This window comes from Anolis sagrei, chromosome 12 (assembly GCF_037176765.1).
Source record: "Anolis sagrei isolate rAnoSag1 chromosome 12, rAnoSag1.mat, whole genome shotgun sequence".
Lineage (NCBI taxonomy): Eukaryota > Metazoa > Chordata > Lepidosauria > Squamata > Dactyloidae > Anolis > Anolis sagrei.
In genome coordinates this window covers 7330653-7583705 of record NC_090032.1, presented here as the reverse complement: position 1 = coordinate 7583705, position 253053 = coordinate 7330653, and the positions used below count along the sequence as shown (strand labels likewise).

The 253053-nt window shown below is 45.1% G+C and overlaps 5 protein-coding genes across 5 annotated transcripts; 3 read left to right on the top strand and 2 right to left on the bottom strand.

Moving 5' to 3' along the window:
* Positions 1 to 23001: 23001 nt before the first annotated feature.
* On the top strand, positions 23002 to 69333 carry CASQ1 (calsequestrin 1). Its single transcript, XM_060758133.2, has 11 exons — positions 23002 to 23677; positions 40294 to 40378; positions 43813 to 43913; positions 46189 to 46300; positions 47859 to 47932; positions 48175 to 48305; positions 56862 to 56907; positions 58863 to 58917; positions 63793 to 63893; positions 64236 to 64310; positions 66752 to 69333. Exons 1-11 carry the CDS (start codon positions 23432 to 23434, stop codon positions 66920 to 66922), a joined length of 1197 nt encoding a protein of 398 aa, XP_060614116.2. The 5' UTR covers positions 23002 to 23431; the 3' UTR covers positions 66923 to 69333.
* Positions 69334 to 86547: 17214 nt separating this feature from the next.
* PEA15 (proliferation and apoptosis adaptor protein 15) lies at positions 86548 to 163384 on the top strand. Its single transcript, XM_060758132.2, has 4 exons — positions 86548 to 86801; positions 139427 to 139600; positions 150468 to 150623; positions 152361 to 163384. The coding sequence occupies exons 2-4, from the start codon at positions 139429 to 139431 to the stop codon at positions 152423 to 152425; spliced, it is 393 nt and encodes a 130-aa protein (XP_060614115.2). The 5' UTR covers positions 86548 to 86801; positions 139427 to 139428; the 3' UTR covers positions 152426 to 163384.
* A 3045-nt stretch (positions 163385 to 166429) lies between these two features.
* Positions 166430 to 203391, bottom strand: DCAF8 (DDB1 and CUL4 associated factor 8). The gene is made up of 14 exons (XM_060758130.2): positions 203175 to 203391; positions 198925 to 198999; positions 189347 to 189417; positions 186481 to 187175; positions 182886 to 183026; positions 182467 to 182561; positions 180452 to 180562; positions 180205 to 180277; positions 176791 to 176848; positions 176536 to 176643; positions 174380 to 174510; positions 170756 to 170875; positions 170527 to 170643; positions 166430 to 167610 (listed from the first exon to the last, which is right to left on the bottom strand). The coding sequence occupies exons 3-14, from the start codon at positions 189393 to 189395 to the stop codon at positions 167491 to 167493; spliced, it is 1818 nt and encodes a 605-aa protein (XP_060614113.2). The 5' UTR covers positions 189396 to 189417; positions 198925 to 198999; positions 203175 to 203391; the 3' UTR covers positions 166430 to 167490.
* Positions 203392 to 205829: 2438 nt separating this feature from the next.
* Positions 205830 to 217383, bottom strand: PEX19 (peroxisomal biogenesis factor 19). Its single transcript, XM_060758131.2, has 8 exons — positions 217213 to 217383; positions 215798 to 215913; positions 214176 to 214341; positions 210193 to 210278; positions 208919 to 209080; positions 208582 to 208758; positions 208432 to 208476; positions 205830 to 206821 (listed from the first exon to the last, which is right to left on the bottom strand). Exons 1-8 carry the CDS (start codon positions 217253 to 217255, stop codon positions 206738 to 206740), a joined length of 879 nt encoding a protein of 292 aa, XP_060614114.2. The 5' UTR covers positions 217256 to 217383; the 3' UTR covers positions 205830 to 206737.
* Positions 217384 to 223830: 6447 nt separating this feature from the next.
* On the top strand, positions 223831 to 239545 carry LRRC71 (leucine rich repeat containing 71). Its single transcript, XM_060758623.2, has 14 exons — positions 223831 to 224061; positions 225798 to 225920; positions 227120 to 227260; positions 227354 to 227429; positions 227580 to 227654; positions 229205 to 229273; positions 230014 to 230173; positions 230321 to 230404; positions 230606 to 230695; positions 232632 to 232745; positions 235969 to 236196; positions 236903 to 237011; positions 237261 to 237376; positions 238870 to 239545. Exons 1-14 carry the CDS (start codon positions 223968 to 223970, stop codon positions 238987 to 238989), a joined length of 1599 nt encoding a protein of 532 aa, XP_060614606.2. The 5' UTR covers positions 223831 to 223967; the 3' UTR covers positions 238990 to 239545.
* The last annotated feature ends 13508 nt before the right edge of the window (positions 239546 to 253053 follow it).

Below are 253053 nucleotides of genomic sequence, written 5' to 3'. Positions count from 1 at the left end.
GAGTGTGACCACCTACACGGGTGGGACCTGATACCACTTGGGGCAGTTCCATGGTTGGCATGGCAACCATGAAGTCCTGAGCCACACTGGACAGGGTGGACTCTGCGTGGACATTGAAATCCCCCAGCACTATTAGCCACTGAGACTCCTATGCCAAGTCAGAGACCACCCCCGTGAGCTCAGGCAGGGAGACTGCTGTGCAGCGGGGTGGATGGTACACCAGCAGAATCCCCAAGCTGTCCCGGTTACCCACTTTCAGGTGAACACTCTCGAACCCAGAACATTGTGTCAAGGGGCACCTGACCAGAGAGATGGACTCACGAAAGACTACCGCAACCCCTCCTCCCCGCCCCCCAGGTCTGGCCTGCTGATGCACCCCAAAACCTGGAGGACAGAGCATGGTGAGGTTGACCCCCCCCCCCCCAGCTCATCCAACCAGGTCTCAGTGATGCATGCTAGGTCCACTTGTTCATCCAGGATCAAATCCTCAATGGCTGCTGTTTTACCATTTACGGACCTAGCATTTAGCAGCAGGACTTTGAGCCTGAGGGGACTGTCATGGTGGCACTCCAACCTATCTCGCCCCAGGGTCGCAGTTGTTGTTGCGCTTCACCCTGGAATGGCATTTGCGAAGCATCTACATCTCCCCAGCATGACTTCAATAGTGGACCCCTGCACCCGGAACACCCCTCCCACAGGGACATCATCCAATGGACTTAGAGGGGTAGGCAGTCAGCTGTTAGCATTCAATTGGGTGGAGGGCGTTATCCACAGGGAACTCTCAAGAGCATCTTCCTGTATGGACAATAAAAATAAACATATTCATTAAAACAAAGATTAAAAAGCAATAAAACATTAAAACATATTGTTAAAATCACACAATCCAAAGACATAGCTGAAAGCTGTTCTGGCTGTTATTGCACACAATTCCACTTCACTTATTGCACTGCACTATTGGCCAAAGGCTTGGTCCCAGAGCTTGCTTTGCTGAAGGTCAGGAGGGAGCAGGCTGACCTAATTTCACTGGGTAGGGAGTTCCATAGCGAAGGGGCCACCACTGAGAAGGCCCTGTCTCTTGTCTGCATCACCTGCGAAGGAGGTGGGACCGAGAGCAGGGCCTCTCCAGACTATCATAATCTCCAGGATGGTTCATAGAGGGAGATGTGTTCAGACAGATAAGCTGGGCCAGAGCCGTTTAGGGCTTTATAGGCTAAAGCAGTGGTTCCCAAACTTTTTTTGACCACAGGCCATTTTGACCAGGAATCACTTTGACCAGGGGACACTCTCCAACATTAATACCAAAAAGGTTAAGAATCAGTTTTTGGTCAACCTTAGATTCAGTTTTGTGGAGACCCTGGTGGCACAGTAAGTTTAACCGCTGAGCTGCTGAACTTGTTGACCGAAAGGTCACAGGCAGGCCCGTAGCCAGGATTTCGTTTCGGGGGGGGGGGGGGGGGGGGGGCTGAATTTCTTTTCAGGGGGGGTTTCGGGGGGGGCTGAGTCTGAGTGAAAGAGGGTCTAGCCTAGCAAACCTTTTGTATCATTACCCCAATACCCCCATGCATATGGGATATATTGAGTATGGTGATCAGATCATGATATGAATAAACATAACAGTTTAAATAATGCACCATTAAGGCCTTTTCGTCAACCACCATGAAAATTTCGGGGGGGGGGGCTGAAGCCCCCCGAGCCCCCCCCCCCCCCCCCCCCCCCGGCTACATGCCTGGTCACAGGTTCGAACCCGAGCTCCCGTTGTTGGCCCCAGTTTTTGCCAAACTAGCAGTTTGAAAACACGCAAATGTGAGTAGATCAATAAGTACCGCTCTGGCGGGAAGGTAAGGGCGCTCCATGCAGTCATACCAGCCACATGACGTTGGAGGTGTCTAAGGACAACGCCAGCTCTTCGGCTTAGAAATGGGGATGAGCACCAACCTCCAGAGTCGGTCACAACTGGACTTAAAATTAGAGGAAAACTTTTATCATTACTTAGATTCAGTTTGGTTATTTGGGGTGCTGATTCAGAAATTTGCATTGGATAGACCACATCAGCTCTAGTTTCTGATACAGAATATATGCCATCCGGTAGTCACCATCTGCGTCGGCACTATAAGGGTTTTGCAAGACCAGTCGCTCTCATTGTAATAGTGTAGTAACAGTGGGGCCGCAGACTATGTTTCGGTTCTTGTTGACGACTGGTGGTCCATGGACCACAGGTTGGGAACCACTGGGCTAAAGCACTAACCCCCAGAGTTGGACACAACTGGACTCGGGGCAGCTTACATGAGACAAAGCCTAGCAATACAGTAAAACAATGTAACACAAGAACACAGCAGAAAATAAAGAAAATAAAAATAAAATACAAGAATCCATATACATAAACACATCAGACAATATGAAATCGGAACATTAGAACACAGAATATTGATCACAGTGCGCAGGGCCAATTGCAAGAGACTAAACATTTAAAAACACTGGGTGAGAGAGCAATGTAATGTGCTTCGGGATGATGTCCCTTCCGCAGAAACAAAGTTTTGGCAATTTAATAAACTTTTCCCCCGTGATTTTATGATAGAACCAATTAGGAAATGACATGGATAACCCAGGAACCAAAATTGTGTTACATTGTGTAATACAATGTTATTCTAAAGCCTGGGACATTAGGTTTTCTGGAGGAGCCTGGTGGGATCCATAAGATGCTGACTTGAGGAAACCCAAAATAGAGAGCCAAGAGGAGCGAAGGAGGGGAGCCGACGTCGTCGTTGGGGCCGGATGGACGGAGGGGGGTGCTCGGGTTTCGCTGTTTGCCACCTCAGGGGGGCTTAAATATCCACTTGGGGTTAAAAATAAGAAGGATGCACCGGGTGGCGGTCATTTGAAACCAGTACTGGCAGCAGGGGGGGCGCGATGAAGAGTGGGGTATCAGGGGTCTCATCCATCAGAGGGAAGGGTCCTGGAAACCTGGCTGACCTGCTCCACTGTGACCCAGATCTCATCTTTGGATTGGGGCCTTCCTGCCCCTGTGCAAGAACCTCCAGACCCCACATTTCAACATGGCAGCTATTCATGCTGCCCCCCCCCCCAAATAAATCTTTCTGAGACACCAACAAATAGAGCCAGGATCAAAACACACTGGTGTATTTCAATATTTTGTTAATTTTTTTTAATGTTTATGTATTGTATGTGAATCTGTGTCTTGGCATTGAATGTTTGCCGTGTATATGCTGTGCTCGAGGTGAGAAGAGCGGAATATAAATGTTTTAAATAATAATAATAATAATAATAATAATACTCACACTTGCATATTTTTGAACTGCTAGGTTGGCAGAAGCTGAGGCTAACAGCGGGATTCGAACTGCCAACCTTTCAGTAAGCTAATTTAGCAGCTCAGCGGTTTAACCCACTGTGCCACTGGGGGCTCTGGCAACAGTTACAGTCACTACCTCTGAGGATGCTTGTCATAGATGCAGGCGAAACGTCAGGAGAGAATGCCTCTAGACCATGGCCATATAGCCCGAAAAAACCTACAACAACCCAGTTACAGTCATGTTTAAATATTTTAAAAAATGTTACATTGAGGAAGGAGCTGAAGCTGATAGAAACTTTAGGAGGGTCTTCCCCAGGAGGAGGGACCCTGAGACCCCACCAAAGAGGGATCGTTACTTTGGCGAGCTAGAGAAGCCTGATTTTAGCAATTTTATTGAATTAAAATAATTTAAGATAAATCTCACCAAAGTTGAAGAAGAGGCACCGAGGTGTTTATTACCGATTCAACTGAAAAGGATGCAATGTAGCAATCATTCGCCTACAGAGCATGCCAGTACAGAGATGAGAGACATTTTTATAGGGTTTACAGGCTTAGAAGTTTCAAAATTCCCGCATCCCGCCCAGCTCGCTGGTGATTGGCTGGCCGGACAACAGCTGGGAGGAGGCTCGGCTGTCCCCCCCTCACCAGGACCAATCACAGGACTCCTCCACTGCGCGGGAGCCTATCAGGAAGCTCCCATTGCTCTGGTGCTTCAGCAAATCAGGAAGAGGGAGGCGGGACGGAACAGAAACAAAGCATTGATGACAAGATTATGGAATTCCAATGTCCTGAGTTTCCTGCGTCCAGGAATCGGCCAGCTAGAAAAACCAACTTTTATTGTTATGTGATGGGTGGGTGATTGGTGTTGATTACTTAAGCCGAGTTTTTCTGCTATGATCAAATAAGGCACAAAGGTGAGGCTTGGGGTGGATGTTTGCTATGAAGAGTTTTGAATGAAGTAAACAAAGTTGGGGAAGGCGACCTCCCGAGAGTCGTCTCGCTCCCATTGTGAAATGATCAAAAAGTTTGCCAAAGGAAATTCCAGTTTGACGGTCCCAACTCCAAAGGAAATTCCAGTTTGATGGTCTCCAACTCTCCCAACCGCTGGGAGAGGTCATCCGGAGTTTTGGAGTTAGGTGCCACCTCTATGCAGATGATACACAACTCCATTACTCATTTCCACCCAATTCCAAGGAGGCCTCTCAGGTGCTGGACGGGTGCCTGGCCGCTGTGTCTATCTAGATGAGGAGGAACAAGCTGAAGATCAATCCCGGCAAGACAGAGGTCCTTCTGGTCGATCGTAAACATGACCGGGGTATAGGGTGGCAACCTGTGCTGGACGGGGTTACACTCCCCCTGAAGCCGCAGGTCCGCAGTTTGGGAGTCCTCTTGGATTCATCGCTTTCTCTTGAGGCTCAGGTGTCGGCGGTGTCTGGGAGGGCTTTCGCACAACTGAGACTCGTGCGCCAGCTGCGACTGTACTTCGTGAAGGCTGATCTGGCCGGGGTGGTCCATGCCTTGGTCACCTCCAGATTGGACTACTGCAATGCGCTCTACGTGGGGCTGCCCTTGAAAACGGCTCGGAAGTTCCAACTGGTCCAACGAGCAGCGGCCAGGATGTTAACTGGGACCCCTTACAGAGAGAGGTCAACCCTCCTGTTCAAGGAGCTCCACTGGCTGCCATTTATTTTCCAAGCCCAATTTAAGGTGCAGGTGCTTACCTACAAAGCCCTGAACGGTTTGGGACCATCCTACCTGCGTGACCGCATCTCCGTCTATGAACCCACGCGCTCACTTTGGTCATCTGGAGAGGCCCTGCTCGTGATTCTGCCTGCGTTGCAAGCATGTTTGGTGGGGACACGAGACAGGGCCTTTTCTGTGGTGGCCCCCCAACTCTGGAACACCCTCCCCAAAGATCTTAGATATTATTATTATTATTATTATTATTATTATTATTATTATTATTATTATTATTATTTCTCCCACTCACCCCGCCCTGAACATTATTCCACAATGGAATTCCAGACAGGAAGACCTGGCTGTTCTGATGTGCCTTTCCAGAATAGGAAAATCTCCAATACCAAGTCCCATAAGCACTTTATTAAAACTAAGATTGCTGCACACTGCACACTGCACACGCTCTATAATCCTACATACCTCCCGTCACATCAGCACTTTTAATCCTGTACCCATTACTTTGGCCCGGCCCAGTTTTATTGTGTCTTAGTGTATTGTTTATTGCTTATTGTTTATATTGCTTTAATTGCTTTTAATTTGCCTTAGGTTTTGTATTGTTGTGTTGTGTGTTGAGGCCTTGGCCTTTGTAAGCCGCATCGAGTCCTTCGGGAGATGCTAGCGGGGTACAAATAAAGTTTAATAATAATAATAATAATTAATAACTCCAAAATCAAATAGGAATTCCAAGTTCTATTGTCCATGCAAGAGTTCCAAGATATGGGGTTTTGTGATTGTTGATTGCCCTTTTCAGCGCCAAAGGGCAACTTCCTCATTGTCTCCCCCTCTCGAAGAGGGGAAGGGGTTTTTGAGGGAAAACACAGGGGGAAATATAGAAATCACAAGAAATTCATATCAAGCCTCCCTTCCCTCCCCCCCCCCCCCCCACCAGAGAATTTGATTAAAATAATGTTATTAAAACATGTGTCCATAGTTCATACTGGGGAAGTTCAGATGTGAAAATGAGTTCTTTAGAGCAAAAAGGAAATTGAAGAAAGTCCAACAGTCACAAAAAGGTGCTTGATAATCTCCACTGAGCCAAGGAATGAATTCTTGCAGCGCCAAGATCAAGCTGGTCCTTAGTCCTTGGGAAACTATAACTTCCACCAAGGACTGGGACCCCAAGGCCAGGCTCTTCCCTGAAAGCCTCATGGGGTCCTTGTTGTTGCTAGTGTCTTGGCAAATTGACCAAGACTTAACTCTGTGCAGTCTGGTGCCCTTGCCCTTTGCAGAACTATAAGTTACCATCCCTTATTTTGGGGTGGGGGGGGGGCATGCTCGACTTCAGAGCGAGCTTGGCAATGATGCCACCCTGATGCCTTGTTCTCCCTGCGTTCTTCCAATGAGAATCAGCTTTGGATGCAAGAAGGGAAGGGAGGGAAAACAGTCAGGCCCCGACATTTAGACCTGTGATTTATGACCGGTCTCAGGTTCTTTGGCCCAAGAGTTGCCCCCACCAAAGAAGAGGGCAACCCTGACTGTGTGCCAGCCTTCCCCCCACGCTGGCAGCTCTGTCGTCATGGAAGTTGCTGAAAGACCTCTCCAAGGAAGATTTAAACACCATCATAGCCTTCAACATTTCAGGGATAATACCCACGTTATGTGTGGCCAAGGAATACCAGAGTGTGGGCAAGCTGGCACCCAAGCTAGGGCTAGCTGGCATAGTTTGCTTAGGCCTGAGCCTACGGGGAAGGAAAGTTGCATCCTTTCCATCCTTTACTGAGTTAATTAACTGTTGTCAAAGGCTTACATGACCCCGATCACTGGGTTGCTGTGAGTTTTCAGAGCTGTCTGGCCATGTTCCTGAAGCATTCTCTCCTGATCTTTCACCCACATCTACGGCAGCCATCCTCAGAGCTTATGAAGTCTAGGTTGCTGTAAGTTTTTTCAGGCTATATGGCTATATTCTAGAGGCATTCTCTCCTGACGTTTTGCCTGCATTTATGGCAAGCATCCTCAGAGGTAGTGAGGTCTGTTGGAACTAGGAAAATGGGTTTATATATCTGTGGAATGATCAGGGTGGGACAAAGGACTCCTGTCTGTTGGAGCTAGGTGGAAACTAAGCAAGAGGAGTTTATGTATCTGTTGAATAATGTCCTGAGTGGGAGAGAAGAACTCTTGTCTGTTGGAGGCGAGTGTGAATGTTGTCTGTTCCAACAGACAAGAGTTATTTCATCATATAACATCATATGTAATTATGATGTTATTGTTTGTTGTTTGCGTTTTCGGTTTGTGTTTTTGGTTTTTCTTTATTGTAATTGTTATTTGGGCTGGATGGCCATCTGTCAGGGGTGATTTGAATGCAATATTCCTGCTTCTTGGCAGGAATATTGGATGGCCCATGAGGTCTCTTCCAACTCTTTGATTCCATGATTCCGAGTCCCCATAGGGGAGATGGTGGCGAGGTAATAAATAAATATTATTATTATTATTATTATTATTATTATTATTATTTCTCCCACTCACCCCACCCTGAACATTATTCCACAGTGGAATTCCAGACAGGAAACAATCAGGGCCTGCTAACACCTCCCAACAAAGGATTCCCCCAGGCAGGAAGCAGCCAGGCTTTGAAGCTGCAAGGCTACTCAATGTTAAATCAAGATGGCCAATCGCAGCATTCACACTTGCCTCCAACAGACAAGAGTTATTTCTCCCCCTCACCCCACCCGAACATTATTCCACAGGGGAATTCCAGACAGGAAACAATCAGGGCCAGCTAACACCTCCCAACAAGGATTCCCTCAGGCAGAGAGCAGCCAGGCTTTGAAGCTGCAAGGCCATTCAGTGCTAATCAAGGTGGCCAATTGCAACAGTCACACTTGCCTCCAACAGACAAGAGTTATTTCTTCTCCTCACCCTGCCCTGAACATTATTCCACAGGGGAATTCCAGACAGGAAACAATCAGGGCCAGCTAACACCTCCCAACATAGGATTCACCCAGGCAGGAAGCTGCAAGGCTACTCAATGTTAATTCAAGATGGCCAGTTGCAGCATTCAGACTTGCTTCCAACAGACAAGAGTTATTTCCCCCCCCCCCCCGAATATTATCCACAGATACATAAACCCCCCTGGCTAAGTTTCCAACAGACCTCACAACCTCTGAGGATCTATGGCTTCTGGAACATGGCCTTACAGCCCAAAAAACTCACAGCAATCCACTGAATGCAAATGACTGGCGTACTTTAACTCCATTTGCAGCAATGGAAGTAAGCTAATGACAAAGGAAAGAAGGCAAATTAAAATCAGGACATTTTAAAAGCAGCTACGAAAGTGGGGATGATAGAGGGCTAGAGAGGACTCTCTGTGCCAGATTGGCACCCTTGGAAGGAATGACACACAGATCCCAACGCCAACATCTGAAGCATCCTCCTCCTCACTGTAAGGGGCAGGCAATCCTACAATCACTCGTGTGTGCTGGCACTGCACCTCCTAGGATTTTAACACAGCAGCCTGCTGGGACTGGCAGTCGAGGAATGTCCGGAATGGGCACATTTGCTCACCATTTGCCTTTAGGAAGTGCACCAAAAAGCCAGGCTCGTATGAAATACGAGGGATTTCAGGACAATATAATATATATGATAATATTGTAGTTATTATTCTTAATCTATCTATGTATATAATAAAAGTCAATGTTTGTATGTGGAGGGAGGGAGGACGGTGTATGTGGCAGCTTTCAGATTGGCTGCCACTTTCACACGCCACTGTGACCAGCACGGGTGGCGGACCTGGATCAAACATGGCACACATAACCTCCACGACCCCCTTTACATCCTGGTGAGGTTTGGGGGAGAATGGACAAAGGTTGATGGGATTTGTAGTACTTTCAAACCCATCGGTTCCCGCAGACCACTGTGGCCCCCAAGAAAGACCAACAAAGAGCAAGCTTGGCACACAGAGCCCCCATGACCCATTCTACATCCTACTGCAGTTTGGAGGCGGGTGGACCATGGATGATGAGACTTGAAGTACCTCTACTCATTTCCCGAGACCTCTGCGACACTCATCCAATGATCGATCAAGACCACTCCTGGCACACATAATCCCCATGACCCCCTTTATGTCCTGGTGAGGTTTGGGGGAGGACGGACAATGGATGATGGGATTTGTAGCACTTTCCCACCCTTTGGTTCCCACAGACTACTGAGGCCCCCAACAAAGACCAATGAAGACCAAACTTGACACACAGAGCCCTCATGACCCACTCTACATCCTGGTGCAGTTTGGAGGAGGATGGACCATGGATGGTGGGACTTGATGTACCTTCACTCACTTCCCGAAACCACTGTGACCCTCATCCAATGACTGATCAAGACCAAACTTGGCACACACAGCCCCCATGACCCACTGTATATCCTGGTGTAGTTTGGAGGAGGATGGACCATGCATGGTGGGACTTGAAGTACCTTCACTAACTTCCTGAGAGCACTGCGAGCCACATAAATGAATGATAAAGGCCAACCTTGGCACACATTTTGGCATATTTGGCACAACTCTACTACTCTTTTCCACCCAATTCCAAGGAGGCCTCTCGGGTGCTAGACGAGTGCCTGGCCGCTGTGTCTATCTGGATGAGGACGAACAAGCTGAAGATCAATCCCGACAAGACAGAGGTCCTCCTGATCGATCGTAAACCTGATCGGGGTATAGGGTGGCAACCTGTGCTGGACGGGGTTACACTCCCCCTGAAACCACAGGTCCGCAGCTTGGGAGTTCTCCTGGACTCATCGCTCACGCTTGAGGCTCAGGCGTCGGCGGTGGCCGGGAGGGCTTTTGCACAACTGAGACCGTACCTCGCTAAGGCTGATCTGGCCGGGGTGGTCCATGCCTTAGTCACCTCTAGACTGGATTACTGCAACGCGCTCTACGTGGGGCTGCCCTTGAAAACGGCTCGGAAACTCCAATTGGTCCAGCGGGCAGCAGCCAGAATGTTAACTGGGGCCCATTACAGAGAGAGGTCAACCCTCCTGTTCAAGGAGCTCCACTGGCTGCCGTTTATTTTCCGAGCCCAATTTAAGGTGCAGGTGCTTACCTACAAAGCCCTGAACGGTTTGGGACCACCCTACCTGCGTGACCGCATCGTTGTCTACGAACCCACACGCTCACTCCGGTCATCTGGAGAGGCCCTGCTCGTGATCCCGCCCGCGTCACAAGCGCGTTTGGTGGGGACACGGGACAGGGCCTTCTCCTTGGTGGCCCCCCGCCTCTGGAACGCCCTCCCGAAAGACCTCAGACAAGCCCCTACACTAGCAGTCTTCAGAAAGAATTTGAAAACCTGGCTGTTCAAATGTGCCTTCTCAGACTAGGAACCCTATGTGCCTTCTCTGACTAGAAACCCCAGTCCCAAATCCCAGAAGCACTTTAGTCAGAACCAAGACCACCGCACACTGCACACCGCACTTATATTATAATCCCATATCCCTCCGACACATCAGCACTTTTAATCCTGTACCCCTACTCCGGCCGGCTCAGATTTTAATAATGTCTTGTTGTATTGCATTGTATTTGTTTTTCTGCTTAATTGTTTTATTTGCTATGTATTGTGTTGTTGTATTGTGTGGGCTTCGGCCTGTTGTAAGCCGCATCGAATCCTTCAGGAGATGCTAGCGGGGTACAAATAAAGTTTAATAATAATAATAATAATAATAATAATAATATTTTTCCTGGCTAAATTCTAACACTATCTGCTATCTCGCTTTTTGTATTTTGGGCTTCTGTGCTTGGGGAATTAACCTTATTGATTTTAAGAATATAATTTCAAGAAAATAGCTGATTGTCAAAAGCCAAGCTTCGCTGCTGCCGCGCTGCCACTGCCCTCGCCACTTCTTTGCCCTTGCCAAGCCCCTGCCCTGGAGACCCGGTGTGGCTACCCCACGAGGCTTTCAGGGAGCAGTCTGGCCTTGGGGTCTCAGTCCTTGGAAGGAGTTATAGTTTCCCAAGGACCAAGGACCAGCTCGATCTCAGCGCTGCAGGACTCAATCCTCTGGCTCAGTGGAAATCACCAAACTCGTTTTGTGACTATTGGACTTTCTGTGAAGCATTTTTGATTCCAAAGGACTTGTTTTCACCTATGAATTTCCCCTGAATGAACTGTGGACTCATATATTTCTGAATTTATTACTTTAATCAATTTCTCTGGTGGGTGGGATAGGGAGGGGGTGTCTGATATGAATTTCTGGTGATTCCTATATTTCCCCATGTATTTTCCCCATATTTCTGACCTGACCCTGAACCCTTTGCCCCCTTCCCCTCTCCTTGGGGGAAGTCAACCAGGAAGCTGCCCTGGCTCTGAAAGGGCGATCAGCAATCACAAAAGAACTCTTATCTTGAAACTTGTGGCATGGAAAATAGAACAGAAAATCCCTTTTTGTCTTCGGAGTTGGGCCATCAAATTGGGGTTTCGCTTGGCAAACTTTTAATCACATAACAATGGGGGCAAGACGACCCTTGGAAAGTCTTTCCCCCCGACACCGTTCTCTTCATTCAAAACTCTCCACAACGGACATCCACCCCAGCCTCTTCATTGTGTCATATCTGATTGCAACAGGAAAACTTGGATTAAGTCATCATTACTTATCACTGACCCATCTAAGGACAATAAAGTTAGTTTCTTTAGAAGGCCATTCCGGACTCAAGGAACCCCAGGCCATTGAAATCCAATAATCCACTCAAGAAAGCATTGTTTCTTTTCATCCCGCCTCCCTTCCTCCTGATTCGGTAGAGCACCGAGGTGGTAAGAGCTTCCTGATAGGCTCCAGTGCAGCGGAGGAACTCTGTGATTGGCTCTGGCGTGGGGAGGGCGGCCGTGCCTCCTCCCAGCTGTTATCCTGCCAGCCAATCACCGTCAAGCCAGGAGGAGGGCGGGGAGTGGGAATTTTGACTCACAAGCCTGTAATTCCTATAAAAATGCCTTTGTTTTCTATAACAACACGCTCTGCTTGGCGAATGATTGCAGCATTGTATCCTTTTCAGCTGAATCGCTAATAAAACATCTTGATGGCGCTTATTCAACTTTGGTGAGATTTCTTCTGGATTTTTAGGGAAATAAAATTGCTGAAAATCAGGTTTCTCGTTGCTCGCCAAAGTAGCAATCCCTCTTTGGTGGGGTCTCAGGGTCTCTCCTCCTGGGGTAGACCCTCCTAAAGTTCCTATCGACTTCACAAACAGGGGCGGCTCATCCATTACGCGAAGTAAGCGGTCGCAGAACACTTTTTTTTGCCAGGGGTGCAGAGGCGCCTCTGTAAATGCCCCTCGACCGCCACTTGAGGAGTGCCCCCTCAGCTCACAACAGCCCTAGCAGTCCGGGGGAAGCCTCAGCTTTCTTGCTTCGCTGCCGGGCGATTCTCTTCACAAAGGGGCCGGGCCCTTGTGCCTCACCTAGCCCCTCTCGTTCCTGCTCCACCCGGCCACCGGGTGCGCGAGCAGAGCCGGTGGTCAATCGTTCTCCACGTTCGATCCCTTCCCCATGACCGGCTCCCTTTCCCGATCCCCCGGCGCTCCACCCGCCTCCTCTCCTCTCCCCAATCCACGGGTGGGCCAAGGGGCGGAGCTGCCGCGGGGCCAAGAGAGAGAGAGAGAGAGACCCTCCAGCTGGAGGTTTCTCTCACCTCCGCTCCCTCCTTTGTTTTTGCGCCTACCTTCAGGAAAGGTGGACATCTCCACCTCTCTCTCTCTCTCTCTCGGTCCCAATGGCTGAGGAGAAATTCAGGAGAAGAGGTGACTTTTGGTGCACACGCCGGGGTCTTCAGGCACGCCTCCGGACACAAAGCGGGCAACGCAAGGGAGCAAATGCGGCAAGTGTAGTTACTGGGATGTATAGTTCACCTACAATCAAAGAGCATTCTGAACGCCACCAATGATGGAATTGAACCAAATATGGCACACAGAACTCCCACGACAAACAGAATATATATATCAATGATTTGTTGGGGGCGGGGGGCAAAATACTGTTTGCTTACCATTGAAAATTACCTAGGGCCGCCTCTGTTCACAAACAAAACAAAGCAAGCGAAGCAAAGCAAAATACAGATGATAACTCATTTTTAGAAACATCATCATTATAATTTAATTCTAAAGACTTCTTCTCTCCCCAATGGCAACTTGTTTGCATAGTTGTGGCATGATAGAAACAAAGGAACGGGGAAATAAAGCCTTCTTGACACCCATTCATCCTTGACTCTCCTTCCACCGTAGTGCCCAGACTTTTTTCAAAAAAAGAATTGGAGTGGAATTTCTTTGGGGAAAGAGACTGAGATGCCCCCCATCTCCTCGCCCAGTCTGTTAATCCGCAGCGAGCTCTAGTTACGTTGGCATTTGCTGACGTGCCTCCTTCAGTCTTGGAGGCTGAATAAGGGCTCCAGAGATGGAGACAGCAAAATGGAGAGCTGAGTTTTGCACTCTCTCCCATAGAGTAGAAAAAAATGCCCCTTGTTTTGGCCCCTGCCCCAATAGTAGAAGAGACGAGTGGGTGGGTTACCAAATCCCTGCCACCAGAACAAATAGCTGCCATGGAAAGTCCAGGTTTTAAAGCTGCCTTGCTCAATTAATCAAGGTGATCATTTGCAACATTCACACTTGCCTCAAACAGACAAGAGTTCTTCGCCTAAGAGGTTGTGAGGTCTGTTGGAAATTAGGCAAGTGGTACGTTTATATATCTGTGGAATGTCCAGGTTGGAGAAAGAACTCATGTCTGCTTGAAGCAAGTGTGAATGTTGCAATTGGCCACCTTGATTAGCATTTAATGGCCTTGTTGCTGCAAAGCCTGGCTGATTGCTGCCTAGGGGGGATCCTTCCGACATTCACTCTTGCCTCAAGCAGACAAGAGTTCTTTTTCCCAACCTGGACTGTCCATAGATAGATAAACTCCATTTGTCTAGTTTCCAATAGACCTGAGAATGCCTGCCATAGATGTGGGCAAAACGTCAGGAAAGAATGCTTCTGGAACATGGCTATACAGCCCAGAAACTCACAGCAACCCAGTGATTCTGGCCATGAAAGCCTTTGACGACATATTGACTCCTGTCCAGTTTTTAATTTGGCAGTCCTATTCAGCCTCTGGTGGCGCAGCAGGTTAAACTGCTGAACTTGCTGACTCAAAGGTCGGCGATTCAAATCCGGGGAGTGGGGTGACCTCCTGCTGTTAGCCCCTGCGTTTGCCAACCTAGCAATTTGAAAACATGCAAGTGTGATTAGATCGATAGATACCGCTTCAGCGGGTTAAACCACTGAGCTGCTGAGCTTGCTGACCAAAAGGTCGGCGGTTCAAATCCAGGGAGTGGGGTGAGCTCCTCCTGTTAGCCCCAGCGTCTGCCAACCTAGCAAGTGTGATTAGATCAATAGATACCGCTTCAGCGGGTTAAACCACTGAGCTGCTGAGCTTGCTGACCAAAAGGTCGGCGGTTTAAATCCAGGGAGTGGGGTGAGCTCCTGCTGTTAGCCCCAGCGTCTGCCAACCTAGCAGTTCAAAAATATGTAAGTGTGATTAGATCAAAAGATACTGCTTCAGCGGGCTAAACCACTGAGCTGCTGAGCTTGCTGACCAAAAGGTTGGCGGTTCGAATCCGGGGAGTGGGATGAGCTCCTGCTGTTAGCCCCAGCGTCTGCCAACCTAGCAGTTCGAAAACATGCAAGTGTGATTAGATCAATAGATACCCTTCAGTGTGAAAGTAATGGCTCTCCTTGCGGTCATGCTGGCCACATGACCTTGGAGGTGTCTATGGACAACGCCGGCTCTTTGGCTTCGAAATGGAGATGAGCACCAACCCCCAGAGTCGGACACAACTGGACTTAATGTCAGGGGAAATTACCTTTACTTATTGAGCTCCATTCTCTCTCGCATACATATACTGAGATCTTGACTTGGAGTATCTTTTCAATCTGGAGGCATCATGTGCAGATCGGCCTATTAAGGAAGGGGCCCAGCTTAGAAAGAGTGAGGAAAAGGTATGCTGGTGGTGGGCAAAAGCAAGCAAGGCGGGCAGGAGGCGAAGGAGGGCAGGCTAAAAATACAAGAGATGAGTCGGAGGTAAATCAAGCCCGACTTCTGCCGAGAGCAGGGTAATTAGAGAGCGGGTGGGCAAGGCGGGTGGAGAGGCGTGGAGGTACTGTACTGCCCACTGGGGAGATTCTTGGAGGGGGGCCGCCCTGGAGCTGCCCAAGGGTGGTTAGATAAGCGTGTGCGGTGTGTAAGAGAGAGGGATTAGGTAATTGTCTCTCTCCCTTCTGGACCGCTCAGGCCTTGCAAGGTCCTTCCTCTCCTTGGGTGCCTCGTCACGGAGGAGGAGGCTGATGCCAGCCTCCCAACATGGATGTCTGGGCCAGCAGTGTAAAAGGATCTGGCCCACTCTGCTCTTGCATGGGTGGGGAGGGCCCGACACTATGGACCAGGCACATTGATGCACCAGGCACATTGATGCCCAGTATGCAGTGGGATGGAGTAATGCACCATAGAATCATAGAGTTGGAAGAGACCACATGGGCCATGCAGTCCAACCCCATTCTGCCAGAAAGCAGGAAAAATGGTATTCAAAGCACCCCCGAGAGATGGCCATCCAGTCTCTGTTTAGACTCCAAAGAAGGAGCGTCCACCACACTCCGGGGCATAGAGATCCACTGCTGAACAGAAGTGGTCCTAGGTAATTTTCAATGGTAAGCAAACAGTATTTTGGCGCCGGCGCCCCTCCCCCAACCAATCACTGATATATATTTTCTGTTCATCGTGGGAGTTCTGTGTGCCATATTTGGTTCAATTCCATCATTGGTGGAGTTCAGAATGCTCTTTGATTGTAGGTGCACTATACATCCCACTAACTACAACTCGCATATGTCAAGGTCTATTTTCCCCCAAGAGCGCCTCAAGAACGCCCCTAGGTAAAATCAACTATAGTGCGAATGCTTACTTTGCGTATCGGTTGAGCCGCCCCCTGTGGGCCATCCAGTCCAACCCCATTCTGCCAGAAAGCAGGAAAATTGTATTCAAAGCACCCCAAACAGATGGCCATCCATTCTCTGTTCAAAAGCCTCCAAAGAAGGAGCCTCCACCACACTCCGGGGCAGAGAGTTCCACTGCTGAACAGCTCTCACAGTCAGGAAGTTCTTCCTCATGTTCAGATGAAATCTCCTTTCTTGTAGTTTGAAGCCATTGGTCCACGTCCTAGTCTCCAGGGCAGAAGAAAACAAGAACTATAAATCCCAGCAACTACAACTCCCAAATTTTAAGGTCTGTTTCCCCTAAACTCCACCAATGTTGACATATGGGCATATTGAGTATCCATGCCAAGTTTGGTCCAGATCCATCGTTGGGTTGTTGTAGGTTTTTTCGGGCTGTATGGTCATGGTCTAGAGGTATTCTCTCCTGACGTTTCGCCTGCATCTATGGCAAGCGTCCTCAGAGGTAGTAAGGTCTGTTGGAACTAGGAAAAAGGGTTTATATATCTGTGGAATGACCAGGGTGAGACAAAGGACTCTTGTCTGCTGGAGCTAGGAGTGAATGTTTCAACTGACCACCTTGATTAGCATACAATGGGCTGACTGTGCCTGGAGCAAACTTTTGTTGAGAGGTAATTCGATGTCCCTGCCTGCTTCCTCTCTGTTGTTGTGCTGTTGCAATTTTTCTCTGAGGATGCTTGCCATAGATGCAGGCGAAACGTCAGGAGAGATTCCAGCCATGAAAGCCTTCGACAATACACAGATCCATCGTTGTTTGAGTCCATGGTTGTTCTCTGGATGTAGATGAACTATAACTCAAAAATTCAAGGTCAATGTCCATCAAATCCTGCCAGAGTTCTGTTTGTCAAGATTGGTTCAATTCCATCATTGATGGAGTTCTGAATGTTCTTTGATTGTAGGTGAACTATACAATACTGCCTGAGCTCTGTGAGTGCAGCATTTTTCCAAATGAAGCAGAGAGTGTTTGTGGACTGGGACATCCATGGGGATACCAAGCTGCTTGTTTAAAAAGCTACTAGCTTGGGGACCCGGCGCTGCCCAGGTAATTTGAGAAGGGCATTGTGTGCCAAGGTTGGCCTTTATCATTCATTTATGTGGCTCGTAGTGCTCTCAGGAAGTTAGTGAAGGTACTTCAAGTCCCACCATCCATGGTCCATCCTCCTCCAAACCACACCAGGATGTAGAGTGGGTCATGAGGGCTCTATGTGCCAAGTTTGGTCTTGATCAGTCATTCTATGAGGGTCACAGTGGTCTCGGGAAGTGAGTGAAGGTACTTCAAGTCCCACCATCCATGGTCCATTCTCCTCCAAACCGCACCAGGATGTAGAGTGCGTCATGAGGACTCTGTGTGCCAAGTTTGGTCTTTATCGGTCTTTGTTGGGGGCCGTAGTAGTCTGTGGGAACCGAAGGGTGGGAAAGTGCTACAAATCCCATAATCCACTGTCTGTCCTCCCCTAAACCTCACAAGGACATAAAGGGGGTCATGGGGATTATGTGTGCCAAGTGTGGTCTTGATCGGTCATGGATGAGAGTCGCAGCGGTCTCGGGAAGGGAGCAGAGGTACTTCAGGTCCCATCATCCATGGTCCACCCTTCTCCAAAGTGTAGTAGGATGTAGAATGGGTCATGGGGACTCTGTGTGCCAAGCTTGCTCTTTGTTGGTCTTTCTTGGGGGCCACAGTGGTCTGTGGGAACTGATGGGTTTGAAAGTACTACAAATCCCATCAACCTTTGTCCATTCTCCCCCAAACCTCATCAGGACCTAAAGGGGGTTGTGGGGGTTATGTGTGCCAAGTTTGATCCAGGTCCGTCACCCGTGCTGTTCACAGTGGCGTGTGAAAGTGGCAGCCAATCTGAAAGCTGCCACATACACCGTCCTTCCTCCCTTAGAGAATTGCCTGTCCAGTATTGGGAAAAACCCACCTTAATCTTGATCCAGATTATCTGCCTTGAACTGGATTATTTGAGTCTAAGGTAAAAATAAAGGTTTCCCCTTGACATTAAGACTATTTATGTCCGACTCTGAGGGGTGAAGCTCATCTCCATTTCTAATCTGAAGAGCCAGCATTGTCCGTAGACACCTCCAAGGTCATGTGGCCGACATGACTGCATGGAGTGTTGTTACCTTCCCACTGAAATGGTACCTATTGATCTACTCACATTTGCATGTTTTTGAACTGCTAGGTTGGCAGAGGCTGGACCGTGCCATTGTCCCTGGCCTCTTTGCAGCTGTTTTGTTTGTAGAGGTTCGGCCTATTTGCTGCAAAGTCTGCATACTTTCAATTTGGGGTTGAAAGCTCCATAATCTCCACCATTTCACAAGAGTGACAAAAAGACACTAAGCCGAAGAACCAGTGTTGTCTATAGACACCTCCAAGGTCATGTGGCCAGCATAACTGCATGGAGTGCCGTTACCTTCCCGCTGAAGCGGTACCTATTGATCTACTCACATTTGCATGTTTTCGAACTGCTAGGTTGGCAGAAGCTGGGGCAATGTTAGGAAAAGGTTTTCCCCTGACATTAAGTCCAGTCGTGTCCGACTCCGGGGGTTGGTGCTCATCTCCATTTCTAAGCCAAAGAGCCGGCATTGTCCGTAGACACCTCCAAGGTCATGTAGCTGGCATGACTGCATGGAGCGCCATTACCTTCCCGCTGAAGTGGTACCTATTGATCTACTCACATTTGTATGTTTTTGAACTGCTAGGTTGGCAGAAGCAAGGGCAGTGTTAGGAAAAGGTTTTCCCCTGACATTAAGCCCAGTTGTGTATGACCCTGGGGGTTGGTGCTCATCTCAATTTCTAAGCGAAAGAGCCGGCATTGTCCATAGACACCTCCAAGGTCATGTGGCCAGCATAACTGCATGGAGCACCGTTACCTTCCCACTGAAGCAGTACCTATTGATCTACTCACATTTGCATGTTTTTGAACTGCTAGGTTGGCAGAAGCTAGGGCAGTGTTACGAAAAGGCTTTCCCCTGACATTAAGTCCAGTTGTGTCCAATTCTGGGGGTTGGTGTTCATCTCCATTTCTAAGCCGAATAGCCAGCATTGTCTGTAGACACCTGCAAGGTCATGTGGCTGGCATGACTGCACGGAGCGCCGTTACCTTCCCATTGATCTACTCACATTTGTATGTTTTCAAACTGCTAGGTTGGCAAAAGCTGGGGCTAACAGCGGGAGATCTACCCGCTCCCCAGATTCAAACTGCTGACCTTTTGGTCAGCAACTTCAGCAGTTCAACTCACTGCACCACCTGAGGCAATGCTGATGGAATCAATCCTGGAGCTGAGTGTGATGTCTGTAGACAGTCCATGTTTTGCATGCTATAACAGGGTTGGGAGGACAATCTATATAAATAAAAATGTAAACATAACTCCAAAATGACTGGACGAATTGACACCAAATTTGGACATAATACACCTATCAGGGCAACAAATGACCATCACTCATAAAAACACTGAAAAACACAGCGGAAGGGACTTAAAAAGCCAAAAAACAAAAAATACATTACAACGCATGCGCAAAACCACATATATATACGCAAACACACATATACACAAATATACACACACACATATACAGTGTTCCCTCACTTATTGCTGGAGTTAGGTTTCAGGAACTCCCACAATAAGTGAAAAACCACGATGTAGGGATGCTCTATTTATTTTAATATTTATACATTACTAGCCGTCCCCTGCCACACATTGCTGTGGCCCACATGGGGGTTCTGTGTGGGAGGTTTGGCCCAATTCTATCATTGGTGGGGTTCAAAATGCTCTTTGATTGTAGGTGAACTATAAATCCCAGCAACCACAACTCCCAAATGTCAAGATTCTATTTTCCCCAAACTCCACCAGTGTTCACATTTGGGCATATTGAGTATTCGTGTAGAGTTTGGTCCAGCTCCATCATTGTTTGAGTCCACAGTGATCTCTGGATGTAGGTGAACTACAATTCCAAAACCAAAGGAGCCTACCAAACGCTTCCAGTATGTTCCAGTGGTCATGGGAGTTCTGTGTGCCAAGTTTGGTTCAATTCCATCATTGGTGGCGTTCAGAATGATCTTTGATTGTAGATGAACTATAAATCCCAGCAACTACAACTCCCAAATGACAAAATCAACTTCTTTGAGTGAAGGACATACATTGGGCTGTTAGGTGTCTTGTTTCCAAATTTGGTGTCAATTCGTCCAGTGGTTTTTGAATTCTGTTAATACCACAAACAAACATTACATTTTTATTTATATAGATTTTAGTAGTTATACGCTATTTTAAGTCTTTATAAACTTAAAATAATGTGAAGGAAAGGAAGGAAAGGCCCTTCAAGGCTGGAGAGAGGACTGAGGAAGGAAAGCACCTTGGATATATTCTTAAAACTTAAATGATTATTCCCCAGGCGTTGAAGCCCGACATGCAAAAAGCGAGATAGCAGATAGTGTTAGAATTAAGCTAGGAAAAATACGCCATCAAAATGGAGGCGATCCGCCATCTCGCGGATACTGGGGCCCCAAAGGAGGGTTTCAGTATCCGCGGTTTGGGGAAGCGCAGATTTGGCTTCCCCGGGACGCCAGGAAGGCATTCCTTGCAGGCTTGCAGTCTCCCGCGGCCTGGTAAAGGTTAGTTTCATACATTTAGATAGTTTCAGGCAAGAAGAGACACAAAGTATCAAGCTAGAGAGTTAAAAGTTGCAATTTCATTAATCTTTATTTGGGGATTTGTTACAAAGTTGGGGCTTAGTAGGGAAGTGAAAGAGGCTACGGCTGTGCAGAGTCCCTGGTTGAGCTTGCTGTTGGGGCACATTTCATCAGTTTAGCCCAATCTTTGCATCTAGGACAGTGGTTCTCAACCTTCCTAATGCCGCGACCCCTTAATACAGTTCCTCATGTTGTGGGGACCCCCAACCATAACCCTAACATCGCCATGTAAATAATGATCTGCAGGATGTATTTTCATTCACTGGACCAAATTTGGCACAAATACCCAGTATGCCCAAATTTGAATACTGGTGGGATTGGCGGGGGGATTGATTTGGGAGTTGTAGTTGCTAGGATTTATAGTTAACCTACAATCAAAGAGCATTCTGATCTCCACAAATGATGAAATTGAGCCAGTCTTGACACACAGAACTCCCATGACCAACAGAAAATACTGGGTTTGGTGGGTACTGACCTTGAGTTTGGGAGTTGTAGTTCTTCTACATCCAGAGAGCACTGTAGACTCAAACAATGATGAATCTTGACCAAATTTGACACAGATACTCAATATGCCCAAATGTGAACAATGGTGGAGTTTGGGGAAAATAGACTTTGACTTTTGGGAGTTGTAGATACTGGGATTTATAGTTCACCTACAATAAAGGAGGTGGATCTGTAATTGGTTAAGTGGACGAACACAGAGAGTGCTGACTAATGCTTCCTCTTCATCTTGGAAAGAAGTGACAAGTGGAGTGCCGCAGGGTTCCGTCCTGGGCCCGGTCCTGTTCAACATCTTTATTAATGACTTAGATGAAGGGCTAGAAGGCAGGATCATCAAGTTTGCAGATGACACCAAATTGGGAGGGATAGCCAATACTCCAGAGGACAGGAGCAGAATTCAAAACGATCTTGACAGATTAGAGAGATGGGCCAAAACTAACAAAATGAAGTTCAACAGTGACAAATGCAAGATACTCCACTTAGGCAGAAAAAACGAAATGCAAAGATACAGAATGGGGGACAATGCCTGGCTCGAGAGCAGTACGTGTGAAAAAGATCTTGGAGTCCTCGTGGACAACAAGTTAAACATGAGCCAACAATGTGATGTGGCGGCAAAAAAAGCCAATGGGATGTTGGCCTGCATCAATAGGAGCATAGTGTCTAGATCTAAGGAAGTAATGCTACCCCTCTATTCCGCTTTGGTTAGACCACATCTGAAATATTGTGTCCAATTCTGGGCACCACAATTCAAGAGAGATATTGACAAGCTGGAATGTATCCAGAGGAGGGCGACTAAAATGATCAAGGGTCTGGAGAACAAGCCCTATGAGGAGCGGCTTAGGGAACTGGGCATGTTTAGCCTGAAGAAGAGAAGGCTGAGAGGAGATATGATAGCCATGTATAAATATGTGAGAGGAAGCCACAGGGAGGAGGGAGCAAGCTTGTTTTCTGCTTCCTTGGAGACTAGGACGCGGAACAATGGCTTCAAACTACAAGAGAGGAGATTTCATCTGAACATTAGGAAGAACTTCCTGTCTGTGAGAGCCGTTCAGCAGTGGAACTCTGTGCCCCGGAGTGTGGTGGAGGCTCCTTCTTTGGAAGCTTTTAAGCAGAGGCTGGATGGCCATTTGTCAGGGGTGATTTGAATGCAATATTCCTGCTTCTTGGCAGGGGGTTGGACTGGATGGCCCATGAGGTCTCTTCCAACTCTTTGATTCTATGATTCTATAAGGAGCGTTCTGAACCTCACCAATGATAGCATTGGGCCAAACTTCCCACACAGAACCCCCATGACCAACAGAAAATACTGTGTTTTCTGATGGTCTTTGGTGACCCCTTTGTCACCCCTTTGCGACCCCCTCAGGGGTCCCGACCCCCAGGTTGAGAACCACTGATCTAAGAACTGTGGAACTCCCTGCTGCTGGTCAGACCGGCTTGAAGGCGGGGCCTGGGATGCCCTCGATGACACTGGCATATTATCCAGTTCAGAGCAGAGAATCTGGATTTTATATGGCTTTGGTTGCCTGTACCACAAGATGGGATTTTGGAAGCTGTGGCTTGTTACCCACCAAGATCAACCCGAATCAATAAAGGCAGAGGAGCCCTCTCTGTTTTCTCCCCTGGCAACCCCAAGGCACGTTTAAGCAGGTGCGACTCCAAGGAGGGATCTCCAAGGTGGGAGCCAAGCAGCATTTTGGGAGACAGGGAGGGGGCGGCCTATATGTCCACCATATACATATATAGGCAGGGAGCGGAGGGGTGGAGTGTGTCCGGAGCAGTGCCAAATGCCTTGGGATAAGGCGGCCCTCCGTCCCCAGCGCCCTCCCCCTCCGGCTCTTTTATGGCTTTTCGCCTTGGCTTTGGGAGCTCAGCACCCCTCCGAGTAGTTGTCACCACCCTTGACAACCTGGTGGGGCCCCCATCCGCTGCCACCTCCTCCTGCTCCTCCTCCCCACTGTGTCAGCAAAGAGTCCAGGCGCCTCCAGTTCGGGCTCCCTCACCCTGCCAGCTGTCACCTTAAAGGGAGGCAGGAGCCAAGGAGGAGAAGAAAGCAAGAAGAAGGAGAAGAAGAGGGCAAGTGGAGGGCGACAGGTCTCTCTCTCTCCCTCCAGGGCCACCCTTTCGGGGAGAAGAGGACCGCCACTGGACTCTTGGGGCACCCCTTCCTCTCCTTGCCTTCTTCTTGCCTTCCCCACCCTTGGCAGCTTTCGATCAAGAGGGCAGAAGAAGCCCAAACCCAACCAGGTCAGGATGAGGTGCTTCGACCTGGTGTGGGCAGCACTGCTGCTGGCCGTGGCCTGTGGCCCTGTTACTCGGGGCGAGGAGGGGCTGGATTTCCCCGAATATGATGGGGTGGACCGGGTCGTCGACATCAACGCCAAGAACTACAAGGCCATCCTGAAGAAGTATGACATCCTAGCCCTGCTCTACCACGATCCGGTGGGGGATGACAGGGCCTCCCAGAAGCAGTTTGAGCTGGAGGAGCTGATTCTGGAGGTAAAGACCAGGCAGGGGCAAAGGGTGTCGGTGGGCATGTGGGCACTCCATTGGCACTCATATGCAATGCTACTCTCATCATCTCCCTGACTCAAGGGAAAGATGGTAGCCTGGAAGGTCACCTATCATAGAATCATAGAATCATAGAGTTGGAAGAGACCTCATGGGCTATGTAGTCCATCCCCATTCTCCCAAGAAGCAGGAAAATTGCATTGGCCTCTTCCAACTCTGCAAATTCTATGATCCTATGAAAAACCTGGTTTTGATTGATTGATTGATATCCTGCTTTATCTCTCGATACGGAGACTTCAAATGGCTCACTATCAAAAACATTAAAACTTAAAATATACTATCAAAAACATTAAAACTTAAAATACACTATAAAAAACATTAAAACTTAAAATACACTATCAAAAATATTAAAACTTAAAACATACGATCAAGAACATTAAAACTTAAAACATACGATCAAAAACATTGAAACTTAAAATATACAAAAATACAATAACAAAACAGTATTTCATTATACTTAACTAGCCGTCCCCTGCCACGCGTTGCTGTGGCCCACTCCGGTGGTCATGGGGGTTCTGTGTGGGAGGTTTGGCCCTATTCTATCATTGGTGGGATTCAGAATGCTCTGTGATTGTAGGTGAACTATATATCACAGCAACAACAACTCCCGAAAGTGAAGATTCTATTTTCCCCAAACTCCGCCAGTGTTCACATTTGGGCATATTGAGTATTAGTGTAGAGTTTGGTCCAGATCCATCATTGTTTGAGTCCACGGTGATCTCTGGATGTAGGTAAACTACAACTCCAAAACCAAAGGACACTGCCCACCAAACCCTTCCAGTATTTTCTGTTGGTCATGGGAGAACGGTGTGCCAAGTTTGGTTCCATTCCATCGTTGGTGGGGTTCAGAATGCTCTTTGATTGTAGGTGAACTATAAATCCCACCAACTACAACTCCCAAAGGACAAAATCAATTTTTTTGAGTGAAGGACATACATTGGGTTGTTAGGTGTCTTGTGTCCAAATTTGGTATCAATTGGTCCAGTGGTTTTTGAGTTCTGTGAATACCACAAACGAACATTACATGTTTATTTATATAGATTATAGAGTCATAGAGTTGGAAAAGACCTCATGGGCCATCCAGTCCAACCCCATTCAGCAGGGAAATCACATTCAAAGCACCCCCAACAGATGGCCATCCAGCCTCTGCTTAAAAGCCTCCAAAGAAGGAGCCTCCACCACACTCCGGGGCAGAGAGTTCCACTGCTGAACAGCTCTCACAATTAGGAAGTTCTTCCTGATGTTCAGATGGAATCTCCTTTCTTGTATCTTTATGCTAGCTAGACACTAATGTTGAAGAAGCAGAGGCCACTAGGGCTGCCAAGTGACCACTGTTGGCCATGACAGGACCAATGGAGGGAGGTTGCTTCATCCTAGGTAAAGGTTGTCCCCTGACATTAAGTCCAGTCATGTCTAAACCAAAGAGCCGGCGTTGTCCGTAGACACCTCCAAGGTCATGTGGCCACTGGCATGATTGCATGGAGCGGTGTTACCTTCCTACCAGAGCGGTACCTATCCATCTACTACCTTCCTGCCAGAGCGGTGCCTATCCATCTACTCACATTTGCATGTTTTCAAACTGCTGGTTTGGAAGAAGCTGGGGTTGACAGCAGAAGCTCACGCCACTTCCCCGGATTCGAACCTGAGACTCAGCAGTTTAACCCACTGCGCCACCACTCATCCTAGGAAGCACAAAATGATATTTGGAGAGCAGAGAGAAGCACTCACCATCCTTCGCAATTGCAATGGTGACTTGTTGTGAGTTTTCTGGGCTTAATGGCTGTGTTCCAGAAGCATTCTCTCCTGACGTTTTGCCTACATCTATAGCAGGCATCCTCTGGGGTTGTGAAGATGCCTGCCATAGATGCAGGCAAAACGTCAGGAGAAAATGCTTCTGGAACATAGCCATACAGCCCGGAAAACTCACAACAACCAAGAGATTCCGGGCCATGAAAGCTTTCAACAATACAATGAAGGGTGACATTCAATCTCCAGGGATGAAGGGACACTGAAGTGATTCGATGTCACCCCTCTGGATAGCAATTCCGATCCCTCAGCATGAAATGTTTCTTCAGACCGCCAATGTATTGCAGACACTGCAAATCATAGACTCCAAGGACTCTCCTGTTTGCCGTGCGCGGACATTCCCCAGGTCCCTTTTCTTGAGATGCCTATACTTCTAAATGCTCGAGAAATGTCATGAGCAAGGAGAATTATTGAGTCCCTTTGGGGAGAGAGGATGGGTTATAAATTTTTTATTATTATTATTATTATTATTATTATTATTATTATTATTATTTGAAACACAACAAGATGCGTCCACAGCAGACAAGATCACTCTGCTGGCTGTTGTATTGGATCACACGTCGGACACTTCCCAAGTGTCTAGGACTGTGTGATGTATCGGCGAATAATGCGTGCAGATCCCATTATTATTATTATTATTATTATTATTATTATTATTATTATTATTACTATTTTGTCCACACTGTGTCCACTAGGAGCCCTCCGTGGCACAGTGAGTTAAACCCCTGTGCCAGCAGAACTGAAGACTGACAGGTCGGAGGTTCGAATCCAGGGAGAGCACGGATGAGCTCCCTCTGTCAGCCCCAGCTCTCCATACGGGGATATGAGAGAAACCTTCCACAAGGATGGTAAAACATCAAAACACCCCCCTGGGCAATGTCCTTGCAGACAGCCTATTCTCTCACACCAGAAGCGACTTGCAGTTTCTCAAGTCACTCCAGACATGAAATTTTTTTATGTCCACTCCTGTAGCTATGCCTATAAGGTCCAATTTTCTCTGGCCTCCCATAGTTAGCATCGCAAAGAAGGAAGAGCCCCCAGTAGTGCAGTGGGTTAAACGCTTGTGCCGGCAGAACTGAAGACCGACAGGTCGCATTTTCGAATCCGGGGAGAACACAGATGAGCTCCCTCTGTCAGCTCCAGCTCCCCATGCAGGGACATGAGAGAAGCCTTCCACAAGGATGGTAAAACATCAAAATATCCAGGTGTCTTAAACTTAAACTGGGCAACATCTTTACAGATGGCCAATTCTCTCACACCAGAAGCGACTTGCAGTTTCTCAAGTGTACCGAGAGGGACCCTACCTCTTATAGGGAGGGGAAGAAGTTTAAGACGCATACATGAAGGTCCATGGATACCAAGGCAACTTAGTGAATAGGTAGTTAAGATTGGTGTCCACAGAAAAGGGGGAAACGTACATGAAAAGACACCACGGATACGGGGAACCCTTTTGGGTTTCGGTATCCACGGAGGTTAGTGTCGACATGGATTATGGAACATAGAGTTCTGGGACCAAAAGTGAGACTGCTTTTGCCCTTGTACCTACTAAAGTGATGAGGATGGGTTGCCCAGTGCTTGGAGGCATAAGAAAGGCATGATATCAAACAGCTCACCAACTTCCCAAATAGGAGCTGCCCAGCAATGCAGAGTTGGCAATTTCCACGTCTCTAAACAGCAAAGTCCAAATATGTCTCTCTGACTCCCAGATACAGAACCCGGGTCTGTATCACATTTGAGAAGACCCCCAGTTCCAATCAGAGAATAATAGAGGGACCCCCAAAGGGCATCTTGTCCCATCCCCTACAATGGAAGACACCCATCCAACTGCTGTTTAAGAGTCCACCACCCTCTGAGGAAGTCTTACAGTAAAAATGCTAGGGCAGGATCTCTTTTCTTGTAATTTGAATCCATTGGCTCATGTTCTAGTCGCAGCAGAAAATAATCTTCAACATGACATAGTTTCAGATATTTAAATGTGGATGCAACATGTCACCTCTCAGTCTTCCCTTCTCCAAGCTGAACATAGCCAGCTCCTTCAGCCAGTCCTCAGTGGGCGTAGTTGTTTCCAATTTTTTCATAGAATCCTAGAGTTGGAAGAGACCTCATGGCCATCTAGTCCAACTCCATTCTGCCAACAAGCAGGAAAATCACATTCAAAGCACCCCCAACAGATGGCCATCCAGCTTCTGTTTCAAAGCCTCCAAAGAAGGAGCCTCGACCACACTCCGGGGCAGAGAGTTCCACTGCTGAACAACTCTCACAGTCTGGAAGTTCTTCCTTATGTTCAGATGGAATCTCCTTTCTTGTAGTTGGAAGCCATTGTTCCGTGTCTCCAGGGAAGCAGAAAACAAGCTTGCTCCCTCCTCCCTATGACTTCCTCTCACGTATTTATACATGCCTATCATGTCTCTTCTCAGCCTTCTCTTCTGAAGGCTAAACATGCCCAGCTCTTTAAGCCGCTCTTCATAGGGCTTGTTCTCCAGACCCTTAATCATTTTAGTCACCCTCTTTTGGACACATTCCAGCTTGTCAACTCTCACGTATTTATACATGGCCCTCATCATGTCTCCTCTCAGCCTTCTCTTCTGAAGGCTGAACATGCCCAGCTCTTTAAGCTGCTCCTCATAGGGCTTGTTCTCCAGACCCTTGATCGTTTGAGTCACCCTCCTTTGGATCCATTCCAACTTGTCAACATTTCAATTGTGTTGCCCAGAATGGGACACAGTATTCCAGTTGTGTTCTAACAAAGGCAGAATAGAGGGATAGCATGACTTCCCTGGATTATTATTTATTTATTTATATTATTATTATTATTATTATTATTATTATTATTATTATTATTAGAATCATAGAATCAAAGAGTTGGAAGAGACCTCATGGGCCATCCAGTCCAACCCCCTGCCAAGAAGCAGGAATATTGCATTCAAATCACCCCTGACAGATGGCCATCCAGCCTCTGTTATTATTAATAATTAATTAATTATTATTATTATTATTATTATTATTATTATTATTCTCCTATTGATGCAGGCCAAAATCCCATTGTCTTTTTTTGCCGCCGCATGACATTGTTGGCTCATGTTTAACTTGTTGTTCACAAGGACTCCCAGATCTTGTACTGCTCTCGAGCCACGCGTCCCCCATTCTGTATATTTGCATTTTATTTGCAATTCAGATTTTTGGTCATCTTTACTCAAATGCCTTCCTTTACCTCCCCTTTTAAAAAAAATAATAATTGCAGAAAAATTGTAATTTGGTTGTTTTTGTGATTATAAGTCCGAAGCCGTAGCTAAGCTGGGCTTTCCCTATGACATCTATATAAATGTCACGTTCGTTTGTGGGATTAACACAAATTGGACAAATTGACACTAAATTTGGACACAATACACCTATCAGGCCAACATGTGACCATCTATATAAATAAAAATGTAATGTTCGTTTGTGGGATTAACATAACTCAAAAACCACTGGATGAATTGACACCAAATTTGGACACAAGAAACCTAACAACCCAACGTATGTCTTTCACTCAAAAAATTGATTTTGTCATTTGGGAGTTGTATTGCTGGGATGTATAGTTCACCTACAATCAAAGAGCATTCTGAACCCCACCGACGATGGAATTGAACCAAACTTGGCACACAGTTCTCCCATGACCAACAGAAAATACTGGAAGAGTTTGGTGGGCAGTGTCCTTTGGTTTTGGAGTTGTAGTTCACCTACATCCAGAGAGCACTGTGGACTCAAACAAGGACGGATCTGGACCAAACTTGCCATGAATACTCAGTATGCCCAAATGTGAACACTGGTGGAGTTTGGGGAAAATAGAACCTTGACATTTGGGAGTTGTAGTTGCTGGGATTTGTAGTTCACCTACAGTCAGAGAGCATTCTGAACCCCACCAACGAATTGGGCCAAACATCCCACATAGAACCCCCATGACCACCAGAGTGGGCCACAGCAATGCGTGGCAGGGAACGGCTAGTCACTCATAAAAACACTGAAGAACACAGAAGACACTTAAAAAGCCAAAAAACAAAAATTACATTACAACGCATGTGCAAAACCACATATATATGTGCAAACACACACAAAACACATATACACAGACTGGGCCACAGCAACGCATGGCAGGGGAAGGCTAGTTTTACATATGTGGGCAATTGATATCGGTGTGGCATGGATAACAAAAGTGATAAATGGGGGAAAACAAAAAAGCTCGGAGGCTATGCAGCAGTTTGCTTTTGCCTGCGTCAACGTGGAAGGGTTAATGCCCCAGCCTAAGCCTTAACTCAACTTCTCCTCCGCACTTTTTGCTATCTGACTGCAAGACTGCAAACTCCTTTTTGCATTTGGAAGTTTGCAATGATTGAAGTCAACCGAAGCAAAGGGGAAAAGCGGAAAGCATGAGAAATTGGGAAATTTGCAAAGCAGTTGGATCCAAAAGTAGGATAACAACAGAAGACTCAACTCGCCTCCCAGTTTCCCAAAGGTGGGAAGGTAATGGTGCTCCATACAGTCATGCAGGCCACATGACCTTGGATGTGTCTATGGACAATGCTGGCTCTTTGGCTAAGTAATGGAGATGAGCACCACCCCCCAGAATCGGACACGACTGGACTTAATGTCGGGGGAAAACCTTTACCTTTTAGGGGACCAAAGTACTCATAAAGGGGGGCGATACAAATTTTACAAACTGCTCGAACCCTTCTTTAGAAATCTCGAAGATCTCCAAGGCAATTAATTTTTTGCTCAGCCTCAGAGTCACCTTGGAGGACCAAGGGATTCCTAGAGAGAAATGCGGGACCGCTCTAACAACACAGAGAAGCCATTGAAATCCACAAGCAAGTGGACAATATCAATAGAAAGGAGGAAACCATGAAAATGTACAAAATCTAGCTCTCAGTATTAACAAACTCTAAAATCAGGACAGTAAATAAAGAACAGTGATAAAATAGGGAATTCCAGACAAGAAACAATTAGGACCAACTAACACCCCTGGTGGCGCAGTGGGTTAAACCACCGAGCTGCTAAACTTGGTGACCAAAAGGTCACCAGTTCAAATCCGGAGAGCGGGTGAGCTCCCGCTGTTAACACCAGCTTCTGCCAGCCTAGCAGTTCGAAAACATGCATGTTTTTTTGTCGTGTCAGGAGTGACTTGAGAAACTACAAGTCACTTCTGGTGTGAGAAAATTGGCCATCTGCAAGGATGTTGCCCAGGGGACGCTGCTAAACTTGGTGACCAAAAGGTCACTGGTTCAAATCCGGAGAGCGGGGTGAGCTCCCGCTGTTAAACCCAGTTTCTGCCAACCGAGCAGTTCGAAAACATGCGAAAAAATGTTTTTGTCATGTCAGGAGTGACTTGAGAAACTACAAGTCACTTCTGGTGTGAGAGAATTGGCCGTCTGCAAGGACGTTGCCCAGGGGACGCCCGGATGTTTTGATGTTTTATCACCTTTGTGGGAGGCTTCTCTCATGTCCCTGCATGAGGAGCTGGAGCTAATAGAGGGAGCTCATCCATTGCCCAGGGGACGCTGCTAAACTTGGTGACCAAAAGAAAGCCAAGACGTTGACACAGCTGAGGAAATGGCACTCTCCAAACCTCTCACCGGGTCATTCTCTTGAGAGTTGGAAGGGTCCCTAAAGGTCATCTAGTCTAACCCTCATCCAAACAAGAACCCATTGCTAAGACACTCCGTCAGAGGCAGCCCTAGGCAATTTTCAATCGTAAGCAAATCCGGAGAGTGGGGTGAGCTCCCACTGTTAATCCCAGCTTCTGCCAACCTAGCAGTTCGAAAACATGCGATTTTTTTTTTGTCGTGTCAGGAGTGACTTGAGAAACTACAAGTCACTTCTGGTGTGAGAGAATTGGCCGTCGGCAAGGACGTTGCCCAGGGGACGCCCGGATGTTTTGATGTTTTATCATCCTTGTGGGAGACTTCTCTCATGTCCCCGCATGAGGAGCTGGAGCTGACAGAGGGGGCTCATCCGTGCTCTCCCTGGATTCGAACCTACGAACTGTCGGTCTTCAGTTCTGCCGGCACAAGGGTTTAACCCACTGCGTCACCTTCTTTGTGATGTTAACCACCTTGACCTCCTATTTGTGGATGGAGGTAGATGGGATCTGCGACCTGTTGGTCTTCAGTCCTGCTGGTGCAGAGGTTTAACCCACTGTGCCACCGGGGGCTCCTATATGCAAATGTGAGTAGATCAATAGGTACCACTCCAGCGGGAAGGTAATGGTGTTCCATGCAGTCATGCGGCCACATGGCCTTGAAGTTGTCTACGGACAACGCCAACTCACAGAAACTGGGACATTTGCAAAGCAGTCGGATCCAAAAGCGGGATGACAGAAGACTCAATTCCCCTCCCAAGCTGAGCAAGAAGGCCCATTCCCAGGAGGTGACCGTTGCAAGGGAGCTAAATCTGCCATCTCCATAATTGGAGCCCTTCTTTGATGAGATACCAGCCTGTGGCATCCTTCTCCTGAAAGGCCCGGAATAGTTTCCTTAGGAATCTCACACAAGGATGGAGGGGGGAATGTGAGCCTTGGAGCATGCACCGCCGTGGCTCTTGCAAGGGTTGTGAGGCGGCCGGAGAGTGCGCAGGTCGGTGGAACGTTCTAAAAATTGACCCGAGGGAGCAGGCGGCATTTCAGAGATGCTCTCCGTTAGGGAAGTGCTATTTCAGCAAGGAGAAGGGGATTAGATGGTCCTTGGAGCAGAGGAGGCAGCGTAAGGGGAGAGAAGTAGGTCGAGGGGAAGCAGGAGCCAAACGGAGCACAGGAGCGGCTCAACCATTACGCAAAGTAAGCCGTTGCGGTATAGTTGATTTCGCCCAGGGGCGCTCTTGGGGGAAAATATACCTTGACATATGCGAGTTGTAGTTACTGGGATGTATAGTTCACCTCAAATCAAAGAGCATTCTGAGCTCCACCAATGATGGAATTGAACCAAATATGGCACACAGAACTCCCACGACAAACAGAAAATATGTATCAGTGATTGGTTTGGGGGAGGGGGCGCCAAAATACTGTTTTCTTACAATTGAAAATTACCTAGGGCTGCCTCTGACGGAGCGTCTTAGCAATGGGTTCTTCTTTGGATGAGGGTTAGACTAGATGACCTTTAGGGACCCTTCCAACTCTCAAAGGAATGACCCGGTGAGAGGTTTGGAGAGTGCCGTTTCCTCGGCTGTGTCAACGTCTTGGCTTTCCGCAAAAAGGGGAAACTGTCCAAAAGTGTCACTTTCATAGAATCATAGAATCAAAGAGTTGGAAGAGACCTCATGGGCCATCCAGTCCAACCCCATTCTACCAAGAAGCAGGAATATTGCATTCAAATCACCCTGACAGATGGCCATCCAGCCTCTGTTTAAAAGCTTCCAAAGAAGGAGCCTCCACCACACTCCGGGGCAGAGAGTTCCACTGCTGAACGGCTCTCACAGTCAGGAAGTTCTTCCTCATGTTCAGATGGAATCTCCTTTGGCTTGTAGTTTGAAGCCAGTGTTCCTTGTCCTAGTCTCCATAGAAGCAGTAAACAAGCTTGCTCCCTCCTCCCTGTGGCTTCCTCTCACATATTTATACATGGCTATCATATCTCTTCTCATCCTTCTCTTCTTCAGGCTAAACATGCCCAGCTCCTTAAGCCGCTCCTCATAGGACTTGTTCTCCAGACCCTTGATCATTTTAGTCGCTCTCCTCTGGACACATTCCAGCTTGTCAATATCTCTCTTGAATTGTGTTGCCCAGAATTGGACACAATATTTAACTTGTTGTCCACGAGGACTCCAAGATCTTTTTCACACGTACTGCTCTCGAGCCTGGCGTTGTCCCCCATTCTGTATCTTTGCATTTCCTTTTTCCTGCCTAAGTGGAGTATCTTGCAAGATCGTTTTGAATTCTGCTCCTGTCCTCTGGAGTCTTGGCTCTCCCTCCCAATTTGGTGTTGTCTGCAAACTTGATGATCCTGCCTTCTAGCCCTTCATCTAAGTCATTAATGAAGATGTTGAACAGGACCGGGCCCAGGACGGTCCTGTTTTTCAAGGTTTGGCTTCTTACTACCTAGGGGAATCCTTTGTTGGCAGGTGTTTAGCTGGCCCATTTTCCTCATTTCCAGCAGGCCTTACAACCTGAGGATTCCTGTCTTAGATACAGGTGAAATGTCAGGAGAGAATGCTTCTGGAATGGCCTAACAGTTTTCAAAGTCTGGCTTCATACTGCCGGGGGAATCCTTTGTTGGAAGGTGTTTAGCTGGCCCATTTTCCTCATTTCTAACAGACCTCACAACCTCTGAGGACGCCTGTCTTAGATGCAGGCGAAACCTCAGGAGAGAATGCTTCTGGAATGGCCTAACATTTTTCAAGGTTTGGCTTGTTACTGCCTGGGGGGATCCTTTGTTGGGAGGTGTTTAGCTGGCCCGTTTTCCTCATTTCCAACAGACCTTGCAATCTCTGAGGATGCCTATCTTAGATGCAGGCGAAATGTCAGGAGACAATGCTTCTGGGTTGGCCTAGCCTGGCTTCTTACTGCCTGTGGGAATCCTTTGTTGGGAGGTGTTTAGCTGGCCCATTTTCCTCATTTCCAACAGACTTCACAACCTCTGAGGATGCCTGTCTTAGATGCAGGTGAAATGTTAGGAGAGAATGCTTCTGGAATGGCCTAACAGTTTTCAAAGTCTGGCTTCTTACTGCCTTCTTACTACTGCCTGTCTTAGATGCAGGCGAAATGTCAGGAGAGAATGCTTCTGGGATGGCCTAGCCTGGCTTCTTACTGCCTGGGGGAATCCTTTGTTGGAAGGTGTTTAGCTGGCCCGTTTTCCTCATTTCTAACAGACCTCACAACCTCTGAGGATGCCTGCCATAGATGCAGGTGAAATGTCAGGAGAGAATGCTACGGGAACATGGCCATGCAGCCTGGAAAACACGCAGCAACCCAGTGATTTCACGATATTATATTTCAATCGATTTGGGAAATACAGTATAGAGCGATGATACTTTGACATTGCCGTCGTAATGCTGGCGGAGAGAAACCGGCTACCTTGGCTGAACTCTGCAAGGTACGGCATACAAACCACTCCAGCAATCCCAAGGAGACTTTGCAAAAGTGGAGTAATGAAGTGTAAAAGTGGAGCAATCGGAAAAGAAAGCTCTGAAGCATGCAGCTGGCTTAGAGGAGGATGATACGCCGAGGCCTCAGGGCGTTCAAGAGTGCCAAAAATGAAGGCCTGTTGCCATTGCCTCCTCCTTCCGAGAGACCTTCCAGGATGACTTTGGAGAGGGTTGGCTTGCCTCTCCAAATGCCTATTCCACGCAGCCTTCCTCATTGCCTTGGCAGGAACTCTGAAGGCCAGCAGAAGGCGAAGAATGCCAATTTGGGATGCTGCAAGAGTCACCTTTAAACATCAACGTCAGACCACCCAATGAACAAGCCTCAGGCGGACAACTGGAGGGGTAATAATAACGGTTTCCAAATGGGGTTGGATTATAAATCCCAGCAATCCTCACCACTGGCACCCTTGCTGCAGTCCAGCCACATCTAAAGCGTTACCTGCTCCCAACCTTGGCACAGACCAGAAAAAGTGTGAAAACGATCTTATCAGATTAGAGAGATGATTGACCAAAACTGACAAAATGAAGTTCAACGGGGACAAATGCAAGATGGCATGATCGTTAAGTTTGCAGATGACACCAAATTGGGAGGAATAGCCAATACTCCAGAGGACAGGAGCAGGATTCAAAACGATCTTGAAAGATTAGAGAGATGGGCCAAAACTAACAAAATGAAGTTCAACGGGGACAAATGCAAGATACTCCACTTAGGCAGAAAAAATGAAAGGCAAAGATACAGAATGGGGGGGGGGGGGGGGGGCGATGCCTGGCTCTAGAGCAGTACGTGTGGAAAAGATCTTGAGCCAACAATGTGATGCAGCAGTAAAAAAATCCAATGGGATTTTGGCCTCTATAGTGTCTAGATCCCAAGAAGTCATGCAACCCATGCTCTATTCTGCCTTGGTTAGACCACACCTGGAATATTGTGTCCAATTCTGGGCACCACAATTCAAGAGAGATATTGACAAGCTGGAATGTGTCCAGAGGAGGGAGACTAAAATGATCAAGGGTCTGGAGAACAAGCCCTATGAGGAGCGGCTTAAAGAGCTGGGCATGTTTAGCCCGAAGAAGAGAAGGATGAGAGGAGACATGATAGCCATGTATAAATACTTAAGAGTTGACAAGTTGGAATGTGTCCAGAGGAGGGCGACTAAAAGGACAAGAGTCTGGAGAACAAGCCCTATGAGGAGCGGCTTAAAGAGCTGGGCATGTTTAGTCTGAAGAAGAGAAGGCTGAGAGGAGACATGATAGCCATGTATAAATAATTGAGAGTTGACAAGTTGGAATGTGTCCAGAGGACGACTAAAAGGACAAGGGTCTGGAGAACAAGTCCTATGAGGAGCGGCTTAAAGAGCTGGGCACGTTTAGTCTCAAGAAGAGAAGTCTGAGAGGAGAAATGATAGCCATGTATAAATACTTGAGAGTTGACAAGTTGGAATGTGTCCAGAGGAGGGCAACTAAAAGGACAAGGGTCTGGAGAACAAGCCCTATGAGGAGCTGCTTAAAGAGCTGGGCATGTTTAGCCCGAAGAAGAGAAGGCTGAGAGGAGACATGTATAAATACTTGAGAGTTGACAAGTTGGAATGTGTCGAGAGGAGGGCGACTAAAAGGACAAGTGTCTGGAGAACAAACCCTATGAGGAGCGGCAGAAAGAGCTGGGCATGTTTAGCTTGAAGAAGGCTGAGGCAAGACATGATAGACATGTATAGTTATGTGAGAGGAAGTCACTGGGAGGAGGAGGCCCTGAAGACTAGGACACAGAACAATGGCTTCAAACTACAAGAAAGGAGATTCCATCTGAACATTAGGAAGAGCTTCCTGACTGTGAGAGCTGTTCAGCAGTGGAACTCTCTGCCCCGGAGTGTGGTGGAGTCTCCTTCTTTGGAAGCTTTTAAACAGAGGCTGGATGGCCATCTGTCAGGGGTGCTTTGAATGCAATTTTCATGCTCCTTGGCAGAATGGGGTTGGACTGGATGGGACATGAGGTCTCTTCCAACTCTATGAGTCTATGATAATCCTGCCAGATATGAAATCTGTCCTTGCAGGGTGCCTTTGGTACCTAGCTTCTCATGAAATGTAGTACACCGTGACTTTTTCAAGCCCCGGCAGATGACAGGCTGCTCTCTCCATTTGATATCTGATCTTGGACAGTGTGCAAAAGGAAATATCTCCTTGAAACAGGTGCCGAAACTTCAACAATCAGGCTCTGAAGAGAGGCCAAAATATCAAATGCACCTTTTCCCCAAATGTATGTTTTGAAAAAGTAGTCAAGAGTTCTTTCCCACCCTGGCCATTCCACAGATATATAAACCTCAGGGCGAGCTAACACCTCCCAACAAAGGATTCCCCAGGCAGGAAGCATCCAGGCTTTGAAGCTGCATGGCCATTCAGTGCTAACCAAGGTGGTCAATTGCAACATTCACACTTGCTTCAAGCAAACAAGTTTTTTTTCTCCCACCCTGGACATTATTCGACAGATATACAAATCCCTCTTGCCTACTTTTTAACAAAACTTGCAACCTCTATGGATTTTTTTTTTTGTCGTGTCAGGAATGACTTGAGAAACTGCAAGTCGCTTCTGGTGTGAGAGAATTGGCCGTCTGTAAGGATGTTGCCCAGGGGACACCTGGATTATTTGATGTTTTAATCATCCTTGTGGGAGGCTTCTCTCATGTCCCTGCATGAGGAGCTGGAGCTGATAAAGGGAGCTCATCCGCCTCTCCCCGGATTCGAACCTGCGACCAGTCCTGCCGGCACAGGGGTTTAACCCACTGCGCCACCGGGGGCTCACCTCAGAGGATGCCTGTCATAGATGTAGGCAAAACATCAGGAGAGAATGCTTCTGGAACATTGCCATACAACCTGGAAAACTCACAACAACCCAATTCCTTTCGACTTTGCCAAATATCACCCACCATAAATGCTCCTGTGCCTTGCATAATACTCCTGACCTCATGATCATGTTAAAAAACAAAGTATGGATCTGTATTGTTGAAGGCTTTCATGGCCAGAATCACTGGGTTGTTGTAGGTTTTTTCGGGCTATATGGCCATGTTCTAGAGGCATTCTCTCCTGACGTTTCGCCTGCATCTATGGCAAGCATCCTCAGAGGTAGTGAGGTCTGATGGAACAAGGAAAATGGGTTTATATATCTGTGGAATGACCAGGGTGGGACAAAGGACTCTTGTCTGCTGGAGCTAGGTGTGAATGTTTCAACTGACCACCTTGATTAGCATTTGATAGCCTGGAAGTGCCTGGAGCAATCTTTTGTTGAGAGGTGATTAGATGTATGGATCGTCAATGTTGCAATCCCAGGTGACAGCAGGATTGAAGAGAAACAACTGGAAAACCTGACACGATATGAGGATTTAAAGATCGAACTGCAAACTCTGGCACAAGCCAGTCAAGGTGGTCCCAGTGGTGATCGGCACACTGGGTGCAGTGCCTAAAGACCTTGGCCTGCACTTAAACGCAATCGGCGCTGACAAGATTACCATCTGCCCGCTTACTGGGATCTGCAAGCATTATTCGTCAATACATCACACAGTCCTAGACACTTGGGAAGTGTCCATTGTGTGATCTAATTCAACAGCCAACAGTAATAATAATAATAATAATAATAATAATAATAATAATAATTACATCACACAGTTCTAGACACTTGGGAAGTGTCCGATGTGTGATCCAATTCAACAGCCAGCAGAGTGTCTGCTGTGGACTCATCTTGTTGTGTTTCTAATAATAATAATAGTAATAATAATAATAAATACATCACACAGTTCTAGACACTTGGGAAGTGTCCAATGTGTAATCCAATGCAACAGCCAGCAGAGTGATCTTGTTTGCTGTGGACTCATCTTGTTGTGTTTCTAATAATAATAATAATAATAATAATAATAACAGCAACAACAACAACTATTACTACTACTATTTAAATTCTGCCCTCCCCATAGGGCTCAGAGATTACAGATACTGGCAAACATTCAATGCCGTGTTACAATACAATGTTTGTGTTGTGTACAATACACAAACACAAACAAAGGCAAAGGCTTCTCCATTCATTTCCGGCTTTGGGGGTGCTGCTCATTTCTGGGTCTGGGGGAGGTACTGTTCTCCATTTCCAAGCTGAGGTGCCTGCATTGTCACCTCCTGGTTGTGCGACTGGCAAGACTGCTTGGAGAGTCTTATGCATTTCCCGCCTAAGTGATAGCTATTTATATGGCCATGTTCTAGAGGCATTCTCTCCTGATGTTTCGCCTGCATCTATGGCAAGCATCCTCAGAGGATGCTTGCCATAGATGCAGGGGAAACATCAGGAGAGAATGCCTCTAGAAATGGTCATATAGCCCAAAAAAACCTACAACAACCCAGCGATTCCGGCCATGAAAGCCTTCGACAATATCTATTTATCTACTCATATTTGCATAATAATAATAATAATCATCATCATCATCATCTATATAAATAAAAATGTAATGTTCGTTTGTGGTATTCACAGAACTCAAAAACCACTGGGGGCAATTGGCACCAAATTTGGACACGATACACCTAACAACCCAATGTATGTTCTCCACTCAAAATAAAATGATTTTGTCATTTGGGAGTTGTAGTTGCTGGGATGTATAGTTCACCTACAATCAAAGAACATTCTGAACCCCAGCAACGATGGAAGTGAACCAAACTTGGCACACAGTTCTCCCATGACCAACAGAAAGTACTGGAAGGGTTTGGTGGCCAGTGTCCTTTGGTTTTGGAGTTGTAGTTCACCTACATCCAGAGATCACTGTGGACTCAAACAATGATGAATCTGGACCAAACTCTACACGAATACTCAATATGCCCAATGTGAAAACTGGTGGAGTTTGGGGAAAATAGAATCTTGACATTTGGGAGTTGTAGTTGCTGGGATGTATAGTTCACCTACAATCAAAGAACATTCTGAACCTCAGCAACGATGGAAGTGAACCAAACTTGGCACACAGTTCTCCCACGACCAACAGAAAGTACTGGAAGGGTTTGGTGGCCAGTGTCCTTTGGTTTTGGAGTTGTAGTTCACCTACATCCAGAGATCACTGTGGACTCAAACAATGATGGAGCTGGACCAAACTCTACACGAATACTCAATCTGCCCAAATGTGAACACTGGTGTAGTTTGGGGAAAATAGAATCTTGACATTTGGGAATGGTAGTGGGATTTATAGTTCACCTACAATCACAGAGCATTCTGAACACCACCAACGATAGAATTGGACCAAACCTCCCACACAGAACCCCCATGTGGGCCACAGCAACACATGGTAGGGGACGTCTAATAATAATAATAATAATAATAATAATAATAATAATAATAATATCTCCCTCACCCCTCCAAAAAAGTTATTGTATTCTTCCTATGTTCATTCCTACCACCCTAAAACAAACAAAGTATTCCAGTGTGTATTATTGCAAAATGATTGAGGGTATTTAGAATCAGGGTTTGCACTATTGTTTACTTCGTTTTGCATACTTGATTTCTCTCTCCAAAACTTTTTCATTCCCCCTTTTTCTCTCTCTCTCTCTCTGTTTCTCTTTGTCTTCCCTTTTTGCCTCCTTGTCTGTCTGTCTGCCCCCGTCTGGACTCTTTCTCCTAGTTAGCCGCCCAAGTCCTGGAAGATAAAGGGATCGGGTTCGGCCTGGTGGACTCGGAAAAGGATGCCGCAGTGGCCAAGAAACTAGGTGAGTGCCTCTGCAAATTGGACACCACGGCAAAAGCCGTACTGCAACAGGGAAAGAGTTTAGGTAAAGGTTATGTACCTTAACCTGTACTAGTTTGGGTATCCAGCATTGCCCAGGCTATTTGGAAAAGCCAACTTTTAATTGCCCAAAATGCATAAGGTTGTGGGTGAACTACAACTCCCACCATGCCAGGTTAACCCCCCAGAAACTCCATCAGTACTTCAAGTTTGTTATGTTTGGGCAAGTTTTCTCTAGACGTATCATCTGAGAGGTTCAGTGTGCTCTCTGGCTGTAGGGTAAACTACAACTCCCACTATGGTGAGTCAGTCCCCGCAAACCTTCCAGTAGGTTGAGTTAGTCATGGGGGTTCTGTACACCAAGTTTGGTTCAGGCCCATCATCAGTGGAGGTCACAGTTTCCCTGCTTGTGGGTGAACTACAACTCCCAGAAAGGAAGGTCAGTTCCCCCCAAACCCCTCCAGTAATCAAATTTCAGCATATAAGGTATGTGTGAGTAGTTTGATCCAGATTGGTGTTTGGGTTCACAGTGTTCTATGGTTGTAGGTGAACTACAACTCCCCTAAATCAAGGTGAATTTCCACCAAAGACCTCCAGTATTCTTTGCTGATCATGGGGGCTCTGTGTGCCAAATTTGGTCCATCATTGGTGGAGATCAGTTTCCTTGGTTGTGGGTGAACTACAACTCCCAGAAATGAATGTCAGTTCCCATTCCCCCCTCCCCCACAAACCCCTCCAGTAATCTGTGTTAGGGTTCACAGTGCTCTCTGGATGTTGGTGAACTACAACTCCTCTAAATGAAAGTGAATTTTCCCCAAAGACTTCCAGTATTTTTTTGCCCATCATGGGGGCTCTGTGTGCCAGGTTTGGTCCATCATTGGTGGAGATCACAGTTTCCTTGGTTGTCGGTGAACTACAACTCCCAGAAATGAATGTCAGTCCCCATTCCCCCCTCCCCTCGAACCCCTCCAGTAATCTGTGTTAGGGTTCACAGTGCTCTCTGGATGTAGGTGAACTACAACTCCTCCAAATGAAGGTGAAATTTCCCCCAGAGACCTCCAGTATTGTTTGCCCATCATGGGGGCTCTGTGTGCCAAGTTTGGTCCAATTCCATCTTTGGTGGAGTTCAGAGTGCTCATTGATTGCAGGTGAACTATAAATCCCAGTAACTACAACTCCAAAATGCCAAAATAAACTTCCTTCCCAACCCACCAATATTCAAATTTGGGCATATTGGGTATGCATGCCAAGTTTGGTCCAGATCCATCATTGTTTGGGTTCATAGTGCGCTCTGGATGTAGGTGAACTACAACTCCTATATATCCCTCCAAAGTCCACCAGTATGTTTCACTGGCCATGGCGTTCTGTGTGCCAAGTTAGATCCAGGTCTATCTTTGATGGAGTACAGTTCTAAGACTGCAGGTGAACTATACATCCCAGTACCTACAACGCCTATAAATTCTTCCCAAATGTATATAGTATGTTCTGTTGTTGATCAACTCCTCTGTGTGCTGTGTGCCATAGAAAAGAATAGGAAAGAGTTATGGGAGAGGCAGTGGGTGATGTCATGCAAATTCCATACCAATGGAGAGAGTCAGAAACACTGGGATGCCTGTGATGGAGGTAACACAATCTGAGATGAAATTGTCCCCAAATGAAAGCCTTCACTTGGGTGCTGGGCACCAATACTCAATCCATTACAGCATAATGACCTTTAGAATTTGAAAGTAACTAATAAGAACTAAGTTACTTTGTTGGTGCAATGTGTAGTAGTTACCTTTGCAAGTTACTTTTGCAAATTAGTTCCAAATGGATAGGAACGCATTAACATTGCAGTGAATTATTTCTCAAATGGTGCAATGACCGTTCAAAAGGAACTTCCCAAGCCCTGGTTGTTTTGCACCTTCCAGAACAGCCAATGAAGAAGCAAAGTGAGCCACTAACAGAGAAAAGAGGGTGGATTTTCAGTGTTAGGAACCACCAGAGGGCAGTGGGAACTCACAGAAAGACTTTAGTCCACAAAAGTATTACTTATTAGTGTTCTTTCCTTGTGCTTCGCAGAGGAAACATAAACACGCAGGACTCTGCCCCAAAGACTTGACAATAATAAACCACCTTGTTGTGTTTCCAGATCTTTGAGGGCAAATCCCAAAGCTATAAACCAGTGTTTATCAACTTGGGGGTTGCCAAAGACCATCAGACAGGGGCTCTTTGATTGTAGGTGAACTATAAATCCCAGCAACTACAACTCCCAAATGTCAAGGTCTATTTCCCCCAAACTCCACCAGTTTTCACATTCAGGCATGTTGAGTATGTGTGCCAAGTTTGGTCCAGATCTATCATTGTTTGAGTCCACAGTGCTCTCTGGATGTAGATGAACTACAATTCCAAAACTCAAGGTCTATGTCCTTCAAACTGTTCCAGTATTTTCTCTTGGTCATGGGAGTTCTGTGTGATGAGTTAGGTTCAATTCCATCACTGGTGGAGTTCAGAATGCTGTTTGATTGTAGGTGAACTATAAATCCCAGCAATGACTTACAAATGTCAAGGTCTATTTTCCCCCAAACTCCACCAATGTTCACATTTGGGCAAGTTGAGTATTCGTGCCATGTTTGGTGTAGATCTATCACTGTTTGAGTCCACAGTGCTCTCTGGATGTAGGTGAACTACAATTCCAAAACTCAAGGTCTATGCCCTTCAAACTGTTCCAGTATTTTCTCTTGGTCATGGGAGTTCTGTGTGATGAGTTAGGTTCAATTCCATCATTGGTGGAGTTCAGAATGCTCTTTGATTGTAGGTGAACTATAAATCCCTGGGGGAAATCAAGGCGTATTTCCCCCAAACTTCATCTGTGTTCATATTTGGGCATAGTGAGTATTTGTGCCAAGTTTGGTCCAGATCCATCATTATTTAAATCCACAGTGTTCTCTGGATGTGGGTGAACTACAACTCCCTAACTCAAGGTCTATGCCCTTCAAACCATTCCAGTATTTTCCCTTGGTCATGGGAGTTCTGTGTGATGAGTTAGGTTCAATTCCATCATTGGTGGAGTTCAGAATGCTCTTTGATTGTAGGTGAACTATAAATCCCTGGGGGAAATCAAGGTGTATTTCCCCCAAACTTTATCTGTGTTCATATTTGGGCATAGTGAGTATTTGTGCCAAGTTTGGTCCAGATCCATCATTATTTAAATCCACAGTGTTCTCTGGATGTGGGTGAACTACAACTCCCTATGCCCTTCAAACCATTCCAGTATTTTCCCTTGGTCATGGGAGTTCTGTATCCCAAGTTTGGTTCAATTCCATCACTGGTGGAGTTCAGAATGCTCTTTGATTGTAGGTGTTCACCATCCAGGCAGTATTGAAGATCTCATTATCCACTGAGAGACACCTTCTTCTCTCTGCTTCCCACCTGCAGGTCTGGCGGAGGAAGACAGCATCTACGTCTTCAAGGATGATGAAATCATTGAGTACGATGGGGAGTTTTCGGCCGACACTTTGGTGGAGTTCCTCCTGGATGTGAGTGATCTTTGCCCTCAAGTCCATTCTCCTTCCTCTTGCTTGTCTCCACCTCCTATAGCTACGTTAAGTGGGCAAAAGACCATCACTTATGGCGTGAGATCTCTCCTGTTTAACAAGCTCCTGTCTCAAGTCGTTTGGGCAAGATTTTCAGAAAGTGGAGTTCACTTTGCACTTCAGTGCTGCCCCACCCGTAGAATCATACAAACATAGAGTTGGAAGAGACCTCATGGGTCATCCAGTCCAACCCCATTCTGCCAAGAAGCAGGAAAATCGCATTCAAAAATTCCCAAGAATTTAGACTAAAACATGAACTGGAAACAGGACTTGAGATCCTTACTATTACGCAGTGTTGCCTGATCTGAATTCTCAAAGGGACGTTCTAATGTAAGGGCTGCAAAACATGAAGGCATTTTTCAACCTTGACTTTCTAGCTTGTGAAACTTTCTCTGCACTTCTTTCTCACTGAACCTCCTGGATTTCCTGAGCTTAATGTTTTTCTCCCTAAGATCAAGCCTGTCGAAAATACCTGCTGTCTCAGGCGAGTTATGTCAGCCTTCCAGGCCTTTATCAAGAGTTGCTAAGCTACTTGTAGGTGAAAAGTTATCTCCACCATTCACTGTATCTCCTTGTCTGCTGGACTCGGAAACAGTTCCACTTTCAAGCTCAGCCTCACAGACAGAATCTTGATCCAAAATACCCTCATTTCCCTCAGTGAAAGAACCATCCACTGCTCTGTAATCCCAACCCCTTCATCCTCATCTGTCTGAACCACAATACTCCGGCATCTGGAGGTTGTGCTTGACTCCAGCCATGGGGAGGTGCTCTTGTTCCATTTTTCATACGAAGGAGTCTGTAGTCCATGAACGCCTTCCTGATCGAGTTGCTGACATGTCTGCATGGGCGCCTTTTACATCCCCGCCAAATTGGTATCTATTGATCTACTCACATTATTAATTTTCAACTGCTAGATAGGCAGGAGCTAGGGCTAATGGCTGGAGCTCACCCAAACCTGCGGTTTGAACTGCCAACCTTCCGGTTGGCAAGATTTTTTGCAATTGGCAGTTTAACCCGCTGTGCTACCATGGCGCCAATTGGCACAAGTACCCCCTGTATTATTATTATTATTATTATTATTATTCCTCTTCCTCCTCCTCCTCCTCTCCTCCTCCTCCTCCTCCACCACCACCACCACCACCTCTTCTTCCTCCTCCTCTTCTTCTTCTTCTCCTACTCCACCTCTTCCTCTCCTCCACCACTTCTTCTTCTTCTTCTTCTTCTTCTTCTTCTTCTTCTTCTTCTCCTCCTCCTCCTTCACCTCTTCTTCTCCTCCTCCACCTCTTCTCCTCCTCCTCCTCCTCCTCCTCCTCTTCTTCTCCTCCTCCTCCTCTCCTCCTCCTCCTCCTTCTTCTTCTTCTCCTCCACCTCTTCTCCTCCTTCTCCACCACTTCTTCTTCTTCTTCTCCTTCTCCTCCTCCTCCTCTCCTCCTCCTCCTCCTCCTCCTCCACCTCTTTTTCTCCTCCACCACCTCTTTTTCTCCTCCTCCACCTCTTTTTCTCCTCCTCCACCTCTTTTTCTCCTCCTCCACCTCTTTTTCTCCTCCTCCACCTCTTTATCTCCTCCTCCTCCTCTTTTTCTCCTCCTTCTCCTTCTCCTTCTTCTCTTCCTCCTCCTCCTCCTCCACCTCTTTTCCTCCTCCACCACCACCACCACCACCACCACCACCACCACCTCCTCTTCTTCTTCTTCTTCTTCTTCTTCTTCTTCTTCTTCTTCTTCTTCTTCTTCTTCTTCTTCTCCTCCTCCTCCTCCTCCTCTACTCCTCCTCCTCTTCTCCTCCTCCTCCTCTCCTCCTCTTCCTCTCCTCCTCCCCCCCTTCTATTTAGCATACAATGTGAAACATACAGACATGCACACATTAAAACAGTCAAGGTGCCTGCTTTCACACTTTTTTGGAATGATTGAGTCTTGTCACAATCTTTGGAAAATGATTTTGGATCCAACGCTCCCTGGATTTCTAGTTGGGAGACTCTCCAATCCCGTAACCGAGAAGTCTAGTGCAATTAGAAAGAAATTTGCCATGTTTTGGGACCGACTAGACTACTCAAATGTGCTCCACATGGGGCTACCCTTGGAAGCTGGCTCATCTGGATCTTGCAGACTATATCTTGCCAGTGGGAGCTACGGTTCGTAATAGCATACTTTCCCAAGCTCCACCAGAGAGGAAGCGAGGGATGGAGAGGAAGGACTCATGCTCTTGGTCTTTCCTTGCAGGTTATGGAGGATCCCATTGAGTTCATTGAGGGCGATCACGAACTCCAGGCCTTTGAGAACATTGACGAGGAGCCCAAACTTATTGGATACTTCAAGAGCGAGGACTCTGAACGTACGTGGGAGGCCAGCCATATCTCTATAAATAAAAATGTCATGTTCGTTTGTGGGATTCACAGAACTCAAAAACCACTGGGCGAATTGACACCAAATTTGGACACAAATACACCTATCAGGCCAACAAGTGACCATCATCCCTAAAAACACACACACACACATAACAGCAGAACGGACTTTAAAACCCCCCAAAATAAACCATATATAAATATACAAATACGTATATATATATATATATATATATATATATGCAAGCTCACAGAAATATACACACCTATATATACACCTACACACATATGCATATACACATACATACACATATACACACATATATGCATATACACAAGCACACACATATATGCAATATACATATACACATATAAACAGAAATATACACATACACACATACATATACACCTACACACATATACATATACACATACATACACACATATAAACACACATATATGCATATACACAACACACACATATACGCAATATGTACATATACACATGTCAACAGAAATATACACATACACACATACATATACACCTACACACATATACATATACATATACACACACACATATAAACACACATATATGCATATGCACAAGCACACACATATATGCAATATACATATACACATATAAACAGAAATGTACACATACATATACACCTACACACATATACATATGCACATACATACACACATATAAACACACATATATGCATATACACAACACACACATATACGCAATATACATATACACATATAAACAGAAATGTACACATACATATACACCTACACACATATACATATGCACATACATACACACATATAAACACACAGATATGCAATATACATATACATATATAAATAGAAATATACACATACACACATACATATACATCTACACACATATACACATACACACACATATAAACACAGAAATACACAAACATACATATGTACACATATATACAAATATATATACAGAACATTACAACACATGTGCAAAACCACACACACACACACTTATATACACAAACACACATATACACATATATACAAATATATATACACACACACATATACACACACAAAACACATATACACAGACTGGGCCACAGCAACACGTGGCAAGGGACGGCTAGTAATATATAATGTTATTATTATTATTATTATTATTATTATTATTATTATTTTGTCGTGTCAGGAGCGACTTGAGAAACTGCAAGTCGCTTCTGGTGTGAGAGAATTGGCTGTCTGCAAGGACATTGCCCAGGGGACACCTGGATGATTTGATGTTTTTATCATCCTTGTGGGAGGCTTTTCTCATGTCCCCGCATGAGGAGCTGGAGCTGATAGAGGGAGCTCATCCGCCTCTCCCCAGATTCGAACCTGCGACTTGTCAGTCTTCAGTCCTGCCGGCAAGGGGTTTAACCCACTGCGCCACTGGGGCTCCCAATGTTATTGTAATATAATAGAATAATGTTATTATAATATAATGTAAGTGCCAAATATGTTAATCACCTGATTTTAACTTTCCAGATTACAAGGCCTACATAGATGCCGCCGAGGAGTTCCATCCTTACATCCCCTTCTTTGCCACCTTTGACAGCAAGGTAAGTGGCCAAAAATACTTGCGATGCGGGATTCGAACTCAGGACAGAACTCCGACTCGAGTCGGAAACGCTCCAATGCACACAGGTGTCTGAAGTTTGAAGTGATTGGTTTTATGGAACCCAAGTTCAAGGTTAGATGGGTAGACCCCAAAAGCCACACCTCACTCCACCCCAAAAAGGGTCTGGAGATCAAACCCTATGAGGAGCGGCTTAAAGAGCTGGGCATGTTTTTGTCACTCTAGGTTGCAAAGAAACTCTCCCTCAAGCTGAACGAGATTGACTACTATGAGCCATTCATGGAGGAGCCTATCACCATCCCAGACAAACCAAACAGCGAGGAGGAAATTCTCCAGTTCATGGAAGAACATAAGAGGTGAGGGTCTTGCGTAGCGGGAGATGCGGATTCCCAGATATGTCAGGGCTCGTTTTATTCCCAAACGCACACTCCTGTTTATGTGCCCGGAAACATATGCATAACCATAACATAGATATATCCAGATGCTTCGGCCTTACTGTGTAATGTGTGTTGTTGTTGTTGTTGTTGTTGTTGTTTCAAGAAATGGCTTTGCAGCAGCCAATCTGTTTGTCCCTCTCCACCGGCCCCCAAAGCCATGCGTCTGGTATTAGCTGGTACCCAACCAGCCGTCAAAAACCATTCGTCACATTTCTTCTTCCACTCGACAACCAACCATGCTCTTTAAAAACAAATGCCCGGCAATGGCAGGGAAAACAAATGGCCTCTTTAGGGTTATTATTATTATTATTATTATTATTATTATTATTATTATTAAATTATTATTATTATTTAATAATAATATTAATTATTATTATTAATTATTGCTATTAATAACATTATTATTATTATTTAATAATAATATTAATTATTATTATTAATTATTGCTATTAATAACATTATTATTATTAATAATGTAATTATTATTATTAATGTAATTGTTATTATTAATAATAATGTAATTATAATTATTTTTAATAATATTATTATTATCTATATAAATAGAAATGTAATGTTCGTTTGTGGGATTAACATAACTCAAAAACCACTGGGCGAATTGGCACCAGATTTGGACACAAGACACCTATCAGACCAACGAGTGACCATCACCCCTAAAAACACACACACACACACACACAACAGCAGAACGGACTTTAAAAAACCCCAAAATAAACCATATATAGATATACAAATACATTCATATAGATAGATATAGATAGATAGATAGATAGATAGAGATATAGATATGCAAGCTCACACAAATATACGCACCTATGTATACACCAACACACATATACATATACACATACATACACACATATAAACACACATATATGCATATACACAAGCAAACACATATACGCAATATACATATACACATATAAACAGAAATATACACATACACACGCACATGCATATACACCTACACACATATACATATACACATATATGCATATACACAAGCACACACATATATGCAATATACATATACACATATAAACAGAAATATATATATACACCTTCACATATATACACCTACACACATATACATATACACATATATGCATATACACAAGCACACACATATACGCAATATACATATACACATATAAACAGAAATATACACATACACACACACACACACATACTCCTACACACATATACATATACACATACACACATATACACAATATATATATATACACACACACTCATATAAACAAAGAAATACACAAATATATACACACATGTATACACACACTCATATATATATATATATATATATATATATATATATACACAAACATACATATGTACACATATATACAAATATATATACACAACATTACGACATGTGCAAAACCACACACACACACATATATATAAATATGCAAGCACACATATATACACATATACACAAATATATATACCCACACATACACACACAAAACACATATACACAGACTGGGCCACAGCAACACGTGGCATGGGACGGCTAGTTAATAATAATAATAATAGTAATAATAGTAATAATAATAATAATAATAATAATAATAAGGTAAAGGTTTTCCCTTGACATTAGGTTTAGTTGTGTCTGACTTTGGGGAGTGGTGCTTATCTCCATTGCTAAGCCGAAGAGCTGGCATTGTCCATAGACACCTCCAAGGTCATGTGGCCAGCATGACTGCATGACTGCATTGGAACTAGGAAAATGGGTTTATATATCTGTGGAATGACCAGGGTGGGACAAAGGACTCTTGTCTTCTGGAGAGTAAACAATCAGGCACATCTAATCACCTCTCAAGAAAAGATTCCCCCAGGCACTGCCAAGCCATCAAATGCTACTTAAGGTGGTCAGTTGAAACATTCACACCAAGCTCCAGCAGACAAGAGTCCTTTGTCCCACCCTGGTCATTCCACAGATATATAAACCCATTTTCCTAGTTCCAACAGACCTCACTACCTCTGAGGATGCTTGCCATAGATGCAGGCGAAACGTCAGGAGAGAATGCCTCTAGAACATGGCCATATAGCCCGGAAAAACCTACAATAACCCAGTGATTCCGGCCATGAAAACCTTTGACAATATATCAATCATCTGCTTAAATGGCCCTCTAGTCCACACACAACCCAATTTTTCACCCACCTGCCTTGGATGTAATAATAATAATAATAATAATAATAATAATAGATCATCATATTGTGTCAGCTTTTCTAGTTGTTTCTCTTCAATCCTGCAATCCCAGGTGACAGCAGGATTGAGGAGAAACAACTGGAAAAGCTGACACAATATGAGAATTTAAAGATTGAACTGCAAAAACTCTGGCACAAGCCAGTAAAGGTGGTCCCAGCGGTGATTGGCACACTGGGTGCAGTGCCTAAAGACCTTGGCCTGCACTTAAAAACAATTGGAAAAGCTGACACGATATGAGGATTTAAAGACTGAACTGCAAAGACTCTGGCACAAGCCAGTCAAGGGGGTCCCAGCAGTGATTGGCACACTGGGTGCAGTGCCTAAAGACCTTGGCCTGCACTTAAAAACAATTGGAAAAGCTGACACGATATGATGATTTAAAGACTGAACTGCAAAGACTCTGGCACAAGCCAGTCAAGGGGGTCCCAGCAGTGATTGGCACACTGGGTGCAGTGCCTAAAGACCTTGGCCTGCACTTAAAAACAATTGGAAAAGCTGACACGATATGATGATTTAAAGACTGAACTGCAAAGACTCTGGCACAAGCCAGTCAAGGGGGTCCCAGCAGTGATTGGCACACTGGGTGCAGTGCCTAAAGACCTTGGCCTGCACTTAAAAACAATTGGAAACGCTGACACAATATGAGGATTTAAAGACTGAACTGCAAAGACTCTGGCACAAGCCAGTCAAGGGGGTCCCAGCAGTGATTGGCACACTGGGTGCAGTGCCTAAAGACCTTGGCCTGCACTTAAAAACAATTGGAAACGCTGACACGATATGAGGATTTAAAGATTGAACTGCAAAGACTCTGGCACAAGCCAGTCAAGGGGGTCCCAGCGGTGATTGGCACACTGGGTGCAGTGCCTAAAGACCTTGGCCTGCACTTAAAAACAATTGGAAAAGCTGACACGATATGAGGATTTAAAGATTGAACTGCAAAGACTCTGGCACAAGCCAGTCAAGGGGGTCCCAGCAGTGATTGGCACACTGGGTGCAGTGCCTAAAGACCTTGGCCTGCACTTAAAAACAATTGGAAACGCTGACACGATATGAGGATTTAAAGATTGAACTGCAAAGACTCTGGCACAAGCCAGTCAAGGTGGTCCCAGCGGTGATCGGCACACTGGGTGCAGTGCCTCAAGACCTTGGCTTGCACTTAAACACAATTGGCGCTAAATTACAATCTGCCAGCTGCAGAAGGCCACTTTACTGGCATCTGCACACATTATTTGGCGACACATGATTCAATACAACAACCAGCAGAGTGATCTTGTCTGCTGTGAATTCATCTTGCTGTGTTTCAAATAATAATAATAATAATAATAACTATTATTATTATCACCATCACCATCATCATCATCGTATTACTACTAAGTAATTAACCCTTTGCCCCAATTTTCCTGTATTTTATGGATAGTGACAATGCAGCCCTTGGACCCAGTTCAGTCCGGATGCTTCTCCGAGGGTTGAATGTAATCAGGATTAACGGGAAGCTTTCTAAATCTGTCTTCCTTTCCCCAAGAGGTCTCAGGCTAATAAAGGAAGAGAAAAACAAGGATGTGTTGTTGGAAGCTTTCATGGCCAGTATGACTAGGTTGCTGTGTTTACACCAGTGTTTACATTTGGGCATATTGGGTATTTGTGCCTTGACATATCCGAGTTGTAGTTACTGGGATGTATAGTTCACTTACAATCAAAGAGCATTCTGAACTCCACCACTGATGGAATTGAACCAAATATGGCACACAGAACTCCCACGACGAACGGAAAATATATATCAGTGATTGGTTGCGGGGGGGGGGGGGGGGGACACACCAAAATAGTGTTTGCTTACCATTGAAAATTACCTAGGGCCACCTCTGGTCCAAATACATCATGGTTTGAGTCCATAATGCTCTCTGGATGTAGGTGAACTACAACTCCCAAACTCAAGGTCAATGCCCACCAAACCCTTCCAATATTTTCTGTTGGTTCTGTGTGCCAGGTTTGGTTCAATTCCATCATTGGTGGAGTTCAGAATGCTCTTTGATTGTAGGTGAACTATACATCCCAGTAACTACAACTCGCATATGTCAAGGTCTATTTTCCCCCAAACTCCACCAGTGTTTACATTTGGGCATATTGGGTATTTGTGCCAAGTTTGGTCTCCAGATCCATCATTGTTGGAGTCCAAAGTGCTCTCTGGATGTAGGTGAACTACAACTCCAGAACTCAAGGTCAATGCCCACCAAACCCTTCCAGTGTTTTCTGTTGGTTCTGTTTGCCAAGTTTGGTTCAATTCCATCATTGGTCGAGTTCAGAATGCTCTTTGATTGTAGGTGAACGCATTTGTCAAGGTCTATTTTCCCCCAAACTCCACCAGTGTTTACATTTGGGCATATTGGATATTTGTGCCAAGTTTGGTCCAAATCAGGGGTGGCTCAACCCATTACGTAAAGTAAGCATTTGCAGTATAGCTGATTTTTCCCAAGGGCGCTCTTGGGGGAAAATAGACCTTGACATAGGCGAGTTGTAGCTACTGGGATGTATAGTTCACCTAAAATCAAAGAGCATTCTGAACTCCACCAATGATGGAATTGAACCAAACTTGGCACACAGAACTCCCATGCCCAACAGAAAATATTGGAAGCATTTGGTGGGCATTGACCTTGAGTTCTGGAGTTGTAGTTCACTTATGACAAACTCCCACGATGAACAGAAAATATATATCAGTGATTGGTTGGGGGGCGCCAAAATACTGTTTGCTTACCATTGAAAATTACCTAGGGCCGCCTCTGGTCCAAATACATCATGGTTTGAGTCCACAGTGCTCTCTGGATGTAGGTAAACTACAATTCCAGAACTCAAGGTCAATGCCCACCAAACCCTTCCAATATTTTCTGTTGGTTCTGTGTGCCAAGTTTGGTTCAATTCCATCGTTGGTGGAGTTCAGAATGCTCTCTGATTGTAGGTGAACTATACATCCCAGTAACTACAACTCGAATATGTCAAGGTCTATTTTCCCCCAAACTCCACCAGTGTTTACATTTGGGCATATTGGGTATTTGTGCCAAGTTTGGTCCAAATCAGGGGCGGCTCAATCCATTACGCAAAGTAAGCAAGGTCTATTTTCCCCAAACTCTACCCGTTTTCACATTTGGACATGTTGAGTATTCATGCCAAGTCTGGTCCAGATCCATCATAGTTTGAGTCCACAGTGATCTCTGGATCTCTGGATGTAGGTGAACTACAACTCCAAAACTCAAGGTCAATGTCCACCAAATACTTCCAGTATTTTCTGTTTGTCATGGAAGTTCTGTGTGCCAAGTTTTGTTCAATTCCATCATTGGTGGGGTTCAGCATGCTCTCTGATTATAAGTGAACTATAAATCCCAGCTACTACAGTTCCCAAATGTCAAGATCTATTTTCCCCAAACTATACCAGTGTTCACATTTGGCCATATTGAGTATTCATGCCAAGTTTGGTCCAAATCCATCATTGTTTGAGTCCAAAGTGCTCTCTGGATGTAGGTGAACTACAACTCCAGAACTCAAGGTCAATGCCCATTAAACCCTTCCAGTATTTTCTGTTGGTCATGGGAGTTCGGTGTGCCAAGTTTGGTTCAATTCCATCATTGGTGGAGTTCAGAATGCTCTCTGATTGTAGGTGAACTATAAATCCCAGCAACTACAACTCCCAAACGACAAAATCAATCCTCCCCAAGCCCACCAGTACTCAAATGTGGGTATATCGAATATTTGTGCCAAATTTGGTCCAGTGAATGAAACTACATCCTGCATATTGAATATTGACATTACAATTCATAACAGTGGCAGATCCAACACACGCTTCCTTTGTCCTTTCTAATTTGCACAAATGGCATCCTCAACGCATACGGCCCTTATTATCAGATGGCTTTCATGCCACTCTGGTTCCCAGCCTCCTTGGCTTCTCCACCCAGCCGCACTAACGAAGATTTGGCAGATCAGGGGCTTTGGTTGCCATGGCAGCCGCTCTTCCTCCCCCCCCCCCCCCTTTATATATTTTTTTGCCTGGCACTCGGTTGGCAAGAGGACTGGGATTAGGCTGCTTGCTTTTTGCAAAGCGACAGTCTCTCTTCTATTTCCCCCTTTCCTCTCCCGTGCCTCCTCCTCCTCCGCCTCTTCTTTCCTGCTCTGGCTTTGACCCACACCTACACACACCGACACCCACACACATCCTTCCATATTTGTGCAAAACAACCCCCCCCCCCCATCCTGAGATTTCCAAGGCAGATGCAACAAAAAAGCTCATTTCTCCATCTCTCTCCATCTCGTTCTGTGACTTCCCGATCCAGCTACCTTGGAAACGTTCAAGGTCACATTGCTTAGGAGTTAATGGGCTTAAAAGCCACATGCTTTGAAAGTCGCTGGCCTTGTTGATCTGCTGCTGATGCTGCTTCTTCCTAGTCACTCTCCACCAAAGAATTGTGGTGCAGAAAGGGGTTCTCGAGATCATCTAGTCCAACAAGGCATCCCATAAGAATCATAGGCTCATAGAGTTGGAAGAGACCGCAAGGGCCATCCTATCCAATCCTCTTTTGTCATACAGTCAAAACCAGGCCTGGGCAAACTTTCTAACCTGGGTGCCGCATGCTAGCACTCCCGGCTAGGAGGACTGGCTACCTGGTGATGGATGGAAGGAAGGAAAGAGGGAAGGAAGGAAGAATGAAAGGGAGGAAGGGAAGGATGGAAGGAGAAAAAGGGATAGAGAGAGGAAGGGAGGGAGGTAAGGAGGAAGGAAAGACCAAAGGGAAGGAAGAACAAAAGGGTGGAAGGGAGGAAAGAGAGAAGGAAGGAAGGACGAAAGGGAGGAAGAGAAGGACGGAGGTAAAGAAGGGCAAAAGGGAGGTAAGGAGGAAAGAAAGAGAAGGGAAGGAAGGAAGGAAGGTCAAAAAGGTGGAAGGGAAGGAGGAAAGGAGGACATGATGGAGGGATGGATGACTGGATGGACGGAAGGAAGGAAGGAAGGAAGGAAGGAAGGAAGGAAGGAGGAGGGAAAAAGAGAGAAGGAAGGAAGGATAAAGGGGAAGGAAAGGATGGAAGGAGAAAGAGGGAGGTAAAGAAGGGCGGAAGGGAGATAAGGAGGAAGGAATGAGAGAAGGGAAGAAAGGAAGGAAGGAAGGTCAAAAGTGAAGGATGGAAGGAGAAAGAGGGAGGTAAAGCAGGGCAGAAGGGAGGTAAGGAGGAAAGAATGAGAGAAGGGAAGGAAGGTCGAAAAGGTGGAAGGGTAGAATGAAAGGAGGGATGGATGGATGGATGGAAGGAAGGAAAGAAGGGAAGGATGGAGGAGGGAAAAGGAGAGAAGGAAGGAAGGACAAAAGGGTGGGAAAGAAGGAAGGATGAAAGGATGGAAGAAAAGGATGGAAGAAAGGAAGGAGGAAGGAAAAGAGGAGAAATGAAGAAAGGATGGAAGAGAAGGATGGAAGGAGAAGAGAGAGGGGAGGAAAGAGGGAAGGAAGGAAACACAAAAGGGAAGGAAGGAAGGTTGGAAGGATTAAAGAATGGAAGGGAAGGATGGATGGGAGGGAAGGAGGAAGGAAAGAGGGAAAAGAAGGAAGCACAAAAGGGAAGGAAGGGTGGAAGGATGAAAGGGTGGAAGGGAAGGAAGGAAAGAGAGAAGGAAGGAAGGAAGGAAGGACGAATGGGTGGAAGGGAATGGAGGGAGGGAAGAGAGATGGAAGGAAAGACAAAAGTGAAGGAAGGAAGGAGAAACAGAGAGAGAGGGAAGGAAGGAAGGAAGGAAGGAAGGAAGAAAGGGTGGAAGGAAAGAGAGGAGGGTGAGAGAAAAGGGGAGGTGAGGGAGGGAGGGAAGGAGGAAGGAAGGATGAAAGGGTGGAAGGGAAGGAGAAAGAGAGAGGGAAGGAAGAAGGAAGCAAAGAGAGAAGGAAAGATAGGATTGTGAGAAAGGAGGGCCTGAGAAAAGAGCATCTGGCCCCCGGGTCTGGGTTTGAATATATCAATAGGTACCACTCCAGTGGGAAGGTAATGTCGCTCCATGCAGTCATGCCGGCCAGATGACCTTGGAGATGTCTATGGACAACGCCGGCTCTTTGGCTTAGAAATGGAGATGTGCACCACCCCTCAGTGTTGGACTCAAATAGACTTCATGTCAAGGGGAAACCTTTGCCTTTACCTTAAGATGGCCATCCGATTAGTATATCCTGCCATACTAAACGTCTTTCTCTGTCCATTTCTTGCAGGCCAACACTGAGGAAACTCCAGCCGGACAGCATGTATGAAACCTGGGTACGTTCAAGGGAAGGATGGGGTCTGAATCCGTTTTCCCAGGATGATGGAGACATAAAATAGCTTGGATTCCTCCATCCAAGAGTCCCTAAAACTCAGTCCTTTGACTGTGAATTTGGGGCTTAATTACAGTTAGGATGCATTGCAATAGAATGGGAAAGGGCGACTAAAATGATCAAGGGTCTGGAGAACAAGCCCTATGAGGAGCGGCTTAAAGAAGAAAAACATCTATTCAAGGGTACCCATGTTTGCCAGGCAGCAAAACACAACAACATCCAGTCTGGAGTCCAAAACACCTGGAGGGCCAAAGTTTGCCCATGTCCGGTCTAATGGGACCCTCTATGTTCTGTATTTTCTTTGCATTGTATTCTTTCTCTAGGGCTGAATTAACTGCCTTGGCTCAATGCCATGAAAATTGAGGACTTGTAGCTTTGTAGGATATATTGATCTCTCTTTGTCACAACAAACTACAAATCCCAAGATCTATAGGATGGAGATATGGCAGCTAAAGTGGTGCCGAAATGCTATAATTCCTGCTTCTTGGCAGGATACTTTTATAGAGCCAACCCCAAAGCATGAATCATAGGATCATAGAGTTGGAAGATACCACATGGGCCATTTAGTCCAACCCCTTGCCATGCAGGAAAAGCACAATCAAAGCACCCCTGGCAGATGGCCATCCAGACTCTGTTTAAATGCTTCCAAGGAAGGAGCATGAAGTACAGTATGCAACTGAAAAGTGAAGTCAGCATAATGTAGTTTGAGTGTTGGATTATGAGTTAGAGTTTCGTGTCAGCCTAGGAAATCCATTGGTTGACCTTGGGAAAACCTCATAGAATCATAGAGTTGGAAGAGACCCCAAAGGTCATCTAGTCCGACCCCCTGCCATGCAGGAAAAGCACCATCAAAGCAACCCTAACAGATGGCCATCCAGCCTCTGTTTACAAGCCACCAAGGAAGGACCTTCGATCACACTCTGAGGCAGAGAGTTCCACTGTTGAACATCTCTCATGGTCAGGAAAGCAAATGCAAACCTTCTCTGAATAAGCCTTACAAAGAAAACCTATGATAAGGTGACCACTGGTCAAGAGGTCCCTGGTTAGAAAAAGATCGGGAACTACTGATCTAGTCCAATGCCCTGCTGTGCAGGAAAAGCACAATCAAAGCACCCCCAACAGATGGCCGTCCAAAAAAGCCTCCAAGGGAGGAACTTCCACCACACTCTGAGGCAGAAAGTTCCACTGCTGAACATCTCTCACAATCAGGAAAGCAAATGCAAACCTTCTCTGAATAAGCCTTACAAAGAAAACCTATGATACCTATGACTGCCCCGGAGTGTGGTGGAGGCTCCTTCTTTGGAGGCTTTTAAGCAGAGGCTGGATGGCCATCTGTCAGGGGTGATTTAAATGCAATAGTCCAGCTTCTTGGCAGAATGGGGTTGGACTGGATGGCCCATGAGGTATCTTCCAACTCTTTGACTCTATGATTCTAAGAATTTCCTGACTGTGAGAGCCGTTCAGCAGTGGAACTCTCTGCCACGGAATGTGGTGGAGGCTCCTTCTTTGGAGGCTTTGAAACAGAGGCTGGATGGCCATCTGTCAGGGGTGATTTAAATGCAATATTCCAGTTTCTTGGCAGAATGGGGTTGGACTGGATGGCCTATGAGGTCTCTTCCAACTCTTAGATTCTGTGATTCTATGATTCTAAGAACTTCCTGACTGTGAGAGCCGTTCAGCAGTGGAACTCTCTGCCGCAGAGTGTGGTGGAGGCTCCTTCTTTGGAGGCTTTTAAACAGAGGCTGGATGGCCATCTGTCGGGGGTGCTTTGAATGCAATATTCCTGCTTCTTGGCAGAATGGGGTTGGACTGGATGACCTGGTCTCTTCCAACTCTAGAATTCTATGGAAGAGGCCAATATTGACTCATGTTTCCTTGTTTGTGTGTTGATTCCTGCAGGAAGACGACATCGATGGGATTCACATTGTTGCTTTTGCAGAGGAAGATGACCCCGGTAAGTCAGTCCGGCCAATAGCCAAGAGGAGAATGTGAATGGGTTGTTGTAGGTTTTTCCGGGCTATGTGGCCATGTTCTAGAGGCATTTTCTCCTGACGTTTCGCCTGCATCTATGGCAAGCATCCTCAGAGGTAGTGAGGTCTGTTGGAACTAGGAAAATGGGTTTATATTAGGCCTGGGTAACAACAGAAAAATTTGTTTCTAAAATCGATTTGTATTTGGGGGGTTTTTTTGTTTCGATATTTAAAATAATTACAAAATTTTCCTTTTAAAAAGTTTGATATTTACGAAATTTCGTAAATGGTAAAAAATTAACGAATCGATTTCCGAAACAATAACGAATCGATTCGTTAATGGCGGACGCGACCGCGAAATACGCTAAAAAACCTCCAAAACCTTCTGAAGCTTCCCTCTCCCTCTGTTCTTGACTGTTGGTGTGATATTATAATTTTTTTCCACTAATTAAACCATAAATTTGGCCCAGACATGCGGAAATAATAACGAAACGACCTCAGAACAATAATGAAACGAATACAATAACAAAATACGAAGCATTTGCAAAACGTGTTTAAAAATTCGTTTTTTTTAATGATTGCTCCAGAATGGTTCGTTATCGTTTTGTAATTGGAAAAATTAACGAATTATTAACGAATTACGAATTAACGAAACGAAACCGCCCAGGCCTATTAGTGAGGTCTGTTGGAACTAGGAAAATGGGTTTATATATCTGTGGAATGACCAGGGTGGGACAAAGGACTCTTGTCTGCTGGAGCTTGGTGTGAATGTTTCAACTAACCACCTTGATTAGCATTTAATGGCTTGGAAGTGCTTGGGGGGAATCTTTTGTTGAGAGTGATTTGATGTGCCTGATTGTTTACTCTCTGTTGTTTTGCTGTTGTAATGTGAATGTAGCGACAACACAAAATCCAATGGTTCGACCTTACGTCAGGAAAGAGCATGCCAAGATAGACCAGAATAAATATGCTGAGCCATGAACAAAAAATGAAACAAAATCCACGGTCCAGAGAACAAAACAGGATAATCGCCTGTCTTGCACCAAGTGCCGGACAGCATTCCACTGCACTGGGTGATAATATCTCCATTGTGATTTGCCTATAGCATTCCAGTTTTTTTCCACCGTGTCCTGTTTGTGTTGTCTCAGAAAAACAGGATCACGTGGCAAGGAAAAAGCAAAGTGCAAGGTTTCTTTAAGAAGGCAGGTCAGGGATCCTGCCTGCTATATTCCCCCAAAATGCCAAAGTTTAGCTTGTTCAGCTTACGGAGGCAACAACGTTCAACAAGGCAGAAGGAAATTGCCGCGGGCTGGAAGTTTGCTCGCAGAGGAGCTTAGGAGAGCAAATGAGGAAATCTCCCATCTGTTTCTATATAGGCTCCAGAGTGCTGCTTTGAATTGCACACAAGTCCTAGGCAAAGGAACGTTATGATGATAATAATAACAATAGTAATAATAATTTATATATTGACATAATTTTTTTTTGTCGTGTCAGGAGCAACTTGAGAAACTGCAAGTTGCTTTTGGTGTGAGAGAATAGGCCGTCTGCAAGGACGTTGCCCAGGGGACACTCGGATGATTTATGTTTTTGTCAATATTTATAATAAAATATTATAATAATATAATTATAATAATATTTATAATTATAATCTATATATATATATATATATATATATATATATATATATATAAATGCTCTGTGCATAATGAGTACCTTAAAAACAAAAGAACCAATGAACGAAATCACACCAAATTTGGCAACAAAACGTCTTGGCCATCACTCAAAAAATTATGATTTTGTCATTTGGGAGTTGTAGTTGTTGGGATTTATAGTTCCCCTAAAGAGCATTCTGAACTCCATCAATCATGGCATTGAACCAAACATGGCATACAGGATTCCCTTGACCAACAGAAAATACTGGAAGGGTTTGGTGGGCATTGACCTTGAGTTTGGGAGTTGTAGCTCACCTACATCCAGAGAGCACTATGGACTCAAACAATGATGGATCTGGACCAAAGTTGGCACAAACACTCAATATGCCCAAATGTGAACTCTGATGGAGTTTGGGGAAAATAGAATATTGACATTTGGGAGTTGTAGTTGCTGGGATTTATAGTTCACCTCCAATCAAAGAGCATTCTGAACTCCATCAGTCATGGCATTGAACCAAACATGGCATACAGGACTCCCACGACCAACAGAAAACACTGGAAGGGTTTGGTGGGCATTGACCTTGAATTTGGGAGTTGTAGTTCACCTACATCCAGAGAGCACTGTGGACTCAAACAATGATGGATCTGGACCAAAGTTGGCACAAATACTCAATATGCCCAAATGTGAACTCTGATGGAGTTTGGGGAAAATAGAATATTGACATTTGGGAGTTGTAGTTGCTGGGATTTATAGTTCACCTCCAATCAAAGAGCATTCTGAACTCCATCAGTCATGGCATTGAACCAAACATGGCATACAGGACTCCCACGACCAACAGAAAACACTGGAAGGGTTTGGTGGGCATTGACCTTGAATTTGGGAGTTGTAGTTCACCTACATCCAGAGAGCACTATGGACTCAAACAATGATGGATCTGGACCAAAGTTGGCACAAATACTCAATATGCCCAAATGTGAACACTGATGGAGTTTGGGGAAAATAGAATATTGACATTTGGGAGTTGTAGTTGTTGGGATTTGTAGTTCACCTACAATCACAGAGCATTCTGAACCCCACCAACGATAGAATTGGGCCAAACCTCCCACACAGAACCCCCATGTGGGCCACAGCAATGCGTGGCAGGGGACGGCTAGTAATAATAATATAATTATATAATTATAATAACTAGCCGTCCCCTGCCATGCATTGTTGTGGCCCAATCTGTGTATATGTGTTTCATGTGTGTATATATCTGTGTATATGTGTGTTTGTGTATATATGTGTGTATGTGGTTTTGCGCATGCGGTGTAATGTATTTTTGTTGGGGGGTTTTTTACTGTGTTTTTCAGTGTTTTTATGAGTGATGGTCGCTTGTTGGCCTGATATTATATTGCTTTTCCATTTTATGTATTTTATTTTCTGGTTTTGTTATGCTTTTGTGTTATATCGTGTGTATTGTACTGATGGGTGTGGCCTCATGTAAGCCGCTCTGGGTCCCCTGGGGGAGATGGAGCGGGGTATAAATAAAGTATTATTATTATTATTATTATTATTATTATTATATTGTGTCCAAATTTGGTGTCAATTCGACCAGTGGTTTTTGAGTTATGTGAATCCCACAAACGAACATTACATTTTTATTTATATAGATTATTATTATTATTATTATTATTATTATTATTATTATGTAATTATATTATTATAATAGAATTATATAATAATTATAATATTATATAGTAATAATAATTATTTCATAATTATAATTATATTATTATTATTGGGAAGTGTCTGACATGTGATCCAATACAACAGCCTGGGGGAATCCTTTGTTGGGAGTTGTTAGCTGGCCCTGATTGTTTCTTGTCTAGAATTCCCCTATTTTTTTAGTCCCCCAGGCAGGAAGCAGCCAGGCTTTGAAGCTGCATGGCCATTCAATGCTAATGAAGATGGCCAATTGTGACAGTCACACTTGCCTCCAACAGACAAGAGTTCTTTCTCCCACCCTGGACATTATTCCACAGATATATAAACCCCACTTGCCTAGTTTCCAACAAACCTCACAACCTTTGAGGATGGCTGTGGTGGGTTTATATATAGAATCATAGAATCAACGAGTTGGAAGAGACCTCATGGGCCATCCAGTCCAACCCCATTCTGCCAAGAAGCAGGAATATTGCATTCAAATCACCCCTGACAGATGACCATCCAGCCTCTGTTTAAAAGCTTCCAAAGAAGGAGCCTCCACCACACTCTGGGGCAGAGAGTTCCACTGCTGAATGGCTGTGTGGAATGTCCAGGGTAGGAGAAAGAACTCACCTACAACCAAAGAGCATTCTGAACTCCACCAATGATGGAATTGAACCAAACTTGGCACACAGAACTCCCATGACCAACAGAAAACACTAGAAGGGTTTGGTGGGCATTGACCTTGAATTTGGGAGTTGTAGTTCACCTACATCCAGAGAGCACTGTGGACTCAAACAATGATGGATCTGGACCAGATTTGGCACAAATATGCCCAAATGTGAACACTGGTGGAGTTTGGGGAAAATAGACTATGGCATTTGGGAGTTGTAGTTGTTGGGATTTATAGTTCACCTACAATCAAAGAGTATTCTTAACTCCACTAACGATGGAATTGAACCAAACTTGGCACACAGAACTCCCATGACCAGCAGAAAATACTGGAAGGATTTCATGGGCATTGTCCTTGAGTTTTGAAGTTGTAGTTCACCTACCTCCAGAGAGCACATAATGATGGATCTGGACCAAACTTGCCCAGATACTCAATATGCCCAAATGTGTCCACTGGTGAAGTTTGGGGAAAATAGACCTTGGCATTTGGGAGTTGCAGTTGCTGGGATTTATAGTTCACCTTACAATCAAAGAGCATTCTGAACCCCACCAATGATGGAATTGGGCCAAACTTCCCATACAGAACCCACATGACCAACAAAAAATACTGTGTTTTCTGATGGTCTTTGGTGACCCCTCTGACACCCCCGGCAACCCCCTAGGGGTCCCGACCTCCAGGTTGGAAAATGCTGATTTAGGAGTTGATTGATAAACATCCGTTATGATCTGGGGATTCGTAAAAGTTTGCCAAGCAGTATCCGAAATGAAAGCAACCCCAGGCTGTTAGTATGGACTGAACGGAGCCTTGCCCACTCTCATGCCCTCTTCCTATGTCTCCTCTCTGGCTGCAGATGGTTATGAGTTCCTGGAGATCTTGAAGGATGTGGCCCAAGACAACACGGACAATCCAGACCTCAGCATCATTTGGGTCGATCCGGAGGAGTTCCCACTGGTGAACAGGCAACTGGGCTTTTTAGATGGGATGGATGCAAGAAGTTGGGGAAAGTTTTTGTTTCACTGAATTGATATCCTCTGAATCAACAATTCCCAACTTTTGTTGCTCAAGATGTTTGGGACTAAATTCCCAGATTTCCTAACAGTTGGCCAAGATGGCTGGAGTTTCCGTGAGATATTTATCGTGTCAGAAGCGAATTGAGAATACAGTTATAATATATAGAAAAACCACAAAGTTAGCATTATACTAAATGTCATAAGGGTCTGTATGACTATCTGTGCTTGTCTTTTTCTAGGTCTCACTCATCTTTTCTTCTCTTCTTCTTCCTCTCCTTCATAGCTGATCCCCTACTGGGAGAAGACTTTTGACATTGACTTGTCCAGGCCTCAGATTGGTATTGTCAATGTAACAGATGTAAGTATGTGCCTATATATGTGTGTATGTGTGTTGAGTCCCTCCTTTAGCTGGGTTCAGATTTTGAAATATGTGTATTTCCGTATACGAAGGTGGATCAAAATTTTTTGCCTCTGTGTCATAAAAACATTATTAATTGACATATAGGAGTAGAAGTTGCTCCAGATCCTAGCCTGAACTTTCCTCTCCAGAAAAGTAGCATTCAATATAGTCACCATCAATTTGGACACATTTGCACCATCGTTCAACCCAGGCATCCAAACCGTTTTGGAAAAAAATGCGGTTTTGCTTCATGATTCAAGTTGTTCAAGTCATTGAATCTGAAACCACGTACATTGTCTTTCAGAGATCTAAACAGGTCCAACTCAGAAGGGGCCAAATGGAAACCATTCTTCAAACAATGATGCTCAACCTTCTTTGGCCAGAAATGCAATGACGAGTCTTTCTTTGAGCTTCAGATTCGTGGTTCTAATAAGTCAATCGGAACAAGAAAATACTCTTATCAGTAGAGTAAGGTTACCTCTATCATATCATGCAGAGATAGTCCAGTAGCTGGGGGAAAAAGAAAAGTTAGAGCCATGGAGGCATTACTTTTTGACCCATCCTCGTACATTCATCATGAGATATCTTGGAGATGGGATCCAGGGGTATTATCACACCATGCTATTATAGTGTCATACCTATACTCCTAATTATGTCACACAATGTCATTGCACCCCAGACATTGCAGCTTCATGGTCAGGACTGTAGATATGTAGCTTCCTGATGCATGCGCACAAGTCTCTGATAGTAACGCCAACGTAATGCTTATGACATATCATAGGGATGTTGTCACACCATGCTGTTATAGTGTCACACCAATACTCTTGCCAATCCCTTGGCTTTGTCACACAACGTCATTGCACCCCAGATATTGCAGCTTGATGGTCAGGATTGCAGATTTGTGGCTTCCTGATGTATGCGCACAAGTCTCTGATACTTTCACCAACATAATGCTGATGACATATCATAGGGGTGTTATCACACCGTGCTGTTATAGTGTCATACCTGTACTCTTGCCAGTCCCTTTGATTTGTCACACAAAGTCATTGCACCCAAGAAATTGTCATGCTGCAGCTTCATGGTCAGGGATTGCAAATTTGTGGCTTCCTGATGCATGCGCACAAGTCTCTGATACTATCGCCAACATAATGCTTATGACATCTCATAGGGGTGTTATCACAACATGCTGTTAAAGTGTCATAGCTATACTCCTGCCAGTCCCTTGGCTTTATCACATAACGTCATTGCACCCCAGACACCGTTGTGTTGCAACTTCATGGTCAGGATTGCAGATTTGTGGCTTCCTGATGCATGCACACAGGTTTCCGATACTTTCGGTAATTTAATTCTGATGACATCTCATAGGGATGTTATCACACCTAGCTATACTCCAGACAGTCCCTTGGCTTTGTCACACAAGGTCATTGCACCCCAGACATTGCAGTTTCATGGTTAGGTTTGCAGATTTGTGGCTTCTTGACCCATGCGCACAAGAGTCTGAGAGTTTCGCCAACTTATGACATATCATAGGAGCGTTGTCACACCATGCTGTTATAGTGTCATACCTATACTCTTGCCAGCCCCTTGGCTTTGTCACACAACATCATTGCACCACAGACATTGCAGATTCATGTTCAGGATTGCAGATTTGTGGCTTCCTGATGCATGTGCACAAGTCTCTGATACTCTCGCCAATGTAATGCTTATGACATCTCGTAGGGGTGTTATCACACCATGCTGTTATGGTGTCATAGCTATACTTCTGCCAGTCCCTTGGCTTTGTCACACAACGTCATTACACCCCATACATCATTGTGCTGCAGCTTCATGGTCAGGATTGCAGATTTGTGGCTTCCTGACGCAAGCGCACAAGTCTCCAATACTTTCGCCAACTTAATGCTGATGACATCTCATAAGGGTATTATCACACCATGCTGTTATAGTGTCATAGCTATACACCCGCCAGTCCCTTGGCTTTGTCACACAACGTCATTGCACCCCAGACATTGTTGTGTTGCAACTTCATGGTCAGGATTGCAGATTCGTGTTTCCTGACACATGCGCACAAGTCTCTGATAGTTTTGCCAATGTACTGCTCATGACATCTCATAAGGATGTTATCACACCTAGCTATACTCCTGCCAGTTCTTTGGCTTTGTCACACAAGGTCATTGCACCTCAGACATGGTTGTGCTACAGCTTCATGGTCAGGATTGCAGATTTGTGGCTTCCTGCCGCCACACAATGTTTGCACCCCAGACATTGTTGTGCTGCAGGACCATTGAAAATGTGTTGTTATTGTTGTTGCTGGAAATAATCCATTAATGACTGCTTTGTCACTGCAACAGCCATTCAATAACTCCCTCACCTTCCTCCTCCTGATGTTCTTTGTCCCGCAGGCCGACAGTATATGGTTGGAGATGGACGATGAAGACGACCTCCCCACCACAGAGGAGCTCGAAGACTGGATAGAGGATGTGCTGTCAGGAGAGATCAATACTGAAGATGATGACGATGACGACGACGATGATGATGATGATGACGACGACGATGATGACGATGACGACTAGAGTTTAGAGCCTCCCGTTCTTTGCGAAAGGCAGACCCTGCCCGGGGAGGCCTACCTGCGTCGCCTCTTTTCCCAGAATGCCACGCAGGTGGATGCCACCACAGTGTGTCTGGCCTTGCACCAACACGGCGTGTGCCACCGTACCCTCACGAGAACGTATTTTTATATTGATCCTATTGACGTCAAAAGGTGTCCCTCCACCCTGTCCTGAGCATCTCTCGGTGACCCCATTCTGACCCCACAAAATCCTTCTGTTCTGGGAAGTCAAGTTTGGTCAAATAGGTTTTCCCTCCTTCTTTGCTCCGATATATTTGGTGCTCATTTCCTGTCTGCTCAAGCTTTTTCTTTGTGGTCCTTCATCCCATAGATAGCTGTAGTCCACTTTGCCCTTGTTGACTTGGCGAATTGCCCATTGTGAGTCAAGTCTTAAACCCTATCCTCTAGATTCCCAAGACTACAGCAACTTGGCAAATGCTCCCTATGGAGGACAAGCTAATAATAGTGGTTGTTCCCAAAGGGAGAGACACAGAAGACGGTCTCCATGGGGAAGGGAGGGGATTGACCACTTGGTAGACTTGGTAGAGCCCAATCTTCTGCCATGTCCACAGCTTCACCATCTCCTTGCTCCGTCGTGTAGCTCCCTTTGCTCCCCAATAATGCCCACCCTGCAATGTTGGGAAGAGTTGGGAAGCTTGGAAGACCCACACCAGGCTTTGCAATGTTGTGATGTTAGGCAGATGTTGGCTGGCGTCCGGTTGGTCCCAACTCAAGCAGAACCGATGTTGAATGGCGAGTCAACACATAGATAAACCCAGTTCTTCCAACCTTGGTTGGGATTCACAACTGGATTCAGGCCTATAACTCCTTCAACTCTCCACTAGCCATTGCTCAGTGGGGGGTTCTGGGACTTACGGTTCTTCAAAGTAATACAGTGTTCCCTCGCTACTTATTTATTTATTATTTATTTACTATATTTATATACCCCCTCTCTCAACCCAAAGGCAACTCGAGGCTTCCTGACACATGCGCACAAGTCTCTGATAGTTTCACCGTGATGCTTATGACATAACATAGAAGTGTTATCATACTATGCCGTTCTAGTGTCATAGCTATACTCCTGCCTGTCCTTGGCTTTGTCACACAACGTCATTGACCCCGGACATTGCAGTGTCATGATCTGGATTGCAGATTTGTGGCTTCCTGACGCATGCACACAAGTCTGATAGTTTGGCCAATGTAATGCTTATGACATATCACAGGAGGGTTATCACACTGTGCTGTTATAGTATCATAGCTATACTCCTGCCAGTCCCTTGGCTTTGCCACACAATGTCATTGCATCACAGACATTGCAGTTTCATGGTCAGGACTGCAGATTTGTGGCTTCCTGATGCAAGCCGCATACCGCAGTTCACTTTTCGTGGACTCGCTGTTTCGTGATTTTTTGTCTCCTGGCAAAGATGGAGTGTGGAAGGGGGTTTCGCCCTCTCCCTCGGGCAAAAAATAGAGAGAGGAGATACAAAGCAGTATGTAAATCATGGCCGTAAAGCCCCTTCCTTATAGCTACCAAAAAAAGGTGCTGATGAGTTGGTTTGGAATTGATTTCCGAATTTTCCGGAAAAAAGTCAGAATTTTCTGAAACTTCCGAATCATAGAATCAAAGAGTTGGAAGAGACCTCATGGACCATCCAGTCCAACCCCATTCTGCCAAGAAGCAGGAATATTGCATTCAAATCACCCCTGACAGATGGCCATCCAGCCTCTGCTTAAAAGCTTCCAAAGAAGGAGCCTCCACCACACTCCGGGGCAGAGAGTTCCACTGCTGAACGGCTGGACCTAACCATGCCTAACATATATATATATATATACATCCCTACTTTGCGGATTTTCACTCTCCCACTCCCGATTACTAGTGGGCAGCAGTCATGTCTCATACACAGAGATGTGTAGTCAAGCTGAGTGGCCATATTCAGCACAGCGATAAAATAGCAAGAACAGCTGGATACTTCCTGTTCTTCCTGAAATAGTGCCCCAAAAAACTCTTCCCCATGTGATTTCCTCCTTCTATGTCTATGGCTCACATCCTCTTTGGGCCTCATGATCAAATGCTCCATCCTTAAGGGTGTTTGGCTAATTTGTTTTGAAAATAAAGCTCTTTTCCCAGCAACGTGATGCCGAATTACTTGAAGATACATTTTTTCCCCTCGTAATATGATGTTACTTTGTCTCTTAGGGGGTCAATATTTGGTCTAAAACTATCTGTGATGTTTGGGGGAAAGGGGAGAATTGGTTGGGAAAGGTTGGGGGGAAACCCACGCAGCACCCGATGGGGGGACAATGTACAATTTGTATATTTTTCAACAACTTTGTACAGATCAACCAAAACAATTAAAAAAAATCAAACAACCATAACCCCAACTTGTGAATGCTTATTTCCTGGAATATATGGTTTCACAGCATCTTTAGTTCAGCATTTCTCAACTGGGGGGGGGGGTCATGAAGGGGTGCCAAAAACCATCAGAAAACATAGTATTTTCTGGGATGTAGTAGGTTTTTTCGGGCCATATGGCCATAGTCTAGAGGAATTCTCTCCTGACGTTTCGCCTGCATCTATGGCAAGCATCCTCAGAGGTAGTGAGGACTATTGGAACTAGGAAAAAGGGTTTATATATCTGTGGAATGACCAGGGTGGGACAAAGGACTCTTGTCTGCTGGAGCTAGGTGAGAATGTCTCAACTGACCACCTTGATTAGCATATAATGGCCTGACAGTATTTTCTGTTGGTCATGGAGGTTCTGTATGGAAAGTTTGGCCCAATTCAATCCATAGTAAGGTTCTGAATGCTCTATGATTGTAGGTGAACTATAAATCCCAGCAACTACAACTCCCAAATGTCAAGGTCTATTTCCCCCAAACCCCACCAGTGTTCTCATTTGGATTTGGGCATACTGAGTATTTGTGCCAAGTTATGCCCAGATCCATCATTGTTTGGGTCCACTGTGCTCTCTGGATGTTGGTGAACTACAACTCCAAAACTCAAGGTCAATGCCCATAAAACCCTTCCAGTGTTTTCTGTTGCTCATGGCATTTCTGTGTGCCAAGTTTGGTTCAATTCCATCGTTGGTGGAGTTCAGAATGTTCTTGGATTGCAGGTGAACTATAAATCCCAGCAATTACAACTCCCAAATGACAAAATCAATCCCCCACCCCAGCCCCACCAGGATTCAAATTTGGAGGTTTTGATGTTTTACCATCCTTGTGGCAGGCTTCTCACATGTCCCCGCATGGGGAGCTGAAGCTGAGCTGAAGCTATCAGAGGGAGCTCATCCACACTCTTCCCGGATTCGAGCCTCCGACTTGTCAAATGTTTTGATGTTTTACCATCTTTGTGGGAGGATTCTCACTTGTCCCCACATGGGGAGCGGGAGCTGACAGAGGGAGCTCATCCACACTCTCCCCAGATTCGAACCTCCGCCCTGTTGGTCTTCAGTCCTACCGGCACAAGGGTTTAACCCTTTGCACCATTGGAGGCTCCGGTTCCACAACACGAGGAGCTGTGTTAAGGGGTCGCAGCATTATGAAGGTTGAGAAACACTGATTTAGCGGGACTGCTTTGATTTGATTTCGATGAATATTTCGTCCTCTGAGAAGAGAGGAACTGTTGGGACACCATGATCCCTCATTTCCCAATTATGAAATCGTGGATTTTGGTAGCTTATTTATTTATTTGTTTCTTTGTTATTCAAACGTATATGCCGCCACACCCCTGGGGCTCGGAGCAGCTTACAAGAACAGGCTAAAATCTAACACAATTCAAAAACAATTTAAAACAACAATATCAAAGATCAAAGGCCTGTCGAAACAGATATGTCTTACATGTCCTGCGGAAACCTGATAAGTGCCGCAAGGCATGGACTTCAGGTGGCAGAGTGATGGTGCCACTGCTGTAAAGGCTCTGTGTCTAGTTGCTGTTAGACGCAAGGTCTTGACATTGGGAATTTCCAATAAATTTTGGTCCTCAGAACGGAGGGATCTCTGGGGTTGGTAGGGGGTGAGGCGGTCCCTCGGGTACATCGGCCCCAGACCATGTAAGGCCTTAAAGGTGAGTACCATCACTTTGAAAGTGATCCAGTGCTCAATTGGTAACCAATGAGCTGTAGTAAGATTGGTGTTATGTGGTATTTCATCGGAATTCCCGCAAGAAGCCGAGCAGCTGCATTTTGTAACAACCTGAGCTTCTGGATCACCGACAGAGGAAGGCCAAGGTAGAGGGCATTACAGTAGTCCAGTCTTGAGATGACTGTCGTCTGGATCACCATAGCTAGGTTGTCCCTGGACAGGGAGGGGGCCAGCGGTCTGGCCTGCCGCGGATGAAAAAAGGCAGTTCTGCTAACGGTGGAGACCTGGGCCTCCATCGTCAACAGAGGGTCCAAAAGGACTCCCAGATTCTTGACCAATCATGATGGGCGTAGCACCTCGCCATCCAGGGTAGGCAGCTGGATATCCCCACTGCCCAGTTGACCCAGCCATAGGATCTCCGTCTTTGCTGGATTCACCCTCAACCTGCTGGCACGCAACCATCCAGTAACGGCCCGAGGCACTGATGGAAATAATCAGGTACAGAATCCTGTCGGCCTTCCATCTTCAGCACCAGCTGAGTGTCATCAGCGTACTGGTAACACTCAAGCCCAAAACCTCGAACCAGCTGAGCAAGTGGTTGCATATAGATGTTAAACATCAGAAGGGAGAGAATGGCCTCCTGAGAAACCCCACAAGAGAGAGGGGACCTCTCGGAGACCAGGCCTCCCCTCTCCACTCGCTGTCCACAGTTGTGAAGAATTTTTGATGGGATGAGGCGTGTGAAAGACGTGGCACACGGGAAGGGGGATAAAAGATGCTGAAGTTGGAAGGAAGTGGATTCTTCTGCACGTACACATCGCTGGCTCCCTAAGATTCTTTCTTCTTTGCTCCTGGCTCTTTTTTGCGTCGGGTGTTGCCAAGGATACAGCAACTCTGCCATAGAAACGGCACGGCTCAAGTGTCGGTGCGGTCGTTGGTCCACGGCACGAGTCATAGACTGGAGTGGGTTAAAAGAGCAAAGAGACGCAGCAAAAAGTGGAGACGGGCAAAGCACATCATCTCTCGCGTTTGGCTCATCCATCACCTTTCCGGTGACCCACATCCCGGCTTTGGACAGCAATCCAGGAGCATCTGCACTGTGGAACAAATGCAGTTTGCCATGGCTCAAGGGGGCAGAATCTTGGGATTTGCAGTTGAGCTACAGCTTCCAGGATTCCCTTGTCCATTTGCTACTTCTCTCTGGGGAATTCAGAGAGTCATAGTCCAAAAAAAGACATCTTCGAAGCTTCAAAGTAGAGAGGCCAAAGACTAGAGCATGGCACATAAGGCGGCTTTGTGTCAAACACTATCTCCGAAGTCCAGAGAAGCAGATGGCAAAAACAGGAGAATGGCCTGCCTCAGTGGAGTGTGCTTGCTCCATCAATGTTTAACATGTACACAAAAGATCAGCCACTGCCAGAAAGGACAGAGAGTTTCATCTGTGCTGATGATAGTGCCATCACCGCTCAAGGAGGGAGCTTTGAAATGGTTGAACAGAAGCTCTCTGAAGCTTTAGGTGCCCTTACTGCTTATTACAGGGAAAAGCAGCTCATTCCTAATCTATCTAAAATGCAGATGTGTGCTTTTCACCTTAAGAACAGACAAGTATCTCAAGCTTTGAAAATTACCTGAGACGGAATCCCACTGGAGCATTGCAGCACACCAAAATACCTGGGAATCTCTCTGGATCGTGCTCTGACTTATAAGAAGCACTGCTTGACTATCAAGCAAAAAGTGGGTACTAGAAATAATATCGTATGAAAGCTGACTGGCATAACCTGGGGCTCACAACCAGACACAGTGAAGGCATCTGCCCTTGCGCTTTGCTACTCTGCTGCTGAATACGCATGCCCAGTGTGGAATACATCTCACCACTTTAAAACAGTGGATGTGGCTCTTAATGAGACATTCCGTATTCTCACAGAATGTTTACGCCGTAGACAGCTGGAGAAATTACATTGTTTGGCTAGTATTGCACCACCTGACATCCACCGGGAAGTAGCAGCCAGCAATGAAAGGACCAAGGCAGTGACATCTCCGGCCCATCCCCTGTTCAGATATCAACCAGCATGCCAACGCCTTAAATCAAGAAACAGCTTCCTAAGATCTACAACGATACTTGCAGGAACACCTCAGCAAGCAAGAGTCCAAAAGTGGCAGGCTAAAACCCAGAACCTCAATCAGTGGCTGGGACTGGATGAGAAATTCCCTCCTGGGACACAGAAGAGTGGAAGAACCTGGAAGGCACTCTGGCACCATGAGATGCAGAGCTAACCTTAAGAAATATGGCTAGAAAGTGGACTCCATGGTATGTGAGTGTGGAGGAGAGCAAACCACAGACCACTTACGACAATGTAGTCGGAGCCCTGCCACCTGCACAATGGAGGACTTTCTCACAGCGACACCAGAGGCACTCCAAGTGGCCAGCTTCTGGTCAGAGGACATTTAGTATCATGCCAAGATCTTTTTGGTGTTTTTAAATGCATTTTAACGGTACCCACAACTCTCTTCTGACACGATAAATACATAACCAATGTCCAGCCTCACCCAATCCCCACAAAATGATGTCAGCAAGTTGGATTATGTTCCGTCACTGCCACTGGAGTTTGCAGCTGCAGCTATTCCAGCCGTTTTCGGGCCCGGCGCAGCGATCAGATTTCCAAGTATAAATTGGCGTTGCGTCAGCTATGCGATTGATCCTTGCCAGGCAAAAATGAAAAAGGATTCATGTATCAGCAGCTTAGCACTTAACTATGAGAAGCAGGAAGGAATGTCATGGGGGGGGGGGGGGGGATACACCTCTTTATTTCAAAACGTTCCATTCACAACTACCTAAAGAGCCACTCTTTCTCACACAACCCCCAATGAAAGTCAGGAAATATGTGTCCAAGCAACATCAGGACGAAGTATTGCAAACGTTACACTATGTAACACGATTTTTGTTGCACGGGAAAAGTTTAAGGTAAAGGTAAAGGCATTAAGTCTAGTCGTGTCCAACTCTGGGAGTTGGTGCTCATCTCCATTGCTAGGCCGAAGAGGTGGCACTGTTTGGTTTTAACTTACACATTTCTATAGTTTTTAGTGTTCACTGTTTTGGGTCTCCTTTGGTAGAGAGAAAACAGAATATAAATAGGTAAAGAATCATAGAATCATAGAATCAAAGAGTTGGAAGAGACTTCTTGGCAGAATGGGGTTGGACTGGATGGCCCATGAGGTCTCTTCCAACTCTATGATTCTACGATCATTATTGGCCTAAATTGTCTTTTAGTCCTGATGAGAGTACATCCATTCAGTCTATGTGTTGGAGCAACTCACAGGATGCTGATGAGGACGCTGATGGTTATGATGATCTGAGACTTGCAGCTTACAAAAGTTAAAATAAATACTCATCCCATAATAACCCTTGCCCAGCACTTTGAGGGAAGAGCGAGCTTGCAGTGCGTTCTTCAAAGTGCTGCCGAAGGAGCGGGCGGATTGATCTCTCGTAGCGTTTCCAGCAGGGTGCCTGCAATGCAAACTTGGCCTCTGGCCTGCATATGATGTCTTGTTATTAACATATATTATTCATCTAGAGCCGTTGGCTCGGCTGCCAATGTGGGATAAAACTCTGGCTTTATTATTCTTGGGGAGAGAGAGATTTTCGTTTAGAGCAGCAGAAATGCAGTGATGCATTTGGTCTGGCTTCGGGGACCATAATCCCAGGCGCCTGTTCTAGCCTACGGGCATTGCTACCATAAGCCATGGGTATCCTGGCAGTGGAAACCCCCGGTGGTGCAGTGGGTTAATTTGCTGACCAAAAGGTCACGGGTATGAATCTGGGGAGCGGGGTGAGCTCCCGTCATTAGACCCAGCTTCCGCCAACCTAGCAGTTCGAAAACATGCAAATGTGAGTAAATCAGTAGGTACCGCTCTGGTAGGAATGTAATGGCACTCCATGTGGTCATGCAGGCCACATGACTTTGCAGGTGTCTGACGTCGAACATGACAACCCCCCATAAAAGATAGTAACTTATAGTTTTGCTAAGGACAAGGACACCAGACTGAATAATAAGGGTTAAGCCTTGGTCAATTTGCCAAGACACTAACAACAACAAGGACCTTTCCCATGTTAGATAGTGTGTACATTTAATCAAGGTTTTATGCCCTAGGTTTCATATATAGCAGAAGGTAGCACATTTATTACTGAGAAACCACCTCCCTTTACACGTATGTACTCTCTTGAACTTCTATGGGACTCTGGTGGGACCCTTATCAAAAGACACTTTTTGCATGGATAATAACAATGGATCGTGACCTTTGGGGCTCGGCGTTGGTCCCCCCAGGGGAGGCGGTCGCTTGGCATTAATGATCATATCTCAATAGGACAAAGGAGGCCTTCGGAAAGCCACACTTTGTCCTGATCTGTTACTCATTCAACTCTTCGTCCACCAAAACTTCAGCCAAAATTCCCTAATTGTTTCTATATCTCAGCACTGGAAAAATCCGGATCTTGGCAGGCTTGCCAGACATCAACATTTATTACAGCCATTCAAAGACAATAGAAATGGCTGGCTCGCAGCCCCCCCCCCCCCCCTCCGGACTCGCTGGTCACTTGGAATTTCACATCTCCATAATCCACTCAAGAATGCATTGTTTCCCCCTTGTCCCGCCTCCCTTTCTCCTGATTCGTCAGGACGCCGAGGCGGCAGAAGCCCAGTGATTGGCCCAGGACCTCAGGAGGTGGCCAAGCCTCCTCCCAGCTGTAGAGCGCCAGCCAATTACCGTCAAGCCGGCAGAAGGGCAGTCTTTAGGAGGAGCCTGAAAACTTAGCTTTTCAGTGTGCCTTCCCAGAATAAGGAAACTCCCAGCAAGATGTCCTTAAACGCACTTTAATAATGACTTTAGATTGTCTGCACGTTTCTTCCCAGGTTTTTAAATACGTCGTGTTATTGTTATTGTTTTTTTGCTTATTTTGCTTTTGAGTTATGTATTGTTTTTGTATTATTGCTGTTATTGTTTATTGTTTTGTTGTGGGCTTGGCCTCATGTAAGCTGCACCGAGTCACTTGGGAGATGGTAGAGGGGCACAAATAAAGTGTTGTTATTGGGTTGTTGTAGGTTTTTCCGGGCTATATGGCCATGTTCTGGAGGCAACTTTTCTCCTGACGTTTCGCCTGCATCTATGGCAAGCATCCTCAGAAGTAGTGAGGTCTGTTGGAAGTAGGAAAATGGGTTTATATATCTGTGGAATGACCAGGGTGAGACAAAGGACTTTTGTCTGCTGGGGCTAGGTGTGAATGTTTCAGCTGATCACCTTGATTAGCATTCAATGGCTTGGAAGTGCCTGGGGGGAATCTTTCATTGAGAGTGATTTTATGTGCCTGTTTGTTATCCCTCTGTTGTTTTGCTGTTGTAATTTTTGAGTTTTTTAATACTGGCAGCCAGATTTTGTTCATTTTCATGGTTTCTTCCTTTCTGTTGAAATTGTCCACATGCTTGTGGACTTCCAACAGACCTCACTACCTCTGAGGATGCTTGCCATAGATGCAGGCGAAACGTCAGGAGAAAAATTGCCTCCAGAACATGGCCATATAGCCCGGAAAAACCTACAACAACCCAGTGATTCCGGCCATGAAAGCCTTCGACAATACATTGTTGTTGTTGTTGTTGTTGTTGTTGTTATTAGGTGACCAAAGCCATCTCGGTACTGTGCCCAGGCTGAAAGCCAGACTGCTAAAGTTTTTCATAGCCGACCACAATTGTCAAGGCTGACATAACTAACCAGTAGCCACTAAACCATCTCCCCGCAAAACATGCCACCTGGGGATGATAGGGTTTATGATCCAATACATCCAAATGAGTCTACATACTGCATAATCTCAGAAGCAACGCTATCAATTTTTTCGTTATGGAATTCATATCTCCGCCATCCCTTCCCACTCCGACACTTTGCATTAAAAATGCACGAGGAACGTTTTCCAATCTATTAATATCAGGCCTTGTAAAAGGTTTTTTTCCCCCTTCTCCTTGCTTTTCCCTTGTCTTTTAACACAGTCTTTTAAGCGGTGACTGTCACAGGCATAAGCAGAGGCCCGAGATTTGCTCCGATGTTAAGACGCACGTGTTTGCAAAGGTCGCTTTTCAAATGATGCTTTTATTTTGCTACAATGCCAAATCCTTCTCTTTTCTCTCCCAACTCAGCCATACCTTCCTTTCAAGTTTGGACTGCACTTCCCAGAATCCCTCCCAGCCTGCATATGGAATAAAAACCATTAGGTAATGGATTCCCCTGGTAGATACTAGATCTCGAAGAGAAGTCCCAGAGGCATAATACTGTTTTTAATATAGATTTACCTTGCCTGACCCTTAAAGGCCTTGGGAATGATAAAATCATCCTTCTGTGAATCCCAATGAAGCATAAAGAAGGTGTTGTTCTTCTTCCCTCCCCTCTCAAGAACCTTCAGCAACCCTTTGAATATTATTGTTGTTCCGAGGGTTGAATGAAACATAATGCCTCCACCTTCGTAACTCCTCAACAGATGGCAGTACTGGCTTGTTCAGTAGACTCTCCTCTACAGTTCCATTTTGGCAGGAAGCCTTAGCATTGAACGGTTGTGTTGTTAAAGTGAAAAGTAATGCCTCCACCTTCGTAATTCCTCAACAGATGGCAGTACTGGTATGCGGCAGGTACTGGCTTCTTCAGTAGACTCTCCTCTACAGTTCCATTTTGGCAGGAAGCCTCAGCATTGAACGGTTGTGTTGTTAAAGTGAAAAGTAATGCCTCCACCTTCGTAACTCCTCAACAGATGGCAGTACTGGTATGCGGCAGGTACTGGCTTCTTCAGTAGACTCTCCTCTACAGTTCCATTTTGGCAGGAAGCCTTAGCATTGAACGGTTGTGTTGTTAAAGTGAAAAGTAATGCCTCCACCTTCGTAATTCCTCAACAGATGGCAGTACTGGTATGCGGCAGGTACTGGCTTCTTCAGTAGACTCTCCTCTACAGTTCCATTTTGGCAGGAAGCCTCAGCATTGAACGGTTGTGTTGTTAAAGTGAAAAGTAATGCCTCCACCTTCGTAACTCCTCAACAGATGGCAGTACTGGTATGCGGCAGGTACTGGCTTCTTCAGTAGACTCTCCTCTACAGTTCCATTTTGGCAGGAAGCCTTAGCATTGAACGGTTGTGTTGTTAAAGTGTAAAGTATGGAACCCTGAGCAGACCGTCAGTCAATGTGACTTAAGCAACATGCAGTCGTTGAACTCTTAACAGCAGAAGGTGTCACCTCAACATCTTTAAACTTACTCGCAATGTTATAGAGCTGGAATTTAAGGGTCTTTGCCAGGAGGCAGAGACCAATCAGACTCATCAAAGAGTTAGTTGCCCTGGCGAGACAGAGAAGCAGCCAATATTTTTCCCTGGTTTTCCCAATAAAAGGTCTCACCAAGTTGAAGGAAGCACCACCAAGGTTTATTAGCGATTCAGCTGAAAAGGGTGCAATGCAGCAATCATTCGACAAGCAGAGCATGTGGTTACAGAAATAAATGGCATTTTTAGAGATAAATACAGAGTTGTGGGTTTCAAATCTCCCCGCTCCCTGCCTTCCGCCTGGCTGAAAAGTGATTGGCTGATGCCCCAACAGCTGGGAGGAGACTCGGCTGCCCTCTGAGTGCATGGGCCAATCATAGGGCTGCTGCGGTGCGCCTGGGCCAATCAGAAGGCTCCTGCCACTTTGGCGCATCGGCGAATCAGGAGGGAGGGAAGCGGGACAAGGGAATACAATGCATTCTTGAGTGGATTATGGAAACTCAGGAAATGTCCAAATGCCTGGCGAGTCCTAGAAAGGCCTGCAAACTAGGCTAGTCTATTGTCCTGTGATGGGTGGCAATAAACATAAACCAACAGCCCAATGATGCACAGAACTCACATAAACACAATCACCATACACAGCTTGCATTCTTTGATGAATCTCCTTTGGGGTGACACCTCCTGCTGTCAAGAATTCAATGAATGCACGTTGCTTAAGTCGCATTGACTGACCATCTGCGCAGGGTTCCATACTTCGCACTTTAACAACACAACCGTTCAATGCTAAGACTTCCCGCCAAAATGTAACTGTAGAGGAGAGTCTACTGAACAAGCCAGTACCTGCTGCATACCAGTACTGCCATCTGTTAAGGAGTTATGAAGGTGGAGGCATTACTTTTCACTTTAACAACACAACCGTTCAATGCTAAGGCTTCCCACCAAAATGGAACTGTAGAGGAGAGTCTACTGAACAAGCCAGTACCTGCCGCATACCAGTACTGCCATCTGTTAAGGAGTTACGAAGGTGAAGGCATTACTTTTCATTTTAACACCACAACCATTCAATGCTAAGGCTTCCTGCCAAAGGGAACTGTAGAGGAGAGTCTACTGAACAAGCCAGTACCTGCCGCATACCAGTACTGCCATCTCTTGAAGAGTTACGAAAGTGGAGGCATTACTTTTCATTCAACCCTCGTACTAGCTTGCCTACTCAACATTGCCCAGGTTATTTGAAAAAGTCATTTTTTAATTGTCCAAAATGCATAACATTGTGGGTGAACTATAACTCGCAACATGGCAGGTGAACCCTGAAAAACTCCATCACTACTTAAAGTTTGTTATATTGGGCAAGATTGCAATAGATGCATCATCGGTTTGGGTTCAGTGTGCTCTCTCGCTGCAGGGTAAACTACAACTCCCATTATGGTGAGTCAATCCCCTCAAACCCCTCCAGTAGGTTGAGTTAGTCATGGGGGTTCTGTGTGCCAAGTTTGGTCCAGGTCCATCATCCGTGGATATCACTGTTTCTTTGCTTTGGGTGAACTACAACTCCCAGAAAGGAAGGTCATTTCCCCACCAAACGCCTCCAGTAATCAAATTTTGGTATACCAGGTATGTGTGCCAAATTTGGTCCAGATCCATTGGTGTTTGGGTTCACAGTGCTCTCTGAGTGTAAGTGAACTACAACTCCCCCAAATCAAGGAGCATTTTCCCCAAAGACCTCCAGTATTTTCTGTTGGTCATGGGGCTTCTGTGTGGGAAGGTTGGTCCAATTCCATCTTTGGTAGAATTCAAATTGATCATTGATTGCAGGTGAGCTATAAATCCCAGTACCTACAACTCCAAAATGCCCAGGCCAATTCCTCTCCAAACCCACCAGTATTCATATTTGGGCATATCGGGTATGCATGCCAAGTTTGGTCCAGTGCCATCATTCTGTGGGTTCATAGTGTGCTCTGGATGTAGGTGAACTACAACTCCTATAAATCCCTTAAAACTGAGTCTGGATGTAATATTGTCATCACTCCAAGACTCGGGATATGTTTACAAAGCTTTCAATGCCTGTCTATCAAGGAAGGAAAACAGTAGGCCTCTGCCCCCACCTCCCTGAAATGAGACGGCAGACTGGCAAAGGCTTTGTTGTTTTATTTTTCTGCTGCTCTTGTAACTCTCCATGAAGCTCAGCCAGATCCAGGAACATTATTAGCTGGTAGCGACACAGACAAACAGCAGGGAAGCGGCAATGGTCCTTCCGGGAGAAGCTGCAACCTCTCACCAGAGCGTGAGACACAATGCCATCCTGACAAGGCCTCCTTTGGAAATGGGCACCCGACGGGTGGCACACATGTGTCTGAGCGGGTGACAAAAAGACCCAGCTGAGCTCACAACCAGCTCCATTTTAATTTTCCCCAATGCTATCCTATTTTCAAGGAGTATTCGACGGTCTCTCTGGAAGAATCGTCTCCAAAAGTGTTGGAGGACTGCAGCCAAAGTTTTTGGGGATGTGTTCCCCCCCCCCCCCAAAGTCTGTAATGGCTTCACAAAACCGATCCAGTGGTGGCAAATAGCAATGGTGGCAAATAGCTCCAGCTAGCAATACTTTAGGAACTGGTTGCTCTGAACTGGCATCAACCTGAAATCCCAAAACCCCAACATAAGATTCAGCATCTTAACAAATTTTTAACATAATAAAAGTAAAAATATGTAATATTCTATTTCAGCGGTTCTCAACCTGGGGGTCGCGACCCCCAAGGGGGTTGTTTGGCCATTTCAGAGGGGTCGCAAAGCCACTTCCTTTGGCCCTGCCCCCCCCCCCTCAAGGCTTTGCACAAAGTCAGGTCTCGTGCAAAGCCACCCTTGCCAGCCTTGCGCTCTCGCCGGCCGGCAAGGGCGAGAGCCAGGCGAGGGCTCCTTCACATGAGGCCTGGCCTCGCGCAAAGCCACCCTCACCGGCCTTGTGCTCTCACCAGCCGGCAAGGGTGAGAGCCAGGTGAAGGTTCCTTCACATGAGTCCTGGCCTTGCACAAAGCCACCCTTGCCTGCCTTGCGCTCTCGCCGGCCGGCAAGGGCGAGAGCCAGGCGAGGGCTCCTTCACGTGAGGCCTGGCCTCGCGCAAAGCCACCCTTGCCTGCCTTGTGCTCCCGCTGGCCGGCAAGGGTGAGAGGCAGGCGAGGGTTCCTTCACGTGAGTCCTGGCCTCACGCAAAGCCACACTTGCCTGCCTTGTGCTCTCGCCGGCCGGCAAGGGCGAGAGCCAGGCAAGGGCTCCTCCTGAGGCCTGGCCTTCTGCAAAGCCTCCCTTGCCTGCCTCGCACTCTCAAAAATAATTTTATGGTTGGGGGTCACCACAACATGAGGAACCATATTTAGGGGTCACGGTGTTAGAAAGGTTGAGAACCACTGTTCTATTTGCTTATGTGTGTGCGTGTGTGTGTTTGGCATTGTCAGAGGATCTGATGGTAGTCAAGCAAGTGGAATATATATATATATATATACACACACACTATATATATATATATATATAGATAGATAGATAGATACAAAGATAGAACTCCAGTATGCTGATGATAACGTAGTCTGTGTGTATTTAGAAGGCTTACAAGCCACTCTAAACACTTTTGCAGAAGCATACAAGAAGCCAAAACCAAGGCCGCAACATATCTTATAGAACTCCAGTATGCTGATGATAACATAGTCTGTGTGCATTTAGAAGAAGACCTATAAGCCACTCTAAACACCTTCGCAGAAGCATACAAGAAGCTCAGCCTCCCAACATTCTGTTTCTCGTTCTTGAGTTTGGAGTAGAGTAACTGCTTTGGGAGATGGTGATTGGGCATTCGGACAACGTGGCCAGTCCAGCGGAGTTGATGGTGCAGGAACATTGCTTCACTGCTGGTGGTCTTTGCTTCTTCAAGCACACTGACATTTGTCCGCTCGTCTTCTGAATGAGTTTTGCAGGATTTTTTTGGAGGCAGCACTGATGGAATCGTTCCAGGAGTTGTGTATGACATCTGTAGACAGTCCACGTTTCACAGGCGTATAACAGAGTTAGGAGGACAATGGCTTTTTAAACAAGCCCATTGGTCCCCCTACGGATGTCCTGATCCTCAAACACTCTCTGCTTTATTAAGAAAATTGTGCACTTGCAGAGCTCAGGGGGTGTTGTATTTCAGGGTCAATGTTGACATCTGTAAACAGTCCACTTTTGCAGGTGTATAACAGGGCTGCGAGGACAATGGCTTTATAATCAAGCCCTTGGTCTCCCTACGAATGTCCTGATCCTCAAACATTCTCTGCTACATTCGGAAAAATGCTGCACTTGCAGACCTCAGGCGGTGTTGTATTTCAGTGTCAATGTTGACATCTGTAGATAGTGCACATTTTGCAGGTGTATAGCAGAGTTGGAGGGACAATGGCTTTATAAACAAGCACCTTGGTCTCCCTACGGATGTCCCGGTCCTCAAACACTCTCTGCTACATTCGGAAAAATGCTGCACTTGCAGAGCTCAGGCAGTGTTGTATTTCAGTGTCAATGTTGACGTCTGTAGACAGTCCAAATTTTGTAGGTTTATAACAGGGTTGGGACGACAATGGCTTTATAAACAAGCCCCTTGGTCTCCTACAGATGTCCCGGTCCTCAAACACTCTCTGCTACATTTGGAAGAATGCTGCACTCACAGAGCTCAGGTGGTTTGTATTTCAGTGTCAATGTTAACGTCTGTAGACAGTCCACATTTTGCAAGTGTATAGCAGAGTTGGGAGGACTATGGCTTTTTAAACAAGCATATTGGTCTCCCTACAGATGTCCCGGTCTTCAAACACTCTCTGCTACATTTGGAAGAATGCTGCACTCACACAGCTTAGGTGGTGTTGTATTTCAGTGTCAATGTTGACGTCTGTAGACAGTCCACATTTTGCAAGTGTATAGCAGAGTTGGGAGGACAATGGCTTTTTAAACAAGCACAGATGTCCCAGTCTTCAAACACTCTCTGCTAAATTTGGAAAATGTAGCTGATGGAATTGTTCCAGGAGTTGTGTACGACATCTGTAGACAGTCCACGTTTCATAGGCATATAGCAGATTAGGAGGACAATGGCTTTATAAACAAACCCTTGGTCTCCCTACAGATGTCCCAGTCCTCAAACACTCTCTGTTACATTCGGAAAAATGCTGCACTCGCAGAGCTCAGGCGGTGTTGTATTTCAGTGTCAATGTTGACGTCTGTAGACAGTCCACATTTTGCAGGTGTATAGCAGAGTTGGGAGGACAATGACTTTTTAAACAAGCCCATTGGTCTCCCTACAGATGTCCCTGTCTTCAAACACTCTCTGCTACATTTGGAAGAATGCTGCACTCACACAGCTCAGGCAGTATTGTATTTTAGTGTCAATGTTGACACTGCACTTGGAGGACCATCATCTTCAGGCTACAAAAACATCATTCACCCAAGAATTTACTTTGTGAAGGATACTTAGTTAACAACCCCAAGCAAACAGCTGATACAAAATAATTGTTGCTGTTACTTGTAATCGTGTTCAACACACAACTTCTTGCTACTCCTGTTAAAAATACGTCTTGTGTGTTACTTTAGTTACTTAAAAAAAAAAAGATCCTTAGAATTGACAAGGCAATGTCATAAAACAGGAGACGTTCCTGTCAAAATACTCCCCAAGTTGTCAATAGAAGCACATTGCAAGTTAACTCCAAAATGCGGTTCCTGAATCGATAAACCACTCGTATACATCTTGTTCTGCTTCCTGGTTTGTCCTTTTGTACCAGCTTTGTACATTCATTCATTCCACAGCAATGCACCCGTACTTTGGTGAGGCATCAGCACTCTTGGCAGAGGAAGCGACAGATCTTATGAAACTATAACTCACAGGATTCCTTAGCATTGAACCAGGGTAGTTCAAGTCGGGTCAAAAAATACATTCCTTCCACAGCGATGCATCAATAGTTTGGTGAAGCATCAGCAGTCTCTGGCAGAGGAAGACCTTGGAATACTACAACTCCCAAGATTTGAAAATATAATTCCCAGGATTCCTTAGCATTGAGCCTAGGCTGTTCCAAATTGAGTCGATGTACATTCATTCCACAGTGTTGCATCAGTAGTTGGGTGAGTCATCAGCAGTGCATGGCAGAGGAAGTGAAAGACCTTGGAAAACTGTAACTCCCAGGATGCCTTAGCATTGAGCCTGGGCTGTTCAAGTGGGGTCAATGTGCATTCATTCCACTCTGATGCACAAGTAGTTGGGGTGAGGCATCAGCAGTCTTGGGCAGAGGAAGTGAAAGAGCTTGGAAAACTATAACTCCCAGGATTCCTTACCATTGAGCTAGGGCAAGTGGAGTCAATGTACGTTCATTCCACAGTGGTGCCTCAGTAGTTGCATGAGTCATCAACAGTGCATGACAGAGGAAGTGAAAGACCTTGGAAAACTATAACTCCCATGATTCCTTAACATTGCGCCTGGGCTGTTCAAGTGAAGTCAAATAGTACATTCATTCCACAGTTTTGCATCCGTAGTTGGGTGAGGCATCCACTGTATTTGACAGAGGAAGTGAAAGACCTTGGAAAACTATAACTCCCAGGATTCCTTAACATTGAGCTTGGGCTGTTCCAAGTTGGGTCAATGTACATTCATTCCACAGTGTTGCATCAGTAATTGGGTGAGTCATCAGCAGTCTTTGTCAGAGGAAGTGAAAGACTTTGGAAAATTATAGTTTTTCAGGGTCTTTCACTTCCTCTACCATGCACTGCTGACTCACCCAAATACTGATGCAACACTGTGGAATGAATGTATATTGACCCAACTTGGAACAGCCCAAGCTCAATGTTAAGGAATCCTGGGAATTATCGTTTTCAGGACTCCTTAACATTGAGCCTGAGCTGATCCAATGTGAAGCCAAACTGCATTCATTCCACAATGGAGATACAGGATGTGAAAGACCTTGAGAAACTATAACTCCTAGGATTGCTTAGCACTGAGCCAGGGTAGTTCAAGTGGGGTGAAAAGGTCCATTCATTCCACAGCGATGAACTAGTAGTTGGGTGAGAGCCACCAGCAATGTTGGACAGAGGGAAGTGCAAGACCTTAGGAAACTACAACTCCCAGAATTCCTTAACATTGAGCCTGGGCAGTTCAAGTGAGGTCAATGTACATTCATTGCACAGTGTAACATCAGGAGCTGGGCGAGGCATCAGCAGTCTTTGGCAGGGGAAGTGAAAGACCTTGGAGAACTATAACTCCCAGGATTCCTTAACATTGAGCCTGGGCTATTCAAATGGGATCAAAAAGTACACTGAGTGATGCACTAATAATTGGGTGAGATCCATCAGCAGTGTTTGGCAGAGGGAAGTGAAAGACCTTGGAAAACCATAACTCGCAGAATTCCTTAACATTGAGCCTGGGCAGTTCAAATGAGGTCGATGTACATTCATTGCACAGTGTTACATCAGTAGTTGGGAGAGGCATCAGCAGTCTTTGGCAGGGGAAGTGAACGACCTTGGAAAACTATAACTCCTAGGATTCCTTAACATTGAGCCAGGGCTATTCAAATGGGGTCAAAAAGTACATTCAGCGATGCACTAATAGTTGGGTGAGTGTTGGGCAGAGGGAAGTGAAAAACCTTGGGAAACTACAATTCCCATGCTTCCTTAACATTGACTCAAGGCAGTTATAGTGGAGCCACAGGACATGCATTCTCTATGAGAGTCGAGAAGGCCAAAGAGGGTGTTGCATACCCCTGCTTTGCCCGCTAAAAGACCTTGGGAAACTATAACTCCCAGGATTCGTTAGCATTGAGCCAGGGTGATTCAAGTGAGATGAAAAGATATAGTGATGCACTAATAGTTGGGGGAGATCCATCAGCAGAGTTTGGCAGAGGGAAGAGAAAGACCTTGGAAAACTATAACTCCCAGAATTCCTTAACAATGAGCCTGGGCAGTTCAAGTGAGGTCAATGTACATGCATTGCATCAGTAGTTAGGAAAGGCATCAGCAGTCTTTGGCAGGGGAAGTGAAAGACCTTGGGAAACTACAACTCCCAGGTTTCTTTAGCATTGACTCCAGGCAGCTATAGTGGAGCCAAAAGACTTGCATTCCCTATGAGAGTCGAGGAGGCAACAGGGGGCGTTGCATAGCCCCGCTCGGCCCGCTCTGCACGCTTTCCCAAGGCGCGTCACGTGTGAACGCGCGTCCCCGCGTGCACAGGGCCTGCCTCCCCTCCCTCCCTCCCTCCCTTCATTTTGGGCTCCAGGCTTCTGCCCAAAAGCCGCGCGCATCAGCACAAAAGCCGCCAAGCCCGCTGACATCACTGGGAAGGAGGAGAAGGAGGAGGAGGAAGAGAAGAGAGAAGGAGGAGGAGGAGGAGAAGTCGCCCAAGCCAGGCATCCCTCGCCACGCCCGGAGCAGGAAGAGCCCTCACTCGCCTTCTGGGTCGCCCTCTCGCCCTGTATCCGTGCCCAGGAGGGGCCCCTGAGGGTAAGCCAGACCCTCTCCCATCCTCTTGCCCTTCTTCCCTCCCTCTCTCTTCTCTCCTGCATCCCTGATCCTTCCAGGTTGCCATTCTCTCCTTCTCTGGGCGCTCTCCCACATGGGCAAAGGGCTCCATCTTCACCCTGATGGGAGGGTTGGGGTTGAGGGGATGGTCAAATCCCACCCACCCTTGGGAGTTCTAGTTCCCTCTTCCAGGTACCTTCCCAACATCTCCCTATTTCCTGTTGCGCCACTCTCAGCCCTTCTCTCTCCCTTCTAAGCCTGGATCCCACAAAGTTCCCCTCTCTCGCCCCAAAGTTCCCCCAAAGTGGCTTGGAAAATTATTATTATTATTATTATTATTATTATTATTATTATTATTATTATTGTGGTTGTTTCTATGTCTTCTCACTGGCATTGGGTGTTTGCTATAGATGCTGGAAACTGCTCTGAGTCCCTTTGGGGAGATAAAGTATTATTATCTATTATTATTATTAAAGTTTTATATTATTATTATTATTATTATTATTATTATTATTATTGTGGTTGTTTCTATGTCTTCTCACTGGCACTGGATATTTGCCATAGATGCTGGAAACTGCTCCGAGTCCCTTTGGGGAGATAAAGTTTTATTATCTATCTATCTATTATTATTATTATTATTATTATTATTATTAAAGTTTTATTATATTATTGTTGTTATTATTATTGTGGTTGTTTCTATGTCTTCTCACTGGCATTGGATATTTGCCATAGATGCTGGAAACTGCCCTGAGTCCCTTTGGGGAGATAAAGTTTTATTATCTATCTATTATCATCATCATCATCATTATTATTATTATTAAAGATTATTATTATTATTATTATTATTATTATTATTATTATTGTGGTTGTTTCTATGTCTTCTCACTGGCACTGGATATTTGCCATATATGCTGGAAACTGCTCTGAGTCCCTTTGGGAAGATAAAGTTTTACTATCTATCTATCTATTATTATTATTATTATTATTAAAGTTGTATTATATTATTATTGTTGTTATTATTATTGTGGTTGTTTCTATGTCTTCTCACTTGCATTGAATATTTGCCATAGTTGCTGGAAACTGCCCTGAGTCTCTTTGGGGAGTTAAAGTATTATTATCTATTATTATTATTATTATTATTAGTATTATTAATATTATTATAGTTTTATATTATTATTATTATTATTATTATTATTATTATTATTATTATTATTATTGTGGTTGTTTCTATGTCTTCTCCCTGGCATTGGATATTTGCCATATATGCTGGAAACTGCCCTGAGTCCCTTTGGGGAGATAGTTTTATTACCTATATTATTATTATTATTATTGTGGTTGTTTCTATGTCTTCTCATTGCTTGCCATAAATGCTGGAAACTGCCCTGAATCCCTTCGGGGAGATAGGGCGGTCTCCAAATAAAGTATTTTATTATTATTATTATTATTATTATTATTATTATTATTATTGTGGTTGTTTATATGTCTTCTCATTGGCATTGGGTGTTTGCCATATATGTTGGAAACTGCCCCGAGTCCCTTCGGGGAGATAAAGTTTTTATTATTATTATTATTATTATTATTATTATTATTATATTGTTGTTTATGCCTTCTTGTTGGCATTGAATGTATGCTGGAACCTACCCCGACTCGCTTCAGGGAGATAAAGTTTTATATTATTATTATTATTATTATTATTATTATTATTATAATATTGTTCTTGTTGTTCATGCCTTCTCGTTGGCATTGAATGTTTTCCATGTGTGCTGGAAACCACCCCGAGTCCCTTCGAGGAGATAAAGTTTCATTATATATTATTTTATTATATATTATGATATATTATTATTGTTATTATTATATTGTTGTTGTTGTTTATGTCTTCTCATTGGCAATGAATGTTTGCCATATATGCTGGAAACTGTCCCAAGTCCCTTCGGAGAGATAAAGTTTCATTATATATTATTATATTTCTTCTTCTTCTTCTTCTTCTTCTTCTTCTTCTTCTTCTTCTTATTATTATTATCATTATTATTATTATTATTATTACTACTACATTGTTGTATGTCTTCTCGTTGGCATTGAATGTTTGTCATATATGCTGGAAACCACCCCAAGTCGCTTCAGGGACATAAAGTTTCATTATATATTATTTTGTTATATATTATTATTATTATTATTATTATTATTATTATTATTATTATTATTATGTTGTTGTTGTTGTTGTTTGTTGTTTATATGTCTTCTCGCTGGCATTGAATGTTCATCATATATGTTGGAAACTGCCCCGAGTTCCTTCGGTGATATAAAGTTTTATTATATATTATTTTATTATATATTTATTATTATTATTACTATTATTATTATTACTATTATTATATTGTTGTTGTTTATATGTCTTCTTGCTGGCACTGAATGTTTGTCATATATGCTGGAAACCGCCCCGAGTTCCTTCGGGGAGATAAAGTTTTATTATATATATATATATATATATATATATATATATATATAGTTGTTTTTGTTGTTGTTTATATCTTCTTGTTGACATTGATTGTTTGTCATATATGCTGGAAACCACCCCAAGTCCCTTTGGGGAGATAGGGCGGTCTACAAATAAAGTTATATTATATTATATTATATTATATTATATTATATTATATGTAGTAGTAGTATAAATATTAGTATTATTAGTGTTAGTATTATTTGAGTGTTCCCAAGCAACTTTGGGGGAACTTTAGTGGTTCCAGGCTTGCAAGGAAGGGACCGGAATCTAGATCAGGCATGGGCAAACTTGGGCCTTCCAGGTGTTTTGGACTTCAACTCCCACAATTCCTAACAGCCTGGAGGGCCCAAGTTTGCCCATGCCTGATCTAAAGAGGGAAGGAAGGAGAGAAGGAACGAAAGAGAGAAAGAGGGAGGGAGGGAAGGAAGGATGGAACCAAAGAGCAAAGGAATGGTGGAAAGAAACAGGTAGAGAAGGAAGAAAGAAGAAGGGAAAGCAGAAGAGAAAGAAAAAGAGGGAAGGAGAGAAGGAACGAAAGAGAGAAAGAGGGAGGGAGGGAAGGAAGGAGGGAAGGAAGGAGGGAAGGAAGGATGGAACCAAAGAGCAAAGGAAGGGAGGAAAGAAATGGGTAGAGAAGGAAGAAAGAAGAAGGGAAAGCAGAAGGGAAAGAAAAAGAGGGAAGGAGAGAAGGAACGAAAGAGAGAAAGAGGGAGGGAGGGAGGGAGGGAAGGAAGGAAGGAGACAAGGAAGGATGGAACCAAAGAGCAAAGGAAGGGAGGAAAGAAATGGGTAGAGAAGGAAGAAAGAAGAAGGGAAATTAGAAGGGAAAGAAAAAGAGGGAAGGAAGGAGAGAAGGAACGAAAAAGAGAAAGAGGGATGGAAGGAGGGAAGGAAGGAGACAAGGAAGGAGACAAGGAAGAATGGAACCAAAGAGCAAAGGAAGGAAGGAGAGAAACAGGTAGAGAAGGAAGAAAGAAGAAGGGAAAGCAGAAGGGAAAGAAAAAGAGGGAAGGATGGAGAGAAGGAACGATAGAGAGAAAGAAAGAAGGAAGGAAGGAAGGAAAGAAAGAGGGAAGGAAAGAGAGAAGGGAAAGAGGGAGGGAAGGAAGGAAAGAGACAAGGAAGGATGGAACCAAAGAGCAAAGGAAGGGAAGAAAGAAACAGGTAGAGAAGGAAGAAAGAAGAAGGGAAAGAAAAAGAGGGAAGGAAGGAAGGAGATAAAGAAGGAGAGAAAGAGGGAGGGAAGGAAAGAGACAAGGAAGGATGGAGGAACCAAAGAGCAAAGGAAGGGAGGAAAGAAACAGGTAGAGAAGGAAGAAGGAGGAAGGGAAAGAAAAAGAGTGAAGGAAGGAAAGAGGGAAGGAGGGAAGGAAGGAAGGAAGGAAAGAAGGAGAGAAAGAGGGAAGGAAGGAAAGAGACAAGGAAGGATGGAACCAAAGAGCAAAGGAAGGGAGGAAAGAAACAGATAGAGGAAGAAGAAAGAAGAAGGGAAAGTAGAAGGGAAAGAAATAGAGGAAAGGAAGGAAAGAGGGAGGGAGGGAGGGAGGGAGGGAGGGAAGGAAGGAAGGAAGGAAGGAAGGAAGGAAGGAAGGAAGGAAGGAAGGAAGGAAGGAAGGAAGGAGAGAAAGAGGGAGGGAATGTTGGCCACAGCAATGCAAGGCGGGTACAGTGAGTATATAATAAAAATTTATCTCCCCGAAGTGACTCAGGGCGGTTTCCAGGATATATGGCAAACATTCAGTGTCAACGAGAAGATATAAACAACAACAACAACAACAACAACAATAACAACATAATAATAATAATAATAATAATAATAATAATAATAATAATAATAAATGTATTTTGAGGGCTCTTCTCGGCCCAAAGCTGGGCAAAAACCACCTGCTTGCAGGGAAGCGCTCCTCCGTTCCCATTTGTGGCCGGAGAGGCTTGGAGGTCTGCCCAGTTTTGCTTTGCAAAGAGCCGAAAGAGCTGTTAAAGGAGTTTCAACATCTCTCTCCCCACTTTCCCAAAGTAGTTGTTACACTGCGTCCTCACACACATTCCTCTGCCTCTCCCCATCTCCTGGCTGCCGGCCTTGCAAGAGATTTTGTCATGCAAATAGGACCCTATTTTGGCCCCACTGTTACGTTTTTTGGGGAGAGGCTTTTGCATTATGCCCCCCAATTTGCAAGATGCAACGTTTGGGGCATCTCCTGCTTCTAAATCAAGGCTGTGCTTTACGGCCTCTTCCCAATATGCTTAGACCTTGCCTTTCTGTTTTGTTTGTGGCTTGTTTCCATTATTTTTAATACTGGCTTCCAATATACGCCGATTTGATTCTCTTCCTTTGATGGCTTGATCTATTGAGCGTCTGGGCTGGTTTTGATTTGTTGGTCTTTTATTGTTCCGACTCTGCGCCGCTCTTCCGTTTGGGAAGCCGAAGAGCCGAATGAGTCACGCTCACTCGGCACTGAGGAAAAAATCATAATAATATATCTCAAAGCCAATGAATTTTTAAAAAGTGGCGGTCGGCGCTTGTGCCTGCAAAAAATGCGTCCCTCTAATGCTCCGATTCAGGAGAGCATTCGATCCAAATTGGATCCATCTTGTGGGATCAGGGGCGGCGCAACCCATAAGCAAAGTAAGCATTCGCAGTATAGTTGCTTTTGCCCGGGGGCTCTCTTGAGGTGCTCTTGGGGGAAAATAGACCTTGACATATGCGAGTTGTAGTTACTGGGATGTATAGTTCACCTACAATCAGAGAGCATTCTGAACTCCACCAATGATGGAATTGAACCAAATATGGCACACAGAACTCCCACGACGAACAGAAAATATATATCAGTGATTGGTTGGGGGGGGGTGTGTGCCAAAATACTGTCTGCTTACCATTGAAAATTACCTAGGGCTGCCTCCCATAACCTAGGCCGCCTATACATCCCAGTTGTAGTTACGGGGATGTATAGTTCACCTACAATCAGAGAGCATTCTGAACTCCACCAATGATGGAATTGAACCAAATATAGCACACAGAACTCCCACGACGAACAGAAAATATATATCAGTGATTGGTTGGGGGGGGGGGGGCAAAATACTGTTTGCTTACCATTGAAAATTACCTAGGGCTGCCTCCCATAACCTAGGCCACCTATAAATCCCAGTTGTAGTTACGGGGATGTATAGTTCACCTACAATCAAAGAGCATTCTGAACTCCACCAATGATGGAATTGAACCAAATATGGCACACAGAACTCCCACGACGAACAGAAAATATATATCAGTGATTGGTTGGGGGGCGCCAAAAAATGTTTGCTTACCATTGAAAATTACCTGTGTGGGATATTCACATGGCTATGTTGCTATTTACTACTGGTCCAAAAATACAATGGTCACCAAAGGGCCCAGATATTGTGCCAAACCTTTGCACGTTGAGGTTAGGAAGCACCATTTTACTACGGCGCGCCATACAGTCATGCTGACCACATGACCTTGGAGGTGTCTATGGACAACGCTGGCTCTTTGGCATAGAAATGGAGATGAGCACCAACTCCCAGGGTCGTACATGTCAGGGGTGTTAGTGTATGTTTTGTGTATGATGTATGTTTAAATGCAATTTTATGTGATAGGATTGTGATTGTAATAGATTGTAATAGAATTGTATTGCCAGGATGTAGTTTGACACAGAAGGGTTAAAACAGCAAAGTAACTGGCTGTGAGAATGTGACCCTGAGTTCTTGCTGTGTGGAAAATTAGGGAGTGCCCAAGAGATAAACTCCCTTCCAGCTGCAGTTTGCTTTGTGCCGATCTCTTTCTGTTTGTGTTCTTCACGTCTGTCCGCTGATGGTGTATGTTGTATTGTTATGAGCTGCTTTAGTAAAGCTGAAACCTGCTTTTACCCGGAGACTCCAGAGTCCGTTATTCTGTGCTTCTGCAATATTCTATATGGGTATTAAAGACAGCCTGGTGTAGTGGTGTGAGTGGTAGAGTAGGACTGATGTGAGAGAGCAGGATCCGGCTATGGAAACTCATTGGGTTATTTATTTATTGTGTCAGGAGCAAATTGAGGGTACAGTTGTAATGTATTTAAAAACACAAACAAAGTTAAAAACGGGGCATTATACTAAATGTCCTTTGACCAGAAACTGGCCACTTGGAGTGCCTCTGGTGTCGCTGTGAGAAGGTCCTCCATTGTGCATGTGGCAGGGCTCAGACTGCATTGTAATAGGCGGTCTGTGGTTTGCTTTCCTCCACACTCACATATCGTGGACTCCACTTTGTGGCCCCATTTCTGTGCATTTCGTGGTGTCAGAATGCAGTCTGTTCTACGCCTTCCAAGTCGCCCCATCTTCTGTGTGTCCAAGGAGGGAGTTTCTCATCTGGTCCCAGCCACTGATTGAGTTTCTGGGTTTTAGCCTGCCACTTTTGGACTCTCATTTGCTGAGATGTTCATACGAGTATCTCTGCAGATCTTAGGAAGCTATTTCTTGATTTAAGGCAGTGTTTCTCAACCTGGGGGTCGGGACCCCTGAGGGGGTTGCGAAGGGGTGTCAGAGGGTCGCCAAATACCATCAGAAAACACAATATTTTCTGTTGGTCATGGGGGTTCTGTGTGGGAAGTTTGGCTCAATTTTATCATTGGTGGGGTTCAGAACGCTCCTTGATTGTAGGTGAACTATAAATCCCAGTATCTACAACTCCCAAATGTCAAAGTCTATTTTCCCCAAACTCCACCAGTGTTCACATTTGGGCATATTGAGTATCTGTGATCCAGATCCATGATTGTTCGAGCCCACAGTGCTCTCTGGATGTAGGAGAACTACAACTCCCAAACTCAAGGTCAATGCCCACCAAACCTACCAGTATTTTCTGTTGATCATGGGAGTTCTCTGTGCCAACTTTGGTTCAATTGCATTGTTGGTGGCATTCAGAATGCTCTTTTTTTACATGTTAACTATACATCCCAGCAACTACAACTTCCAAATGAGAAAATCAATTTCCCAGCCAACCCCACCAGTATTCAAATTTGGGCATACCGGGTATTTGTGCCAAATTTGCTCCAGTGAATGAAAACACATCCTGCAGATCATTATTTACATGGTGATTCATAATATTAGGGTTATGGTTGGGGGTCACCACAACATGAAGAACTGTATTAAGGGGTCGCGGCATTAGGAAGGTTGAGAACCACCGATTTAAGGCATTGGCGTGCTGGCCGATATCTGAACAGAGGATGGGCCAGAGATGTCACTGCCTTGGTCCTTTCATTACTGGCTGCTACTTCCCGACCGATGTCAGGCAGTAGAATACCAGCTAAACAATATAATTTCTCCAGCGGTGTAGGACATAGACATCCTGTGATAATGCAGCATGTCTCATTAAGAGCCACATCCACTGTTTTAGCGTGGTGAAATGGGTTCCACACTGGGCATGCATATTCAGCAGCAGAGTAGCAAAGCGCAAAGGCAGATGTCTTCAGTGTGTCTGGTTGTGATCCCCAGGTTGTGCCAGTCAGCTTTCGTATGATATTGTTTCTAGCGCCCACTTTTTGCTCGATCTTCAAGCAGTGCATCTTATAAGTCAGAGCATGGCTCCAGTGTGGCTCCCAGGGATTTGGGTGTGCTTCAATGCTCCAGTGGGATTCCTTCCCAGGTCATCCTCAGTACTAGAAATGCTTGTCTGTTCTTGAGATGAAAAGCACATGTCTGCATTTTAGATGGATTAGGAATCAGCTGGTTTTCCCTGCAATAGGCAGTAAGAGCACCTAAAGCTTCAGAGAGCTTCTGTTCAACAATCTCAAAGCTCCATGTTTGGGTGGTGATGACATGATCATCAGCATAGATGAAACTCTCTGTCCCTTCTGACAATGGCTGGTCATTTGTGTAAATGTTAATCATTAGGAATCAGCTGGTTTTCCCTGCAATAGTTTTCCCTGCTTCCATCCTTCCTGTCTTTCCTTCTTTCCTTCCCTCCCTCTTTCTCTCCTTTCTTCCTTCTCTACCTCTTTCCCTCCTTCCATCGCTTCCTTTCCTTCCTTTCCTTTTTTTCTTTCCTTCTTTCCTTCCCTCCTTCCTTCCTTCTATTCCTCTTTCTTTCCTTCCCCTCTTTTTCTTTTCCTCTTTCTCTCCTTTCTTCTTTCTCTACCTCTTTCCTTCCTTCCTTTGCTTTTTTTCCTATCCTTTCTTCTGTCTCCCCTCCCTCTTTCTCTCTTTCTTTCCCATCTTCCTTTGCTCCCTCTTTCCTTCCTTTTTTCTTTCCTTCTCTCCTTCCTTCCTTCTCTACCCCTTTCTTTCCTTACCATTTTTCTTTTCCTCTTTCTCTCTTTCTTCTCTACCTCTTTCCCTCCTTCCATCGCTCCCTTTCCTTCCTTTCCTTTTTTCCCTTCCCTTCTTCCTTCCTTCTTTACCCCTTTCTTTCCTTCCTCCCTTTTTCTTTTCGTCTTTCTCTCCTTTCTTCTTTCTCTACCTCTTTCTTTCCTTTTTTTGCTTTTTTTGCTTCCATCCTTCCTTCTGTCTTTCCTTCCCTCCCCCTTTCTCTCTTTCTCATCTTCGTTCGCACCCCCTTTCCTTCCTTTCCTTCTTTTTCCTTCCCTCTTTCCTTCCTTCTCTACTCCTTTCTTTCCTTCCCCTTTTTCTTTTCCTCTTACTCTCCTTTCTTCCTTCTCTACCTCTTTCCCTCCTTCCATCACTCCCTTTCCTTACTTTCCTTTTTCTTTCCTTCTCTCCTTCCTTCCTTCTCTTCCTCTTTCTTTCCTTCCCCTTTTTCTTTTCCTCTTTCTCTCCTTTCTTCCTTCTCTACCTCTTTCCCTCCTTCCATCACTCCCTTTCCTTCCTTTCCTTTTTCTTTCCTTCTCTCCTTCCTTCCTTCTGTACTCCTTTCTTTCCTTCCCCTTTTTCTTTTCCTCTTTCTCTCCTTTCTTCCTTCTCTACCTCTTTCCCTCCTTCCATCACTCGCTTTCCTTCCTTTCCTTTTTCTTTCCTTTTCTCCTTCCTTCCTTCTCTTCCTCTTTCTTTCCTTCCCCTTTTTCTTTTCCTCTTTCTCTCCTTTCTTCCTTCTCTACCTCTTTCCTTCCTTCCTTTGCATTTTGTTTCCATCTTTCCTTCTGTCTTTCCTTCCCTCCCTCTTTCTCTCTTTTTCTTTCCCATCTTTCCTTCACTCCCTCTTTCCTTCCTTCCTTTTTCTTTCCTTCCCTCTACCCCTTTCTTTCCTTCCCCTTTTTCTTTTCCTCTTTCTCTCCTTCCTTCCTTCTCTACCTCTTTCCTTCCTTCCTTCCTTCCTCCCCTTCCCTCTCTCCCTCTTCTCTTTTTTCTGTATTGTCATTTAGCTTTTTTAGATATTTTGTGGTAGACTGTTCCTCCACGGGGAAGTTCAGCATAGCCATGCAGGTGGAAAGAGCAGAGTTCTCACTTAGCGCCCTGAGGCATTGCAAAAGGTCTTGTCTCTCAAGTCACGGGCATCTCCTTCCCGGATCAACCCCTTCTTTGCATTTCTCTTTTGGAGTGGGCCTGGTTGGCATCTCTCTTCCATCCCACCAGATCCAGCAGAGGCTGTGGCCGCAGCCCTGCGTGCCAGAGACCCACATGGAACTGGCTGCCCAATAGAAGGGGCCTATTGTTTGCCGCTGGGCATGGATACCATCACCCTTCGGGGCGAGACCAGCAGAGACAATAGGTCCCTTCATGCCATCCAGGCCTACAAGGAACTCGCTTCTGCTGTTGTTGCAGAGTCATTGCCCGGAGCAGAATGACTGAGATCTACAAGGGTGGCACACTTGGTCTTACTGGATCCCGGTGTGCCAAAAATACCCCAAAGATAACGGATTTTGGAAGCCAAACACAGTCAGCCCTGGTTAGATTTGAATGGGGGACCTCTAGTTATTCCAAGGTGCTCTAGGCTCGACTTTGGCAAATCCACCTCGGAACAATCCTGATCTAAGAAAACCTGATGAAATTCATGAGGGCTGTCCTAATCATCGTCAAGTTCTTTAGTTCTGCCCCTTTCCCCAGGGTTCTAGGAGGGAAAAGAAAGTTTTTAGTTCAGTCTTACAATTTAGAAGCTCAGTTACAGTGTAAAGAAAGTTTTTAGTTCAGTCTTACAGTTTAGAAGCTCAGTTACAGTGTAAAGAAAGTTTTTAGTTCAGTCTTACAGTTTAGAAGCTCAATTACAGTGTAAAGAAAGTTTTTAGTTCAGTCTTACAGTTTAGAAGCTCAGTTACCGTGTAAAGAAAGTTTTTAATTCAGTCTTACAGTTTAGAAGCTCCGTTACAGTGCAGAGAAAGTTTTTAGTTCAGTCTTACAGTTTAGAAGCTCAGTTACCATGTAAAGAAAGTTTTTAATTCAGTCTTACAGTTTAGAAGCTCAGTTACACTGTAACTGAGCTTCTAAACTGTAAGACTGAACTAAAAACTTTCTTTTCCCTCCCAGAACCCTGGGGAAAGGGGCGGAACTAAAGAACTTAACGATGATAGGCAAGTGGCTGGCCCTATGGCTGCAGCCTGGAAGGAACCCCCCAACTGCAAAATGCATGGCCAAAACAAACACGTGCATAGAAAGGAAATTCAGACTTCTGGTATAGTTGTACCAGCACAGTTGTGATGCTTGATGCCCAGCCCCTGAAACTGGCCAGTCCAAAAAGTGTGGTGAGATGTGCACCACTTCTCCATTCTCCACCCTTGTACTCTGTGCACAGTTTGCCTTGTTCAGCATTTCTAGAGATTCCAGTTGTGGCTCTCCAAGATTGCATAATCTTGTCTTTCATTAGATGGCTGTGGGGAAGGGATCTCTTCCTCGCCTCCTTTGGATGATGGCAAGTGGCCCTGGCAGCCAACTGGTCACTGGTGAGCGCGGCTGACATGTTCAATTTGCTCCTTCTCCTGTCTTTGTTGGGCAGCGAGTTATATCCGTGTGAGTTTTCAACTGAGTGGGTTTTTGACTAATCTGAGAGCTTCCAGGGTTGTATGTGTTGTGGAAAGATTTCGTAGCTGGAATCACTGGATTGCTGTGAATTTTGCGGGGTGTCTGGTAAGGTTCCAGAAGCATTCTCTCCTGACGTTTCACCCACATCCATGGCAGGCATCCTCAGAGGTTGAGAGGTCGGTTGGAAACGAGGCAAGTCGGGTTTATATCTCCCAGGGTGGGAGAAAGAACTCTTGTCTGCAATGTTGCAATTGGCCAGCTTGATTAGCATTGAATTGCCTTGCAGCTTCAAAGCCTGGTTGCTTCCAGCCCAGGGAAAGGTGTTGGGAGGTGTGCTTTCTTTCTTTTTATGTCAGGGGCAATTTGAGAAACTGCAAGTCGCTTCTCGTGTGAGAGAATTGGCCATCTGCAAGGACGTTGCATATGGGATGCCCAGATGTTTTGATGTTTTACCCCTTTCATTTCTAGGATTCGGTAATTTCAGATGCTTTTTCTGAGACTTAATTACTGGTAGTCAGAGATTTGCGGCTTGTTTTCAATGTGCTGCTTGTTTTGGGCCCTTCTTCCTTCCCATTCATGCCTGGAATCCAAAGCCTGTCCACCAAGAATCGGTATGAAATTGAATTTGGTTCTCAGACCAGAGGAAGTGCCCCACCCTGGATATAGGAAACAAGCCTGTTTGTGGGACTGACAATGAACCACTCTCTCTGGAATTGGAAAAATTGAGGCTTCGGCAGCTGTGGCCTGACTTTGCTCTGCAGTTTAAGCTGGATGGCCGCCCAGATGGAGAAGAATTGGACACCCAGGGCAGTCCCTTCCTCCCTCCCTTCCCTTCCCCTTCTCCTCCCTCCTTTCCTCCTTTCTTACTTTCCTTCTTTCCCCTTCCCCTTCCTTCCTCCCTCCCTCCCTTCCCCTTCCTTTCCCTTCCCTCACTCTTGTCTTCCTTTTCTTCCTTCCCCTTCTCCTTTCTTCCTTCATCCTTTTTTCTTTTCCTTCCTTCCTTCCTTCGTCCCTTTCCCTTCTCTTCCCCTTCTCCTCCCTTCCTCTTTTCCACCTTTACTCCCTTCCCCTCCCCTCCCTTTCTTCCTTCCTTCCTCCCTCCCTTCTTTCCCTTCCATTCCCCTTCCCCTCCCTCTCTCCCTACTCCTTCCCCTCCTTCTCCTTTTCCATCCCCTCCCTTCCTTCCTCCATTCCTTCTTTCCCCTCCCCTTTTTCCTTCCCCCTTCCTTTCCCCTTCCTGCCTCCCTCCCTCCCTCCTTTCCTCTTCCATTCTTCCTCCCTTCCCCTTCCCTGTCCTTTCTGCTTCTCCTCCCTCCTTTCTTACTTTCCTTCCTTCCCCTTCCCCTTCCTTCCTCCTTCCCTCCCTTCCCCTTCTCCTCCCTCCCTTCCTCTCTTCTTCCTTTTCTTCCTTCCCCTTCTCCTTCTTCCTTCCTCTCTCCCTCCCTTCCTATCCCTTCCCTTCTCCCTCCCTTCATCCATCCCTCCCTCCCTCCCTCCCTCCCTCCCTTCCCTGTCTCCTCCCTTCCTCTTTTCCATCTTTCCTCCCTTCCCCTCCTCTCCCTCCCTCCCTCCCTCCCTCCCTCCTTTCTCTTCCATTCCCCTTCTCCTTTTCCTTCTCCTCCCTTCCTTCCTTCCTTCCTTCCTTCCTTCCTTCCTCCATTCCTCCTTTCCCCACCCATCTTTTTCCTTCATTCCTCCCTCCCTTCCCTTTCCCCTTCTCCTCCCTTCCTTTCCCCTTCTCATCTCCTTCCTGCCTCCCTCCCTCCTTTCCTTTTCCATCCTTCCCCTCTTCCTCTCTTCCTTCCTTCCTTCCTTCCTTCCTTCTCAGCCACACCAAGAAGCAGAGAATTCTTTCTCCCATTTCAGAGTCAGCGGCTTCTCCCATTAATAACCCAAGCTTTTCCTTGGTGCCCATCCGTCACAGAGACGGGCACGGTGCCATCGGAGCAAAACGTGGGGAGGTCCACACCTCCCAGCCGGACATCTGAGCTGAAGTTTGAGTCTAAGACTTCCCCCTGCCATGTGCTTAACCGCTTTGGTTCCTTTCTCATCCCTGTGACGGAACCCTATGCATAAGTCATGCCCGGCGACGTGGGAGAGGTTGTGCCTTTTGTGTGTGCCTTTTGCTCTGTTAGCAAAGCTTTGCATCCTCCGAAGCAGTTTGGAGATCCTCTGGTTTTTGAAAGGTTTGAAAGATGGCCTGCCATTCTCGTCTCCCTCTCATCTTTTCGTATCTCTCTCTCAACAATGCTCTTGATCTCAGAGCATAAACAGGAGCTGCGCGAGAATATCAATTCATTTCTTTTTGTGTAGTGAAAGGGCACTTGGCATGGAGTTCAACCCACAGCTTCTTTTTGCTTTCTTGTGTGACGGCACCTATTTCTTTTGGAGTTCAGAAGTCAGTTTGGATTCATTTTGGAGAGTAGTGTTCCCCTTTTCACACGATTGCTATAATCCAGTGTTTCTCCACCTTCCTAATGCCGCGACCCCTTAATACAGTGACCCACAACCATCATATTATTTTTGTTGCTAATTCATAACTCTAATTTTTCTCCTATTATGACTCATAATGTAAATATCTGATATGCAGGATGTATTTTCATTCACTGGACCAAATTTGGCACAAATTTGAATACTGGTGAGGCTGTGAGGGGATTGATTTTGTCATTTGGGAGTTGGAGTTGCTGGGATTTATAGTTCACCTACAATCAAAGAGCATTCTGAACTCCACCAACATGGGGTTTTGGAGTTGTAGTTCACCGACATCCAGAGGGCATTGTGGACTCAAACAATGAGGGATCTGGATCAAACTTGGTACGGATACTCAATATGCCCAAATGTGAACACTAGTGGAGTTTGGGAAAATTAGTAAAGGTAAAGGTTGTCCCCTGATAGTGAGTCCAGTCGTGTCCGACTCTGGGGTGTGGTGCTCATCTCCTTTTCTAAGCCAAGCAGTTTGGAAACATGCAAATGTGAGTAGGTACTGCTCTGGTGGGAAGGTAACGGCGCTCCATGCAGTCATGCTGGCCACATTGTCCATAGACACCTCCAACGTCATGTGGCCAGCATGACTGCATGGAGCGCCGTTACCTTCCCACCAGAGCAGTACCTATTGATCTACTCACATTTTCATGTTTCCAAACTGCTAGGTTGGCAGAACCTGGGGCTGACAGCGGAAGCTCATGCTGCTCCCCGGATTCGAACCTGTGACCTTTTGGTCAACAAGCTTAGCAGCTCAGTGGTTTAACCCACTGCGCCACCGGGAGCTCCTTTGGGAAAATTAGACTTTGACATTTGGGAGTTGTAGTTGCTGGGATTTATAGTTCACCCATAAAGAGTCTTCTGAACCCCACCAATGATGAATTGGGCCAGACTTCCCACACAGAAGCATGCTTTAAGGGGACTCGCTGCACAAGCCTCCCTCCAGCCTCACATGCTCTCCCTCGCCCACACATGTGCACCTCCTTGCCATGCGCTGAGCATGCCTGCTCTCCCCTCCATACTTGGAATCTCAGAAAGAGCCTCTCCTTGGTTGAGAGGCCGACCAATCATAGCGGTGGAGGGCTTTTGGTGGGAGGATTTGCCGTCTGTTTCCAAAAAGGGAGAGAAGGACAGGCGGAGAGATCTTCAGCATTCTCTGCCAAAGGAGTTCCTAAGACCATGAGAAATACATTTTCTGATGGTCTTTGGTGACCCCTCTGACACCCCCTCATGACCCCCCACCCCGGGTTCCAGACCCCCAGGTTGAGAAGCACTGCTATAATCCATCCTTTTGGTCCCTCTTCCTTGGTGAAGCCATCCTTCCCACATCTGTTTGCTCACCTTTCCGGCTGATAGGACAGGCTGTCCCTGAGCCTTAGCCTGCCTGCCTGTCATCCCTCGCCTGGGCTGGTTTCGCCAAGCAAGGACTGACAGCTGGGACGTGCGGCCGGCACACTTTCCTCCGCTGGGGCCGCTGCTTGCTGCTCCAGCCTCCTGTGCTCGTGTTCGGAAGAAACCTTGCATGGATCTCTATTTCCCATAATTTCCCAAGATCTCTATCTCTGTGCCAATATTTTCTCCCAGTATTGTGCTCCATATTTTGCACCACGCCATTATTTTGTTAATGGTTAATCTGCCAAGCTGCTGAACTTGCTGACGGAAAGGTCGGCGGATCGAATCTGGGGAACAGGGTGTTAGCCCCAGCTTCTGCCAACCTAGCAGTTCAAAAACATGCAAATGTGAGTTGATCAATAGAAATTAGTGGGAAATTAACGGCATTCCATGCAGTCATGCTGGCCACATGACCTTGAGGTGTCTACGGACAATGCTGGTTCTTTGGCTTAGAAATGGAGATGAGCACCAACCCCCAGAGTCGGACACGACTAGACTTAATGTCAAGGGGAAAGCTTTACTTATGTAGTTCCAACATACCATACAATTGCATAAGAGGGTTTAGAGATCCGCGAGTGGTGGACAAGTCACGTTCTCTCAGCCCCAGAGAAAAGCATTGGTAGGAAACACCCAGCCAAAAAGGATCTTGCCCAGAAAACCCTGTAAGCCATAGTTGATAACAATGATGGAGAGGTCAGGGGACAGGGCAGCATCTCTAAGGGCCACATTTATTTATTGCTAGCCATCCCCTGCCACGTGTTGCTGTGGCCCACATGGGGGTTCTGTGTGGGAGGTTTGGCCCAATTCTGTGGTTGGTGGGGTTCATAATCATAGAATCATAGAATCATAGAATCAAAGAGTTGGAAGAGACCTCATGGGCCATCCAGTCCAACCCCCTGCCAAGAAGCAGGAATATTGCATTCAAATCACCCCTGACAGATGGCCATCCAGCCTCTGCTTAAAAGCTTCCAAAGAAGGAGCCTCCACCACACTCCGGGGCAGAGAGTTCCACTGCTGAACGGCTCTCACAGTCAGGAAGTTCTTCCTCATGTTCAGATGGAATCTCCTCTCTTGTAGTTTGAAGCCATTGTTCCCCATCCTAGTCTCCAAGGAAGCAGAAAACAAGCTTGCTCCCTCCTCCCTGTGGCTTCCTCTCACATATTTATACATGGCTATCATATCTTCTCTCAGCCTTCTCTTCTTCAGGCTAAACATGCCCAGTTCCCTAAGCCGCTCCTCATAGGGCTTGTTCTCCAGACCCTTGATCATTTTAGTCGCCCTCCTCTGGACACATTCCAGCTTGTCAATATCTCTCTTGAATTGTGGTGCCCAGAATTGGACACAGTATTCCAGATGTGGTCTAACCAAAGCAGAATAGAGGGGTAGCATTACTTCCCTAGATCTAGACACTATGCTCCTATTGATGCAGGCCAAAATCCCATTGGCCTTTTTTGCTGCCACATCACATTGTTGGCTCATGTTTAACTTGTTGTCCACGAGGACTCCAAGATCTTTTTCACACGTACTGCTCTCGAGCCAGGCATTGTCCCCCATTCTGTATCTTTGCATTTCATTTTTTCTGCCAAAGTGGAGTATCTTGCATTTGTCACTGTTGAACTTCATTTTGTTAGTTTTGGCCCATCTCTCTAATCTGTCAAGATCGTTTTGAATTCTGCTCCTGTCCTCTGGACTATTGGCTATCCCTCCCAATTTGGTGTCATCTGCAAACTTGATGATCATGCCTTCTAGCCCTTCATCTAAGTCATTAATAAAGATGTTGAACAGGACCGGACCCAGGACGGAACCCTGCGGCACTGTGATTGTAGGTGAACTATAAATCCCAGCAACTACAACTCCCAAATGACAAAATCAATTTTTTGAGTGAAGGACATACATTGGGTTGTTAGGTGTCTTGTGTCCAAATTTGGTGTCAATTCGTCCAGGGGTTTTTGAGTTCTGTGAATCCCACAAACGAACATTACATTTTTATTTATATAGATTTATTTACAGTATTTATATTCCGCCTTTCCCGCCCTGCAGGGGACTCAGGGCGGATTGCAATGCACATACACATGGCATTAGACATACAACATATATAGACAGAGAGGCAATTTAACATTCCAGCTTTCTGGCTTCATGTGGATATGCTCAATTCCGGCCACAAGGGGAGCTGTCGCTTCACCATCCACTTGTGACACCGAGTCCTTGAGGGAGTACTTCCTCATTCTTACGCACACAGCTGGAAGATTTTATGGTGTAATTAGCCTCCAAACTTTCCTACTTGACAGACACAACTGTATTTTGGGCTGCATAGGTCAATAGCAAGCTAGACTATTAATGATCGGGAGCTTACTCCAACCCAGGCTGGCTTCGAACTCATGAGCTCTCAGTCAGTAGTGATTTAATACAGCCGGCTACTAACTAGCTGCACCACCGCCCGATCATTAGGATTCAGGACCAAAAGGTTAAAGGTCTTATTGGGGAGCCAGCTGCTTGGGTTTTTGATGGAGTACTTCCTCATTCTTGCACAGTCTGCTGGAAGCTTTTATGCTGTCATAAATTAGTTAGATTTGCCTCTCTGCATAAAGCGGTACCTAACTTTCCTACTTGACAGATGCAACTTTCTTTTGGGCTGCATAGGTCAACAGTAAGCTAGACTATTAATGGTTGGGAGCTTACTCCGACCCGGGCTGGCTTCGAAATCATGAAGTGATTTAATACAGCCGGCTACTAACCAGCTGCGCCACCGCCCGATCATTAGGACTCAGGACCAAAAGGTTAAAGATCTTATTGGGGCGCCAGCTGCTTGGGTTTTTGGTGGAGTACTTCTTCATTCTTACACAGTCTGCTGGAAGGTTTTATGGTGTCATAAATTAGTTAAATTAGCCTCCCCACATAAAGCGGTACCTAACTTTCCTACTTGACAGATGCAACTGTCTTTCAGGCTACATAGGTCAATAGTAAGCTAGACTATTAATGGCCGGGAGCTTACTTCAACCTGGGCTTCAAAATCATGACGCCCAATCTTATTTGGAAAGATCTTATTGGGAAGCCAGCTTCTTGGGTAAACACCTGAGTCCATATCCTCCCTGTCCGTACTTAACCACGCACCACCCTGGGCATGCCAAACAGCCGTGGCATTCAGCCCATCCTTCTGAATTGCACCTGTCCCTGGGTGTCGGTGCCACCCTCCTTGTGAGTCCAGAGCGTGGGTCCAGCCCTGTTGCTGCCGGCCATTGTCTTGGGATTTGTGCTGTTGGGACTAATGGAACAAAAGAGCCATTGTCTGGGCAGAGACAGTACTCTCCCGCTGCCATGCCTCGCCTTTTGTTTCCTGTCCCTGAATATATATATATTCCCTCCCAGTTCATCACCATTCACATTCCGCTTGCAGTGGGGCTCCAGCCATCCGGGTCGGACATTCCTTTGCATTTCCGGTGGGGGTTGCAAGAGGGCAGGAGGAAATTTATCTCTTTGCATCGGAGGAAGTGGACATTTCAGTTCCTGTCCGATTCCTCGCATAAGGGATGCGGCAGGGAAGAGAATGGCTAAGGCAGTGTCTCTCAACCCCTTAATACAGTTCCTCATGTTGTGGTGTCCCCCAACCATAACATTATTTTCGTTGCTACTTCCGAATTCTAACTTTGCTCCTGTTATGAATTATCATGTAAATATCTGAAACTCAGGATGTATTTTCATTCACTGGACCAAATTGGGCACAAATACCCAATACACCCAAATTTGAATACTGGAGGGGTCAGGGAGTCATTTGGGAGTTGTAGTTGCTGGGATTCATAGTTCACCTCCAATCAAAGAGCATCCTGGACTCTACCAATGATGGAACTGAACCAATCTTGGCACACAGAACTCCCACGCCCAACAGAAAATACTGGAAGGGTTTGGTGGGCATTGACCTTGAGTTTGGGAGTTGTAGTACTCCTACATTGAAAGAGCACTGTGGAGTCCAACAATGATGGATCTAGACCATACTTGGCACAGGTACTCAATATGCCCAAATCTGGAAACTGATGGGTTTGTGGTGGTGGGGGGGGGGGGGGGGGGTTGATTTTGTCATTTGGGAGTTGTAGTTCACCTAAAATTAAAGAGCATTCTGAACTCCAGCAATGATGGAATTGAACCTAACTCATTACACTGAACTCCCATAACCAACAGTAAATACTGGAAGGGTTTGGTGTGCATTGACCTTGAGTTTGGGAGTTGTAGTTCACCTACATCCAGAGATGTCCCATGACCAACAGAAAATACTGGAAGGGTTTGGTGGGCATTGACCTTGAGTTTGGGAGTTGTAGTTCACCTACATACAGAGATATCCCATGACCAACAGAAAATACTGGAAGGGTTTGATGGGCATTGACCTTGAGTTTGGGAGTTGCAGTTCACCTACATCCAGAGATGGAGTTGCACCAACCTTGGCACACTGAACTCCCATGACCAACAGAAAATACTGGAAGGCTTTGGTGGGCATTGACCTTGAGTTTGAGAGTTGTAGTTCACCTACATCCAGAGAGCACTGTGGACTCAAACAATGATGGATCTGGATCAAACTTGGCACGGATGCTCAAAATGCCCAAATGTGAACACTAGTGGAGTTTGGGGGAAATAGACTGTGACATTTGGGAGTTGTAGTTACTGGGATTTATAGTTCACCTATAATCAAAGAGCATTCTGAACTCCACCAACGATGGAATTGAAGCAAAGTTGGCAAACAGAACTCCCACAACCAACAGAAAATACTGGAAGAGTTTGGTGGGCATTGAACTTGAGTTTTGGAGTTATAGTTCACCTACATCCAGAGAGCACATAATGATGGATCAGGACCAAACTTGGCCGGATACTCAATATGCCCAAATGTGAACACGGATGGAGTTAGAGGAAAATAGACCTTGACATTTGGGAGTTATGAATCGTAATGTAAATATCTGAGATGCAGGATGTATTTTCATTCACTGGACCAAATTTGGCACAAATACCCAATACGCCCAAATGTGAACACTGGTGGAGTTTGGGGAAAATAGACCTTGATATTTGGGAATTGTAGTTTCTGGTATTTATAGTTCACCTACATTCAAAGACCATTCTGAACCTCACCAATGATGGAATTGAACCACATTTGGCACACAGAACCCCCGTGACCAATAGAAAATACTGTGTTTTCTGGCGGTCCTTGGCGACACATCTAAGAACCTTTCACGATCCCCCCAGGTTGAGAAACGCTGTGCTAAGGGGTCTGGAGGGAAACAAAAACTAAAATGGAGAGTGAAATAGATATAGAAGGAACGGTGGTAAAAGGCCAAATTGGAGCTGGTCGCTTTGTTTGATGCGATTGCCGCCTGTGCAAAGAGAACCTGAACTTGCCAATCCTTCCTCTCATTCCTCCTCTTCTCCTTCTCTCTCTCTCTCTGGCTGTCTTTCAAGCGTTTGCTGGAAAGTCAAGCTGGGATTGTGTTGAAACATTCCACATCTGTTGTGAGAGCAAGTCAGGGGGGAGAGGTTGGAGTTGGGCAGGCAGCAGGATAGAGAGAGAGGGAGAGAGGGATCCGTGCTTTTCCTTTTGGAAGCAGGTTGCCTCTCAACAGTCCAGCTGTAGACAGCTTTAAAATGGTTGCGAGGGGAAGCACAGAGCTCAGCAGCGCCTAGGAGGTCTCTTTGCGTGCGGGATTCCAGAGTGAAGGAGTGACTCAGTGAAGACCCTTTTGCATTTCCTTTAGCTGGGAAGGAAGGCTGAACATATGCAACCAAAAAAGTCAAAATGGAAGACCCATTCATTGTGCAATCCCCATCCAGGACGTTGTATTGGTCTGCAATGGATTCATGAGAACTTCAGCCATATTCTCAACTTGTTTACAGTACTTACTTAGGCGATCCCTTGTTGTCCGAATAGGATTGTCTTCCTGGCAGTGGGTGACTGTGGAGGCCTATTCTTGATCTGCATCTTCTCCCACAGTGAGGGCACTGGTTTCCAGGTGGAAGGTGGTCCCGGTCGAGGTTGGCTTGACGCGCCTTCCTCTTGGTACGTTTCTCCCTTTCACTCTCCATTCGTGCCTCTTCAAATTCTACAGCACTGCTGGTCACAGCTGACTTCCAGCTGGAGCGGTCAAGGGCCAGGGCTTCCCAGTTCTCAGTGTCTATGTCAGAGTTTTTAAGGTTGCCTTTGAGCCCATCTTTCAATCTCTTTTCCTGCTCACCAACATTCCGTTCTCCATTCGTGAGTTCGGAGTAGAGCAACTGCTTTGGGAGACGGTGGTCGGGCATCTGGACAATGTGGCCGGTGTAGCGGAATTGATGGCGGAGGACCATCGCTTCAATGCTGCTGGTCTTTGCTTCTTCAAGCACGCTGACATTTGTCCACTTGTCTTCCCAAGAGATTTGCAGGATTTTCCGGAGGCAGCGCTGATGGAATCGTTCCAGGAGTTGTATGTGACGTCTGTAGACAGTCCATGTTTTGCAGGCGTATAGCAGGGTTGGGAGGACAATAGCTTTATAAACAAGCACCTTGGTATCCCTATGGATGTCCCGGTCTTCAAATACTCTGTGCTTCATTCGGAAAAATGCTGCGCTTTCAGAGCTCAGTCAATGTTGTATTTCAGTGTCAATGTTGACGTCTGTAGAGAGTCTACGTTTTGCAGGCGAATAGCAGGGTTGGGAGGACAATAGCTTTATAAACAAGCACCTTGGTATGCATATGGATGTCCCAGTCAAACACTTTCTGCTTCATTCAGAAAAATGCTGTGCTCACAGAGCTCAGGCAGTGTTGTATTTCAGTGTCAATGTTGACGTCGGTAGACAGTCCACGTTTCGCAGGCGTATAGCAGGGTTGGGAGGACAATATCTTTATAAACAAGCACCTTGGTATCCCTACGGATGTCCCAGTGTTTAAACACTCTCTGTTTCATTCGGAAAAATGCTGTGCTCGCAGAGCTCAGGCAGTGTTGTATATCGGTGTCAATGTTGATGTCTGTAGACAGTCTACGTTTCGCAGGTGTATAGCAGGGGTGGGACGACAATAGCTTTATAAACAAGCACCTTGGTATCCCTATGGATGTCCCGGTCCTCAAACACTCTGCTTCATTTGGAAAAATGCTGCTCTTGTAGAACTCAGGTGGGTTGTATTTCAATGTCAATGTTGATGTCTGTAGACAGTCCATGTTTCGCAGGCGTATAGCAGGGGTGGGAGGAAAATAGCTTTATAAACAAGTACCTTGGTATCCCCACGCGATTCATTTGGAAAAATGCTGTGCTTGTAGAGCTCAGGCAGTGTTGCATTTCAGTGTCAATGTTGACGTCTGTAGACAGTCCATGTTTCGCAGGCGCATAGCAGAGCTCAGGCGAAGGTGTTTAGAGAAAGCCATTGAAATCCACAAGCATGTGGACAAGAACTCCTTTGTAGAGTTGGCTTCCTGCATAGCTGAAGAGGGTGATGGACTAGATGACCCTTGGGATCCCCACCCCAGTCTGCCGTTTCTGTGATTCTCCAAACCACCCCTGCTAATCCCGGTGTTTTGAAAGCACGGCAAGGCCTGGGACATTCATTAGGGTGCTTTAGAACAACAAGATTAACAACACAAAGGCCAGCTGGGCTTCTCTTCCTCCTGCTGCCCGCTGCACTTTTATTTTCTCCGCAAGGCAAGGGCGGGGGAGCTCCCAGGCTTGATCCCTTTGCACCAGCAGGGCCCTCTCGGGTGATATGGTCCCACCTGACACCTGTAAACAGAGGAGCCCGGAAGCAGCTAAACAAAGACAGGATGAGGCCACGAGAGGGAGGAGAGAGGAAGCTGCAGATTAGTTTTCGGTTTCCTGAGTTGTTGCAATGACATACATTTGTATGTGTGCATGTAGGGGGGGATCCTGTTCCCACAACCCAGGCCCCATGGAGGAAGTCTCATTGCCTTTGCCTTGGCTGTCTGCTTCCCACCAGAGGCACCCACAGACCCATACGGGAGCGAGCCAAAATGGGGTCATCTCTCCGGAGCAGTTGGCGACTCTCGTGATGCCCACTAAGCCGATTGAGAGAGGGATCACTGGTGTGAGTGCAGGGAGGACACGGACACACACACACACATAGAGGATGGAGAGATGCTGTCTCTAAGGTTGGCAGGTGGCCACACTTATGGGGAGGAAGGCAGGAAATAGCTCCTCCCCCTTAGTATGGGGTGATAGGAAACAGCGTCATAGAATCATAGAGTTGGAAGAGACCTCGTGGACCATCCAGTCCAACACCCTGCCAACAAGCAGGACAATCACATTCAAAGCACCCCCAATAGATGGGCATCCAGCCTCTGTTTAAAAGCCTCCAAAGAAGGAGCCTCCACCATACTCCGAGGCAGAACTGCTCTCACAATCAGGAAGTTCTTCCTAATGTTCACATGGAATCTCCTTTCTTGTAGTTTGAAGCCATTGTTCCACGTCCTAGTCCCCATGACTATCATATGTCTCCTCTCAGCCTTCTCTTCTTCAGGCTATACATGCCTAGCTCTTTAAGCCGCTCCTCATAGGGCTTGTTCTCATTTTAGTCGCCCCCCTCTGGACACTTTCCAGCTTGTCAATATCTCCAGCTTGCTTCCTCCTACCTATGACTTCCTCTCACGTATTTATACATAACTATCATGTCTCCTCTCAGCCTTCTCTTCTTCAGGCTATACATGCCCAGCTCTTTCAGCCGCTCCTCATAGGGCTTGTTCTCATTTTAGTCGCCCCCCTCTGGACACATCCCAGTTTCTCAATATCTCCAGAGCAGAAGAAAACAAGTTCTCTCCCTCCTCCCTATGACTTCCTCTCACATATTTATACATGACTATCATATCTCCTCTCAGCCTTCTCTTCTTCAGGCTATACATGCCCAGCTCTTTAAGCCGCTCCTCATAGGGCTTGTTCTCATTTTAGTCGCCCCCCTCTGGACACATCCCAGCTTCTCAATATCTCCAGAGCAGCAGAAAACAAGCTTGCTTCCTCCTCCCTATGACTTCTTTTCACATATTTATACATGACTATCATCATGTCTCCACTCAGCCTTTTCTTCTTCAGGCTAAAGTTGCCCAGCTCTTTAAGCCGCTCCTCATAGGACTTGTTCTCCAGACCCTTTATCATTTTAGTTGCCCTCTTCCTCTGGACACATTCCAGCTTGTCAATATCTCCCTTCAATTGTGGTGCCCAGAATTGGAGACAGTATTCTAGATGTGGTCTAACCAAGGCAGAATAGAGCATGGGGAGCATGACTTCCCTGGGATCTAGACACTATAGAGGCCAAAATCCCGTTGGCATTTTTTGCCGCCACATCACATTGTTGGTTCATGTTTAACTTATTGTCCACGAGGACTCCAATATCTTTTTCACACGCACTGCTCTCGTCTTTGCATTTCATTTTTTCTGCCTAAGTGGAGTATCTTGCATTTGTCTGCATTGAACTTCATTTTGTTAGTTTTGGCCAATCATCTCTCTAATCTGTCGAGATCATTTTGAATTCTGCTCCTGCCATAAATAGAAGTGTGTCAGGGGAAATATTTAATGGACACCCCTCGTATCTGGCTTTCAGAGTTTGGAATAGTGAACCTTTTGTTTGGAGTGTATCGACCAACAGAGTCAATTGAAGTCCAAAGGGTAACTTTGGTCTCCGATCCTAATGCTTTTCCTAACAACCCTCTCCTTGACTTTTGGATCTCAAACATGTCAGATAACCGACAAGGAGCTGCTCTGTTCTGGCTTTGTCCGTTCAGGACGTTGTGTTTGTCTGCAATGGATTCAGCCGTATGCTCAACTTGTTTACAGTACAGCAGCCATATCTATTTATTTATAGTGTCAGAAGTGAATTGAGGATACAGTTATAATTTATTTAAAAACACAAACTTGGGATTGCACTAAATCCTAGAGTTGGAAGAGACCTCATGGCCCATCCAGTCCAACCCCATTGTGCCAAGAAGCAGGAAAATTGCATTCAAAGCACCCCCGACAGATGGCCATCCAGCCTCTGTTTAAAACCCCCCAAGAAGGAGCCTCCACCACACTCCAAGCAGAGAGTTCCACTGCTGAACAGCTCTCACAGTCAGAAAGTTCTTCCTAATGTTCAGATGGAATCTCCTTTCTTGTAGTTTGAGAACCATACTGCTGCCATCATAAACAGAGGAAGTGCTATTTGGCTAGGTCAGAGTCAAAGGTCAGCTTGTGTAACAGTCAGCTTGTGTCTCATATGGAATCACCACCCAGCGGTAAAGAGTCAAGGGTCATGGCCCTCTGGATCAGACTGGGAAGAGACCCCTGCTCATGGGACCGTGGCAAAGGACTCAACCACAGGGGTGGGCCAAAGGGTTGCCTATCTGTCTGTTGAAGGCTCCTATGGCCATAATCACTGAGTGCTGTGAGTTTTCCGGACTGTATGGCCATGTCCCAGAAGCATTCTCCCCTGAAGTTTCATCCACATCTACGGCAGAGCTTGTGAGGTCGGCTGATAGCAGGGCAAGTGGGGTTTATATATGCACAGAGCCTATTATTATTACTATTATTATTATTACTATTATTATTATGGACCTTGAGCTGCATGGCTAAACAGCCCAGAAAACTCACAGCAGCCCAGTGATTCCGCCCATGAAAGCCTTCGACAACATGAAGAAAACTCTCATTGTGATTTGTGCACGTGCCCAAGTAATATTTTGCAGGTTGGAGTTCAAGATCAGGGCTCATTGTTGACTTCCCTCTTTGAGCTCCTAGAAATCTTTTTGCCTTGGTAGACAGTCCAAATGTGCCCCTTGGGCTGGTGAATAAGTGCGGTAAGATCGAACAACAACAACAACAACATGTTTGTGCCTCCTTCTGCAAAGTAGTCAATTGGCTGCCATGCCGATGGAAACGGGGAAGCACTTTCCTCCCATCTCTCTCTTGCACTTTGCCTGGGCAACGTCCTTGCAGACGACCAATTCTCTCACACCAGAAGCGACTTGCAGTTTTCTCAACAAAAACAAAACTGGGTGCCTCTACAACTTCCACTCTTCCCATTTAGCAATGGATGGGGAGGCACCTCCTTTGCGCTGTGGCCGGGTTCGGATTGTGCTGCGACGGAGCTCAAGCTGTGCCAGTCTTGCTCTTTGCATCGTGGCAAACCAAAGGGGAAATGTGCTGGCTGGTCCAAATACTTTGCAGGACTGACCCCATGCCCGCCCACCCCATCCCCCTCGGATTTCAGATTTAATTAGGGAGGAGATGCCTTTAACAATTGGGAGAGAAAGAGAGAGCGATGGGGAGGGAGGCAGAGCCAAAGGGAGCGAGTTAGCATCCCTGGCCTGCTTAACAGTTGCCATGGTGATTTTGCTTGCTCCCATAAACTCAGCCTCTATCACTTGAGTGTGTTCCTCCCATCGCCACAGCTGTGCCTTCTTTCTCCTCCCGGCCCCAACCTCTCCTAAGTTGCAGGCACACTTGCAATTTGGCCCTTTTGGGCACTGCCAGGCTTTGAGATTGTTGCAAAGGGACAAAGGTGTGCACGTGTGTGCATGCATGCACATGCATCCACTTGCATGCACTTGCATGGGTGTTTCTGCAAGGAAGAGAAGGGGCTTCCTGTCTTTGTTGGCTCTGGGCATCTTTTGCTCTGCAGCCAGTGGTCCATAATAATAATAATAATAATAATAATAATAATAATAATAATAATAATAGGCTCTGGGCATCTTTTGCTCTGCAGCCGATGGTCCATAATGATGATGATGATGATGATGATAATAATAATAATATTCTCTGTGCATCTTTAGCTCTGCAGCCCATGGTCAATAATAATAATAATAATAATAATAATAATAATAATAATAATAATACATCACACAGTCCTAGATGCTTGGGAAGTGTTCGACTTGTGACTTTTTGATACAAAATCCAGCTTATAGATCTTGTGTGCTTTTGTGTCAATAATAATAATAGACTCTGTGCATCTTTTGTTCTGCAGCTCATGGTCCATAATAATAATAATAATAATAATAATAGGCTCTGTGCATCTTTTGCTCTGCAGCCCATGGTCCATAATAATAATAATAATAATAATAATAATAATAATAATAATAATAATTTGCTCTGTGCATCTTTTGCTCTGCAGCCCATGGTCCATAATAATAATAATAATAATAATAATAATAATAATAATAATAATAATAATTTGCTCTGTGCATCTTTTGCTCTGCAGCCCATGGTCCATAATAATAATAATAATAATAATAATAATAATAATAATAATAATAGTAATAATAGGCTCTGTGCATCTTTTGCTCTGCAGCTCAAGGTCCATAATAATAATAATAATAATAATAATAATAATAATAATAATAGGCTCTGTGCATCTTTTGCTCTGCAGCCTATGGTCCATAATAATGATGATGATGATGATGATGATGATGGTTCTGTGCATCTTTCGCTCTGCAGCCCATGGTCCATAATAATAATAATAATAATAATAATAGGCTCTGTGCATGTTTTGCTCTGCAACCCATGGTCCATAATAATAATAATAATAATAATAATAATAATAATAATACATCACACAGTCCTAGATGCTTGGGAAGTGTTCGACTTGTGATTTTGTGATACGCATACTGTGCTTTTGTGTCAATAATAATAATAATAATAGGGTCTGTGCATCTTTTGCTCTGCAGCCCATGGTCCATAATAATAATAATAATAATAATAATAATAATAATAATAATTTGTTCTGTGCATCTTTTGCTCTGCGGCCCATGGTCCATAATAATAATAATCATCATCATCATTATCATCTCTTCTCTGTTTGAGGCAAGTGTGAATGTTGTAATTGGCCATCGTGATTAGCATTTAATGGCCTTGCAGCTTCAAGCTCTGGCTGTTTCCTGCCTGGGGAATCCTTTGTTGGGAGGTGATTAGCTGTCCCTGATCGTTTCTTGTCTGGAATTTCCCAGTTTTTGAGTGTTGTTCTTTATTTACTGTTTCAATTTTAGAGGTTTTTTATTTTACTACTGGTAGTCAGATTTTGTTCAATTTCTTTGTTTCCATCTTTCTGCTGAAATTGTCCACATGTTTGTGGATTTCAATGGCTTCTCTGTGTAGCCTGACATGGTGCTTGTCAGAGTGGTAAATAAAACGGGGAAATTCCAGACAGGAAACAATCAGGGCTGGTTAATCACCTCCCAACAAAGGATTCCCGCATGCAGTAGGCAGCCAGACCTTGAAGCTGCAAGGCCATTCAATGCTAATCAAGGTGGCCAATTACAACATTCACACCTACCTCAAACAGTGAAGAGTCATTTCTCCCATTCTGGACATTGTTCCACAGATATATAAACCCTACTTTCCTGGTTTTCAACAGACCCCACAACCTCTGAGGATGCCTGCCATAGATGTCGGTAAAACATCAGGAGAGAATCACCTCTCAACAAAAGTTTGTTCTAGGCACTGTCAGGCCATTATATGCTAGTCAAGGTGGTCAGTTGAAACATTCACACTTAGCTCCAGCAGACAAGAGTCCTTTGCCCCACCCTGGTCATTCCACAGATATATAAACCCTTTTTCCTAGTTCCAACAGACCTCACAAACTCTGAGGATGCGTGCCATAGATGCAGGCGAAACGTCAGGAGAGAATGCCTCTAGACCATGGCCATATAGCCCGAAAAAACCTACAACAACTCAGGAGAGAATGCTTCTGGAACATGGTCAGACATCCCGGAAAACTCACAGCAACCCAGTGATTCCGGCTATGAAAGCCTTTGACAAGACCTCACAACCTCTGAGGATGTCTGCCATAGATGTGGCCGAAATGTCAGGAGAGAATGCTTCTGAGACATGGCTATAAAGCCTGGAAAACTCACAGCAACCCAGTGATTCCGGCCACGAAAGCCTTCGACAAGACCTCACAACCTCTGAGGATGCCCGCCATAGATGTGGGCGAAATGTCAGGAGAAAATGCTTCTGAGACATGGCCATAAAGCCTGGAAAAATCACAGCAACCCAGTGATTCTGGATGTGAAAGCCTTTGACAATACAATAATAATAATAATAATCTTGGGATCGTTTCCCGGCGTTTTCGGGAAGACGGTTTGACTGGCACGTGGGAAGATGCTCTGGAGTGGCAGGAACAGATGGGCAGGCCTCTATCGCGCACATGGATCCATCCAGGCCAAATGAGGTGCTTCCTTTGCGGAGTTTTGTGCTGCGCAGAGAACGGCATCCAGAGAAGCAGATTAGTACAGTCTCCCCAGTTGACTTTCCTCAAAATGTGACCCCCCGCCTTTCTAACTGGGCTACGCTTCATTGCGCAGCTGGGAACATGCGCCTTCTTCTCTTTGTGATACTTCCCCACCGCCACCTCCGAAGCCTTCAAAGCCACTCCTTTAGCTCCCCGCAGTCACAAAAACAGCAGACACATTGGCCTTGTAGAGCAATTGTTGTCGAAGGCTTTCATGGCCAGAATCACTAGGTTGTGTAAGTTGTTTGGGCTGTCTGTCCATGCTCAGAAGCATTCTCTCCTGACGTTTTGCTTGCATCTATGGAAGGCATACTCAGAGGTTGTGGAGTCTGTTTGAAACTAGGAAAATGGGGTTTATATATCCGTGGAATAATGTCCAGGATGGGAGAAAGAACTCTTGTCGTCAAAGGCACATTGATTAGCATTGAATAGCTTTGCAGCTTCAAAGCCTGGTTGCTTCCTACCTGGGGGAAATCTATTGTTGGGATGTTGGCAGCAGCTGGGTCTAACAGCAACAGCAGGAGCTCACCTGGCTCCCTGGATTCAAACCACTGACCTTTTGGTCAGCAAGTTCAGCAGCTCTGGTTTAATCTGCTGCGCCCCTGGGGGCTCCAGCTGCTGCCAACATTATTATTATTATTATGTTTTGGTTGTTTATTATTATTATTATTATTATTATTATTATTATTTGTCGTGTCAGGAGAAACTTGAGAAACTGCAAGTCGCTTCTGGTGTGAGAGAATTGGCCGCCTGCAAGGATGTTGCCCAGGGGACGCCCGGATGATTTGATGATTTTATCATCCTTGTGGGAGGCTTCTCTCATGTCACTGCATGAGGAGCTGGAGCTGATAGAGGGAGCTCATCCGCCTCTCCCTGGATTTGAAACTGCGACCTGTCGGTCTTCAGTCCTCCCGGCACAGGGGTTTAACCCACTGCACCACCGAGGGCTCCATTTTTTATTATGATGTTTATTTATACCCTGGAGAGAAAAGCAGTGTATAAATAAACATCATAATAAACAACCAAAAACATAACAACAACAACAACCCGAAACTCCACCGGTGTTCACATTTGAGCATACTGAGTATCTTGGCCAAGTTTGGTCCAGATCCATCATTGTTTGAGTTCACAGTGCTCTCTGGATGTAGGTGAACTACAACTCCAAAACTCAAGGTCAATGCCCACAAAACCTTTCCAATATTTTCTGTTGGTTGTTGGAGTTCTGTGTGCCAAATTTGTCCCAAATCTATCATTGGTGGGGTTTGGAATGCTCTTTGATTGTGGGTGAACTATAAATCCCAGCAACTACAACTCCCAAATGACAAAATATTATTTTGTTGGAGGGCAACTACAGGGTTGCAGTGACACGAGGCTGGCATTGGAGGCAAGGGCTGTGCCTCGCAATGAATGAACATTGTGCCGTGGAGGGACATGCAGGTTGTGGAGCCATTTGGGGACAGGCTCCTGGATCGCACCCATGTCCAAAAATGGCATTTTGGAAACCTTTGGCTGGTTCCATCCCCAGATATTAATGCTAGTGTACGTTTCTTATGATTCCAGGAAGGAAAGGCGACTGTTGTACCCAATTAGCTCGACGAAACAAACCTCCCCTTTTCCCACCCCCTGAGTCTGTGAGAAAATATTCTTGGCAGGACGGAGGGAGAAATAATGGCTCTTGCCGTTCTCTTCTCTTTCCCCACCAGTTCCTCCTTCCCTTGCCGTTCGTTCGGCTCCTTTGTGCGCCGGAGCAGCATATTTTCATGAATGAACAACACCCTCATGCATATGGATGAGCCATTTTGCATATGAGACATAAATTGGCCCGGCAGAGGCTTCCAAACATCTCCCTTGGCTTGCGTGGGCGGCCACTTCCTCTTGTGCGGCGCCCTCCGTCCATCTCGAAAACGAGTCCTCGTTCTCACATTTATGGCAATGCAAGGTAGAGTTGCCTCTGGCTTCAACATGGCATGATGTTTACCTAGCACCGAAGCCAAAGAATTTGGTCTCATCTGCTTCCATAGAAGTTCCCAACAGTGGCCGGAGCCAAAGAGACCAGACTGAAGGTCTTTCTACGAGGGTTGAATGAAGAGTAATCACTGGACAATTGGATACATTTCTGCCAACGATGAACAAGTTTTCTGAAGCCGTCACAGAAGAAGTCAACACTCTCTTTCTGCAACCAGCGTCAGCATCCTGGGTACCCATTGTGCACAGATCTTCCGATAGCCAAGCAAAGCAATAATGTGACCCACTATTCACTTTTCCACATAATCACCGGACAATTGGATACATTTCTGCCAACGATGAACAAGTTTTCTGAAGCCGTCACAGAAGAAGTCGACACTCTGTTTCCGCAACCAGCGTCAGCATCCTGGGTACCCATCGTGCACAGATCACCAAACAATTGGTTTTCTGAAGCCGTCACAGAAGAAGTCGACACTCTGTTTCCGCAACCAGCGTCAGCATCCTGGGTACCATCTACTTACATTTGTATGTTTTTGAACTGCTAGGTTGGCAGAAGCTAGGGCTAACAGCGGGAGCTCATGTTGCTCCCTAGATTTGAACCTGTGAACTTTTGATCAGCAAGTTCAGTAGCTCAGTGATTTAACCCAGTGCACCTCCGGGTTACATAATAATAATAATTTATTATTATTATTATTATTATTAATATAATAATATAATATGCTCTCTAAACCTTCACATAAGCCATTCATAAAGATGTTGAATAGTATTGTGCCCAGACAATTTGCTCCTCTGCAAATCATCTCCAATTAACAGTTGTTACTGCAAAATGAAGATCAGTCTGCTTTTCTGGAGATGGACACCCCACCAGACATTGCAAAGCGATGTATAAACACACAAAGAACTGTTTAGCAGTGGAACTCTCTGCCTCCGAGTTCAGTGGAAGCTCCTTCCTTGGAAACTTTTAAACAGAGGCTGGGTGGCCATCTGTCAGGGGTGCATTGATGGTGCATTGATGGGGGTTGGACTAGATGGCCCATGTGGTCTCTTCCAACTCTATATATGTTTTTTATTGCACTCATAGAATAGAGTCAAGTTCCAAATCAGTGCACAGGCGGCAGCGTCCTGATACCATTGCAAAGTTTTCAGCCAACCCAGAACATCCCGATTTGGTGGTTACAGCCGTTTTCTTTATTGCTCCACAAATGTAGTTTGGAGTCAAGGCGGGGCGGATGGGCTTGTAAGTGTCAACAGCTGTGTGATGTGCAGCCCTTCTCCGCAAAAGCTTCACATGTGGCGAGAAGGGAAGGAGAAAGAAGAGAGCGAGAGGTTGCAAATCCCAGGCCTTGTGGCTTCAATGCAACTCTTCACCCATGCCATCTGTCAGCCAGGCATGCAGCTGTATATAGCCTGCCCCACTTTTGCTGCATCCGTCCATCTCCCTTGCTGAAATTTAATTATAGAGACCCACACCTATATTTGCAGAATTTGCGGCAGAATAATAATAATAATAATAATAAGCTGAATACCCATTATTATTATTATTATTATTATTATTATTTTACTGACACAAAAACACAGTATGTCACAGCAAATGAGATCTATATGCTGGATTTCATATCACAAAATCACAAGTCGAACACCCCCCAAGCGTCTAGGACTGTGTGATTTATTATTATTATTATTATTATTATTAGTAGTAGTAGTAGTAGTAGTAGTATTATTTGATACACAATAAGGTGAGTGGCTGTTGTATTGGATGACACGTTGTTCTACTGGCTGTTGTATTGGATGACACGTTGGACACTTCCCGAGTGTCTAGGACTGTGTCTAGGACTGTGTGATGTATCGGCGAATAACGTGTGCAGATCCCAGTAAGGCGGCCTTCTGCGGCTGGCAGATGGTAATTTTGTCAGCGCTGATTGTGTTTAAGTGCAGGCCAGGGTCTTTAGGCACTGTACTCAGTGTGCCGATCATCACTGGGACCATCTTTACTGGTTTGCTGTTGTTGTTGTTGTTATTTGCGGCATAATAATAATAAGCTGAATACCTATTATTATTATTATCATTATTATTTACTGACACAAAAACACAGCATGTCACAGCAAATGAGATATATATGCTGGATTTCATATCACAAAATCACAAGTTGAACACTTCCCAAGCTTCTAGGACTGTGTGATTATTATTATTATTATTATTATTATTATTATTATTATTATTTGATACATAACAAGATTAGTACACAAGAAACAAGAATACTATGCTGGATTTTGTATTCAATCACATGTCGGATGCTTTCCAAGTGTCTAGGACTATGTGATATATCGGCAACTAATGTGTAGGGTGGCCTTTTGCAGCTGACAGATGGTAATTGTATCAGCGCCAATTGTTTTAAGTGCAGGCCAAGGTCTTTAGGCACCGCACCCAGTGTGCTGATCACCACTGGGACCACCTTGACTGGTTTGTGCCAGAGTCTTTGCAGTTCGATCTTTAAATCCTTGTTGTTTTTGTTGTTGTTGTTATTTTACTGACACAAAAACACAGTATGTCACAGCAAATGAGATATATATGCTGGATTTTGTATCACAAAATCACAAGTCGAACACTTCCCAAGCGTCTAGGACTGTGTGATGTTTATTATTATTTTTATTAAATACACAACAAGATTAGTACTTGGGAAACAAGATCACTATGCTGGCTTTTGTATTCAATCACATGTTGGACACTTCCCAAGTGTCTAGGACTGTGTGATGTATCGGCAACTAATGTGTAGAGTGGCCTTTTGCAGCTGACAGATGGTAATTGTGTCAGCACCAATTGTTTTTAAGTGCATGCCAAGGTCTTTAGGCACTGCACCCAGTGTGCTGATCACCACTGGGCTTGTGCCAGTCTTTGCTGTTCGATATTATTATTATTATTATTCTCATCATCATCATCATCATCATCATCATCATTATAGGTATTATTATTAGCTGAATACCCCTTTCCAGATTGCGCAAATAGCTAGCTGGCTGGTTTTACATCTTGTCCCCTTTTCACCTTCCCTTCTCCAAGATCAAAACATACCCAACTCCTGAAACTATTATTCAAAGGGATTCCTGTTTCCAGGACTTTGACCACTTTGCTCACTCTTCTCTGGACGTATTCCAACTTGTCGGTATCCTCCTTGAACAGTGGTTCCCAGAATTGGACATAGTATTCTCTCCTTGCCATTTGAACCTTGTCCTAGGCTCTAGAGCAGCAAGAAACAAGCTCCCTTCCTATTCCACATGACTTCCTTGGAGGCTGGATGGCTATCTGCCAGGGGTGCTTTGATTGTGCTTTTCCTAGATGGCCTGGGGTTGAATTAGATGGCCCATGTGGCCTCTTCCAACTCTATTATTCTATGACCAGCTTGGGTACTTGGTGTTGCCTGGGTTATTTGAAAAAGTCAAATTGTACAGAATGCATAAGGTTGTGGGTGAACTACAACTCCCACTATGCTAGGTTAAACCTGAAAAACTCAATCAGTTATTAAAGTTTGTTATGTTGGGTAGGTTTGCTCTAGATGCATCATTGGTAGGGTTCAGTGTGTTCTCTAGCTGGAGGGTAAACTACAACTCCCACAATGGTGAGTGAGTCTCCTCAAACCCCTCCAGTAGGTTGAGTTAGTCATGGGGGGGGGGGGGGGTTGTGTGCCAAATTTGGTCCAGGTCCATTATTGGTGGAGATCACAGTTTCTCTGGTTGTGGGTGAACTACAACTCCCAGAAAGAAAGGTCAGTTCCCCCTAAACCCCTCCAGTAATCAAATTCCGGCATATTAGGTCTGTGTGCCAAGTTTGGTCCAGGTCCATCGTTGGTGGAGGTCACAGTTTCTCTGGTTGTCAATGAACTACAACTCCCAGAAAGGAAGGTCAGTTCCCCCTAAACCCCTCCAGTAATCAAATTCCGGTATATCAGGTCTGTGTGCCAAGTTTGGTCCAGGTCCATCGTTGGTGGAGGTCACAGTTTCTCTGGTTGTCAGTGAACTACGACTCCCAGAAAGAAAGGTCAATTCCCCCTAAACCCCTCGAGTAATCAAATTCCTGCATATCAGGTCTGTGTGCCAAGTTTGGTCCAGATCCATCGGTGTTCGGGTTCACAGTGTTCACTGGATACAGGTGAACTACAACTCCCCCAAATCAAGGTGAATTTTTTCCGAAGACCTCCAATATTTTTTGCTAGTCATGGGGGCTCTGTGAGCCAAGTTGGTCCAATTCCATCTTTGGTGGAGTTCAGAGTGCTCACTGATTGCAGGTGAACTATACATCCCAGTACCTACGACTAATTGAATACTATGGGAATACATACTCAGTTGGGTTGGAAAGGCCTCCTTGGGTCTGGTTCAACATTTGTTTTGTTTTGGGCATGAACTCTTCTGGAAAACTGTTGCTTTCGACTTTTCCGCTCTCCGTGGGGAAGATGGCAAGGCTGCTCCAAACCTTTACGAAGCCCATTACTCTGTGGGAGCCAAAGAATTTGCACAAAGCCTCAGTCCGTAGGGAGTTTTTCATTTCCCCGCTGGGAGTATTATTTTCCTCTGAGCCGGGAGTGTTCTGGAACTTGCCAGCCGAGCGCCAAGGCTCTCCAATAAATTAAAGCAGGATATTTACAATTAGCCGAGTATGATTTAATCATGGAGATGATTTGTGTTTGCCGTTTCCCACTGACTCCTGATTAACCCACTTCCCCACCCCATCTCTGGCTGGGGGCCAGGTTATCTCAAGGGGCGTCAAGGGGTGGGGAGCAGGTACGCGGCGTGAAAAGGAAATAATTGGTTCCAAATCCAGAGAGGGATGCGCGGAGGTCGCCCCCTTCCCCGCCTCTCTTTCTCTCTCTCTCCGCTTATGACTGGGGAAAGATTCACGCTACTGGAATGAAAAGGAGAAGAAGGCATTCCGCAAGCTCTCCTTGGCTCTTTGCTGGGGTCTTGGCCATCAACTTGCCTTTCTGTGGAGGTATAGCGAGAAAGAGAACCCCTTCCTCTGAGGCTGAGAGAGTGTGACTTCACAAAGGTCGTCCAGTTGGCTTTCATTCCTTAGAATTCAAAACCTGGTCTTCCAAAATCATAATCCCAATACTCTCAAGACTACTCCAAACCTATCTATCTTTCCATCCACCTACCTACTTACCTGCCTATCCATCCGCTCATCTACCTGCTTATCTATCTGTCTATCTATCCATCCACTCATCTACCTCCCTCCCTACCTATCCATCCAGCCATCTACCTACCTATCTTTCCCGCCCCCACCCCCTCTATCTATCTCTATCTATCTATCTATCTATCTATCTATCTATCTATCTATCTATCTATCCATCCATCCATCCATCCATCCACCCATCAACCTATCTACCTACCTACCTACCTACCTATCCATCCATCCATCTATCCTTTCTATCCATCCGTCCATCCATTCATACATTCATTCACCCATCAACCCATCTACCTACCTACCTACCTATCTACCTACCTACCTACCTATCTATCTATCTATCTATCTATCTATCTATCTATCTATCTATCTATCAATTCTATCCATCCATCCATCCACTCATACATTCATTCATCCATCTATCTACCTACCTATCTACTTATCTATCTATCTGTCTGTCTATCCATCCATCCATCGACCCATCTACCTACTTATCTATCTATCTATCTATCTATCTATCTATCTCTACCCATCCATTGACCCATCTACCTACTTACCTACCTATCTATTTCTAGCCATCCATCCACCCATCTACCTACCTATCTATCCATCCATCCATCGACCCGTCTGTCTGTCTGTCTAGCTAGATTAGATAGATAATCTAATCTATATATCTATCTGCCCATCTATATATATCTGCCCATCTATCTACCTGCCTACCTATCTGTCTATCCATCCATCGACCCATCTACCTACCTACCTACCTACCTACCCATCCATCCACCCACCCGTTTGTCTGTCTGTCTGTCTATCTATCTATCTATCTATCTATCTATCTATCTATCTATCCATCCATCCATTCACCCATCAACCCACCTACCTACTTATCTATCTATCTATCTATCTATCTATCTATCTATCTATCTAATCTATCTAATCTATCTACCCATCTACCTACCTACCTACCCATCTATCCATCTATTCACCCATCAACCCATCTACCTACCTACCTACCTACCTATCTCTCTCTACCTACCTACCTACCTATCTATCCATTTATCCGTCCACTCACCCATCAACCCATCTACCTATCTATCTATTCATCCACCCATCTACCTACCTATCCATCCACCTAAATCCACCCATCTATCTGTCTGTCTGTCCGTCCGTCCGTCCATCCACCCATCTACCTACCTACCTACCTACCTACTTATTCACCCACCCATCTACCTACCTACTTATCTATCTATCTATCTATCTTGATCGATCCATCCATCTAACTATCTATCTATCCATCTATCTATATGCCAGAAGAGGTTACTATTGCCTTGGTTCTTACTACCAATCTTTTCCATCTTTTGCAATCGGAAAATGAAAATTGAAGTGTGGTTTGTCATTCAGTGTGTGTGAGAGTAAATTTAGAATCTGCTTTCATTTTATTAAAAAAAACAACCCCAAACACTTACTGGAAAAAGGAACTTCAAGGAATGTCCGGAAAAGAAAAATTGGCTGTTACCCCAAAAACTAAAACGGAGATCCTTTTTTTCTTATGCAAAGGCAGGGGAAGGATGTCAGTCAGCCAACATGGGTTGGTCTTTCTACATCTGGATCACTCACCAGAAAACTCACAGCAACCCAACTCCTTGGGGTTTTTGTCTCCGTATTGAAACCCAGCAGAGCTGTTTTGGCAGCTCTGCTGGGTTTCATGTTCCTTTTCCCTCTTAATAACTAAGTACTGAGCCTGTGCTACAAGTCCCAGAAAGCTCATCATTCTAATTCAATTGATATGCAATTCTCCATGTGTGGATTCCAGATTTTGTATGCATATGTTCAGCAAGAGGCGTGCTTTGTTGATAGGAGTTGCAACTGAATTACATTTTTTTCCATGCCCGTTATGTAATGCATAATTTTGCCGAAAGAAGCCACTTGAAAACAAATTGCGGCTGTGCTGCGAGAATGCCCACGTAATTGAGAGCCAATGTGCAATGTATAGTACAAAAGACGGCCAAGATCATAATGTCTGCTTTGTCATTCTTCCTGCATGTCAACAAACCTCTTGGTCCGATGACAAATGTCCGGTAATGAAGTCATTTGCTTGGGTTGCAAGGGATGTAGGGAAGGGCTAGATGCCCATATGTTGCAGCAAAAACCCGGCTGTTGGCACACAGATAGGGATTCGTTTTACGAGAAACAGTCTGTGTGTACCAATTCCATAATCACACATCCTACATGTTATTGTTGGCAACAGCCCATTCGCCAGGGTGGTTTTGCAAGGAGGAGGCCAGGGATTGTGAAATCCAACACCCTGATCAAGAATCAAAGGTTTATTACGGCGAGTCGTTCATCCCAATAGTCAAGAAAGGCGACGACTTGGGAAGCCAGCTATAAAGGAACTAGGCAAGATATTCAAATGTCATTGGATGCCATATAATATAATATCACAAAGGACGACCACTTCATAGGAAATCTGCTACAAAACAGTAGCAGATTTCACTTCATAGAAAATCTTCATAGGAAATCTGCTACAAAACAGTAGCTTTTTTGTTGAGTTCCAGGGCCGGAGAAGCAGATGGTGGAAACAAAAGAATGGCCTGGCTCAAGGGAGTGTACTTGCTTCATCAGTGTTTAACATTTACACAAATGATTAGCCACTACCAGAAGGGACAGAGAGCTTATCTATGCTGATGATCGTGCCATCACCGCTCAAGCAGGAAGCCTCAAAATGGTTGAAGAGAAGGTCTCTGAAGCTTTAGGTGCTCTTACTGCCTAATACAGGGGAAACCAGAAGGGACAAAGAGTTTCATCTATGCTGACGATCATGCCATCACCACTCAAACAGGGAGCTTCGAAATGGTTGAAGAGAAGCTCTCTGAAGCTTTAGGTGCTCTTACTGCCTATTACAGGGGAAATCAGAAGGAATAGGGAGAGTTTCATCTATGCTGATGATCATGCCATCACCAGTCAAGCAGGGAGTTTCGAAATGGTTGAAGAGACGCTCTCTGAAGCTTTAGGTCAGTGGTTCTCAACCTGGGGTCCCCAGATGTTTTGGGCCTTCAACTCCCCGACATCCTGACAGCTGGTAAAATGGCTGGGATTTCTGGGAGTTGTTGGCCAAAAACATCTGGGGACCCCAGGTTGAGAATCGCTGCTTTAGGTGCTCTTACTGCCTGTTACAGGGAAAACCAGAAAGGACAGAGAGTTCCATCTATGCTGATGATCATGCCATCACCACTCAAGCAGGGAGCTTTGAAATGGTTGAAGAGAAGCTCTCTGAAGCTTTAGGTGCTCTTACTTCCTATTACAGGGAAAACCAGCTGATTCCTAATCTATTGAAAACATAGATGTGTGCTTCTCATCTTAAGAACAGACAAGCATCTCGAGCTCTGAGGATGACTTGGGAAGGAATTCCACTGAAGCACTGCAGCACACCAACATACCTGGGAGTCACTCTGAACCGTGCTCTGACTTACAAGAAACAGTGCTTGACTATACAGCAAAAAGTGGGTGCTAGAAACAATATCATATGAAAGCTGACTGGCACAACCTGGGGATCACAACCAGACACAGTGAAGACATCTGCCCTTGCGCTTTGCTTCTCTGCTACTGAATACACATGCCCAGTGTGGAATACGTCACACCACATTCAAACAGTGGATGTGGCTCTGAATGAGACATGCCACATTGTCACAGGATGTCTATGCCCAACACCATTGGAGAAATGATACTGTTTAACCGGTATTGCACCACCTGACATCCACCGGGAAGTAGCAGCCAATAGTGAAAGGACCACCCTCTGTTCGGATATCAGCAAAAAGTGGGTGCTAGAAACAATATCATACGAAAGCTGACTGGCACAACCTGGGGATCACAACCAGACACAATGAAGATATCTGCCCTTGCGCTTTGCTACTCTGCTGCTGAGTATGCATGCCCAGTGTGGAAGATCTTTCATCATGTTGGATTCCCCGGTGGCGCAATGGGTTAAACCCCTGTGCTGGCAAGACTGAAGACCGACAGGTCACAGGTTCAAATCCGGATAGAGTGTGAATGAGCTCCCTCTAACAGCTCCAGCTGTTGCCCTCCTCTGGACACATTCCAGCTTCGAGCCAACATCTCCCTTTAATTGTGGTGCCCCAAAATGGGTTGTTTTCCAGTTGCATTGCATTATGCTTTGCTATTCGGCTTCCTTCTCTCCCAGACTCATACCCCGAGAGCCATCTTTTACTTGGAAGGAGGAGCGAAAAGTTGACAACAGTTTCTACACAGTTTCTGGATTTTCTCCAGCAGATTTGCATAGGAATCTGGCTTTAATATGGAGATCGGTTTCCCATCTTCATCTTCTTATAATCTAGGGAAGTGGGGAAAAGGGAGGAATTTGCTTTGAAAACTGGAAGAAAATTCCTCAGGAAACAAAAACCAGCTCGTATCCCAATTGGCAAGGAAAAAGATGGCTTTGCTTTCTCAGGAATGTCTTAGGAAACGAATGGCAGCTGCCCGGCTTGGCTGAATAGAGATTAATTGCTGGAAGGAATTAGACGGAGAGGGTGGTCCGAGATGGAGAGACGGAGGAAATTATCATTGCTTTTTCTTAAGATAGCCTTGCATTGCATGTTTTTCTCGACCGAATGGCTCTGAAATCGGTTCAGAAGGAGTGTCGTCCCCTCGTCGTGAAGTATTAAGAAAACAACAAATCTTTTTGAGCACCAGGTCACAATGCTTCTCGACTCCCAGGCATCTGATTGGACATGACTGGTGGATTTGGAAACATTGGCCTGAGACCAAACTCAAACTTCTTCCCCTTTTTGGGAAACAGTTTGCAACATTTGTCTATTTAAGTTGTGCAGAGAGTCCTAGATTAAAAGAGAAAGATATCCAAGACAAACTAGTCCAAAGTTAGGTGGATCTGTAATTGGTTAAGCGAACGAACCCAAAGGATGATTCTCCCCAATGCTTCCTCTTCATCCTGGAAAGAAGTGACAAGTGGAGTGCCATAAGTAGGGTTATGGGCCCGGTTCTGTTCACAAGCTTTATTTATGACTTAGAGGAAGGGTTAGAAGGCACGATCATCAAGTTTGGAGACAGGACTTCCCAAGTGTATTGACTGTGTGATGTATCGACAAATAATGCATGCGGGTTCCAGTAGAGTGGCCTTTTGCAGCTGAAAATATTATTATTATTATTATTATTATTATTATTATTATTATTATTATTATTTACACAACAAGATGAGTTCACAGCAAACAAGATCATTCTGCTGGCTGTTGTATTCGATCAGACACTTCCCAAGTGTCTAGGAGTGTGTGCAGATCCCAGTAAGGTGGCCTTCTGTAGCTGACAGACTGTAATGTTGTCAGCGCCGATTGTGTTTAAGTGCAGGCCAAGGTCTTTAGGCACTACACCCAGTGTGCCAATCACCACTGGGGCCACCTTGACTGGCTTGTGCCAGAGTCTGCAATTTGATCTTTAAATCCTCATATCGTGTCAGCATTTCCAGTTGTTTCTCTTCAGTCCTGCTGTCGCCTGAGATTGCAACATCGACAATACATACTTTGTTCTTTAACACAATCATGAAGGCAGTATTGTGCTCCAAAACACTGTCTGTCTGAATTCGGAAGTCCCAGAGTAATTTGACGTGCTCATTTTCTGTAACGTCGTTGTTGTTATTATTATTATTTTACTGACACAAAAAGAACTGTATGTCACAGCAAACAAGATCTCTATGCTGGATTTTGTATCACAAGTCGAACATTTCCCAAGCGTCTAGGACTGTGTGATGTATTTTTGAATGATGCACGTAGATCCAAGTAAGGTGGCCTTTTGCAGTTGACGGATCGTGATTTTGTCAATGTTTATTTTTTCCAAATGCCGGCTGAGATCTTTTGGCACGGCACCCAGTGTGCCGATGACCATTGGGACCACCTGGACTGGTTGCTGCCAGAGCCTTTGCCGTTCGATTTTGAGGTCTTGATAGTGGCTGAGTTTTTCCTGTTGCTTTTCCTCAATGCGACTGTCACCCGGTATGGCGACATCCATAATCCAGACTTTTTTCTTTTCCACAATCGTGATGTCTGGTGTATTGGGTTCCAAAACTTTGTCAGCCTGGATTCGAATGTCCCACAGGATTTTTGCATGTTCATTTTCCACGACCTTTGCGGGTTTACGATCCCACCAATTCTTTGCTGCTGGCTGGTGGTACTTGTACTAGTCTGTCTGTGCGATTTTCTTGAAACAGCTGAGGATATGAATTATTATTATTATTATTATTATTATTCATGCTCCCTGTCTATTCTGCCTTGGTCAGACCATTTTACCAGGAATCATACTGTGTCCAATTCTGGGCACTGCATTGCAGGGAGATGTTGACAAGCTGGAATATGTCCAGAGGATGGCGACTCAAATGATCAAAGGTCTGGAGAACAAGCCCTATGAGGAGCGGCTTAAAGAGCGGGGCATGTTTAGCCTGCAGAAGAGAAGGCAGAGAGGAGACATGATAAGGGCCATGGATCAAGAGGTGAAGGGAAGTCATATTAAGGAGGGAGCAGGCTACATCCACTGTTTACATCCACACTGGGCATGCGTATTCAGCAGCAGAGTAGCAAAGCGCAAGGCCGATGCCTTCACTGTGTCTAGTTGTGATCCCCAGGTTGTGCCAGTCAGCCTTCACATGATCTTATTTCTAGCACCTACTTTTTGCTTGATAGTCAAGGGTCTGGAGAAAGTTGCACTTTTAGCAGTCAGGAAGTTCTTCCTAATGTCCAGGTGGAATCGCTTTGCCTGTTATTCGAACACATTGCTCCAACTCTTTGTTTCCTTAGGACATCCTTTCACATATTCATACATGAGGATATCTCCTCTCAACGTTTTCTTCTGCAGGCTAAACATGCCCAGCTCTTTAAGCCGCTCCTCATAGGGCTTGTTCTCCAGATCGTTGAAAACACTTTTGCAATCAAAATAAAATTCACAGATAAAGGATGGGTGACACTTGGCTTGGAAATAGTCCATGGCAAAGGTATCTAGCCAAGAGTATGATGTGGCAACTAAGAAAACCAATGCGATTCTAGGCTGCATCAATAGGACTATAGTGTCCAGATTGAGAGAAGACATAGTCCCACTCCCTTCTGCTTTGGTCAGACCTGGAATAATAATCCTGTGTCCAGTTCTGGGCAAAGCCATTCAAGAAGAAGAGGGAAAATCACAGGGAAAGAGATTTCTACCTAAACATGAGGAAGAACTTCAGCACCTTGGAGAGATCCTTGAAAACCTGGAGTGGATTCCACCTGGCCCTGAACTCTAAAATCAGAAGAGTAAATGAAGAGCAACACTAAAAAAAATAGCGGAATTCCAGACATGAAACAATTAGGTCCAGCTAACATATCCCAATAATAATAATAATAATAATTATAATGTATTGTCAAAGGCTTACAGCTTGTTGCAAACTTACAGCAACCTAATAGTAATAATAATAATAATAATAATAATATTTATTTATACCCCGTCACCATCTCCCCAATGGGGACTCAGGGCGGCTTACATGAGGCGAAGCCCAAACAACAAATTACAGCAAAATAAAACCGAAAATGAAAACACAAACAATAAACAACATCATGATTACATAAAACATATGAATGCATAACAATATAAAATTTCAATAAACACAATCACAGTGACAATGGGCGGGCTACATGTAATGATTAAAAGAAAAACTAATTAAAAACTGATTTAAAAAAAGGACTCTCCCAGGCAGGAAGCAGCCAGGCTTTGAAGCTGCAAGACCATTCAGTGCTAATCAAGGCAGCCAATTGCAACATTTACACTTGCTTCCAACAGATAAACCTTGCAGCTTCCAAGCCTGGTTCTTCCTGGGAGGAATCCTTTGTTGGGAGGTGTTAGCAGCCAGGCTTGGAAGCTGCAAGGCTCTTCAATGCTAATCAAGGTGGACAAGGGCAACATTCCCACTTGTCTCAAGCAGACAAGGGTTCTTTCTCCCACCCTGGACATTATTCCACAGATATATTAACCTCACTTGCCTAGTTTCCAGCAGACCTCACAACCTCTGAGGATGCCTGTCATAGATGTGGGGATTCCAGATAGGAAATTATCCGAGCCAGCTAACACCTCCGAACAAAGGATTCCCCAGGCAGGAAGCAGCCAGGGTTTGAAACTGCAAGACCGTTCAGTGTTAAGCAAGGCGGCCAGTTGCAACATTCACACTTACCTCCAACAGACAAGCCTTGCAGCTCCCAAACCTGGTTCTTCCTGGTGGGAATCCTTTGTTGGGAGGTATTAGCAGCCAGGCTTTGAAACTGCAAGACCATTCAATCCTAAGCAAGGCAGCCACTTGCAACATTCACACTTGCCTCCAACAGACAAGCCTTGCAGCTTCCAAGTTTGGTTCTTCCTGGGAGGAATCATTTGTTGGGAGGTGTTAGCAGCATGGCTTGGAATCTGCAAGGCTCTTCAATGCTAATCAAGGCGGACAATGGCAACATTCTTACTTGCCTCAAGCAGACAAGACTTCTTTCTCCAACCCTGTACATTATTCCACAGATATATTAACCTCACTTGCCTAGTTTCCAACAGACCTCACAACCTCTGAGGATGCCTGCCATAGATGTGGGTGAAACGTCAGGAGAGAATGCTTCTGGAACATGGCCAGACAGCCCAGAAAACTCACAGCAACCCAGTGATTCCAACCATGAAAACCTTCGACAACAGAACTTACAACCTCTAAGGATGCCTGTGACAGATGTGGGTGAAACATCAGGAGAGAATGCTTTTGGAACATGGCCAGACAGCCCGGAAAACTCACAGCAACCCAGTGATTCTGGCCATGAAAGCCTTCAACAACACATGAAACCACGGTGTTTTTGTCATGTGCGTGCCCACTACGAGAAAGGAAGAAAAGTTGACCTAACTTGTCCCTGTGTGTTCTTAAAAAATGCATATACCACACGTCTCTCCTCTCTCTTGTGACATCTCAAACTAGGCCACAAATCCATCCGTATCTCAGAATCCCTCGCCAGGCTAGGAAATTATGTCAATGGGAATCCGAAGAGCGAGATGCGGAGATTTGGGGCTTAATGTCACTATTAAAGTGCAGATCCGGCATGCAATGCGCGCAAATGCTGCATCGCAAGAACTTCTTTGGGATTTGGATTGTTTCCTATTTCAGAGCAAAGGGGCTCCTATAAAATCTCGAATTTGAATGAAAGGAAAATATTCTCAGCCCTGAATTGCTGTGAGTTTTCCAAGCTGCCTGGCCATTTTCCAGAAGCATTCTCTCCTGATGTTTCACCCACAGCTATGGCAGAGGTTGTGAGGTCTGTTGGAAACTAGGCAAGTGGGGTTGATATAGCTGTGGAATCATGTCCAGAGTAGGAGAAAGAATTCTTGTCTGCCGGAGGCAAGTGGGAATGTTGCCATTGTCCACCTTGATTAGCACTGAAGAGCCTTGCAGCTTCCAAGCCTGGCTGCTAACACCTCCCAACAAAGGATTCCCCCCAGGAAGAACCAGGCTTGGAAGCTGCAAGTTTTGTCTGTTGGAGGCAAGTGTGAATGTTACGACTGACCAGCTTGATTAGCATTGAATGACCTTGCAGCTTCAAAGCCTGGCTGATTCCCCCCAGAAAGAACCAGGCTTGGAAGCTGCAAGGCTATTCAATGCTAATCAAGGTGTCTAATAGCAACATTCACACTTACTTCAAACAGTGTGTGTGTGTGTGTGTGTGTAGATATATAGATATACTAGCCATCCCCTACCACACATTTCTGTAGCCCAGTTTGTGTATGCATGTTTTGTGTGTCCATATATGTGTATATGTGTGTGTGTGTTTGTGTATATGTGTTTATATATGTGTGTTTGCGTATATACAGGGTTAGTCAAAATGCATAGGCCAATAAGCCATTCAATTGAATGGCTTATTGGCCTATGCATTTTGACTAACCCTGTATTTATTTGTTTGTTTGTTTATGGCATTTATATGCCGCCCTTCTCATCCCGAAGGGGACTCAGAGCGGCTTACAAGATATATATATACATACAATATACAGGGTTAGTCAAAATGCATAGGCCAATAAGCCATTCAATTGAATGGCTTATTGGCCTATGCATTTTGACTAACCCTGTATTATATTATCAGCCTAGTACAATATCATTATTAAATATTAGTATATTGTACTATATCATTATATTGTAATATTATTATACTAACCGTCCCCTGCCATACATTGCTGTGGCCCAGTTTGTGTATACGTGTTTTGTGTGTGCATATATGTTCATATGGGTATGTGTATTTGTGTATATATATATATGTGTGTTTGCGTATATATTTATTTGTTTATTTATGACATTCCGAAGGGGACTCGGAGTGGCTTACAAGACATATATACATACAACATATTATATTATTAGTATTAAATATTACTATATTGTACTATATCATTATATTGTAATATTATTATGTGGTTTTGCGCATGTAATGTATTTTTTATTTTTGGCTTTTTAAGTCTCTTCTGCTGTGTTTTTCAGTGTTTGGTCACTCGTTGGCCTCAGAGGTGTCTTGTGTCCAAATTTGGTGTCAATTCATCCAGTGGTTTTTGAGTTATGACAATCCCACAAACGTACATTAAATTTTTATTCATATAGATATATGCATCCAAATCCCTGTGGAACGATGTCCAGGATTAGAAATTAGCAAGTGGGGTTTCGATATCTGTGGAATAATGTCCAGGGTGGGGAAAGAACTCTTGTCTGTTGGAGGCAAGTGTGAATGTTGCTATTGGTCACCTTGATTAGCATGGAATAGCCTTGCAGCTTCAAAGCCTGGCTGCTTCCTGCCTGGGGGAATGCTTTGTTGGGAGGTCATAGCTGGCCCTGAACTCTCAAATCAGGACAGTAAATAAAGAGCAACACTCAAAAATTGGAATTTCAGATAGGAAACAATCAGCTAACACCTCCCAACAAAGGATTCCCCCAGGGAGGACGCAGCCTGGCTTTGAAACTGCAAGACCATTCAATGCTAAGCAAGGCAGACAATTGCAACATTCACATTTGCCTCCAACAGACAAGCCTTGCAGCTTCCAAGCCTGGTTCTTCCTGGGAGGAATCCTTTGTTGGGAGGTGTTAGCAGCCTAACACCTCCCAACAAAGGATTTTCCCCACTCCACTCCACAACGTCCACTTAGGCGATCCCTCATTGTCCAAGTAGGATAGTCTTCCAAGATCAATGTACTGGCGGCGGGTCTGTAGGTGACTGTGGAGCCCTATTCCTGGATTTTTCCCAGGCAGGAAGCAGCCAGGCTTTGAAGATGCCAGACCATTCAATGCCAATCAAGGTGGCCAATTGCAACATTCACAGACAAGAGTTCTTTCTCCCACCGTGGGCATTATTCCACAGGTATATAAACCTAATTTCCCTAGTTTCCAGCAGACCTCACAACCTCTAAAGATGCCTGCCATAGATGTGGGTGAAACGTCAGGAGAGAGTGCTTCTGGAACATGGACAGACAGCCCGAAAACCTCAACCTTATGTTTCTATTATCACAAAGCTTCAGGAAACAGTTGCCAAAAGAAATAATATTTCTTTTTTACTGGCCTCCTTTCCTATGTTTTGAAAGAGCAGCTTGACCTCCAAAACATTGCCAAGGGATTCCTTTTATCTCGGTGGCTGCAAGGTTTCAGCTGCTGGTTTTTTGGCAAGCCAGGGATCTGTCTGCACCAGTTTGTTTGCTGGTAAGATGGCAACCTTGGCTAAGCTTGCTTCACCCCCTCTTTCCCGCCTCTGTTGTCCTCCTCCCTTCCTCTATTCTTCGTCGTACCACCCAGTGGGCCTGGGAAACGGGCACGTTGCCCAGAGGGGTGGCTAGCGTGTTGAATGCACCGAAAGAAAAGGAGTGAAAGACATGAATAAGGGAGAAGAGGAAAGGAGGAGTGGGCTCCAAAGGGGAGAGAGGGACAGGCAGGTGGGCTCCAAGCTGGCATTCCTGGCTACTTATTGGGTTCACATCGAAAAAGGGAAGAGGAATATAAAGTAGCACTCTCGAGTATGGAAGTAAACAGATGCTGGAAGGCTATCTGTCGGGAGGGCTTTGGTTATGTGTTCCTGTCTGGCAGAAGTTTTGGGCTGAGTGGCCTTTGGGGTCTCTTCCAACTCTAAAGTTTTTCCCCTGACATGAAGTCCAGTCGTGTCCGACTCTGGGGGTTGGTGCTCATCTCCATTTCTAAGCCAAAGAGCCAGCGTTGTCCATAGACACCTCCAAGGTCATGCCAGCATGACAATATGGAGACACCTCCAAGGCCATGTGGCCAGCATGATTGTATGGAGCAACTTACAGCATGACTGTATGGAGCATATGAGTCCTCAATATGCCCATATGTGTGTTTGGGGAAAATAGACTTTGAAAATACTAGAAAGGTTTGGTGGACATTGACCTTGAGTTTTGGAGTTATAGTTCACCTACATCCAGAGAGCACATAATGATGGATCTGGACCAAACTTGGCCAGATGCTCAATATGCCCAAATGTGAACACTGGTAGAGTTTGGGGGAAATAGACCTTGACAATTGGGAGTTGTAGTTGCTGGGATTTATAGTTCACCTACAACCAAAGAGCATTCTGAACTCCAACAGTGATGGAATTGAACCAATCTTAGCACACAGAACTTCCATGACCAACAGAAAATACTGGAAGGGTTTGGTGGGCATTGATCTTGACTTTTGGAGTTGTAGTTCACCAACATCTGAGAATCCAAACTATGATGGATCTGGACCAAACTTGGCATGAATACTCAATATGCCCAGATGTGAACACAGGTAGAGTTTGGGGGAAATAGACCTTGACAATTGGGAGTTGTAGTTGCTGGGATTTATAGTTCACCTACAATCAAAGAGCATTCTGAACTCCACCAGTGATGGAATTGAATCAATCTTGGCACACAGGACTCCCACGACAAACAGAAAATACTGGAAGGGTTTGGTGGGCATTGACCTTGAGTTTTGGAGTTGTAGTTCACCTACATCCAGGGAGCCCTGTGGACTCAAACTATGATAGACCTGGACCAAACTTGGCATGAATACTCAATATGCCCAAATTTGAACACTGGTAAAGTTTGCGGAGAATAGACCTTGACATTTAGGAGTTGTAGTTGCTGGGATTTATAGTTCACCTACAATCAAAGAGCATTCTGAACCCCACTGATAGAATTTGTCCTTACTTTCCCGCCAGAGCGATACCTATTGATCTACTCACATTTGCATGTTTTTGAAGTGCTAGTTTGGCAGAAACTGGGGCTAACAGCAGGAGCTCACTCCGCTTCCCGGATTTGAACCACCATCCTTCCGGTCAGCCACTACCTTACCGCCGGAGCGATACCTATTGATCTACTCGCATTTGCATGTTTTCAAACTGCTAGGTTGGCAGAAACTGGGGCTAACAGCAGGAGCTCACTCCGCTCCCCGGATTTGAACCACCGACCTTCTAGTCAGCCACTACCTTACCGCTGAAGCAATACGTATTGATCTGTTCATATTTGCATGTTTTCGAACTGCTAGGTTAGCAGGAGCTGGGGCTGACAGCGGGAGCTCACCCCACTCTCCGGATTCAAACCTGCGACCTTTTGGTTAGCAAGTTCAGCAGCTCAGTGGTTTAACCGGGACTCCAGGTTACTCCAAATCGCTCCTTTAGTCTGCTCCAAATCTTCATCTCTCTTCCCTTAACTGTCAAGCTAAGGCAAAGGAGTCTCCCAACAAAAGGTTACAAAAAGTAAAACCTTAAAAAAAAAATTTAAAATATTTTTTAAAAATTAAAAAAATAAAATTTTAATTTTTTTAAAAAAATTAAAAATTAAAAACTTAAAAAAAATTAAATTAAAAAAATTAAAATAAAATAATAAAATATAACAAAAAGTAAACCCCCTTTGTGCACCATGGAAGAGTTTGCTAAGATGCCAAAAGGAGTGGTGGTGCAATGGGTTAAAGCCTTGTGCCGGCAAGACTGGATACCCATAAGTCGCAGGTTCGAATCCAGGGAGAGCTCAGATGAGCTCCCTCTGTCAGCTCTAGCTCCCCATGCGGGGACATGAGAAAAGCCTCCCGCAAGGATGGAAAAACATCGAAACATCCAGGCATCCCCTGGACAACATTCTTGCAAATGGCCAATTCTCTCACACCAGGAGCGACTTGCAGTTTCTCAAGTTGCTCCTGACACAAAACAACCCCTCTTTGCATCCAAGTACAACAGAAAGACATCTCAAACAAGAGCTTCCATATCTATATTTGTTTGTATGTGTTTCAGAATGAGAATTGAGGTCGACAGATTGAAAGCATTGGACATAATCTGGCAAACACTGTCTGGAAATCCAGCTGTCAAATTTTCCAAATCCCTGGATAATTAATTACGGGATTTGGGCAGAATTAAGAGACATGGAGCAAAGAGACAACAAGAAGGAAAAATGGGAGGATCAGGGGTGTCGCTATAGGGTTCTCAATCTTCCTAATACCCCTTAATACAGTTCCTCATGTTGTGGTGACCCCCAACCATAACATTGTTTTCGTTGCTACTTCACAACTGTCATTTTGCGACTGTTATGAATCGTAATGTCTGATCTGCAGGATGTATAATTTGGCACAAATCCCCAATATGCCCAAATGTGAATACTGGTGGAGTTTGGGGACAATAGACCTTGATATTTGGGAGTTGTAGTTGTTGGGATTTATAGTTCACCTACAATCAAAGAGCATTCTGAACTCCACCAATGATGGAATTGAACCTAACTCGTCACACAGAACTCCCATGACCAACAGAAAATACTGGGAGGGTTTGGTTGGCATTGACCTTGAGTTTTGGAGTTGTAGTTCACCTACATTTAGAGAGCACCGTGGACTCAAAGAATGATGGATCTGGACCAAACTTGGGATGAATACTCAATATGCCCAAATGTCAACACTGGTGGAGTGTGGGGGAAATAGACTTTGACATTTGTAGTTGTTGGGATTTATAGTTCACCTGCAAGCAAAGAACATTAATGTTAGGGGAAAATCTTTACCAAATCTCTTAGGTCCTGATTTTATTTGTGCCCCTGACTAAAGCCCACAATTTGGTGCTGTCTGGAAGCACCCTAGGATTCTACGAACTTGGTCAGGGCTTGGTTAAGAGTCATGTAGAAGAGAAGGTTGCGAGGAGACACGATTGCCATTACATATTTGAAAAGCCGTCATAAAGAAGAACAATACGGTCAAATGACAGGAAAGGAGATTCCACCTGAACATTAGGAAGAACATACTGGTTCAACATTGGAACTCTCTGCCTTGTAATGTGGTGGAAGCTCCTTCCTTGGAAGCTTTGAAACAGAAACTGGATGGCCATCTGTTGGGGGTGCTTTGATTGTGCATTTATTTCTTTACAGTATTTATATTCCGCCCTTCTCACCCTGCAGCGGACTGCAATGCACATACTAATGGCAAAAATTCAATGCTATTTAGACTTACAAAATATATAGACAGACATAGAGGCAATTTAACATTCCAGCTTTTCCGGCTTCATGAGGGTATACTCGGTTCTGGCCACAGGGGGAGCTGCCGCTTCACCATCCACTTGTGACGCCGAGTCCTTTGGTGGAGTTCTTCCTCATTCTTCTGCACGCTGCTGGAAGGTTTTATGGCAATGTAAATTAGTTTAATGAGCCTCCCAACATAAAGCGGTACCTATATTTCTTACTTTATAGATGTAACTTTTGGGCTGCATAGGTCGACAGCAAGCTAGACTATTAATGGCCGGGAGCTTACTCCAGCCTTGGTTGGCTTCGAACTCATGATCTCTTTCAGTTGTGTTTTAATGTAGCTGGCTACTAACAAGCTGCGCCACAGCCCGGTTCTTTTCCTGCCTGGCATGGGGTTGGACTAGATGGCCTGTGTGGTCTCCTCCAACTTCTGTGATTATTCTATGATCCGTAACCATCTGTCGTCTCTGACCGTCTCCTATTCTTTCCTCCCTCTGGCAGAGATGGCCGAGTACAGCAGCCTGCTGGAGGAACTTGCAGAGAACATCACCAACGAAGACCTGGACCAGCTGAAGTCAGCCTGCAAGGAGGACATCCCAAGCGAGACCCACGACAAAATCGCCACCAGCAAGGACTGGTTCAGCTTTCTCGAGAAGCACAAGAAACTGGACAAAGGTGGGCAACGGAGAGATGCTGGCGGGTGTCCTTGGGCCCCCTTTAGCAATACTTTAGAAGCAAAGAACCAACTTTAGCAACACTTTAGAAGCAAAGCACCAGTGCCCTCTAGTTTTGTAAGTACTTTAGAACCATGGATTGCCCAGTGGCTATAATTTCCCCTGGAAGATCTCATGACTAGTAAGGACTTTGGAAGCAAAGCACCAGCTTTAGCAACACTTTAGAAGCAAAGCACCAACTTTAGCAACACTTTAGAAGCAAAGCACCAACTTTAGCAACACTTTAGAAGCAAAGCGCCAACTTTAGCAACACTTTAGAAGCAAAGCACCAACTTTAGCAACACTTTAGAAGCAAGGCACCAGTGCCCCCTAGTTTTGTAAGTACTTTAGAACCATGGCTATAATTTCCCCTGGAAGACCTCATGACTAGTAAGCTGGTGCTTTGCTTCTAAAGTGTTGCTTAAGCTGGTGCTTTGCTTCTAAAGTGTTGCCAACATTGGTGCTTTGCTTCTAAAGTGTTGCTAAAGTTGGTGCTTTGCTTTTAAAGGGTTGCTAAAGCTGGTGTTTTGCTTCTAAAGTGTTGCTAAAGTTGGTGCTTTGCTTCTAACGTTTTGCTAAAGTTGGTGCTTTGCTTCTAAAGTGTTGCCAACGTTGGTGCTTTGCTTTTAAAGTGTTGCTAAAGCTGGTGCTTTGCTTCTAAAGTGTTGCTAAAGCTGGTGCTTTGCTTCTAAAGTGTTGCCAATGTTGGTGCTTTGCTTTTAAAGTGTTGCTAAAGCTGGTGTTTTGCTTCTAATGTTTTGCTAAAGTTGGTGCTTTGCTTCTAAAGTGTTGCCAACGTTGGTGCTTTGCTTTTAAAGTGTTGCTAAAGCTGGTGCTTTGCTTCTAAAGTGTTGCTAAAGTTTTGGTAGTAATAATTTCAGAACTCAAACAAAACTTTCAAAATTTCATTAAGATTTCGTTATTGGCGATTTTTATGACGGACCCAATTAGGAACTGCCATTTCTAATGAAAATTTGAAAGTTTTGTTAGGTTTCTGAAATTTTCACCACCAGAACTTTAGAAACACTTTAGAATTAAAGCACCATTACCCCTCGTTTTGTAAGTACTTTAGGCCATGAATTGCCCATGCCTAATAGTGAGTGTACCCCACACTCTATGGTTCCTCTGGTTAATGTGAGGAGGGATCCCTTCTTAGCTTATTTATTTATCCTGTCAGTAGCGAGTTGAGGGTACAGTTAAAATGCATTTAAAAACACAAAGTTTAAAAAAGGAATTTGGAATTATGCTAAATATCCTTTGAACACAAGTTGGCCTCTCAGAGTGCCTCTGTGGTCTGAGCCCTGCATGTAGCAGGGCTCAGACCACATTGTAATAGGTGGTCTGTGGTTTGCTCTTCTCCACACTCACATGTTGTGGATTCCACGTTGTAGCCCCATTCCTTAAGGTTGGCTCTGCATCTCATAGTGCCAGAATGCAGCCTGTTCCGAGTCTTCCAAGTCACCCAGTCTTCTGTATGTCCAGGAGGGAGTCTCTCATCTGGCCCCAGTCATTGAGTGAGGTGCTAGATTTTAACCTGCCACTTTTGGACTCTCGCTTGCTGAGGTGTTCCTGCGACTATCTCTGTAGATCATAGGAAGCTGTTTCTTGACTTAAGGTATTGGCTTGCTGGCTGATATCCGCACAGAGGATGGGCCAGATATGTCAATGCTTTGGCCTTGCCAATGTGGAAAATATCTCACCATGCAAAAACAGTGGATGTTGCTCTTAATGATACATGCCACATTATCACAGGATGTCTATGTCCCATGCCACTGGAGAAATTATACTGTTTAGGTGGAATCATACCACCTGACATCTGCCGGGAAGTAGCAGCCAGCAATGAATGCGTACTCAGCAGCAGAGTAGCATACGAAAGTTGACTGGCACAACCTGGGGATCATAACCAGATACAGTGAAGACATCTGCCCTTGCGCTGTGCTACTCTGCTGCTGAGTATGCATGCCCAGTGTGGAACACATCTCACCACACTAAAACAGTGGATGTGGCCCTTAATGAGACATGCCGCATTATCACGGGGTGTCTGCGCCCTACACCACTGGAGAAATTACACTGCTTAGCTGGTATTGCACCACCTGGCATCCACCGGGAAGTAGCAGCCAATTGTGGAAGGTCCAAGGCAGAGACATCTCCAGCTCATCCCCTGTCTGGGTATCAGCCAGCACGTCAATGACTTAAATCTAGAAATAGCTTTCTAAGATCTACAGAGACACTTGATGGAACACTTCAGCAAGCAAGAGTCCAAAAGTGGCAGGCTCAAACCCAGAACCTCAACCAATGGCTGATACCAAATGAGAGAATCTCCTCTGGGCACACAGAAAACTGGGCGACTTGGAAGGCGCTGAACAGACTGCGCTCTGGCACCACGAGATGCAGAGCCAACCTTCAGAAATGGGGCCACAAAGTGGAATCCTCGACATGCGAGTGTGGAGAGGAGCAAACCACTGACCACCTCCTGCAATGCAACCTGAGCCCTGCCACATGCACAAGGGAGGACCTCCTTGCGGCAACACCAGAAGCACTCCAAGTGGCCAGATACTGGTCAAAGGACATTTAATCAACTACCAAACTCACAAATTTTGTATTTTGTCTGTTTGTTTGCTTTGTTCTGTTAGAAATGTAATATAATTGACTGGTTGCCCTGACATGACAAATAAATAGCAGAGTAGCAAAGTCCAAGGGCAGATGTCTTCACTGTGTCTGGTTGTGATCCCCAGGTTGTGCCAGTCAGCTTTCATACAGTATTATTTCCAGCACCCACTTTTTTGCTTGATATTCAAGCAGTGGATAGCTCATTATCCTGGCCCTGCTGGGCCTGGTCACCCTGGGAACCAAGAGGCCTTGAGCTCTCAGAAGGAACCTCCACCTTTCACTATCTTTATCTAAAGCCACACTCCTTTCTCTGAGGAACAGAAATGCCATCTCTTCTTCAGAATCAACACTACCTGCCTCAATAACCGGAACACGTTCAGAAATCCGTAACCCATCCTCCTCCTTGTCCTATGGAAACTCAGGCTCAGAAAGCTCAGGCTCAGACTGAGCTACAACACCCAGCACATCTTGGAGAGGTCAGGGACTCGCCCTTCTTCACACCTGGTGGGCCGGATAAATGTTCTTGGTGGGCCGCATGTGGCCCACGGGCTGTAGTTTGAGGACCCCTAGAATCATAGAATCAAAGAGTTGGAAGAGACCTCATGGGCCATCCAGTCCAACCCCCTGCCAAGAAGCAGGAATATTGCATTCAAATCACCACTGACAGATGGCCATCCAGCCTCTGTTTAAAAGCTTCCAAAGAAGAAGCCTCCACCACACTCCAGGGCAGAGAGTTCCACTGCTGAACGGCTCTCACAGTCAGGAACTTCTTCCTCGTGTTCAATCTCCTCTCTTGTAGTTTGAAGCCATTGTTCTGCGTCCTAGTCTCCAAGGAAGCAGAAAATAAGCTTGCTCCCTCCTCCCTGTGGCTTCCCCTCACATATTTATACATGGCTATCATATCTCCTCTCAGCCTTCTCTTCTTCAGGCTAAACATGCCCAGCTCCTTAAGCTGCTCCTCATAGGGCTTGTTCTCCAGACCCCTGATCATTTTAGTCGCCCTCCTCTGGACACATTCCAGCTTGTCAATATCTCTCTTGAATTGTGGTGCCCAGAATTGGACACAATATTCCAGGTGTGGTTTAACCAAAGCGGAATAGAGCATGGGTAGCATGACTTCCCTAGATCTAGACACTATGCTCCTCTTGATGCAGGCCAAAATCCCATTGGCTTTTTTTGCCACCACATCACATTGTTGGCTCATGTTTAACTTGTTGTCCACAAGGACTCCAAGATCTTTTTCACACGTCCTGCTCTCGAGCCAGGCATTGTCCCCCATTCTGTATCTTTGCATTTCGTTTTTCCTGCCAAAGTGGAGTATCTTGCATTTGTCCCTGTTGAACTTCATTGTGTTAGTTTTGGCCATTCATCTCTTTAATCTGTCAAGATCGTTTTGCATCCTGCTCCTGTCCTCTGGAGTATTGGCTCTCCCTCCCAATTTGGTGTCGTCTGCAAACTTGATGATCCTGCCTTCTAACCCTTCATCTAAGTCATTAATTAAGATGGTGAACAGGACCCCTGCACTAGAGAAACTAAATGCGCCCCCTAATGTTTGGCAGTGTGTAATGAATTTTGAAACATTTTGTACATCGATATCACATCCCTAATAAACACCCCCCCCCTTCCAAACTCCCCGCCTTTGCTGCTTCCTTCCTAAGGAAGGAAGGTGAGATCTCAGCCGAACCAAGGCGAGTGACTCAGAGCTGGCAGGCCAGGGAGCGAGGAGAGCAGTCATCCTGCTTTGGCTGTGACGGCTCCAGACAAGGGGAACGGATGGAAGGGCTCAAGGGAGGGCCGGTGAATCAGCAAACAGGCACGGCCGGTGGCATTTTGGCTCTGGATTCAGATGCCTTCCCAGCCCGCTTGCCACATCCTCCTCCTCATATCTCCCCAAGTTTTTGAGCAAGATGAGGGAAGAATGGGAGCGGAGTGAATATAAGGCAGCCGGCTAAAGTTTCCAGAGTGCCGTGACGAGGAGCTCTTGAGGCAAGAAAATGTGGATGTTGTGATCTACATTGCGGAGGCTGCATCCATAAGAGAATAGTGTCCAGACCAGGCAAACTTGGGCCCTCCAGGTGTTTTGGACTTAATTCCTTTTCCTCTTCAGCCGCATGTCTCTGAAAGTGAGACATGATGGCCAGGTATAAATATGTGAGTGGAAGTCATAGGGAGGAGGAAACAAGCTTGTGTTCTGCTGCCCTGGAGACTAGGACGCACCTTCATGTTCGGAAGGTGGAGAGGAGAGATGAGGAGGGCCATGGATGAAGAGGTGAGGGGAAGTCATAGGAAGGAGGGAGCAAGCTTGTTTTCTGCTGCCCTGGAGACTAGGACGCAATGGATCAATGGCTTCAAACTACAGGAAAGAAAGGAGATCCCACCTGAACATGAGGAAGAACTTCCTGACTGGGAGAGCTGTTCAGCAGTGGAACTCTCTACCTCGGAGTGTGGTAAAGGCTCCTTCTTTGGAGGCTTTTAAACAGAGGCTGGATGGCCATCTGTCAGGGGTGCTTTGAATGCAATATTCCTGCTTCTTGGCAGAATGGGGTTGGACTGGATGGCCCATGAGGTCTCTTCCAACTCTTTGATTCTATGATTCTATGACTGTGAGAACCGTTCAGCAGTGGAATTCTCTGCCCCAGAGTGTGGTAGAGGCTGTGTCCAATTCTGGGCAGCGAAATTGAAGGGAGATGTTGGTTCTAAGCTGGAATGTGTCCAAGAGGAGGGTGATTCAAAGGATCAAGGGTCTGGAGAACAAGCCCTATGAGGAGTGGCTTAACGAGCTGGGCATGTTTAGCCTGCAGAAGATAATAATAGAATCATAGAATCAAAGAGTTGAAAGAGTTGGGCCATCCAGTCCAACCCCCTGCCAAGAGCAGGAATATTGCATTCAAATCACCCCTGACAGATGGACATCCAGCCTCTGTTTAAAAGATTGCCTTTGGGGTCTCTTCCAACTCTAAAGTTTTCCCCCTGACATTAAGTCCAGTAATGCTCGACTCTAGGAGTTGGTGCTCATCTCCCTTTCTAAGCTGAAGAGCCGGCGTTGTCCATAGACACCTCCAAGGTCATGTGGCCGGCATGACTGCATGGAGCGCTGTTAACTTCCTGCCAGAGCGGTACTTATTGATCTTCTCCCATTTGCATGTTTTCGAACTGCTAGGTTGGCAGAATCATAGAATCAAAGAGTTGGAAGAGACCTCATGGGCCATCCAGTCCAACCCCCTGCCAAGAGCAGGAATATTGCATTCAAAGCACCCCTGACAGATGGCCATCCAGCCTCTGTTTAAAAGTTTCTAAAGAAGGAGCCTCCACCACACTCCGGGGCAGAGAGTTCCACTGCTGAACAGCTCTCACAGTCAGGAAGTTCTTCCTCATGTTCAGATGGAAGGCTGAGAGGAGATATGATAGCCATATATAAATATGTGAGAGGAAGCCACAGGGAGGAGGGAGCAAGCTTGTTTTCTGCTGCCCTGGAGACTAGAACGCAATGGAACAATGGCTTCAAACTACAGGAAAGGAGGTTCCATCTGAACATGAGGAAGAACTTCTTGACTGGGAGAGCTGTTCAGCAGTGGAACTCTCTGCCCTGGAGTGTGGTGGAAGCTCCTTCTTTGGAGGCTTTTAAACAGAGGCTGGATGGCCATCTGTCAGGGGTGCTTTGAATGCAATTTTCCTGCTTCTTGGCAGAATGGGGTTGGACTGGATGGCCCACGAGGTCTCTTCCAATTCTATGATTCTATGGCTGTCAGGAATTACAAACACTTGCAGGGCCTACAGTGACTGCTACCACTGTAGTCCGCTTTGTTTAGAACTCTCCTGGAATAATTCTGTGTCCAGTTCTGGACAATTTGGAAGGTTTCACTGCTGAAAAGCCTCCAGAGAATGAAACTCAATCGCCACCACCACCATCATCATTATTCATCATCATCATCATCATCATTGAGTTGGAAGGGATCCCAAAGGCCACCCAGCCTAACTCCCTTCTGCCAGGGAGGAGGACACAATCAAAACCCTCCTGACAGATGGCTATCCAGCCTCTCCTCAAAACCCTCCAGAGAATGAAACAATCACCATCATCATAATTATTATAAATTATTATTATTATTATCATTATCATTATCTTTATCTTCATAGAATCCTAGAGTTGGAAGAGACCCCAAAGGCCACTCAGTCCAACCCCCTTTTGTCAGGCAGGAGGTCACACTCAAAGCCCTCTCGACAGATGGCCATCCAGCCTCTGCTCAAAAACCTCCAGAGAATGAGACTCCATCACCATTAAAATCATTATTATTTCTAATTATTATTATTATCATTATTATGATTACCATAACAGAATTCTAGAGTTGGGCGTGATCCCAAAAGCCATCCAAGTCCAACTTCTTTCTGCCAGGCAGGAAGACACCATCAAAGCCCTCCCGACAGATGGCCATCCAGCCTCTGAGAAGGAGACACCACCAGATTCTGAGGCAGCAGCATGTTCCAATGTTGAACAGCACTTATCATGAGGAAGTTCTTCCAAATGTTTTGGTGGAATCCAGTTCTCAATGTCTTTGCAGAGCCGCATTCTCAACGGGACATCCTTTCCGATATTTAAACATGGCTGTCATGTGGAGTCTCCGGTGGCACAGTGGGTTCGGCCCTTGTGCTGACAGGACTCTGGGGAGAATGGGTTGAGCTCCATCTGTCAGCTCCATCTCCCCATGCGGGGACATGAGAGAAGCCTGGCCAAACATCATCCCTGAGCGACGTCCTTGCAGACAGCCAATTCTCTCATACCAGAAGCAACTTGCAGTTTCTCAAGTTGCTCCTGACATATCCTAAAATCGTATTAGCTTTTTGAGCTGCTGCATCACGCTGTTGACTCAGCCTGTGAGTTTAGCTTCTTAATGCTTCTCACTTTCCAGACTGAGCCCAGCTTTCACCTCCTTCCCATGCTTGGGCTGAGTCTGTCCTCGCCTTCCCACGCGCACATTCGCACCCAGATCTCCGCATCTGCGCCCCATCCAGGGTCTTCTCAAGGGACGGATCTAGATGGGGAGTAGTGTGTCATGTGTTATTATGGTGGGAAAGGCGTTGTTTTCTCAAGGCAGAGCCACCTGCTGCCGGTGACGGCCCCTCTCCATCTCGCACACGCATCGCACACGCACGCCGGCACATCCACACCTCTGCACCAGCAGCCCGGCCACCCACGCGTTGGCAGCATCACGACACTCACAACGGCACCGTCCGCCCACACAACAGCAGGCACATGAGGGGCTCACAGTCATCAGTCACACTTTGTGGGAACAGCAACACCCACAGGAAGAAGCACACACACTCACATACACAAAGAACGGGTGATGTATGCATCTTCACCTCCTCCGTGACTGATTTGGTTACCTGTTTGAGTTCCGTCTAAGGGGAAAGGGCCATTTCAAAGGCATCTCAGTAGGACTGTTGCATTCCCAGGGACGGTGCCAAGTCCTTTCTCAAATCTGGCAGCCTAGATGTTTTGCTTGCTTACACAAAACCCACCAGATCCATAGCTTTTATTTATTCATATTAAACCATACCCCAGCTTTTCTTCAGTAATGGGTTTGCTAGAAACCATTACAGAGTAAAACAAACAAAAACACCAGAAAGTGAGACTACATTGAATGGATGGATGGATGGATGGATGGATGGATGGATGGATGGATGGAAGGAAAGAAAGGAAAAGTGGGGGGGGGGGGGAGAGAGATAAAATGATAGATAGATAGATAGATAGATAGATAGACAGATAGACAGATAGATAGGGGAGAGATAAGACAATAGATAGATAGATAGATAGATAGATGGAAATGGGGGAGATATATCTATCTAAGACAATAGAGAGAGAGAGGAGAGAGATAAGATGATCGGTAGATAGTTAGATGATTGATTGATAGATAGATAGATAGATAGAGATAGAAAGATAAGACAATAGATAAGATAGATAGATGGAAGGGGAGATATAAGACAATCAATAGATAGATAGATAGATAGATAGATAGATAGATAGATAAGATAAGATAAGATATAAGACAATAGATAAGATAGATAATATAGATAGGTGGAAATGGGGGAGATATAAAACAAGAGAGAGAGAGAGAGAGGGAGGGAGGGAGGGAGGGAGGGAGATAAGATGATCAGTAGATAGTTAGATGATAGATAGATAGATACATAGAGATAGAAAGATAAGACAATAGATAGATTAGATAGAGAGATAGATAGATAGAGACAGGGGAGAGATAAGACAATAGATAGATAGATAGATAGATAGATAGATAGATAGATAGATAGGTAAATAGGTAGATAGGTAGGATACACAGACAGACAGGCAGATAGATAGAGATGGGGGAAATATAACATGATAAATGATTGATAGGGAGAGAGGGGGGGAGATATAAGAAAGGCAGACAGACAGATGGAAATGGGAGATGTAAGATGATGAATGGATGAAGACGAGGAGATGTAAGATGATTGATAGATGATAGATAGATAGATAGATAGATAGATAAGACAATAGATAGATAATATAGATAATATAGACAGATGGGTGGATGGAGACAGGAGATATAAGACAATAGATAGATAGCTGGAGAGAGAGAGATACAGATAGAAATAGGGAAGATATAAGACAGACAGACAGAAATGGGAGATGTAAGATGATGGATGGATGAAGATGGGGGAGATATAAGATGATAGATAGATAGATAGATAGATAGATAGATAGATAGATAGAGGGGAATAAGACAATTGGTCGATAATTAGATGATAGATAGATCGATAGATAGATAAAACAATAGATAAGATAGATAATATAGATAGATGGATGGAGACAGGGGAGATGATCAATAGATAGATGGATGGGTGGACGGACGGACCAAGATGGGGAGATATAAGACAATAGATAGATAGATAGAGAGGTAGGGATAAGACGATCAGTAGTTAGATGATAGATAGCTAGATAAAACAATAGATAGATAAGATAGATAATATAGATAGATGGATGGAGACAGGGGAGATGATCAACAGATAGATAGATAGATAGATAGATAGATAGATAGATAGATGGATGGATGGATGGATGGATGGATGGATGGATGGATGGATGGAAATTGGAGATATAAGACAGACAGATAGATAGGGCAAATATTAGATAGATAGATAGATAGATAGATAGATAGATAGATAGATAGATAGATAGATGGAAGGAAATGGGAGATATAAGACAGACAGACAGATAGGGCAAATATTAGATAGATAGATAGATAGATAGATAGATAGATAGATAGATAGATAGATAGATAGATGGAAGGAAATGGGAGATATAAGACAGACAGACAGATAGGGCAAATATTAGATAGATAGATAGATAGATAGATAGATAGATAGATAGATAGATAGATAGATAGATAGATAGATGGAAATGGGAGATATAAGACAGACAGATAGGGCAAATATTAGATAGATAGATAGATAGATAGATAGATAGACAGACAGACAGACAGACAGATAGAGAGTTAAGGATAAGACGATCAGTAGATAGTTAGATGATAGATAGATAAAACAATAGATAGATAAGATAGATAATATAGATGGAGACAGGGGAGATGATCGATGGATGGATGGATGGATGGATGGACGGACGGACGGACAGACAGACAGACAGACAGACAGATAGATAGATAGATAGATAGAGGAAATAGATAGAGGAAATAGATAGATAGATAGATAGATAGATATGGGAGATATAAGACAATAGATAGATAGGGCAAATATTAGACATAGATAGACAGACAGACAGATAGATAGATGAATGGATCAAGATGGGGGAGATATAAGATGATAGGTAGGTAGGTAGGTAGGTAGGTAGGTAGGTAGGTAGGTAGAGACAGGGTAGAGATAAGACGATTGGTAGATAGATGATATAGATAGATAGATAGATAGATAGATAGATAGATAGATAGATAGATAGAAGATAGATGATAGATGAGACTGACTTCATAGAAATCAAGCCAAAGTGGTTTATTTTATGTTTCAAAACAAAGACCTCATCACGTAACATAAGTTACCTTTTAATCCATCACAATAGCAAGGCCTTTTGCCCTTTGGAGAAGGTATGCTTGGCTGGCTGCCTGGCTTCCTTCCTTCCGTCTGTCTGTCCGTCCGCTGCCTGGGGCAGCCCCTGATACTCTCCTTGCTCTCTCCCCATCCAGACAATCTTTCCTACATTGAGCACATCTTTGAGATCTCCCGCCGCCCGGACTTGCTCACCATGGTGGTGGAATACCGGACCCAAGTGCTGAAGATCTCCGAGGAAGACGAAATAGACACCAAGCTCACCCGAATCCCCAGCGCCAAGAAATACAAAGGTCAGAGGTTGGGCTGGGCCCTTACTTGGGAGGACGGGCAATGTGGGTTCCGTGATACCATCTTCCCCCAAAACAGTTCCAGATCCCCACCAGTGTCCCCCACCAACTAAATACTGCCCTCCACCCAACTGAAGGCTTTCATTCAGGGACTATTTATCTTACATTAGTATTTCCTCCACCACAAACATCCCAGGGTTCCTTTCTCTCTCTCCATTGGTGTGTAATTTGTATGACCCCGCCCACTGCCTCTCTCTTAACCTTTTTCTAGCCTTTGCTATGGCACACAGCAAAGAGGAATTATCAGCAACTGAAAATACTGGAGGGGTTTGGAGGTCTGACTCAACAGGTTCGAAGTTTTAGTTCACCCTGCTTCAAGACAGAGCACTATGACTCTGGACCTGGACCACATTTGGCACACAGAACCCCCATGACCAGGCTTCAGAGGAAGTGACCTTGATTTATAGTTGTAGTTCACCAACCCGGGCACTACTGGGTACCCAAGCTAGTATTATATTTTGTTATTGTATTATTATTATCATTATCATTATCATTATTATTATTAGAAACACAACGAGATGAGTCCACAGCAGACACTCTGCTGGCTGTTGTATTGGATCACACATCAGACACTTCCCAAGTGTCTAGGACTGTGTGATGTATTTATTATTATTATTATTATTATTATTATTATTATTATTATTATTATTATTATTATTATTAGAAACACAACAAAATGAGTCCACAGCAGACACACTGCTGGTTGTTGTATTGGATCACACATCGGACACTTCCCAGCTAGTCTGATTCCCTCTACGGAGGTAGAAAAGATCGGGATATAAAAGTTTTAAATAAATAATAAATTTAAATAAATAAGTGTCTAGGACTGTGTGATGTATCGGCGAATAATGTGTGCAGATCCCAGTAAGGTGGCCTTCTGCAGCTGGCAGATGGTAATTTTGTCAGCGCCGATTGTATTTAAGTGCAGGCCAAGGTCTTGAGGCACTGCACCCAGTGTGCCGATCACCACTGGGACCACTTTGATTGGCTTGTGCCAGTCTTTGCAGTTCGATCTTTAAATCTTCATATTGTGCCAGCTTTTCCAGTTGTTTCTGTTCAATCCTGATGTCACCTGGGATTGCGACATCGACAATCCATACTTTGTTTTTTAACACGATTTATTTAAATTTATTATTTTATTTAAAACTTTTATATCCCAATCTTCTCTACCTCCGTAGAGGGAAGTGTCCGACGTATGATCCAATTCAACAGCCAGCAGAGTGTCTGCTGTGGACTCATCTTGTTGTGTTTCTAATAATAATACTAATACTAATACTACTACTACTAATAATAATAATAATAATAATAGTAATACATTACACAGTCCTAGACACTTGGGAAGTGTCTGACGCGTGATCCAATGCAACAGCCAGCAGAGTGTGTGTCTGCTGTGGACTCACCTTATTGTGTTTATAATAATAATAATAATAATAATAATAATAATAATAAATACATCACACATTCCTAGACACTTGGGAAGTGTACTCCAGAACTCTGTCTGAATTCAGAAGTCCCAGATTATTATTATTATTATTATTATTATTATTATTATTATTATTATTATTATATGGGTCCAAAAAAAAAGGATGTTGTGTGAGCCCAATCTGGGGAGAAACCCGTTGGTGTGATCCACTGAAGCCATTCTGACATTCCCTTGCCTCTTTCTTTCCCATGACACAGACATCATCCGGCAGCCGTCTGAGGAAGAGATCATCAAGCTGGCTCCCCCACCCAAGAAAGCTTAAAGTAGGCCGGAAGGAGGGAGGAGGAAGACGAGGAAGGACCACCCCTGCCCCTTCTGCTCCCCCCGAGTTTGGGCAGTCGCAGCTGTACCTCCTCTCCTCCTCTGACCACATCCTCCTCCTCCTTTTTTCGGATTGGGAGGGTGAGGTGGGGTGGTTTGTGGGGTTGGCAGCAGCGGTAGCCACTAACAAAATCTTCACCCCAGCCCTGCAAAACCCCCTACCTTTCCCTCCTTCCCCTTCAGTTTCCCACCTTGAATGGATTCAGAAGGTTCCCCCATTGGGGAAGAGTCTGATCCCTGTTGAGAAAAGGAGAAAAGGGGGCTTGCTTGGAAGTGCTATGCAATTGTGGATCTCCCCCTTTGCCCCCCTCGGCAGCCGCTCCAGCCCACCCTGGCACCAAAGGGAAGGGAAAGACCCCTTAAATCCAACCTAAATCATAGTAAGAGATGTTTGGTAAGAGATGAGGATGTAGGAGACAAGGAGATGAGAATGGGGAGGGGTCCAGAGACAGTGGGAAGCATCAAAACTCATATCCCTTTAGATGGGGCAGCATTAGGGTCTCACCTCATGAGATGATAGGTGGGGCAGCTTAATGGACTGAACCTTTGAGAGGCAGTTGCAATGGAGCACAAAGGGTGGGGAGGGGGTAGAAAGGGGAAATGCACTTTGTTCTCATTGAGAGGGATTCTGGTTGAAATGGGGAAGGGGTATCCTGGGAATGCCATGGTGTGCTGAGTTGTGGAGCAGAGACAGAGAACAGCCTTTCTCTTGCTGCGAGTGCCATATTGCTTTGAGACTTTGCTGTCCAGATTCCCAGCAGCCCATGATGGCTACCTCTTGGACAGCCCACCTTGGGGGCTTTGCAGCAACCGCTAAGGCCTCACCTGCTATCTCGTCTTTCCCACCCAGCAGCGTGGCTGTTTGCTGACCCCTCAAAGTGGCACAGGAGCAGTTGGGAATGGGTATGTTGGCACAATGAGATCCATTGGCAAGCCTCTTTCACGCTTCTGGAATCAGAATGGTTTGGAGATGCAAGGAAAAAAGGGGCAGGTAATTCCTCTTGAGCAAGACTGGGGTGACTACTAAGAAAACAAAGGGCAGAGAAAGTTAGGGCAAGGAGACAGTATTGGATAAAGGTCAGAGTAATAGATTAGGAAGGAAAAGTTGGTCTAAGTAGCCATCGGATTTGGGGGTCTCCTCCTTCCCTTTCAAGGTCTACAGAGATCAGTGGGCACCTTGAGTGGCTGTTGATTCCGCCGGCCCACTAGTTGCCCACCTTTACCATACCCACCGTCGACTTTGTGCCTTTCCTCAGTGTTGGTTGTCATTCCGTCGCCTCCCTTTTAGTGCCTCCTTCGCCCCTTCCTGATCCTTGAGAGAAGGACCTTTCCTTCTGCCACCGTGGGCTTTTCAGAGGGGTTGCCCACCTTGGCACAGCTCTTGACCCCTTCCCGGCTTTTTGCTGGGGAAAGGTGAGGCTCGGCTCAGCTGGCAGCCTTGCTCAATACACTGGGTGGGAATGCCCTTTCTCCATTCTCAACCCAACTTGATTTTGGCAGTGCTGGGTTTACAAGCTGATGTCTGATTGCAGGGACCAGCGGCCAACCTGTGCACAATTTTGGCAATGCCGCTGGTTCTGTAGTCATGAAAACCATCACTTTTGGAGAGCATAAAGATGTCAGTTTCAAGAACCCTGGGTGCTTTGGTGAGGCTAGAGCTCATCTGATCCATTTCCAAGCAAAAAGAGCTGCCGCAGCTGCCAACCCCTCCATCCCACCCAAATGGGGGCCTTCGAAATGTACGCAAAGGGATTCTGAAGGTGATGGGTTTCAGGGTATTCTTCTTTGCCTCCAAGCCAGTCGTCAACATAAGGTGGCATAGATAGCACTGGCTCATAATGCCCAGTCTTACCAAGTGTGGGGAAAATATGACTGGGTGGAATCCAGCGGATGTGCTTTTCCTTTCCGCTCCAGATATCCTTCAACTAACCTACCTATTTTAAGGCAGTGAGTATAGGGGAGGGGGGGGGGGGGGAGTAGAGGGGAGGGAGCTTCTAGTTTGAATACGTTGAATGGTGGAACTCACTTCAGTTGCGTTGGACTGCAAAAAAAGGATTTTTTCCTGTTTTAATATATTTTGGTTATTTAATTAACGCTGAAAATCTGTGCTGTGAATCTCGGTTTGTTTAGCCAGGTAGCCCCTCCTGATCAAACGCCGTGCGCGTGAGACCTTCCCTCTGCGGCCCCGTTGTGTCTCGTGTTCTCTGTGTGGCGTGGTGATCCGCAGCTGGGTGAGAACTGTGTGTTTTCTAACAAGGCATCTGGTCAACCACCCTTCCTTCCGGTCCCTGAACTCCCTCCTTTCCTTTCTTTACTGCCTCGAAGACACATACACAGACACGTGCTCCTTTCTCTGCCCGTTTTCCTTCCTGAGCCAAGGGGCAGCTTTGCTCTGGGGTTGCAGGGTCTCAACCCACTTGTCCTAGCTCTCTGGATGCCAGCTTCCTTGGTGCCTGTCGGTGCAACTTCACTGCCTTTCCAAAATCCCCAGAGCTGACAGAAGGGGCTGGAGCGAGCTGGGCAAGGCAGAGGAAACCCTGCAAAGAGCTGGGGCAGCGCCCAGATAGGAGTCCTGCTTGGTCAAATGGGTCAAACTCTATTCCCTTTCTGCCAGGAGTTACCCAATGGGAATTAGGCCTTTTCCTCCTTGGACCATCTTATTATTTATTTTAGACATTTGTATCCCGTCCTATCTTGACCTCCGCAGAGGGACTCAGGGTGGCTAACAACCAGCACACCATGGTGCCCACAATCAAAAGTATATATATACAATTTAAATAAAAAGTAATATAAAAACATTCAAACAGTCGCCGATTTAAAAGCAGACTGTCAAGTCCATTAAAGCCGTCGCTTTGCCAGAAGGTCAACCTAGTCTGCAAAGGCCTGGACACAAACATTTGCAGTCCAACCAGTCTGCCACTTAGCACCACTTGTGACTCTGATCAGAATTAGGGCAGGCCTGCCAGACTGTAAAGGATGACACGCAAACACACCATGTGCCCTTGCAGCTCTTCATCTACTAGGACGGTTGCGGGTAAAGGAGGACAAGGGCTTAAGACTCCTAAATCTACTGTACAGTGGCCCTTCGCTACTTCGCGGTTCACTTTTCGCGGACTTGCTGTTTCACGGTTTTTCAATATGGAGCGTTTGTCTGTATGGAGAGGTTGCCTCTGCGGATAAAGCCGGAGCCCAACAATGACAGAACAAGACCAAACCTGGCACACAACCCCCCCCCCCCAAAGACCCACTCTACATTCTGGTGCAGTTTGAGGGAGGATGGTCTATGGATGATGGGACTTGTAGTTGTTTAACTCACTTCCTTAGAGCACTGTGGCCCACACCAATGGCGGATCAGGACCAAACTTGGCACACAGAGGCCCAATGGCCCACTTTAAACCTGATGTAGTTTAGGGCAGGATGGGCCATGAATGATGGGATTTGCAGTACCTTCACCCAATTCACTTCCCACAGAACATTGTAGCCCCTACAAAATCACAGACCAGGCCCAAACTTGGCACACAGAGTACTCATGGCCCACTCTACATCCTGATGCAGTTCATGGATGATGGGACTTGCAGTACTGAAACCACTGCAGCCCTCATCCAATGACTGATTAAGACCAAACTTGGCACCCACTCTACATCCTGCTGCATAACCAACTCTACATCCTGCATGAACCACTCTACATCCTGCTGCAGTTTGGAGGAGGGTGGACCATCCATGATGGGACTTGCAGTACTGAAACCACTGCGGCCCTCATCCAATGACTGATTAAGACCAAACTTGGCACACAGAGTCTCCATGACCCACTCTACATCCTGCTGCAGTTTGTAGGAGGATGGACCATGGATGATGGGACTTCAAGTACCTTCACTCATTTCCTGAAAACAATGCAACCGTCATCCAATGACCAAACTTGGCATACAGAACCCCCATTACCCACTTTCTCTAATAACCCGGGCAGCAGGTAGGATTATGTAGTGTATAAGTGTGTGGGGAGGGTTTATAAAGACTTTAAATAGTGTACAACTACTAAAATCTATATAAGTAAAAATGTAATGTTCGTTTGTGGGATTAACATAACTCAAAAACCACTGGACGAATTGACACCAAATTTGGACACCTATCAGGCCACTAAAAACACTAAAAATCATAGCAGAAGAGACTTTAAAAGCCAAAAAATAAAAAAATACATTACAATGCATGCGCAAAACCACATACATATACACAAACACACATATATATACACACAAAACACATATACACAGACTGGGCCACTACAATGCATGGCAGGGGACGGCTAGTAATGTATAAATATTAAAATAAATATAATGTCCCTACTTTGCGGATTTTCACTTTTCGTGACATAACACCAGCGATAAGTGAGGGAATTGTGTACTACAATTTGGAGAATGATGTGCTGAGCATCAAGGTTGCTCCGTTAGGGAAGAATACGGTGCCATTAACAGCCGGAGGACATCCAACTGGGACCCTCTCCCCAGATTGCATTAGTTATGAGCAAGTGCCAGAGTGGTTCAAATAGGGGAAGGGGGTCTTTTTATATATCTAGATACAAGCCTGCCAGCTTTTTGTATTCTCCAAAGGCAGACCAACAAGGGGCGGCCCCAAAGTTTCACCAAATGAGACCACGCCTGGGCCGAGAAAACCGAGCTCTGTATCCAGCAGCCTTAAATCAAGTATTTTTCACCCTTTTCCTGATGTTTACAGCTGAACGGCTGGTGCTGATGTCACTGCAAATAGCTAATTGGCACCGGGTAAAAATAGTGCCAAAGAAAGGCTCAGATTCCGAACAGAGAAACAGCTCGGAAGTAGAAGAGGAATGCCGCAGGAGGCAAGGGGCGGCTAGGGAGGTGCCTTCTGTTCCCAGTGCCCCTCATCTTCTACTCCCCCATGTCAGCTCTGGGGCACTTTCTAAAAGGAAGGGGGCGAAGTGGGTCAAGGTTAAAGTTGCGTCCCTTTTTCTTTCATACATACGTACACTGCGTGCCATGCCCTGGAAGTAGAATCATACAGTTGGGGCATCTAGTCCAACCCCATTCTGCCCAAGAAGCAGGAAAATCACATTCAAAGCACTCCTGACAGATGGCCATCCAGCCTCTGCTTCAAAGCCTCCAAAGAAGGAGCCTCCACCACACCCTGGGGCAGAGAGTTCCACTGCTGAACAGCTCCGGAACTCTCTTGTCTGTATGAATCTCTGACGATTCGGTTCACCTCCTCTGGCACACCATAGGATGCATTTTCAAATAACTATATCCACATCACAACCCCCCCCCCCCCCCCCAATGATGCTTGTCCTGGGACTCTTCCACACTGCTCTGCCATAGTACTATGATTCTGCTTTAACTGCCACAACTATGTCCGCGGGAATCCTGGGATGTGTACTTTGGGGAAATACTAGAGGAATGCTCTGGCTGACAATTCCAAAGTACCCAATCTGCCAGTCCCAGGTTTGGACAAGATGGCAGCGGAACGAGATCTCCAGTGTGCAAAGGCTCCAGTTTTGTAGCAGTTGTTGAGGAATACGAGGGTTGAATGAAAAGGAATGCCTCCACCTTCATAACTCATCAACAGATGGCAGTACTGGTATGCGGCAGGTACTGGCTTGTTCAGTAGACTCTCCTCTACAGTTCCATTTTGGCGGGAAGCCTTAGCATTGAACGATGGTGTTGTTGAAGTGCAAAGTATGGAACCCTGCACAGACTTAAGAAATGTGCAGTCATTGCATTCTTGACAGCAGAAGGTTTCACCTCAACATCTTTAAACGACTCACAGTACTCACATCAACACAATCACCATAAACAATTTGCATTCTCTGATGAATCTCCTTTGCGGTGACACCTTCTGCTGTCAAGAATTCAATGACTGCACGTTGCTTAAGTTGCATTGACCGACCGTCTGCGTACCTGCCACATACCAGTACTGCCATCTGTTGAGGAGTTACGAAGGTGGAAGCATTACTTTTTACTTTAACAACACAACCATTCAATGCTAATGTTTCCTGCCAAAATGGAACTGTAGAGGAGAGTCTACTGAACAAGCCAGTACCTGCCACATACCAGTACTGCCATCTGTTGAGGAGTTACGAAGGTGGGGGCATTACTTTTTACTTTAACAACACAACCATTCAATGCTAATGTTTCCTGCCAAAATGGAACTGTAGAGGAGAGTCTACTGAACAAGCCAGTACCTGCCACATACCAGTACTGCCATCTGTTGAGGAGTTACGAAGGTGGAAGCATTACTTTTTACTTTAACAACACAACCATTCAATGCTAAGGCTTCCTGCCAAAATGGAACTGTAGAGGAGAGTCTACTGAACAAGCCAGTACCTGCCACATACCAGTACTGCCATCTGTTGAGGAGTTACGAAGGTGGGGGCATTACTTTTCATTCAACCCTCATACAAATGGGAAATTGCTCCTACCTTCCCTTTACCTGCTGGTGGGCTTCTCACGCTTGTTAAGAGTGGGCTTTTGTCCACCGAGCAAGACAGGATGATGGGTTATGGAGTCCAGTTGTGGCCTAAGGCAGCAGAGCGTATGCATTTTATTCAGGTGGTGCACTTTTCCACGATACACTGGTGAAATGATTGCCGTGGGTTTAGCCCTTAGACTCAAGTTGGAAGAGACCCCAAGGAGCATCCAGTCCAACCCCCTGCCATGCAGGAACATCCAGTCAAAGCACTCCTGACAGATGGCCACCCACTCTCCACAAGACGAGAGTATATTTAATAGGGCTCATTTCGGGAGATGGAAAGTTGTGGCCATTACAGTATTTTCTCTAAACCTTTGGAACAAATTGTACCTTGATGGGAAAGAGGTGCAGAGAGAAAGAAAAGGGCAGAGAATGGGGGTCACATCTCTCCTTTTCAAACATTTAGATGCCCCCCCCCCCCCAAAAAAACTTCAAAATTCCCAATGAAGCCCAGAAACACTGGCCTGTAAGTAAGGGGCAGGAGCTGGACCCAATGTGAACAAGAATCCAGTGAAGGCACTCATTCTTTTTTACTTTCCAGCCTGCTTTCCTTTTTCTTCCCCTCCTTTTGTCCATTTCCAATTCTCCCCTTTCCCCAAAAAACCCCCTGATGCTCAGACCGTGCTAACTGTGTGTACATATATATTATAAATATATGTATATTAAATATAATATTTGACTGTTTAGTGTTAACTTATTCTTTGTTTATTTTTGTTGTCAAATGGACCAAAAAAAAAAAAGGGCAAACAGGAACTATAACGAGAGTATTTTTGAGTAAAACACATTTTTGATTAAAGACGTATTTGAGTTAGAAAGGAATGCATTTCAGCATATGCCAGAAAGTGGCCAAGGAAAGAGGATTGCTAAACTGGCTTGATTGGCTGAATAAAGAGGCTAACTATTCCCATCTGTGGCTACTAGTCATGGGCCTGAAATTTGTCTCATCAGTTTCATTCGTGTTCCCGTTTCGTTCCGTACATTCGGATGGCACAAAATGGGAAGGCCCCTCCTGGAGCAAAAATAAAGACACAAAAGACAGACAGGAGTGGGTACCGGCTCCAAGCCTGCTTTTCGGATCAATTGCCACACGTAGGCTCGAAGCGCCGGGGGTCTGGCAGGACCTGCAGCCGAGTGCCAAGTAAGGAGCGTTCCATACTTGGCGCTCAGCTGCAGGCACCCTGGCACAATACGAAAGACAGACAGGAGTGGGTACCGGCTCCAAACCTGCTTTTTGTATCAATTGCCACACGTAGGCCCAAAGCGCCCAGGGTCTGGCAGGACCTGCAGCCGAGTCCCGGTAAGGAGCGCTCCTTCCTTGGTGCTCAGCAGCAGGCACCCCAACATGATACGAAAGACAGACAGGAGTGGTTACCGGCTCTAAGCCTGCTTTTCGGATCTATTGCCACACGTAGGCCCAAAGCGCCGGAGGTCTGGCAGGACCTGCAGCCGAGTGCCAAGTAAGGAGCGCTCCTTACTTGGCACTCAGCAGCCGGCACCCCGGCACGATACGAAAGACAGACAAGAGTGGTTACTGGCTCCAAGCCTGCTTTTCAGATCAATTGCCACACGTAGGCCCAAAGCGTCGGGGGTCTGGCAGGACCTGCAGCCAAGTGCCAACTAAGGAGCGCTCCTTACTTGGCGCTCAGTTGCAGGCACCCCGGCACTTTGAGCCTATGTGTGGCAATTGATCCGAAAAGCAAGTTTGGAGCCGGTACCCGCTCCTGTCTGTCTTTCGTATCGATTTTAATTCCGCTCCAGGAGCAGCCTTCCCATTTAGTCTCATCCCATTTCGAGCTCTCCTCACTCGGTGCTTGGTTGCAGGCCCTGCAAGGCCCGGACACATAGGCCCAGGCATTTTGGACCTACGAGTGAATTCCCTCCTCCAAAAAATGGGCCAAAAGAAAATGGATATTTCGGAATCCGAAAACAGAAAACCAATATCTGACCTCCCGATTTCGGGAAGCTCAGTCAATATGGATTGGGGACCTGACCGAAAGCCGGGACACGAAACGGATCAAGATTTACCCCGAATGCACATGACTAGTGTCCACTCAGTAAAATGACCAAGGATCGTGGGAAAACTGGGAAAATTGCAATGTCTTCTATGTGAAGTCTAAATTATATATTTTTTAAGTGGTTCCAGAGGAAAGTGATTCGAAGTTCATGGGAAATCATACTATTCCCCACTTGGGGAAACTCAATGGAAAATTATGCAGTTGTTGTTCTAACTGGGTCTCCTCACATCTAAATCTGGCAGTGGAAGGGATGGAAATGCCCTTCAGGAGACAACCATATTGCCCCTGCCAGATGGGCTCAGCAGTTTCACTGCCCACAACTGGTTTGTGACTGCCACTATCTAGTGCCTGGTGCCCTTAGGCTCCTGTTGGCATCTGTGTGCCAACTTTCAGGTTAGTGGATTGTATAGATCAGTGGTTCCCAACCTTTTTTTGACCTGGCACCACTTTGACCAGGGACCACTCACTCTCCAACATTAGTACCAAAAGGTTTATGAATCAATTTTTGGTCAACTTCAGAATCCTAGAGTTGGAAGAGACCTCAAGGGCCATCCTGTCCAACCCCCTGCCATGCTGGATCACCCAGTCAAAGCACTCCCGACAGATGGCCATCCAGCCTCCGCAAGATAGGAGTATATTTAATAGGTTCGGTTTGGTTATTTGGAGTGCTGATTCGGAAAACTGCATTGGATAGACCACATCAGCTCTAGTTCCCGATGCAGAACATATGCCATCCAGTCGTTGCCATCTGCTTGCTCACAGAAAACCATCTATTTATTTACATTATGTATATTTTGCCCTTCTTAGGGCGGATTACAGTGTACATATACATGGCAAACATTCAATGTCATAGACACACAACATATATAGACAGACACACAGAGGCTATTATACATTCCAGCTTTTTCATGAGGTTATTCTGGCCACCAGGGGAGCTGTTGCTTCACCGTCCATTTGGGATACTGATGAAGTACTTCCTCATTCTTTGCATGCTTGCTGGAGATTTTTATGGCCTCGTAAATTAGCCTCCCCGCATAAGCGGTACGTAAATTGGGTTGTTCTGGGTTTTTTTGGGCTATAAGGCCATGGTATAGAGGCATTCTCTACTGACATTTCGCCTGCATCTATGGCAAGCATCCTCACTACCTCTGAGAATGCTTGCCATAGATGCAGGCGAAACGTCAGGAGAGAATGCCTCTAGACCAGTGGTTCTCAACCTGGGGTCCCCAGATGTTTTTGGCCTACAACTCCCAGAAATCCCAGCCAGTTTACCAGCTGTTAGGATTTCTGGGAGTTGCGAAGGCCAAAAACATCTGGGCACCCCAGGTTGAGAACCACTGGTCTAGACCATGGCCATATAGCCCGAAAAAACCTACAACCCAGTGATTCCGGCCATGAAAGCCTTCGACGGTACCTAAATTTCCTACTTGACAGATTAAACTGTCTTTTGGGCTGCAAAGGTCGACAGCAAGCTACACAAATTGGTTGGAAGCTCACTCCGACCCGGGCTAGCTTCGAACTCATGACTTTTTGGTTAGTAGTGATCTTAATGCAGCTGACTCCTAGCCAGACGTGCCACAATAATGTTCATTTGTGGGATTAACATAACTCAAAAACCACGGGACAAATTGACACCAAATTTGGACACAATACACCTATCAGGCCAACAAGTGACCATCACTCACAAAAAAACACTGAAAAACACAGCAAGGGAGACACAAAATACAAAAATGCATTACAACACATGTGCAAAACCACATATATATATATACACAAACACACATATACACACACAAAACACATCTGCACAGACTGGGCCACAGCAACGCATGGCAGGGGATGGCTAGTATTTAATAAGCCTCAGCGCTGTAGGAGGGTTTCGCAAGACCAGTCGCTCCCATTGCAAGTGAGACCGCGGACCATATTTTAGTTCTTGTAGACCACTGGTGGTCCACGGACCACAGGTTGGGAACCACTGGTATAGATCCAAGGTGCCCAAAATTTCAGCAGATTCTACACTCAAGGGGCAATTGTTTTCCAAGAGCCAGGTGCCAGTCAGTGCCCTAATGCTCCTCTTATCTGGTGGGGCGAAGTAGCTGACCCACATCCCACCCTACCCAACGCAAATGGGATCGATCCCTATCGCCTCCTTAAAGTTCTGAGTTTGCCATGTGTGTGAGTTGTTTCTTTTTTCAATGTTCCTTTAATCAAATCTCGAAATATTTTGTGTTCGGTGGGGATTTTCTTTCGTAAACAATGGAACGTAGCTCCTGCTTTGCTTACATTCCTCCCCCCCCCCCCCAAATATGCTCCCAACTTCCCCCTTTTTACTCCAGAGTATGAAGTCATTGTGCTAATAACGGAAATAAAAATCGAAGGTATTGTGTAAACGGAGAGTGGACGTGTTTTTTTTAAATGCAAGGAGGTGTCGATGGGTGGGATTTTGAGCCAGGATTGATGTGTTTTGGATCCCACCAAGCTTTGTGGCACAGCTGCATTAAATGACTACTAACCAAGAGGACATGAGTTCGAAGCCAGACTGGGTCAGAGTGAGCTCCCAACCATTAATAGTCTAGCTTGCTGTTGACCTATGCAGCCCAAAAGACAGTTGCATCTGTCAAGTAGGAAACTTATTATTTATTTATTTACAATATTTATATGCCATCCTTCTCACCCCAAAGAGTACTCAGAGCAGCTTACAAGGTATTTGTATTGTTTGTATTGCGGGCTCGGCCTCATGTAAGCCGCACCGAGTCCCTTGGGGAGATGGTAGCGGGGTAAAAATAAAGTATTATTATTATTATTATTACAAGGTGTATATTACATACAATATATTATATTATTAGCATAGTACAATATCAGCATTGAACATTGCTATATTGCACCATACCACTATATCATAATATTATTAGTTATATTACATGTAATATAAATGATATCTTATTATTATATTGCATTACATTAAAAATATTATATGTATATATAATATATTATATTACATACAATATATTGTATTATTAGCAGAGTACAATATCAGTGTTATATATTACTATATTGTACTAAGTACCACTCCGGTGGGAAGGTGACGGCGCTCCATGCAATCATGCCGGCCACATGACTTTGGAGGTGTCTACGGACAAGGCCGGCTCTTCAGCTTAGAAATGGAGATGAGCACCACACCCCAGAGTCGGACACGACTAGACTTAATGTCAGGGGAAAATATTTACCTTTACCTACTATACCATTATATTGTAATACTATTAGTAATAATACATGTAATATAAAATATATAATTATAATATATTATTATTACATTGTATTACATTATAATATTATAAATATTATATGTATATACAATATATTACATTATATTATTAGCATAGCACAGGAGACAAGGTGGAACTGTCCCCTGGCCCCTCTCTCTTCACACTGGCCCAGAGCGGCAATTGGTGCTGAGGGGAGGGGTCCCCAACTGATGACACATGCAAGAGACAAGGTGGGACTGTCCCCTGGCCCCCTCTCTCTTCACTCTGGCCCAGGGCGGCAGTTGGTGCTGAGGGGAGGGGTCCCCAACTGATGACACATGCAAGAGACAAGATGGGACTGTCCCCTGGCCCCCTCTCTCTTCACTCTGGCCCAGGGTGGCAGTTGGTACTGAGGGGAGGGGTCCCCAACTGATGACACATGCAGCCCGAAAGACAGTTGCATTAGCGGGGAGGCTCATTTAATTAATTTATGACACTATAAAACATTCCAGCAGTGTGCAAAAGAATGAGGAAGTACTCCATCAAAGGACTCGGTGTCACAAGTGGATGGTGAAGCGGCAGCTCCCCCTGTGGCTGGAATAGAGCATACCCTCATGAAGCCGGAAAGCTGGAATGTTAAATTGCTTCTGTGTCTGTCTATGTATGTTGTGTGTATAATGGCATTGAATGTTTGCCATGTATATTGTAATCCCCTCCTGTGCAGGGTGAGAAGGGGGAATATAAAAACTGTAAATGAATAAATTAATACATTGAATAGTATTCTGAACAGGAGAAGGGAGGGCAGTAGATGCCTCCCTATTTTCACTCCACCACCCCGGGAACGCCTTCATCTGCAAGGATCATGGGCCGGGCTGTGGCACAGCTGGTTAATCGCCAGCAGCAATAGAACACTGCTGACCAGAAGGTGGCAAGTTCAAAGCCTGAGTCAGATTGAGCACCCGACTGTTAAGCCTAGCTTACTGTCCACCAGTGGATGAAGCGACAGCACCCTCCTTGGCCAGAATCGAGCAGGTTCGAATCCGGAGAGCGGGGTGAGCTGCCACTGTTAGCCCCAGCTTCTGCCAATCTAGCAATTCGAAAACATGCAAATGTTTTGGCAGGAAGGCAACAGTGCTCCATGCAGTCATGCTGGCCACATGACCTTGGAGGTGTCTGCGGACAACGCCGCTTTTCAGCTGCTCTGACCCCCAGAGTCGGACACGGCTAGACTGAAAGTCAAGGGGAAACCATTATAATAACCCCAGAGACAGTTTCCCCTTTCCTGGATGTTAGCCTCCACATTTCCTTTGTCCCCCTGTGTGCTCAAGAGGTTGCTTCCTCCTGCAAACCAAAATAGATATTTCTGGTGCCAATAGATGAGGTGCCTGCTCCGATCGCTAGCAAAATCGTCCCACTTTCTCTGTGCTGAATGTCAGCGTGGTCCCATTGTTTTGGGGGGAGTTTTCTCCCCTTTGGCCTCCAGTTCCTCCCAGTGGAATATGTCAGCGTGCCAGCAGACGTTGCATGTTTGAAAACATGCAAATATGAGTAGATCAATAGGTACAGCTTCGGCATGAAGGTAACAGCGCTCCATGCAGTCATGCCAGCCACATGACCTTGGAGGTGTCTATGGACAACACCTGCTCTTCGGCTTAGAAATGGAGATGAGCACCAACCCCCAGAGTCAGACTTCACCTCATTTTGGGGGGAATTTTCTCCCATTTGACCTCCAGTTCCTCCCAGTGGAATATGTCAGCGTGCCAGCAGACATTGCACATTTGAAAACATGCAAATGTGAGTAGATCAATAGGTACAGCTTCGGTGTGAAGGTAACAGCACTCCATGCATCTCTGGATGTATGTGAACTATTACTCCAAAACTCCACCAAACCTTTCTTGTATTTTCAAGGTCTATTTCCCCCAAACACACATTTGGGCATATTGAGGACTCATGCCAAGTTGCTCCATACTGTCATGCGGGCCACATGACCCTGGAGGTGTCTATGGACAATGCCGGTTTGGCTTAGAAATGGAGATGAGCCCCATCCCACACAGTTGGACACAACTAGAGTTTACCTTTAGGGTCCTTTCCACACATTACCAGGTTTCTGTCTCTCAATTTATTTATTGCATTTATATAATATATATATATATTTATATTTATATATATATTTAAACTTTTACAATAATCTTAACTGGATAACATCCAAGTTTAATTTGGTTCTTGTCTGGTTCAATACATATAAAATTAGGCCTCTAAACAGCAAATAGGGGAGAACTTTTCGTTTCAAAAACAAGAGAGAATTTTTAAAAAGGAAGACGGAGAGGAAGGGAATAAAGAACCTTCCGGATCAAGGGTGGGATCCTGATGGCGCCTCCCCCCCCCCCCAAAAAAAAAGCCAGGTTCCACTGCAGCCGAAGGGCAGAGGGGGCCAGGAGCCCCACAACCATCTGCATTCCACACTTTGGAAACAAACTTTAGGCTCGAAGAAGCTCAGCCAGCAAAAGGCAAGGCTCTAAGATTCGCAATGGGGAGTTATTGATGCCTAAAAGAGAAAAACAAAAGAAACACAACCAACCAAAGTGGGGTGGAGTGTGGGGAAAGAACAAGGGAGGGAAGACAAAAAGCCCCACCAAGGGGAAAAAAAGAAGAAGCAAGAGTCCATTTTTGCTCATCCCGAGTGCAGCATGCAGCAGTGCTCCTGGAAAGGAAGGGGAAGGGGAGCGAGGAGGGGGGAAAAATGGGGAGAGAAAAGCACAAAACCTCCAAGATGCCCTCCCTTCACTTTGAGGATCACGGACAACATTTCAAAGAAAGGGGAAGGGCGGAACTGAGAGTTAACTCATCAACTCACTCAAAAGGGAGCTCCGCAGGGAAGGAACAAACGGGCAGCCAAGCGCTCCTCTACTTCCGGGAAGATCTAGTGGTGATGCAAGGAAAGGCAGACTCCCCCACCGTCCCCCAAGTCCCCTTTCCCCCTACACTCCCTCCGCCGGGAGGTTCGGAAGATCTCAATTGAGTGTCTGGGGGCTCTGCGCATCCTCCCACACCCCACACAGACTCTGTTGATGTCCAAGTGCAAGTAGAGAGAAATGAGAAAGTGGCGAGGCGGGGAGGGCCTTCCTTGACGTTTCAGTAAAAAGCAGAAGGGTAGAGGGAACAGTGGTTAATTAAGAAGGGGGCATTGCGGCTCCTAGTCTGTACCCTCTTCCCAATGCCTCGGTCGGGACTCCTCGCCCGCAGGGGCCTCCTCAGGAGGGCATGCACTGCACCCGGTCGGGACCCTCCTCGTCGTCGTCGGACGTGTCCGAGGAGCTGGGGGATTCGTCCGAGTCGCTGTCCGTGGCTCCGGTGCCCGGGTCCCTCCGGCGCTGTCAAAAGGAAAGTGGGCAGAGTAAATATTTATTTATTTACAATATTTGTATACCGCTCTTCTCAGCCCTCAGGCGACAGTGCGGTTAACAAGAGCAAAATTCAATGCTCAAAAACATAATAAAACAGTATCCCTGGGCTTGGCCTCATGTAAGCAGCTCCGAGTCCCCTTTGGGGAGATGGCGGCAGGGTATAAATAAAGATGATGATGATGATGATGATGATGATGATGATGATGATGATTTTACTGACACAAAATCACAGTATGTCACAGCAAACGAGATCTCTATGCTGGATTTAGTAAAATTCACAAATTGCACACTTCCCAAGCATCTAGAACTGTGTGATGTATTTTCGAATGATGCTCACAGATCCAAGTCAGGTGGCCTTTTGCAGTTGACAGGTCGTGATATTGTCGATATTTATTGTTTCCAAATGTCGGCTGAGATCTTTTGGCACGGCACCCAGTGCGCCAATGACCACTGGGACCACCTGGACTGGTTTCTGCCAGAGCCTTTGCAGTTCGATTTTGAGGTCTTCATAGCGGCTGAGTTTTTCCTGTTATTTTTCCTCAATGCAACTGTCACCTGCTATGGCAACATCCATAATCCAGACTTTTTTCTTTTCTGCAATCGTGATGTCTGGCGTGTTGTGTTCCAAAACTTTGTCAGACTGATTTCAAAAATCCCACAGTATTTTTGTGTGTTCATTTTCCACTACCTTTGCAGGTTTGTGACCCCACCAATTCTTTACTGCTAGCAGGTGATACTTGTGACAGAAGTTCCAGTGAATCATTTGGGCCACAGAGTTGTGTCTTTGTTTGCAGTCCGTCTGTGCGATTTTCTTGCAACAGCTGAGGATATGATCCATGGTTTCATCCACTTCCTTGCACAATCTGCATTTTGGGTCATCCACTGATTTTTCAATCCTGGCCTTAATGGCATTGGTTCTGATGGCTTGCTCCTGGGCTGCAAGAATCAGGCCTTCTTCTGTCTCCTTCTTCAGGGTTTCATTCATGAGCCATCACCAGGTCTTCTCCTTGTCAACATTTCCTTCAATTTTGTCAAGGAACTGCCCATGCAAGGCTTTGTTGTGCCATCTGTCAGCTCTGGTTTGGAGTGCAGTTTTCTTGTACTGACTCTTTGTCTGCTGTGCTTCAAGAAGTTTCCAATTATTGACTTCAATTAAAGCAAGTTCTTGGCTTTCCTTGACATATTCTGCCAGGGCATCATGTTTTTCTTCTTCAACTGCTGGTTTTACTTATCAAAGTACTCTGCCACCAGACTTTCTAGGCAAATAGAGCCGGTCAACATCACTGCAAGGCTGTAATGAATTATGAATGGTCATGAGTTTTCTAGTTTTTCTGTCCAAATTGTCCCGTTCTGCCTGCTTCCAGTTAATGATGCCAGCAGTATATCTTATGACAGGTATGGCCCAGGTGTTTATGGTAGCGGAAATGGTCAACATTTTCTAATGTTACACCATTAAGTTGTATCTCTGGCATTGGAGAGGGGATGGCTGGTGACTGCTGGTGACATGCAACTCCTGGAACAGCTCTTTGGTTTTCTCGATGTTCAGTGACAGGCCAAGCTTTGTGTATGCTTCTGCAAAGGTGTTCAGAGTGGCTTGTAGATCTTCTTCTGAATGCGCACAGACGACATTGTCATCAGCATACTGGAGTTCTGTAACAGATGTTGTTGTAACCTTGGTTTTGGCTTTCAGTCTGCTGAGGTTAAACAGCTTGCCATCTGTCCGATAGATGATTTCCACTCCGGTGGGAAGCTTCCCGTCAAAGTCAACATCGACACCGAAATACAACACCGCCTGAGCTCTGCAAGTGCAGCATTTTCCCGAATGAAGCAGAGAGTGTTTGAGGACCGGGACATCCATAGGGATACCAAGGTGCTTGTCTATAAAGCTATTGTCCTCCCAACCCTGCTCTATGCCTGTGAAACGTGGACTGTCTACAGACGACACATGCAACTCCTGGAACAATTCCATCAGCGCTGCCTCCGGAAAATCCTGCAAATCTCTTGGGAAGACAAGTGGACAAACGTCAGTGTGCTGGAAGAAGCAAAGACCACCAGCATTGAAGCGATGGTCCTCCGCCATCAACTCCGCTGGACCGGCCACATTGTCCGGATGCCTGACCACCGTCTCCCAAAGCAGTTGCTCTACTCCGAACTTAAGAACGGAAAACGAAATGTTGGTGGACAGGAAAAGAGATTTAAAGATGGCCTCAAAGCCAACCTTAAAAACTCTGGCATAGACACTGAGAACTGGGAAGCCCTGGCCCTTGACCGCTCCAGCTGGAGGTCAGCTGTGACCAGCAGTGCTGCAGAATTTGAGGAGGCACAAGTGGAGGGTGAAAGAGAAAAACGTGCCAGGAGGAAGGCGCGTCAAGCCAACCCCGACCGGGACCGCCTTCCACCTGGAAACCAATGCCTTCACTGTGGGAGAAGATGCGGGTCAAAAATAGGGCTCCACAGCCACCTACAAACCCACAAAAATAGTCATCTTATTCATACAACGAGGGATTGCCTAAGTAAGGTGTTTATGGCCTTGATGGTGTTGTCTCCATTGAGCTTGCTTTTGAGAACTTTTCTGAACCTTTGAGTGTATTCTTTGCTGGTTGTTGTTGTTGTTGTTGTTGTTATTATTATTATTATTATTATTATTTTCATAGCAAGCATTTTCCCTCACAGAATAATTTTCCCCACAGCACTTTGGGATATTTAAATGCAGAGAAAACACTTGTTTCGTCTCACAGTGGTGAGGCAACGACTGTAACTATTCACCTCCAACTGGAAGACTGACCCCCACACACCGCAAAGCCATCCCCATTTCTGCCCCAGGTACCCAGGCAGGCTAGGAAGGCCTTTCAACTGTCTCAGCAAAAGAAATTGTTTACTTACCCGGTGATGCCGCCTCTGCCGGAAGTGGTGCATCAGGAACCAAAGCAAGTGGCTCTCATACATGTCGGTGTGGTGCTGGCCGTCCTCGTCTCGCTCCCGCTTGTTCTTCTTGATCACCTGGTGGGATGGCAGAAGATAGTCAGGTGGGCCATCAACCCAAAGTAGAGAAGCATGGAGAAGAGGTCCACCACCCTCCCACCTTTGCCATTTGATTTACCCTCCAACTCACCTCCTTCAAGCCAGCCAGCTGGGTGGGGGCCTCAGCCGTTGGAGCCCAGAGCTTGACATCATGATCCAGACCACTGGTGGCCAGGATGGGGAGGTGTGGATGGGGCTCCAAGCAATTGACCTAAGCGGGCAGCAGCCAAGTGGGAGAGAAGAGGAACAACTCCTGAGCCCCGTGCCAGGCCCTTCTCAAATTTGCTCTTATCCTGTGTCCTGCTAAGCTATACAGACCCCTCCCCACGGTTTGAGGCCTCCTCCTTTGTCCCACTCGTCTGGGTAGCAGACTGGAGAGGACCTTCTTTGTTGTGGTTCTCCAGTTACGCAATGTCCTGCCTTTAGATGCCCAGTGAGTGCCTACCTTCTGCAACGCTCTCTACGTGGGGTTGCCTCTGAAGACTGCCCAGAAGCTTCAATTAGTCCAACGAGCGGCAGCCAGATTGCTAACAGGAGCAGGGTACAGAGACCATACGACCCTCTGTTACGCCAGCTCCACTGGCTGCCGATTAGCTTCCGAGCACAATTCAAAGTGCTGGTTTTGACCTATAAAGCCCTAAACGACTCCGGCCCAATTTACCTGTCTGAACGGATTCTCCCCTATGAACTATCAAGGTTATTAAGATCTTCCGGAGGGGCCCTGCTCTCGGTCCCACCACCCTCGCAGTCGCGTTTGGTGGGGACGAGAGACAGGGCCTTCTCGGTGGTGGCTCCCCGGCTCTGGAAGTCCCTTCCACTATTGATCCGATCTGCCCCTTCCCTCTTGACTTTCAGGAAATTACTAAAGACCTGGCTCTGGAATGTGGCTTTTGAGGACTGAACCTTTGATGATCTGTGACTACGACTGCGATTGTATTGACGTTCTGGCCTGGGTAATTGTAATGATGATGTTTTATTGTATTTTATTGTTTTGTTTTAATCTTTAATGATGTTGCACTTGGTTGTATTTGTATATTTTGTAATTGCATATATGCTGTAAACCGACCCGAGTCCCTCGGTTGAGGTGAGACGACCAGTATAGAAAACTTCCAAATAAATAAATAAATAAATAACACCTTGCTATTATTCTAACACCTAATAACCACTAGGACCCTCAGCTTCCAACTGGCTTTATTTACTCATTCCATTTATGTCCCACCATTCTTGCAGGCATTTTACACAAACCTGGCTTTGAATCATCTCAAATTACTCTAATCATAGAATCCTAGAGTTGGAAGGGACCTCATGGGCCATCCAGTCCAACCCTATTCTGCAAGAAGCAGGAAAATTGCATTCAGAGCACCCCTGACAGATGGCCATCCAGTTTAAAAGCCTCCAAAGAAGGAGCCTCCACCACACTCTGGGGCAGAGAGTTCCACTGCTGAACAGCTCTCACAGTCAAGAAGTTCTTCCTAATGTTTAGGTGGAATCTCCTTTCTTGTAGTCTGAAGCCACACTCCGGGGCAGAGAGTTCCACTGCTGAACAGCTCTCACAGTTCTTCCTAATCTTCAGGTGGAATCTCCTTTCTTGTAGTTTGAAGCCACACTCTGGAGCAGAGAGTTCCACTGCTGAACAGCTCTCACAGTCAAGAAGTTCTTTCTAATGTTTAGGTGGAATCTCCTTTCTTGTGGTCTGAAGCCACACTCCGGGGCAGAGAGTTCCATTGCTGAACAGCTCTCACAGTCAGGACGTTCTTCCTAATGTTCAGGTGGAATCTCCTTTATTTCCTGTCATTTGAAGCCATTGTTCAGCATCCTAGTCTCCAGGGCAGCAAAAAAAAAAAAAAAAAGCTTGCTCCCCCCTCCCTATGACTTTCCCTCATTTATTTATACATGGCTCTTATCATGTCTCCTCTCACCCTTCTCTTCTGCAGGCTAAACTTGCCCAGCTCTTTAAGCCGCTCCTCATAGGGCTTGTTCTCCTGACCCTTGATTCTTTGTGTCACCTTTCAGCTTACAGTCAACATCTCCCTTCAGAGTTGGACACAGTATGATTCCAGGTAAAGTGGTCTGACCAAGGCAGAATAGAGGGGCAGTATGACTTTCCTGGATCTTCTATTAATGCAGGCCAAAATCCCATTGGCTTTTTTGCCGCTGCATCACACTGTTGACTCATGTTCCCCTTCCTCCCCATGAGAACGCCAAGATCTTTTCCACACGTCCTGCTCTTGAGCCAGAGATCATCCCCCATTCTGTCCCTTTGCATTTCCTTTTTTCTCCCTAAGTGGAGTCTCTTGCATGAACTTCCTTTTGTTAGTTTCGGCCAACCATCTCTTGTATATGCTCCTGTCTTCTGGGATATTGGCTCTCCCTCCCAATTTGGTCCCATCTGCAGACTTGATGATCATGCCTTCTAACCCTTCATCTTAGCCATTAATCAAGATCCTGAACAGAACCGGGCCCATAACCCTACTTATGGCACTCCACTTGTCACTTCTTTCCAGGGTGAAGAGGAAGCACTGGGGAGAATCACCCTTTGGGTTCATTAGGTTTCAAACCATCTTCCTTTTCACTTGCTGAAGTGTTTGGCATGTTTTTAGACTCTTACAAGGTACATTCTACTGCTTACATGTTTAAGGGTCCATCTAATTTGATGCCACCCAAGATCTCTTTTGATTTTTATAATAGAATATAATACTACTACTAATAATATTATAATTATAGATTTTATAATTATATTATAATATATTATAATTTATAATTATAAAATTATAATATATTATAATTTTATAGTTATAGATTATAAAATTATAATTTATTATAATTTAATAATTATTGTAATTAATAATTATAGTCATTATAAAATATTATAATTTCATGGCTGGAGTCACTGGGTTGTAAGTTTTTTGGGCTATATGGCCATGTTCTAGAAGCATTCTCTCCTGACGTTTCAGACCTCACAACCTCTGAGGATGCTTGCCATAGATGCAGGCGAAATGTCAGGAGAGAATGCTTCTAGAATATGGCCATATAGCCCAAAAAGCCTACAACAACCCAATATGAAAGTATAATGTTGTTGTTGTTCATTCATTCTGTCGTTTCCGACTCTTCGTGACCTCATGGACCAGCCCACGCCATAGCTCCCTGTTGGCCTTCACCTCCCCCAGCTCCTTCAGAGTCAAGCCAGTAACTTCAAGGATGCCATCCATCCATCTTGCCCTTGGTCGGCCCCTCTTCCTTTTTCCTTCCATTTTCCCCAGCATCATTGTCTTCTCTAAGCTTTCCTGTCTCCTCATGATGTGGCCAAAGTACTTCAACTTTTCTCTATAGTATAATGGTATAGTACAATATAGTAATATATAATACTAATATTGTGCTATGGTAATAATACAACATATTGCATTCACATATAACTTGTAAGCCGCTCTGAGTCCCCTTTGGGGTGAGAAGGGCGGCATCTAAATGTCGTAAATAAATATTATTATTTATTATTTATATTCCGCCCTTCTCACTCCTAAGGGGACTCAGGGCAGAGCACAACATATATACGCCAAACACTCAATGCCGGGACATAAAACCATAAATATATACAAACATTAACATCACTTATATTCTGATTAAAAGTTGCTCAAATAGGCAAATATAGATGGAAATGTAACTTAGCCCCAGGCCAGTCACAACGGACGCATCCCATCCACCCTGCCCTGTGTCTCACCACTCCGCCTTTGTCACCCTCCATGAACTGCACCACTTGGCAGGACGACTTCTCCCACAGGAAGATGTGCCCACAGTCGCTGCCGCTCACCACGAACTCACTCTTGGGGCCATAGAAGTTGACGCCCTTCACTGGAAGCAAAGAAGGTGGCTCAGGCAGGCAGAGGGATGGCAGGGTCAATGCATAGGTAAAGGTTTCCCCTTGACATTAAGTCTAGTTGGGTGGTGCTCATCTCCATTTCTAAGCTGAAGAGCTGGCGTTGTCCGTAGACACCTCCAAGGTCATGTGGCCGGCATGACTACATGGAGTGCTGTTACCTTCCCGCCAGGGGTATGTACTGATCTACCCTAAATCCCGCCTGCTTCGCAAGTGCGATTGGCAGAGACGAAGGACAGAGCCTTCTCAGTAGTAGCCCGACTATGGAACTCCCTCTCCAGAGATATTAGATTGACTTTCCGAAAAAAGTTACGCTTTTGAGAATGCAGCGGAATAGATAACACGGAACTATGAATGATGAACATGGAATGGCCAGACGATGTTACTGAATAACATTTTTAACAAGATGACACCAATGATTATATGTTTTAACAGTTTTTATATATGTTTTAGATTGTTTTTAATGGCACATTTATGAACGTCTGGCATCGAATTGTGCCAATCTTTAACCCGCCTTGAGTCGCCGTATGGCTGAGAAAGGCGGGCCATAAATATAGTAAATAAATAAATACATAAATACGCACATTTGTATGTTTTCAAACTGCTAGGTTGGCAGAAGCTGGGGCTAACAGCGGGAGTACCAATCTGTAACCCGCCTTGAGTTGCCGTATGGCTGAGAAAGGCGGGCCATAAATACCGTAAATAAATAAATACATAAATACCCACATTTGTATGTTTTCGAACTGCTAGGTTGGCAGAAGCTGGGGCTAACAGCGGGAGTGCCAATCTGTAACCCGCCTTGAGTTGCCGTACGGCTGAGAAAGGCGGGCAATAAATACCGTAAATAAATAAACAAGCATATTTGTATGTTTTCGAACTGCTAGGTTGGCAGAAGCTGTGGCTAACAGCAGGAGTGCCAATCTGTAACCCGCCTTGAGTTGCCATATGGCTGAGAAAGGTGGGCCATAAATACCGTAAATAAATAAAAAAATAAATAAGCATATTTGTATGTTTTCAAACTGCTAGGTTGGCAGAAGCTGGGGGTAACAGCGGGAGCTCTACCCCACTCCCTGGACAGTTTTTATATATGTTTTATATTGTGATGTTGATTGTTGTTAATGGCACATTTATGAATGCCTGGCATCGAATTGTGCCACTCTGTAACCTGCCTTGAGTTGCCATATGGCTGAGAAAGGCGGGCCATAAATACCGTAAATAAATAAATAAATAAACATATTTGTATGTTTTCGAACTGCTAGGTTGGCAGAAGCTGTGGCTAACAGTGGGAGTGCCATTCTGTAACCTGCCTTGAGTTGCCGTATGGCTGAGAAAGGCGGGCCATAAATACCATAAATAAATTTAAAAAAATAAGCCTATTTGTATGTTTTCAAACTGCTAGGTTGACAGAAGCTGAGGCTAACAGTGGGAGTGCCAATCTGTAACCCGCCTTGAGTCGCCGTATGGTTGAGAAAGGCGGGCCATAAATACCGTAAATAAATACATAAATACACACATTTGTATGTTTTCGAACTGCTAGGTTGGCAGAAGCTGGGGCTAACAGTGGGAGCTCACCCCACTCCCTGGATTCGAACTGCCAACCTTTCGGTCAGCAAGTTCAGCAGCTCAGCGGTGTAACCCACTGCGCCACTAAGGGGCCCTGGATCAATGCATACCAACATTGCAATTGTAGGTTTACCATCCCAGCCACCATCTGTTTAATGGCTATCCATGTGCAATAGCTGCTGTGGCACAATCACCAAGACACAGCTCAAAATCTTGCTGCTTTGAAGTCCTCATTGAGCTCCGCACAGCTCTGTTTAATTCTTTGCACACAAGAGAAACAGTAAGGAACAGAAGGGTCTTCCCACACAACTCCTTTTCTTGTTCTCCAACCTTTAACGGTAGAACATTGTGCTAGAGAGTAGTTGCAACCCGTCACCCTGTCATCACTTAGCCCTTGCGCTGTGAGACCCATGGCCAAGCTGAAATATCCTTCTCACCTGTGGCGTTGTTACGGTGCCCCTTGTAGCGCTTGATGTACTCTGCTCCATCACTGTGGGATGAGTTGAAGAGATAGATGTCCTCATCATTATAGCTGGCCAGGAGCTCTAGAAATAAAACCACACAAAGCATCATATGAGGATGAGCTGGCAAACAAGGGAGAAGGGGGGGGGGGGGTTCTGCACCAAGACAGCCATTGCTCTTAAGTCTGGCATGACCCTGCCAACACAATTGGACAGAGCTGAGATGCATACCTGAGCCATTATGGCTGTAGACCAGGCAAGTGATGTTGGCTTTTGACTCGCTGTTCACCTAGGGGGAGTCAAGGGGAGAGGATGAATCAGGAAGGCTGCTGTAACGGATTGGCCTACCTTGAAGGGTTGGTGTAAAAAAGTAGAGTAGAAAACAGGCCTGGCTGATAAAATTGGAGGGAAACATTGAGTAACTGGAGAAGGGCGGAGTAGAGCTGTGTTTCTCAACCTAGGGGTCGGGACCCCTACGGGCGTCGCGACGGGGTGTCAGAGGGGTCGCCAAAGACAATTAGAAAACACAATATTTTCTGTTGGTCGTGGGGGTTCCGTGTGGGAAGTTTGGCCCAATTCTATCATTGGTGGAGTTCAGAATGCTCTTTGATTATAGCTGAACTATAAATCCCAGCCACTACAACTCCCAAATGTCAAGGTCTATCTTCTCCAAACTGCACCAGCATCCACATTTGGTCACATTGAGTATTCAATCCAAGTTTGGTCCAGATGCATCAGTGCTCTCTGGATGTAGGTAAACTATAACTTCAAAACCCAAGGTCAATGCCCACCACACTCTTCCAGAATTTGTGGTTGGTCATGGGGGTTCTGTGTGAGAAGTTTGACCCAATTCTATCGTTGGTGGGGTTCAGAATGCTCTTTGATTGTAAGTGAACTATAAATCCCAGCAACTACAACTCCCAAACTCTACAACTCAAGGCCTATTTTCCTCAAACTCCACCAGTCTTCACATTTGGGCATATTGAGTACTCGTGCCAAGTTTGGTCCAGATCCATCATTGTTTGAGTCCACAGTGCTCTCTGGATGTAGGTGAACTACAACTCCCAAACTCTACAACTCAAGGCCTATTTTCCCCAAACTCCACCAGTCTTCAGATTTGGGCATATTGAGTACTCATGCCAAGTTTGGTCCAGATCCATCCTTGTTTGAGTCCACAGTGCTCTCTGGATGTAGGTGAACTACAACTCCCAAACTCAAGGTCAGTGCCCACAAACCCTTCTAGTATTTTCTCTTGGTCGTGAGAGTTCTGTGTCCCAAGTTTGGTTCAATTCCCTCATTGGTGGAGTTCAGAATGCTCTTTGATATTGTAGGTGAACTATAAATCCCAGCAACTACAACTCCCAAATGACAAAATCAATCCTCCCCTCAACCCCACCAGTATTCAAATTTGGGCATATCGAGTATTTGTGCCAAATGAATGAAAATACATCCTGCATATTGGATATTTACAAGATTATTCATAACAGGAGCAAAATTATAGTTGTGAAGTAGCAATGAAAATAAATTGCTGGTTGGGGGTCACCACAACATAAGGAACTGTATTAAGGGGTCACGGCATTAGGAAGGTTGAGAACCACTGGAGTAGAGGCAAAGCAAGGAGCTGAGGTAGCCATTTGAGTTGAGTTAGGAGTTTGGTGTGGAAGAAGACAGTCAGGAGTGGTGAAGGGGGAGGAAGGAAGAGAGCTGGGAACTGTTACATGAAGGAAACCTCTTTGAGGATAATAGTTCATAGGCCTCTATAGTGATTAGAGTGCTGTGAGAGGAAAGGAGATTCAGAAGGTTTAAGAGATCCTGTTTGGATTTCTGTGTAACTTTGTTTTAAGAAACTCAAGATAAAAGTACCATCTTTTCTAAGAAGTAAAGCCTGACAAGGTATTTGAAACCATTATGCTTAATGACTGTTCAAAATAAACAACATATTCCTGTTTCATTTCAACTGAAGTCTTTGTGTATCTTTTTAAACATTCTTTTGAAGGAGGTGGCCTATGAAAATAATAAATTGGAGGCAGCAAAAGAAAACTTTACTAAATAATTGGTGGCTGCAAAGGCAAAATATAATATACAGTGGAGGCTTCCCACTGTCTGGCCTTGTGTGTGCGAAGAATGTGTGTGTGCTCTGATCCCCTCATGGCCTCGCCTTAGGCCAGACCTTGTTGTTTGTCCTTTGTCCTCCATCTTTCTCTGTGTCAGGGTGGCTGTTACAAATATCTGCCCCCCATCTCCCATCCTTGTTGCAGCTGCCTTTAGGAAACATCTTTATGTGTTTCCACGCAGGAGCAGTGGAGAGTGTGGCCAGAAGTATCCAAGGAACCAACCACAAATAAGATCAATGGTCCTGCCCCTCTCCCTAATCTCAACCTCTTTGGGAACACAAGGTAAAGAAAGGTAAAGGTTTCCCCTTGACATTAAGTCTAGTTGAGTCCAACTCGGTGTGGTGGTGCTCATCTCCATTGTTAAGCCAAAGAGTTATCAGTAGACACCTCCAAGGTCATGTGGCTGGCGTGACTGCACGAAGCGCCATTACCTTCACGCAAAAGCAGTATCTATTGATCTACTCACATTTGCATGTTTTCTGCTAAGTTGGCAGAAGCTGGGGCTAACCGTGAGAGCTCACCCCACTCCCCGGATTTGAACCTCTGACCTTTCGGTCAGCAAGTTCAACAGTTTAACCCACTGCACCACCAGGAATACAAAGGTACCCCAAAAATAGAAAGAGTGAGGGGGACTATTGAGCGGCCACTGACCCAACCTTTGTACTCCCAGGAAATACAAAGGTACCCCAAAAATAGAAAGAGTGAGGGAGACTACTGAGCGGCCACTGACCCAACTCTAAGCCAGTGCTTATTATTTTTCACCTAGAGGGAGACCCCTGCTTTCTTTCCACAGGCAAAGTTCCAATATGGAGCTCACATAAGCTGTTCTAATGGAAAGGCGTATATGCTGGAAGAAACAAAGACTACCAGCACTGCTCCTATGCCATGCTGTCTAAATGTCCGATCACTGTCTCTCAAAGCAATGACTCTACTCCCAACTCAAGAACAGGAAAAGAGATTGAAAGATGGGCTTAGAGCCAACCTTAAAAATGGCATAGATGCCGAGAACTTGCAGAATTCGAAGAGGCAAGAATGGAGGGTGAAAGGGAGAAACATGCCAAGAGGAAGTTGCATCAAGCCAACCCTGATTGGGATCGTCTTCCACCTGGAAACCGATGCCCTCACTGCAGGAGAATATGCAGGTCAAGAACAGGGCTCCACAGTTACTTACGTACCTACTGCTAAGACACTACACTTGGAGGACCATCATCCTCAGGCTACGAGGGATCGCCTAAGTACAGACATATATGGAGGAGGAAGGGCAGTGACTGTCTCTCCCCCCTATGCTCTACACTTTGCAAACTGGAGGCACTTGATATCATTGCTCTTGACATCATTGCTCAACCACTTGCTCTTCTATGATTCAGGGCATAACAACTTGCTGCGGCAAACATAAAATGTGGGAGCCCTATCCTTCCATCCTATGAGCCTGTCTCCTCTCCAAAACTGCCAGCCTTTTAGGGTAGAAGGGTTTTTCCATAGCATAGGACAATATGGGGAAACTGGGGAGCAAAAAGAAGCAGCTGCTTGCCAAGTGGTGGGGACAGAACTTCTTGAGGACGCCGTTGTTCTCGTTCTCGTCAATCTTCCGCTGGTCGTAGATCCTGATAGCAAAAAGGAAATAAAAAAGAAACACTGGATGGGTTGTCCACACAGACTAGGCAAAAAAGCCTCCCCCCCCCCCCCTTAATGACATTATCCAGTACCCTCTCAAGCATACAACCGCAAACCCTTCAGAATGTCTTTGTCGGTCCCTCCATGGACTGCTTTCCCCTCACCTGACATATTCATCTCGGCCTCCCACAGCAAACTGGTGCGTGTTGGCTGGGTTCACATAGATGGTGTAGAGGCCCACCTTCTTCTCCTTCTCTTTTGTCACAACCAGCTTCCTAAGCACATGAAGGAGAGAAGAGGGTGGAATTCAGCAAAGCTCCCAGATGACTGAAAACCTCCACCCAAAAACACACAGAAAAGAGAAGCAGCCCACAAACAATACTTGTGCATTCGTAAGGTCAGATGTACAACAAGACCATCAGGACCAGGTTTGGGCAAACCCAGGCCCAGGGGCTGGATGCGACCCCTTGGACTCTCTTCTCAGGCCCTCCTCTCTCTCACAATCCTCCTTCCTTCCTCCTCCTCTCCCTCTTTCTCCTCTTCCACCCTTTCGTCCTTCCTGTCCTCTCTCCTTCCTTCCCTCTTGTCTTTCCTTCCTTCTCCTTCCTTCCCTCCCTCCCTTTCTTCCTCTCTCCATTCCCTTCAACCCTTTCATCCTTTCTTCTCTTTCCTTCCTCCTCTTCCACCTTTTTGTCCTTCCCTCGTTCCCTACCTTTTCTTTCTTTCCTTCCTTCCTTCCCTTCCATCCCTCTTTCTCCTTCCATCCTTCCCTTCCACCCTCTTGTACTTCCCTCCTTCCTTCACTCTCCCTCTTTCTCTTCTGGTCACTCTGCCTCTTTCTCTTCTGCTCTTCTGGTCTTTCCTTTATCCTTCATTTTTCTTCCTCCTTCCCTTCCTTCCATCCTTCCCTTCCACTCTTTCATTCCTCCTTCCTTCCCTCCCTTTTGTCTTTCCTACCTTCCATCTCTCCTTCCCTTTCTTTCATTCCCTCTTTCTTCCTTCTCTCCCTTTCTCCTTCCTTCCTTCCCTTTTGTTTTTCCTTCCTTCTCGCTTTCCTTTCTCTTTCCTCTTCCCTTCCTCCTCCTTCCTTCCTTCTCTTTCACCCTTTTGTCCTTCCCTCGTTCCCTACCTTTTTTCCCTTCCTTCTATCCCTCTTTCTCCTTCCATCCTTCCCTTCCACCCTTTTGTCCTTCCTTTCCTCTCTCCTTCACTCTCCCTCTTTCTCCTCTTTGTTCCTTCCTTCTTTCCTTTATCCTTCCCTTCCTTCCTTCGTTTTCTTTGCTCCTTCCCTTCCACTCTTTCATTCCTCCTTCCTTCCCTCCCTTTTGTCTTTCCTTCCCTCTTTCCTCCTTCTCTCCCTTTCTCCTTCCTTCCTTCTCGCTTTCCTTTATCTTTCCTTTCTCCTTTCCATCCTTCCCTTCCTCCCTTTTGTCTTTCCTTCCTTCCATCTTTCCTCCCTCCTTTCCTCTCTCCCTTTCTCCTATCCCTCCCTATCATTCTTCCTTCCTTATCTTTTTTCCTTCCTTCCATCCATCTTTCCTTCCTTCCCACTTTCATCCCTTCTTCCCTCTCTCCCTCTTTCTCCTTCCATCCTTCCCTTCCTCCCTTTTATCCTACCTTCCTTCTCTCTTTCCTTCCATCACAAGGCAGTCAGGGAGCGCTAGCATACATCTCCCCCAAGCTTATTTTATTTATTTATTTCCTATATTTATACTCCGCCCTTCTCCCCCTGAAAGTTAGAAAGTTTGCCCATGCCTAATCTACACTAACTTCATACAAGAACATTCAACCAAAATCCTCCCAAGGAATGTCCATCCAACGAAAGAAAACCCAAGCCATTCCAAGGCAGCCGGGAAACTTCCTCCATCCTTTACATGATGCATCTTCAGATATTTAAATAAGGCCCTCATGACAACCCCATCAAGCTCAATATTCCCAGCTGCCTTAGGTGTTCCTCACAAAACCTGGTGGTCTCTCCCAACGTTTTACCACCTTCATTGCCTTCTCTGGATCTTCCAGATGCCATTGAAAGTCAACTCCAAAGAACTGTGATCGTAGGACATTGTGGATGAAGCTTTTGGGAGCTGACGTCCAATAAGACTGGAAAGGCCATTGGTTGAAGGCCTCTGCCTTTGAGACCAGAGGAAAGAGACAGAGAGACAACCAAACCCACACTTACGAAGCAGGCCGGTCTTGTCTCAAGTCAATTGTGAACACAACGGCGTCTTCGCCAGCTGAGAGGAAAGTGCAGGGAGAGTCTGGCTCGAGGGCCAGCTGGAAGAGAAAGATGGGGTGACTCAGACATAATAGGAACACCCCACTAGCAAAACGACGACCTATGACAACATTCCTGCTACCCAGGGGCCAATCTCCTTGAGGTTCAGCCTAAAGAGATGCATTACGGCTCGAGGGGACAGGTATTGCGGTAAGGGTAGAGGTGTTGGGTGAGACCTGTCTGGAGCCAACAGATGCCACTTTAGAGGTCTACTGGGTATTTATATCTTTCCCCACCCCATATGTCTTATCTTTCTCTCCCTTGCCTCTGTCGCTGCCAGTCCCTGAAGTACAGATGCAGAGAAATAGGGAAGCAACTCTCACCTTGTGCGATGCCCCCTTGTGCTGGGCCACCCGCTTGGTGGTCTTGCAGCACTGGGTGGCGGAGAGCTCAGCAACGCGGACTTGGCCGTCGCGGGCACACATGGCGATGGTGGAGTCGCCACTGTTGGGGAGGAACTTGGCCTGCGGGAGCAGAAAGAGTTCAGCTGAGGGACGGAGGCAGAGCTGTATAATAATATTATTATTATACAGTATTATATTATAGCTGTATATTATTATTATTATTATTATTATTATTATTATTATTACACCGGGAGCCCCCGGTGGCTCAGTGGGTTAAACCCCTGTGCCGGCAGGACTGAAGACCGACAGGTCGCAGGTTCGAATACAGTGAGAGGTGGATGAGCTCCCTCTGTCAACTCCAGCTCCCCAAGCGGGGACATGAGAGAAGCCTCCCATAAGGATGATAAAAACATCCAATCATCCGGGCGTCCCCTGGGCAACGTCCTTGCAGACAGCCAATTCTCTCACACCAGAAGCGACTTGCAGTTTCACAAGTCGCTCCTGACACGGAAAAAAAAAATTATACCCCACTCCATCACCCCCAGGGGACTTGGGGCGGCTTACATGAGGCCATGCCCATCAGTACAGTAAACACAATATTACACAAAAGCATAACATAATATAACACCAAAGCATAACAGAATTAAAAATAAAATAAAATAAATGCAAAACCAATATAATAAGCGACACAGCAGTATAACATTGGACATCCTGGGCAACGTCCTTGCAGACGGCCAATTCTCTCACACCAGAAGCGATTTGCAATTTCTCAAGTCGCTCCTGACACGAAAAAAAAAATGGGGCAGGGACAAATTTAAGGATAAAAATTTTAAAACACTGGGAGATTGAGCAATGGAAATTATTGGGGAGGGCGATCCGGGTTGAGGAAGGAATTAATTGCACGAACCATAAAATAAAGTGCTTCTGAGATAATTTGTGCGAAATTTGGTCAGGGAGTATCTTACATTCAATCATTGAAGGCACATTGGAATAACCAGGTTTTCAGGTTCCTCCTGAAGATTGCCAGCGTGGGGGCTTGCCTAATATCTCTGGGGAATAGATTCCAGAGCCGGGGGGCCACCACAAAGAAGGCCCTCTCTCTCGTCCCCACTTGCGATGCAGGCGGGAGTGAGAGAAGAGCAGGGCTCTCTATTCATCCACCTGCTGGGGGATATCAAGGCACAAGTTGCCCTGCCACTCTGCCACTCTGCCAGGTAGCTCCCTCAAGCATATGGAGAGAAGAAGCCAGATAGAACTGTTGCCGATGGTCTGCCAAGCCTTCTGGCCTAAAAACAAAGGGCATAAGTAGTGCCAGGGCAGGCTCTAGCACAGCATTTCTCAACCTGGGGGTTGGGACCCCTGGAGGGTCGCAAGGGGGTGTCAGAGGTCTTGCCAAAGACTATAATCTATATAAATAAAAATCTAATGTTCGTTTGTGGGATTAACAGAACTCAAAAACCACTGGATGAATTGTCGCCAAATTTGGCCACAAGACACCTACTAACCCAAGGAGTGACCATCACTCAAAAAATTGATTTTGTCATTTGGGAGGTCTAGCTGCTGGGATTTATAGTTCACCTACAATCAAAGAGCATTCTGAACTCCACCAATGATGGAATTGAACCAAACGTGGCACACAGGACTCCCATGACCAACAAAAAATACTGGAAGGGTTTGATTACGTTTTCTTGCCCTGGTGAAGGGAGTTGGACTGGTTGGCTTTAATTATTTTCTGTTGGTCATGGGGGTTCTGTGTGGGAAGTTTGCCCCAATTCTGTTATGGGTGGGGCTCAGAATGCTCTTTGATTGTAGGTGAACTATAAATCCCAGCAACTACAACTCCCAAATGTCAAAGTCTATTTTTCCCCAAACTTCACCAGTGTCCACATTTGGGCATATTGAGTATTCGTGCCAAGTTTGGTCCAGATCCATCATTGTTTGAATCCACAGTGCTCTCTGGACGTAGGTGAACTACAACTCCTGAACTCAAGGTCAATCCTCACCAAACCCTTCCAGTATTTTCTGTTGGTCATGGGAGTTCTGTATGCCAAGATTGGTTCTATTCCATCATTGGTAGAGTTCAGAATGATCTTATCGTCGGTTAACTATAAATCCCAGCAGTGACATCTCCCAAATGACCAAATCAATCCTCCCTCCCAACCCCACCAGTATTGAGGGAGGCAGAAGACAGTTCCATCTTGTCCCCTGCCTACTATCATCAGTTGAGAGCCCCCACCCCCCCCCCCAGCACCAACTGCTGCTCTGACCAGAGTGAAGAGAGGGTGGGCTACCGTTGAAGACATTTCCATCTTGTCTCCTGTGCTTTACTAATATTATAATATATTGCATATGCATATAATATTTATGATAATATAATGTAATACAATGCTACTACTACTAATACAAATTATAATGATAAATATTTATATTACATGCAATATTCCTAATAATATTACAATATAATGGTGTAGTACAATATAGCAATATCTAATACTGATATTGTAGTATGCTAATAATTTAAAATATTGTGTGTATATATATATATGTGTGTGTGTGTGTGTGTGTGTGTGTGTGTATGTATCTCGTAAGGCGCTCTGAGTCACCTTCAGGGTGGGAAGAGCGGGATACAAATGTCGTAAATAAATAAATAAATAATATATTCAAATTTGGGCGTATTGGGTATTTGTGCCAAATTGGGGCCAGTGAATGAAAATATATCCTGCATCTCAGATATTTACATTACAATCCATAACAGGAGCAAAATGACAGTTATGAAGTAGCAATGAAAATAAAGTTATGGTTGGGGGTCACCACAACATGAAGAACTATATTAAGGGGCTGCAGCATTAGGAAGGTTGAGAAACACTGGCTTAGGTGGACAGTAAGCTGGGCTGAAGGTCGGCTACTCACCCCGACCTGGGCTCGAACTGCCAACCTTTCGGTTGGGAAAGGTTTATTGCTGCTGGTGATTAACTGGAGGAACTGTATTAAGGGGTCACATCATTATGAAAGCTGAGAAACACTGCTCTTTCATATCCCTCTGCCATGCCACTGACAACATGAGCCTTCTTTTTGGATTGTGGCTCCTTCCACACAGGCCTATATCCCAGAATGGCAAGGCAGAAAATCCTACAATATCTGCTTTAAACTGTGTTATCTAAGGGCCCTTCCACACAGCCCTATATCCCAGATTATCAAGGCAGAAAATTCCACATTACCCAAGTATGGACTCAGATAATCCAGTTCAAAGCAGATATTCTGGGATATAGGGCTGTGTGGAAGGGCCCTGAGCTGCTCTTCTCTCCTGAAGCTCTACTAGGTTTAGTAGAGCTGGGCTTGGCCTCATTTAAGCTGCTACGAGTCCCCTTTGGGGAGATGGTGGTGGGATATAAAGATTATTATTATTATTATTGCCTAGAGAGAACAGTCCTGTCTCCTTCAGTCCCTCTTCCACTGGGCTCCCTCCTACCTTCCCCCAGACAGACCCCTATGGGCCAATAAGACTTGGAGTTGACAAAAGACATACAAACGTTCAGCCCCTTGCCACACCCGACCCCAGGCTTGCCCACCCCACCTGGAAGACGTTGCTCTTGTGGCCGCTCTCAAATTCCAGCACCGGCCGCCTCCGCACCCAGTCCCAGACGACCACCTTGAGATCGTCACTCCCGCTGGCCAGCCTTGTGCCGCGCTGGTTAAAGTGCAAGGTGTTGACGCAGCCACTGTGGCCCTCCAGGCCATACTGGAGCCGGAAGCGCTGCACAAAGACCCGGGCCCCGCACGCCTCGTAGACGAAGCGGGTGCTGCAGCCCAGCTCCCTTTCCCGCAGGGCCGGGATGGCTCGCCAGCGGGGCCGGGGCAGCGGAGCTGTCTCCGAGGCCACCCAGTCCTCCAGGGCCCTCTCGTCGTCCGATGAGTCCCTGTCCCGGTTAGGGCGCTTGCGCTGGGCCCGCCGGCGAGACCGCTGGGCCTCGGCCTCCATCTGCGGCTGTGGTTGCTCTTCCTCCTCCTCCTCTTCTTCTTCCTCTTCCTCATCATCCGAATGAGAGCGGTCGTAGGTCCGGTTCAGCTCATTGATGGAGTAGTGACCTGTGTCATCCATGCTGTCCGAGTCCTTCTCTTCTGCCGAGCTCTCCGTATATGTACGGTTGGGCCCCACTTCATCTCCGGTGAGGCTCAGGCTGAGATCCGAAGCTTCAACCTCCACACCTGAGGACGTCTCGCGGCCCTCCGTAGCTCCCGACATCTCCTCAGGGCTACTTGATAAGCTGCCTGTGGGGGAGAAGCAACACCCCAGGATTATCAAGAATGACACATCCAGTAGGCTGGGGACAAGAGAGGTTTGGTTGGCCCCTTCTCTGCTGTCAGCAGACCAAAACAGGAGCCTCGGGACCATCTCCAGTCCCAACCCAAAATCCAGGTCATTTCCAATATATTTACGACATTTCTATCCCGCCCTTCTCACCCCAAAGGGGACTCAGAGCGGCTTACAAGTTATATGCACAAACAATATATTATATTATTAGCATAGCACAATATTAATATTATATATTAGTATATTGTACTATACCTGAATACTGCAATATTATTAATATTACATGTAATATATAAGGTATAATCATTATATTATTATATTGTATTATTAGTAGTATTATATTGTATTACACTATTATGATCACTATTATATGTATATGCAATATATTATATTATATTATCAGCATAGAACAATATATACACTAATATTGTTCTGTGCTAATAATACATACAATACAATATTGATCATAACAGTGTAATACAATATAAAACTACTACTAATAATACAGTAATTGTATATTATATACTACATGTAATATTACTAATAATATTGCAATATTGTGGTATAGTAGTTTATATATATATATATATATAAACTATACTGTAATATACTACTCTATTGTAATTAGTAATATTACATGTAATATATATATACAATTACTGTATTAGTATTAGTAGTTTTATATTGTATTACACTATTATGATCAATATTGTATTGTATGTATTATTAGCATAGAACAGTATATATATATATATATATATATATATATATATATATATATATATAGCGCTATACTGTACTATACCACTATATTGCAATATTATTAGTAATATTACATATAGTATATAATATACAATTATTATATTGTATTATTAGTACTGTATTACATTACAATATTATCAACATTATATGTACATACAATATATTTTATTATCAGCATAGCACAATATTAGTATTATATATTACTATATTGTACTATACCACTATAGTGCAGTATTACTATTAAATATAATATATAATTATTATATTATTATATTGTATTAGTATTATATTGTAGTACAATATCATGATAAATATTATATGTACATACAAATATTATATATTAGCATAGAACTGGGGCGGCATACAGGGAGCACACAACTCCCATGTTACGCCCGCTCCACTGGCTGCCTGTTTGCTACCGAGCACAATTCAAAGTGCTGGCTTTGGCCTATAAAGCCCTAAACGGCCACGGCCCAGTTTACCTGTCTGAACGCATCTTCCTTTATGAACCACTCCGGAAACTAAGATCTTCTGGGGAGGCCCTGCTCTCAGTATCGCCACCATCACAGGCATGTTTGGCAGGGACCAGAGACAGGGCCTTCTCAATGATTGCCCCCCGGTTATGGAACTACCTTCCAGGCAATATTAGATCAGCTCCTTCCCTCCTGCCCTTCAGAAGGATTGAAGACCTGGTTATGGGACCAAGCAATGAGGCAAAATAGGTTCTTGTGAGTTTTTTCGGGCTAAAGGGCCATGTTCTAGAGGCATTTCTCCTGACGTTTCGCCTACATCTATGGCAAGCATCCTCAGAGGTAGTGAGGTCTGTTGGAATTAGGACAATGGGTTTATATATCTGTGGAATGGCTGGGGTGGGGCAAAGAGCTCTTCTCTGCTGGAGCTAGGTGTGAATGTTTCAACTGACTATCTTCATTAGCATTTGAAGGCCTGGCTGAGCCTGGGAAAATCTTTTGTTGAGAGGTGTTAAGATGTGCCTGGTTGTTTCCTCTCTGCTGTTTTGCTGTTGTAATGAGGCAAAATGTTGTACTGAGATGGTTTTTAAGCAACTTTTAATGTGAATACAAGTGGTTTTAATGTTTGTATATATTTATGATCTTATGTCCCGGCATTGAATGTTTGCTACATATATGTTGTCCCTGCGGGGTTGGAAGGGTGGAATATAAATGTTTTAAATAAATAAAATAGAACAATATTAGCATTCTATATTACTATGTTGTACTATACCACTACACTGCAATATTATTAGTACTGTATTATGGTGTCGTGGCATTAGGAAGGTTGAGAACCACTGGTGTAGGGTTTTGTGCTTCCCCATCTCTCTCGCCCCTTCATTCCCAATACGTCTTACCATTGGGCAGGTCTGTTTTCCCATCTGTGCTACTCCCTGTGTCAGACATCTTGTTTTCTTGCAAATTCACTCTGAGATATATATTTTTTCGAAAGAGAAAGAGGGGAGGGGAAAGGAGAGACATTAGTAAACAGCCGTGGCAGGAACCCATCAGATGCAACGGAGGGCACGTGGCTCCCTTTCCCACGAAACTGCCCCAGAAGAATGCACTCATCCCCCACTCGCACCCCGTGAAGTCAGAGGACACTGTTTTCTAAAAGCCTGGCCACGAACCCCCGAGGAACAACCTGGAAAGCCAGGATGGGCCATTGTTTGGGGAGGACAAACACGTGGCCGACCAACGGTGCAGAGTGCATCTAAGCGAGCGAGAAAGGCTGCCTTAGCAAACAGGTTGAAAAGAACATCCAATGCAATGTATTTATTTTTAGACAAAAAGAAAAGGAGAGGCAAGTCCGTCCACGTGCTGCAAAGACCGTTCTTTGTCCAACAACGTTCACACTGTCACCATTTCCTGGGGCTGATAAGACCATCCAGCCAGAAAGTGCATGGCCTGCAAACATTTCTGCCTCCATAAAGGTGGGCCCTACCAGATGAAAAAAGGAGCTGGGACTGGTAAAGATCCCGAACTTCCGCAAAGTGTGGTAACTACTGCTAGCCTTTCTGAATCTGCCTTCTGCCTTCTTACATTTTAGTACGGAGAGTATGTGCTGTGTGCTTTGAGATCTCTCTCTGCTCGTGTGTCAGGAGAGATGTCGGGATTGGTGTTTTTCCTTCTCTTTGAAACCTTAGAAGAGTAGCCCAGTTCTTTAACTATTCAGAAATGAAGTTATTTCTTAACAAAATGAAGTTCAATGGGGACAAATGTAAGATACTCCACTTAGGCAGAAAAAATGAAATGCAAAGATACAAAATGGGGGACGCCTGTTGTTGTTGTGTGCTTTCAAGTCGTTTCTAAGTCTGAAATGACTTGAAAGCACACAACAACAACAACAACCCTATGTCATCAGCCAAAAGCAGGCCCACACTTCCCATTGAAATACTAATAGGTTGACCCTGAGCGAGGGCCGGGTAAATGACTTTGGAGGGCCATATCCGGCCCTCGGGCCTTAGTTTGAGGACCCCTGGTCTAGATCCAGGGAAGTCCTGCTCCCCATGCTTTATTCTGCTTTGGTTAGACCACACCTGGAATACTGTGTCCCATTCTGGGCACCACAATTGAAGAGAGGTGTTGACAAGCTGGAATGTGTCCAGAGGAGGGCGACTCAAATGATCAAGGGTCTGGAGAACAAGCCCTATGAGGAGCGGCTTAAAGAGCTGGGTATGTTTAGCTTGCAGAAGAGAAGGCTGGGAGGAAATATGATAGCCATGTTAAATTCGTGAGAGGAAGTCATAGGGAGGAGGGAGCAAGCTTGTTTTCTGCTGCCCTGGAGACTAGGACGCAATGGAACAATGGCTTCAAACTACAAGAAAGGAGATTCCAGCTGAACATCAGGAAAAACTTCCTGACTGTGAGAGCTGTTCAGCAGTGGAACTCTCTACCCCAGAGTGTGGTGGAGGCTCCTTCTTTGGAGGCTTTTAAACAGAGGCTGGATGGCCATCTGTCGGGGGTGCTTTGAATGTGATTTTCCTGCTTCTTGGCAGAATGGGGTTGGACTGGATGGCCCACGAGGTCTCTTCCAACTTTAGGATTCTATGATTCTATGGGTGTTAAGAGTAGCTCAGACCTAGTTCTTTTACTATTAAGAATTGCAGTTATTTCTTATTATTGTAAATAAGCTTTTTGTGATTTTTTTTTAACATTGGACTCTGCATGCTTGCCTCCTAAGCTCTAAATTCTTTACAGCCACATCACACGGCACCTCATGCTTTGCTAGCTGTGAGCTGAATGCTCAACTTTTTGTATCCTGTTTGTTTTTGGATGCTCTGATGTATATTTTAGAGTTTTCCCAAACAAACAACCCTCAGGAAAAAAGCCATGTTAGATAGATAGATAGATAGATACATAGATACATAGATAGATATATTCTCATTTAATTTATTGCCAGCCATACAACCAGGCATTCCATTTAGCAATGACAACAACAAATGAGGTATCAGGGTGTGCACACTATGGGGAATTTGTCAGGCCTGTACCAGGTGATTTTCTCCTTCAAGTTTTGGTTTATTACCACAAACACATCAACATCCTAAACTGCCCATCCCAAGTATGCCAAGTATGAGCCCCTGATGGTGCAGTGGGTTAAACCGCTGAGCTGCTAAACTTGCTAACTGAAAAGTCAAAGGTTTGAATCCAGGGAGTGGTGTGAGCTCCTGCTGTTAGCCCCAGCTTCTGCCAACCTAGCAGTTCGAAAACCTGCAAATGTGAGTAGATTAATAGGTACCGCTCTGGCAGGAAGTCAACGGCACTCCATGCGGTCATGCCGGCCACATGACCTTGGAGGTGTCTATGGACAATGTCAGCTCTTTGTCTTAGAAATGGAGATAAACACCAACCCTCAGAGTCTGACATGACTGGACTTAATGTCAGATGAAAACCTTTACCTTTACCTTGCAAATGCCCACCCCAAGTATGCCTATTTAACCACCAGTAAGCCCAGTAATCCCTTGCAATATGCGAGCCAAAGCTTTGACATTGAATGTTTTGTCAACGCTTTGGCACTGAATGTTTGTCACTCTGTTACTTTTGATGTAAACCGCCCTGAGTCCCCCTGGGGAGATAGGGCAGTATATAAATAAAGTATTATTATTATCATTATTATTTTACTGACACAAAAACACAGTATGTCACAGCAAACTAGATCTCTATGCTGGATTTCGTATCACAAAATCACAAGTCAAACACTTCCCAGGAATCTAGGACTGTGTGATGTATTTTTGAATGATGCGTGCCGATCCAATTATTATTATTATTATTATCATTATCATTATTATTATTAGAATCGCACAAGATGAATCCACAGCAGACATCCTGCTGGCTGTTGTATTGGATCATATGTCAGACACTTCCCAAGTATCTAGGACTGTGTGATGTATCGGCGAATAATGCGTGCAGATCCCAGTAAGGTAGCCTTTTGCAGCTGGCAGATGGTAAGTTTGTCAGTGCCGATTGCGTTTAAGTGCAGGCCAAGGTCTTTAGGCACTGCACCCAGTGTGCCGATCACCACTGGGACCACCTTGACTGGCTTGTGCAAGTCTTTGCAGTTCAATCTTTAAATCCTCATGTGTCGGCTTTTCCAGTTGTTTCTCTTCAATCCTGCTGTCACCTGGGATTATTATTATTATTATTATTATTATTATTTGAAACACCTTGATTGGCTTGTGCCAGAGTTGTTGCTGTAATTATTATTATTATTATTATTGACTAACTGAATGCTGGCTTTGCTGAGAGGGACTCGCACGAAAGCAGCCAAGAGGGTGGGGGTAGAGAGGTCATGTTGTAACCCCCAAGTACTACTAACATAAATACAATAGCCTCCACCACCAAAAAAAATAATCCCAGCCTGCTAACACAAGATTAGAGATGAATAAGGCAGACAACGAACTCGCTCCCTGACCAAAACACAACCCACTTCTCTTTGGGCTGGCCTTTTCCCAATCTGAGTCACAAGCATGCTGTTCCCTCACACCTCCAATCCACAAGCACCCCCTGCAAAATGTGCTTCCAATGCGGCCCACTAGGATAAGCTGAGGTAAGCATTGAATGTTTGCCAACTTGTTATTCCTGTACACCACCCTGTACAGGGGACAGAGGGCGGGTTATAAATAAATTATTGTTGTTATTATTATTATTTGAAACACAACAAGATGAATCCACAGCAAACCCAATCACTCTGCTGGATGTTGTATTGGATTACATTTATTATTATTATTATTATTATTATTATTATTATTTTACCGACACAAAAACACAGTATGTCACAGCAAGTGAGATCTCTATGCTGGATTTCATAACACAAAATCACAAGTCGAACACTTCCTAAGCATCTAGGACTGTGTGATGTATTTTCGAATGATGCGTGCAGATCCAAAGTAAGGTGGCCCTTTGCAATTTACAGATTGTGATTTTGTCAATGTTTATTGTTTCCAAATGCTGGCTGAGATCTTTTGGCACGGCACCCAGTGTGCCAATGATCACTGGGACCACCTGGACTGGTTGATGCCAGAGCCTTTGCAGTTCGATTTTGAGATCCTAATAATGGCTGGGTTTTTCCTGTTGCTTTTCCGCAATGCAACTGTCACCCGGTATGGTGACATCAATAATCCAAATGTTTTTCTTTTCCACAATTGTGATGTCTAGCGTGTTGTGTTCCAAAACTTTGTCAGCCTGATTTCGAAAATCCCACAGTATTTTTGCGTGTTCATTTTCCACTACCTTTACAGGTTTATGACCCCATCAATTCTTTATTGCTGGCAGGTGGTACTTGTGACATAAGTTCCAGTGAATCATCTGGGCCACAGAGTTATGCCTCTGTTTGTAGTCTGTATGTGTGATTTTCTTGCAGCAGCTAAGGATATGATCCATGGTTTCATCAGCGCCCTTGCACAGTCTGCATTTTGGGTCATCAGCTGATTTTTCAATCCTGGTCTATTATAATAATTATTATTATTATTATTATTGCTGCTGCTACTGCTGCTGCTGCTACCAAAAGACTGCCACTTCTGAAAAGAGAGCCCAAAAAATCATGGCATCCGCCCACCTCTGCCCCATATATGCTTGATTGAGCAGATGTCTTACCTCTAGACCATGCATGGGCAAATTATGCCATCCAGGTGTTTTGGACTACAACTCCCACAATTCCTAACAGCCTCAGACCCTTTCCTTTCCCCCCTCAGCTGCTTAAGTGGCTGAGGGGGGAAAGGAAAGGGTCTAAGGCTGTTAGGAATTGTGGGAGTTGAAGTCCAAAACACCTGGATTGGCCAAGTTTGCCCATGCTGGTCTAGACCATCTGAAACTCAGCATTTGTCTAAGTAAGTCAACCAAGGGGTTGATTATGAAATGAAAAAGTCAACTACGACAACTAGGAAGCCCTCTCCTCAGGAAGTATCATCCACCCAGCCCCTTGAAACTCCCAGAAATAAACAAGCCCAGCAAAGGAAATGGGTCAAGCCTGGTGGAGAGACCCTCCTAAGCAGGGCATGTGTCTCTGAAGGATCTTGTGTCTTCCCCCCCCCCCCCCAAAGCATTACTTGGGGTAGCTAAAAACAGAACTCCGGGTGCTCCAAAACCACACACAAAATGCACCATTACAGAATTAACTCTGGCTTTGCGAACTCAGAAGGAAGCCATCCAGTTTGGAGCATGGGGAGTGGGGCTCCATCATGTGGTGCATATGGACTGCCAAAGTGCCTTCTGAAGGCTTCCAGCCCTCATTCCTAATCTGCAATTCATCAGACCAATTTAGTGACCGGTTCTGCCTGGGTGTTTCAAATTCCCAGAGTCTTCATTTGTTTACAGAGGCTTGCAAATAATGCTAGAAAAGAAAGAGTTACTAGATCCCACATAGATTTTACTGGGACACATGGAGGAAGGCGACCTATTCAACTCCTCACATAAGTTTGCTGCTTGCCTCTTTCTTAAGGAGGGTTTAGCCAACTCTGGTTCACCTTCTTTTTCTGCACAAGAGGGTGAGATTCCAGCAAGAAGCCTGTCTTCTCTGCTATAGAAAAGGGTTCAGGCAGAACCCCATTCACTACTACTACTAGTTTCCCCTGACATTAAATCTAGTGGTGTCTGACTCTGTGATGTGTTGCCCATCTCAATTTCTAAGCTGAAAAGTTGGTGTTGTCCACAGACATCTCCAGGGTCATGGGGCCAGCATGACTGTGTGGAACGCCGCTACCTTTCTGCCAGAGCGGTACTTATTCACCTACTCACATTTGCAACTTTTCGAAGTGCTAGCTTGGCAAAAGCTGGGCCTAACAGCAGGAGTTCACCCCACTTCCCAGATTCGAATTGCCAACCTTTCGGTCAACAAGTTCAGCAGCTCAGCGGTCTAACCACAGGGGACCCTGCTACCACTTCTACTACTCCTACTACTACTACTAATAATAATGTGTTGTAGGTTTTTCAGGCTGAATTGCCATGTTCTAGAAGCATTCTCTACTGACGTTTCACCTGCATCTATGGCAGGCATCCTCAGAGGTTGTGAAGTCTGTTGGAAACTGAGCAAGTCGGGTTTGTATATCTGTGGAATGATGTCCAGGGTGTACATCCTCCTTGCCTGTTGGAGGCAAGTGTGAAACTAGGGGGAATTCCTATAATAATGCTTTATTTATATAAATAATAATAACAACAACAACAACAAAAATCACACAGTCCTGGACACTTGGGAAGTGTTCGACTTGTGACTTTGTGATACGAAATCCAGCATATAGATCTCTTTTGCTGTGACATACTGTGCTTTTGTGTCAGTAAAATAACAATAATAATGCTTTATTTATATCCTGCTCCCTCTCTCCGAAGGGACTCAGGGCAGTTTACAACAAGAAAATAAAGACAAATAATAATAAATGCAGACACTGTCAAAAATAACTCAATAACAGTAAAATAAACAAGGCAAACACAAAACATTCACTACTAGTGGTTTGCTTTGCAATCAGAATCACAGAAGATATTACATGCACCAGTTAGTCCAACTCCCTGCTCTGCAGAGACACAGCTAAAGCACACCTGAAAGAAGTCCACCTAACCTTTGTTTCAAGACTTCTCAAAAAGGCGAGTCCAGCACCCTGTAAGGCTTCTTATTCCACTCTCAAACAGTCAAGAAACCCTTACATTAAGATGGAATCTCTTTTGTTGCCATTTGAATCCACTGGCTCATGTTCCAGTCCCTGGAGCAGCAGAAAACAAGATCACTCCATCTTCCACGTGACATCCCATCAGGTATTTAAAGAAAGCTGTCGTGTCATCTTAGCAGCTTCCTCCAAATTAAAATTCTCCAGCTCCCTCAGCCCCAATCTCAAGAAAGGACTGAGGTGGTAGCCCTCGACAGAGCCATAGTTTCTAGGGAACCACTGAGAATGGAAGGGCAGTCAGGTAAAAGGCTGATCCCAGAGATGGCTCTGGTGGCAGCACAGCGGAGGTAGATGACTAGGCCATCTGGCTCTGCTCCAGACCGGCTTCATAAGCAGATAAGAAGGAGAAGGCGAGTGGCTGTGCAAGGTCACTGGGAACTGGAAGGGCTTTGCATTGGAGGAAAGAGTCAGCACGGAAAGCACTCATTAGACTGAACAAATCGGCCTCCGCAAGAGGCAAGTGGAGTTAGGCCAAGAGGAGTGCAGTCTCCACAGGAATTAAGCTTTGCAAGGCTCAAGGACAAGATCAGCACCCAACAGCAGAGGAAAGAGATTGAGGCTGGACTGAGCTGGGAGTGTCCAACCTTCCCAAACCATACAGCAGAAACAGAATCCCATCTTTGGAATACATAAATATTCCCAAACCCTGAGTTCAGAAGACACACATATGTAGAACAGAAGGATCTTCAGTTATAAGATGTAGGAAACCGCTGTTGAAAAAACTGTCCTTTAAAATTCTGATTCCTTAAAGACAAGACATGGGAAGCCCAGCCAAGACAAAGAACGGGTGAATGAAGAGATGACCCAGAATTATATGCCCAATTACGTATGCAAACTACTGTTTTGTTGTAGTTTTTTCGGGCTATATGGTCATGTTCTAGAATAATAATAATAATAATAATAATAATAATAATAATTTATTTGTACCCTGCTATCATCTCCCCAAGGGACTCGGTGCGGCTTACATGAGGCCGAGCCCAAATACAACAATACACGCAATATTACAGTATAATTTATATAGTGCAATATTTAAAACTGATATTGTACTATGTTAATAATATATTGTATGTATATATACCTTGTAAGCCGCTCTGAGTCCCCTTCGGGGTGAGAAGGGCGGCATATAAATGCCGTAAATAAATAAATAAGTAAATAATAACAACAACAATACAAGCAATTAAAATAAAAAACATGGACAATAAGATATGCGACATTAACAATAAGACAACAGCCAATTAAAACTGTGGGAAGGCCAAATGTAAAATTAAAATTGAAAATAATGCTGGAGCATGGGCGAAAAGGTGGTAGTGGCGTTTGTGGAAAACATACAAGCAGACCTAAAATGTAAAGTGCTTTGGAGGACAAAGTGCTATGGGATCATTATTCTGGGAAGGCACACTGGAACAACCAAGTCTTCAAGCTCCTCCTAAAGACTGCCAGAGTTGGGGCCTGTCTGATGTCCTTAGGAAGTGAGTTCCAGAGTTGAGGGGCTACCACCGAAAAGGCCCTCTCTCTCGTCCCCACCAATTGCGCCTGCGATGCAGGTGGGATCGCGAGCAGGGCCTCTCCAGATGATCTCACAACCTCTGAGGATGCTTGCCATAGATGCAGGCGAAACGCCAGGAGAGAATGCTTCTAGAACAGGGGTCCTCAAACTTTTTAAACAGAGGGCCAGGTCACAGTCCCTCAAACTGTTGGAGGGCCGGATTATAATTTGAAAGAAAAAAAAAACCATGAATGAATTCCAATGCACACTGAACATAGCTTATTTGTAGTGCAAAAACACTTAAAACCAATACAATAATTAAAACAAAGAACAATTTTAACCAATATAAACTTGTTAAAGGCTGGATGGCCATCTGTCAGGGGTGCTTTGAATGCAATATTCCTGCTTCTTGGCAGGGGGTTGGACTGGATGGCCCATGAGGTATCTTCCAACTCTATGATTCTAGTATTTCAATGGGAATTGTGGCTGATAAAATAGGATTGTTGTTGTTGTGTGCTTTCAAGTGCTTTCAGACTTAGGTTGACCCTGAGCGAGGGACAGGTAAATGACTCGGAGGGCCGTATCTGGCTCTCGGGCCTTAGTTTGAGGACCCCTGATCTAGAACATGGCCATATAGCCCGAAAAACCTATAACAACACAGTGATTCCAGCCATGAAAGCCTTCGACAATAAACAACTGTTTGAGTTGTTTAAATGTGGTAGTGGCCACCTCTCCCACATTTGCAAAGAGGCTTGTCTGAACAATGCTCTAGGTATGCCTGAACAACAAGTAACATGCAATACAACAAACCTCCCCGCAGAACACAACACCTCCCTACCATATGCACAATCACGTGAACACACACAGATTTACTGACTTGTGATTGTGATCCTCCACTAAGGGGTAGCCTGGGTTGTGTTGTTATTTGAGCATTGGGCTACAACTCTCAGGAGCAGGGTTCAAATCCCACCTTGGCCATGGAATCTCATTGGAAGCACTTGGACAATTAACCCTCTTTCAGCCCATGTTGCAAACCACCTCTGAACAAAAGAAAACTCAGTGATGCATTTGCCTTAGAGTTCTTGTAACCTGGAACTTGACACCTTCCACGGAGGCCACTCTGTCACTCCCAAAAAAGATTTTCCCAGCAGTAAAACTTTATTTCTATACACGATACTAACAATGGCAACTATCACATCCCACTTCCCAGAATGAGACACTTACTCAACCCACTTGGTACTCCTGCAGAAGCTGAGATGCTCCCCTAAAAGGGACAACTGCAAAGACATTCACTCACCTTTCCTACCCCGCTCTTCTACTGGAGCAGATCCTGGAGTTTTGTCGTAACTTGCACTGTAGAATTGCTGTCAGACTGAGTAGGGAAAGAGGAGAAAGATTTTATCTAAGGGTCATTGTGGGTCTGCTTTTCCATCCACCAAACACCCTCCACATTTGCACCAAGAGTCAGTTTAATTCCAACATTTTGGGAGGTGAAAGAGGAAATACACAGGGCCTGAAATGGCTACACATGTTATTTCTCTGAGCCAAGCACAAGCAGATTCTTGGAAAACGTTTCATATAATTAGGAAGTTCACATTCCTAAAGGAGACTTTTTCTAGCACTGTGCAACTCAAATAATACAAGTTTGGAGACATAAAATTCTAAGAGATTCACTTGTTAATGTTAAAATAATAACAACAATAATAAATTTTATTTATACCCCGATCTTCTCCACAAAGGCACTCGGGGAGGCTGACAGCAAGCAAAAAATATTTAAAAAATTATAAACATTAAATAATAAACAACAAGCAGAAATAAACAATTTGTTGGAAGTAAGTGGGGGGAAATAGTGCTAACCAACAAAAGGGAAGCTGAAAATCCACTTTCGAAGCCAGTTTGTAGTTTAGAGCTATATGTAATTAGAATTAAATGATGTCTGTTGTGTAGAGATCGGCCCCCTCTTTACTGGCCTTTTATTCATAAGTTAAAACTTTTTTGTGGAACCTGGCCTTTTCCGATAACCTGTAATAGGCAATGACCAGGCAGTTATTGGTAAGGCACATCCCTGAAGACTATCTCAGACTTGGCAATATTTACACAGGCTAAAGAAGCAGAGTTCTAGGATCTTTAGTATAATGTTTTTACAGACAGCCTCAGCGGCCTGAGGCCTAGGGAATATTTAATGGCACATATCGTATTTATTAAGCTTGTTGTATAAGGTTTATGTAATGTGCTATTTGTTGATCTGTTTTATTTGATATTGTGCATTTTGTGTAATGTACACCAGTCATGGGCAAACTCCAGCCCTCCAGCCATAGGCTGTTAGGAATTGTAGCAGTTGAAGTCCAAAACATCCGGAGGGCCAAAGTTTGCTCAGATGAGTGTTAAGAATTGTGGGAGTTGGAAGTCCAAAGTTTGCCGAGACGGCAGTTAGGATTTGTGGGAGTTGAAGCCCAAAACACCTGGAGGGCTGAAGTTTGCCCAGATGGCTGTTAGGAATTGTGGGAGTAAAAGTCCAAAACACCTGAAGCGCTGAAGTTTGCCCAAACGGCAGTTAGGAATTGTGGGAGTTGAAGTCCAAGACGCCTGCAGGGCCGAAGTTTGCCGAGACGGCTGTTAGGAATTATAGGAGTTGAAGCCCAAAACACATGGAGGGCCGAAGTTTGCCAAGACAGCTGTCAAGGAATTGTGGGAGTTGAAGTCCACAATACCTACAGGGCCAAAGTTTGCCAGGGCTGCAAATGTGGCGACGAAAACAGCCATTGGAGCAAGTGGGAGGGATTTAGTGCTTGTGAAGAATTTATTTATTATTTATTTGTGGCATTTATTTGCTGCCCGACTCAGAGCGACTTACCTGATAAATATACATGCAATATATTATTAGCTTAGCACAATATCAGTATTATATATTACTATATTGTACTACTAGCCGTCCCCTGCCACACACTGCTGTGGCCCAGTCTGTGTATATGTGCTTTGTGTGTGTATATATTTGTGTATATGTGTGGTTTTGCACATGTGATGTAATTATTATTTTTTTATTTTTGGTTTTTTAAATCTCTTCTGCTGTGTTTTTCAGTGTTTTTATGAGTGATGGTCACTTGTTGGCCTGATCGGTGTGTTGTGTTCAAATTTGGTGTCAATTCATTCAGCAGTTTTTATGTTAATCATAGAATCATAGAGTTGGAAGAGACCTCGTGGGCCATCCAGTCCAAGAAGAAGGAAAACTGTATTCAAAGCACCCCTGACAGATGGCCATCCAGCCTCTGTTTAAAAGCCTCCAAACAAGGCGCCTCCACTACACTCCGGGGTAGAGTTCCACTGCTGAACAGCTCTCACAGTCAGGAAGTTCTTCCTCATGTTTAGATATAATCTCCTTTCTTGTAGTTTGAAGCCATTGTTCCATTGCGTCCTAGTCTCCAGGGAGGCAGAAAACAAGCTTGCTCCCTCCTCTCTATAACTTCTTTTCACATATTGATACATGGCTATCATGTCTCCTCTTAGCCTTCCCTTCTTCAGACTAAACATGCCCAGCTCTTTAAGCCGCTCCTGATAGGGCTTGTTCTCCAGTCCCTTGATCATTTGAATCACCCTCCTCTGGACACATTTATTTATTTACAATTTTTATATTCTGCCCTTCTCATCCTGCAGGCGACTCAGGGTGGATTACAATGTACATACACATGGCAAACTTCAAATGCCATTGACATACAACATATATAGACATACACACAGAGGCTATTGAACATTCCAGCTTTTTCATGAGGGTATTCTGGCCACCAGGGGAGCTGTTGCTTCACTGTCCATTTGTGACACTGATGAAGTACTTCCTCATTCTTTGGATGCTTGCTGGAGATTTTTATGGTGTCCTAAATTAGCCTCCCTGCATAAGTTGTACCTAAATTGCCTACTTGACAGATACAACTGTCTTTCGGGCTGCAAAGGTTGACAGCAAGCTACACAAATGGGTCAGAAGCTCACTCCAACCCAGGGTGGCTTCGAAGTCATGACCTTTCGGTCAGTAGTGATCTTAATGCAGCTGACTCCCAGACAGTTGCGCCACATTCCAGCTTGTCAATTGTGGTGCCCAGAATTGGACACAAATGAACATTACATTTTTATTTATAAAGATACCATTATATTGTAATACTAGCCGTCCCCTGCCACCCGTTGCTGTGGCCCAGTCCGTGTATATGTGATTTGTGTGTATGTGTGTGTATATATTTGTATATATGTGTGTGTGTATGTACATGTATATATTTGTGTATTTGTGTGTTTATATGTGTACATGCATATTGTGTATATGTGTGTGTGTTTGTGCAAATATATATGTGTGTGTGTACGAATGTGTGCATGTGCATATGTATATGAGTGTATGTGTATATGTATATATGGTGTATTTTGGGGTTTTTTAAGTCTGTTCCGCTGGGGTTGTGTGTGTGTTTATGGGTGATGGACATTCGTTGGACTGTTAGGTATATTGTTTCCAAATGTCGTGTCATTTCATGTAGTGGTTTTTGAGTTCTATGTATTGTCGAAGGCTTTCATGGCCGGAATACTAGGTTGTTGTAGGTTTTTTCAGGCTATATGGCCATGGTTTAGAGCAGTGGTTCTCAAGCTGGGGTCCCCAGATGTTTTTGGCCTACAACTCCCAAAAATCCCAGTTGGTTTACCAGCTGTTAGGATTTCTGGGAGTTGTAGGCCAAAAACATCTGGGGACCCCAGGTTGAGAACCACTGGTCTAGAGGCATTCTCTCCTGATGTTTTGCCTGCATTTATGGCACAAGTACCATGTCAGACTACACAGAGAAGCCATTGAAATACACAAGCATGTGGACAATTTCAACAGAAAGGAGGAAAATGAGCAAAATCTGGCTACCAGTATTTAAAAACTCTAAAATTAGAACAGCACAACAACAGAGAGGAAACAAACAAGGACATCTAATCACCTCTCAACAAAAGTTTGCTCTAGGCACTGTCAGGCCATTATATGCTAATCAAGGTGGTCAGTTGAAACATTCACACCTAGCTCCAGCAGACAAGAGTCCTTTGTCCCATCCTGGTCATTCCACAGATATATAAACCCTTTTTCTTACTTCCAACAGACCTCACTACCTCTGAGGATGCTTGCCATAGATGCAGGCGAAACGTCAGGAGAGAATGCCTCTAGCCCAAAAAAACCTACAACAACCCGTTTTTGAGTTCTGTTAATCCCACAAACGAACATGACATTTTTATTGATATAGATTATTAGAAATATTACCTGTAATATAAAAGATATAATTATAATATTGTATTATTATTATTTGGGTCTGAAATAGAGCATTCTTCTCCTAGTCGAGAAGGTGTTGCAGGCGAGAACTGGTTTGCCAATTGGCTTGAGTCCCTTTTGTAAGCAAAGCTTGGCTGGCTCTTGCGTTGCCCTGGCAAGGGAACGTAAGGGAGCCCTTCAGACGGGCCTGGGCCTAGGCCTAGACCTGGACCTAGAGTTGGGCCTAAGCCAGGACGGGCTCAGGCCTCCCTCCGGCCTTCCTCCGCCTCCCCTACCTCTGAAGGCCGCTCGGGCTCCCTGGACGCCGCCTCCGTCGCAGCCCCAACCGCCTTCTCCTCCTGGCCGGCCTGGCGCCGCCATTTCCATCGCCCAACCGACGCCGAGATTCTCCCCCCACCCTCCCCTTCTCTCTCCTCAGCCGCCGCGCTTGACGGCCCCCTCCGACAGCCAACCAGCAGCCTTTTGCGACACTTCTCGCCTCGTCTTCCGGAAGCCGGAAGTAGCCGCCGCTGAGGCGCTTCCGTTCTGCCGCGGATGGAGGAAGTTACCAGCGAGGTGCGCGGGCAGAGCGGCAATGTTTACCAAAACATTGCTCACCAGCCAATCTTTTCAGCCTTGTTCTGGGTTGGGACAGCCGCCCCTTCCAGTCTTTGTGTACATTTTACAGAGGAAAGCTATGGTCCCATCTATATAAAATCCACATTGCTTTGAACTAGATTATATGGCAGTGTAGACTCATATAATCCGATTCAAAGCAGATCATGTGGATTGTCACCTCTGATCATCTCAATGATGACTCACATAATCAAGTTCAAAGATGACCATGTTGATTATCGGCTTTGATAATCTGGATTATATGGCAGTGTGGACTCGTATAATCCAGTTTAAAGCAGATCACATGGATTGTTCTATTTGATAATTGGATTGTATGGCACATAATCCGGTTCAAGGATGACCATGTTGATTGTCGGCTTTGATAATCTGGATTATATGGCAGTGTGGATTTGCATAATTCGGTTCAAAGCAGATCACGTAGATTGTTGGCTTTGATAATCTCAATGACATAGCATAGGAGACTCACATAATCCAGTTCAAAGCAGATCACGCAGGTTGTTCAATTTGATAATTGGATTATATGGCAGTGTAGACTCATATAATCCAGTTCAAAGCAGATCACTTTTTTTTAATCATCTGGATGATATCGCATTATAGTCTTATATAATCCAGTTCAAAGCAGATCATGTGGATTGTCGGTTTTGATCATCTGGATGATATGGCAGTGTAGAACGGGCCTAAGGCAGCCTCAGAATGGGCCCTTCCACACAGTCATACAACTCAGAATATCAAGGCAGATAATCCACAATATCTGCTTTGAACTGGGTTATCTGAGTCCACACTGCCATTTAAACCAGTTCAATGTGGATTATATACAGATGTGTGGAAGGGGCCTCAGAATAACAGGCATTCAATGGGTTAAACTCTTGTGCCGACAAGACTGATGACCAACAGGTCAGCGGTTCAAATCTGGAGAGAGCGGATTGAGCTCCTTCTGTCAGCTCCAACTCCTCACGCAGGGACATGAGAGAAGCCTCTCACAAGGATGGTAACATTGAACATCCGAGCGTCCCCTGGGCAACGTTCTTGTAGATGGCAAATTTTCTCACACCAGAAGCAACTTGCAGTTTCTCAAGTCGCTCCTAGCATGAAAAATTGCAGTTAGCATTTGACAGTTAGCTAAAGCCATCCTGACCAGTTGCCACAGACAGCCCCTTTCTTTTCCATGGATTTATCCAAACAGCCTTTAAAATCATTCACCTTCATAGCTAGATGTTGAACGGTCCTGTTCAACATCTTTATTAATGACAGATTAAGGGTTAGAAGGCATTATCATCAAGTTTGCAGACGACACCAAATTGGGAGGGATAGCCAATACTCCAAAAGACAAAAGCAGAATTCAAAATGATCTGAACAGATTAGAGAGATGGGCCAAAACTAACAAAATAAAGTTCAACAGGGACAAATGCAAGAGACTCCACTTAGGCAGAAAGAATGAAATGCAAAGATACAGAATGGGGGACACATGGCTCGAGGGCAGTACGTGTGAAAAAGATTTTGGAGTCCTCGTGGACAACAAGTTAAACATGAGCCAACAATGTGATGTGGCGGCAAAAAAAGCCAACAGGATTTTGGCCTGCATCAATAGGAGTCTAGATCCAGGGAAGTCATGCTACCCGTCTATTCTGCCTTGGTTAGACCACACCTGGAATATTGTGTCCAATTCTGGGCACCACAACTGAAGAGAAAGATTGACAAGCTGGAATGTGTCCAGAGGAGGGTGAATCAAATGATCAAGGGTCTGTAGAACAAGCCCTATGAGGAGCGGCTTAAAGAGCTGGGCATGTTTAGCCTGAAGAAGAGAAGGCTGAGAGGAGATATGATAGCCATGTATAAATATGTGAGAGGAAGTCATACGGAGTAGGGAGCAAGCTTGTTTTCTGCTTCCTTGGAGACTAGGACGCAATGGAACAATGGCTTCAAACTACAAGAAAGGAGATTCCATCTGAACATGAGGAAGAACTTCCTGACAGTGAGAACTGTTCAGCAGTGGAACTCTGTGCCCCGGAGTGTGGTAGAGGCTCCTTCGTTGGAAGCTTTTAAACAGAGGATGGATGGCCATCTGTCGGGGGTGCTTTGAATGCAATATTCCTGCTTTTTGGCAGAATGGAGTTCGACTGGATGGCTCATGAGGTCTCTTCCAACTCTATTCTATCTCTACACATCGTAACAGTGAGCTCCACAGTTTAATTATGGATGTAATTGAACCAGGGAGGGGGACGAGGCCAGTCAATAGACATTCTAGGAAAGCAAATGCTAGATGGAATGTTGTTGCGAGAACCCCCTGATTTTAGTCAAAGGCAGAAGACTCAGAGTCCAAGAATCAATGTCTATCTTTATTTTGACAAATGCCTTTTACCAATTCATATCATGTCAGGCTCAGGAAAGGAAGAAGTCCCAGCCACCTGACTATGTTTCCTCCTCCCCTCCGTTCCATCAACCTGGCTTCCAACCGTGATCTGTCCACCCTGTTCTCCCTTTAACCCTGTTGTTCCTCCTACCAGGAAGCTCCATTTCCAAAGCACTGTGTTCTACATTACGAGAAGCAACTGGTTGCTACCCAACAGTGCCAGGAAAGGGGTAGCTTTAAGTCAAGAGGGAAGGCAGGGTGTTAAAAGCAGCAGCAGCAACAATACGAAGGGGGTAGGAGGAGCTGCCTGCTATTCTTGTGCTGAGCAAGAACTGGTGTTTGATGGCAGCTGATTTGATTAAAAAGTGTGTGTCCAAAGTGGACAGAGAGTACACACAAGATGGCAAGGGAGAGGGTGGCCTTGTCCTGGCCAATCTGTGTGCCTCATCAAAGTGTCTAGTATATGAAGCCATAGCTTTGGCCTAAGAGGAGCTACCAGCTACCAGGCAGGAGTGGGGCATTTTCTCCTCCTTCTTTGCCAGCAAAAGAAAAAGAAACGATCCCCACCATCAGGAAACAAAGACTAGGAGAGAGAGGCTTAGCTCTCTAGCTTCATCTGTGTGACTCCTCAGGAGGCGCCAATAGGCAGCAGCAGAAAAAGGGTGCATCAGAACAGCAGCAGAGCCCTTACCAGAGGTGAGGGGATCAGTCTCTGCCACCCTCACACCCACTTGGGCTTTCATACGAATCACTTATCATCTTATTAGTGTTGGCTCAGCCTCCTTCAGGCATCTGGTGAGTTCAAGAAAAGACTGCTATCCCACCAAGAAATGGCCCCCCATGGCCACAGTCTCCTCATTGAGAAGGGGGACGTCACATGATCCGACACTGCTCTCCTCCGGCACCAGCGGCGTCTGGCAGGTTCAGCCCGTCAAGGTCGAAGTTCAGGCCAGGTGGCTGGAAAAGGAGAACAGAAAGATGTAAGGAGCAAGAACTAACAGGAAAGAAAAAAAGGGGGGCACCACGCTGTTGCCCTGCAGGTCTGGAAACACCTATGAGCACTGCACCACACAAGTCCAAGAATATAAGCAAACAGTTTATTGTAAAATAGATTAAGAACATATAAAAAAGCAGGAATAAGAAAGGAAGATATATAATCCCAAAAAGGTTTAGCAACAGATGATAATCAAACAAGAATCCAAATATCCCATGAAGTTCCAGAGGCGACAATGTCCAGGAACAGCCAGGAATCACAGATACAGCATAAGTCCACAATCAAGAAGGTATAACAAGTAAGACTTGAACAGGAGTACATAAACAGGAACATAGAAAACATCCAGGATATATTAAATCCAAAATCAAAGCTTGATTTGAAGTAGGAACAAGAGAACTCAGGCTTAGCTTCTCACATTAATGCAGCGTTGCCTAAACCTGATCTTGTTGTTTAATAGACACTCATGAAATCGTTCCATTTCCCATGAATTTCCCTCCACAACTTTTCCACGTTGTTTTACGTGTTTAAATGTTTTACGTGTTTAAATGTGTTCAGTTTATTGGAACTGTACATTGTTTTTGAAGGGCATCGAATAGTTGCTTAAGTGTAAGCTGCCTTGAGTCCCCTCTCGGGTGGAGGAAGGAAGGGTAGAAACGTTGCAAATAAACAAACAAATAAATAATCTCTCTGAACAATGCAATCTATTTTCAACTGTGACTTATAAACCAAGACATTTGTTGATTTCCATAACTACAGGTGGGTTCCCCTGGGAACCCTCCTTATCACTCAGCTCTTCACTTGATTCCTTATCTGCTGTTGCTACTTCTGACTCTCTTGAATGGCCTTGAGGCCCTGCACTTCACAGAGAGAACCAACATTTCCCAGACTTGAATTTCCCAGATTTGAGAGGCCATTGCTTTGTGACACAGGAAAGCTCTCAATCCTCTCTAAATCATCAGTTAAACCTCTGGTGGCTGATCTTTTTGTTGTTGTTCATTTGTTCAGTCGTCTCCGACTCTTTGTGACCTCATGGACCAGCCCACGCCAGAGCTCCCTGTCGGCCGTCACCACCCCCAGCTCCTTCAAGGTCAGTCCAGTCACTTCAAGGATGCCATCCATCCATCTTGTCCTTGGTCGGCCCCTCTTCCTTTTGCCTTCCACTTTCCCCAGCATCATTGTCTTCTCTAGGCTTTGCTGTCTCCTCATGATGTGGCCAAAGTACTTCAGCTTGGTCTCTAGTATCTTTCCCTCCAGTGAGCAGTCGGGCTTTATTTCCTGGAGGATGGACTGGTTGGATCTTCTTGCAGTCCAAGGCACTCTCAGAACTTTCCTCCAACACCACAGTTCAAAAGCATCTATCTTCCTTCGCTCAGCCTTCCCTAAGGTCCAGCTCTCAATGTCTAGACAGTGGCTGATCTACAACACACATAACCCTGCAGAGTAAGAAAATGTCTTTGGCCAATGAAGATTGGAGCTCAGAACTCTTATGGACTATTTGCTTCAATTTAAAACTGAATCCCACTTGTCTTGTTTCACAAGATGGATGAGAAAGTCCTCCCTCTAACGTACTCACCGATTCTCCAGCAAGTTCCTTAGGAGGGTGTCCCAGGTCTTGGAGCTAAAAAGGAGTTGGGAAAAGAGTGTTAGCAGAGGACAAGGGGGTTCCCCTGCCCTGCATTCCTTGACTTCCAACACCCCCAGCCACCCAGCTACTCCAACTCACCTGCTGCATGAGGTCCAGGATCCTTTCAAATCGGGCTTTGTGCTCCGTCTCACCGTCTAGGGGCTGCTCCGCCTCAAACTGCTCACAGATCTTGCCCATGATGCTGTGCTGCTGGTGGTATTTCTGGTACTGCTCTTGAGGCAGAGATTCTCGGTGGCTCTGGAGCCACTCCGGATACTGACCAGGGAAAAATGTACAAAAGATTGCTTCTGATACGATAAGTAAATAATAAATATTATCATTGCCCCCTATGACACACAGGCCAGTCTTCCAAAGAGTCACCTGGCCAGGAGAAAAGTGTGGGAAATGGGGGGAGGAGAGGAGAAACAGGGATTACCTTCTCTGTGATTTCCTTGAGGGAGGGGTAGAGGACATCCTTGGAGAGGAGGTTCTGCATGATGCTTTGCATGAGGGGCAGGAGGTTCCCGTCACCCTCCCCATCTTCCAGGCCCAGGCCTTCCATGGTCTTCGCCAGCTCCTCCTCACTCACGCTCGCATTCTGCAGGCAAGTGGGGGCAGAAAACAGGGCAGCCACTAACATTAATGGCACAGAAGGCAACAGTCAGAGTGGCCATTTTTAGGGGCGTTTGCTGTTTTGCTTTTCCCTGGGTCCTTTTGCCTCCACTATTTTCTTTGGATGCTTAAACTGGATTTCTAAACACTCAGCTGAAGTGACAGCATGCAAAGCAGGAGGGAGGCTCACTTCCAGGCATGGGAGTTGTGTGTGGGAAGTCTGTCTCAATTCTATAATTGGTGAGGTTCAGAATGCTTTTTGATTGTAGGTGAACTATAAATCCCAGCAACTTCAACTCCCAAATGTCAAGGTCTACTTTCCCCAAACTCCACCAGTGTTGACATTTGGGCATACCAGATATTCATGCCGTTTGATCCAGATCCATCATTGTTTGAGTCCACAGTGCTCTCTGGATGCAGGTGAACTACAATTCCAAAACTCAAGGTCAATGCCCACCAACCACTTCCAGTCTTTGCTGTTGGTCATGGGAGTTATGCATGCCCAAGTTTGGTTCAATTTCATCATTGGTGGAGTTCAGAATGCTCTTTGATTGTAGGTGAACCATAAATCCCAGCAACTACATCTCCCAAATGACAAAATTAATTATGCCCCCCCCCCCCCACAACCCTACCAGTATTAAAATTTGGGTGTCTTGGGTATTTGTGTCTAATTTGCTCCAATTAATGAAAATCCATCCTGCATATCAGATATTTACATTACAATCCATAACAGGAGCAAAATGACAGTTATGAAGTAGCAACAAAAACAATTTTATGGTACGGGGTCACCACAACATGAGGAACTGTATTAAGAGATTGCAGCATTAGGAAGGTTGAGAACCACTGCTGTAGCACCAAATATTTGTAAGGTATTAGCTGGAGAGAGATGTGGAGAGTCTTGATGATCAGGACCACCTTCTTTAGTATTAAACCTTCTGTTGTGTTTACACTTTAAGACCTGGGGGTCTTGGGGGCTGGACTGTCACAGAGAACATTTCAGAACAAGGACGTAGGGGAGTAGCCAAGGCTTTGGGACCCTCACTTCACCCTATTGGTCTCCCCCACCCATGCCTTCCCATTCCACTGGGGGTTTTTTACCTGCAAGTCATTGGCATTCTTCGCCAAGCCACTGAGCGTTTCTTTCAAACAGGAAGTAAACTCCTGCTGGGATGAGGGATCGCTCCCTGCAAAGGAAAGGAAAAGGTCACTTAGGAGACTCTGAAGGGATATACAGCCATTTTGCTTTAAATTTCTTGTTTTTTAAAAAATAAAATTCTACAATATTACTATCACATGCAACTCCTGGAATGATTCCATCAACGCTGCCTCCGGAAAATCCTGCAAATCTCTTGGGAAAGCAAGCAGACAAACGTCAGCGTGCTGGAAGAAGCAAAGACTACCCACATTAAAGTGATGGTCCTCCGCCATCAACTCCACTGGGCTGGCCGTGTTGCCTGGATGCCCGACCACTGTCTCCCAAAGCAGTTGCTCTACTCCAAACTCAAGAATGGAAAACGGAAAGTTGGTGGGTAGGAAAAGAGATTGAAAGATGGGCTCAAAGCCAGCCTTAAAAACTCTGGCATAGACACTGAGAACTGGGAAGCCCTGGCCCTTGAGCACTCCAGTTGGAGGTCAGCTGTGACCAGCAGTGCTGCAGAATTTGAAGAGGCACGAATGGAGGGCGAAAGAGAGAAACGTGCCAAGAGGAAGGCGCGTCAAGCCAACCCTGACTGGGACTGTCTTCCACTTTCAAACGGATGCCCTCACTGTAAGAGAAGATGCAGAACAAGAATAGGGCTTCACAGTCACCTATGGACCCACCTCCAGGATACTGATCATGGAAGACTATCCTACTCGGACAACGAGGGATCACCTAAGTAAGTAAGTAAGTAAATTTTCATACTGGGATACATGTTTTCATGTGTCCTGGATATCTGTTGTTTGCAGCAATACAGGCGTAGGTTGAGTCAGAAGTTCTTTTTTTAATGTATTTGATTTAATTTGTAAGCCACCTTTGTTCCAGAGAGAGTCAATTAGGAACAAAAGCATAGAATCATAGAGTTGGAAGAGACCTGGTGGGCCATCCAGTCCAACCCCCTGCCAAAAAGCAGGAAAATCACATTTAAAGCCCTCCCGACAGATAGTCACTCAGCCTCTGTTTAAAAGCCTCTAAAGAAGCCTCACACCACACTCCACCATTGATGAGCAGCTCTCACAGTGAGGAAGTTCTTCCTCATGTTCAGGGGGAATCTCCTTTCCTGTAGTTTGAAGCTATACAGATCTGGCCCAGCTTACTCGTCCGAATGCATCTCCCCCTACGCCCCGCCTCGCAGTTTACAGGAAATCACAGGAAAGGAACATGAGGAAGAACTTCCTGACTGTGAGAGCTGTTCAGCAGTGGAACTCTCTGCCCCAGAGTGTGGTGGAGGCTCCTTCTTTGGAGGCTTTTAAAGAGAGGTTGGATGGCTATCTGTCAGGGGTGCTTTGAATGCAATTTTCCTTCTTCTTGGCAGAATGGGCTTGGACTGGATGGCCCAAGAGGTCTCTTCAAACTTTAGGATTCTATGATTTTGTTTGTGATTGACTCTCTCCAGAACAAATAAACAAATCTTCCAACTCTATGATCCTATGAACTGTTTTGTGATGGGCCAGAGTCTCAGCTCTGAGTGTTAAGAAAGAAGACAAGAAATAAAAAGTATCTCTCTCTCAGAACTGACAACGCAGTGTCGCTCTGAAGCAGCCTCAGTATAAAGAGGCCTGGCAGCAGCAAACATCCACTCCCACTTCGCATCTAAAAATACCCAAACGCTGGGAATAAATTCACACGGATTTTCTAACAGCTACCTCAGCGAGCTCTGATCAACGCCAGGCAAAGTTCACTTTGCTGATGGAAGTTACTTATACATCAGAGCTAAGCAAATGTTCATCCTGAGGGTGCCAATGCCCAGAATCGTTCAACCAGGTCTCTGTATAATGAAAGGAATGGACCTCGCTTCTGAGAAATATGTATACAGTTGTCCTTTCATGTTTATAATGTTAACTTTTCCCATGTTCTCTATGGGAATCTCTGGATCCTCCAGAACAAGTCTATAGTCTGGGTTGCTGTGAGTTTTCCGGGCTGTAAGCCCATGTTCCAGAAGCATTCTCTCCTGACGTTTCACCCACATCTATGGCAGCCATCCTCAGAGGTTGTGAGGTCTGTTAGATACTAGGAAACGGGGTTTATATACCTGTGGAATAATATCCAGGGTGGGAGAAAGAACTCTTGTCTGTTGGAGGCAAGTGTGAATGTTGCAATTGACCAGCTTGATTAGCATTGAATGTCCTTGCAGCTTCATAGCCTGGCTGCTTTCTGCCGCAGGGAAATCCTTTGTTGGAAGGTGTTAGCTCGCCCTGATAATTTCCTGTCTAGAATTTCCTTGTTTTCTGAGTGTTGCTCTTTATTTACTGTCCTGATTTTGGAGTTTTTAAATACTGGTAGCTAGATAGTGTTCATTTTCAGGTTTCCTCCTTTCTGTTGAAATTGTCCACATGCTGGTGGATTTCAGTGGCTTCTTTGAGTGGTCTGACATGGTGGTTGTTGGGGTGGTCCAGCATGGAAGTCCTGACAGCAAACAATCAGGGCCAACTAACACGTCCCAACAAAGAAGTCTCCCAGGCAGGAAGCAGCCAGGTTTTGAAGCTGCAAGGCTATTTAATGCTAATCAAGGTGGCCAACTGCAACATTCGCACTTGCCTCCAACAGACAAGAAGGATGTCCACCCAGGACATCATTCCGCAGATATACATACCCCACTTGCCTAGTTTCTAGTTGCTGGAAGAAGCAAAGACCACCAACCAGTATTGAAGCAATGGTACTCTGCCATCAACTCCGCTGGACCAACCATGTTGTCCGGATGCCCGAGCACCGTCTCCCAAAGCAGTTGCTCTACTCCGAACTCAAGAATGGAAAATGGTATGTTGGTGGGCAGAAAAAGAGATTGAAAGACGGGCTCAAAGCCAACCTTAAAAACTCTGGCATAGACACTGAGAACTGGGAAGCCCTGGCCCTTGAGCGCTCCAGTTGGAGGTCAGCTGTGACCAGCAGTGCTGCAGAATTTGAAGACGCACGACTGGAGGGCGAAAGAAACGTGCCAAGAGGAAGGTACATCAAGCCAACCCCGACCAAGACTGCCTTCCACCTGGAAACCAATGCCCTCACTGTGGGAGAAGATGCAAATCAAGAATAGGGCTCCACAGTCACCTACGGACCCACCCTGGAGGATTATCCTACTCGGACAACGAGGGATAGCCTAAGTGTGTGTTAGGAGCGACTAGAGAAATTGCAAATTGCTTCTGGTGTGAGAGAATTGACCTGCAAGGATGTTGCCCAGGGGACACCCAAATGTTTTGATGTTTTACCATGCTTGTGGGAAGCTTCACTCGTGTCCCCTCATGAGTTGCTGGAGCTGACAAACACAGCTCAACCTGCTTTACCTGGATTCGAACCGCTCCACAGTCACCTACCGACCCACCTCCAGGACACTACACTTGGAGGATCACCATCCTCGGACTATGAGGGATCACCTAAGTTAAAGTTTCCAATAGTTTCCAATAAAGAGCAACACTCAGAAAAGAGGGGAATTCTAGACAAGAAATAATCAGGGCCAGCTAATCACCTCCCAACAAAGGATTCACCCAGGCAGGAAGCAGCCAGACCTTGAAGCTGCCAGGCTATTCAATGCTACTCAAGGTGACCAAGGGCAATATTCACACATGCCTCAAGCAGACAAGAGTTCTTTCTCCCACCCTGGACATCATTCCACAGATATACAAATCCCACTTGCCCAGTTTCCAACAAGCCTCACAACCTCTGAGGATGCCTGCCATGGATGTGGGTGAAATGTCAGGAGAGAATGGGACATGGCCAGACAGCCCGGAAAACTCCAATTCCAATTCCATACAGAGAGATGTTTTATGAAACCAAGGATAGGTCAGGAATGCTCCCTGAATGGCAGAGATTGGCCTCTCACAAACAAAGCTTTGCATCAGCAACCAAAAATTTCAAAACATAGGCTTCCCACCCTCGGTCAGCGACTCACCGACTCGGCCCGCTGCCTCCGAGAGCTTCTGGAACTGTTCGACCAAGTGGGGCTCCTCCTCAGCCAACTCCTTCATGGCCTTCTCAAATTCGGCGGTGGCCTGAGAAGCAAGCTCACTGTCAAAGAGGTCCTGGAAGAACTTCTCCTGGGAGGCAAAGAGGGAATCCTGAGAAGAGAAGAAGGAGGAAGAAGCCAGCTCAGTTAAATGATTCTATTACAGTGTTTCTCAACCTTTCTAATGCTGCGACCCCTTAATACAGGTCCGCATGTTGTGATGACCCCCAACCATAACATTATTTGCACTGCTATTTCATAACTGTAGTTTTGCTCCTGTTAGGAATCGTCTGGACCAAACTTGGCACAAATATTCAATATGTCCAAATGTGATGGGAAAAATTAGACGTTGACATTTGGGAGTTGTAGTCGCTGGGTTTATTGCTCACCTACAATCAAAGAGCATTCTGAACTCCACCAGCGATGAATTGAGCCAAACTTGGCACACAGAACTATCACAAAATATTGGAAGGGTTTGGTGGGCACTGACATTGAGTTTTGGAGTTGTAGTTCACCTACTTCCAGAGAGCACTGTGGACTCAAACAATGATGGATCTGGACCGAACTTGGCATGAATATTCAATATGCCCAAATGTGAACACTGCTGGGGTATGAGGAAAATAAACCTTGATATTTGGGAGTTGTAGTTGCTGGGATTTATAGTTCACCTACAATCCAAGAGCATTCTGAATTCCACAAGTGATGGAATTGAACCAATCCTGGAATACAGAACTCCCATGACCAATAGGAAATACTGGAATAGTTTGGTGGACATTGGCCTTGAGTTTTGGATTTGTTGTTCACCTTCGTCCAGAGAGCACTTTGGACTCAAACAATGATGGATCTGGCCCAAACTTGGCATGACCAAATGTGAACACTGGTGGAGTTTGGGAAAATTAGACCTTGACATTTGGGAGTTGTCATTGCTGGGATTTATAGTTCGCCTACAATCAAAGAGCATTTTGAACCCTACTAACGATAGAATTTGGCCAAACTTCCCACACAGAACCCCCATGCCTTGAAGGGACTTGCTGGAGAGAACCTTGCTCCAGCCTCGTACGCTCTCCCTCGCCTGTACATCCGCACTACGCTGCCATGCGATGAGCATGTCTGCTCTCCCCTTCCTGCTTGGAGCCTCAGAAACAGCCCTCGAGTGAGAGGTCAGCCAATTGCAGTGGAGGAGGGCTTTTGGTGGATTTGCCAAAGGAAGAGAAGGACAGGCGGGGAGATCTTCAACCTTCTCTGCCAAAGGGGTTCCTATGACCATCAAAAATATATGTTTTTTGACCGTCTTTGGCGACCCCTCTGAAACCCCCTTGTGACCCCCCTTACTTGAATAAATAAAATGAAAATAAAAATAAAATAAATATATGTTTTCTGATGGTCTTTGGCAACCCCTGTGACACCCCCTCATGACCCTCCCATCAGAGATCCCAATTACATTTTCCTGAATTCTACTCTCTTGCTGAATGAGGGATTCATTCCAGAAGAAAACACTTTCCCAAGCTCTCTTTGCTACCACAATGTCCCCCCAACTCAGCACTGAAAGTTTATCTAACTTTCCATACTTTTGCAGCATCTCCCGGTGATTTCTCAGCGCTGCTGCTGCTGTTGTCCCCAACGGTGGCAGCGGAGGAGGGAGGCACAGCAGTGGGCTTGGTCTTATCAAAGTCATCAAGGGCACCTGCATCGGGGAGGAGCGGAAAAAAAGTGCATACTGAATATTGTTCTCCAAGAACTTCCTGTCTGTAAGAGCTGTTTAATAGTGGAACTCTCTGCCTCTGAGTCTGGTGGAAGCTCCTTCCTTGGAGGCCTTTAAACAGACACTGGATGGCCATCTGTCAGGAGGGCTTTGATTGTGCTTTTTCTGTATGGCAGGGGATTGGACTAGATGCCCCATGAGTTCTCTTCCAACTCTATTATTCTATGATTAGGAATAATTCCCTGACTCTAAGAAGAGCTGTTTAACAGTGGAACTCTGCCTCAGAGTCTGGTATAAGCTCCTTCGTTGGAGGACTTCAAACAGAGGCTGGGTGACCATCTGTCAGGAGGGCTTTGATTGTGCTTTTCCTGTATGGCAGAGGATTGAACTAGACGGTCCATGGGGTCTCTTCCAACTCTATTATTCTATGATTAGGAAGACCTTCTTGACTGTAAGATGAACTGTTTAACAGTGGAACTCTCTGCCTCAGAGTCTGGTATACGCTCCTTCATTGTAGGCCTTTAAAAGGAGGCTGGATGGCCATCTGTCAGGAGGGTTTTGATTGTGCTTTTCCTGCCAGGCAGGGGGCTGGACTAGATGGCCTAGGTGACCTATTCCAACTCTATGATTCTGGGAAGAACTTCCTGACTGTTCAGCAGTGGAACTCCCTGCCTTGGAGTGTGGCGTAAGCTTTTAAACAGAGGCTGGCCATCTGTCAGGGGGGTAGGGTGTTATTGAGCTTTTCCTGCATGTCAAGGGGCTGGACTAGATGGCCTCGGTGGTCTCTTCTAACTCTATGATTAGTAAGAACCTCCAGACTGTAAGAAGAGCTGTTCAGCAGTGGAATTCTCTGCTTCGAAGTCTGGTGGAAGCTTTCAAACAGAGGTTGGATGGCCATCTGTCAGGGGAACTAGATGGCCTAGGTGCTCTCTTCAAATCTATTATTCTATGATTAGGAAGACCTTCTTGACTGTAAGGAGAACTGTTTAACAGCGGAACTCTCTGCCTCAGAGTCTGGTATAAGCTCCTTCGTTGGAGGCCTTTAAACAGAGGCTGGATGGCCATCTGTCAGGAGGGCTTTGATTGTCCTTTTCCTGCCTGGCAGGGGGTTGGACTAGATAGCCTCGGTGGTCTCTTCCAACTCTATGATTAGGAAGAACTTCCTGACTGTAAGAAGAGCTGTTCAGCAGTGGAACTCTCCGCCTGGGAGTCTGGTCTCCTAAGGCTCCTGTTCCAAACTCCCCTCCAAAGCCCCAACTGGGGCATTCCCGCCTTACTTACTTTCAAGCAACTCCTCCAGCTCTGGGTCCGTCGACGTCGCCATTTCCGGGAAGCCGGGAAACAGAGGAAGGAAAGGAGGAAGCAAGGCCACTCACTCGGTCGGCAGAAGCCTCCGAAGGCCACCGGGCTCGCCTAGGCCCAAGGAAGCGCCTCTGGACTACGACTCCCAGCAGCCCAGGGCGGCGGCGTGCCTTGGACGCGACCGCTGAGGCATTCTGGGAGTCGTAGTTCTCGAGTCGCCGCCATCTTGCCCCTCACTGACAAGCCTTGTCAACCATTGACAAGCCTTGCACTTTGGAAATCTTGTGACATAATTTGGATATTATTATATTATATTATATTATATTACTCTATTACATTATAGGAGTCTGCAATTTAGACTCTATTACATATATCTATTATTTTATATATAATAATATATTAGTTTATAATATATATAAACTAATATATTATAATATATAAAATAATATATATAATATATTATATAGTTTATAATATATTATAAACTATTATATATATAATATATTAGTTTATATTATATATTATTATTGCATATTATTTTATATTACTCTATTATAGTATGTGAGTCTATAGTATAGACACTGCATGATTATATATATTGATTACATTATATTATATACAAGATCATAATATAATATATAAAATATATGATTTTATATTATTACTGTAGACTCAAATAATACAGCAATATAATATAATATATATTATATAATATATTATAATATATTTATTTATTATTTATTTCAAAGTTTTATATACCGAGCTTCTCACCTCATAAGAGGGACTCAGCCCGGTTTCCAACCATAAAAACACATACAATCGGTAAAATATCAAAATACACATTACAATAAAACATTAAAAGGCACATATATTTAAAACTACCGTGGTCAGTCGTCGTACTAAAATTGAATATAGACCGTCTTCCATCCAGATCATTGTCTCATTCTTCAAAAGCCTGTCTCCATAACCACGACTTCACCTGTTTCCTGAATGTCAGGATTGTTGGGGCGGTTCTAACCTCTGGCGGGAGAGATTTCCAGAGCCGCGGGGCCACCACCGAGAAGGCCCTGTCCCTCATCCCCACCAGCTGCGCCTGTGAGGCTGGTGGGACCGAGAGCAGGGCCCCTCCAGACGATCTTAGTAATCTTGATGGTTCATAGGGGAGAATACGTTCGGAGAGGTAAACCGGGCCGGAGTCATTTAGGGCTTTATAGGTTAACACCAGCACTTTGAATTGTGCTCGGAAGCGAATTGGCAGCCAGTGGAGCTGGTGTAACAGCGGAGTGGTGTGCTCCCTGTACCCAACACCCGTTAGTAGTCTGGCTGCCAAGCGCTGGACTTGCTGCAGCTTCCGGGCAGTCTTCAGAGGCAACCCCACGTAGAGAGCGTTGCAGTAGTCTAAACGGGATGTAACCAAAGCGTGGACTACTGTGGCCAAGTCAGCCTTCCCAAGGTACGGGCACTGCTGGCGCACAAGTTTTAGTTGTGCAAAAGCTCCCCTGACCACCGCCGAGACCTGGGGTTCCAGGCTCAGCGAAGAGGATATATATAGGATATATCACCCTATTATATTATATGTGTCTAATAATATATATTAAATAAAGAATTACATTATATATATTATGTTATATTACTCTATTATATATAATACAGTATATATTATTATTGTATTATATTGTATTATATTATATTAATGTAATCAATATATAATAGTTTAGATAATGCTGTAGACTCATATAGAGTAATATAAAATATAATATAAATAATATATTGTATTACTCTATTATATATAAAATAATAAATATATAATATAATGTAGAGTCTATACTGTAGACTCATAATATAATAGAGTAATATAATAATTTAATATATATTATTGTATATTATATAATAATTAATAGCGACAAAGTTGAAGTACTTTGGCCACATCATGAGGAGACGGGAAAGCCTAGAGAAGACAATGATGCTGGGGACAGTGGAAGGCAAAAGGAAGAGGGGCCGACCAAGGGCAAGATGGATGGATGGCATCCTTGAAGTGACTGGACTGACCTTGAAGGAGCTGGGGGTGGGGGCGGCCGACAGGGAGCTCTGGCGTGGGCTGGCCCATGAGGTCACGAAGAGTCGGAAATGACTGAACGAATGAACAACAACAATTACTCTATTATATATATTATAGTGTAATCAGTACAGTATATTATATAATATACTGTACTGATTACTGTCTTTACTATTTTAATATGTAATGATTTTGCACTTGTTGTTCTTTATATGATTGTATTTTATATATGCTGTAAACCGACCTGAGTCCTTCGTCGAGGTGAGAAGGCCGGTATAGAAAATTTCTAAATAAATAAATAAATAAATAAATAAATGTAATAGTGTAGGTAATATCAAACAAAATACTAATATATTATTTATTTAATATATAAAATAATAATAAAGAATATATAAAATAACAATAAATAATGGAACTGTATTATATATAAAATAATAAATATATAATATAATGTGCTTCATTGACTATTCTAAAGCCTTTGACTGTGTGGATCATAATAAATTGTGGCAAGTTCTGGGTGGGATGGGCATCCCAAGCCCCCTTCCCTCTCTCCTGAGGAATCTGTACAAGGACCAAGGAGCCACAGTCAGAACTGACCACGGAACAACAGACTGGTTCAAGATTGGGAAAGGCGTCCGGCAAGGCTGCATCCTCTCACCCAACCTTTTTAGCTTGTATGCAGAACACATCATGAGAGGATGTGCGGGGCTGGATGAATGCAAAGCTGGGGTGAAAATTGCTGGAAGAAACATTAACAACCTCAGATATGCAGATGACACCACTCTGATGGCCGAAAGCGAGGAGGAGCTGAGGAGCCTTCTAATCAAGGTGAAAGAAGAAAGCGCAAAAGCCGGGTTGCAGCTAAACGTAAAAAAAACCAAGATTATGGCAACAAGAATGATTGACAACTGGAAAATAGAGGGAGAAACCGTGGAGGCCGTGACAGACTTTATATTTCTAGGTGCAAAGATTACTGCAGATGCAGACTGTGGCCAGGAAATCAGAAGACGCTTACTTCTTGGGAGGAGAGCAATGTCCAGTCTCGATAAAATAGTGAAGAGTAGAGACATCAGACTGGCAACAAAGATCTGCCTAGTCAAAGCCATGGTATTCCCTGTAGTAACCTACGGATGTGAGAGCTGGACCTTCGGGAAGGCTGAGCGAAGGAATATCGATGCTTTTGAGCTGTGGTGCTGGAGGAAAGTGCTGAGAGTGCCTTGGACTGCGAGAAGATCCAACCAGTCCATCCTCCAGGAAATAAAGCCCGACTGCTCACTGGAGGGAAAGATACTAGAGACAAAGTTGAAGTACTTTGGCCACATCATGAGGAGACGGGAAAGCCTAGAGAAGACAATGATGCTGGGGAAAGTGGAAGGCAAAAGGAAGAGGGGCCAACCAAGGGCAAGATGGATGGATGGCATCCTTGAAGTGACTGGACTGACCTTGAGGGAGCTGGGGGTGGTAACGGCCGACAGGGAGCTCTGGCGTGGGCTGGTCCATGAGGTCACGAAGAGTCGGAGACGACTGAACGAATGAACAACAACAGTGTCTATATTGTAAACTCATAATATAATAGAGCAATATAATACAATACATTATAATAATATATTATATTATTTCTGTTTATCCCAGATTATCTGGAAATGTGGAGTCATACAATCCAGTTTAAAGAGCGCATTATTCGCCCATACATCATCTAGTCCAATACAAAAGCCAGCAGAGTGATCTTACTTGCTGTGTACTAATCTTGTTGTGTATCAAACAACAATAACAATAACAATGATGATGATGATGGCAGTCCATTCATTCCTTAATGGAAGGAAGCGAGAGAGTGCAGGGAGTCTCCCATTGACTGTCCTTTGCCGCCCCCAAGTGGCCGATCCGCCCAATTGCAGCCTGGAAGCCCCGCCCCTTGCTTGGCGAGTCCCCGGTTGCCAAGGCGGCGGCGCCATACCCAAGTGGATGGCGCCTGCGAGGGGATAAACCCAGGAGTGTCTGCAGAGAGAGCCCTTCCTTCTCAGTCCGAGTGAGTCCTAATTGCCATCTCATAGGAAGAGTCTCCCCTAAAGGCCATCCAGTCCAACCCCTTCTGCCTGGCAGCAAAACACCACCAAAGCCCTCCCGACAGATGGCCATCCAGCCTCTGCTTGAACATCTCCATGTAAAGAGACTCCATTACCACCACTATTAATATTATTGAATCCTAGAGATGGAAGGGACCCCAAAGGGCATCCAGTCCAACCCTATTCTGCTATACCATCAAAGCCCTCCCGACAGATGGCCATCCAGCCTCTGCTTGAAAATCTCCATGTAAGGAAAATCCATTACCACCACCACTATTATTATTATTATTATTATTATTATTGAATCCTAGAGATGGAAGGGACCCCAAAGGCCATCCAGTCCAACCCTATTCTGCTATGCAGGGAGATGCCATCAAAGCCCTTCCGACAGATGGCCACCCAGCCTCTAAATCATAAAATGCTAGTTGGAAGAGTCGTCCAATGGCCATCTAGTCCAACCCCCATTCTGCCAGGCAGGAGGACACCATCAAAGCCCTCCCAGCAGATGGCCATCTAGCCACTGATTGAAAACCTCCATCTAAGGAGACTCCATTACCACTATTATTGAAGGAGCAAATATTATCTGTATTGAATCTTGGGAGGGACCTCAAAGTTGGGAGGGACCTCAAAGGGCATCAGTCCAACCCCCATTCTGCCAAGTAGGAGGACACCATTAAAGCCCTCCCGACAGATGGCCATCCAGCCTCTGCTTGAAAATCTCCATGTAAGAAAAATCCATTACCACCACTATTATTATTATTATTATTATTGAATCCTAGAGATGGAAGGGACCCCAAAGGGCATCCAGTCTAACCCTATTCTGCTATACCATCAAAGCCCTCCCGACAGATGGCCATACAGCTTGAAAAATCTCCATGTAAGGAAAATCCATTGCCACCACCACTATTATTATTATTATTATTATTATTATTATTGAATCCTAGAGATGGAAGGGACCCCAAAGGCCATCCAGTCCAACCCTATTCTGCTATGCAGGGAGATGCCATCAAAGCCCTCCCGACAGATGGCCACCCAGCCTCTAAATCATAAAATGCTAGTTGGAAGAGTCGTCCAATGGCCATCTAGTCCAACCCCCATTCTGCCACGCAGGAGGACACCATCAAAGCCCTCCCAGCAGATGGCCATCTAGCCACTGATTGAAAACCTCCATCTAAGGAGACTCCATTACCACTATTATTGAAGGAGCAAATATTATTTGTATTGAATCTTGGGAGGGACCTCAAAGTTGGGAGGGACCTCAAAGGGCATCAGTCCAACCCCCATTCTGCCAAGTAGGAGGACACCATTAAAGCCCTCCTGACAGATGGCCATCCAGCCTCTGCTTGAAAATCTCCATGTAAGGAAAATCCATTACCACCACTATTATTATTATTATTATTGAATCCTAGAGATGGAAGGGACCCCAAAGGGCATCCAGTCCAACCCTATTCTGCTATACCATCAAAGCCCTCCCGACAGATGGTCATCCAGCCTCTGCTTGAAAATCTCCATGTAAGGAAAATCCATTGCCACCACCACCATTATTATTATTATTATTATTATTATTATTGAATCCTAGAGATGGAAGGGACCCCAAAGGCCATCCAGTCCAACCCTATTCTGCTATGCAGGGAGATGCCATCAAAGCCCTCCCGACAGATGGCCACCCAGCCTCTAAATCATAAAATGCTAGTTGGAAGAGTCCTCCAATAGCCATCTAGTCCAACCCCCATTCTGCCAGGCAGGAGGACACCATCAAAGCACTCCCAGCAGATGGCCATCCAGCCTCTGCTTGAACACCTCCATGTAAGGAGACTCCATTACTACTACTATTATTGAAGGGGCACATATTGTTTGTATTGAATCTTAAGAGTTGGGAGGGACCTCAGAGGGCATCTAGTCCAACCCCCATTCTGCCAAGTAGGAGGACACCATTAAAGCCCTCCCGGCAGATGGCCATCCAGCCTCTGCTTGAAAACCTTCATGTAAGGAAACTCCGCCATTGTTATTACTAAATCCTAGAGATTTAAGGGTCTCCAAAGGCCATCCAGTCCAACCCTATTCTGCTATCAGGAAGACACCATCAAAGCCCTCCCGACAGATGGCCACCCAGCCTCTGAATCCTAAAATGCTAGTTGGAAAAGCCCTCCAATGGCCATCTAGTCCAGCCCCCATTCTGCCAGGCAGGAAGACACCATCAAAGCCCCCCCGACAGATGGCCACCCAGCCTCTGAATCCTAAAATGCTAGTTGGAAAAGCCCTCCAATGGCCATCTAGTCCAACCCCCATTCTGCGAGGCAGGAGGATACCATCAAAGTCTAACGTTGGGACCCCTTCCAACGTTTGGATTTTATGACATAGACTTATAGAGTTGGAAGAGACCTTGTGGGTCATCCAGTCCACACTGCATGATACGTAGCACATTGTGTGTGTCGTTGTCATGTCTGATTCGAAGTGTTGCTTTTCCCACAGGTTTCTCGTTCTCCCGACAGAGACCCTCGACCCCACAGCTTTTGGTCTCCATGCTTTTTTAGGGGACACTTCATCGCACCCCCTTTGCTCAATGTTTCCCTGCTTTGTGACAATAGAATCCGCAAAGGAGGGAAGGCGGCGTCATGGGGAAGAAGGGCGAACGGGGAGCCAAAGACAAGAATGCGGCCCTTGAAGAGGAAGCCAGGAATGCCGCCAGAAGGGCAGAGCACGGGGAAGGTAGGGCTGCGAGGGCCAATTCCATACACTCAAGGCCGGCGAGAGGCTATTTCCCACAATAAGTCCCGTATCTGAAAGCAGATTCACACTCAGCACTCCCATTGCACGTATACATGGAGGTCCTAAATCCCCAAAGAATCCCGACCCTAAACAAAGTCCCTTTAGCTCAATATTGCCAACAATGAAAGGTTCCTGAATGCCATCGAGTGGATGTAGGTGAACTACAACTCCCCCAAATCAAGGTGCATTTCCCCCAGAGACCTCCAGTATTTTTTTGCTGGCCAAGGGGCTCTGTGTACCAAGTTTGGTCCAATTCCATCTTTGCTGGAGTTCAACATTCTCATTGATTGCAGGTGATCTATAACTCCCAGTACCTACAACTCCAAAATGCCCAGGACAATTCCTCCCCAAACCCACCAGTATTCAAATTTGGGGATATCGGGTATGCATGTTAAATTTGGTCCAGATCCATCCTTGTTTAAGTTCGTAGTGCACTCTGGAAGTAGATAAACTACAACTCCCCAAATCAAGGTGAAGTCCCCCCAGAGACCTCCAGTATTTTTTGCTGGTCATGGGGGCTCTGTGTGCCCAGTTTGGTCCAATTCCATCTTTGGTGGAGTTCAGAGTGCTCATTGATTTCAGGTGAACTATAAATCCCAGTACCTCTAAAATGTCCAGGCCAATTCCCCTCCAAACCTACCAGGATTCAAATTTGGGCATATCGGGTATGCATACCAACTTTGGTTCAGATCCATCCTTGTTTAGGTTCATAGTGCACTCTGGATGTAGGTGAACTACAATTCCCCCAAATCAAGGTGCATTTTCCCCAGAGACCTCCAGTATTTTTTGCTGGTCGTGAGGGCTCTGTGTGCCAAGTTTGGTCCAATTCCATCTTTGGTGGAGTTCAAAGTACTCATTGATTGCAGGTGAACTATAAATCCCAGTACCTACAACTCCAAAATGTCCAGGCTAATTCCCCTCCAAACCTACCAGCATTCAAATTTGGACATATGCATGCCAAGTTTAATCCAGATCCATCATTGTTTGGATTTATAGTGCGCTCCAGATGTAGGTGAACTACAACTCCTATAAACGCCTCCAAAGGCCTCCAGTATATTTTGCTGGTCATGGGGGTTCTGTGTGCCAGGTTAGTTCCAGGTCCATCACTGGTGGAGTTCAGAGTGCTCTTAGATTGCAGGTGAACTATACATCGCAGGACCTACAACTCCTATCAATCATTAATTCTCCCCAAACATCTCTATTATGTTCAGTTGCTGATCAATTCCTCTGTTTGCTGTGTACCATAGAAAATAATAGTAAAGGATTAAGGAAGAGGCGGTCGACGGGGTCATGCAAATTCAACACCAATGGAGGGAGTCAGAAACACTGGGATGCCTATGGTGGAGGAAACACATACAATCTAGGATGAAATTGCCCCCGAATGAAAGCCTTCACTTGGGTGGTGGGCAGTATGGTGTTTGTGGAAGACATTGCCAGGGCTCTTGGACATGTTTATGGCGCTCGCTATAACCTGCGATGTCATTGGATGGAGGGCCTTTGATGTCTCCTGAGTAGTGAGAGCTATAGCTTTTTGTGGAGGCAGGAGCTTCCCAGCCACATACACATTTTAACTTTTATTATGGGGTTCACGTAAAACATTCTTGGGTGGAAAGTGGTTGCGAGTGGAAAAGTTTATTAAGAGCCATGACTTTGAGCATTTTCGATTCTCCTCCCAGAAGAGTACCAGTGCACAGGGATCCTGGAGCAGGATTTCATTGAGCTCTGCACCCGAGCTGGATTTCAAGAAATCCCAAAAGTCATTGTGCGGCCGCATGCTCATGCTGGCACCGCTGCCATAGGTGAGTAGCACAAGAAAGTGCACCCATGTATGCATAGGTGAGTTGTTCCCGTATGAAAGCCGTGTACACCCATGGAGGAGAAAACATCCGATTGAAACTGTTTACCTTTCTGTAGCATCAGCACCTTTCCTGCCATGGTTTACCCTTTGAGGCATGTCTCAAAGGGACTGAGGCTGAGAGAGAGAACACCCAGCCCACTCTCACGAGAAGGAGTTGGAGGAAAGGGGGTTTTGGCAGCTTGGGTGTTGTAGATCAACCAGAGGCTGATGATTTGGAGAGGATTGTGAGCTTTTCTGTGGCACAAAGTGATGGGCTCTCAAGTCTGGGAAATTCATGTCTGGGAAACGATGGTCAAAGTGGTCCCTGGTCAAAGTGGTCCTTGATCAAAGTGGTCCCTGGTCACAGCGGTCCTTGATCAAAGTGGCCCCTGGTCAAGTGGTCTCTGGTCACAGTGGTCCTTCGTCAAAGTGGTCCCTGGTCAAAGCGGTCCTTCGTCAAAGTGTTCCTGGACAAGTGGTCCCTGGACAAGTGTGTCCCTGGTCAAAGCGGTCCCTGATCAAAGTGGTCTCTGGTCACAGTGTCCCTGGTCAAAGTGGTCCCTCATCAAGTGGTCCCTGGTCAAAGTGGTCCCTTTGATAAGTGGTCCCCAGCCAAAGTAGTCCCTGGTCAAAAACAGGTTGGGAACTACTGGGCTAAACAGTATAACATTTCTAGTGTTGTTGGGCGTAGACATCCTGTGATAATGCAGCACTGGATTATCATACTGCCAAAAGGGACAGAGTTTCCTCTATGCTGACGATCATGCCATCACCGCTCAAGCAGGGAGCTTTGAAATGGTTGAACAGAATTCTCTGTGCTCTTACTGCCTATTCCAGGAATTTCCCTCATCATTATCTCAAATATATAATCAAAATATTCCAGTATTTTATCCACGTTTTCTAATGATTCCTTTTTGATTAATCTGGTCAATGTATGCATTTCGGTGACATGGCTTCAACAATCTGCTGTTGGGATTGTATTGTAGCATTAACGAGTCTAGACACATTCAGCGCACAGAATAAAATTCTTTCGTATTTTGTTGTCCTCCATCATTCTCAACCAAAAAAAAAGTCTGGTTCCATTTGCACCTCAACTTTTGGAGTATGAACTAACGTATTACCAATTTGGGGATTAATGGGGAGCATTGCCTGCCTTCACAGAGGAGCCTGACCCGCAATCTGAGAAGGAAGTCACCAACACTCTGGCCCAAATCCAGAGCAAGTACAACTACTTCCGCCCCAGCGTCCAGGTAGAGCTGGAGCATGAGGACCCCAAGAGCACCCGGGAGATCTTCATCCAGAGTGAGTGAAGGGTCTTCTCATGCCTTGTCAGACTCTTTTGAGTCTGCAGGAAGAACCAGAGTCTTGAGAGCCAACTCTTTTCTCTCTCTGCAGGTTGGAAGATTGAGGAGAAGATGCTGACTGTCCTGGCCAAATGCCTGCCTGCTCTCAGCCACCTCCAAACCCTTCGGTAAGTTGGAGACTTGGGTGGGAGACCCTATAGAAGCAGAGTTTTCAAAAATGCCAAGGCTTCAATTCTGCTCTTATAGGGTATGCACTCATTTCTGGCACAGATAGCTTTGCTTCTATTGCTCCTATTCCGCTCTGCTTTCCCTTTCAGCCTCTGGAAGGTCGGCCTGACAGATCTCACCTTCTCCTTGCTCCTCGCCATCTTCCCAACCTGCCCCACCCTCAAGTAAGCAGTGGGGACAATGGGGAAGGGGTCAGCTTCTTCCAGGACAAGGCAAGGCTGGACAAAAGGTCTCCTCTGAATATTGAGGGGCAACAGCTTCCATCGTTTGGAGCAAGAACATGTTGAATTTTCCTTTGAGGCCAAATATGAGAGTTGAATGTAAAGTAATGCCTCCACCTTCATTACTTGGGTTTGGATGGGAATATTTTAATAAATGCAGAAATAATCCTTAGAATGTGCTCTTTAACTACCACTATTCACTTTTCCACATAATCACCGGACAATTGGATACATTTCTGCCAACAATGAACAAGTTTTCTGGAACCGTCACGGAAGAAGTCGACAGTCTGTTTCCGCGACCAGAGTCAGCATCCTGGGTACCCATTGCGCACAGATCTTCCGATAGCCAAGCAAAGCAATAATGTGACCCACACATGCCGATTATGTTTGAAATTTCTCTCTGAGTGATACGACGATCGTCCTGAATCAATCTGTCAAACTCAGTGGTTGCTGTCACAGGACGTCCAACTCTTTGTTTGTCACGCAAGTGAGATGTTCCCACCTTTACATCTTTAAACTTATTCAGCCAACGACGCACAGTGCTCACATCAACACAATCACCATAAACAGCTTACATTCTCCTTTGGGGTGACACCTTCTGCTGTCAAGAATTCAATGACTGCACATTGCTTAAGTCGCATTGACTGACCATCTGTGCACTTTAACAACACAACCATTCAATGCTAAGGCTTCCCGCCAAAATGGAACTGTAGAGGAGAGTCTACTAAACAAACCAGTAACTGCCGCATACCAGTACTGCCATCTGTTGAGGAGTTACAAAGGTGGAGGCATCACTTTTCACTCAAACCTTGTATAGACAGGGCTATGGAGAGGGTGGGAGGCTTTGGGGGGCTGTTAGGTTGGCAGTGCCAATCTGATATTTTCTGGATATTGGATATTTTCTGGCTCCAGGCCCAAAAGTATCTATCTGAAGGGCATAAGAACACCTCAGACTTCCATAATCCCATCCTGTTAATACACTAACAGCCCAAATATGCTGAGGTTGGTGCCAGACGGTGCAGAGGAGGCAAGACGGGGAGGAGGCCTGTCTACATTGTTTGTCCCCATATCTCCTTACGTTGTATTGTCGAAGGCTTTCATGGCCGGAATCACTCAGTTCTTGTGGGTTTTTTCGGGCTATATGGCCATGTTCTAGAGGCATTTCTCCTGACGTTTCGCCTGCATCTATGGCAGGCATCCTCAGAGGGTGAGGTCTGGAGCTGGGAAAAAGGGGGTTTATATATCTGTGGAAAGACCAGGGTGAGACAAAAGGCTACTGTAAGATGGGCTAGGTGTGAATCTTTTCAATTGACCACCTTGATTAGCATACAATGGGCTGACTGTGCCTGGAGCAAACTCTTAATGAAAGGTGATTAGATGTCCCTGCCTGTTTTTCTCTCTGTTGTTTTAATTTTAGAATTTTTTAAAACTGGTAGCCAAATTTTGTTCATTTTCATGGTTTCTTCCTTTCTGTTGAAATTGTCCACATGTAGGACCCTGGTTCTGGAAGGCAACCCACTGCCGGAGCGGTCTTTCTACAAGCTGATCTCTGAGGAGACCAAGTGAGGACCAAGGGGAGAGGGTGGAATTGGGGGGGGGGGGGCACCAGTGTTCACATTTGGGTATATTGGGTATCCGTGCCAAGTTTGGTCCAGATCTATCATTGTTTGAGTCCACAGTGCTCTCTGGATGTAGGTGAACTACATCTCCAATGCTCAAGGTCAACCAAAGGCCTACCAAACCGTTCCAGGATTTTCTGTTGGCCATGGCAGTTCTGTGTGCCAAGTTTGGTTCAATTCCATCATTGATGGAGTTCAGAATGCTCTTTGATTGCAGGTGAACTATAAATCCCAGCAACTACAACTCTCAAATGACAAAATCAACCCCCCTCCCCCCCCCCAACGCCACCAGCATTCAAGTGTGGGCATATCGGGTATTTGTACCAAATTTGGTCCAGTGAATGAAAATATACCCTTCACATCAGATATTTACATGATGATTCATAACAGTAGGAAAATGGCAGTTTTGAAGTAGCAACAAAAAATATTATGGTTGGGGGGTCACCACAACACGAAGAACTGTATTAAGGGGCTGCGGCATTAGGAAGGTTGAGAAACACTGACCTAGTGAACAGTAAGCTAGGCTGAAGGTGGGGTGCTCACCCCAATTTGGGCTCGAACAGCCAACCTTTTGGTTGGGAAAGATTTATTGTTGCTGGTGATTAACCAGCTGTGCTAAAGCCCGACTTTGCTCTCTGTAGCTGAGGTGACTCTTTTTTTCCACCCTCTATGACTCTCCCCAGCTTGGCCCACCTCTCCCTGAGGAACAATGACATTGACGACGAAGGGGCCTATCTTATTGGCCAGGCGCTCTCCTCTATCAAAAGCTCCAATAAGACCTTGGCTTCGATCAATCTCAGCTGCAACCACATCACAGACGTCGGGGCCGCTCACATTGCCAACGTGAGCCTTGGGTGCGGGTGAGAGGGTGACTCTCCATCTCCAATCCCAGAAACCAAAAACAAGATGGGGGAACGGGGTCTGTTTATCGTTCCCATACAGTTACACACCTTTTCCTTCCATGTCTTACTTCTGGTTCGTCCGGTGTAGGGTTTGCGCCTCAACCGCTCACTGCTCTCCTTGTCATTAGCGCACAACCGGATTGGCGACGAAGGTGCCCTGAAGATTGCGGAGGTAACCTGGTTGAGGGGATCCCTCTGCCCCATAAAGCCTGGGGGGTGTTTGGGGTGAGATTCTGTCATTGTGCCCAAGGACGGAGACCTCTTCTCTGTTTGGATATGACCGATGGGAAAAGGAGGTCACACACAGGGCATGGGAGCTGTTGAGGAGGGACTCCATTGACCATGCTTTCCTTCACCTCTGTTTGCCCCATAGATCCTTGCCCCTTTTGCTCTCACTCACGTAGAGGTGGTAGAGAGGCGACGGCTACTGCTGGAGAAGGAGACTCTGGAACGAAGCCGCCTGGTGAGGTTTCCCCAATAGATCAAGTAGGAAAAGCCTGCTGCCCCAGACCAAGAAACCCCCTTTCCTCCTCTCCCTGCTGGACTTGGCATTGCCAACCTGCTGCGTGTTGCTTAACATCTACATGAAGCCATTGGGAGAGATCATCTGGAGTTTTGGAGTTTGATGTCACATGTACGCAGATGACACCCAACTCTATCACTCCTTCCCACCTGTTACTAAGGAGGCTGTTCAGGTCCCAAACTGGCGCTTGGCAGCTGGGACAGTCTGGATGAGGGCAAACTGAATTGGAACTGAATCCAGACAAGACAGAGGTACTCCTGGTTAGTTGAAAGCCAAACAAGGTATAAGGTTACAGCCTGAGCTTGATGGGGTTACACTCCCCTTGAAGTCACAGGTTCGCAGCTTGGGAGCTCTCCTGGATTCATCGTAGAGCCTGGAAGCCCACGTTTCAGAGGTGGCCAGCGGAGCATTCGCACAATTAAAACTTGTGTGCCAGTTGTGCCCATACTTTAAGAAGTCAGACTTGGCCATGGTAGTCCACAGTCTTGTTACATCCAGGATAGACTACTGCAGCGCGCTCTACAAGGGGTGGCCTTTGAAGACTGTTCGAAAGCTTCAAGTGGTCTGATGGACGCCAGCCAGATTGCTCACCAGAGTGGCGTACAGGGAGCATATAATCCCCGTGACGCCAGTTCCACTAGCTGCCAGTCTATAAAGCCCTAAACCAGTCCTTCTCAACCTATGGATCCCCAGGTGTTTTGGCCTGCAACTCCCAGAAATCTTAGCCAGTTTACCAGCTGTTAGGATTTCTGGGAGTTGAAGGCCAAAACATCTGGGGACCCACAGATTGAGAATCACTGCCTGGCCCAGCTTACCCATCTGAACGTATCTCCCTCTATGAACCATCTTGGACATTAAGATATTATGGAGACGTCCTGCTCTCAGTCTCACCTCTTTCACAGGTGTGATTGGTGGGAACGGGAGACCGAGCCTTCTAAGTGGTGGCCCATCGGCTGTGGAACTCCCTCCTCAGGGATATCCGATCAGCTCCTTACCTTCTAGCCTGTATCTCCCCCTATGAACCATCTCGGACATTAAGATCTTCTGGGGAGGCTCTGCTCTTGGTCCCACCTCCTTCACAGGCGTGATTGGTGGGAACAAGAGATGGGGGCTTCTCAGTGGTGGCCCTTTGGCTCTGGAACTCTCTCCCCAGTTATATCCAATCAGCTCCTTACCGTCTAGCCTTTATCTCCCTCTATGAATCATCTAAGATCTTCTGAGGAGGTCCTGCTTAGTCCCACCTCCTGCACAGGTGGGCTTGTTGGGAACAAAATATGGGGCCTTCTCAGTGGTGGCCCATCGGCTGTGGAACTCCCTCCCCAGTTATATCCAATCGGCTCCTTACCTTCTAGCCTGTATCTCCCCCTATGAACCATCTCGGACATTAAGATCTTCTGGAGAGGCCCTGCTCTCAATCCTACCTCCTTCACAGGCGTGGTTGGTGGGAATGAGAGACGGGGCCTTCTCAGTGGTGGCCCCTCGGCTGTGGATCTCCATCCAGTGATATCTGATCAGCTCCTTCCCTTCTAGCCTTCAGAAAGAAAGCTAAAACATGGCTATGGCACCAAGCTTTTGGAGAGTAACTGCAGTGCAATAATTGAATGTTGAATCTGTGCAATGACAATTGGAATGGCCCTGAATTACGACTGTGGATTTTGTGATTTTAATAATGGATGTACCCATAGATACTTGAGTATAAGCTGACCCGAATATAAGCTAATTTTAACCCAATATACTGGGAAAATGGATTGACTCAAGTATAAGCCGGGGGTGGGAAATGCAGCCGCTACTCAGGAGTTATCTTACTCCAGTCTACCACCCCAGAGCCCTATTGCCAGCAGTCCCTTGCCTCTCATGCCCGTTCCTTTCTCCCCAGCCTCAGCGACACATGGAACTGAAAAGCGAGCGTCCTTCCAGCCACGCTAGCAACACAGCCATCGACAAGCTGATCGTGAAGACCACGAAAGCCACCAACAAGAAGAAGGATAAGGTGAGGCACAGGAAGAAGCCAGGAGCCGTTTTCCAAAGGAAGCAGCTCCAGAAACTCACTTTCTAGCCCATCCCAGCAGCTTCCCAGTCTTCTCTGTAGGTGCTCCCGTGATCATATAGATCAGCGTTTCTCAACTTGGGGAGGGGGTTTCAGAGGGGATGCCAAAGACCATCAGAAAACATATATTTCTGATGGTCTTAGGAACCCCTTTGGCAAAGAAGGCTGACGATCTCGCTGCCTGTCCTTTTCCTTTTTGGAAACAGAGGGCAAATCCTCCCACCAAAAACCCTCCTCCACTGTGATTGGCTGGCCTCTCAGCCAAGGGGAAGGCTGTTTCTGATACTCTAAGCAGGGAGGGGAGAGCAGGCATGCTCAGCGCATAGGAGTGTGGTGCGCATGTGCAGGCAAAGGAGGGCATGTGAGACTGGAGGGAGGTTCATGCGAGTGACTCCCTGGGGGACCTGTGTGGGAAGTTTGACCCACTTCTATCATTGGTGGGGTTCAGAATGCTCTTTGGTTGTAGGTGAACTATAAATCCCAGCAATTACATCTCCCTAATGTCAAGATCTATTTTCCCCAAATTCCACCAGTGTTCACATTTGGGCATATTGGGTATCTGTGCCAAGTTTGGTCCAGATTCCTTAATTGTCTGAGTCAACAGTGCTCTTTGGATATAGGTGAACTACAACTCCAAAACTCAAGGTCAGTGCTCGACAAACCCTTCCAGAATTTTCTGTTGGTCATGGTAGTTCTTTGTCCAAATTTGGTTCAATTCCATTGCTGGTGAAGTTCAGAATGCTCTTTGATTGTAGCTGAACTATAAATCCCAGTAACTACAATTCTCAAATGTCAGGTCTATTTTCCCCAAACTCCACCAGTGTTCACATTTGGGCATATTGAATATTTGCATCAAGTTTGGTCCAGTTCTGTCATTGATTGAGTCCAGAGTGTTCTCTGGATATAGATGAACTAGAGCTCCAAAACTCAAGGTCAATGCCCACCAAACCCTTCCAGTATTTTTTGCTGGGAGTGCTGTGTGCCAAATTTGATTTAATTCCATCATTGGTGGAGTTCAGAATGCCCTTTGATTGTAGGTGAACTATAAATCCCAGCAACTACAACTCCTAAATGACAAAATCAATCCCCTCCCTAACCCCAGCAGTATTCAAATTTGGGCATATCGGGTATTTGTGCCCAATTTGGTCCAGTGAATGAAAATTCATCCTGCATATGAGATATTGACATTAGGATTAATAACAATAGCAAAATTAGAGTTATGAAGTAGCAATGAAAATAATGTTATGGTTGGGGGTCACCACCACATGAGGAACTGTATTTAGGGGTCGCGGCATTAGGAAGGTTGAGAAACACTGCTTTAGATAGATACCATTGTATCCCACTGGGGAGCCAGAGTGGCACTGCCAACCTAACAGCCCCCCAAAGCCCCCCACCCTCGCCACAGCCCAAAAGCAAACACCAGGCAGCAACGAAAATATGGTTGGGGGTCACCACAACATGAGAAACTGTATTCAGGGGTTGCGGCATTAGGGACTTTGAGGAACACTGGTGTAGAGGTTGGGGGCCAATACTCTTAGGGCAGTGGTTCTCAACCTGTGGGTCCCCAGTTGTTTTATTTTTTCACGAAATTTATATGCTGCTCTTCTCACCCCGAAGGGGTCTCAGAGCGGCTTACAAGATATATATACATACAATATATTATATTACTAGCATAGTATAATATCAGTATTAAATGTTACTATATCATTATATTGTAATATTATTAGTAATATTACATGTAATATAAACATATTATAATATATTATTAGTATTATATTACATTACATTACATTACATTATAATATTTCTTGCTGTTTCTTTGTCAGTATTGATGTGGAGATTGTCTGGTTTGCCCACTCTGGAACAGGAAACATATCATTGTTCTTCTTTAGGGGTCCCTTTCAAATCTTTGATATTGCATCTGTCGTATACATATATGTGTGTGTGTGAATGGCTGGATGGCCCTTTGTCAGGAGGGCTTTGATTATGTCTTCTTGCCCTGGCAAAGGGAGTTGGGACTGGATGGCCTTAAGGCAGCATTTCTCAACCTTGGAAGTCAAGACCTGGGGGGGGGGGGGGTGTCTGAAGGATCACCAAAGACCACCAGAAAACACAGTATTTTTTGTTGGTCATGGGAGTTCTTTGTGGGATATTTGGCCCAATTCTATTGTTGGTGGGGTTCGGGATGTAGGGGAACTATACATTCTAGTAACTACAACTCCTAAATGTCAAGGTCTATTTCTCCCAAACTCCATCTGTGTTTATATTTGGGCATATAGAGTGCTCGTGCCAAGTTTGGTCCAGATCCATCATTGTTTGAGTCCACAGTGCTCTCTGGATGTAGGTGAACTACAACTCCCAAACTCAAGGTCAATGCCCACCAAACCCTTTCAGTATTTTCTGTTGGTCATGGGAGTTCTGTATGCCAAGTTTGATTCAATTCCATTGTTGATGTTCAGAATGCTCTTTGGTTATAGGTGAACTATAAATCCCAGCAACTACAACACCCAAATGACAAAATCATAATTTTTGAGTGATGGTCACTCCTTGTGTTGTGAGATGTTTTGTTGCCAAATTTGGTGTGATTTTGTTCATTGGTTCTTTTGTTTTTAAGGTACTCATTATGCACAGAGCATTTTTGTATATATAGATTACATTATATTACATTGTTAGAATAGCACAGCTGTTTTGCACTACAACTCCATAAACCCCAGGATATTTGGAAATTGAAGGCCAAAACATCTGGGGACCCACAGGTTGAGAACCACTGTCTTAGGGGAATCTACTTCAAAGGAGTCTTGAACGGGAGCTATTGCATTGATCCATTGTGAACCATTTGCACACCTGGGCAGTATTTAAGGTCAAGGTTTTCCCCTAACATTAAATCCAGTTGTGTCCAACTCTGAGGGTTGGTGCTCATCTCCATTTCCAAGCCGAAGAGCCGCCGTTGTCCGTAGATACCTCAAAGGTCATGTGGTCGGCATGACTCCATGGAGCTCAATTACCAACAGCAATACATCATACCAATCAAAAGGTTGGCAGTTCGAAGCCTGACTTTCAGCCTGGCTCACTGTCCACCTAAGCATGACTGCATGGAGCACCATTATGGGCAGTATTTCTCCGACTGAGACCCACAACTCCCCAAATGCTCTGCTTATGACCTCAGGAATTGGCAAAAAAAGAGAAGGAGAAGGAGGAGAAAGAGAAGGGCCAAGTGAGCGGAGGAGCTGTGCTGGTTGCGTCCACGACTTCCCAGCCCAAGAAGGAGGACACCAAGGATGCCAAGCAAGCCAAGAAAGGCACGGAACGCCCTGCTGCCGAACAGAAGCCCCCTCGCGGCAAAGGAACCAAGTCCAGCAACAAGGACAAACGAGCCCAAGCTGTGGAAATCGAGGTGAGGCTTCTCCTCTCTCCTGTTGCCAGGCCCGAGGCAAGACCTCCAGTTCCTCGATCCAGTCCTGACCGAACGAGGATTATTATTATTATTATTATTATTATTATTATTATTATTATTATTATTATTATTATTATGCCATGTCTCCATGCTGTGCAGTCCTGGGAGTCATAGTTTCCCAAGGTCCATACCCTTCTGTGGGTGCATTTACAGTATGGAATGAATGCCCTTGCACCCCACTTTAAATGCTATGACTCCATATGATGGGAGCCCTCCTGGGAGTTATAGTTTCCCAAGGTCCATACTCTTCTCTTGTTGCATTTAGAGTATGGAATGAATGGACTGCATTTTAAATACCATAGCTCCATACTATGCGGTCCTGGAGTTGTAGTTTTCCAAGGTCCACACCCTTGTCTTGATGCATTTAGAGTATGGAATGAATGCTCTTGAACCACATTTTAATACCATAGCTCCATATTATGCGGTTCATGGGAGTTATAGTTTTCCAAGGTCCATACCCTTCTCTTGATGCATTTAGAGTAAGGAATGAATGCTCTTCGACTGCATTTTAAATACCATAGCTCCATACTGTGTGGTCCAAGGAGATATGGTTTTCCAAGATCCACATCCTTCTCTGTGGGGCAGCCAAGAGAGAGGGCCAAATTTTTGAAGGGACAAAGCTGAGCTGCCCTCCTTTTGTTGGCAGGTGGTCGAACCCACCGAGATTGTGAACCCACTCCTGGAGCAAGCAGAACACCGAGATGGGAAAGTCTTCCTTCCTGGCAATCGCGTCCTCATCTACCTGAACCTCATTCGTAAGTTTGGGACCGGGGGAGGTGGAGATGCGGATCCCTGCCTTGAAGAGCCCACAGACAGGCCTTCTTGGCCACTTTGGCAGTTGATCCCTGCTACTTCTCTCCTTGGGCTCTCACAAGCTCTACACTCCTCAGTGGCCACGAGAGTCTCCTTTTGAGCTCTAAAGGAGATTGGAGGTGGAAGGATTAGGTTAAGCCAAGGCTAGGATGGAGGCTATGGTTGATGCCTCTTCCTGCTCTTCTTCTTAGGGAACCGGATCACGGAGATCGGACTGAAGGGCTTCCTGGCTGCAGTGGAACAGCAGACCTGTCGTGTGGCTCCTGGAAGCAAGGGGCCCACAGGTCTCTTGCGGTTGTCTTTGGGGGTGAGCACTTATTCATATTAGGCAGGGAAGTGTATGGCAGAAGAGAACAGAGAAGAGCTCAATCTTAGTTTTTTTAATGAAACCGGTGTTTTCCCGACCTTCTATCACACTGCTAAATGTGTCTCTGTTTTTTTCAGTATTCTTTCACAGGGAAAGGAAGCAATAATGCTCACTCTCTCTCCGTCTCCCTCCCTGTTTCTCTCGGCTGCCTCACAGAGAAGGGTGTGGGCCTTAGGAAACTGTAACTCCCAGGACTGCATATTATTATTATTATTATTATTATTATTATTATTAACTGTATTTATACTCCACTAACATCTCCCGAAGGACTCGATGCGGCTTACAAAGGCCAAGGTCCTCAATAAAACAACAGCATAACAATACAACAATAAAACTCATAAAGCAAAACAATAAACAATAACAGTATGGCACTATGGTAGTTAAAGTGGGGCCGAAGAGCATTCGTTCCATAGTGTAAACGCACCAAGAGAAGGTTATGGACCTTGGAAAACTATGACTCCCAGGACTGCACAGCATGGAGGCATGGCATAATAATAATAACAACAACAATAACAGTGGCATTTAAAGTGGGTCCCGACTGCATTCTCAGTGCAGATGCAACCAGGGAAGGGTATGGACCTTGGGAAACTATAACTCCCAGGACTGCATAGTATGTCACTATGGTAGTTAAAGTGGGGCCCAAGAGCATTCATTCCATAGTGTAAATGCACCAAGAGAAGAAATACATCAAAAATAGATTTTAAATGTGTGTTGTATTACTGTCATTGTATATTGCCTTTTGTTTATGAGTTTATTTAATTGTTTTATTGTTGTTGTTATTGTTTGTATTGATGTATTTTGGGCTTGGCCTCATGTAAGCCTCATCAAGTCCCTCGGGCTGATGATAGCGGGATACAAATAAAGTTTTATTGTTATTATATTATTATAGAAGGGTATGGACCTTGGGAAGCTGTAACTCCCAGGAGGACTCCCATCACATGGAGCTATGGTATTTAAAGTGGGGTGCATGGGCATTCATTCCATACTATAAATACATCAAGAGAAGGGTATGGACCTTGGGAAACTATGATATCCAGGACTGCACAGACTTGAGATATGGCATAATAATAATAATAATAATAATAATAATAATAATAATAATAATAATAATAGCATTTTAAATGGGTCCCAACTGCATTTATTCTCCGGTGCAGATGCAACCAGAGAAGGGTGTGGACCTTGGGAAACTATAACTCCCAGGATGCATAGTATGGCACTATCGTATTTAAAGTGGGATCTAAGAGCATTCATTCCAGAGTGCAAATGCACCTAGAGAAAGGTATGGATCTTGGGAAACTACAACTCCCATGACTGCACAGCATGGAAACATGGCATAGTAATAAAGGAGTCTTACAGGACAAATCGGCTACCTGGCCCTGATTTAGGGGTCGCCTTTCTGCTTCCTGCCTCACCCTCCGCTTTGGCCTTTTCAGAAGAACAACTACCCTGCAGATAGTAAGACCTACGCCAGGATCCAGGAGCTGATGATGGCAAGGGATCCGCTCCCCAAAGTCACCAAGGCCATGGAAGAGGAAGCAGCGGTTGCCTTTTAGATGGGAGTATTCCGGAGAGGCCCAAAATCAAGCCTCCCAACTCAGAACAACATCTCCATCTTTCAACTGCAGTCCAACCTGAAGCAGAAATAAATGTGAGGCAGGATTGCAAGAGGGTGCTTCCTCTCTGGATCTGGTGCTTTCAGCAAAAGATGGGGAGGGGGGTTGCTTTGTGGACCGCAATGCAGCCGAGTTCAGGGACTGGTTTAGATATCCCTTAAGTGTTCCTTCTCATTCTGGGATGTGCTTCCTGATTCAGTAAGATGTTGTTTAACATCTACATGAAGCTGCCGGGAGAGATCATCCGGAGTTTTGGAGTTCAATGCCATCTGTATGCAGATGACCTCCAACTCTATCGCTGCTAAGGAGGCTGTTCAGGTCCTGAACCGGTGACTGGCAGCTGTGACGGTCTGGATGACGGCAAACAAACAAAGACGACAAGACAGAGGTCCTCCTGGTCAGTCACAAGGCCAAACAGAGCATAAGGTTACAGCCTGTATCGGATGAAGTGCTGATTGAGGTGCTTGATTTTAGTCTGCCACTTTTGGACTCTTGCTTGCACAGCTGTTCCTGCGGGTTTATCTGTAGATCTTAGAAAACTTTTTTTTAATTATTGGAGTTTTTTTTTTATAGTGAAGGTTAAAAAAGAAAAAAATTGGAAAAAAATGGAGAAATCTCAAAAGTGAATAAAGAGAAAGAAGAGAGTGAACGAAAGGTGATCCATAGGTAAACAGAAAGTAGAAAGAGGAGAAAAAGGAAAAAGGTAAAAAAAATTTTTTTTACTTTTTATATTTTACCAGACAGACTTTTAATTTTTTAATTATTTACTTAGAAAACTATTTCTTGATTTAAGATGTCACTGCCTTGGTTTTTTCATTGCTGGCTGCTACTTCCCGGCGAATGTCAGGTGGTGCGATACCGGCTAAACAGTATAATTTCTCCAGTGGTGTGGGGCGTAGACATCCTGTGATAATGTGGCATGTCTCATTAAGGGCCACATCCAATGTTTTAACATGATGAGATGTGTTCCACCCTGGGCATGCATATCCAACCACAGAGTAGCATGGCGCAAGGGCAGTTGTCTTCACTGTGTCTGGTTGTGATTCCCAGGTTGTGCCATATAATATTATTTCTAGCACCCACTTTTTGCATGATAGTAAATCAGAGCTTCTTGTAAGTCAGAGCACGTTCCAGGGTAACTTCCAAATATTTTGGTGTGCCGCAGTGCTCCAGTGAGATTTCTTCCCAGATCATCCTCAGAGCTCGAGATATTTGTCTGTTCTGAAGGTGAAAAGCACACAACTGCATTTTAGATGGATTAGGAATCAGATGGTTCTCCCTGTAATAGGAAGAGCACCTCAACCTTCAGAGAGCTTCTGTTCAACCATTTCAAAACTCCCTGCTTGATTGGTGATGGCACGATCGTCAGCATACATGAAACTCTCTGCCCCTTCAGGCAGTGGCTGGTCATTTGTGTAAATGTTAAACATTAGGGATCACCTGTAATAGGCAGTAAGAGCACCATTTCAAAGCTCCCTGCTTGAGCGGTGATGGCATGATCGTCAGCATACATGAAACTCTCTGGCCCTTCATACCAGTGGCTGGTCATTTGTGTAAATGTTAAACACTGATGGAGCAAGCACACTCCCCTGAGGCAGGCCATTCTTCTGTTTCTACATATCAATATAAAATTAAACTAAAAATGTACATAGGAGCTCCTGTAAGACTCTAGACAAGGAGGAAGCGGATATTAATTTAGAGCCTATGGTGCCTATTCGAGCTCCCAGTGACACAGTGGGTTAAAGCGCTGAGCTGCTTAGCTTGTTGGCTGAAAGGTCACAGGTTCAAATCCAAGTAGCGGCTTGAACTTCCGCTGTCAGCCCCAGCTTCTGCCAACCTAGCAGTTTGAAAACATGCAAATGTGAGTAGATCAATAGGTACCGCTCTGGCGGGAAGGTAACGGCACTCCATGCTGTCATGCCAGCCACATGACCTTGGAGGTGTCTACGGACAACGCCGACTCTTCGGCTTAGAAATGGAGATGAGCAGCACACCCCAGAGTTGGACACAACTGAACTTCATGTCAGGGGAAAACCTTTATCTTAACCTATGGTGCCTTATGTACTATTCAAATAGACTGTGAGCCCTTAAAGAAAAGATATTATCTGAGAAATGATGATGGAACATGAATAGCTGGAAAATATTACGCTGCATGCAACAGACGAATGTGCAGTGTTCCCCCACTACTTTGCGGTTTGCTTTACGCGGACTCGCTGTTTCGCGATTTTAAAAAAAGAATTTAAAATATTTACATTACAATGGGCCTCAGAAAGGGAGGCTGGTGTGCAGCCCCTCATGTTCTGTCACCTTTTTCTTTTGGCTCATTCCGTCGGCGGCTCAGGCTGCGAGCGGATGTGCTTTGTCCACCTCCTTGTTCCGGGCCAGAATGCAGCCCGCTGGAGGCCCCGATGTTGCCCCAACAACATCCAATAATGTATACATATTACAATTAATATGGTGTCCTTACTTTGCGGATTTTCACTTATCACGGGTGGTCCTGGAACGTAACCCCCGCGATAAGTGAGGGAAGACACACAGAAGGAGAATGAAGAATATTTTACTTTTCCATTTTTCTAAAAAAAATATTTACCATTGACAGGCAGAAAATAAAACTGACTGAGTGAATTGAACAGCAAAAAGTCTGGCATCAATTTTATATATATACTAGCTGTCCCCTGCCACACGTTGCTGTGGCCCAGTCTGGTGATCTGGAAAATAAAGTGATGAGAAAGTGTTGGTTTCTAATATATGTAATTCCTTTATGCTTTTGAGTAAACAGTATTTCCTGTTGTTTCTTTGTCAGTGTTGATATGGAGAGTGTCTGGTTTGCCTACTCTGGAATATGCAACATATCATAGTCCTTCTTTCAGGGTCCCTTTCAAATCTATGATACTATATCTGTGTGTGCGCGTGAGAATCATATCTATCTATTTATCTATCTATCTATATTTATGACTGGATGGCTCTTTGTCAGGAGGGCTCTGATTACATTTTCTTGCCCTGGTGAAGAGAGTTGGACTGGATGGCCTTAAGTATTTTCTGTTGGTCATGGGGGTTCTGTGTGGGAAGTTTGCCCCATTTCTGTCGTTTGTGGGTTTTAGAATGCTCTTTAATTGTAATGAACTATAAATCCCAGCAACTACAACTCCCAAATGTCAAGGTCTATTTCCCTTAAACTCCATCTGTGTTCTTATTTGGGCATATGGAATATTCGTGCCGAATTTGGTCGAGATCCATCATTGTTTGAGTCCACAGTGCTCTCTGGATGTGGGTGAACTATAATTCCCAAACTCAAAGTCAATGTCCACCAAACCGTTCCAGTTTTTTCTGTTGGTCATGGGAGCCCCGTGTGCTAAGTTTGGCCCAATTCAATCATTGGTGGAGTTCAGAATGCTCTTTGATTGTAGGTAAACTATAAATCCCAGCAACGACAATTTCCAAATGACAAAATCAGTTTTTTTGAGTGGAGGACATAAATTGGACCGTTAGGTGTCTTGTGTCCAAATTTGGTGTCAATTCCCCCAGTGTTTTTTGAGTTCTGATGGTAGCATGAACTAACATTACATTTTTATTTATATAGATCTATCTATATATCTATATATCTATATCTACTCTGATATAATTCATACACCTGATGCAGCACGTGGGGTGACTGCTGGGGTCACGTTTGCCTCTTCTCGCCCGGGCCCATAACCCCTCTCAACCCTCATGAGACCAGGGCCGGGGTCTCAGGGGCTCCCTCAGGTGCTGCAGGTCTTCCTCCAGGAGAGGCTGGGAAGGGGGGTCGGCCAATTTTTGCTACTGGATTACAGCCAGCCTCTTGCAAATGCATATGCTATTCCATAACACACATACAGCATCTGTTTTCAAACTTTGCAGTACCCTCCTCCCCTCAATGCAACAATAGTGGCCACAATGTGTAAAAGGAATGAGAGACCTGCACAAGAATGAGTTGGAACAGGTGAGTGCCTACCTTTGATGCCTTCTTCACCTGGCTGAGAGTGGTCCTGGCGGTGGGTCACATAGGAAGTTAACATGACTCTTGAGGTCAGAGAGGAATCGGAAACGCCACACGCCTCCAGGCAAGATCCCCTGCATTTAGGAAAACAATCTCTCAGCCTTCCTCCCAAAAAATCAGGAAGAGGGATGCTTGACTGCAGGGACCCCATAAATAGGTTCTGGATGGCAAGCAGGAACTCAATAAAGATGCCTAGGAATGCCAGCAGGACCCTTATAAAGAAATCTGGATTGCAAGCAGGAACCCTGTAAAGAAGCCTGGAAATGCCAGTAGAGATCTCATAAAGAGGCTGGAAACTGCAAGGGCGCACCCCATAAAGAAGACTAAGAATGCTAGTGGGGATGCCATAAAGGAGCATGGGATTGCAAGCAAGGATGCCATAAAGAAACCAGGAAATCCCTGCAGGGACCCCATAAAGAGGTCTGGAAATCTCAGGGGGAACCCCTAAAGAGGTCTGGAAATGGCAGCAAGGTCCCTATAAAGATGTCTAGGATTGCAAACAGGGACCACTTAAAACAGGCCTGGAAATGCCAGCAGAGATCCTGTAAAGAGGCCTACGAATGCCAGCAGGAACCCCGTAAAGAGGCCTGGAAATGCCAGCAGGGATCTCATAAAGAGGCCTGAAATTGCAAGGGCGGACCCAAAAAGTAGTCTAAGAATGCTAGCAGGGATACCATAAAGAACCCTGGAAATGCCAGCTGGGACCCCATAAAGAAGCCTGGAAATGCCAGCTGAGACCCCATAAAGAGGCCTGGGATTGCAAGGAAGGACCCCATAGAGAGGCTATACTACACATTAGAAAGAACCTTCCCCACATCCGACAGGTATGGAAAGGAACAACAATTACCACAAAGCAGAAAAGGAATAAATAAAACCTGACCAAACATGAGTTGGAACAGGTGAGTTCCTACCTTTGACGTCTTCTTCACCTGGATGGTCGTGGTGCTGGGTCGCGCAGGAAGATTGCGTGACTCTTCTGATCAGTGAGGATGCCGAAACACTGCACTGCTCTCAGCAAGAGGGGGTCCCCTGCATTGGCTCTCTGGCTTTCCTCCCAAAGGCCAGGAATTTCAAGCAGGAACCGCATAAAGAGGCCTAAGAATGGTAGCAGGGACCCCATAAAGACACCTGGAAATGCCAGCAGGGACACCATAAAGATACCTGGAAATCTCAGCAGGGACACAATAAAGAGGCCTGGAAATGCCAGCAGGGACCCAGGAACCCCATATAGAAGTCTGGGATTGCAAGCATATACCCCACATAGAGGCCTGGGATTACAAAAAGGGACACCAAAAAAGGCCTGGGGTTGTCACCATAAAGAGGCCTGGAAATGCCAGCAGAGACCCCATGAAGAGGCCTGGAGGTCAGCAGGGACCCCATAAAGAGATCTGGAATAATCAGCAGGGACTGCATAAACAGGTTTGAAACTACCAGTAGGAACCCCATAAAGAGGCCTGGAAAAGACAGTGGTGACCCCATAAAGAGACGGAAATCCCAACAAGGACCCCATTAAGAGGCCTGGAAATCTTAGAAGTGACCCCATAAAGAGGTCTGGGAGCTCATAAAGAGGTATAGGATTGCAAGCAGGAACCCCATAAAGAGGCTTCAGATTGCCAGCATGGACCCCATAAAGAGATATGGAAATGCCAGCAGGGACCCAATAAGGAGGCCTGGGATTATGTTGCAATAAAAATAACGAGAATTATTTATACTATCAATATGGCACATTTGCCATATTGATAATAATATTGATTGCACTTTGGCAATAATAATAATAATATTTTTGGCACAATTGCCATAGTAATAATAACAAGGATAATATTGATGTCGGCTCATGGCCAGCAATAATAATGATGATGATGACATTGTCACATTGGCCACAATAACAATAACAATAATAATAGTAATGCTGGCAAATTGGCCATAATATTGATGATGATATGATGGCACATTGGCAATAATTATGATATTAACGATGATTGGAGAACACAAAATGAAACCCCTAAAATGCATCAAATGGGTCAAGCAGGCCCCAAGAAATGCTTAACAGTCCTGGAACAACTTTCACCCTAACTAGCTACCACTCTGATCACCCATGCATCCAATCTAAGCATCAACAAGGTGTGCTGATTGTAAGAAAACCTCAGAAGTTCACACAGGCCTCTAAAGAACATTCTTCATGAATCACAACGTTCCTGCACGATAAAAAGGTCACTTTCTGCTTAGAGTTCTGTGGCATCATACTTACAGCCAAAGTGGATAGAACCTACCTCACATTTAAAAGGCTTTGAAAGAAACTACAGTGAACACAGTGGTCATTCACGTCAACTAGAGCACATGCACATGCTATTCCATAACAAACATATATGTTTTTAAAGTTTGCAGTACCCCCCACCCCCACAATGCACCAACAGTGACCACAATCCAGAAAAGGAATAAAATACCTGCCCAAACATGAGTTGGAACAGGTGGGTGCCTACCTTTGTCGTCTTCTTCACCTGGCTGAGAGACAGAGGTCCTGATGCAGGGTTCATGCAGGGAGGCCACAGACTTTTCTGCTGAGAGCAGATGCCAAAACGCTGCAACCTCTCAGGAAAAGGGGCTGCCCTTCCTCTCAAGGAGGCCACCTCTCACTTTGTAGCCAGATTTCAGTCCGCAACACTACCACACAATCATTTACCCTGTCTGGCTCTCTGGCCAACCATCCATTCCAAGCACCACTATGCACTGCTTCTAGCAAGAACACCAGTTATGTTTACAAAGGCTGAAAATAATCTTTTTAATGGATGGTGCATGAGAACAGACCCAAAACACTCATTCAAAACAATAAGGACTATCTTCTGCTTAGACATGCTCTGAAGCCTCGTTCCTACAGCCAGACTACACATTGGAAACAACCTGTACCTGAACCGAAAGGTTTGGGAAACAACCAAAAGGCTGAGGCAAGATCCAACAGAGCCATGTACATAGGATGTTGATGGGCTGAGAAATTTGGAAGGTACTAAGTTGGAGGAAGGCCGCCCCTACTCCCATTGACACAGATCAAGAGCAAAGGAGAAGAAATCCAACCCTTGATGGCAGGTGGCACAGAGTGTGAAATAAAGCACTTTTTTTTCTTATTTAGATATTAATGACATAACAGGGTGGAATAACAAAGGATTAATCAGGTCCTGTCCCTGCCAAATCAGGACATTTGTGGGGTATCTAGAAAAGCAGAAAGAACCAATACAATTATTACTCCCACTGCCCTTGACAATGGTCATTCACATCAAAAAGAGCAAATGCATACACTATCCCATAACACCAATGTCAATTTTCAATGTTTACTATATCCTGCCCCTACAGTTCCACAGTTCCACGTTAAACACTCTTTGTGTGAAGAGAAAGTGAAATAAAGCACAACTCTTCTTTGGTTTTATGTATTTAATGGCACCCATCCTCTGTGTTTACTTCAGTGAGGTCAGAACATTGTTGAAGATACGTTGGTGGGATACAATAACAGAAAAAGAACTATCAAAATTCTAACCAAAGAAGCCTGCCAAAAACCCTTCTTAATGGGTGATACATGAGATGATGCTCACAAGACTCATTCAAAAACCAAGGAACATTTTCTGCTAAAACAGCCTGCACATTGGAAAGAACAGTCCCAGACTTAAAAACAGTGACACAATGTCTCTGCTCACAAATGAGATCTCCCTCTTGGTTTTTGGGCACATATAAAGCATAACATTGCAATGCATTTATGTACCTTTGCTGACACTCTGCTCAGCCATCCATACAACTGAAGCATCGCCAAGATGCACTGTTCCTAAGAAAACCTTGGAAGTTCACAGAAGCATTCAAAGAACCTTCTTCACACACAATGCCTGAGAACATGCCTACAAAACTCATTCAATAAAAAAGTAACATTTTCAGCTTAGACGACTTCTGAGACCTCATTTCAACAGCAATGCTACACATTAGAAAGAACCTTCCCCACATCTGAAAGTCTTGGAAAGGAACAACAATGACCACAAAGCAGAAAAGAAATAAAAAACCTGACCAAACATGAGTTGGAACAGGTGGGTGCCTACCTTTGATGTCTTCTTCACCTGGCTGAGAGAGGGTGGTCCTGGTGCTGGGTCACGCAGGAAGGTTGCATGACTCTTCCGGTCAGAGAAGATGCAGAAATGCTGCACCCCTCCAAGCAAGAGAGGGTTCCCTGTACTGACTCTCTGGCTTTCCTCCCAAGAGCCAAGAAGATGGATGCTTAATTGCAAGCAGGTGCTGTGAAAGTACTTAGGACCACCTTAAAGGGGCCTAGAGTTGCAAGCAAGGGCCCCATAAAGAGGGCTGGAAATGCCAGCAGTGACCCCATAAAGAGGTCTGGAAAAGCCAAACAGCTACCCCATAAAGAGGCCTCAGATTGCCAGCATAGACTCCATAAAGAAGCCTGGAAAAGATAGCAAGGACCCCATAAAGAGGCCTGGAAATCTCAACAGGGACCCCATAAAGAGGTCTGGAAAAGCCAGTAGCAACCCCATAAAAAGGCATGGAAATGTCAGCAGCGACCCCATTAAGAGGCCTCAGATTGCCAGAGACCCCATGAAGAGGCCAAGGATTGTGTCACAATAAAAATAATGATAACAAAAAATGATTTTGGCACATTTCCCATAATAGTAGTAGTAGTAATAATAATAGTCGGCACATTTGCAATTGTAAAAATAACAATAATAATGACATTTTTGCATTGCCATAATAATATTAATGTTATAGTAATATGACCATAATAATGATAATAAAGATGACAGAACACAGAATGAAACCTCAAAAAAGCATGAAACGGGCCAAACAGGACCCAAACAACGCTAAACAGGCCAGGAACAACTTTTAAAAGACACCAATGGGCAATATGGGCCCTAAACAGGTCCTGAGCAATGTTTAAAATGTGTCAAATGGGCAAAAGAGGCCCTGAACAACCTTCTTCCACTCTGGCACTTGGTTGAAGGAAGAACCCTCGTACTCCCATTGCCATAGATCAATAACAAAGGAGAACAAACCCTTTTTTTGGGTGGCACAAAGAGAGAAATAAAGTGCATTTTTTCCATATTTAGATATTAATCATACAACAGAGTGGAACAACAAAGGATTAGTCTGCCAAATCGGGACGTTTGTAGGGTATATAAATGCAGAAAGAACCAACACAAATATCATTCTCACTGTCATTGACAATAGTCATTTATATCAATAAGAGCAAATGCATACACTTATCGCATAATACACATGTCAGTTTACAATGTTTACAATACCCTACCCCTAAAATTCTGTGGTTTCGCGTTGAAAACTCTTTGTGTGAGAGAACGAAAGAAAGCACAACTCTTGTTTTTTTTTATTACCATATTTATATACTACCTCTCAGAGCCCAAGGTGACTTAAGACGGTTTACAATCTGCATTCCTGCCCCTTAATTTCCGCGGTTTCACATTGAACACTCTTTGTGTGATGAGAGAAGGAAATAAAGCACAAGTCTTATTTATTATTTATTATCATCTTTATATACTGCCTCTCTCAGCCCGAAGGTGACTTGAGGCGGTTTATAATCGGCAGTCCTGCCCCTTGAACTCTGTGGTTTCACGTTGAACACTTTGTGTGATGAGAGAATGAAATAAAGCATGACTCTTATTTATTTATTTATTGTTTATTTATTTATTACCATATTTATATACTGCCTCTCTCAGCCCGAAGATGACTTGAGGTGGTTTACAATCAGCAATCCTACCCCTTGAATTCTGCAGTTTCACGATGAACACTCTTTGTATAATGAGAAAATGAAATAAAGCACAACTCTTATTTATTTATTACCATATTTATATACTGCCTCTCTCAGCCCGAAGGTGACTCGAGGCGGTTTACAATCAGCAATCAATGCCTCTTACTCATAAATTATAGTTTAAAAACATTGACATATAATATAGAGCACATAAAAGCAGTAAAAAAAAATAAAACCATAAAACACAAGTCGTCAGCATCTCATTACTAAAATAATTTTCCCGTCGCATCATCCAATCATTCTGTAGATCTAAATTAGTCTGTTACCCTGCATCTGCAAATGGTTGCTCAAAGAGCCAGGTTTTAACTCTTCTTCATTTTTATGTATTAATGGTACCCACCCTTTGTGTTTACTTCAGTGAGCTCAGAACAGTGTTGATACTTTGGTGAGGTATAATAACAAAGAAAGAACTATCAAAATTCTAATCAAAGAAGCCTGCCGAAGACCCTTCTTAATGGGTGATAAGTGAGATGATGCCCACAAGACTCATTCAAAAACCAAGGAACCTTTTCAACTAAAACAACCTCTGAGACCTACTTTCAACAGCCACACTGCACATTGGAAAGAACTGTTCCAGACTTGAAAAGCAACAAGAGTGACACAATCCCTCTGCTCACAAATGAGATCTATTACTTGGATTTTGGGCAGCTATAAAGCATAACATTGCAATGCATTTATGTACCTTCGCGGACACTCTGGTCACCCACCCATCCAATCCAAGCATCACCAAGATGCACCGTTTCTAAGAAAACCTTGGAAGTTCACAGAAGCATTCAAAGAACCTTCTTCACGCATGATGCCTGAGAACATGCCTACAAGACCCATTCAATCAACAAGGAACATTTTCAGCTTAGACAACCTCTGAGACATCATTTCAACAGCAATGCTACACATTAGAAAGAAACGTTTCCACATCAGGAAGGATTTGAAAGGAACAACAATGACCACAAAGCAGAAAAGAAATAAAAAACCTGACCAAACATGAGTTGGAACAGGTGGGTGCCTACCTTTGATGTCTTCTTCACCTGGCTGAGAGAGAATGGTCCTGGAGCTGGGTCACACAGGAAGGTCGCAGGACTCTTCCGGTCAGAGAGGATGCAGGAATGCTGCACCCCTCCAAGCAAGAGAGGGTTCCCTGCACCGACTCTTTGGCTTTCCTCCCAACAGCCAGGAAGATGGATGCTTAATTGCAAGCAGGTGCTGTGGAAGTACTTAGGACCCCCTTAAGGGTGCATAGAGTTGCAAGCAAGGACTCCATAAAGAGGACTGGAAATCCCAGCAGTGACCCCATAAAGAGGCCTGATAATGCAAACAGAAACCCCATGAAGAGGCTAAGGATTATGTCACAATAAAAATAATAACAAAAATGATTTTGGCACATTTCCCATAATAGTAGTAGTAATAGGAACAATAATAGTCGGCACATTTGCCATTGTAAAAATAACAATAATAATGACATTTTGGCATTGCCATAATAATATTAATGTTATAGTAATATGACCATAATAATGATAATAAAGGTGACAGAATACAGAATTAAACCTCAAAAAAGCATGAAACGGGCCAAACAGGACCCAAACAATGCTAAACAGGCAACAATGGGCAAAATGGGTCCTAAACAGGTCCTGAGCAACATTTAAAATGTGTCAAATGGGCAAAAGAGGCCGTGAACAACCTTCTACCACTCTGGCACTTGGTTGAAGGAAGAACCCTCCTACTCCCATTGCCATATATCAAGAGCAAAAGAGAACAAAGCCTTTATTTTTGGGTGGTACACAGAGAGAAATAAAGTGCATTTTTTCCATATTTAGGTATTAATAATACAAAAGAGTGGAACAACAAAGGATTAATCAGGTCTGCCAAACAGGGACATTTGTAGGGTATATAAAGGCAGAAAGAATCAACACAAACATTCTGTCATTGACAATGGTCATTTATATCAACAAGAGCAAATGCATACACTATCCCATAATACACACGTCCGTTTAAAATGTTTACAACATCTTGCCCCTTCAATTCTGCGGTTTCGCCTTGAACACTCTTTGTGTGACGAGAGAATGAAATAAAACACAACTCTTATTTTTTTATTGTTTATTTATTTATTACCATATTTATATATCGCCTCTCTCAGCCTGAAGGTGACGAGGCGGTTTACAATCGGCAATCCTGCCCCTTCAATTCTGCGGTTTCACTCTGAACACTCTTTGTGCGACGAGAGAAGGAAATAAAACACAACTCTTATTTATTTATTGTTTATTTATTTATTACCATATGTATATATCGCCTCTCTCAGCCCAAAGGCGACTCGAGGCAGTTTACAATCGGCAATCAATGCCTCCAACACATAAATTATAGTTCAAAAACATTGACATATAATATAGAGCATATAAAAGCGGTAAAAACAGTAAAAACAGTAAAACACAAGTCCTCAGCGTCTCATTACTAAAATAATTTTCCCGTCGCATCATCCAATCTTTCCGAAGATCTAAATTAGTCTGTTACCCTGCATCTTGAAATGCTTGCTCAAAGAGCCAGGTTCTAATTCTTCTTCATTTTTATGTATTAATGGCACCCACCCTGTGTGTTTACTTCAGTAAGCTCAGAACACTGTTGATGATACTTTGGCGAGGTATAATAACAAAGAAAGAACTATCAAAATTCTAACCAAAGAAGCCTGCCAAAGACCCTTCTTAATGGGTGATACATGAGATGATGCCCACAAGACTCATTCATAAACCATGGAACATTTTCAGCTAAATCAACCTGTGAGTCCTAATTTCAACAGCCACACTGCACGTTGGAAAGAACAGTCCCAGACTTAAAAACAGTGACACAATGTCTCTGCTCACAAATGAGATCTCCCTCTTGGTTTTGGGCAGATATAAAGTATAACATCGCAATGCAATTATGTACCTTTATTTACACTCTGCTCACCCACCCATCCAATTCAAGCATCGCCATGAGGCACTGTTTCTAAGAAAACCTTGGAAGCATTCAAAGAATCTTCTTCACACATAAGGCCTGAGAACATGCCTACAAGACTCAGTAAACAAGGAACATTTTCAGCTTAGACAACCTCTGAGACCTCATTTCGACAGCAATACTACACATTGGAAAGAACCTTTTCCACATCAGGGAGTCTTGGAAAGGAACAACAATGACCACAAAGCAGAAAAGGAATAAAAAACCTGACCAAACATGAGTTGGAACAGGTGGGTGCCTACCTTTGATGTCTTCTTTACTCGGCTGAGAGAGGGTGGTCCTGGAGCTGGGTCAAGTTGGAAGGTTGCATGACTCTTCTGGTCAGAGAGGATGCAGAAATGCTGCACCCCTCCAAGCAAGAGAGGGTTCCCCTGCACTGACTCTCTTACTTTCCTCCCAACAGCCAGGAAGATGGATGCTTAATTGCAAGCAGGTGCTGTGGGAGTACTTAGGACCCCCTTAAAGGGGCCAAGAGTTGCAAGCAAGGGCCCCAAAAAGAGCCCTGAAAATGCCAACAGTGACCCCATAAAGAGGCCTGAAAGTGCAGAGACCCTATGAAGAGGCCAAGGATTATGTCACAATAAAAATGATAACAAAAATGATTTTGGCACATTTCCCATAATAGTAGTAGTAATAAGAATAATAATAGTCGGCACATTTCCCATTGTAAAAATAACAATAATAATGACATTTTGGCATTGCCATAATAATATTAATGTTATAGTAATATGACCATAATAATGATAATAAAGGTGACAGAATACAGAATTAAACCTCAAAAAAACATGAAACGGGCCAAACAGGACCCAAACAATGCTAAACAGGCACCAATGGGCAAAATGGGTCCTAAACAGGTCCTGAGCAACATTTAAAATGTGTCAAATGGGCAAAAGAGGCCCTGAACAACCTTCTACCACTCTGGCACTTGGTTGGAGGAAGGACCCTCCTACTCCCATTGCCACAGATCAAGAGCAAAGGAGAACCAAGCCTTTATTTTCAGGTGGCACACAGAGAGAAATAAAATGCTTTCCCCCCATATTTAGGTATTAATCATACAACAGATGGAACAGCAAATGATTAATCGGGTCTGCCAAATTGGAAAAATCGTAGGCTATATAAATGTAGAAAGAACCAACACAAATATCATTCTCACTGTCATTGACAATGGTCATTTACAGCAACAAGAGCAAATGCA

What these genes read in the sequence shown, in the direction of transcription:
- DCAF8 (XM_060758130.2), bottom strand. Translation starts at nt 189,395, where the DNA reads ATGTCTGACACAGGGAGTAGCACAGATGGGAAAACAGACCTGCCCAAT. An exon ending in AGGGTGACAAAGGCGGAGTG is followed by an intron (nt 170,876 to 174,379) that starts GTGAGACACAGG and finishes CTGCCCGCTTAG; the next exon opens with GTCAATTGCTTGGAGCCCCA. An exon ending in GGCAGAGGCGGCATCACCGG is followed by an intron (nt 167,611 to 170,526) that starts GTAAGTAAACAA and finishes TCCTTTTGACAG; the next exon opens with CGCCGGAGGGACCCGGGCAC.
- PEX19 (XM_060758131.2), bottom strand. Translation starts at nt 217,255, where the DNA reads ATGGCGACGTCGACGGACCCAGAGCTGGAGGAGTTGCTTGAAA. An exon ending in GCTGGAGGAGTTGCTTGAAA is followed by an intron (nt 215,914 to 217,212) that starts GTAAGTAAGGCG and finishes TCCCCGATGCAG; the next exon opens with GTGCCCTTGATGACTTTGAT. An exon ending in AGAATGCCAATGACTTGCAG is followed by an intron (nt 209,081 to 210,192) that starts GTAAAAAACCCC and finishes ACTTGCCTGCAG; the next exon opens with AATGCGAGCGTGAGTGAGGA.
- PEA15 (XM_060758132.2), top strand. Translation starts at nt 139,429, where the DNA reads ATGGCCGAGTACAGCAGCCTGCTGGAGGAACTTGCAGAGAACATCACC. An exon ending in GCACAAGAAACTGGACAAAG is followed by an intron (nt 139,601 to 150,467) that starts GTGGGCAACGGA and finishes CTCCCCATCCAG; the next exon opens with ACAATCTTTCCTACATTGAG. An exon ending in CAGCGCCAAGAAATACAAAG is followed by an intron (nt 150,624 to 152,360) that starts GTCAGAGGTTGG and finishes CCCATGACACAG; the next exon opens with ACATCATCCGGCAGCCGTCT.
- LRRC71 (XM_060758623.2), top strand. Translation starts at nt 223,968, where the DNA reads ATGGGGAAGAAGGGCGAACGGGGAGCCAAAGACAAGAATGCGGCCCTT. An exon ending in CCGGGAGATCTTCATCCAGA is followed by an intron (nt 227,261 to 227,353) that starts GTGAGTGAAGGG and finishes CTCTCTCTGCAG; the next exon opens with GTTGGAAGATTGAGGAGAAG. An exon ending in AGCCACCTCCAAACCCTTCG is followed by an intron (nt 227,430 to 227,579) that starts GTAAGTTGGAGA and finishes TTTCCCTTTCAG; the next exon opens with CCTCTGGAAGGTCGGCCTGA.
- CASQ1 (XM_060758133.2), top strand. Translation starts at nt 23,432, where the DNA reads ATGAGGTGCTTCGACCTGGTGTGGGCAGCACTGCTGCTGGCCGTGGCC. An exon ending in ATCCGGAGGAGTTCCCACTG is followed by an intron (nt 63,894 to 64,235) that starts GTGAACAGGCAA and finishes TCTCCTTCATAG; the next exon opens with CTGATCCCCTACTGGGAGAA. An exon ending in GTATTGTCAATGTAACAGAT is followed by an intron (nt 64,311 to 66,751) that starts GTAAGTATGTGC and finishes TTTGTCCCGCAG; the next exon opens with GCCGACAGTATATGGTTGGA.